Source organism: Asterias amurensis, chromosome 15, assembly GCF_032118995.1.
Source record: "Asterias amurensis chromosome 15, ASM3211899v1".
Classification (NCBI taxonomy): domain Eukaryota; kingdom Metazoa; phylum Echinodermata; class Asteroidea; order Forcipulatida; family Asteriidae; genus Asterias; species Asterias amurensis.
In genome coordinates this window covers 4,423,326-4,654,505 of record NC_092662.1, presented here as the reverse complement: position 1 = coordinate 4,654,505, position 231,180 = coordinate 4,423,326, and the positions used below count along the sequence as shown (strand labels likewise).

Here is a 231,180-nt window from a genome sequence, read left to right as displayed (position 1 = left end):
TTGAGTTTAGTTTTAACTCGAGTTGCTTGACACTTTAGACAATTAATTTTGGACGATCGATTGAAAGATAGTGGACATTAAAAGAGGAAATAGGTCACACAACAAAGCAATAACAAAAACACCTTTAAACTTTTCCACTTTAACATGTAATATGTTACTTAAAATAAGTCAGATTTATAGTGTTTTTCAAAAAAGGACTTTGTTTTTGATTGGAAACAAACTGATTCTTGGTAGTATCAAAAGAACTTTATTGGAAAGAAATTTTAAAAAGTAAAAAGTATTAAAAGTGTAAAGATACAAGGTTTTTCCTTTAAAATGAAACAATAAATTCAGCATTTTGGAAATTTGCTTATTCTGTCGTATCATTGCATCTGACTCATTTTTAAGTAACATATTAGTATAGTATTAGCTCAGTACTTAAAGACCCTTTGACATGCTTAAACCTTTTTTTTCATTTTCAACTTCAAAGTTCTCCAAAAAGGGGGTTTTGTACGAATTCACTACTACATTTTTGTTATCAGTAAAACATTTTGGTGATTACCTGAAAGTTATTTTGGAAGTTCTCGTCGCAGGAAAGTTTCACAAATAGAAAGTTTTTATTAAATTGTTGCTTTAAAATGTGTCAAGGATCTCTTTTAAGTATTGAGCTAACTATCCTTGGTTAACCCTCGTTTATTCTAATTGATGGTGAAATTTGCCAGTTTTCAGTTTTCTTTGCAAAAAATCTCAGTTTTAAGAGATTGTTTCTGGAATTTCGGTAAAAGCATGAAATTATTGAAACTGCATAAAGTTTGAATGATTTGAATAGTGTATACACATTTACTTTGAATTTGTTACAACTGGCAAATATCCAACCACCAATGGAAACAAAAGACTCCATAATTAATTCAGGAAACAACACAGAAGAGCGCCACCATGGGGCACTCTAAGCCTAACTTCTTCTTTTTTCACATGTCAATACAATGTATCAATACAATATAAGTGGGTATGAGAAAAATTATGATTTTGTATAAAATCCTTATCCTTTAAGGCTAGGCTTATGATTATATAGCTAGATCTTAGAGGGGCTGACAATTTGAAATTTATTTAGTAAATGGTCTCTTGAATAAAATGATTCGTTACTATAATGTGCATTGTACTATGTCATGTGTGAAGCACTCATTTGTTTGTATTTGCTTTAATTTAAAGGTAGGGTCATAGATTTGTAAATAGTCCACAAATTAATTTTCCTATTCTTTTTGCTTGGTGAGAAGCACTGTAGCTGTTGATAATATAAACCATTTTGGAAACATTCCTTTAGTAAAGGGTTTGATAATTTCCACCAAAATATATATTAATCTGAGAAAAAATTCAAGCATGATTCTTTTCTCAGATTTCTGAGGGGTGGTGTTCGAGGGTTGGTGCTGTCCCCATCAGCTCACTAAACGTGGATTAAAATGTGATATTTTCATCAGAGTCTAGATATTTAAATTGGGCTCATAATTCGAAATAATCTACAAGACCGTTAAACTTAAAGGCAGTGGACACTATTAGTAACTACTCAAAATAGTTATTAGCATAAAACCCGTCTTGGTAATGAGTAATGGGGAGAGGTTGATGGTACCATTAAAAAAATGTGAGAAACGGCTCCCTCTGAAGTAATGTAGTTTTTGAGAAAGAAGTAATTTTCCACGTATTTGATTTCGAGACCTCAGATTTAGAATTTGAGGTCCCGAAATCAAGCATCTGAAAGCACACAACTTTTAATTTTTATCTTGCGTTTGAGCTCAAATTTTCACAGCTTTGTTATTTTATGCGTATGTTGAGATACACCAACTATGAAGATTATCGTCTTTGACAATTACCAATAGTGTCCAGTGTCTTTAATGTTGCTTTTTGTTCAAGCACCTTAAATATTATACCTGATGCGTGGGTACCTTATATAGTACTTCCAAGAATGAAGCTATCAAAATGTAATGTAACAAACACAGCCAAGTAGGAAAGGATAAGTAGGATTTGAAACTTTGCATGGTGGAGATAAGATATAGAAGAGTTTGCGGTAACACCATGTAATGACAGTCTCTAAATGAGTTGGGGGAAGGATAGTCTTTCAGAAGTGAAATCGCTTCAAGATATACTGGTCTCTTCGGGAATTAGAATTTCTGCTGTTATGATTTGCCTAAGATGCACTTTTTTATTGTAAAGTTCAAATTAAAAAGTTTTGATTTTACAAAATAACCTTCTGATATGTCCAGGCGATCTCTCAGTATTTCATGCTCTGCAATTCTAGAGACGTCACTCTGCTTTCCTCCTCTGGCCACCCTGATGCTGGATGAAACTGCACTGAAGGCACCGTCAGCCAAGATGCAGGATTCTTGATCTCCTACCCAGATGTACATGTGGAGAGAGAAAAAAATGGGAAACATAATGATTATTATTTTCATTTTTTTAGCTTTACATATACCTCAAGTATCTTCACCAACTGCAACTAGAAGTGTCAAAAACAGGGGTGCACCAGACTTATGAAACATCAAAATTGATCACCCTATTAAAGTACATCAAATGTAAAGGTTTACTCTGGAAATTTCCAATCCCAAAGGGTTAGATTTTAAATGGAGGGGGGGGGGGGCCATTAGGGGAGGGGGTCGTACACCACTGCCTTCCAGCTTCGGTTTGGTTACATTGGTAAGAATGAAGGAAAACAAGTTGGCTGCACCATGATAATACTAGGCCATACTCTTTACATAATGAAAAAAACACCAAATGGCGTCCCAATTAAATACAAACGTCCTGTGTTATTAATATTACCTCGCCCGGATTGCTGCACAAAAACTAGGGTTACATTTTAGGGGGGGGGGGGCACAAGGTCGTGCACGATTCTTCAGTATGGGGAGGCATTTCTGGTTAATTTACACAAAATTTCCACCGCCATTCTATGAAACAAGCCCATTTTAGGCACTCTTGGTATGCTATTTGTTTATGAACTGGATAGAAAAATCATTGATGGGAGACAATTGAAGAATGTTTTGAATCCAAACTGAAAGAAATAGAACCTATAATGACACTCGAAAAGGGAAAAATTTGGGGTTTTTTGGCAAAGAGAGATTTAAAAAGTTTAAAATTTGGGAGTAATGACTTGTCCCCTTTTAGGATATGAAAGAAGGGGGAATAAAAATAAATAATGCAGACCAGGATTTCACTCTGTTAATCCAAAAATGTATTTACAACTACTGCTCAAATTGCTCTGCAGGATTATGAAAGGGAAATAAAGTCAATGAAGTGAAAAGCAAAAGAAAGTGACCAGGTCTGGCAAGCTACAAAAATTGGAGGTCAGATACAATGTGGAAGACACTGGATAACAGTTTTTAAACTTTTATAAACTTCCCTGGACTACTTCTGGTCAATGTAACTGTCCGAGAGGTTTAAAACAAATAATAATAAACAACAACAAATCTTAAAATAATACTTAAGTTATAAAACATTGAAACAATTTCTCCCAAGCTATGGCATTTACAAGCACTGGGGCCTGGCAAACGAAAATGCATTTTGTTTGAATTATCAAAAATTCCCTCCCTGATTTTCCCCGAAAATTTTACAAACTTACCGATCTCTGAACCGCTATTTTGAAGAAACATCCTGCTCTATAGTTCTGAAAGCATTGGTGGCTCATGTTTGAACTATTTCTGCCCACAGAAAAAGGTACAATTTTTGTGGAAAATTCTGCTCCCTTTTTGCAGTCGTTCACACGTGTCGACGGGCGCGTCGAAGGGATGATACATACGCATGCGCCAACGATTTCTTTGGCGCTCGAATGAAAGTCCCAAGAGGGCGCACCACTCTGACAAACAGCGCTAGCTTAAAACTACAGACTTATTTCATTAAATACAAAAAGACAGGCTTCCCAATACCTTATATTATCTTATAAAAATACAAAAAGACAGGCTTCCAAATTCCTTAGATAATATCTTATAATGTAAGTTTAAAAAAACTTTAAAAAAAAAAACTTTGTGAGATAACATCTAAGAAACTTGGAAGCCCTCTTTTTTATGTAATGAAATATGTTTATTTGAAGACCAATTATATTTTGGCGGGAGGATTGATTTTATATGGCCAAAAGTTTTACTGCTTTTTATAATTAGGTCTAAATAAGGGAATACAATAATCGCGACATGACATAAAGGACCAAGCCGAATTTCTGAGACCCATGTTTGTATTCAGTTCACATAGTCATCTTCATTTCACACAATAAAATTTAGATTTGAAAATCAAATAGCTGTTACAGATTTGAGTAAGTTTATGCTTTTATTTGAGGTATTCGCACACAAAATCACAAACAATAAGCAATAGTTAATTAAAAACTAAAAATTAAGTATTGTTCGGATCTCGACATGACTGGTAACTCGGGTCCATTATGTCCAAACACTTTGCATGCCTTGTATTCTCTGCATTGTCTATGGCATGTGCAAAAGTTTGTTAACTTGTTACATGTTTTTTGTTTACTTTGAAAGTAACAGAGTCATTCAACCAAAAATGATTCAATCAGCGGAAATATACTACCAACAAAATATATATATATTTAACAAATCAGTGAAAATTGGTTCATGTGAGAAAAAGTTATTCCTCACTGTATTACAAACAAATTGAAAGGAAACCCCAAACAAACAAATATAATCTCTTTGATAAAGTAATTTATTCCCACCCTTTATTACACAATAAACTGTGAAAATTTCAGCAAATTAAGTGTCCTCCCTTGAGTGAAATCTATAAAAAGGGCAAGATTTGCCAGTGATTTTTGTGCACTTTCATGACAACTGAAAACAGAGTACACGCCTTTCACCATAATTTTAATTAAAATCTTATAAAGTTCCCAATGTGGGAAAACTATGCAAACTATCAGTTGATCGAGCATGTGAGTTTTAATACAACAAAGTCTGTCTGACAAATTACATTCGTCACCAACTGCACTTGATTTTCTCGGCAGTCTAAAATACCTAAAATAATGTGAATATTTTATGACAATTCCTACCCCACAAATCAACATTTTCTCAAATAATACAACAAATACCAATGATGTAATTGTTCTTTTTAGAGAGTAATATTCCTCTAAAGAGACAGCTTTCTAGCTGTAGCACAAAAAAAAAATTTCAGACTAGCCCCTACCAGAGCCAGACCTGGAATATCATCTTTAAAAAGGCAAGGCCAATAGACCGATCCATTAAGCTCCGCCCCATTGCGTATTGACCAATCACAATGCAACGAAGGTCCAACAAATAAGGTCCGACATGCCTGTGCGTATGCTTGGCACGCGCGGCAGATTGTGCAGAAAGGCATTGGAGAGGCTCACATGTTCTTGCTCACACGTGCGTCATGGGCAGAGCCTAATGGATCAGTTTATTTCATTTTGCCAAGGGCACCTCCATTGTTAATCTTATTGGGAAACTTTGGACGGGACACCAAGGCCAAGACCAAGGCCAGAGCAACAGAGGTCATGACCTCCGTATTCTCTTTTAATATAAAAGAGTGAACATTTCACGTGGTGTCAAGTTGTTTTGGAGAGTGAAAGTCAATCTGTGTCACTCTTTTTGAGCGAAATTGAAACGAACTTCAATCTAAATCGAGTTGAAAGTACCTGTCTTTCACTGTAAAAAGAGTTGTCTGCCTTATGGCTCTTTGCAAGGGTGTATGGCGGACAAAACAAGTGGTTTTTCACTTGTTTACATTTAGAGAGTAAATCCCGGGGCTAATTTCATAGAGCTCCTTATATAACAGACAATATTGCTTAACAAGTTTCTGCTAAGCAAAATTTGGCAGGGTACCCATTACAGATTGTACATGCAAAATGGCAATTTGGCTGGTAAATAGTCTACTAAGCATAATTTGATTGTGCTTAGCTACTTTTGTTTGTGCTTAAGCAACTCCATGAAACTGAACTCAGTACATAGGGTTTGGCAAAAGGCCCACAGTCTGGTAAAAAAGTTCTGTTTTACAGTGGTGATTCCACATCGCCCATTTCAACATAAACACTCTTCAGTTGTGTGAAGTTATTCAGCGTGACTGCTCCGTTTTCTCTGCCAAGCCCAGACTGTTTGTAGCCCCCAAACGGCCAGCCGACTGGGTACATGTTGTAGGTGTTGATCCAGCAAGATCCAGCTTTCATGTTCTTGATCACTCTGTGGGCGCGTTGAATATCCCTGGGTTGGGTGAGACAAGAAAAATTAAGAAAATACTTTAGACATGAGATGTGTTTGGAATTTGTGAGCATTTGGTGCATGATTTGCAGCATAGTGATAACGCCCCTCTTTTGTGTCTACACTGGTCAAGTTTGCGCAAGGATCAATGGTCAACGAGTGGTGCACCAACAGAGAATTAAATGTCCCCCCATAAGCAACAAGATTTTATTTTTTGAAGACGATGTTAGAAGATGATGGCTGCCGGATGGTTTATAAATGTTGGATGGATTCAGGGTGGTATGATGTAAAACAAGATCGACAGAATAAACTTACTTTGTGAATACCCCTCCAGCCAACCCAAATGGTGTGTCATTTGCTCGCCTTGTGACCTCTGACTCTGTGTCAAAGGTCAGCAGGGTCAGAATAGGGCCGAATGTCTCCTCCACAATTATCGTCATGTCATCCGTGAGGTTGTCCATTACGCAGGGACTGACGAAGAATCCATTTGCAAGCTTTGCATCGTCTGGGATTACCCTCTCCCCTCCGCAAAGAATGGTAGCTCCCTGTGTGTGAGAAAGATAAAAAAACAAGTGTAATCACCAAACAGAGTCACCGTGGTTTATGAGTGGTGTTGTTCAACATGATTTTCAACATGATTTAGAGCCCTTAATTATGGCACCACAAGCCCAAACAGCGCCCTCACTGAGGTTGACAAACTACTTGCATTGGCTGAGAGTTGTGCGCCGCATGTTCCCACGCACATACATCCATTGTTGTACCTTAGTGGCGATGGCCAATGCAAGTGGTCCATTAGTAATGTGTTGTGGCCAAGTGGATAAGAGCAAGTGGATAAGAGCAGTGGTTTTTCTGGTTCTAGTCCCAGTCGCGACACTTGAAAGAACCCAGTGAACTTTTTGTAAAGAGATGAGGGTTAGCCCTGGTGTTCCTGGTTTAATTGACAATATTGCGCCACTGCACTTCAGAAACCATTCATATAGGAATAGGTTTAATACTTTAAACTGTAGCTCCACACACATGTACCTTGCAGGAAATAATACCGCTAGGGATGTGATAAAGCGCTGTATAAGAACACTTTAGATACCCTATTTTTATATCTTCATATTTCTCCTTGTAGATTTAAGCCATTGATGAACTAACCTGTTCCTTAGCTCCCCTGACATATCCAAGGACCTTCTCCATGTGTTCTTGATTGACGAGAGCTCCGACTTGGGTGTCTTCCCTGAAGGGATCGCCAATTTTCAAGGATCTTACTCTCTCTAGGAGTTTCGCCACAAACGTCTCCTTGATGCTTCTCTCAAGATAAACTTTGGTGCCATTTGAACACACCTGTGAGGAGATTTTATCAGGAGTGTCACGTAGGTCTCGTTGAATAAAGTCTGAAGTATTTGTAAGCCCCTCAGTTCTTATGGTGATTTAAAGTCATTGAGGATTGATTAAAGTTAAGTCTCAAGTCTTCTAGGGAAAGCCTTACATTCAATGGATGTTAGGGCAGTTTGCAGGTCCCAAAGATGTCTTAATTTTCAAACCCTAGGGAGGGACAGTCTCATGTCAATTCTCAAGCCATATAGAGCAAATGTTAAGTCAATTCTCAATTTCAATAGTGCTAGAGTTCAATTGTGAAAGTATTTTAAAGTAAAGTAAGTCTAAAGTCATAAACAAGCAGTCTTATGTTAAGACTACATTCCATAGGGAAAGTCTCAAATTTAATGTCCGATTGAGCAAGTCTGAAGTTAAGTCTAACTCTAAAGTCCTGTTGGCCAAGTCTCAAAAATAAGTCAAAGGCCTTTTCCAAACAAAGGCTCAATCATACATTTAACTTGAGACTTTCCCTATGGACAATAATCGTAACATAAGACTTCCTGTATATGACTTCAGACTTCCGTTGACTTGACAACTGCGCATGCTGTGCGTATAGGCGCTCAGGGTTTCAGACGGAAAAAACAGAGCCTGCAGCCAAATTCAAAGCCGAAGTTGTGGTTTCTAGAAGGGCCTAAAATCCTATAGGGCAAGTCTACACAAAAGTCTAATACATAATAATGTACAATGAAATTCCACTGACCTCTCCTTGAGACAGAAAGTTTGCCAGCATGGCTCCGTTGATTGCGTTATCCAGGTCAGCATCAGCGAATATGATGAGGGGAGATTTACCCCCCAGCTCCAGGGTCACATGTTTCAGATCATCCACACAACTTCTCATGATCTTAATTTCAAGAGTTTGAAACATTTATTACTAATAAGTATTGTTCCAAAAAAACAAATCATCTGCAAAAAACACGGGGCCTAATTTCATGGCTCTGCTTACCGCCAAATTCTAAGCTTACGATCACCATTCTTTGCTTGCAGGCAAGTGCCAAATATCTGCACTACCTGTGTAAGTGAAGAATGCCCAGAAGCGTGGAGTATGCAAGCGCACAAGCCAAAATTCCCTGCCAACCCATAAAATACTCTTGATGTTCGCACAACAAAAAAGAAAAGAACTCCCTAAAATTGGGCCCTGCCTACAGGCTGTTCGAAATTTGACCAGATATGAAAACAAATAATTTTTATCTATATGGTGATGCTGCCTAAAATAATCTACGGCCATATGAAGATATATAATTCCTTCAAATGGAACAAGCAAATATAGACTTACCGTTTTACCAGTGGGTACGCTGCCAGTAAAGGTGACCTTGGCGACATCAGGGTGTGAGGTCAACGCACCACCGGTCACTCCCTGACCCTGGACAACATTGAAGACACCCTTGGGTAGGCCACTGTCTGTGCAGGAGTGAACCATGGGTGAACACAATCATTTGAATGCATAATTTTGGCAGTTTAGAGCAGTTAAAGAGCAACGAGTCAAGCTTTGGTGTTTCTGTTCAGCAAAGGGGGGGTTCAAATTCTGCTATTGACACTTGTGTAATGGGCCCATCCAACAGGCTCTGCTTACCGCCAAATTCTGCACTAGGATTGCCATTCTTCATTACAGGGCAAACTCTTTGCTTACAGTAAGCAGGGCCATGGGCCCAATTTTATAAAGCTGATAAGTGGAAAATACAGCTCGACAAAACTCTTTAAGCAAAAATTGAGTGGGGGCACAAGTCACAACAACTTAAACCCAATGTAATTTTGGACGGTAACTTGTTTCTGTTTAGCAATACTTATCTGTGCTTAGCAGGTTTTTGTGCTGAATGCTTTATGAAATAGGGCCGTGGTGGTTTGTACCTAAGAGAGCTTCAGCAAACATGACAGCTGTGAGTGGTGTCATAGGAGACGGCTTGAAGACCATAGTATTGCCTGCCGCTAGGGCAGGGGCAGCCTTCCACCCAGCCATCTGGATGGGGAAATTCCACGCCCCTATCCCGGCGCACACACCCAGTGGTTCTCGTACTGTGTACCCAAAGGTGCCACCAGGGTACTGGTAATGTTCACCTGTAAAATGAAACGGTAAAGAAAAAGAGGTGAAAGTTCAGCGTCTACACTCAACAGTGGTCCACTAGTTTTGCTAGTTAAAACAACCAAGGACCTGTCAAAATTCTATCCAAGTTGTCTTGCTGGCTAGATCAATGTTGAAAAGCATCAAGTATTTAATATGAAATTTAAACCAGTGAAAAAAGCTAGTGGATCAGGTGAAAGTTCAAACTTCACCATCTGTTTACTTTGTATCTCAACAACCACCAACAACCGCTTGTTGAACCAACAGTGTCTGGATTAACGTGTAGACGCTCTACCAACGGAGGTATACTATTTGTGGTATATTATTTGATAATCTTTCTGAGAGAGTGAACCAAATGACGTGCAAGAGATTTAGAGTACAGACTTACCAGCTAGAGTTGGTGCCAGCCCAGCAAAGAATTCCAGTGCGTCCGTTGCCGATGTGACGTCACCCCGCGACTCTGTGATGGCTTTACCATTGTCTGTCGTCTCCATGGTGGCGAAATCTTCAATTCTTTCCTGGAGAGAAGAAAACGTACTTGAAATGAATGACAAAAGAATATAGTTTCTCATTAGACTTGTTTCCCCACTCTTGACCAAACACCAAACCACACTGCTCTAGTAGTGCACTAGTTGCTATGACACTTATCTAGAATTGCACAGGTCGTGGGCTCGAATTTGCGCGTCAAAATTCTGCACTTTATCCGGTCCAAATGTGAAATAATTAGTAACGTTTTGCACAAACTGTTCACCCTTATCAATCTTGCTGCATTCTGGAGTATTCTGGCTCTCTCCATAGCTGGTGTTTCTGACCATTCTGGAAAGGCTTTCTTGGCCGACGCCACAGCGAGTTCCACATCTTCTTGACTCGAGCTTGCCGACTCACACAAGACTTCACCTGGAGAAGTGCAATAACACAAAACAAATTATACTAATTATAAGTTACCAGCCAAAATACCGTGACAATAACTAGATGCCATATATAGCGAATGGAAAAGTTTCCGTATGGCGCCCGCCACCACTTTTTCATTCGATATGAAATAATCATAGTATCTAATTTACCTCAATTAGATTTCCCTTTTTGTAAGAATGAGTGAAAAAGTGTTGGCATCATACGGAAAGTTATCCCAACACTTTAAGAAACTGGGCACTTGTCACATGATGTACCATCCTGCTTAGGAGCTACTTTTTGTGTGTGTACTACCATGCTACTTGTACTTCTATTCTATCTAGAAACTATACCCGTGAGCGGGGGAGCATAGAAATACTGCTTAACATGGTATATAATAAAAGCAAATATGAAACCACAGATGTAACCTCTTCTTGTCATAAATTAGCCGGCCGGAATATACAAAATAAATATTATCTTGTTTATTATCAGTTATGACAGTATCAAAATTGCCAATCAAAAAGACAGACAATCATCAGACAAACAAACTAAACAACTTTATTTATTGTTTTGACTTTTTGTCTTTCCACTTGCATTCGATAAAAATAACATAAATTTACAGTACAGGCAGAGATTTATCTATCATTAAAGTGTCAATGAAAGATACGCACTTTTTTGCAATTTATCAGCTTTGTAATGCCTTGGGAACTGCTGTATATATATTGTATGTATAATGTTAGCCCATCTTGTTGAGCTGTTAATGGCTCCGCTTTTAACATCGGTCTCATCACATCGGTCTCATCACATCGGTCTCATCACTGTCACAGTGATGAGACCGATGTTAAAAGCGGAGCCATTAACAGCTCAACAAGATGGGCTAGTATAATGTTAAAATGTTTAACTTTTTTAACCAACCTGTGGATGGTTGCACGACTTTGAACTGTTGAGCTGTATCACTTGGTGCCACCCGTTCGCCGTCGATAAAATTCAGCGGTTTTTGGAAGAAGCTACTGGCAGGTCGTGAAGAAGCTATTGCAACTTTCTGTAAGCGTACAGCTTGAAAGTTGTTGTAACTTCTTCGAGTTACCCTCAAAAAGATTCTTCCAGTGAGGAGAGTCATTATTGTTGTTGTGATACTGCTGACACTTTTCTCATGTAATGCTTACAAACAGTCGTCGTCATCACGTGTCGTTTGTGCAGAGAACGTCCGCAAATAGCCGTTGAGAAATCACGTGTGGCTGGCTGGGCGATACCACTTCTAAAGAAAAGTAAATATCTTTTAATTTTCCTTATAAAAAACCCAAAGAGTGATCAAAATAGATATAAAGATCTAATTCATTTAAAATTTTCAGCTAAATAAATGGGTTTTTTAAATTTTTATAATTGTGTTTTTGCAGAAAACATTGTTAAACACAGTTAGAGTTTACGCACAAGTAAAAGTATTACCTGTACTCAAAATGGTAAGTTCATGTTATCAACCTTTGAACTTCTCAAAACTCGATCGCCGTGTGTGTGCTGTTTTTAGGTGAGTATGGTGCGGATTAATGATTTTATTTATCAGCAATGGGGATAAACAGGTTTTATTTCTATGGTAAAAAGTAAACATTAGTAAGGTACAAAAGGACAAGTACTGTAACCGTTTTCCTTTTATATCGCATTCGTAGTCGCACTTACTTTTCTGTTGTCGGTGTTGGTGTGTGAGTCCATGGTGAGTCAATGCACTTCCGGTGTAAAGTTTGAACAGAACATGGGTATCTATCTCAAATTTAATTGGTTAAACGCGGTTAAACCACGGGAGAAAGTTATCATTCTAGATCATGTTAGAGTTTTCTTGATTGGTTGTATCATTCATTTGCTCCATCCATGATGATTGTAATCTGTTTGCACATCCCCTCTGATAAAAACTAATCAATGGTATCGGTTGATATAGTGGTGGGCAATGGTGGTGGGGGGGGGGGGCGGGTAGTTACATGCGATAACATAACCCTCCTGCCGACGGCGAGGAGGGTTACGTTATCACAACTAGGGTTGGGGGGACTTGTAATGGCCATGCATGGAAGAAGGAAAATCTGTAGAGGCGCTTTGCCACACAGTTGGGGGGAGGGGGGGATTGGGAGGGGGGGGGGGGTAAAACCTATTTTTATAATTAATGATGATACTAATATTGTACTGTTTGTGAATACAAATTATGAATCAAAGTAAATTATATTACTTTAGTGAACCACAAGACTTTCTCTACGTTGTTTTTTGAAACTGGCTTTTAATTGGATCTTCTCATCTCACTCAGGTGTCAAAATGTCATCAACAAAAGGTATCTGCTTGAGCATCCTCTTACTGACAGCTGTGGTGATGTTGCACGGGTTAGGCGTCCCGCCATCGGATCTGGACTTGGACCTTACCCGGACAAAGCCCTTTGATCATGAGATGTTTCTTGGTGGATATGTGAGTAGGGAGTGTTGAGGGGTAGGGGGAAAAGATGACCTTGAGGATCATAAGAAACCCCCCCCCCCCAGGAATTTTTAACCATTTTTGAATAATGTTGCATAGGGGTGTAAGCGTACTTCATAGAACACACAAGGTTAGTTCTTTGCACAGCTGTCCACCATACATAACCCATACAGTTGAATCCAGTTTCAAATGGTTGATCACCTCACTGGAAAATGATACCAAAGGTAGGAGGGTTAACCTTTTGTTATTCTTGTGTAACAGAGGGCTGCCAAGGAGTTCAAGACACTATCTGAGGAGGAAAGCAAGGCACGTCTTCAAGTGATCCTGAAAAAAGCCGATGTCAACGCTGATGGCCATCTAGATAAAGGTAAAGAAATATGTTAAAGAAATACAAACATTTGCAGGTCTTGGAACTTGTTTCTTGAAGGGACACATCAATTTTCCTCTGGTAAGGGGCACTTAATGAGAAAAATTGAATTTGTATTTGAACTGTGCTAAGGACACCACAGCAAAAGCAAACGGCACCCAATCGAGGCCTGTATTTGTCATTTACAGGAATTAGAATTCTCTGACCTTAAGTTGAAACTTGATGATTTCAAAATCTGACATCACAATTAAGTTCTTCTTTTCACAAATTTTATTCCCTGAACCCCCTTCACAGAGGAACTGCAGGAGTGGGTCATCGGCTCCTTGAAAAACATCGACAGAGTCATCGCTGAAGAGCACATGCTAATCCAAGACAAGAACAAAGATGGTCGCCTGTCTTGGGAGGAGTACAGTCAGCACGTCTTGGGTTTCATACCGGAAAGTGATGAGCAATATCCCGATGATGAAATGAGAATGGTAAAGGTTCCCTGTGTGTATTTATAATAATGACTGGTGATTCTTATTGTACTAGAGCTAGAGGGACCAGACTATTTTCCACTTCCGGCCTCAGTTTGGTTACATTGCTTTTAATGGTAAAAAGATGGCTAACCTAGGCCTGTTGACCCAATGTGATCTCATTTGTCAGCTGGTGCTTCAATATGCATTAAGGAGTTGAGATGGTTTAAGAAAAGCTCAAGGCTCAATGAACAAGGGTAGTAAGATGCTTTTATAAGCGCCAAATAAATACCAAGTATTGTTCTTATTTGTTATAAAGGAGTTCAAAAGCAACAAGAAAATGTTCAAGATGGCTGACAAAAACAAAGATGGATTCCTGGAAGGAGAAGAGCTTTTGGCATTCTACAACCCCAATGCTGTTGACGGTATGCAGGTATGTAGTGTCACATCTTATCAGAAAAAAAGTTACTAGCCAAAAGACCATTTCTCATGTACAATCTATGACTGGACTTTCGATCAGTTGGAAAACGAAAATCTCTTTACAGCCAAGATGTTCTTAATACATTCGTTTATTTTCTGCAAAGGAAGTGGTCATCGAGAAACTCTTGGAGGACTTTGATCTGAATGGAGATGGTGCTGTGGAAATGGATGAATTTATTGGGAAATATCATGATGGAAATGACTTACCAGGTCTGTATGCAAATTATTAAAATAAACCTCCTGCATATTCAAAGACATACATATTCATGAGACAACTGGTTCACATATCAATTGTTTAATTAACACAGAAGTCTTGTAGTTGATAAGTTTAGCCGTAACTTTTTGTGAAATCCACCCCTGGTGTTTTGACAGAGCGAGGACGTTCTAATACCAATATGTACAAAGCCTATGGTGTTGTGGCTTAATAAAAAAGTCCAAATGATAAAACCAAAAAATAAGTCATTGATTTCCAGGTCTGCACATATGAGTCATTTTTGTGTGGGTGATTTGGTTATGTCACTGGTGGTAAAAGGAGAGGGTATGATTGCTGTGGTTGATAGTATTGTATGGTTAACTGCAGCTAGACCAACCAACAAATAAACCAAGGTATTAACCTTTGAATTTTCTTCCACAGACTTGACAGGGAAGAGAAAGGAGCCACTATGGGTGGAAGAGGAGCGGGAGATCTTCAAACAGCAACTTGATAAAGATGGCAATGGTGTGATGGAAGGAGATGAGCTGGTTCAATGGGTTAAACCTCGCTACCAAACCACAGCAGAGAAAGAGGCAAGTGTAACATAGTGTGTGTCTTTGTTAACATCTAAACCACCCTCGGTTGACATTTGCCTGGTGGATTGTTTTGCATAAAATTTTGCATTATTGATTTTAAAGTCATTGGACACATTTGTTAGTCACTAACAATATATTAGTGTAAAAATCGAATTGGCACCGAGCAATTCTACCGTGCAAGTTTTTCTGTCATCGCTTGGGGTAGGCAAAGAGCCCAATAATAATATTGTTGCTGCCGTTTAGGACAGCTTGTTACAGAGACCTGTTGATAGTATAAAACATTGAGGGAACGACTCTCTGAAGTAATGTAGTTTTTGAGAAAGAGGACCCTTTTTTCCACTAAAACATTTGATTCTGAAAAAAAAAACTTTTAAAAGACTTGCTTTCTCAGGCATCTGAAAGCAAACAACTTGTGCCACAATGGTGTGTTTGTGTCATTATTTTCTTGCATTTTGAAGACCACATTAAGTTAGAATTTTCCCAGGTTCATTATTTTATGCATAATTTATGTTGGGATACATCAGGTGAGGATACTGGTATTTGACAATTACCAAAGGTGTCCAGTTGCGTTATTAAAGATCACAACCATCCTAAGGTGCGTTTAGAGTAAGTAAGCCAAGAAAAAAATACTGATATGTTCTTTAAAATTTTAATTCCATCCAGGCTATTCATCTAATTGATGTTGCAGACAGGGATGGAGATGGCAAGCTCAGTGTGGATGAAATCATCAACAAATATGAAATCTTTACAGGGAGTAAGGCCACCCATTTCGGCAGGCATATACGCAGTGAAAAGTTCCCACACCAAGAACTTTGAGTGTCTAACCTTGTTTTCAATGTTTTTAATTTATTGTTATGTTATCTGATGAGGTCACTTGGGATGGAGGTTGTGTTTCAAAAACAAACTTGTGGTTTTGGGCGAGGGTCAATTTAGAGCTGCATGGCAGTTACTACTGGTTGAAAAGATAACTTTTCTCAGCAGATAGCTGAAGCTGTTAAGCAGAAAATACTGCTTAACAAATTTTCTTTGCTTAGCAAATATCGAATGGGGCACCAGTCACAACAGTTTGCAATTTGGGCTGGTTACCTGTTTCTGTAAGCAATAGATTTTCTGTGCTGAGCAAATTTGAAACCAACGGTTCTTTTCAGAATCACCTCAACTCATTAGAGATAGTCATTACATGGTGTTACCGCAAACCTTTCTATATCGTATATCAGATTTCCACCATGCAAAGTTTCTAATCCTACTTTAGCAAAGTTGTGAACATGTAGTGAAATAATCAGATCCTAATCTGTGTTAGAAAAACTAAATACATGTATGAAGCCATTAGGAAAGGCTCTAGCAGCTTGGGTATAAACAAAAGGACACTACCACATTGTGGATTTGTACCACAGCAGTTTGGTTGGTAAGCCGTTTTGGGGGAATGTATTTTACTCCTTGATATTTTTTAAAAGATTATCTTAAAATATGGTGCTGTATTTAAAAAGAACTTTTGTTACAAAAAAACCCAACAGTATTTATTTTTGTACACAGAGCTTTCAGTTATGGTGCTATACCTGTCTATGCAATTCATTAGTCTGAAGATGAAATCTCTAGTTTTTATGATAATAATATTAGTAGTAGTAATAATCAGCATCATTATCAATGAAACACCCAAGTTTACAATTTCTAAAAGATACAAAGATACATAAATTGCATGAAAATGTTTCTAGCATGACAATGTAGTTAAGTGCATGGTTTAGATTATAATGCATACTCAGTCAAGTGTTCGTCTGAAAGCAATGTCAAAAACCATGGATAAAGATGCATGATAACATAATCTTACAAGCGTATTTTTGTAGGATATTATTTTAGAGGAAAACAAATGTTCATTTTGTTAAATTTGCATTCTGTCAGCAATAAACTGATAATTTTTAAAAGAACTCAATCATAAGAAATCCTCCATATGTGTTTTTAAAGGAACACGTTGCCTTGGATCAGACGAGTTGATCTATTAAAAGCGTTTGAAACCCATTGTTATGAAATGCATATGGTTAGAAAGATGTTTTAAAAGTAGAATATAATAATCCACACAAGTATCACTCGAAACTGCCCGGTTTTCCTTTTACGTCGCGAACTTTCACGGTCGGCCATTTATGGGAGTCAACATAAATGGCCGACCGTGTTAGTCGACAGGGTAACAAGAAAACCACGCAATTTCGAGGCATAATTGTGTAGATCATTGTATTCTACTTTTACAATATCTTTCTAACCATATACATTTTACAACTAACGGTTATAGAACGATTTTCAAAGACCAACTCGACCAATCCAAGGCAACGTGTTCCTTTAACAAATTGTAAAACAAAATTAAGATGAAAGTAAAAATTTACAAAAGTACAGGTCCCTTGTGCTATTCATCATTCCCTCTTCTAGCTCCTTGATATTCACAGTAAAGTAAGCGCCCCCACTCCCCCGAGATTTCCCCACTCTCATCCGATGATGAATGGTCCAATTTATACATATCTCCATGTAATGTTCCATAATGCTGTAACATGACACCATGCCTGTAGGGCGAGTCTATAATGTGCTTTTTTTTTTGTGAAAGGGAGAAGATGTTGCGTGTAGATGCATCCTGCATACAATACATCAAGAAATTTATCCAAATTAAACCATCTATCCAGAAGCTTTGATTCCATTCGAATTCTATATCAGAAAAGTGTAAACGATAAGTGTTTGCAAAAATTAGAATCTGAGAATTTGAACCCGAGAATATTGTGTTTCCAATTGCAGATTATTCTTCCAGCGTGAACATAAACGGTAAAATTTCAAAAATCATGTTTGAAGTCAATTTCACTCTATGCTTTTGATGGTCATGACCAAATAGTATAAAGAAATTGACAACATTCTTCAAGGGGCTGACGTTGTGGGATTTGGCCACAAACAGACCATTTTTAATAGGTTTATGATCGGACTGGACAAGAAAAATATTATAAAAAATACACATGCAACTGTAATGCATAATTTCAGTTTTACAGAACTCAACATGTTTGCTTTGAAGTCAAATATTACTGATGCATAGGAAAGGGTTAAATATACACATTAAATAAGTTAATGTTGCTTTTCAAGAAAATTTACTTTTCTATAAGAAATTAGAATCAAAACTAAACCCTGGCTCATACATCCTGCGAACGCGATGCAAAACTTGGTGCACAACAATCGGTACGCGCTGCTCTTCCTTTTGTGACGCAAGAAACTTCATTTCGCACGAAGCATTCGCATGAAGTATGAACCAGACTTTAAGGTTTAGCTTTTTTCATAACATGATCAAATCTGCTGCCACCAAGTGTCCCCCAAAGTCTCCCATCGTGGTGTTGTGTTGGGCACACTCACAATACTACAAAAATTACAGTAGATGATATTGAATGGTCAGATAGTAGGAGGGTCGACTGTGTACTGCACAGTCATAACATGTTATTGCAGGCTGACATAGTTTATCAAATATTCAAAACCACAGCAGATGATAAAAAACTATCAAACAGTGAGAGGATTGACTGTGTACTGTGTGGATGCATTCACCGTACTATATCATATTGCAGGCTGGCATAGTTTATATATCATTCAAAACCACTCAGGATGATATTGAAAGATCAGACAATTGCAAATTATTACTTTTGATAAACAGAGCAGAAAAAACAAAACCCAACTACACATCTGTACACTCAGTGCTTTCAAGAGCTATGGGGGGGGGGGAACACAGTGGGATTCAAACCAAAGTCTTTCTGATCTTAGTCTCACACTCAATTTTCAATCTTTAACATTTGTTGATCGACATGGCCAGTTTCTAAATGGTTTAGACATCTGATACATAAAGCAGAAGTTCCGACAGCTAAATATTTCAAAGGTTTATCTCTAATCAATGCGTAAGAAAAATCCAAACACCTTTCACCTATACTCCCGGTTTTTAAACATCCCCTTTAAGTTGCTAAACATTCCTTTTAAGCTGTAAAATCATTCCCTTTAAAGCTGTGAAACATTTCCTTTACTAAGCTGTTTTAAAACATTCCCTTTACACTGTTAATGTACACTGTACCTAGTACTGTTTCCTTGAAAAAGAATATGATGAATTCATTCATACAGATAAGATTAAACAATGCTAATATAAATGTAAACAAAAATAAATAAACAAAAATCTAAAAAAAACTGCTCAGAAAGTGAAGTCTGAGAAAAATAAGTAGAATAGAATTTTGTCGGAAAACATGGTAATATTTTGACAAGCCATGTGCCTTATAAAGGCAGAGTCATCCTTTGTTATAAAGATGGTAATGGTAGTAAAAAGCATCCTCTGGATTTATTTTGTCTGAAATGCTCCTGTTGATGCAAGATTGGTTTCTTGAAAAGCAAGACAGCCCAATGATGAATTGTCTATCAGTTAATGAGATTTAGAACCCAATTGCAATAGTGGCCATGTGTTTTTAGGATACCAAATTTCACGGGAAGTGTACAAGAACAGTTTCTGGTTGGGGAACCATTTTTTAAAATAAGTTCATCTCGATTGTTGATAAAGATGAATTAAAAGATTTGTTTTTACAAATCCAAAATTTAGTAATTACATTTCACATGTACATAAGCTAGGAGCTTCTTCAGAAGGGTGACCATGTACAAATGCTGAACTGCCCTTTTATACCCTTCTTGGTGCCATAGAGGGCGTTGTAGGAAGTTTTTTAAAGGAACACGTTGCCTTGGATCGGAAGAGTTGGTCTATAAAAAGCTTTTGTAACCGTTTGTTATTAAATACATATGGTTGGAAAGATGTTGTAAAAGTAGAATACAATGATCCACACAAATGTGCCTCGAAATTGTTTTCCCTTTTCTTTGCGAACTAACATGGTCTGCCATTTTTAGGAGTCAAAAATTAATTTGACTGCCATAAATGGCCGCTCATGTACTCGACAAAGCAAAAGGAAAACCACGCAATTTTGAGGCATGTTTGTGTGGATCATTGTATTCTACTTTTGCAACATCTTTCGACCCATATATATGCATTTTATTATAAACAGTTACAAACGCTTTTCAAAGACCAACTCGACCGATCCAAGGCAACGTGTTCCTTTAAGTCATTGAGTTTCAAGCTAGAAACTCATTTCAGACTCACCAAAACACGCCTTAAAATATTACTGTGTGGTTGATCAAAGTCAACCTGACAGCATTGTGTGCATATTCAGGTGTTTCAATTTGAGTTACTACATTAAATCTCAAAGCGTTTGCTACGAGAGAAAAATAGATACACCGAATAAAGTTACGTAGAAAAAAGAAAAAGAAAAAAACCCAAGTTGTAATATACATATTCTACCAATCTATAACTATTTAAAAAGATATTACACAATTTACAATTGCTACATTTAAAATTCTACCATACACATACGAGGCTGTGTAAATTTACATACTCGACAAAAAATTCATCTGCTAAATTTTGTACCCTTTACAAGAATAACAGTGTGAGTTTACGATCTTTCTTATGTACTTTAAAAATATCATTTGTTTTTGTTCATACGTACATGTAGTTGATCTGAAAGGCAATTTTTCATTAAAGTAAACCACAATTTGTCGTCGTAATTTCTGCAAGAGCTACTTTCACCCGACTAAATATAATCTAACATTTGCTATTAAGATAACTTGAAGTGATACAAAGACATCTTTATGTGTTTTTGGAGGAAAGAGGGGAACATTTTTTTCGCGGAAGAAAGGCTGGGAAGGGGTTGGATTGCTCATAAAAAAGAATAAAGTAACAAAGAAGCACTAGAATCTAACTTACAATTGTAACAATTTTCCTACAGTAAAATATATTACTTGTCACCAATACCAAAGTATTCTTTTAAATACTTTTGAACAAATATTATTTTAAGAGATGTCAGGCTGCTCACTGGTAAATATTCACATACGTGTTGGTCATACTTCATTTTGTGTTTTTTCTTTCAACAGAGTGACTACCAAAAACGAGATATCAAAAGTATGGTGACAATTCTTTAAGAGTACTACAGCTGCACAAAGTTTAAAACCAGCTTTAAAAGGCAACAGTGAAAATACGTACAACTTAACTTCAAAGGCCTTCTTTCAAAGACGGGGACAATATCAGAATCGTTTATACCAATTCCAGGCCCGCTTTCATCAAGCAGAAAGTTTCACCTCCAATGTAGCAAGTTTGTTTGCAAAATAGAATCAGGAGACCGCCAAACAAAGGGCTAGATAGCTCAGTTGGAAGAGTGCCAGCACGTTAGTCTGGAGGTCATTGGATCGAATCCCACTCTGGTCAATTTTCTTTGTTTAACCCCAAATCAAAATAGAATCAAAGCGGATTACCAGCACATTAAAAAAGAAAGACATGGCACTGTAGCTGTAACTTGTAGGAAGATTTTTCCTGTCCTAAGCAAACCTTTTGGGACATGAAATTTGGCTCAAAGTGTCAGCATGACGAATGGTGTTCCATGAATTTCCCGATCAAGGGACCATTTATAATAACAATAAATAACATTTGTATAGCATTTTCCATAGGCATTTCAAAGCGCTTTCACATTCTCTGATTTATAACCTAATGAGGGGAAGAGTTTATGATCAATGTGACGGTATACCCATATTGGGTTTACCCCGCTGCCTTGAGCAAACAATCAACTGACTTCTAGTATAAAAAAAATCACAGAAAATGAGTTGGACACATGAAATCATAGATAGCTTCACCGGTGCATTATTTAAATAGTCTATAATAATAGTACCGCTAAACATAAACTCTAGTTTTACTAGCTACAAATATACTTGTCTTACTTCATCGTTGTAAAAAGCACCACAAGATTATCTTCGGGGTCTTTCAGCTGCCAATGGTCTTCCGCCAGCTTTTCCGCCCCGATGGCTGACTCGTTTGTTTGAAAGTACAGGAGCTGATTCTGGCTTGTTTGTGGGACCACGCCCTGGTAGAATGCGAGAGAGAACTCCAACCTTGGGGAGAGTGGGAAAGTGCTGCTCTTAGCTGTGTTGCCGCCGTTCTGCTGTAGCGGGGTGACGCCAGTGACTTTGCTATAGAACGTGTCCATTGATTGAAAGCTCAGGCTGTCTTTAACAAAAAGCGTCACTCGAACGCCAGACGTGTTGGCCCCTGTTTTCACCCCCCACAGTGGGAGCGGCAACTTGGTGTGTTTGAAGTACGCCGTATCGTCGCTGAGTTCGCTAGCCACTGCATCCGGAAGACTGAACGGTACCCATGGATCACCCGAGAGTACCTTGACGACTTCAGTGGCTCGGGATTGGGCTTTCCCGCTGAACATCAAGGTGAGGGCCAGCCTTGGGATGTCACCTTCCAGGGATTCAGTGAAGGGGAATAGCCTCTGGATCTCCAGGATGCTGGCATGCTGGAAGGCACCGGAGAAGTAGGAGATGAAAGACTTGAGGGCGTCACGAGTTTGCGATCCGTGGAGCGTCTCAATCTCCACGAAGCAGCGCGGTGGATTGGTCAAGATGGATGCTGAACGGAAACACAAAAAAGACACATACAATGAGTGGTACTTTCAAGTTATTGAGAACCAGCATTTATTAATACCTGTGACAGGCTAAACTGTCAGATTTTTTCTCAATTTGATCTTTAGAAAAAATTTTTTTTTTAAAGCCCTCGTAATTCTGGTTAAAACTGGAGAAATCACATCCTTGCTACTTTGTCTTTGTTCAACCCCAAACCATGTACACAATTTTTCCAGTCAGTTTCTCTCGTGGTAATAATTATTTGAAATTGAGACTTACGTTCAATAGCAGTCACACGGAATCCTTCACAGTCATCCAATTTCTCCTCCAAGAAGAGCCTTCCAAAAGACTCGTAATCATTTGCCGACTCAAATAACAGAAGAAAATGATGTTGGTTCCACCTGGTGAAATAAGATTGCCAAAGATAAATTACTAAATTTTCCCTGAAACTCTCACTTTATTACTCCCTATAGCTCGTAGAGTATCAATTCATGCCTTCACTAGCCCCTGGCCTACAGTATCAACCACTGACACCTCTATAGCACCTTGCCGATCAAATACTCACCAACTGTAACCCCTGCCGTCTATTTCACAAAACTCTTCCTAACTTAAGACTTAACTGAGGACTTAGGATGAGTCCCAACCCTGCACTGTAGCATGCAGACCTTAAGATTAATCCTAAGTTAGGACTTACTCGTCCTAACTCGAGATAAGACGAGTCCTAACTCTTTGTAAAATCGACCCCTGGCCAATGAACCCTCGACCATATTACCCCTGGCCTTCAAACTTTTGACCAATCTAGCCCTGGCCTACAAGCTCTTGACCAATCTAGCCCTGGGCAAACAACTCCTGACCACTCTAGCCCTGACCTATCAACCCCTCTAGCCTTGGCCTATTATATTAACCCCTCTCACCTCAACAATTGGCACGCCGTTCCTTTCATCATCTTCTTAATATGACTCTCAACTTTAGCGACGCTTTGTTGATCCAACGATCGGCTTTCAACGGTAACTAATGCCAGGATACCAGGCCCATCCCTGTAAGATGATGATTTGTTTCCCCATTCAGTATTTAGCTGCAAGAAGAAGAATTAAAGTAAGGTATAAGACACAACTACACTGTAGCATGACATGTCCATATGTAACTAAGAACTGAGATCTAACACACAAAAAAACGGTCTGGCACCATTTTAAAGGCAGTGGACACTATTGGTAATTGTCAAAGACTAGCCTTCACAGTTGGTGTATCTCAACATAAGCATAAAATAACAAACCTGTGAAAATTTGAGCTCAATCGGTCATCGAACGTGCCTTGTCACACGAAGTTGTGTGTGTTTAGATGGTTGATTTCGAGACCTAAGTTCTAAATCTGAGGTCTCGAAATCAAATTCCTGGAAAATTACGTCTTTCTCTAACACTATGGCACTTCAGAGGGAGCCGTTTCTCACAATGTTTTATACCATCAACCTCTCCCCATTACTCACCACCAAGTAAGGTTTTATGCCAATAACTATTTTGAGTAATTACCAATAGTGTCCACTGCCTTTAAGTTTTTTCCACTGGGAATGCAGAGTACAAAAACATTTGCCATTTGGTGCATTTTGTTGTATTGCAAAGGCTACCTTCTACTGTTAAAAACTATACACTGTACAAACACTCTCCACATTTTGTTTTGGTGACCTTGATTACCTTGTTTGACAACATGTGGGTTTTAATACGTACAACCTTTAGATGCTTATTTCTGATAAATATAGTGGGTAAATTTTATTAGAAGCACAACTGATTTTTCAGTCATACGGTAAGCCTAACATTACATTTGTTATATTATTTGGCAGTGAATGTTGCTTGTACACATGTACTCAAGGTTGGAAACAAACTTGTAACTTTGACATTACAAAGTCTACGTTTAAATTCTTTAAAAACAAAAACCTTGAGTAAGAATATTTTGGGGGGCATTTAATACTCACTGTAGACTGCTAATAAATATACAATCTAATCTGCAATGAGTGCCCCTAAAAAATAGTAAACCATTCTCGGCCTTTATATTTGTTGCCAGGTGACGGAAAGGAAGAATGTAATAACTCTACAGCCTGCACGTACAGTATGTGTGTATTGTAAGGACAGACGACAAATCTAATTAACTTCTTATAATATTCAGAATGAATAAAAATATTTCTGACCTGTTCATGTATTTCAGGCATGGAGTACTTTATTCTCTGTATTAAGTCTGCGATGTCTGACACAAAAATGATGTAAGTTTTGTCTTGACACAGCTGGGTCCAATTTCATAGAGCTGCTAAGCACAAAAATTTGCTTAGAATGAAATGTTTGCCTTGATAAAAACAGGATTTCCCAACCAAATTTCTACGTGATTTTCAAGATAACCATACAACAGCTGAATACAAGTAACTAGTAAATGCAACAAAATGGAAATTCCGTTGGTAATCCTGTTTTTACCAAGGAAGAAATTTCATGCTAAGCAAATTTTCGTGCTTAGCAGCTCTATGAAATTGGGCCCTGGTTGTCAAGGGGTTAACTCCTGCCCATGGAGGGGATTAATTTTTCGGCAATTCACCCTAAAATTTCCTTTTAAGAATATCGTTGTCACTCACAATCAAACCCTGACTATTTGCAAAGCAAAGACAACAAGCAGTCTCATAAAATAAACTGCCAGGAATTTTTTGGGTTAGGAAAGGGATAATGCTTTGAAGGCCCATAAGCCACGAGGCTGATAACCATGTTAATGTTTGTATTGCATTGTATTGTATTGTGTTGTATGTACGTATGCTGGAATATGGGATCCCCTCCCATTATGCCAAATGATCAATGAAACAATGGTGGCAGCCTATTATATTGTAGATCTCTTGTTATACGCCCTACAGAATATGATCATTTATAAGATTTTTTCCACTAAGAGTAAGCCCTGATTAATACTCCTGGGTGATGAGAAGCAATTACGGTTTTAGTGCACAATGCCAAAGAACACAAGTGTCACAACTGGGACTAGATAGAACCCTGACTCCAATGGCTCAAAAAGGAAGCACTTTCCCAAGATGCATTTGTGTAAATTCTACTCATACACATGTAGGTACCCATTTACTCCTTGGACCTTTCCTTCATTAGAAGGGTTTTTCTTTTATCAACACTAACTGCGAAACAAAACTGATGCCAATTTCATTCCTAATCTTAGACCCTTTTGCTTTTAATATTTGTAGACATTTTGTTCCCTCGGGCGGCCCTCTTCTTGACTGATTTTAAATCAAACAAGAGTAAATACACAAGTAGGGTCTACACATACAATCAATGTTGAACAAATATCATTAAAATGTCGGATACTATTACGGGTACAATATTTTAACATTCCAAATAGCGGCGGCCGAGTAATAATTCTCTGTAGAGTTCACACAGCTGTAAAATAAATCTAACAACTCTGACCTCGTTTAAATGCACGTACCACACACAATGGTGCTCTCCAAATAAAAGGAAGAATTTCATCCGACAATAATCATGCCAGAACCATACCTTGGTATTTAAAAAAATAAATGAGCTGTAAACTAAACTACATGTAAAAAAAAATGTAAAAAAAAACAACAAATGAATGAGGTGATCGGTCTCCTTGCTTCCCTAATCCCAGGTTGCATTGTACTAAACTTATGTTAAATCCTAAACTTGTGTGGGATCCATATTTGTTTAACGGTTGTATGGCTTTTGACTGGCACCCCCGAACAAAACTTGACAAAAGAGGCTGCTAAAAAAAGTTGATCAATGGTGAAAAATGTGAAATATTTTCATTTGAATTGCTGTAGGCCTATATTTAGAAATTAGTCAACCGTTACAGTACATGACGTAATGTTTGGAAACAGTGCACACATACTGTATTCAGAATTTTTCACCATTTTCCTGTGACTCTCTGATGACTGTTTTGAGCTAAAAACTTTCAGGTGGTTTTTGCTTGTATATGTCATAATTTAGCAATAAGCCTTATACTTTACAGAGGCACTGAAAGCGTTTGCCTCCATGCCCCCTGATCCTTGCCTTGGTGTTCTTGAAATGCTCCGCAGTAGAAATTTGTGACTTCTTATAATAGGGGTACCCTAACATGTAAACCATGGGGGAAAAAATGCTGTGGTGCTCATTCTCTTTTAAAAAAACAAAACAAAGCATACAGGCCTGTAAGCAACATACATTACTGGTCTTGATAATAATTAATGTTGTTCACATGTTTGAAATAGGTTAGTTGACACATTTCCTTCCTCCATGGACTACAATAAACATATAGGGCTCATTGCCACTCTCTGGATTTACAAAAAACTACCTACATGTACAGCTACACTTACTTACATACAGTACTACATTAATTGTATTTGCAGACTCTGCTAATGCATTGTCCTGTGTTGTTCCAATTAGCAATTAAAAGATAACCCATAAATAGCCATTTTGATTAATGATGCACCATGCATCAGTGAGCAATCCCATTATTACTGTAATCATGCAAATCATAAATTCACTGACTTCATGCAGGTATTCTTCTTGTTCAGAATTATAATAATCTGTGTCTTTGGTGTGAACATGTACATCGTGCCAATTTGCAGAAACAGTTCGTTTAAGTTTGATAAAAATTGAATTTGTATAATTGTATTTGTAGGGTGTCATGGCCAAAAGTAAAGAGCTTTAAATTCAAGTTTTGGTGGTTAAAGGAACAAGTTGCCTTGGATCGGTCGAGTTGGTCTTTGAAAAGCGTTTGTAACCGTTTTTTTATAAAATGCATATGGGTAGAAAGATGTTGTAAAAGTAGAATACAATGATCCACACAAACATGCCTCGAAATTGCGTGGTTTTCCTTTTAACTTGTCAACTAACACGTCGGCCATTTATGGGGGTCAAAATTTTGACTCCCATAAATGGCCGACCATGTTAGTTCGCTTAGTAGAAGGAAAATCACGCAATTTCGAGGCAAACTTGTGTGGATCATTGTATTCTACTTTTAAAACATCTTTCCAACCATTGGCATTTTATAAAAAAACGGTTACAAATGCTTTTGTTTTGACCAACTCGTCCGATCCAAGGCAACGTGTTCCTTTAAGTCATCGGAGTGTGGGTTCGAATCTCGGTCATGACACTTGTGTCCTTGAGCAAAAACTGTATAATAATTTATTCTCTTGATGACCCAGGGGTATACAAATGTATCTGCAAGGGTAGTCTGCAAGGGTAGTAGTTGATATCGTGCATGATAAGATAAACCATTTGGGGCCCCACTGCAGCTCGGGGCTGTATACTCCCCAGGTCTCTCTCTCTATGTATGCTAAACATTTTTTTTTAAATGTGTTCAAATCCATGGTAATGTAAACCCACAATTTAAACAGCAAATAAAAATCAGAAGACGAAAGAAAAACTCTTCGTGATGAAACATGATAAAAATACATAATAAAAAACCCAGGTTGCTTTTAAAATTTACAAAACAATCACGCCATTGACATTCCATACCCCATCAATCATCCTCCGCAGCGCAAGTAAAGATTTATGTGCAATATTTATTTGGACACTTTATTAATATTAATACAAATATAACTTTAATATTAGGATTATGAACACATTATGATTCTAATAACATTTTCATCTTGAAAAAAAAAACCTACAAATAAAAACTGAACGGGAAGGAAATGAAATTTAAGTGCATCACCAGAGCATGGTTAAATTTTATATCAAAAACAGCTGTTCATGGAGAGTCAATGAAATGTGTATTGCTTGGGCATATGGCAAATGATTAGAGCCACATATTTGAGCAATGTAAATGGTGTGTTGTGATACCTACACTTTGGTTTACATAGTAGAATACATAATGTATGTAAAAAATGCAGTCAATGTAAAGTCAGTTTTCTAAGACAATTGATGACTTTCAGCATTCAGTTCTCACTAAAAAGTTTGAATAATTAAAAAATACAGTATTACAATGTAAAGTCAGTTTTCTGAGCTCATAAAAGATGACATTCAGACAGTGTATAATTTGGATAGTTTGTGTATATTCTCACTAAAAATTTTGAATAATTAAAAATACAGTATTACATTGTAAAGTCAGTTTTCTGAGCTCATAAAAGATGACATTCAGAGTTCAGACATTGTATAATTTGGAATAATTTGTTGATTGATGTACATGTATAGTTTGTGTATGTATTTTTAATAAAAATGTTGAATTATTATACAGTAAAAATACAATGTAAAGACTCATTATATTTTCTAAGCTCATTATGATGACAGCGGTCAGACAAAATAATTTCTTTGGAAAAATTGGTTGAATGATGTATTCTCACTCCATTTGTGTATAAACCAGAGAGCCTCTTTACAGTACATGCAATGTAGTAGACGGTAAACAGTCTAAATCTTCCAAAAATAACCCTACAGCATTAAATCAATGTTAATACCGGGATTACTTGTATGGACGACCAATTTCAGAGCATGCACACGCACACTAAACTACGATGCGTCTATTTTGTCTGCAATTTTGAAGGTCAATGTACACAATAAGACATTGACTCAAAAGTTGCAGTCCCAGTGTTGTGGATTGTTGCATTACAGACTCCCAACAAATTGTGGCAATTTGTTAAACTGTGAATTCTTACGGTTTGACTATATGAAGATTTCTAAGTTTCAAACATCTGTAAACACAAAAAGGATTAAAAAAAACTAATATGCCGAATCTTCTTCATTATAGTTTATTTTTTACGGTAAGAGTTATTTAAGTTGTAAAACAACACTGGGAAATGATATTCAATGTTTTTTTTTAACGAGTGGCAATCAAATCAAGTATTATAAATGTCAGAAGGATTAGTATTGGTAAAAATGGATAAATCAGTGAACTTTCAGATTGAGTCTAACAAAAACTTACTAACACACGATAAAAAGCTACAAATCGCGACAAGTGTAATTTGGGTTTCACATTTTAAATACCTGCCTAGCTTGTTTTTGAGATTTTTTTTACTTTACTTTTTGCTTCACTTTTTACTCTATGAAGCACCTTGACTTGACCGTCTTGAGGCCCTTGCATTTGATATATACATGTACATGTAATGCATCTTATTCTTAGCATTTAAAAAGTATTTATGAACACTTTTAAAGCCATTGGTCCCTTTCCAGAAAAAAAAAAAAAAAGTTCACAGATTTACAAATAATTTACAGGGTTTACAGAAGGTAATGGTGAAAGACTTCTCTTGAAATATTAGTCCATGAAATGCTTTACTTTTTGAAAAAAACGGTAAAACAATATAAATTCTCGTTAACGAGAATTACGGATTTGTTATAAACACATGTCATGACACGGCGAAACGCGCGAAAACAGGAGTGGGTTTTCCCGTTATTTTCTCCCGACTCCGATGTCCGATTGAGCCTAAATTTCCACAGGATTGTTATTTTATATATAAGTTGTGATACACGAAGTGTGGGACTTGGACAATACTGTTTACCGAAAGTGTATAATGGCTTTAAATGTTGGTTATTATAAATAAAAAGTGTCAAAATCTTGACAATGCCGATCCCTTGCTGAATTTTAGGGTTCTTTTATTTTTGGGTCACAAGACTAAAGAAAAGAGCACAAAGGTCACAGCACCAGACCATGATGAAATGTCCCCATTGTATAACCTTGCGTATGGCGCCACCACCTTTCCACTCATACAAAAGGGGATTTCTCATCGAGGTATTTTAAAATTAGATACTATTTAATATTTCACATTGAATGAAAAAGTGGTGGCGCCATACAGAAACTTTTCCAAAAAAAAACTATCCCTCACTCACAAAAAATGCTGAAAAGTAGAGTGGTTTATACGTTTATAATTATATCGTAGGAGGTCCTGTTTTCGAGGTGTCCCTAAAATCATGGCAAATCTTTTACCTCTCTGTGCGCGATGTAAACAGTCCCTAGATAAAAATTGTGTGGTTATATTTATACCCTGAAAACTGGTGAGAGGACGATACTTTTAAACAAAAAAGGCAGTCAGAGTCTGACGGTCAGATGAACTAGTCTGAGTCTCAACAGTTTTTTTTGCAGTTTACAATAAACAAAACAACCATTAACAAAAACAAAATCGATCCAACCAGAATCGAATACTCCCAAAATCAATAATGTTCTCACCAATCTGTACTTTGGAGACTTCTCCGATATTCGCTGACAGCTGCGGGTCATGCTCGCCTCCATCGGCGAGAAAATCTTGGGCAGAAAATACCGAAGGGGAATGTCCGAGGACCGTGTCAGATTCACAACCGATAGCGCGAAGTCCGCTTCGTCTCCCGGCGTCGGTGACACTCCATCTTCGAGGAAAACCCCGTCGCTCTCGTCCGGGTGAGATTGTGCCATTGTAAATGAATCTTTTGGCGTCACACTTGTTTGATTTTTAACGTGAAGATCAGGGTGAAGATGATCCACTTAATATATCTCTTTTAGGGTACTTCAGTTCAATTAGGATTAATGCACTTTCAAGCGATGTCTTCGCGGGTAACGTTTCCGATCGTTTCCGTATTTTGTGTGTATTTTTTATGTTTTCATTCTTTTTCCCTTTAGTCAGTATAGAACCTTAACCCTTTTTGGTTAATTGATGATGTTATCAGAAAGACAGAAAAAGGAACCAGACTAAAATAGTTAATTTTTTTTCTATTTTTTAACCTCGTCCCCAGAGGTACTTTTTGCATCGATCTCATCACAACGCTCGATATGGAATAGCGCCGCGAGCGGTGGGATTTTTAAAGTCAGTCAGTGGTTAACGTTTTTTCATCGTCATTCTCAGTGTGTGTGTGGGTTACTAAAATCACTTGTTTCGACTCGAGTACTGAAAGTTGTTTCAATCATTCAACTGGAATCAATTTCAAGGTTTGTATTTATTTATTCTCAAAGTTAATAAAATAGTGTAATTTGTTAAAAACAAATATAACAGAGGGAAACAGATTTGTTAATTTACCGTATTTTCACTTGCTAAAAAAGTGTATATTTTAATGGAAGGACCGTGTGTTTCCGACATAAACATGGATGGTTTATTATTAACCGGTTTTCCAAACTGTTTTTGTAATGTTGTTGTTGTTAATGAACAAATTATTATTACTTATCACTATCATATCAGTATAATTCAGACAGTGGATGTTTTTCCAGCACCAAATTCTATTTTTCCTCGGCTGCATCGGGAAAATGAAACGCGCGGAGGATCGACTCGGGACAGACGACAGACTGGCTCAGTCAGCAGACAATTGTCAGACAAACATTGTACGTAACAATAACAAAATGTTGTTGTTTGAACCACATGCCACACCGGAAACTGGGGAAGCAGAAAAATGTCTGTACCTCTTTTTTCATTCAAATCATTGTGAAATAAATTAACCTAATTTACTCAAACTTCAAAATGAGATCAATCTCTTGGGAAAAAGATGAAAGAGGTGATAGGAACAGGATACAAAATCTGTCATTAATTGACTGTATTACTATTATTAAGAAAGCTGTATTTACTTCATGAATCATGGCCTTGTTAAAGTTGCTTTAAATTTACTCTTTATTCTGTTTTTATGTTCATAACACAACAGGTTACAGACGAATCCGCCTCATCCCTCTGACCTATTTTAACCTTCTTGGTGTTGTACCTCTGCGGTCGCACCACCCCTCGTGTCAAGTTGAAAGTCTCTGCAGCAGCGGACCATGCCTCAGAAGAGTAACACCCTGCCCACATGGGGCAACGAGGCGTCCATGAACCTCAACCCGCTAATCTTAACCAACATACAGTCCTCGCCGTACTTCAAGAATGAACTCTTCAAGCTAAAGACGTACCATGAGGTTGTGGATGAGATCTACTACAGGGTAAAGATCAACCCAACAAAATTATAAGAAGAAACTTTAAATAATTAGTAAACTTGCAGGTACCACTATGTGTAAATCTCCTAGGGTGAGTGTTGGCTCTGAAAAGTGTTGGTTTGGTCTCAACGTTGTAAAGAGTATACTCTGCCCGTTATGTTTATTACTTTTAGGTTTAACCCATACACACTGATATGTGTTAATACGGTATACTCAGTACTTACCCAATCTCTGTGGAAAAAAAATCACTGGCAAAATACTTGCGTGGGATTCGAACCCACGGCCTTTGCAATTCTAGAGCAGTTTCATACCAACTGTAGAGCACTGAGATTGCTCAGTAGCTATTAGAGGCAGTTTAGCAGTAGGTACCACAACGATTTATCTAGGTTTCAAAATACGCGTACCTCTGTGTACAATATTTCTGTTTGGTGTTGGTACGTTTTGTTGTATTATTTATTTATTCATTGTGTTCAATTCTTCTTGCTTTAATACAGGTTGCCCATTTGGAGCCCTGGGAGAGAGGCAGTCGACAGACATCTGGGCAGATTGGCATGTGTGGAGGAGTAAGTGTAGATCAATAACAACAAAATAAACAAACAACATCACATACAGCAACAAGGCAGACAAAAGTAACAACAGCCATTTATTACCATTTGCAAATAAACATTCCTAAATCTCCCACATGCTATACGCACAAGGGTGAAGTAACACATGGCACACTTTCCTATATCCAAATTGGCACACATACCAAACAAATCCACACTTGAGTCTGGTGAACTAGACAGATTGGCCGTGACCCTAACCAGGTTCTGAACAAATAAAGCTTCTGACACAAAATGTTTTAGTGAAGTTGTTTTACCCTTTTCTCAAAAACTACTGCACCTAGTAATTTTTCAAGGGAATCCTTCTACCATAATAATCTGTCAACCGTGTAAAGTTTTATAAAAAACTGTGGACGTTAGTGTTTTGTGTCATACAAAAAGTACTCAAACCCTTTAAACATCCTCCTGTTAAAGGAACACGTTGCCTTGGATCGGTCGAGTTGGTCCTTGAAAAGCGTCCTGTAACCGTTTGGTATAAAATCGGTATGGGTAGAAAGATATTGTAAAAGTAGAATACAATGATCCACACAAACATGCCTCGAAATTGCGTGGTTTTCCTTTTACCTCGTCGACAAACACGGTCGGCCATTTATGGGAGTCAAATTTTTGACTCCCATAAATGGCCGACCGTGTTAGTTGGCGACGTAAAAGGAAAACCGTGCTACTTTGAGTGATACTTGTGTGGATCATTGTATTCTACTTTCAAAACATCTTTCCAACCATATGCATTTCATAACAAACGGTTACAGGACGCTTTTTATAGACCAACTCGTCTGATCCAAGGCATTGTGTTCCTTTAATAACAACTTCTTCATCTATTAGGTCCGTGGTGTTGGTGCAGGAGGCATCGTCTCATCTGCCTACTGCCTTCTTTACAAGTTGTACACATTGAAGCTGACACGGAAACAGCTGAATGGTCTTCTGTCTCACTCTGACTCGCCATACATCAGAGGTCTTGGTTTCATGTACGTCAGGTAGGTAGGTGCAAGACCACCCTTCAAGTGTTTTAAGATTCATGAGAGTTGCCGACCACTTTGTGGGTGAAACAGTAGACAATAGACAGACCAGGTTAATGTCCAAGACCAGTGTTCTCACTTGGTGTATCCAAACATGCATAAAATGTGCAACAAACCTGTGCAAATTTTTGCTAAATTGGTCATCAAAGCTGCAAGAAAAATTGAAAGGAAAAACACTCTTGTTGCCCAACTTTGTGCACTTTTAGATGCATAATAAAAGGCTTTCAGCTGAAGTCTTTTGTTGTTCGAGTGCGAAATTACCTCTTTCTCAAAGACTATGATTCTTAAGAGGGAGCAGTTTCTCACATCTTTTAAACTATCAACAGCTCTCCATAGTTTGTATGCCAATAATTATTTTGAGTTATTACCAATTATCACCATGTGGTCGCACTATCTAGACAAATGAAGCATCTGATTGACAATACCTAACAATGTTGCTCGTGTCTTTCAGGTACAGTCAACCACCAGCTGATTTATGGGAATGGCTGGAGCCTTATCTAGAAGACGAGGAGGTAGGTTGTGATGGTAAATGAAACCATTTGTTATTTTTCATTAAAAAATTACCATTAGTGCGCCCTTTGGAGTTAACCCAGAGAGAGACCATTTTTTGCATCTGGAAAACATTCTCCAGCCTCACAAAAAGATACAAACTTATGTGGTAAACACAGAAAAATATGTCCTTGCTGCTTTTTTAAAGGAGTTGGAGTCTTATGTAAGGGGTCTTTAAGATGACTAAAACTTGTCAATCTTTTCTGTAAGACACTGCGAAAATAGCCTTTTCTAGGCAAAGTGTAGAGAATGTATCAAACTTGCTGAGATTTTCAACAATATTTATCAAGACTGGGATCAACAAATTTGGGGAAAACGCTGAAAGAATTCAAAAGAGTTTTTTTTCCACGCACTGAGATTTTAACTTCTTTTACGTGACTAGTCAGAGTGCAGTTGAAGGTGAGTACGAACATTCAAATAAAATATAATTTTTATAACCAAAGAATTTATCTTTTTAGATTAAAAGATTTGATGAAAAAGAAACTCAATCCATTTGTAAGCAATTTAAAAAAAAATAGAAACTAATTATTTTCTTCTAATCAAATAAATGTTTTGAAAATCATTGTCTGTTCAGAGTAAACATGGGAAAATCAGTTTTACTTGATGAAGTTGATGAAGTCAGCATAGTTGGTCGGTTATAACAACTTTTCTTTTTTCTATGGATCAGTTTTTAGAGTGGTCAGCAGGCTCAGTGGACCCCTTGAATGCGTTCAGCGTGAGATACGATCACCTTTCGCATTGAGGTTAATTTATAACTACCTAGGCTTTTTAAAAAATGACTGGAATTATTGTGTCTAGTCGGTTTTGTAGTTTGGGCATTAAGTCTGTGCTCTGGTTGTTTTGCTTATAAGAAAGTGTTTGTTTACAAGTTTTAACGATAGAGACACACATAGTTTTGTCAACTGATACTTTGGGGGTTAAAATATCGTAATAAGCTGTTTCTAAACAGTAATGGTTAACATTTTGTGGTTAATAAATATGGGAGCCTATCAATGGTCGGAACCGTTAAGTAATCATATGATGATACTATTGAACAGTTTTAAAAAGTGATTAATTATGCTCCCAAATTTTAAACATACATTTTTAAATGAGACAATTGTTTTTTAGAAGTCTGAGGAAAATTGTACCCGACTGTAGTTAGAACAATACCTGAGGGGTTGCTTATAATTAGTAGGCAGGGTGTGATTCAACCCCTGGAAGAGTTCTGTAAATATATATACATTGTACATATTTGTTTTACATGTATCCATTGACTTTGTGAAAGTCTAAGTTGCAGGTTGTTTTGAATTTAAAACCAAGCTTAAAATTATCGTGATGAACAAATCCAAAAGGTTTTGTATCAATCTTTTCAATTTATAAGAAGCTATGGTTAGCTCTCATTTCATCTGATTGACAAGCATTGTTTGTTTGGTTTCCAAATATAATAATACTCGTTGCTTGAAAAGACTATACAAACCAAATGACCAAGACCCACGATGAGACCTTCATTTCTAAGAAAAGTTGTTTCTGTCTTAAGCTTTGTTGATGTACCATATTAACTGCTACCTTTTTGTCCTCTTTCTATTTCCTCCTCCACTCGTTGTCTTGTTTGAATTGAATCACCACTGTTTTTCTCTTCTTCTTCTTCCCCAAATTCTTTTTGTGGTATAATTTAAAAACCTACACTTTTTTTATTGTCCCTCTTTGCAAATCCATGTCCTGTCATTCTTTGTTTTCATTTCACTTGTCTTTCCAATTGCCTGTCTTTCTTTTTGTCAATTCCTTTATTTTGCTTGTCTATGTACATGTATCCATTTGTTCTGTCTTATCTGTTTGTTCTGTCATATACTTGCCTGTCTTTTTGTCTGTCTTTTCCTATTTTGTATCTGTCTTTCTGCTGTTTCCTATACTTTGTCTTTCTGTATGCTTTTTAAAATATTTTTTACCTGTCATCCTTTTTTGTCCTGTCGTGTATTTGCCTTTCTTTTTGTGTGTCTTTTCTTATGTTTTGCCCTTTCTTCCTGTTTTGCCTATTGGTCTGTCTGTTGGTGTCACCATTGTCCCTCTTAAACTGTTTTTTACTGTGCTGTTCTTCTGTGTTTTCCTCTTCTGTCATTCTCTCATCCAATGCATGTGTTCTCATGTTACTCTTCAATCTCGTTCAAACTTCTTCCGTACCCCGTTCATCGTCTCTGTCTTTTGTTTTGTTTGTCTTCTTCCTTTCCCTGTGTACTACATCTACAGGAGATTGACGCCAAGGCTGGGTCTGGTTGCACCATGACCATCGGAGAGATGGCACGTAGCTTCCTTACCAAGTTAGAGTGGTTCTCTACCCTCTTTCCTAGAATCCCTGTCCCCATAATGAAGGTAAGTGAAATCAGTGAGTGAACCTAGCCTTCACCCTCCTACTGTGTGATCATCCAATATCATCCACTGTGCCTAAAGTTTTTTTATGATAGATATTAACTATGCCAGCCAGCAACATGATTTTATGTCATGAATGCATAGATACAAACATGTACACAGTCAACCCTCCTACTGTGTGACCATTCAATATCACCCACTGTAATGTTGAATGGTAGATAAACTATTCCAGCCTGCATAATGATATTGTATGGTCAATGCTTATTCACAGTACACAGTTAGCCTACCTCCTGTCCGCCTTCATTGTCATCCAGAGTTGTTTTGCTTACCCATACTTTGATTTGCTTGCACACTAGGACCTTGAGTTGAAGTTGTCAGAGTGGAAGGAGGGGTTCCTGGAGAGGCAACGTGAGAAACAAATTGAGGCAGGAGGCGTAGAAGAAGAAGAAGAGCCTGAAGAACCAATGGCTCGAAAGAGCAGGTGAGTCTAAGACGTGTTCAAATTGATGGCTTCAGTAGTGGCTACGGCTTGAAAGTCAAAATGTCCTTTTCTAGATGTTGCAGCTGATGGCTATAGCAGCAGCCAAAGCCTACAGCTGATAGCAGCAGCCAAAGCCTACAGCTGATAGCCACAGCCGATGGCTACAGCTGATAGCCGCAGCCGAAGTTGCGTTATTCAGACACATCCTAACACTGTTGCATCTTTCATTTGCACTGAAGCTATAAGCTGACCAATTAATTTCAAAGAGCTGAGCTTAATTGTGTTTAGTTGATTTTTGGTGGTGACCATTTAAGCATCAAGTCCAGGACCGAGTTATAGAAAGCTGTCTTAAAAGCATAACTTAGGCCTGGAATGGTGTAAACAAGATTAGACATTGCTTAGTAACTTCCTAAAACACTGACAATTTTTCTTTTAGGGGCGGATCCAGAGACAACTCCCGAAGTGGAAGCCACACCAGCAATCGCAGTCGAGACCATCGCAGGAGTCGGAGCAAAGAGCGCCAGCACAGCCACAGTAAAAACAACGACCGCCGGAGACGCAGTAGGAGTCGCGAGAAGCGCCCTCGCAGTCGCAGCCCGGAAAGGCGTCGGCGGAGAAGTCAGGACAAAAGTCGCGATCAACGGCGGAGCCGGAGCCGTGATAGACGCCGGGAAAGAGAAGGGGACGACTTTTCGCGTGCCTTGCAGCGGGAGCGAGAAAGACAGCAGAAGGAGCGACGAGAGCCAAGGAGTCGAAGCCGAGAGAGACGGCATAGTCGAGAGCGAGATAGAAAGAGCCACCGAGATAGGAGACGTAGCCGATCAACAGAGCGAAAGAAATCACATTCCAGGGATCGAGAGCGAAGTCGGAGTCGAAGTCGGGGTCGGAGGTGATGTTATAGGTCATAGTACTTTCCTTATTTTGTACATTGTTTGTTAAAGATGCTATGTCAGTTTTTTTGCCCCAAGCATTGAAAAAAAAAATTTTTTGCGTGAATGGTATTTCAAAGAGTATCACCCGCTCTAACGACAAAATGTTAAACTTTTACTTTTGATGGTCAGGAACCATGACAAAAATTAAAAAAGTTTCTTATGAAACACATAATAATTGGTCACGTGATATATTGTCGGGATCCCAACAAAAACTAATTTTGAGCACTTTATTTTACTGCTACTAATAATTGGCGGACTTTTTCGAGCAATGGCTCAAATGAAAGCTTGTAACTTTCTCGACCCCCATCAAAATATCTATTGAATTTTAAATCAAAATTTTGGGGTCAAATCGGCCAAAAATCTGACATAGCATCTTTAATACCATCTCTTCATGCCATCGGATTTAGATTTTTTTTTTAATAGTGTAAATTTAGTTTGTAGGTTGACACTTATCATAATTTTTTGGTAGATTTTTTTTCTTCATCTAAACATTCAAATCATTTTACCTTAACTGAGATGGTGAAAAAGGCGCCTTTTTGTGTGATGAGCATCAGTATTCATTATTATAAGTTCATACAGGGAACTTTATTATAATGTATGCAGACTGTGAGCGGTCTATGGGCAGAAAAAAATCATTCCTTGGTCAGTTTCATAAAGCTTGTAAGCAAAACAATTGTTAGCAAAGTAAAAATACTACTCAGCAGAATGAGGTTATCAGCTAAAAAGCCATGTCATTTACATTGATGTGACTGGTGCCCTGCTTAGCAATTACTTCTGCTCAAAAGCTTTCTGAAGTCCAGCCCTTGTGTTATGATCCAAAGTGAAAAAAATCATTGTGTGGTTAAGAACCAATACTATGGATTTCTGAATAAGTCAGTATCTTATAAGAGCAGAATTTGAACCAACGATCTCCGGTCCTTTTCTAGTGAATTTGTCTTTGTTCAACCCCTTAATCATTTAATAACATAACCAAGTCAGTCTCCCTTGTGGTTAATAAGTTGATAAATCATTATCTGTGACTTTTTTTTTTTCCATCTGCAGCTGCATCTAATCCCTATGTTGACATGCATTGGTCCCATAGAAACAATCTTAGCATTGGCCGTAGCCGCCATTTTGGATACAGCCTTATTGCTCAAGTCATAAGCCTCTTCAGTAAAAGACTGGTGCTTTTTAGATACGGAATTTATATTCACTTGTTAAATATTTGTGGGTTGGGTACTCAACAAACGCATTTTACTTAAACATTTCTGGGTTAAGGACATTATGCTTTATATGATTTGAACTTGACACTTGGCATGTACTGTAGAAATGTTTGTTTTAATTCGAGATCTGTACTTTTAATTGTTGTTGCTACTTCCTTTTTTCTTCTTCTATAAACCCAAAGAGAGAAAAGTTGTTTATAATAGTTGAGAAATAAATGTGTAAATATATAATATCCTCAGAAAGAAGTACCAAACTTTATTGTAGTGGACTGGAGAGTTATAAAATGAGGGCTCTGTTGTTATTATGTACAGAAACTTCTGCCTTTCTTGACTTGTGAAAGGAAGGGTCATAGATTGGTACGGTACATTTACCTATTCCAACATTTAATGACCGTAAGAGCTTACTTTGTGAGAAGCACTGAAGCTGTTGATAGTATCAACTATTATGAGAAAAGATTCCCTCCGAAATATGGTTTTGATAAGTTTTCACCCCAAAACATTTGAATCTTAGAAATAATTTATGCATGAACCAATTCTCAGATTTCTGAGGGTTAGTTGTGTCGTGTCTGCTCACGGATATTGCAGCCAAAGATACGGTTGCTACCCACTCTCTCCTTGTTAAACCTGGATAGATTCAACAGTCATTTGTAACAAACTGTGAAGTTTGATTGGTCGAGAACCAATCACGTGATGTTCAACAGAAATGCATGTTACATGGCTTGGGGTCGGGTAGCATTAAAAGTGATGTACTCCAGTGTACATCACCTTGATCGTTCCCAGCGTTGGTCGATTTCCAGCGTTGTGTACGAAATAACCGCGGGTTCGAGGGAATTGTTTCTTGTTCGTCTGCTTATTATTAACAATGAATAGTCCGTCGTAATAATGTTTGAAGATGACAACAGAACACACAATTATAAAAAGGTATAACAAAACAATTGTTGCACACTGTGACTGGGGTCCATGGGTTTTGTATACCCTCGGTGGCAAATGGCACCCTTGGCTTCGCCTCGGATGCCATTTCCCCCCTCGGGTGTACAAAACGCCATGGACCCCGTCAAAGCGTGCAACAATTGTATAGTGAAGCTCTTGCTGTTTTCTCAGCAAGTAGACACTGTATTCAGGTGAAACTTTCACATGTGGCTTTCATTGTATCTGTCTTTATAATTTTGTCTATGAATCAGCATTACATTTGGGGGGGGGGGGGGAAATGACCCGACCTTGAAATTAAAGAGGCAGTGCCTTTCTCAAAAGTCAACTGTCTTCTCTTAAATTTTTGTTAAGAACTGTATAATTTTGATGTTGTATTTTTTATAAAGAAATGTTTTGTGATTTATTCATAAAGGCAATTGAAGGATACAGTGTTTGGGCAAAATGATTAAATGAATGTGTTTTTTTCCATATCAGTTATCAGTTCATGATTATTTTATTTGTTTGTTTGATTCATGAGCCCCTCCCCATCCCCCCCCCAACCTGATTGTAAAAATTAAACAAAACCTTTGTCCTACAATTTAAAATGTAAAGCTTTTCTCAGTGGGGGAAGTACAAAGGGTTACAACCTTGTGAACAGAAATCATCCATAAATACTTGATAGCTTTGACTACACCCCTATTTAAAGTAAAATCAAACCCCTAAAAATAATTATAAACCTGTTGATCAAGCACTAAGAATTTATGAAAAAAAATCTCAACAGACTCCTTTGGAGTTTGCTGCACTAGCAGCCAAAATTAATTAACTATTCCCCCCCCCCCCCTATAGTACAATACAAATTCATCTGGGTTTTTTTCCTACAAATTACAGCTGCTTGATTCCATGAAACTCAATACTCGTGTTTTTGTCTTTTCAATTAATAATTTATGATAAGCACAAAGTAACCCTTGCCCCCACCCCATCCCCCTAAAACAAGGGAAAATGTCAAGATACAGATACACTAATGAGAGCATCTCTTTCCAGAGGAAAAATTCCCAAATAACTATATTTTAACAAAAAATTATGTTGGATGGACTCGAATTACAAAAACGGTTATCTTGTTCTCCCAATAAAATTTTGTAAGAAGAAACCAAAAGATCCAAACGTAGTTCTGCCGCCACCTTGGGTTCCGCACAAGACAATCCAATCAATTAGAAAGTGTTTCCATCACGTGAGGGCGCTACACAAACTGCTGATCGTCTGCTGCCACTTGTTTTTTATTTGCACCAAAATGCTCGCCGTGTATTTGAATTGACACGAGATAGATCCAGAGATGCGCAATGAATACTTCTACAAACCGCAAGCAGAACGAGTGACAGCTTGGATAATCTTACGGAAAATCCCAATTTCCCGGACTTAAAATATAATTGTTGTCAGCTTTAATGTCTCTGGACTTTAGGTGCAATGGATAGGTAAGAATGTTATCTTTTTACTTGTGTAGTTATGTCGAAAGAAACACTCGAGAATAATGTTTGAGTGTATTTTCTTTTACGGGGAGAGTAATGAATCGGTGCTTCACAATGCACGGTCACTGGGCAGGGGTTTCGGGTAGATTTACCGGTAGGACAATCACGGCGACACGCTTGCGAGAATCTGGGGTCCCGCTTGTGCGTAGTGTGTTTGCCAGTTGTGGTTTTGGTGATTGACAAATTAGACAGGCGTGGAATTCATGCTCGATTGAGCTATTATTTGTACTTGCGTAAAGAGAGTAAATATCTGGTATTGTTAAATAAACAACTAAGTCCTGACTTCGATGGAAGCAACAGTGCTGACTACAGAATGTCTACTGACTGTTGTTTATAAAATATAATGCACACACTCGTCTCTATTGTTACTTTACAAAGGATGAAGTGTGCACTGTCATTTTATTCACTGTGGACTTAAATTGCACATACTGAGATGATATTCCCTTTCTAATTTTAGGTTGATGAAATGACAAAACAAGGGCCCGTCTGTAGTGTGCGTTCATCATGTGTAAATGATAATTTTAACATTCTTTTCCTTAACTTTATAATTAGCTCAGTCATGATGATGATTGATTGATTTAGATTAACAAATTGATGTACAGTGGTTCACATAAAGTAATAACTCATTAATAAGCCACAAGGGAAACTGGGTACATTTTAAAAAGTTGTTTGGGTTGAACAAGGATTTTTTTCCTTGAAATAATAAAGCAGGAGGCGAACCTGAGACATATTTTGTCATCTTTGGTTGGGGTGCCATTCTGAGAAGCCATTCATTCAAGATAACAAATATTTTTTTCTGGTCATCTGCTGTATAGCCATTTGTATAAGTAATATATTACAGGGCCTTTTTGTTTTAAATTTAAATTGGCAGAAATTCGTGCAAACATAGGCCTACCTTTCACTATTCAGAACTTTCAGAATAGGCAAGTAAACAATTAAGCCAGCCAAGAAAATACACCCAATTTGACATTGAATCTTCCAACGTAAAATATTTATTTTAAAAACTTACCGAAAAGAATTGTAAAGGTAGAGGTGTCGACCGGTGTCCTTTGATAGTTTGACTGGTGGTAGCTTTGAGGTATGACTCATTGACAAAGAAAGTCAATTGTTTGTCGTGTCACTGGTCCAGAAGTCAAAATTTCACTCCCACGGTGGACTGCATTAGTTATCTACTACTTTTTGAAGTCGGAGACTAATTGCTGAGACTGCCACGTTGTGCAAATTTACCCAAATGTACGAATGAGTGTAGACATTTTCCAGTTTGTGAGTTGATCATGGAGAGATGTAAGCATAAATCATATGTTTTATTAGACATTTTTATTGTAACAAAGTAAAAGGCACAAACAAACTGTAAGAAAGTCAACACTTAAATGATGACTGTTATTGATGGAAATTGTAGTACGTAAATGCACTGTCTACATTGTACAGGTATGCTTTTAAGTGTATAGTTCCTACATTAAATTTTGAATTGTACCGGAAGGAGACGTCTTGTTTACGACCAAAAACTATAGATTTTGGGTGCTCAAGAGACAAAGAATTTCGTATAATAATATTGAAATCCCACACACATTAATGCATTCGGTTTGGCATTTGGTTAGGTAAAATCACACCGTGTGTGTTAGTAGTTCCAACCGGGCACACCTACAGGGCTTACATAATGTGGGTGAAAAATCCACCAGATTGTAGGGATTGTATGGCTCAACATATCTATTGGACCATAATGTTTGTTTACATGACCAATATCAAAATGTGAAAACTCTCTACACCTGCTGTTTTTGAACAAGCACCAGTACTGAAGTCAGATATCTCATTTGTCAGGGGTATTGAAGTATTTCAGATAACAAATTCAGTTTTTATATTCAGTTGTAAAGTAAGACCAACGGACTTGTCAGGTCATGAGTATACTGACCTGCCACTCAAATTACTGGCCCTGGCCTGAGGTCCAGTGAATTCCAGGGCCCTGAAAGCTTCTTGAAATAATGATGAATGCTCATTGAAATCATGTACAATCAGTAATTAATTCCCTCAGAATGGCATGTAATTTGATGAAATTTGCAGACAGTGTTTTTATAGACCTTACGTCACTAACCTGCAGTGGGATACCTACACGTATATAGGCCTAGATGTCAAAATGAGATTGTCTCATCGACACCATCACCCTTGTGTTGTTAGAAGCAGTGCATTTTTTGATGTTTCAATCATGTCAAATATAGGATTCGAACTGCCTCTAGCTACCGGGCAACCTCGGTAGTCTAGTTGACAAGACACTGCTCTAGAATTGCAATGGTCATGGGTTCGAATCCCACCCGAGTAACATGCCTGTGATATTTTTTCACAGGACTCGAGAAAGTACTGAGTATACAGTGCTAACACACATCGGTGTATATGGGTAAAAAATCAAAATTAATATTCTTTATCCCCGATGCAAATTTAACATCTATTAAATGTCAAAGATGGTGGCGGAATGACGTCAATGCAAATAAGGTTCAATGTAAGTTTCACAAATGCATCAGGAAAAGTTTGATTTGTACAAATTCAGATACATTACACTGTTAGTGTTATCGACAAATTTGCCTGTGGTGGGTGAACTTAATTTTTGCTACAGACACTTACTTTGTGATTGCAAATTAGCCAGTTGGAGCCGGGCAACCGGGCGGTGCTATGAGGCAATGTGCACCAGTCCGGTCTATATTAATCTAATACAAATTACCCCAGGGATGGGAAATGCACTATGTGCATGGACATAAATTTCATTTGCTCATTATGGGTGCAACTGTTTTACGTCAACATTTTATGTTGTAGCTTCCAGTCTGCAGTGATGATGTCATTTGAGAGGGTTTTTATTGAGTTGTTGTGACAAAGATGAAGTTAATGTTTTGAATAGCTTGCAATGGGAATTGTAGACCACACAGGCACGGAAGGAAACAGTTCTTCCATGGTTCTACTACGCAGTCTCTAATTGGCCTTACTGTACCCCTTATGGTACATTGAATTGAAGTGTTTAATACTAAATGCTGTTGAGTTCTACAGAACAACCAAACCTGCTTGCGCCACAGATGGGATTCAAACCCATGACCTACAATAAACACAAGCCAGATGTCCTAACTGGTATTAAACACCCAAGCTTCCATGGTGAGTCTACTTTGCATTCATCAACTGCAAATAGCTAAATTGATTTTTACTTATCGCATTAGGGATGGAGGGTGATATTTTGATTTATTAATAATAATTACTTGTATTCTAAAGGTTCAAAAGTGCACCAATGTACTTCACTCTGATAGGTCAGAAAAAAAAAGAAAAAAAAATGATGAGTGAATGATCTTGTTCATAGAGGAGGGTTGAAACATTGATGTGGAGCATCAGACTTGTGGTGGGGACAGGGTTCAAGATTATTGGACCTGCTACAGAGAGAAAGTTGTATCCTGAAATATTTGCAGTGCGGGCAATGTGTACATAGGTTGTCCTGAGAGCGTTAGTTTCCTGTGTTGGTGTTGTGAGTTCCAGTTAGCTTGAATTGTGTTCTGGAGATGAATTTGTGTACAAATGTACATTGTTTTCTAAAATGTTTTTATTTTTTTAAATTTTTGATGCGATTCTATGTGAGCCAAAACTGTGCTTTTGTTTTTTTCCATCAGAGCTTTTTGAAGGTGGTTGACAATTTGACACTAATACTATGTCTCTTGATGACCATTTAATAATCAAGTAAATATTAGAAACAAAATGAAGCAGAAAGGATGATCTTTCCTCATGGAGACCTTCAGCCATTAATCATCTTGTCCCTTCAAGAAGGAAGTTCAAAGTGTGCTGTACAAATAAACACACTATGACTGCAGTACCGCTATCATTCATGCAAGAACATAAACAGTGGGTGGAGTGCACACTGAAGGTCATTTTTTTGGTAGCACTCCCCTCATCTGAGCAAAAGAAAAACAATCAAGTTTCCAGGCCTCAAAGAAGTACAGCAAAACTATCTTCCAGTAATATCACTATACATATAGGCCTATGGCCATCCTTGAATATTTGCTTGATTTGTAGGTTAACCAATAAATAATTTGTACTTTAATTAACCCTGACAGACTACATGTAGGCAATTTGGCGAGTGCATGGCCTAAATCTGCTCATCTCCTCTCAGCCTCCTCTCCTTATGTCCATCCACACAAAATAGTTTGAACTTTGGAATATAGAATGCCTGAAATTGATTTCCCGGAATATTAGGAATTAGGATAAGCACTATAGTATCTTGAGTTAGGACGATTAACTCGTCCTAACTTAGGATGGGTTCAATGCATCCTAACGTCTATGGATTTGGAACTTAACATATCCTAACTCCTAAGATTAATCCTTGAAGTAAGGACAAGTTTGGTGAAATTGACGACTGACCCTGTGATAAGCAATTATGGACCTACTGTCAGCAGTCCTTCTGAATCCTTTACTTTGCCAAATTAGATGGATTTTGGGTTTGTTCTTCACTCTTACAGGGTCGTTCTGGAAACAACCAACCCATACCTCGATTGACTATGCTTCGGCAGTTTTAGCATTTTGAGGCACACACATAAATGTAAAGATAGAGCCATTGCCCAAAGTGCTTTCAATGAGAGTGGCAAACTAGAGAAACCACAGCTGGGCTCAATAGAAAAAGATGATAACAAAACTTTTAAAGGTATTATACAGGTTTGGTATAGCTAAATTATACAGTTTTCTCAAAAGTGAATTTCACCAGAATTTTTGTTTTCAGGAAAAAACTTAATAATGAGTGAGCTTTCAGCAAAAATTAAACAACATTTGTACCAATCCTGTAAAATACCTTTAACATTGATACTCTTATTGGACCTAATGTAAAATCACGTTATCACGGACCACACCATCTGCCAACATCCCCATGGTACATGTATGATTGATGATCAACGTTTGTTGTGTCTCTTGTTACTTTTCCAGGATAGCGAGGGTCCCGTGAGGACACACCGATACCCTCAACATTTCATCGGATCAGTGTAAGACCTGTTGTTGTTGGTGTTGCGTATCGTATCAGAGGAAGAGAAGAAGAAGACCTCGTTGGGACAATGCCGACCAAGAAGAACAAGTACAACTTGGTGGAGGATGCCTACGATACCCGCATCCCGCTTCACAGTGAAGAGGCCTTCCAACATGGCATTGATTTTTCAGCCAAGGTAAGACAGATCTGTTGAAATCCTCCTACTGTTTATTTAATGTTGTTCACTGTAGCTTGAAATGATAGATATTAAAAGTGCTGATTGCTTATATTGTAAAGAGAGTATACAGTCAACCCTCCTACTTTTTGTCCGTTCAACGTCATTCACTGTGGCTTTAAATGATAGATAAACATTTGCCATTGATGATTGCATACATACTACAGTCGACCCTCCTACTGTCTCTGTTCATCATCATCTGAGTACAGTACTTTGGCTTTGAATGATAGTAGATGCTAGCATGAAATATGTTCAAAGGAAAAAAATAGCCAACTTGAAAAAGAAGGACACGATTCAAGGATTGCTGTCCAAACCCCCAGGGCCCAGTTTCATAGAGCTGTATAAGAACACAAGTTAAGCACAAAACAATTGTGCTTATCAGAACAAGTTAAGCACAATACCATTGTGCTAACCAGAATAAGGTTACCACTCCAGCCAAAAATCCAATCTACTTACAAAAAAAGGTTTCTTGCTAGTTTCTGCTAACAAAGTCTACAAAATTGGGTCAGGCCTCAAGCTCCCCGCAAGCGTATATAACATAACCCTCTTAATAGTTGTCTGAGACATTCAAAGCCAATCGCTAATGATTGAAAAGCTGAGAAGATCCGCCCTGGATTTGGTCATAAAGAGGATCACCTTCTCGACAACACCCCCCCCCACCCCAGGACATGAGAGAGAAAGAGAGACAGACACAGGGAACAGGGAAATACCTCCCCCACCTTTACCCACTTTTGTTCTTTCTTGCCACCGGGCATAACAAAATAACAACAATTGAGCTAGATTATCCCCAGCTTCTAGCCAAATTGCTCCTTTGGATTTGTTTACAGAACCCCAGGAGGCAAGTCTTGGGAAGAAACACTGCCAAGTAAGGGTCTGTGAAAGATGACCAGGGATGGCTAGATAGGATTTTCTACTTAAGAGAGGTGCGCAGCTTTGGGTTTTGTTCTTTTTTTTCAACATGGACTCATGGATTTGTAGATTTCTCCTGGTGACAAAAATATGTTTACTTCATGATTCACTGCAACTCAAAATGGTCAGAAGTACTGGCAGGGAGAGCTTGATTTTTTGGGGAAAATAAACAAGACTGCAAGGTTTGTTTACTGGACTCGAAATTCTTGTACAAGAACATGAATCTAAATAAGAAAAAGCTTCTTGAGTCCCGACACAGCCACAGTTTAACATGCATGTTTTATGTGACCAATAAGATTAACGAGAGACATGTAAAAGAGAAGATTGATTAAAAACACAAAACAGTCGGACTTGTATGGTCATAAATTAACTGGCCCGACCCTTAAAACATCTGGCCCTTCACCGACCAGAGTCTATAGTAACTTAGCTCTTGGCCAGTTAGCCCATAGAGAAAGGACAAGGGCCCCTACAAACGAACTACCACTGCAGTCTAGTCACAGTCCTTAGACCAGTTTACATTGTAGTGTTTAAAGCTGGTAAGCACCACTTCTCAACTTTGCCCTGTGGGCTGCTAAAAATAGTGCAACATACTTGTTAGTATATTTGTTCAAGTGTTCTGTTGAAACCATGGTTAAACAGTGGGTACCTCAAGCCCTTGACACCCCACATTTAGCTTACAGTACATGTATTTGGACACGTAGGATCGAGAACCCAAGCACATTCTGAAAGTGTAGTACCTGGCCATTGTGGTAGGGGGGCCCGTGAAGCATTCCTAGCAATGTAATCTTATTGTACACACCATAGATCAATCACTTATCTGACATCCCCCCTCTATGGATAATCTTCTGATGCACTAATCCCCTGATTATCATGTCAGCCTCTTCAACTATGTTTAATCCTCAGTCAAAGACCCCCATGTGTTACTCTTCACTTAGTCTTGGGTCCAAGACGCTCCAGTTGTGTATAGTCGTGAAATTTAAAATTTGTAAAAACCACTATCTTCACCCAGCGAACCACTCGCCACGAGAGGGCGCTATCATTCCAGTATATATTGCTTCTTAAAGGAACACGTTTCCTTGGATCGGTCGAGTTGGTCTTTGAAAAGCATTTGTAACCGTTTGTTATAAAATGAATATGATTAGAAAGATATTTTGAAAGTAGAATATAATGATCCACACAAGGATCACTCGAAATAGCGTGGTTTTCCTTTCACCTCGTCGACTAACACGGTCGGCCATTTATGGGAGTCAAACAAAAAATGGCCGGCCGTCTTAGTTTGCAAAGTAAAAGGAAAACCACGCAATTTCGAGACAAATTTGTGTGGATTATTGTAATCTACTTTTAAAACATCTTTCCAACCAATATGCATTTTATAACAAACGGTTTAACAAACGCTGTTCAAAGACCAACTCGTCCGATCCAATGCAACGTGTTCCTTTAATTGGTGCACTTTGTAACATTTGGTAAAGACGAAAGGTTATTTTAAAATATTTTATTATTTTTAACATGTAGGCCCTACATTTTACACCCTACACCCATTTTCTGCAACATTGATAATAGTAAATTGCACCCCAGACAATTTGTTCTAAGTGCAAAAATAAGGGTAATCACTCTGTATTATAATGTTGTTGCCCCTATTTCCTATTCTTCAGCAACCCACCCTAGCTCCCAGTCCTCATTTTCTACTGCAATATGATACTAGCCAGGCACATATCTGTAGATTATTTTTCATAATGACCCTTGGTAAATAAGAAATGGTCCTAGTAATAACATCAAATTATGTCCGAGCCGCTCTTCATAAAGTGGGTCCGTTCTGGACCGTGTTTACACAACTTTCTCGCGTGGGTAGAATTCTCAAAGATGTGGCCTCATAGCCTGTAGATAATTGTTCATGTGATGACCGTCAATAAATAAGAAATGGATTCTAGTTTGTAATATATTAAAAGATGTCGGAGCCAGTCAGTTCTAGAACGTGTTGACACAACTTTCTAGCCTGGGAAGAATTTTCCAAGATGTGGCCTCATAGCCTTTACATGTGGAGAAACACTGGCTGTATACAATTGGACCTTGGGTTGTTTTAATTTCAGAGAATGCTCCTACAGGGATATTCATTATAGAGTTGCAGTGCTAGCGGTGGTCAGTGGCTATCATTGACCGAAGAATAACCCACAAGATATCATCTTTATGAAATCATTCTATGGGCCTGTACATATATTAATCACAAGCTTGTTTTCTGATAATAGAGAGGGGGTCAGGTACCTGAAACCACTGTGGACCACAGTTCGAATCCCACCCAGACCCAGAGCTTTGTATGTGGATTTGGTTGTGTAGGAAGTCCCTTCCTGATTGCATGGGGTTTGCTCACTACATTTTAAATGGAACATTTCTTTGTGTTTCCTATTCATTCATTTGCGCTATTGTGCTGTTGGATAGGCTTACTGTTGGATGTGAAAGAATTATTCATACATTATATGGCAACCTTACGGTACTTTCAAATCGCCCATGAGTAAGGGTTTTACATTCCTCTATGAGTACACTGTACTTCAGATTTTGTAAGGAAAAAAATAAAATTGTAACTGTGTAGGAGAATTTGGTAACTTTGCATGCCTTTCCTTAATTTCATGCAAGAGTAAATTCATGAACGTAAAAAATAAGTACATATTATCTCGTAATTTTATGCAACAATGAGCATGTCCAATTCTGATTGTCAAACTCCCATTGTAATCTGTATGAACTAAAACTGCACAGAGAAAGAGAGAAAAATTGAGGGAGTTTGCATTCAAAGAAACGACATTGTTTTGCCAATTCTGCAAGGGGATTGCAAGCGGTTAAAGATCATAGAGCCTGTTCCCCCGCAACTTCCTGTGTACACTATTTGTTTCATCTACATTGTAAGAGAGGACTACCGGTAAAAATCAATGAATATCACAAGTCAATTTTACTCCATGGTGCATGGCCCGGCATAATATTAATGCCAACTATGATTTGCATTGAGTGAATTTATTATATGGGTCTATTGCAAGCCGTTACATTAGTAGACCTTGTCAGCCATTAAAGGGACACCTTGCTTTCACGTTTGGCACTCAGTGCTATAGGAGCGTTTGTTTTACATACATGTAATATCGCTTAAAGTTGTTTGGGTTTCCTTTCACTTTATGTCCATTTTGGACACCATTTCTTGTTTTTAAAGATTATATTCAATCAAAAATCACAAAACTGCTGGACTTGTCTAGTCAAAATAATAATAATAATTACACTGCATTTATAAAGGCGCACTAAATCTAGTGTAAAACCATTCAAATGCGCCGGTCAAGATGGAAAAGAGGGACTTTATATGTCCTGCGCTAAAACCACTGGCCTGGGCCTGCTGTCCTGTCCCGTACCCAAAATGTTGTTGGAAAATTACTGAGTTAAAGACAATGGACACTAATGGTAATTTTCAAAGACCGGTCTTCTCACTTGGTATATCTCAACATATGCATAAAATAACAAACCTGTGAAAATTTGAGCTTGATTGATCGTCGGAGTTGTGAGATAACTATGAAAGAAAAAACCCACCATTGTCACACGGAGTTGTGTGCTTTCAGATGCTTGATTTCGAGACCTCAAATTCTAAACTTGAGGTCTCGAAATCAAATTCGTGGAAAATTACTTCTTTCTCGAAAACTACGTCACTTCAGAGGGAGCCGTTTCTCACAATGTTTTATACTATCAACCTCTCCCCAATACTCGTTACCAAGTGAGGTTTTATGACAATAATTATTTTGAGTAATTACCAATAATGTCCACTGCCTTTTAAGCCATTCAAAATCAACAACATTGACTTTAAATAGAAGGGTAACAGGGAGGCTGTAGCTGCATCTCCAAATTGATGACTTGACAGTGGATATGACCAGACCATCGCAAAAAATGCCTATTCTTCAATTTTATCACTACAGCCATACATGTAGCATAGCAGAATTTGCTTCACACTGCCATATTGTTTCAGTTATTACTGCTCAATGTAATTTTTTCTGCATGCCACAGCAACTTTGCCCCTTGCCTGTCAAGAGACAATGTATGTGTGTATGCTGTACTGTAGGGTCTGTCTCATTCATGCATGCATAGATTATTGTTAATCCCAATCAATTATTTAGTCAATTTTTATAGCAGCTTAACCTTATGTAAGTAATGAGATTATCTATTAGATGTGCATAATGTTCATGTCCTGAAAGGAAAGGTTGCATCATTGTGTTTTGGAAGAGTGAGTTATTTACCTACATAGGTAAGGATTTGGGTACTTTTTCAAAATGTCCATAGATTTACATTATACTTACAGGGTTTTAAGATAATGATAGTGGAAAGCTTCCCTTCAAATCTTACTTACTGAGGTGCTGTAGTTTTTGAGAAATGAGTAAAACTATGTCATGAAAATACGTTTGTAAATGATTAAAGTAATTTTTGTCTCATGAGACGAAAATTATTTTCATGACATTGTTTTACTCATTTCCCAAAAACTACAGCACCTCAGCACGTAGTATTTTCAGGGAAGCTTTCTACTATCATAATCTTCAATGTAAGTTTAGTGTAAATCTGTGGACATTGAGTTTTTTGTCCTACAAAAGTTACATAGACCCTTTAATATGTACCATCCTCTGTTTTTCCGTTGAAGGTACCTTGAGGAAAGAGCCAAACTAAATAATTTGCTGAATTTGTAGAAGTCTAAAATCTGGGAAAATTAATTCAATTACTGAATGAATGGTGCCAAGATGAAAGGAGAATAAACATCTTAGTCTTTTACCAACCCAATATGACCCTACCTTTAAGCTTCTATGTAGCCCTTGAATTTTGTTCAGTCAGGAGGCGGATAATTTTTTCATCAGTGCTGAAGGTAAGATGGACGTTGTAATTTGCTTATGAAGGACATCAGGATCCAGCTTCACATGGCCGTGCTTACCGTGGATTTCAGTGCTCAGAGCACCTCGTAAAGCACATAGTTCTATGGGATGACGTATATTACCACATTATTCTGCGGTAAGCAGAATCATGATATTGGACCCAGGTGAGGCCCTGTCCTCATTTGGTGTTTTATTTGTCACTTCCAAGAAGTTCATAAATTATGAGACCCATTGATGTAACACCTTGTAAGTGTTAAACAAGGTGCTGTGGCGCATTCAGTAGCCACTGCTAGAAACCAACCCATTGCTTGGCCTTAGCGATAAGTTTGACAAATTCTGTTCTTACATCACCTACCTGCTATGCTACAATCTAGTATTAAGGGAACTACAAATATTTTTCCTGACAGGTCTAGCAAACCTTACACATTTTAACTAGCTAACATAATTTTCCACTAGTGTTTTAAGGACTATATGCTTTTTTTTATTTATGAAAGGCACCAAGCCATTTTCTCTTTGGTAAAGGGCACCCTAAGAGGAAGTTCTATGTTCTAAATTTCTATTGGAGCCTTGCAAGGGCACCAAGGCAATGACCAGGGGCATAAGCAATCGCCTCGTTGCCTCCAGGAAGTATCAAGCCTGGTTTTAGTAAAATGAACAGTTTCCCAGACCCCTGACACGGAGCTAACTGAAAATCTTCCTTTGCTGTAAAAAAGGAAGTAGAAACTCCCCTCCCTCTTAAAATAACTCCACTAAACAGAACACTCCCATAAATTTGTTGACATTACATGTACTTTAAATAGCACATTGCTGTCACATCCAAACATATTTACTGCCTTTTTCATTACAGTCAACAGTATATTTTTATCACCCAATCTAAAATAACTTTAGATGTGATTTCCTCCTTTGCCTTAAGTGACCTATAAATCTCATATCTTTATAAAGGACACCCCCCTGTTTGTCCATGGTTTGTCCAATGACAAAGACTACCCTCTGCTTTAATGACATGCCTCCCAAACGGGTAACAACAATAAGGTTCTTGAAACTTATTGTTAAGCATCAACCCTCTAGAGACTCAATGTTTTTTTCTAAGCAAATCCTGAATGTTTGTTTTTCCTTCTTCAGTTTTCAAGGGGTTAAGAGGCTTAGTTCGGGCAAGAGGGTGCTGGAGGAACACTTTCTCCTCTCTCTGGGGGCCGGGGGAAAGTTTGTTGTGAAAGAAAAAAACAATAATGAAAAATGGTTTAAGCCTTACTGCGGTGTTGATGAAGTGCCACTGTCGCAAATATTTTTTTGTTGGTCAGTACATTGCTCATTGGATTTAGGTAAGGACTTAGGGTTTGTGACTGAGAATGTGCTTAGTTTGACTTCAAATATCTGCCAGAATGTGTGGAACCATGCCAATCTCATGCCCTGTCAATATTGTTGTTGGCTATTTCCTTGATGTCTTCTGTGATTTGGAGGTCTGTACTACTGTGAACGAGCTGATCGACCCATTGATTCCTCTCAGTCGGTTCAAAGCCAGATCTATATCGCAACAGAACTCTGACCTTTCCGATTTCAAAGTTGACACAGTCCTCATCCCCGCCGCCCATGCAATCATTTTATATAAGAAGCCAAAGCGTCCAGTTTGTCAGTGAAATCAATGTAAATATTGATCTACTGCTACAGTGACCATCGTCATCTGATTGTACCCAGCACTGCGTGATGATGCAATGGTTTGATTTTGACACTGATGGCTTGTGAACAGGACTTTAGGCAGAGTGGTCAATTGATAAAATCCTAAGCCTGGTCCGATATTGACAGCTGATTCTGTCCAGGGTGTTAAGCACTTATTAGTGGTTGACACATCAAGGTTCCTCTGGGTGATTCCTTATTGAAAATCCTAGATCCACTTTGTAGATGTACCCCTCCAATGTAACCCATTAGGGTCCCCTTTTGTCTGATGATTGGAGGGCGTTTTATCAGATTTTGTTTGGGTATAGATCAAGGATTTTGCTCAATTGTCTTCAAGAGTTGAGAATATTCTCTGTACTCAACCTGCTGAGTGTAGTTCCTGTTTAGACCCTTGAGTATTGAGCTGGATTTCTATGCCGAGAAGCTGCTGTAAAACAAACATCCAGAAAGTAATTGGCCAAATTCTTGGATAAGTTGTAAGCCAGACTGCCCTGTATGTAATAACCCCTCCAGGCATGTGATTTTTGAGTTTTTTTCCTGAGCTCAACAGTCTCTTAAAATCTCCTTGACTTGAGACTTTTCTTGATAGAGGCAAAGCAGTCACCAACGGGAGAAAGAAATGATCCACATTGTGTCCAAATCTGTAGTTTAGTATTTCCGATGATGCACAGAGTCTGTAAATCTCCCGAATTGTAACATCTGGGAGGCTCTGGGTCTAAGTTACGGGGGAACCCGACCCACGGAATAGGAATGGAACCAACTCTTAGAAATTTGAGAAGCGATTCTGGCATTTTTTAAAATTCAAATAAAAACTTAACCAAACCACTACTTCGAAGGGGATCTTTTTCACAAATATTGTATTATATCGACATCTGCAGTGTTTCTCACCAAGGTAATTGTTATGGTAATGTAATTGTGGAGTATTTACCAATATATGACTATACCTTTAAACTGGAAGTCCTCCGACTTAGTCTGATTTCTTGTCCCAAAACCTTATGAATGGTCACATTGCGTAGTTTTGGCCGCATTCGACATTCAAGTTGATATTAGTAACATTTACATTTGTACTTACCATGCTTGTACAACAACAAAAAACCGTTTCCCTAGATATCCTGTTTCTTAGTATCAACTAACATGCGCAGTTTCATTTCTATCGGGGGATAACAAAAACCAGTTCAAATCTACTGTAAAAACAACTTATAAATGCGTGAAACATCCTTAGGATTTGTAGATGTTTTTGTAGGTTTTGAGGTCTGTGACCCTTTCTGGCTGAGACTGAAATAGAAACTGACGCAAGTCCTAAAGGTAACAACTGGGCAATTGTGAAGTTGTTTTTCAACTACGTTTATGCAGTTAACAACTAGGTTATTGTACTCTATAAGAATGACTCTTTGGAAAAAAAAGCTTTCGAATAAAAACATACTATACAAATGTACATGCAAAATGTTTTGTGGGAAAACAGCTTTTTGAACATAAGGCACTGGACACTATTGGTAATTACTCAAATTAATTGTTAGCATAAAAACTTATTTGGTAACAAGCAATGAAGAGCTGTCAATAGTACAAAACATTGTGAGAACCGGCTCCCTCTGAGAAGTAATGTAGTTTTTGAGAAAGATGTATTTTCTCAGTAAAACATTTGAATTGATTTCGAGACCTCTAGCTAAGCACAACAAAATTATGCTCACGTGAATAAGGTTACCAGCCAAAATATCATGTCACAAGTACAATTTCTGACTGGTATCCTGCTCATTTCTGCTTAGCAGACAATTGATGAGCAATGATTTCTGTTTAAGCAGCTCTATGAAATTGGGCCTGTGTGCTGTCTTGGAGTTTTAGTACTGGTTATAGAATACCGTGGGAAATCTTCTCCCATGGTATACCGACCGTCCATCCGTCCTCGTCAACTCACAAGGAATAAATACCGTCCTGACATCTCATTAACCCCGATGGTCAATGATGAAACATAACTCGTAATTCATGTAATTGGATTGCTGGACGATTCCAAGGATGTATTCAGAGGAATGGATTGATATGTCAATGCCAGACTATGGTTCTTGGTTAAGACCACCTGCCTACCACCTGTGCTGGACTTCTATTAAAGGGAAGCTGTTGGGTAATCACTCTTAAAATTAATGGCAATAAAAGTAATTGGAATAGAGGCCTACTTCAGCTATTGCTGGTATATGAAACATTTTGAGAAAACTTTGTTTTTGAAGTCATGTGGCTATAAATGTAGAAAAGATACATGTATCAGTTTTGATGCCCATAAATTTGAATCTGGGATCTGGATTTTTGCCGATATCTCGAAAATGTGACTATCTTCTTAAGTGAAGTTTTCACAGATTTATTTTATTGTGTAAATCTACATTTTAGTAGGATTAGAAATATCTTTTAAAGCATTTTTTTTTATATATTCAAATATCAAGTGATAAACCACAAAGGACCTGTCAATTTACCCTCTGGTTTTTACACTTTGTTACCTTTATACTCTGTGAGCTTCGTGATAGTGTAAGAATTAAAATTTGGGGGTTGACAGTTACAAATCCTGCATGTTTTAATTAAATTCTTCAGTTTGTAATTTAAGACAAGTTTAATACAATGACTAACACCCTTTTATACAATTCCAAACTCTTCACCTCTTAATAAAAAACCAACAATAATAAATGCTTGAGCCAACAGCAATACCGCAAATACAAATCTACATGTATAAAGTGCATAGCCCTTGGTTCTTCCAATTATACAATCATCAACATCGCCACCTTATTGTCCTTCTGGCCAGCAGCAATGTTAATTGCTAAATAATCACAACCGACTAAAGAAAGCTTTTTACGAAGTGTTCCATTGGTTTAATTAGATCGTTAATGAATGGCCTTCAGCGTAAGTGCATCTTTTTAAATGCGTTTTAATTGAATTGACAACTGGATAAATTGCGTGCAGAAACACCCAAGTGGATTGTTACAGTCGGCATTTTTTCAATGTAAACAGATACGGTATTGAACGAACGAATGCACTCCAAGTGGCTGAGTCTAGCTATGGTTCTACGGCAGTCTGTGAATGTCCGCCATACCACTCTTGCAAAGAGCCATATGGTGGACAACTCATTTTAGAGTGAAAGATGGGTACTTTTACCTCGATTGAGAGTGAAGTTCATACCACTTTCACTCAAAAAGAGTGACACAGATTGACTTTCACTCTCAAAAAAGCGAAAAAGACACCACTCGGACAAGATACTGAATTTGTCACTCTTTTACATTAAGAGAGTACTGTGTTTTGATTGGTTGGAAGTGATGTAACTTGTCTGCTTGCACTTTTGATCTCTGTGTATAATGATCTATGTACACAGTACCATACATGTAGTGTTGTTTTATTCAACTCGTAATGTGTGGTCATGTCAGTGTGAACTGACTGTGAATCTCCATGTGAAATGAATGCAAGGTCAACATTTGGCAACACCCGGTCTGGCAGGTATCTGGCGTTGGTCACAAGCCTCAAAATGTGACCTCAGCGATTCAGACTAGTCTGAAAGTTGATACAATGGGAGACTTTTTTAGGACACTAGGGGGCAGCAGACTCTACCAGATAACAATTTTTTTTTTTTTTGGGGGGGGATGTTGTCACACCTACTACACCCCTCTGGTCCCTTCGCTCTCGGTTGAAGTCTCTTCTCCTTGGATTGATTTAACTTAAAGATGCTCCCTGGTAAAGATCTTTACCCCTAGCTGTTTGAGTGGGACTGAGAATAATCAACAATGATTTGAGCTTGAATACTGAATCCTGACCTTCCGCTTTCTACAGTAGAAAGCTAGACCAATGAGCTTGTGGTTTGTTCTTATCCATGTGCATGAAAACTGAGAACCCCTGGTTTTGAAACTCATCTATATGTACATGTAGGCCTAAGAACTTTTAAACTACACAACATTGGATGCATTTCTTGCAAACAAGATTTTTTTTGATCAGTGACCTTTTAACTGTGATGCTTTTCCTTTAATCGGAGACATTACCTTGTTCTTGGTTGCAACTTCGCTTTTTCTTATCCATGTGCGTGAAATCTGAGAATCCCTAGTTTTGAAACTCATCTATAGGCTTACATGTAAGTACCTTTGACTACATGTACATGTATCATTTGATGCATTTCTTGTAAACAAGAAACATTTTTGATCAGTGACCTTTCTACCAAGACACTTTTCCTTTAATCGGAGACATTATACCTTGTTCTTGGTTGCAACTTCGCTTTTTCTTATCCATGTGCATGAAATCTGAGAATCCCTAGTTTTGAAACTCATCTATAGACCTAGGTATTTTTAGACATGTATACATCATTCGATGTATTTCTTGTAAATAAGAATGATTTCTGATCAGCGACCTTTCTACCGTGACGCTTTTCCTTTAATCAGAGACATTACCTTGTTCTTGGCTGAACTTTAGCAACTCCTCGTCTACCGTCACTTCTTAATCATACCCAGGTCATGCTAGCAACGGATATCAGTCACTTCCTGTCAAGTCAGATCCACGTAAAGGAGGGGGGAACATGGGGGACCCAGGGTAGCCAATCATTGATAGACTTGTCAGTGTCCACTGAGCATAGCAACCCCTCCTGCTGGGATCCAAAACTGTGATGGGGTTTGAGTTACACTGTAGATATGTACTTGTGGAGGTGGACCAAGGTACTTGAGATCTTACCTTGAGGATACAGTTAATGAGTTTCACTCCCACTGGGCTTGACTTGGCACACTTTTTAACTTTGTCCCTGTATTAATGTTTGCCAAAATTCTAATAACATACCTTCACACCCCCAGTTTCATAATACCAACTCATATTAATATAAATATTACTGTCCACAATGTCAGAGCCTGGTTCAGAATTATTTATACACATCATCGATTAGAGTTTGAAAAAATTACTGTGTGTTTTAGCATAAAAACTTGGTAAGAAAATGGTATTTCCAATGTGAACAGTTCAATGTTGCAAATTATGTGTGTTTACTTCCCCTTTAAGTGTAATCAAGGTAGTTGTCACCACGGCTTCGCTTTGAGCTTTTTTCTTCCTGCTGTTTTAAAACCCATCATTCTACTGTGAATCATTGAAACACATGATTGAGCATTTGTCATGCCTGCCGAACAAGCTCCCAACATCAGCTTAGAACGACTCAATGATCATTGGGTACTCATTTCGTATATCCGCTCTTAACTCTCCTTGTTTGGGGTGATGCGCGCTGCGGAGCTTAGTGCTGTATCCTGGTGCTTAACACTTGGAGTAAGCTGTATCGTGTTAGGACTTAAGCAAGTCTAATCTAAGCCACTCGCACTTTGTGAAATTGAGCGAAACTAAAGTAGGAAAAGTTCAGCTAAGCGATCAGTGTGAGAAGCATGATGTCTTCCAGGGTATAGCCCGGGAAAGGAAAACTCTACCTGCTGAAGTGGTTAGGTTGAGTACAGTCTCATTCACAGAGGAAGTTAGAAAACTGCATTTGTATGCATCTGTAGAGGAAAAAGTGGCAAGCCTTTATATAGAACAGAGGGGTGCTGGGCTGCTTAAAAAAAGTATTGCACAAGGATTGGATAGCGAGTCAACCAACCCAAACCTGAACTTGTGTGACGCTGTGGTTACTCCCCACAGTCACCTACAAGTGAATTAACCAATCAACTGATCAAGGACAATTGGTAAACTCATACCCTTCGGGCGAAAGAAAAAGTTTCCTGGCTGTTCAAGTTCATTGCGCCTGGACGTTTTGTGTTGTTTGGAAGGATTTGTACTGAAGTGTTGCAACTAAGGCTGATTGAGGTTGACAATAGACTCTGAGAAGGAATAAGTATTCGGCCAACAAGTAGCCCAGACTCTCAGTGACTACAATGACACGTCTTTATTGGATCCGGTGAGGCTGTACAGCAGAAGTTTAAATCTTGGCAAGGATTTCTGTGGTTTGCTCTAATCCTTTTAAGGAAGTCTTGACAGAAGAATTGACAAAGCAAGTACTTCTATGTTAAAAGTTCTTGAAGGTACAAGTTAACAATTTCTGGCAGCAGTTGTGGAAACACTTGCATGAGCTTTTGAGGAAGGAAAGAGAAAATCGGTTTGTGAAGTTGTGTGATGTTTCAGCCTGTCACGCTGCCTATAAGTCAGCGTCACAGAGGGGCGTCCGCTGTTGACAAGTTTGACTCATAAGGCCATTGCTGCATTGCAACACCATAATTTTTTTAGAAGTGGCCGTGTCGTGTTGTGGAGAGCAGGGGAAACATAACCCTAGTGCGATTTTTTTGCCGAGGATAAGATAAAAGCCGCTGTTTTCATCGTCGATTTGCTTCTGTAATAATATTCAAGTGCTGATGTCCATCCATGAGTAATGTTTTCATACGGAGGGTCATTGAGAATTCTTCAAGAAAGTTATTTGCGGCAAAGACTTGTGCTAGTCTCTTTAATGTAAATGCACCGTGACCATCTACTTGTGAGTTACTGAAGGTTAATCGGGGTGTACTTGGATACTTTTTTTTTTAAAGATATGCACAGATGCTACAAGGATTACTGCAGGAATTTGACATTGACTCTCGGATTCCATACCTCTGATTCCAGTGCTGTTGCGAATTGGTAACAGTGTACTATTTTTGTCCGAAACCTCCTCTAAAGAAATATTCAGAAAGTGTTGAAGTACTTGGTGTGGAACCAACCTTCTTTCTGCTTGGGGAAACTCATTGTGCAGTTTGTGAGAAAACTTTGTATTGGTCAACGATCCGTACTTGGATTGGAATTTACAGCGAAATTGACCTCATCTATGTGTACACATATTGAAACCTATATTATATCGACACATGTATTTGCAATTGGTCAACTTTTCTTCGGATGGTCTGGAGTTCGTCTGAAAAGAAAGCTCCATGTGTGTGTTGACCTTTGTGTGTAATCACATTAGGATTCTGATGTGACATGTAATTGGTTGCAAGCAGACAATTTTGTATTTATCTTTGGAGTTATTTGAGCGGAAGGGTACTCCTGACTGGTCGAGAATTACTGTTTCTACAAACGTTTACTTTGATACATAAGTACAGCATCAAGCTAAAACATCCCATCAGTGGTCGTCCGTAGAAGCTCTACCCTCTAATTGCTGTCATCAGTCATGGGAGATTCACGTGCCACCAGCATGATCGGGAGACGGTCTTCCTCATCTTCCGCCCGAGAGTTGGTCTCCAGCATGAAGCAGAATGACCTCTGGAGCACTCAGTCTGAGATGATTTATGTAAGTGTGATCAGTCCGCTAACCCCTGTAATGGTGTGAATGTCTCTCAGTGCCAAGCTGTGCCCTGGCCACCGCACCCCCCCCCCCCCCCCCCCCCCCACTCACCCTGGAGACATAAACACAAATGTATTTTCAGAATGTTGTTTACAACTCGTTCGGATTACATCTAGGCATACTTTGAAATGGAATCAGCGTGTACTGAATCCTCTGTGTGTAATAGTTAGTATTGGGTATCTTCAGTTGGAGTTTCTTGCTCTCAGAATTTTTTTTAGAATAAGAGTACAGACATTTTCAAGAGTATTTTTGTTATGTTGAAAGTCCTGCATGATAACACATGCAGAATGTACACCGTAGCACCTTGTAAATCCTTATAAGGTGCTAAAGAATTGGGTCTCATAATTCATCACTGCAATAACCTATCTTTCTGAAAGTTTGTATACTCAGCGCCTTGAGTACCTTGTTTGGTAGGTATGTGCATTTTATAGGCCCTGTACGACTTTGATATTATTATTATTAGTATTATTTGTTAAATGTACACAGCTACTGACAAGTGGTGACTTTTTCTCTGCACAGATTAAGGTTTTATAAAAGTGACTAAGGAGTCAACAAAGTTGGGTTCGACTCATCAATGTCTTGAGGTCAAGTGTAATTGTTTTTAGAGGTCAAATGTAAAAGGTCATAAGATTATTGCCTTCATGAAGCTTTCTGGGTCAGGTTAAACTCAAATTGATAAGTTTCCAGAAAATCGTAAAAAAAATTAATCACCAGGAAACGTTAAAAGATTGAGTCACTTTGACCAGCCGGATGGTTAGGGATAGTCTGAACAAAGCGTTAAAGAGTGACCAACTAATCGGCAGGAAAAACTTCTGTTATTGAACATGTGAGAAACACTCTTACATCTTGCCATCGTTCTAGATTATAAGTGTTTTTCTGTGGTTGCCGCTGATTTCTTGCCCGAGGCAACGTCGTGCGTTTGGAAGGTGGGTGGGAGGAGGGTATTTTGTTGGTTAGAAACTGATGTAGATGAGGATAAGAATCGATGCACACATGTGCCGAGCATACAGACTTATTTTTGTTTAAAGATTCATGTTGTGATGGGGGTATTGATTTCAACCTCCACATTGCTCCCTAATTGCCAATTATTTATACTGGGGCATTCATGGGAAGCAGTTTGTCAATGCTGTTTATTGTAAGTAAAACAACCTTACATGCAAAATTACATAAAATTTCAGTAATAGGGTCAATCTTGGCATTCAGCTTCAAACTTGACACTTCATTCTCAGATAGTCTTAATATTAACGGGCATCCTAATGAGAGAACTGTAAAATGTTCTTCTTGAACATTTTTATGCTTAGGAACTTTTGATGCTTAAAAGCAACTCTATGCAGTTGAGCCTACATGTACATGTAGGTCTGGAATTCTTCTGTTCTTGCCTATGTGTATGAACAGAACATCACAACTATAAAAGAATGAAATAAATAAAAAAAAATTATTGAATCTTCAAACTTTCTTGAAAGAGTTAGAGCAGTCGCGAAAGGGAGAAAGATATTATCCACATTGTGTCAAAATCTGTAGTTTTGTATGTCTGATGATGCACCTTCTGTAACATCTTGGAGGTTCCGGGTCTACATTAAGGGGACTCTAGGCCAGCCAGCCATTTTTTTATGAGTATCCACATTCATCAAACCTCATTCCTTCTCAACTCCTTGGCCACAGACCATGCAGCTTTAGACTAAAGTTCTCCATATTCCATTAAGGTACTTGGCAGGTTATCGATTGGATTCCTCTCGTCAAAACACACGTGAGAAAACAGAAGGTGCCTTTTTAACTTCTTAAAGAGCAAGCCTCTCTCAACAGCCAAGCGTTTGGTAACACCTTTTACCAGAAGTTCACAGCGTCGGCTTAATCATACTGTGTAATTAACTTAAAGGCCTAACCCTTTGACCTGTTAAACAGGAATGAGTCACAAGGTGGACCAAGTTGAAGTAATCTTGATTTGTTTTATTCATTTGCTTATTTCCGTTTTGTCCTGCCTTTGGGGGGAAATTCCCTGCTGGCCCGATCGGTAAAAACGTGACCAGATGCTTGTTCCTTCGCTGGGTATATCAATTTTAATTAGAAATTAAAATGCCATTACATCGCTGATGTGGATGCAGTGCCGTAGGCTGCAGTATTGTATTGCACTGTCTGGTACTCTGGTCATGCTACCGGTACATCTACACGTATGTGGAATGAGATGGGGGAGGGGAGGATCTATGCTGTGTAGAAGTGGGGAGGCAGATGGTTCAAATTTTTGTCAGGGATAAACACTAATTACTTCTTCCTCCCAATTGTGTTTGAATTTCCTGAAGAGAAAGGTTAAATGTTGTTTAAAAACTATTTACACGTGGAGTTGGCATCACACAAAACAGAGGGTAATAGTTTGCATGCAGCTTGCAGAGACCTGTGCCAAATTTCATAGAACTGCTTTTAAAACGCAACCAGTCACTAGCAAGCCTGATACTTCATATGCCCCTGGTCATGGCCTTAGTGCCCTTGAAATGCTCCAGTAGAAATTTACAATTTGCTCATAGGGTGCCCTTTACCAAGGAGAAAAAATGCCTTGGTGCCCTTTGCCTTTTTAAACACTAGCAAACAGGCCTGAACTAGGCACATTCTTACAAGTATGTGGTTACCAGTCAAAAAACTGCTCACATGTAAGTCCTTGTTATTGAGTTTCTTGTCTTTTAATTGATGTGTTCAGTTCAATCTCATTTTGGTTTTTCTTAACAAAAAAGACATACATGTAGACGAAAACAAGTCTTACAACTTAAAACATTTCAAATCGTGACTCTGACTTTTTTCTTCTGATGTAATCATGTCTGGATCGGGATAGACTGAAAGACAAATAGCCCTTTCTTGGCCAGGCGCTTAACTGCTTTAGCTTTGAAGTCTCGATCCATACACATTGGTTTACCGAGTCGAGTTGAAAATATTCCCCATCGGCAATCAGCCCTTACAAAAGCAATTCAATATTTGGATAACATAAAGCGGTTTTTCCCCCCTACATGTTTTTCTTGACCACAAAAAAGAACAAAATTAATAAAACCGATGAAATTTTCGAGATTATATGACTCCTTAGGTGTTTTGATTTGATAAGATTTAAAGATTTGCTTCGTTGAAGTTTTTACCAAAATTGAAAAAAGGGAGATGAGGTTTGGATTAAGGCAATACACGTTTTGCAGAAAGCAAACGCTCATTCAGTTTATTGGCTTTTTAAAGATACAGTACTGCAGCGAAAATGGATTTGCCTTTTTTTTTGTAAAGAGAACAGAATTGCCTTTTAATATTTTCACAAATATGGAGCAAGTAAATTACACAAGTTGTACATGCTTGTAATGTGCTATGGTACACACACGTATAGTGAACTTACTGTATGGACAAAGTTTTGTCTCCCTTGTTTGAACAAATGATAAATTTAAAAGCAGTGGCTATTAAAGTCAAGTTTTTAAATAGTCTTTCTCTGTGTTTGGGTTTTAAAAATTCTTGTCTTGCAGCGCAAGCCTCCCTCCAATTTCGTTGGACCCACAGATCTAACCAAGGTGAAAATTGAGGTCAAATTACGGAGTCGGTAGACGGCGTTGATTAATTCGCTCTCTTAATTTTTGTCTCCACAGTATATCGGCACGCTTGATGTCCCTCGACCCAGCAGTCGAATGGAAATTGTTACCGCCATGCGGAGAATAAGGGTAAGTTTCTCTTTTTTTTTCTTAGTTAAAGAAAAAAAAAACTCAACCTAGAAGCGATGACGGGGGCAGCTAAAGTGTAATTGGGTTTGATTTCTGAAAGGATGCCGGGTTGGGGAAGTACTCGCGGATTCCACACAGGAGTTATTCTCCTGGTGGGAGTTTTTAAAACTGTGCCTCAAATACGAAGTATGGTCGGTTTGTTTGAGGCAAACAGCAGACTTTTAGGGAATTGGGTTAGACCCATCTTGAGGGATCGAGACCCATCAAGAAGATTGTCTTTACTCTGGCCGGTTGACTGTGCTTGAGTTACAATACCCTGATGCATCTTCGCACTATGAAGGTTTTCAAAATTAAAACAAAGTTTTAGCATTTGAAGTGCATTCGTCACAGCCAATCCAACCATAAATGGCAATATTTTGGTTCTGTTAAGCTGACAATATTTTAAAGAAACAAAGCAGACTTGACCCTGCTTACCTCTGGATGTTGGACCAATTGAGCTATACGTGTACCGAGAGGCAGTCTCTTTTTGTATGATTGTAGATCATTCCCTTTTAGCACTTTGATATTATAAAGAAAAAACCCCACAATTTATCGCAAACCAAACCAAACCAACGAAGGTACACAGACACTACTTTGGCTTATTCCATGGTTTTTCCCGATCTGCAATGAATGAACAATTCATTATAACTTGATTATGAAAAAAAGAAAATCTAAAACAGAAGCATTTATTTAAAACACCTTACTCATTTGCATGTGAGAGACAAATCAGCAAAAAAACTTGAAGTAATTAACGACCCCTGCCAGAAATGTGACACAAACAAGAAACTTTCATCCTATGTTTTCCCTCATCATCCATCTCACGGTGAACGCCCACTAAAAATGATAACAGCTGTCAAGAAGCTAAAAATAACAAGTTTATTCCGATCTCATAGATAGCGCAAATAATCCCGGCAGCTGCTTATTATAGAGGTGTGAGCAAAGAGTGTGAAATCTGCTGTTAATTGCAACATGAATGTTACTTTCACTTTGTGGTGACTCATTGGCATGTGGTTTATGTACACGGAAAAGGTGGACCATGGAACAGGAAAGCCCCACAGCATCTTTCTTTGGGTCGGCCAAGATGGTCGTTTTAGATCTGTTGGCCTTTTGGCTGTGTCAGGCAGAAATGAAATTTTTCCAGATTTGCTGGGGTTTTTACAAAATGTTGTTTTGTCTTTAGATGTTTGTTTTACAAAGAGTTTCTTAAAATGAATTGGCACAACTTGATTTGTTGGACTTTATGTTCCAGTGATCGATTGATATTTCAAAGGTAACACCAAAATTCAAATCCAGTTTGAGTTAATTTGTCTTTGTTCACCGTGAAATTTAATTGAATTTAGCTGTTATTTAAGATGAACCGCTTACTCAATGGAATGCACTGGTCTCCTGATGGTCCTAGCCTAAAAGCGAAAGTAGAGTATGGTTGTGTCAAGTTCTATGTCAAACTCTATACACCTTTTACATGTATGTGGCGTGTGTGCTGTGCTAAGTTCCATCATGTTACAACATGAGCACATTGGTATTGATCAAGGCCAGTTATTGATTCAAATTTACTTACATTTGCATGCTTACAAAGGTGTAGTACATCATTAATTTAAGAAGAATGAATTCATTCCCATCGTCTAGTCTTCAATTAACGCACTGAGGTTTTTGAGGCAGTAATATGGGTATAGTAAGGTGTTCAGTAAATGTAAGGGGCAGATACATGTGGAGTAGAGGACATATTTGGGGGGGGGGGTTACTGTACCTTTATGATACAACCAATGGAATTTGGCACACATCCGGTATAATGTTGTAAGAAAGATTTTTGGCTATTAGGGCCTTTGCAGAATTTTAGGGCCTTTAATTTTGGAAAAATATATTGAGCAATTTTTCAAAATTTTCAAAATGGCTACGATTGTGTGCTTCACAACCTATGTTGGTGTACAAAGGACAAATCTGTGAATGCTCGTTTTTTTCCGTCTTACCAACGTTCTGCACAGCTTAAGACATATTCTGACTGCAAGAAAGTGACAGACAAGATTAAACGTTTGCAAATAATGCCCAGCGATTATCATTTTCCGAGGCACTTGTCATAACGCTTCTTTCATTACTGCTTCCTTCACATGGCTGCCACTTTCAATTAAACCCGCTATCTCAAAGACAGACAGTCTGTAGGGTGGGGGGGGGGGGGTCATCTGAAAATCTGAGAAACTGGGGAGAGAGGCAAAAAATAAAACTACCGGAAATTACCGCTATCATCCATCGATGCACGCCAAATGCCATCCCTGGCCCTCAAGGCTTTTGTCAGATATTATCTGTTTGCTATGCGAAACTGACGACGTTCCACCAAAATAATTATTAATATGAGCCCTGAACTGCCTGGCAGTGCAAAATGTGGCTGGATTGCATTTCAACCTATAGCTAGACTAAAATTCTTAAGGCCGAGTTATAGTTTGTAGTGCGATGATCGTGATGGTCGGGCGATGAAAATCTTGACACACAATCATAAAAAGACACAGTTTTTAAGCCTCAGCGATGACTATAAACTGTGTTTTTTTTAGGATCGCGCAGCAAGATTTCCATCGCACAACCATTGCGCGACTGACTAAACCGGCCCTTATTGGGAAATATATTGTATACCTGTATGATGTTCACTTTCTCATGTGTCCAATGCAGTATCTTGCCGGTCACGAAATGCCATGGAATGCACAAAGTACCCTTAAAAAGGGGAATACAAGATGACCTGACCTGTCCTTAATGTATTTTCTTGACGTCTTTCGACCACCTTAATGTTTTATTTTTTATTTTGTCCACTTTATAATTAACAAGTATCATAAGACATGCTCTCGTCTGCAATAAAAAAAAATTCCACACTTGGAATTGTTGTTAAAACACAGGCAAGGAATTTCATCTTTGAGAGAGCAAGGCAGTTTTCATTTTGCGAAGGACACTTTAATTGAAAAACCTTTATGTCTATGGGAAACTTTTGAAAGTGCACCAAGACCAGGGGCAATTGAGGACGTGGCCTTCGTGTTATTACAGGACCGGACACACATGTAATGTTTGTTCAATTATACAAGTGGTTGATTATGAGCTGTGTGTGTGTGCATAATATTAGGTCAGCAAATACAAATGATTGCACTGTAAACTTTATTTGGATATATTTTTTATAATATACAAACAATGTGTGTTTTTTTTTTTTATATCATCGTATTTTGATTCAAAGGTCAAGTTCTTTTGATGATGGAAATAGTACAAATTGCGGACCGTTCAATTAGTTTTGTCTGTTTTGATAGATGCATGATTGTTGTGTTACCGCAAATCTGACTAGATTGTACATTTATCTCCAACATGCAAAGACTTCAAGTCCTGACTAGATTGTTACTCTGTTGTGCAAAATGTCAAACCCTACCGAAATATAAAAGCAAGGGATTTGAATGGGCAAACGCAGACTGCACTTACGTAGGGAACCCACACCATTGCAATTCCAACTGGTCCAACAGAGGTGAGAGTAGGGGAAAAGACAATAAAAGGCAACTGGAATGCTGAACAGTTCAATGTCAAGTCCAAAGGATAAAGCATTTGTGGTCAAGTGTTCTTGCTCAAGGTCTCAAGTGCCATTACCGAACCGGAACCCACACTCTGGCAACCCAGAACTTGAGTCCTGTGCACCAGACCATTCGGCCATGGCACAACCGACTATTTCGTACATGTAGCTGGGTACAAGTTCTTGCTCAAATAGTTTTTAGCCATCCTTAGTAAAACTATGACCTAAACCTGAACCAAACACTCCGACAGCACACCAGAAATTGAGTCAGGTACACTTGACTGCTCATGCGTGGCAGGCCTCCATGTAGTATACACTTAACATGTAGTAAGTACAAACACTGGGATTTGTTGAACAAATTTAACAGTTTAAAATAAAAACAACCTTTGATAACTTGCCTATTAAGAAAAGAAAAAGTAGTTTTCAGAGAGGAATTTCGCTTGTTTCTTTTTGTACCTATATTGAGAGGTTATTTTATTCATTTATGAATTTATTTTTAATATGAGATATTGCCTATTAACATCTCAAGGCAGGTAGGACGACCACTGCAAGGTGAGGGCTACGCATAACTGGTTCGGGCTGTTGATCCAAAATCAAAGTTGCCTGGCCGTGCATTTTAAAATAGTAGCAATTAAACACAATGTATTTAAACTGGTGGCATTTCAGATGAATTTGTTTTACTCTGAATTGCTGGTACAAGCTATCAAATTAATTTTCTTATGGTGAAATATTAATTTTAGAAAAATATACTGTTGAGGGGATTTTTTCTGTATCTTCTTCAGGGGCACATGATTCTACAAACCAAATCTAATATAGTTGGCATCTTGTGTGAAGCGAGAACACTAATAATAACTTGTCCGGACTTTTTGGGAAAGGTTAGTCTGGGAAACAGAGTTTTTTCGCAAGCTGTTCAAACTAAATTTCCTACCGTCGTCGGATGAAAGTTCCCCAAACCTGTTTTCTTACTGCATTTACAAAACACCACTACATCCAAGAAGTTTCTCAAAGGCACTGCACATAAAAAAGTAGAACACCAAACATTAATGAAAGCAAAACAAAGACAAGAAAGAAAAAACTGGGCAATTTACAGTGCACTTTTTTTTTTACTATGAGGCTGCACGCTCTGTTGTAAACTCTTTTCACTTTTTTCCTCCCAAGAGTGTCAGCACTTCTCCTTGTAGACCCAAATCGATGGTTTACTTCATGCATCGTTGCATCACTGTCTGTCTGCTTCTCCCATCCCCCACTCTATTTCTCTCTCTTTCTTAATATCTCACTCTCAAATGGCACAACCTGAGGGCTGCCCCTGTACTTTTGCCCAGACACAATAAAAAAATAAAAAAATAATGTTTATTTTGTTAATTTAAGAAGTTATCCAATTCACATGAAGTGTTTTTTAAAGACAGTGTACACTATTGGTAATTGTCAAAGATCAGTCTTCTCACTTGGTGTATCTCATCATATGCATAAAATAACAAACCTGTGAAAATTGGTCATTGGTCAAAATCGGTCGTTGCAGTTGCAAGATAACTATGAAAGAAAAAAACACCCTTGTCACACGAAGTTGTGTGCGTTTAAGTGGTTGATTTTGAGACCTCAAGTTCTAAACTTGAGGTCTCGAAATCAAATTCGTGGAAAATTACTCCTTTCTCCAAAACTAGGTCACTTCAGAGGGAGCTGTTTCTCCCATTGTTTTATACCTTCATTCTTCACCATTACTCGTTACAAAGTAAGGTTTTATGCCAATAATTATTTTGAGTAATTACCAATAGTGTCCACTGCCTTTAAGCGTAATTCTTGTTTTTGTTCAAAAAGAAAATATTGCCTGTAGGAAACTGTTACGGGTTTGGACAGAAAGCGATTTTTAATTTAATTCAATTTTTCAAACTGCAGACAAAAGCATCAACAATGTAAAAGATGCCCAGGGGCTGATATTCCTGAGGTTTAAATTTGAAGGACGTGGATACAAATGTAGATATGGTTCACACTTTTTGTTTGTGGTTGAGTTGGTTGAGTTTGCTTTGTGTCTTAGAGAAATTCAAACACAGACTGTGAAAGACTTAAAGTTGGATGTGAAGACAAAGTACTACTGTTTCAGTATTCTCCCTAGCTCAGACACCTGAGGAGCAGTCAAAATTAGAGGTAAAAAAATGGCCGTAACAAATCCATGTGCTTTGATTATCGTCATCATATTACCTCTTAGATGGCCGCTGGATGATGTCAAAACCATAGAAATAGAACCCGGAGAACGCTGAGCTCGACCACCCTCTGTGTCAGCTGTGGATGCGGCGTATCAATACCGCGCACTACGCGCGTATGGCAAAATTATCATCGTGTGACATGCGCGTATGGCAAAATGGCAAGATGTCAGCGCACATAGACCATTTCTAGTGTTTTCATTGGTCAATGATGATGTCATTGTATGGCAACATTGTATGGCAAAATATTTTGCCATACACGCGTTACGAAAATGGCATAAAAATGGTCTCACAACAAAACCGCACGCACAATGAGACACTCAGAGTTTTCCGGGTTCTATTTCTATGGTCAAAACAGATCTATGGATGTGGGTTACAGGGATTCCTTTCCTCATCAGAAAATAACATACACAAAATAATACTCTCCTCCTTAGCTCGGCCACCATCTTGGATATAATTTCGTTCTCAAGGATTCCAACCTCCAACCCCCGGTAGAATCTTCATCTTCAATTCAAATCAAGCTCTTGCAAATTCGGCCCTGGGAGGCAACGCAAATATTGATACAAAAAATATAGATTGTTTTTTTATGAAGATTTGTCGCTACTAGTAATGTACATGATTTACGGTGTAGGTATACAGTTTCTGTGTTGACGTAAAGTCTGTGTGGTCGTGCACATTGTAGCGTGCAGTTTGCTGGAAATACTAATTAATTTCTACAGTCTGAATCCATTATGTTGGAGAGTGAATCTGACCATTGCAGCAACTAGTAATTATGGTTGTTAATGTTGTTATTACAGTTGGCTGTTGTCGAATTTGGATTGAATTTGGAAAATGATGGCAGAGCGCTGGAGATATTCTTTTGTACAGACCGTAATTCAAACATTTATCACCATGTCAAGTCAGGCAGTTCTTGGAAATGCTGGAATGGCAAAGTTAGTAAGAGCTCATGGAAAGTGCAGGGAGTTTATTATTGTGCGTGTTCATACTTAAAGTTACTAGGCATTCTTTACTTACACAGTTAGCACAGAAATTCAGGGCCCTGTAAGCAAAGAATGGTGATCCCAGGTGCAGAGTTTGGCAGTTTAAGCATAGCATAACTTTCATAAAGCTGTTAAGCAGAAAATATTGCTCAGCACTTGATTCTGATAAGCAAAAATTTAGTGGGGTATTATAAACTGAATGTAGTTTCAGCTGTTGAACTATTTCTGTTAGGCAATAATTGTCTGTGCTTAGCAAGTGTTCTGTGCTTACAGGCTTTATGACATTGGGCGCAGAGTCTATTCTTGTACTTGGAGTAAAGGTACTTCTTAGCACATTGACCTCGTTCCGCTACCCTCCTCCCCCTTTCAAACACATAGTCCAAATCTTTCATGAAGGCACAGGGAGTCATTGCCAACAGTAAAAGCCCCGGCTTACTGGGAGGATTTTCCGAGTAGAGTTGTCTCTATTTAGAAGCATGACTAAGTAGAGACATAAAAACCTGCCAACAAATTGGAATATCCTCATGTTATGTGTGGCCAAATAAGGTGAAGGACAGGAATAGAAGCGACCTACATTCAGCCCTGTATGCTTCATTTTTGAAAGGGCAAGGGCACCATGGCATTTTCTCTTTAGTGAAGGGCACCCAATGAGCAAATTGTTAACTTCTACTGGAGCATTTCAAGGGCACCAAGGCAATGACCAAAGGGCATGGAGGCAATCGCCTTCCTTGCCTCCGTCACTCCGTGAAATATCAGGCCTGTACACTCACTTCTGGCCAGGTGTTTTTGGTGACCTTTGATCTTTGACATTCATTTGAGAAGATGGAATGATTTTCATTTGTGGTTGTCATTGGGTTTGCGCTTGGTTGATGTTGCTTTGATTCGTGACGCCCCTCATGAAAATCAGGCAGTTCTTGGAAAATAGTGAAATAGCATTAAAGGTGAAGTCGACCAGACACCAGCCTCGATCTCACTTTGATGTGCGATGCTAGTTTTTGTGTTAGTCGAGTGCAACATTGCAACATTGACTGGTCCATATATTTGTCTGATACAGATATCTCTTCTTCAGTAATTCATGTAGCGATATTGACTACTATGTTTAAAACAAAACAAAATATGCCAATCAAATGTTCTCAAGCAGTGCTCTTTACCAAGTAGAATTTATGGCCCTAAATTTTTGGATTAATTACCGAAGGTATGTATACCCTTCCTTTAATACACAAATAAAAACACATTAACCAGAACATTTCTTTGAAAAGATGCATGAACCCATAAGCCCCTTTTGCTCGATTTGATCAGATTCCCTTAATTAATATCACCCCCCCCCCCCCCCCCGTCTACTTTTTAATAATAATTTCATTTTGTCCAATTCCATAAAACTCAGCACTATGTTAACCATGAAATTGCATTTCACGCAGCCTTAAGTACAGAGGGTCCTTGATGAAAATTTGCCTGATGCCCGGCCGTCAAGCACATACGCGAACATGGACATCAGTCCTCAAAATATCCCGTCATTTAATTTGAGCGTTCAATTTGTTTGGCAAATCCATTTACGGGAGGAGTTCATAATGCGTTTTCAACATGTTTCATCAGATAAACATGTTTGGGGTTTTTTTGCCTTTTTTTTTTTCTTCTTCTGCAATCGTCTGGGGGGACGTGTTGGGATGTGAGATGTGTGTATGAATGGAAAATATTTCATCCAAATGGAATTCAGTGTGACATTTGACATTGTTGATCGTATTGGTGCACTACATGTGCATCCTGTACAAGCGATCACGGAAGGGAAAAAACAAAACAACTTGCAGGTGCCCGAGACTGGACAGGCAATGGTGATAATTACGAAAAAGTACAAGACTGTTTTTTTATTTGTTGATGTTGTTTTTAACGGCAGTGGACACTATTGGTAATTACTCAAAATAATTATTAGCGTAAAACCTTTCTTGGTGACAAGTAATGGGGAGAGGTTGATGGTACAAAACATTGTGAGAAACGGCTCCCTCTGTAGTGCCATAGTTTTCGAGAAAGAAGTAATTTTCCACAAATTTGATTTTGAGACCTCAAGTTTAGAACTTGAGGTCTCGAAATCAAGTATCTAAATGCACACAACTTCATGTGACAAGGGTATTTTTTCTTTCATTATTATCTCGCAAGTTCGATGACCGATTGAGTTTAAATTTTCACAGGTTTGTTATTTTAGGCATATATATATGTTGAAATACACCAACTGTGAAGGCTAGTCTTTGACAATTACCAATAGTGTCCACTGCCTTTAAACTGTGCAGCAAATAGCAGATTCATAACAAATGTGCAGACAAAGTTTATATATTCAAAATATATCAACACTCATTATGGTTAACAACACTCAACACTTTCCTGAACAGAGGTACATGAACATTATAGAAATCATTTAGTTAAACAATATTACATAAAACCACTCTATTTTTCGGACTTGTTCTCTTCTCTTCCTATAAGTATAATCCAAATGTTCACAGTTTTTTTTTAATACTACAGGAGGCATTTCAAATGAATGTTATTCCGTCCCAAGAGAGAAAACACCCAAACAATACCCCCATGTACCAACACCGAAATATACACTCATCACCTGCCCACATTATAATGCAACAACCACAACTTAACCTGGAATCATAGTACCCAAACACCCCCAAAAATAACAATTTTCCTTCCAACCTCCACAAATCACAACCTGTGTGTAAACAACTGGGGTGGAATTTGTGGGTCAATTGCTCAGCATGGTGTACACACGGGAACATTCTTGTCCTCATCGGGTTACCGGTGGTCAATAGGTGGTCCCCCCCTCAGGGAAGTCCCTGGACTGCCACAAACCAGTTAGCATGACAAATGAGGATAGACTTTTTGAATCACCTGCAAGACTTTTCAGAAGGAAAGTGGCAGGATATGAGTTGAGTGTGAAAAAAGTTTATAATCCCCAGTCTTAGTTTAGAGCCATAGGGTGGGGGGGGGGGGTAGCGGGTATTTCAGGGGTGTAGCAGGTTCTGGTCTTTCTTTGTCTTTCCGTTGGGCCGAGGTGAGTGAACCAGTTACAGTTTACAATGGACTGCAGTAGGCCAGTTAACTCATGACCAGAGAAGTCTTCTTATAAAATATCTTGAACAGAAACAAATTGTGTTCGTGTATTATTGACTTTGATGTCAAGGCTCATATTATTGAATCTTGAGTCTTATAAATGTATCTCAATTCTATTGAGTAAACGAAGATACATGGAATGAGGGCCTTCTTAATATGTACCCATAACGACAAATGAGATAATTCTTTAAGACAAAAACATGTTAAGAAGTATACTAGAAGTTTTTCTCATTTTGATTCTGGTCAAATATTTCTATATTTGGTCTTTATTCGCCCCCCCCCCCCCCACCTTCCCACAAATGCATCGCTTTAATAAACCAGTGGTAACTACTAATAATAAAATCTATTAAGGACATGACCTTGGCTTTGATGTTCTGATGGTCGAGTGGAAGTCTGGAAGTAGGTCAAGGCAAATGTCAAATCTTGCAGCTGTTAGTGTTCACTATGGATTTTTGGTAGGAGCCACTTTGGGCTGCGTGTGGTCTCTCAAGGGTTAAAGGTTACCAGGTTTCTAATTTGAGAAAATAGAATTAGCTGTTGCAAACAACTTACCAATCAAATGGACCGAGAGTATAAATGCAAAAAATAGTTAATGGCCTGATGTCTTGACCCTAGCAGAGTCTTTCTCGAAGTCTAAATGACAACACAACAAACATGAACAGGTAACTAAGTGAAACATAAGCAGTGAAGTGGAAATACATGAATGGGATTAGAAAGCATACAGAAAAAAGCAGGGGGTAAACAATGAATAGGGTTCTAATTTATTAGGATTTTTCAAATATCAAGATTTTTCACTGGCATTCAGATTTGTGTAAAGTAGGCGAACTGGTAATTACAGAGACATGAGACTCAGCTCCATTGTAGATTTCTGTTTTTGATGATCTTGGCGAGAGGTCTTAGATAACATGTACCAATTAATGTACTATTCTTAGTTCTGAACATCCCCTACAGATAATCCACACTTAAGGTCACACACACCGCAAAGTCAAACAACTTTAGAGTGTATGCATATAAAGACAGCGTGTGGCTTGCTGTAGCTTTTGGGAGTTCAATAAATTTCTTTGCATATTTTGGTCGGTGAATCACTTGGCACGTTTGAAAAATTATGCAGCTCAAAACCAAAAGCCGAATTGCTCGCAAAGATGGCGTATAATTATCAGGCACTATGTATACATCTACGTTTCCTTCTATGTATACTTTTGCTGCACTTGTATAAGACATGCAAAGTGTCAATAAAAAACTGAGAATCTTTGAGAAAGGGAGAGTTGCATCACATAGAGGCATCGATGACTCACTGCTCCTTGCAAAACATCATCTCATTGCAATTGAACATCCCGGATCGTCATTCCTGATACCTGAGAAGCACTCAGGAGGCCAGGGTAGTATCTATCCATCTTCAAAATGCAGGTTTATCACGGAGCATGGGATGTAGAATAGGGGGGGGGGGACACACACCGAGTCTGATATCAAGTTGATGGGTTTTGTATTATAGATAGACCTCTTGGTTTATCAGTAGGTGGTTTTCGTTCATGTAAATGTACATGTATGAGCACGACACATTGCTTTTACTCTGAAATCAATCTCTCGCCCAGGATGTTACTGACTTTTCGATCAAACTTTTCAAAAACTGAGGGGCCTGGCGACGGTCTCAAGAATCCTTAGTACAAAACATAGTAGAGGACCAGGAGGGCACAAAACTGTAAATATAGAAGACATTTGCAGGACAAAGAATTTTATTTTCTTTACCTTTTATTCTTGGTTTCATAACTAGAAACAGATAATGATAATAACTTGATGATAATGCAAGGTCCTTTTGTAAATGTCATACATGTTTACCTTTATGTTCGTGTAATAATAGGCACCATATAATTACTCATGTCCGTTGAGAAGAAGTTTTTTTTTTTTTAGCTGTCTAGGTCGTCTCAGTCCCAAATTAGCTCAAAATATTTCAAATCATTAAATTTGGAAGGATTTCTTTAATTGGGGGCTTCCCGTCTTGTCAGTTACGCACGTGAGTTTGATAATGACGCTTGTTTGGGATGAAACAATGTAGTAATTTGAGTTGGAGTTTTATAGAAAAACGACAAAGCTGTTGTTTTTCTGTCAAACCATTAAAAATGGCCGTAGGGGTTTGAGAACATCCTGTTTTTGTTTTTAGCTGTGACTGAGATAAGGTGATAGATAACAACTCTACCTGTCCAAAACACTTGATATCATTAAAAGATACTTATGTGATACATAATTACTTATAAGGGAATAAAGAGAAATGATGAAGTCTGAAGCAGCTGTTTCAAGGCAGTGGACACTATTTGGTAATTACTCAAAATAATTATCAGCATAAAACCTCACTTGGTAACGAGTAATGGGGAGAGGTTGGTGGTATAATACACTGTGAGAAACGCCTCCCTCTGAAGTGACGTAGTTTTTCGAGAAAGAAGTAATTTTCCACGAATTTGATTTCGAGACCTCAAGTTTAGAATTTTAGGTCTCGAAATCAAGCATCTGAAAGCACTAGTGTGACAAGGGTGTTTTTTTCTTTCGTAGTTATCTCGCAACTCCAACGACCAAACAAGCTCAAATTTTCACCTGTTTGTTATTTTATGCGTCGAGATACACCAAGTGAGAAGACTGGTCTTTGACAATTACCAATAGTGTCCACTGTCTTTAAAACCTGAAAGGGTCTTGGTGGTGGGATAGTGGACCAAAACAAAGGTCTTGGCCACTGCTAGGTCTTGGCCGTGGTAAGTCAAAGGTCTATTATTCCAAGAATCTGCCAATTTTAAAGACTGTGTTTTAAAAATGAGTACTTATAGTTTTCTTTCTACAAATTCATAAGTGACTTTTTGTTATTCATTCTGAGAACTTGCTTTTTTATAAATTTTATATAATTACAAATTATTCCAGAAGTATTCTCATTAGAATTACTGCCATACGGTTGAATTTAAGCAGTGGATTTTAGTTTTGAAGATCGTTTTAAAATTTGACAGGATGTTACTGATCGGTTTGATAAAGTTCGCTCGACACTGAATCTTCTTTTATCGGCAGCGATAAGCAGAATAACCCGTACATAATTTTGCAATAACAAGCCTAGATTTCTCGCTTCAACGCAGGGAACAAGGCCTGAGGAAGTTTCTTTGATCGATTCCTGTGTCCAAGACGAAAAAAATTGCCGGGTTTTGTTCCCCCTGAGGGGGGCTGCGGACATGAGTGACAGAAAAAACTTGAAATGTGTTACATTTGCACCCTTATGAAGTCAAAATGACAGCAGAGGGTGAAGAGGCGACTACTGCGAGAATGATGAGGAAATAAATTGCAGGGTAGTTGTGTAAAATCATCGCCAAACGGTTTTGCTTGTAGCGGTGTAGAGACCGCGACACCTCCTTGACTGCAGCTGCACAAGATTCAGACATTGTTCGCTCGACATGTACCGCTGCAGGGCTTTTTTCTTATTCTAACAAACACTGCACGTGATTTCGTATGCATTGGGTGTGCGGCAGATTCAATTTGTGGTCATAATTGGTCGTGGAAAACAGCTACTCAAACAGTCGTAACTCCATCTTAATTGATTATTGGAAGATAAATTGATGGCGGAATTGATGTTCCAGGCAGACAGTATCCAAAACTCATGAGCTGGAGATAAAAATTCAATTCTGATCTCAAATTTTACATGTAGGCCAAGTACATTGAGAGTTCTACATGCGCTCTAATTCATAAAGCTGTTTAAGCACAAAATGAGTTATAAGCACAATTATGCTTATCAGAATAAGATTACCAATACCAGCCAAAAACATATCATATGTATGTACCATCTCTGTTTGGTACCCTTTTCATTTTTTGCTCAAGGTACTGAATGTTAACAAAATTCTGCTTACCAGCCAAAATACCGTATCACCTGCACCATTTCTGACTGTTATCCTGCTAATTCTTGCTAAGCACAAAATGTGTTAGCAAAATTTTCTGCTTTTAAGCAGCTACTGTATGACATTGGGCACTTGTTATGTCTGAATATAACAACTGCTCTTAGTATATTTTGTCCATTGTTCTGTGTTGCCCATATGGGCTCCTGCATTATGCGCCATTTAATTATTTTTGTTAGTGTCTTGTTATTATACTCTCTAGCGTCCTCTTTTAAATTGGTATATGTAGGATATCGCCCCCCCCCCCAACCCCTTCCCAAGAGAAAGATAATCAACACAGTTGATACAACATGTAATAAATACTTGTGGTTCACTGAACACACAATGGTTTAGGATTGGAAAGCTGACTGATTGTGGTCAGTCTCTTCCTAAGCTGTTCTATTTATAATTAAATTAGAGTATCATGATAGGTCTACCTGATGGGTCAGTAGGGAATTCTGTGGCTAAGGTTGGATTATTATTATTATTAAGAGATCTGAGATTATTTTAAGGGGAACACTCTCTTCAAAGTTCAGTGGCTGTGCCATCAAACTCTATTTTGTTATAATTTTTTTATATTTTGTTATATTATTTACTGCAGTTCCCACTTGAGTTTGATCGCACATTGATCCCCCTTTTTGGGAACGGAAGTGGGTTCAAAAGAACATTGTTTTGCTAGCAAATTGCGAGGTTTGATCGCCCTTTGCGTTCCCACTAGACTTTTGATCGCCCATAATAATCCAAACGGGCGATCAGATCCCGCTTTTATCCTACTCTCGAGGAGGATCAAAATTGCGCGGTCAGATCCTGATCGCCCTCGCGTTCCCACTGGAGCCCGTTTCTCGTTGATCGACCTTTGATCGCCCTTTCGGGTCTTGATCGCCCTTTTCTGAAATTGGGAGATCAATGCGGGGTCCAGTGGGAACGGGGTCCAACTACATGTAGGGTGACTGGGGTAAATGTGGCCCCAGGGTAATTGAGGTCCCTTTGGGTTTAACAGAGCATCTCCCCAGGGTAAACGGTCATGGTGATTCCAGTCTTTGGTATGAAATTTAGAAAGCCATCAATTTGTTTTATTCTACATCTATGTTGTATTGACTACCCATTGATAAAATACTGCCGTTGTTGACTTGCATTGTTTTCTTATGACTGGGATTCGAACCCACACTCTAATGTTTTAAGCATCAGAACTTGTGCTCGGTCACAACACTAAACTACAAGACCGTATTGAATAACCTCTTTGCTGCTATAAAAGTCGCCATTTTGTAGGTCTATCCGTATGCGCGTCCAATTACGTACATCAAAGAAACACACAGCACGCAGCGTTCCCGGTTTAGCACGCTCAAACACTCACACACGCTTGTGCAGACGCCATCTTGTAGGACAAATATTTGAACAGTGACGCTTATTCAATACGGTCGTTAGCTGTTCACAGTAACTACATACACACAATTCACATTTGAGCAGCCATCAATTTATTTTACTCTCAATCTTTAAATGTAGTATTGACTTTGAGGTTTCCATTGATAAAATACTGCCGTTGTTGACTTCTTATGACTGGGATTCGAACCCACATTCTAATGATTCAAGCATCAGAACTTGTGCTCGGTCACGAAACTGTTCACAGTTACTACATTACACACAATTCACATTTGAGCAGCCATCAATTTCTTTTACTCTCAATCTATAAATGTAGTATTGACTTTGAGGTTTCCATTGATAAAATACTGCCGTTGTTGACTTCTTATGACTGGGATTCGAACCCACATTCTAATGATTCAAGCATCAGAACTTGTGCTCGGCCACGAAACTGTTCACAGTTACTACATTACACACAATTCACATTTGAGCAGCCATCAATTTCTTTTACTCTCAATCTATAAATGTAGTATTGACTTTGAGGTTTCCATTGATAAAATACTGCCGTTGTTGACTTCTTATGACTGGGGTTCGAACCCACATTCTAATGATTCAAGCATCAGAACTTGTGCTCGGTCACGAAACTGTTCACAGTTACTACATTACACACAATTCACATTTGAGCAGCCATCAATTTGTTTTATTCTCAATCTATAAATGTAGTATTGACTTTGAAGTACCCATTGATAAAATACTGCCGTTGTTGACTTGTATTGTGTGCTCTATTATGCAAAGGTCGCACTGAGAATGCCACTGAAAACATAAATATTTTATGGTGCATTAGCTATGCATGGAACCGTGTAAAGTTCTGTTATTCTTGGGGATTTAAAAGTCGGAGATTTCATCGTGTGTGTGTGTGCGTGGTGGTATGTTCCCCTGTGCCCTGAAGGATGGTTCGGCAGAAATGAACAGCATGGATACAAGTGTAGTCGACCAGACATAATCTGAAAAATGTGTTTGGCATTCAAATTCAGAATGATTTTCAAGTCTTTTGTGACATTGGGTTTTGATGTGTCTTTTCGTTCTTTGTCCAGAAAACATTTTGTCGAGTTCAGTTGTGATTGAAAAAGTGTAAAGGAAAGTCATGTACCGGTAGAAATGACTTTTCAAACTGTGTTTGTGTAACTTCTTAAAGTTTCATTGTGCCGAGTAGTCAAATTCTGGATCAGTTCAGCTCTTTTGTGACATGGGTTTATGTCCTTTCTTTCTTTGTCCAGAAAACATTTTGTAGAGTTCAACTTTAATAGAAAATAGTGTAAACGGAAGTCATGTACTTACAACTTTTCAACTTGTGTTTTCTTCTTAAGAACCATTATGGAACATTTTTAAAGTGTCAAGTATAATGTAATGTACAAACATGGTGTGTGTTTCAAAGGTTAAATTAAAGCTGTATTATTTAATTGGTTTTTGAAAGACTGAACTTGTTTTCATCAGCTACGTGTAGCTTTAATTAAACACATCATCAAAATAACCTATGGAAATATTAATTGAATCAGGTTTATCCAATCTCTGGAAGTTAGTGGTTGGTTTATTTATGTGAGGATTTAGACTGGTTTGGTTATGTAGGATTCCTTCTGCCTACGGTACAACCCTTCAAAATCAACCCGTGCATTCAAAAAAGCAACCTACGTATGATCCCAAATGCGTTGTGTAGGAACCCTACTGCCTTAGTCCTTTAAAACCAACAAATAGGCGTTATTTAGGATCCCTGCATAAATCCTCCAAATTGTAGGATCACCACTGCCTCAATAAAGTTAACTGGTTGTGTAGGATCCCTACTGCCCTGAATCCTCCAAAATCAACCCATGCGCGTTGTGTAAGGTAAGATCCCTACTGCAGCAACTTTAAAATTAACCCATACATGCATTGTTCAGGACCCTTACTTAACAGACATGCTGTCGATTTCACCAAACTCTTCCTAACTTAATTAGGACTTAGGACGAGTCCCAACCCTGCACTGTAGCATGCAGACCTTATGATTAATCCTAAGTTAGGACGAGTTACTCGTCCTAACTCGAGATAGGATTTATCTAACTCGAGATAGGATTAATCCTAGCGTTTTGTGAAATCGGCTGAAGGGGTGGATTTCACAAAGAGTTAAGACTAGTCTTATCTTGAGTTAGGAAGGGTTACTCAGCCTATCTTTAGGCATCATTTTTTGTATCTCCTAACACTAGTCCTAACTTTTTGTGAAATCAACCCCTGCAGTCCTCTAAAAATCCTACAGCTCCTCAGCTTTCGATAAATTTGAAGGACTTGAGATGGTCAGGGCTTTATCTGACCATACCATGATCTGACCATCCTGACTGGATACATGAGGACATTCCAGACAGATTAATCACACGCAATAGCTGAGAGTAATGAGTTCCCTTATAAACTAAACAAACAAGAGAGGTGTGACCATCATCTTGTTTGTTTTGAACCTTTGAGATTAGGAGTATAAATGTCAGTCTGGTCAGCTATGCACACAGTCTGTACAAAGGATGCTCAATGGTAGTCTGACACTCAGGTTAATCTCCTATTAGTAATAGGCCAATATAATAGTTCTGGTAATCAAACCATGATCAAATTATAGAGCAAGGAACAGTCAAACCATGGTCAAACCAAGGACAAGCCTGAAAAAAGGTGCCTGCTATGTGAACCCTAAACACCTACTCTTCCATGATAGGTGTTCTGGGTTCTTTGCTCTCACCATATCACACGCACCGTCTGTGACTGGTTTCAGGATGAAACGTGCATTTTGCTGAGCAATATTTTCTGCTTAAGCCATTTGTAATCAGATGCATGAAACTGTGCCACTGGTAGGTAAGGACATTGGTCTCCTTTACACTGCTATGTACATCAATATATATTTTGTTTGCGATAACACCATTTGTGTATATATGTAGAACTTGCCAGGTATAGTTTGTTCTTAGAGAACTGTCTTTCTTTATTCTACTAACGTGGAGTAGATTTATCGGATGTTCGGGAGACTTCTCAGTTCTGAAAAGAACTATCCTGCTTTTTAACTACTACCTGGGCGAAAGGTATAGAAAATTTGGTGGGACTACTACTTTAGCTTATAGGACCGTAATTAACTGCAATACCGCGGAGTCAGTAAACGCTTCAACTAGCTCGCTCTAGTCATCGTCAGCAGATGAAGAAATGAGTGGGGTTCCAGTCACACCAATGTGCCCAGGTAGTTGCATTGGCTGTGGGTTGATCGCCAGGTTAACATGCATGGAGCATGCATAGGTAGCCCTTAGCAATAGCTGCAGCGGTATAGCTCCCTCCAATTCGGACATGGTTAGAGGGCCTTCATCAAAATGCTGAACTTGTTGCAGCCACTAGGTCGATCCATACCACAGGTGCAATGTGACACTCGCTGCATGTGCAATGAAATTCCGAAAGCTCATTAGCAGAATTTGATCCCAATTCTGGCCAAATTGCCTTACATGTAACTGTATATCGTGTGACAAAATTCAGCGCCATCCCCTAAGAACCCCCCCCCCCACAACTCCTGAAGAGGGGGTTGGATTTGCAACAGGTCGATGAGTGAGGAGAGATTTTGTTTGGATAAGAAGCTTGGATCCCTCAGGAGGGATGACTCATACAGGAATGGATTCTACCTCGGCGGGGGGACGATGAAGTGAGAAGCATCGGGAGTTTCTATGATCCAGCTAAGAAAAACAAAAATAGGGGGAAAAAAGAGAGTTAAAAAGCTTCACTCTAATAACTAGTGATCTCAAAATAAACAAATGATTCACTTCTGTGTTGTTTTCTTCCTTGAATTTTGTTTTCTTTCTTAAAAACAAACAATTGTGACATGTTGTTGATCCAGAAATGGATATCCCCCCGGAAATATTTAGTTCCGGTCTGAAGTGGCGACATTCGGATAAACTTCCCCACGGAGTGTTCGGTCTGCAGGAGGCCTGCTTTAGGAAGATTGCATAAAATCTGAATTTATTTGCAATGCAGTAAGATGTCTTTGAGTGAATTGTGCACAGGGTGTGCCTTGGATTTAAACAGATCATAATTTGAAATGAAAAAAGAATGTTTACTGATATTTTGTACTGCCTAGACCCCCTTACACATAGGAAACTTATAATAATAATAATAATAACCCGTTTTTATATAGCGCTTTCCACACCCGGAGGGCGTCCCAAAGCGCTTCACAGTATTACCCCTGGTCACTGGGCCTTAAATCACTCCTTAAACCATCTCAGCTCCCTGGTGGGGAGTATACAGCCTTGTGCAACATTAATATGCGCTACTCGGCTAAATCAATCACAAGAACCATCTCTGCCCTCACAGGTACCCATTTACCCCTGGGTGGAGGGAAGCAATTATAGTTAAGTGTATGCTCAGGGACTCGAACCCACACTCTGCTGAACAGAAGCACCAGAGCTTGAGTTCGGTGTTCTTATCCACTCGGCCACGACACCGACCAAATTCAAAGTAACGTACAGCTAGTTTCATGACAGCATACAACATGTACGTAATGGCTCTAACATAGTTTGTGCAATATCCTACAAATACAAGAATTGCCCACGGTCATTTTTTTACCAGCTTATCTGAAGTTTCAGAAGTAAACTGACATGCTATGCATCGATCAGAATAATTACTCTACACCCCAGCGCCAGCCTGAATCTTCACCAACTCCTTTTTAGTAGATTGTTGTTGCCGTCAGCGCAAGATTCCCCGAAAAAAGAAGAAGAAGTAGAAGCAAAATTGGGTCTTGGTCTCAATACATCCATATCTCAGTCTGATGAGGAGTTATTTCAGAGATTCCGGGGCAAGAGCCTTTTGCAAATCTCTGTCTGTGAATGTGTTTTAATTTCACACCCATCAGCCAAAGCGGCGCGTGTAACGTGACGTGGCACTTTTATTAGTAAATGTATTTTGGGATCGTGGGACGTGATCACCAGTAGAACTAGGCAGCTTATCACTAAATAGAGGATTTTGGAAGAACGGGAGTGTAGGAGATGTGGGCGAACACTCTGGTTTATTAAAACTGTGTACAAGCTGCATCTGATAGCGCCCTCGTTTGAAACATTATCCTTCAGCCCACATTAATTTACCATATATGGGGGACAAATCTCCCAATTTCTCGGCACAACCGCATTCACACAGTTGCATTTCATGCCAGGGCTTTCCAAGTTTGACTTTGTCCCAATTGTACAATCACACAATTGACTTTTCCTGAATCAGTTATTTATTATAAATACATTATTCTTAAGTGAAATATTTGTGTTGGTGTTTTCCTTTCAGAATGGCAAGTATATTAACATTCCTCTCAAGTCTAGCACTCGGACTCTATTTATGGTTTACTGAAGGTCATGAGCAACAAGGTGTTTGGGGGCCCAGGGGTTATGAATAGACCCTGCTAACCCAATCAAGCAGAGTTTTTTATGCTGATCAAGAAAAATTGACTTTGACAGGTGAAAGCTGTGATTGATTTGCTTTGGGTTGGTTAAACTTTGGAGGGCAGCTGAGAATGGATTTATTTGTTTATCCCGAGAAAACGGGCTTGTGGATAAAAAGTAACACACCTTTGGTCATTTTGTTTGTTTGTTTAACAAAAATATTTGAACAGAAATCATTTCATTGATTTTTCGGATAAGTCGGTGGTACAGTAAGTTATATTCTTCAATCTAGGTGTTAATTCTAAATTGATATGTGGAGTTTAATTAATTTTTTGAAATGTGGTTGACTTTATAAATTTTGTGAAATTGCAACAGTATCAAAAAGTACTGTTTTCACTTTGTGCAGATCCGACTTGTTGTTCTTGTACATTATATTACATCTCCATCCTACATGTCCTATTGTTTGTGACTGCTTCCCTGTTCATTTTTTGCCAAGCAAAATTTGTTTGCTGAGCAAAATTTGTTTGCTGAGCATCATTTATAACTACTTTATGGAAATGTGTCCAGGGCACCAGGCATGCTCATGAAGATCAAATGGTGTATTGGCTGGTAACCCTTTTCTCATGAGCAGTAATTTTCTATTGCGCCTTCATAATGTATACTGTTTGTGACTGATTCCCTGTTTGTATCTGCTCAGCAGAATTTGTTTGCTTAGCATCATTTTCTGCCGAACAGCTTTATGAAAATGTGTCCAAGGCACCAGTCACACCCATGAAGATCAAATGGTGTCCTGGCTGGTAAACCTTTTATCCTCATGAGCAGTAATTTTAGTAGCAAATATTTCACACCATACAGTTTTATGACCCTATGCCTAGTTCCTCTCTGGACGTTTTTGGTAACTCTGGTCTCATATTCACAAAGGGTCATGACCCCAGTGAGGTTCAAGACCCTAAGATGTCAACCTTCATCTCTCAACACCTCCAGTGTTCTTTAGATGATGTGTCTAATGAAATTGCCTCACATTAGGTTTTAAAATGGTGACCACTCTATCATCCACTCCCACTCTTTGTATGCCTGGTTGACATGTGTGCTTCTAAAAGGCAAAGCGAACGGCACAATTGAGTTTTTTCACCTCTGGAATAAGTCCCTTTTGACATTTCTGTTCGATTTAATTGTCAAGTTTCTCCATTTGGCTGAATTTTATATTCCCAACCCTCAAATTGCCACTAGCCTTTACGCTGTGCACAGTGGCCCAAATTTGACTTTCAAGTTTCAGAAAAATGTATTAGCGTATGCTGTGTTTGTGACATATTTTGTCAATTTTTTTCAGATTTCCGTTTGGCCGAATTTCATATTCCCAACCCTCAAATTGCCATTAGTGTTTTCCCTGTGCACAGTGGCCCAAATTTGACTTTCAAGTTTGAGAAAAATGCAGTAGCGGATGCTGTGTTTGTGACATATTTTAGAAGAAAAAAAAAAATCTTTTGTTTTTCTTGAAAAAAAAAAAAAAGTTTGTTTGAAATTTTCCAAAAGTGTTTTCATTTCCAAATCATCTCTTCTTTAACAAACTTAACAGGGCTATGTATGTTTGTTTTGGAGTAACACCATATATTGTAAACAGATGTTGTTTTTGCCAATAAATGTGTATTTACAGCTTGCCTGTATGTCTTTGAAACATCACCTTTAGTGCAAAGAAGTTTCTTTATAAGCATTTAGAACAACTCCTGTCATAACTGTTTAACTTCAAAATTTTTCCTAATCTGTTGTTTTTGTTTATGTGTATTTAGTAAGAAGTAACTTTGTAAACAATGACCCTTCTAACAATATTTTATCTTCTAAATTCTCCCTACATGAAAATTGTTGTTTCGTTTATGATTATTTGCAACATCACCAGAACATAGTGATGTGAACTTTGAATAACACCTTACTAAATTCTCCCTACTTTGTTGTTGTTTATCTCTTCTACAGTATGAATTCAAAGCCAAGGCAATCAGAAAGAAGAAAGTTATCCTGACCATCTCAGTGGACGGAATCAAAGTCACTCTCCGCAAGAAGAAGAAAAAGGTCAGTGGCAAATAAGATAAATCAATGATAATTACAATCTCAGTTGGTAACATTTCCTTCAGTTTTTGTTTTTTTGAAAAATCGGTTGTTCAGGTTTCCTTCTACTTGTTTTCAAACTCAGCTGTTAAATTTTTCCTTTGGTTTCCCTCTCAAACTGAGTTGTTAACTTTTCCTTCTCCAGTTTTCAAACTCAGTTGTTTACTTTCCTTCTGAAACTCAGTCGTGCAAGTTTCCCATAGTTCCTTCACAAAGTCAAGGGTAAAACTTTCCTTCAGTTGCCTTCACAAACTTTTTACCTAGGAAACATGTACTTACATTCTATAGAGTTAAATGCATTTTATGGAACACTAAAAAGAAGTTTGGGATTTTGGAACACTAGATGGCAGCAGATTTCCAAGGAGGTATATTTCCATTGTTCTAATAATGACATGTGTACATTTCTCAAAGGGGTGGATTTACCCGAAAAACTGCTACCACTAATAAAGTCGTCTATTTCATACAGTTGATGGCAGTTTACTTGCACCACACATAATCCTTTAGGTCCTTTAGCCCAATTACATGTATATAAAGCTGTTATGAACTTTACTTAGCAAAGGAATATCTTGCTTAGCAGAAAGAGGTCACCATCCAACACAAAATGTTTGTGGCTGGTTCCCTGTGAGTTTACGTTTTGTTGAAAATCAGCTAAGCACCTTTCTGCTTTTAATCAACTTTATGAAATGTTGGCTCTGGTTTATGACTCACACACAAGGGGCACTTAGTTTTGGTTAGCCAAACCCTGGGATTTCCTCCCCAAATGTTCCTGGTGCTTGGCAGTGCACCAACACCCAACCAGGTGCCTCTGTGTATCAGAAACTTGTTTGCCTGCCCCGTAAAGACAAGCAAACCCTGGTACCATTGTGCCATACACATTCATTCAAAATAGTGTATGGGTGTTCACCAACTCTTACCTAATTACACAATTAAGTCTTGAACATATGAAATCATGTGACAGATTGAATCATGTGACATATGAACTGTCTCGATAGTCTGAGGAATTCGAATTGAAGTGGTAATTTGTGGTCAAGCACGCCATTGTACTAACAAGATCAAATGTAACATGCAAACGGCTTATTCTATGGTGAACACCATCAGGAATTTTTGGTCACAGCCATGATGATGGTGCTCTTTAAGATTTTTCAATTATTACTCAAGAAAATGTTTACTCCACCGAGGTCTCTGACGATTTGTTCAGATGCAGACATAACTGTCTAGCCTTTACCCACCCCCCCTTCTGCCCTAGTGATGTAGCCCGTGAAATGAGTCTCTTCACAGGGGATGAATGCCTTGGGTAATGATCCAGAATGTTTGAGAGGATTTCTTTTTCTGCCCTAGTTGGTTTGTGTCATTCGTGAAATACTAATCATGGATCGCCTGTAATCAATGTGATCAATTTCAACAAATGTTTTTTTTTTTTTTTTTCCCCCCCATTTTTTTTTTCCTCTTCCACTACTGTACAAATTTGGATTTATTACTAGTTGTGAATCTTTCAGGAATGAATACAACGTTCTAGTTTTGTGGGAGATCATGTTAAGAAATGCTCAACTATCAAAAAGGGATGTAATCGCCTCCCTGGATTGAGTCTTAAGCTTACATTTTAACGAAGAAGACTTTTTGCGGGTACTGTCTGCTTCGTTTAACCATTAAAGAAACTGAGAAAGGATTTCATCGTTTATTTAAAGCGAATCGGCTAATCACCCAAACCTTAGTCCGGCGCACTCAAGCATTCATTTGAAAACCAAGGTGTACAATCTTTTCCAGAAGAAGGAATTGGGTCGAGCAGGGTGCACTTTAAGATTGTGTAGCATCTTGGAGGTGTATGAGTCATCCGTCTTGATGTCATCAAGTGACAGTGAACTGGAAGGCTGTGATTTCAGCCTGGAATAATGAGTGATGCTATGCGCACAGGGTGCACTCTGAATGTCGAGGCCAGTGTCCCTGGAAAGAGTGTGCAAGGGATAGACTTTTTTCTCCCCTCCTCTGTTTGCAGTTGGTCGGGTGTGGTGACTTCTCACTTCACCTAACCTGGTTAAAATCCCGCCTGGGGGACTATAAGCCCTTCCAAAGCAAACAGCCCATCCACCTAAAAAAAAAAAAATTTTTTTAAATAATTGAAATTATAAAATAAAGATAATTTCTGAGTAAATTGAGAGCCTTTTTTCCATTCAAATTTCAAAGGCATGCTGTGGCCCTTTTCGAATCCATGTCCTTGGCTTGGGATTCGGCTTCAGGCTCCGTCTTCTCGTCTGGAGCCCTGATTGCGTACGTAATTGTCAAAACAACCGTGGGGCCAAGCTAGCCCCAGCCGAATCTGGAGCCAAAGCCATTGATTTGAAAAGGTTCTATGTGTTTTTTGTTTGTTTTTTGTATTATGTCTTAATCTTGCCCTCTTTTTTACAATTCCCTCCCTGTTTATTTAATAGATGTTAAATTTGCATCGGTGATAAAAGAATATTAATTTTGGTTTTTACCCAAACATCGATGTGTGTTAGCACTGTATACTTTAGTTACCTGAGTCCTGTGAACAAATATCACAGGCATGTTACTCGGGTGGGATTCGAACCCACAACCCACTGCTCTAGAATTGCAAGGGTCGTGGGTTCGAATCCCACCCGAGTAACATGCCTGTGATATTTGTTCACAGGACTCGGGAAAGTACTGAGTATACAGTGCTAACATACATCGGTGTATGGGTAAAAACCAAAATTAATTAATAAATTAGTTTATTATTTGCTTGGAAGTTCCTGATTAAGGCAATGGGCTTCATAAACTTTGGCTTCTATCCTGTGGTCTAGCGATTTATTTCAAGCTCTGGATATTTGTTGTTTCTTTTCAGAAGAAGTCATGGGATTGGGAAGATGAGAAACTGATGATTATGCAGCATCCTGTTTACAGGTAAGATCATCTGACGTCAAGAACCCATATTTTATTTTCCTGCAAATGCAAGAGGGGCTCCAAGGTCAAATTGAGTGTTGTGATGCGCTCATTTAAAGGCAGTGGACACTATGAAATTAGTCAAAATAAATATTAGCATAAAACCTTACTTGGTAACGAGTAATGGGGAGAGGTTGATAATATAGAATATTGTGAGAAACGGCTCCCTCTGAAGTAACGTAGTTTTTGAGAAAGAAACAATTTTCCACGAATTTGATTTCGAGACCTCAGATTTAGAATTTGAGGTCTTAAAATCGAGCATGTGAAAGCACACAATTTTCTGTGGCAAGGGTGATTTTTCTTTCGTATCTCGCAACTTAGATGACCGGTTGAGCTATTTTTCACGGGTTTGTTATTTTATGCATATGCTGAGATGCAGCAAGTGAGACTGGTCTTTGACAACTACCAAAAATGTCCACTGTCTGTAAGCATTTAAAAAAAAAATTACTGTTAAAAATATGTTCCTGTCTCTGCCTGTGACAGGAAACATTTATTTCGATACAACCTAGGAAGCGGCAGCCTGGGGAAGACCTTACGGGGATATGACTTTTTGTTTCTGATATGAAAATGAGTGGAACGCAAGATTAAGTTTTACTTTGATGAGCATTTCTACCCAAACAACTTTTATTTTAGAAGCAATTTTTTACAAAAGCATCACTGGTCCGTTTTCCCCAGGTTGTATCTGACAGATGTTGGTTCTACCAAATCCTAATCATTCTAAATTCATTATGGGGATTTGGAGTATGTTTTCATAATTTGTATGGGGATAATCCAACCCCCCCCCCCCCCCCACACCAGCCCACCTGCCTCGACAATTCAGTCACAGTTGGGAGTGTGTCGGATTCGGAAGCAATTATGCCTGTTTCCCACACTGGACACGTTATACAGCTTTGTCTTGTAAAACCAACCACCACCAATTGTACTGTAGTTTGGTGAAGATTTTGAGCATTTTGATTTAGCTTTGACGACAAGTTTTCCTTGCCATTACGTCCTGTATTTACAGACACATTTTGGAAAGCGTTTCAGAAAGCTCTCCCTCCCTCTCAAGGGTTTGTCCTCATCCCTTAACTTAATTTTCAGTGACTAGCCATTGATTGTTATTGATTATTCAGTTGATGGTCGTAGCATGGTTTTATATCTAATATGATTCTATCGATCCAAGTATCCAGTTCACTTTTGAAGGTTTCAACAGCCCCCACTCGCAAAGATAGCAAGGTCTTTCTTATATCTTCCTCTGAAGATATATAAACCTGATTTCCTAATCCAGACATTCAGGACTCCCAAGTCCTTCTTGCAAGAACCTGACCCCGTCCTCCAGAATCTAATCATCCGATGTATCAAATTAAGTTTTGAGGAGGTTTCTCTGCTGTGACCTACTTTTAAAAAAACCCACTTCACGTCATAAACCATGATCATCGCAGGAGAAGGGCAAAGAAAAAACAAATATTCTAAATTCTTACTTAAGTAGACAGCATCAAAATTAAGCTTGGTCCTTAAATCAGATTTCCTTCCCTGATGGAAAACAAAAAAATCAATAATTTTTCACAGAATGGTCATGGATGAATTCAGTGGGATTGGCCATGTTGACCTTTGACCTTTCTAATGTTGTTCTCCTTCCCCCAACCTCAGGGTTTTCTACGTCTCGCATGACTCCCAAGACTTAAAGATCTTCAGCTACATTGCACGAGATGGACAAACCAATATATTCAAGTGCAATGTCTTCAAATCACACAAGAAGGTAAGTTGAGGACTTGGCTGGGTCATAAATAAAAACTTGTTTGTTGGTCACAGCTTCACAAGCGAAAATGAGTTTCCATCTAAGAAACATTGCATTTATACTGGTGCTGGTTTTAAAAAGAATTTTTTTTAAGTAAAGCAATATTTTTTTATGAAGGATTTAGATTGCATATAGTAAGAGGGCAAAGTGAATACCTGCCAAGATGTAATTTTAATTGTCATAATTTTACAATAACAAAAGTTAAAGTAAATCCAACTTGCTAAGTTGTGCTGTTGGATGTGTTATGAATTGAATATTATAGTATAGATTTAAATTTTGCTGCATTAAAAAAAACCGATCACCAGTTTTTCCCCCCTCCAAATGGCTTCACTGTGAACAGGGAAATACAGTTTTTCAATTTTTATTATACTGGTCTGGGTAACTGAGCTGGTCACTGCACCGACAGTACACAGAGAGAAAAATCCCCTCCAGATTTGTTTTACTGATTGCGAGGAAGAAGTCACATTGGACAGAGACCATTGTGGGAATAAACCCAAACAGTAATCCGTAGGAATTAAACGAGAAATAAGCGCGTGGTGTCTTTATTAGATTAGTCATACGGCTGATCTCCTCTGCATCTGCAACTGTAACGTGTGCGGCACTCCCTGCAGCTAAGAGTTCAAGAGACTGGTGATGTTCTGTCGTTGAAGTTTAATAATACTCTGTTCTCTTATAGGGCTTTATCACACCACGAGGGGCTGATCAAAGCACTGAGTATTTACTTGTTTAGAAGTACAGCAGCTTTCGAAGAGTGGCATGGTTGACTTGTGCGTAAAGCGCTCGCGTCTTACCAAGGTGACCCCGGTTCGATTCCCGGCCAGGGCCATATGTTTTTCCTCCATCAGAAAAAATCAAACACTTTCGATCTTGGCAGTGCTCTGTGGTCATATGGGTTGATGTGGCTGGCAGCCAAAGGTGCCCTTGCATGCCTGCTTCTCGAAGATGTTGTAGCCGCGTCCTTTGCAACTCAGCCTCCCAAATTATTATTATAAAGCATTTTGAGAATCCACTCCTTGGTAGTAGAATAATGAAAAACAGTTCTCTAAGAACAAATTCTACCTGGTAGGTAGATACACACATGGTGTTATCGCAAGCCAAATACATATCGATACCGCACCATGCAATGCCTCAAATCCTATACATATTTTAAAGGAACACGTTGCCTTGGATCGGTCGAGTTGGTCTTTGAAAAGCGTTTTGTGACCGTTTGTTATAGAATGCATATGGTTAAAAAGATGACGTAAAAGTAGAATACAATGATCCACACAAATATGCCTCGAAATTGCGTGGTTTTCTTTTTACCTCGTCCAATAACACGGTCGGCCATTTATGGGGGTCAAAATTTTGACTCCCATAAATGGCCGACGGTGATAGTTCGTGACGTAAAAAGAAAACCGTGCAATTTTGAGTGATACTTGTGTGGATCATTATATTCTACTTTTAAAACATCTTTCTAACCATATACATTTCATAACAAACGGTTTCAAACGCTTTTTATAGACCAACTCGTCCGATCCAAGGCATCGTGTTCCTTTAAGAATCATTTCACTTCAAAGTAATGTGGTTATGGGAAAAGATATAAGATTTATTTTTAATCTAAGAAACTTTGCGGTTCAGATACGATTGTCTTTACCAACTACAATTACTCCTACTGCGTGAACATAACCACTTTTCAGCAATATCTCATACGCACAACCTTTTGAAACGAAATAATAGTTCTGTTACAAAAAAAACGTCACCTCCGATACCTACGTATGCATATAAAATGCATATGGTATCGGAGGCGAGTATTTTTGACAGATTCTATTACTGAAAATGTGAACTCCAATACCATTGCATCTCTATGCATGTGTACGTAGCCATTGGAGGTTAGAATTTGTTTGCATAGATATAATGGAAATCCCTATAGATTTTGGGAGATTCTTTTACAGAAAATACGTCACCTCCGTTACTGTTTTCATCTCTATGCATACATGTATGTTGCTTTGGAGGTGTATATTTTCTTAGATAGAATAAGACACCCAAACTGATTTAGGGATGTTTTTTGTTTACATTTTACTTCTGCGTTTATATAGGATTAAAACAATCCAACAGTTCCAAAAACCGATAATACAGTACGTGTATATGCTTCTCTTTAAGTAGAAAATATTAATAGACAACAATGTTTTGCCCTACGAAGCAAATGCAGCAAACGCCGACACCTTATTCTCCAGTCCCTGCTGGCACACTCTGAGTTTATCCTGCAGCCAGAATTTATAAACGAACGGAAAGCACTTGAGTAGGGCTTTTTTGACAGTGTTAATACATGTCCTGATCCATTAAATATTGAGGGAGGTAACACTCATGTCTTTTTTTATTTACTCTGACAGCTTGGGTTCGCTTGGAAGTAGGTAAACCCTTTTTTATTTTGTCTGGGAAATTGTTTTGGGCTGGATTCAGTTTTCTGGTTAGGCCGCTTTATGAAATTTTAGGCTTGCATTGTCACGTAAAAGATCTATCACAAAATTGGTCTTAGATGTGTATTTTTTTCCTTTTCTAGAACCTTTAAAAAAGAAACACCACAGGAAATAAATCCTTTTTTTTATCTGTAACTTTTTGTAAACATTTTTCTCTCTTTTCAAAATGGAGAGGTTGAGATATTCCAAATTCCTTTCCTCTCAGCAAACTTACACCTTGGGTGGAAACCTGGCAAAACAACATAGTCTTTGATTTTAAAATCTTCTTAGAGATCTCTACATCTGTACCCAAACTTGGGAATTTGCGAGTGAGTGCGTCAGGCTGATGAAAAAAGATATGCAAACCTCTTTGTTAGTTCAAGAAAGGGACATTGCTCCTGAGAATATGCCCTCTATGTGAGCAGCACCCCCTTGGATTTGACTTTATTTATTTATGCAGTTTTTTTTTATTACTGTGTGGAAATATTATAATACTGTAGCACAGTTTTTATGCAACGTTTAATCACACCCAAGCAGGCGTATCATTTTTCGCATGGCAGGCGTGCAGAATTATGTTTGAATTAAGAGACCTGAATAAAACGTTCATAAATTCATATGTTTAGAGGAAAGTCAAAACTCCAAAAAGAAAACTGGGGACATATTTTTTTAAATATCAAGATATCCAGATGTCAAAATTTCTAGATATCAAATGTGAATGAAATTGCTGGATATCAATTCATTCAGAAATGCTGTGTAGTTATTGTGAGTAATGTCATCGACCGTGGAAACACACATACATCTTAAATGTGCGAGATGCTCTAAAAACTGTCAGTCACATTTCCAGCTTTAACAGCTGCAACTACATGTTGTGAGGTGTGTTTCAATTTTGCCTAAAAGCTTTGGACCATCTCCCTCAAGACCAACGCCCCATTTTTTCATATAACGGGCAGCCGTCCAGATGCCATAGGGATTAGGTAACTATGGTAACTAAGTTTCTGAGCGCTTCTAACGGCTCTATTGCCCTCCTCATACTGTCTCCGAAATGACTCTACGCTCCTTAGAGGAGTAAAGAATCCTTTTTTTTTGTTATATCCATTTCGGTGTTTGTCGACACTTCATCCCGTTTTCGTTTTCCATTTTTTGTATACCCCCCTCTTTCCATTTGGTATTCACGGACTTTCTTTACATTCTAAGCAATGAATAGTCTGTCTGTAGAGGTTTTATGAGAAGCGCGGTGGCAAAGTCTCCTAAGAATTCTAAAATGCATTTAGTTCTCTGAAAGGAATATTGGCTCTTGGGTTTTGCTCTGATGGTCTCCGGGAGAAATGGGGATGGGGGAAATAATGGCAGTGTTTGCTTCCCCTCTTTTTTCCCCTCTTTCTTTTTATACTCCAGTTATTTTAATTTAGGTCATAGTCCAAATTTTCTGCAGATCCTAAAAAAGTCTTAAAAAAAAAACCCTTTTAAATGCAAGGTCTTTAGAAGCATCCAAAAGTATTAAGTTCAGTTATTTGAGGTCTTAGCAAATGGATGCAGAATATAACAAGTTTTTCATGCCGTCAATTTTGCACAGCAAAGTATTTTGACTGAACAGATTTTTATTGCACAGTGAATGCCAATATTGAGTAGCATTTTGCTTATGATTATTTCTAAGATTATTATTAGAGTAATAAAAAAAATAAAAATAGTTTTATCAAAGTCTTATATAGTGCACGCTTTTACCAAGCAAGGTACTCAAGGCGCTAAATACATACAAATTTTCAGAAAGATAGGCTATTGCAGTGATGGATTCTGAGACCCAATTAAGTAGCTCCTTATAAGGATTAAAAAGGTGCTACCGCGCATTTAGCAGCCTAAGCCAGGGACACCGGGGAACCCCTTATCTTTTTGATAAGTGCACTGGGTTCTTTTACATGCGTGACACAAAACATGGGACAAACAGCTTTACGTCCCATCCGAAGGACGAAGCAATGGCTAAGTGTCTTGCTTAAGGACACAAGTGTCACGGCGTGGAATTCGAACCCACACTCTGCTGTATAGAAACACCAGAGTTTGAATTCGGTCGATTGTTCGATTTTACCCACAGAGTCAGGCAATGCGTATTGTACGCAGCATCGGGCAAGCCTTTGAGGTATGTCACAAGCTGAGTATCCAGCACGCGTCCACAACAGGTGACGGACAGGCTGACGGAGAGAGTGACAAACAGGGTGAGGAGCAAACCAGCCCCAGTCATGGTAAGCTTTAGCTTCATTAGTTGTCAAGTTTTTGAGAAGAACAAAATAGGAAAATCACAGAGCAATGTTTTCAGGATAGGTCGCAAAAACTGTTGTACATGTCAGGTGTACTTGCTAAAACAATTTTTGCCTGACTATGACAAAAATCATTTTTGTGAAAATTTTACTAATTTCTCAAAAACAACAGCACCTCAGCAATTAGTATTTTCAGAAAAACTTTCTCCCATCATTATCTTTAAACCGTATGAATTGAGTGTAAATTTGTGAACGTTTGTGTTCTGTGTCACAAAAAAACAAAACACACCAAACGCTTTAAGTTGCTGAATGGTGTTTGATTAGAGAGTGGACAGGTTCAAATTAAACCACTCAAAGGTGTTAGGATTAAAACCAAAAACCGATGCTACATTTTTCTTCTACAGATCGAGCTGTCGACGGTGGTAACGAGGCCTCGTCTCGACCAGTCTCCAGAGACATCACTAAGGAGAACATGAAAGTGGAGGAGATCGAGAAGAAGATGCCCGAACGGTCGGCCAGCGCCCAACCGGCGGAGATAAACAAACATTCCTTCTTTGCTCATCAAAGAGTAAGTGCAAACGCTAAGAATATGTGTTGTGTTATACTGTGAAGAGGTGGACTCATCGATACAGACCTCTTTGTCACTGTAGGTCTGACCTCTTCATTTTGTCGCACCAACGTTATTCCCAGTGGTGTACAGGCATGCAACAATTTTTTTTTTTTTACAACTACAATCATGTAAAATAAGCCCAGTACATGCTAAAGATGCACCTAAGAGGATAATAAACCTCAACATTTTCTAGGGTACCGTTGTGGGTATCATGTCCCGTGGCGTTTCGGCTGCCTCGCTCCGCACTTGCGTTGTGCCTTTGAAAAATGTTCTCTTTTTTTTTTCAATGGGCAGTTGCATGCCAGACGGTGTACAACCTCAACGCGCCGTTTTGTCGTTCTTTCACAGAATGCCTTGCTCAGTCATAAGTCTAACGCATAGAGTTTTATATAAGAACTAGAGGGCGCACTGGCCTATATACACTGCCTGGCATACACGCATGCGGCCATTTTCTATGTTGACAAAACAGCATCGCACATAATGGCGCGCGTGTGTCCTTGCAGTCTCGTCGCATTTGTACAAGCAGCATAACTAGTACGCCCACTAGTTCTTATATATAACTCTATGGTCTAACTTTACAATATTAAATATAAACTGGATGTTTTAAGTCCAGTGGTAGATCCTTCCCGTGTTACAGACTTTGCGGAATGCTGTCAAATAGCACATGTACATTCTAACTGTGCGGAGATATAGAACAGACAACCATTCCGGTAGCTTATTCTCATAAACTTCATCTCTGTGGAATTCCTTGCCTGATGCATGTCTCTCCTTCATACACGGTGGTTTACATTACTTTCCACTCATCGGTGTAAAATGGTGTAAGGCTAAAACCAAATAATATTGTCCCCATTCTGTTTCCATTCTCAGTACTCAGCCTTTGTCCCGCCAGTCAGCATGGGCTATGATGAAGCTGGGATGACCCACATGGCGTCGCTGTCGCTGTACCACCAACGGCAACTTCTGCAGCAGCAACTGCAGCAGCAGGAAGCCCAGACGCAGGTCGCCCTGGCTCAAGTTCAACTCCTCAAAGATCAACTGTCAGCAGAGACGTCAGCGAGAATGGAATCACAGGTCAGTGGGTTTTGCATATGTTTTTATTTTATTATATGAGATATTGAATAGCATCACAAAGCCACGAATGGCCACTTCAAGGTGAAGGCAACTTCTTGGTGATGGCTACACAGATCTGATTTGGGCTGTCAATCAGGGGCATGTTGCCACCTACTCATGGGGCTGAAACAAGGTTATGCCCTTTACACTTCGTAAGGATGTAGGCATGGGAATCATCCCCTAGGAGCCTGGCTGGTAGAGCAGAATGCACTACCTTCCACACGCTTTTGTTTTCATGTCTGTCTTGAGCAATGGTAACTTGTGCAAGGGGGTCTTCACATGGAATCAAAGATCTTTATCAAAGTAACCATCATTTCTGTCGCTTACAGGCACGTATCCACCAGCTCATGGTCCACAATCGTGAGCTTCTGATGCATCAGCAGGAGTTGGTCCTTCACATCCAGGAGCTGGAGATGAAATTCACCGGTGCCACGCACAGCCCTGGTAACCCATTCAGCAACAACGCCTCAGTGATGTCACCTCCCGTTGAGACGGTCACACCCAGGTCTGGCGGGGTCTTACTGCCGGAGTTCGCCTCACTCGCTGACAGTCTTCCCTTCGATCTGGTAGACCAACAAGTCGAAGAGCCCGAAACAGAGGACCTCTTTGATAACTACGAGGCTATTAAGAAGCATCGGGAGGAGACAACAAGGTTGAATCTAGCAGAGAGGCAGGCTAGAGATCGAAGTAGCAGCAGCACCACAGACAGTAACAATGACCTCTTCAGTCATGGTCCGACCCTTCCAGATGGTCACAACGTTGACGACTACGATGATAGTTACATAAATGAAAGCCAGGAAGAGCTGGTCACAACGAGCTTGAAGAAGCTAAACATTCTCTCAGATCCTCTCGATGGGGATGTATTCGGGACTGAAGAGAACATGTTTGACACGCCGACGATTGAGCGACCGAAGAAGTACAGCAAGGAGCGCGCCTCCACGCCAAATGGAGGCGTTCGCGTTATCGTACCGGTGCCTTTGCAGGACTCGACGGGGAACAAACTGGAACTTAACGTCTCCCCGATACCAGAGGATTCTTCCAGTATCGCTCAGCAGCAGCAGCAGCAGCAGCGTCGGCAGAAAAACGGCACCAGTAGCTCAAAGCACGCGAACAAGCTAGACATCTCAACTAACAACAACAACAGCAGCTGGCTTACAGACTCATCTGGAACACTCACGGAGCAGTCACCAGTCGACTTGAATCACACTTCACACGGCCAAAGTGCCTCGGACTCGAGACTCACCGAGAGCACTATTCAATATCCAAGACCTGTCTTACACTCAACATCCCTCAACATCCAAAGTCCTGGCGTACAATCCGACGGAAGCATGAGTCCCTTCGGGAATGAGTTATCGATACCCGAAACCAAACTCCACATCAGTTTCTCGGATGATGAGAACACTGAGAACTCGGAGGACTCTGGGGTTCCGCGGCCTCCCCGAGCCTTAGAGTCGATGAACTTTGATGAGTTGGAAGTCTTGGAGACATAGAGAATGTAGCGACAGATGAGACGAGAGGAAAATCAACACTGGCCAAATTGTAAATATAATAGAAAAATGCTGAGGGAATGTTAAACATTTACAGCTTTTTGTAAGTATATATCCAAGCATTTTGTGCATGTACATGGTGTAGATGTTTAACTAACCATGTGCACTAAATATTTTTTTTCCAGTTTATGAACTGAGAAGCTGCTTATTTTTCCCAGAAAAGTTGCATCAAGTGTGAAACAAAACAGGTGATAATTCCCTAGGAATCTCCTGGGGTGTTATTTTTTAGGGGAATTGGTCTGATAGTGTGAACAGACCAGAAAGGTATGTATATCAGTTTGATCTCATGATGTGATAAGATTTGCCAAAGTAGCTATTTGTTTATTATCTCTAGTTCAGAGATCATGATACCTGTGTAAAGTTCTTAAAGATGTAAAAAGGATGATTATAAATGTAGTAGTAAACAAAAAATGTTAAATGCTGTACCAGCATGTGTGTGTTCAAAGTTTTCAGAAATAAAATTTTGCTGCCGACTTTGTACAAAATAAGAGCAAATTCTTTCCCTTTAACACCTTTTCAGTCGCTCTACCTCTTCTCAATTTTGTTGAGGGAAAGTTGACAACATGTAAATATTTTTGAATTAAAATCTGAATATGTTTTGTACTTTTAGTTGAGCTTGGCTGTATTAAGAAATGGCTGTTTTATCTGAGCGCAAAAAAACAGGGTATTTATCAGATATTAGGGGGAAACTTAAACAGAGGTTTTTCATAACAGGTAAACATGCAAGAGTTTGTGTGAAATATTTTTGATAAGTGTAGTTTTGTGGTGGTGTTTTGAGTGTTGTAAACTTGCCACGAAATGAATGAAATTTATTCCGGCAGCTTCTTAATTCTCTTTCTCTCTCTTTTGTACATTGTGTAGATAATCATTAAAAAAATATTCTCTTAACAAATTTCTGCAGAAGAATTCCACCGAATGTAAATTTAACTATTTGTCAGAATAGGCCGAAGTTAAATTTGAAAACTTGGACAAACCTTTGAAAAGTTAAAAAATGAGAAAAAAAAACTTACAGGAAACTCTTTTGATAAAACTGGACGTCTTTTAAATGAATTCACTAGGTGGGGAAATATTTTTGAGAAACGAAATGATTACCATAAAAAATGGGTTTTTATTAGTGTGAGAGGCAGTGGACACTATTGATAATTGCTCAAAATAATTATCATCATAAAACCTTTCTTGATTATGAGTAATGGGGAGAGGTTGATGGTATAAAACATTGTGAGAAATAGCTCCCTCTGAAGTGACATAGTTTTCGAGAAAGAAGTAATTTTCCACAAATTTGATTTCAAGACCTCAAGTTTAGAATTTGAGGTCTTGAAATCAAGCATCAGAAAGCACACAACTTCGTGTAACAATAGTGTTTTTTCTTTCATTAGCATCTCGCAAATTTGACAACCGATTGAGTTCAAATTTTCACAGGTTGGTTATTTTATGCATATGTTGAGATACACCAAGTGAAAAGACTGGTCTTTGACAATTACCAATAGTGTCCACTGTCTTTATGTCATGTAGTTTGAGCACATTCTACTGACTAGGAACACAGAAAAAACCTACTTGCACTTTTTTAACATAGTAAAAAGAACTTGCTGTAGTAAGACTTGAGTATACAACCTCCCAAGTGTAGTGCGAGTATAACTTTGATTGTTAGTAATTAAACTTCTCATTTCCAATGAGTACAACAATCATGTAGCTCTCAAATGTGAGTCCTACATCTTAGAGTTGAAGTCCAAGTAATTTGACTCCTCATGAGCTATTAAGAGTGAGTGTAACAAACTACAGTTGAATTCTTAATGCGGGTTGTAGGCAATGAATGTTTCTTCTCGTGAGTTATGAGTAGTTCAACAACTATGAGAAGTACATACAGAAGTTGAAGTCTTTGTGTATAAAAACTTTAATTGTTATCGAGTGTACTTCTCGTGAGTCATTTAGTAGTATTACAACCTAAAGTTTTTAAGTCTTAGTGCCACAAACTCATGTCATAGGCAAGATGACTTCAGAAAAGTTATTATGCATATTAGTACAACTACATTGTAAGAGTTTAAGTGTGGGTACCAAAACTCAAACATTTGGCGAAAACACTCATGAGTCATTTAGTAGTTGAGTATTAACATACAATGTAGTTAAATTGTAGGCGAGCAGGCTTCTCATAAGTTCTTGAACACTAGCAAATTCTTGGATGAAATGACGTGTGTAAATAATTCTGCATTGAAATGAAGTCATTTCTAAAGAACTACTTAAGAAAATATTTAGATATTGTCTTAGCTTTTCGATGACAAGACACTCAAAATCTTAAATATAAATTATGACGTAAAGCGTTTCATCTTTCATGTTTATAAAAAGAAACATTACATCTGGGGATTTGTTTTTTTATGCCGCTGCTTAGCTCAGAATTTTGCACCTTCATGAACGGCGTCTTGTCCCAATTTCTTAGAGCTGCTTCAGCGGGAAACGATGTTTAACAAACTTCTGCTTAGCATTGAAGCGAGTAGAATACCAATCACAACTCGTACATGTGGAATAGTTACTTAGCTGGTTTCCGTATTCAGCTGTCTTTGGTTGATGGAATTGGGCCTCGGTTTTGCAATACGTACGAAAATTACTTGCGATTTAAACAGGCTGATAATTGATGTACATATTTTCATTTAGGGAGATAAAGTAAAATGGCATTTATTGGTGTTTTTTGTGCATAAATTATTTGAAGAGACCACAGCTTTTCAAGGGCCATGGTTGAAAAGTGTTTATTTTCTTTCCTTGCATTCTAATGATTTATCATGAGGAAGTCATGTTGATGTTTTTCTGTGCATATTTATTTTTCAGAAAGAAAGGTGCAACAGTCGAATGTGGGGCAAAAGTTTTATAATTTTGTTAAAATCTAAGGTTCCAATATTTAAACGATGCAAACTAATGGATGAGCTTTTTATCACAGAAGGTGCTGTTAGTGTTTATAGGCTCTTGTGACATCGATGTCTATGGCTGGATCACCGTGGTGACATATATTAAAGCACGATAGACTGCTCTTGGCAACAGCCATAGCAATACACACAGCCACATCCACTTATTCAGTCATTGCTTGAGGGGGGAAAATAGTCTGATCCTTGTACTAGCATGATGATATATAGTAATTATTATTCATCATGCACACAAGGAATAAGACAAGAAGGTGACAGCACCATTTGTTCCAGATTTTTCAAGGTGTCTTATTCTTGTACAAATTTAGTACCAGTTGAGCTTTCAGAAGATCATTGTTGTACCTTTCTTTTCGAACAATGCTTTTTAATTTCTCATCCAATTCAGAAGTATGTATTTCGTTACCACCTAGTTATGTATGATAAGGTATTTAGTAACAGAAGAGTATAAATTTGAAACAGTAATTGTAATATAATTGTTTTTAACAAAGTATTGTTCCTGATGCAAAGTATGTGAAATATTTAAATTAGAGCAAAGTGTATTTTTATGTGAGAACAAAATGAAGAGTTTATATTTAGCATTTTAATTAGGACCTGCTGCATATTCATGTTTATATTAAGTTGAGGTCGTATGCATTATTCATGTATGGAGATGTTTAATTCATGTTTGGAAGATGTTAATAAGATGTTAATTTGTGATGCACGTTTTCAGGTAGATGCATGTTTGCATGGTCAATCAGTAATTATTTGTATTCAGGATTATGGAGTTATTTTATACTTCAACATTTTTAATTATCTGGCGTAGACCTGGACCCTTATCTCAGAGCTTTTTGAGCAGAACATCTCACTGCTTAGTATAAGAATGAACAATTTGTGTGATATGTTTCTCCTCTGATCTTTTGGTTTACAGCTAAAAGTTATGTCTGTGTATTAGCAAAGTTGAATGCATGAACAACTCTATGAAGTTGGCACAGCATTTTGCGTTCTCTAGCTGTGGAAAAAAGTCAAAATGTTGGATGATCATGTGCTTTAGTAAAGCATCAGTACCGGTATATTATTATTATTGGTGTACTGTGGTTGGCTAGTATTTCTGTAATGGTCAGTTGTGCATTGTGGACCTAAATTCTTGCACTGCTTTTCTTAGTGTTTTATTTAACAGCTTGAAAGAGCTAGGGCAACATAGCTTTATATCCATGCTGTAGGCCTACAGTCAAAAATTGAATCATTGAATAATATTCCTCCTTTCAAATCTTATATGTGAATTTTTTGGCCCCCAAGAAAAACCGGCCAAATCGTTATTAAAGGAACTTGTCTGATCCAAGGCAATGTGTTCCTTTAACTGTTGTGTGTTAACTCCTCTGTGGACTGAGACTGACGTCCTACCAGGGCTAGCCGACCGGTTTCTTCCTTCCTCTTTCTCCATGCTCATACCTGCCAACTGTTTAGATTGAACTTAAATGAGGATGTTTTTACTCCCACTTTGTAAAATACTGCACTTACACAACCACACAACACAAGCACTCCCTATACTACACCTTGGACAAGCAGTTAGCTTTCTAAGTGGTTATTCATCAAGCAGGTTGCAAATAATCAGAACATTTCTATTTGTGACAAGAGACAGCAATGAACCAGATCCAAATGTTCTGGCAAAGGAGGGTGTTTTTTGCTTTGAACAGTAGAGATTTCCCTTTGGGATACAGTATACAATTATTTCACGCTGTGACGGGGTCCATGGGGACTTGTACACCCAAGGGGGGGGGGGGAAATGGCACCCAAAGCGTCTGAGGGTGTCATTTTCCCCAAGGACTCCGTTGTATAAGGTTTTAAATAATTACATGTATCTCATTTGTATGTGTACATTTATTGAGCTTAACTTGCACGGCTTCTTGTGTTGGTTTCTCGTTAAACTTGCATTCCTATTTTGAAGGTTTCAATGTTGGCAGGTATCAAGTTTGTTTCATCAACTATATTCTCAAACCAACTTTCAACTTTGTTTTGTCAAATTCAAGGGTCATACATTCATTTTTCTCGTATTTTTGTATTTTTTTTTTCAAATGTGGTCCAAAGTATGTATGTTGGGAATCAAATGTGTGTAGGATTATCATCAAAATACAGGTAGCTCATTTATGTAAATATGTTTTCATAATGATTTGCCAGTCATGTTACCATTATGGTGTTTTTAATTATTGTATGTGTATAGTGATATTTTATTGTAATCCAAATATGAATATTGACTTGATGACAAAGAAACTAAAGAAATAAACAAAATTTAAGAAGCTACAAATGTTATTGTTTTTCCAACTGTGAATTGTTTGTTGTGGTTGGGCTATTGCCTTACGTACTAATAAAATATTGCTTGAAAAGTGTATAAGGCTTATAAATAGCCTTGTGAACTTATCAATTTTTTTCCTGAAAATGTTTACCTTGTGAACTTATCATATTTTTACTGAAAACTTTCACAAGGCTATAGTCTTGTGAATTTATCCAATTTTGTCTGAAAAAGTTCACAAGTTGACCTAATCAAATTTTGCCTGAAAATTTTCACAAGGCTATAGCCTTGTGAACTTATCATATTTTTTTGCCTGAAAAATATCACAAGGCTTGTGAACTTATCATAATTTGCCTAAAAATTACACAAGGCTTGTGAACTTATCATATTTCAAAATATTATCAAATTGCCTGAAAATGTTCACTTATCAAACTTTGCCTGAAAATTATCACCTTGTGAACTTATCAAATTTTGCCTGGAAATTATCACAAGGCCTTGTGAACTTATCAAATTTTGCCTGAAAATTATCACAAGACTATAGCCTTGTGAACTTATCAAATTTTGCCTGAAAATTATCACAAGGCCATAGCCTTGTGAACTTATCAAATTTTGCCTGAAAACGAGACAAGGCTATAGCCTTGTGAACTTATCATAATTTTGCCTGAAAATTATCACAAGACCTTGTGAACTTATCAAATTTTGCCTGAAAATGAGACAAGGCCATAGCCTTGTGAACTTATCAAATTTTGCCTGAAAATTATCACAAGGCTATAGCCTTGTGAACTTATCAAATTTTGCCTGAAAATTATCACAAGGCCTTGTGAACTTATCAAATTTTGCCTGAACATTTCACAAGGCTATAGCCTTGTGAACTTATCAAATTTTGCCTGAAAATTATCACAAGGCTTATATATTAAGCCTTGTGAACTTATCATAACTTTGCCTGAAAATTATCACAAGACTATAGCCTTGTGAACTTATCAAATTTTGCCTGAAAATGAGACAAGGCTATAGCCTTGTGAACTTATCATAATTTTGCCTGAAAATTATCACAAGACCTTGTGAACTTATCAAATTTTGCCTGAAAATGAGACAAGGCCATAGCCTTGTGAACTTATCAAATTTTGCCTGAAAATGAGACAAGGCCATAGCCTTGTGAACTTATCAAATTTTGCCTGAAAATTTTCACAAGGCTTTAGCCTTGTGAACTTATCAAATTTTGCCTGAAAATGACACAAGGTTAGAGCCTTGTGAACTTATCAATTTTTGCCTTAAAATTTTCACAAGGCTATAGCCTTGTGAACTTATCAAATTTTGCCTGAAAATGATCACAAGACTATAGCCTTGTGAACTTATCAAATTTTGCCTGAAAATTATCACAAGGCTTATATATTAAGCCTTGTGAACTTATCAAATTTTGCCTGAAAATTATCACAAGGCTATAGCCTTGTGAACTTATCAAATTTTGCCTGAAAATGAGACAAGGCTAAAGCCTTGTGAACTTATCATAATTTTGCCTGAAAATTATCACAAGACCTTGTGAACTTATCAAATTTTGCCTGAAAATGAGACAAGGCCATAGCCTTGTGAACTTATCAAATTTTGCCTGAAAATGAGACAAGGCTAAATTTGATAAGTTGTGATATAGCCTTGTGAACTTATCAAATTTTGCCTGAAAATTATCACAAGGCTATAGCCTTGTGAACTTATCAAATTTTGCCTGAAAATGAGACAAGGCCATAGCCATGTGAACTTATCAAATCTTGCCTGAAAATTTTCACAAGGCTTTAGCCTTGTGAACTTATCAAATTTTGCCTGAAAATGAGACAAGGCTAAATTTGATAAGTTGTGATATAGCCTTGTGAACTTATCAAATTTTGCCTGAAAATTATCACAAGGCTATAAGCCTTGTGAACTTATCAAATTTTGCCTGAAAATGATACAAGGTTAGATAGAGCCTTGTGAACTTATCAATTTTTGCCTTAAAATTTTCACAAGGCCTTGTGAACTTATCAAATTTTGCCTGAAAATGAGACAAAGCTATACATAGCCTTGTGAACTTATCAAATTTTGCCTGAAAATTATCACAAGGCTCTTGTGAACTAAAATATTCACAAGGCCTTGTGAACTTATCAAATTTTGCCTGAAAATTTTCATAAGGCTATAGCCTTGTGAACTTATAAGTTGCCTGAAAATGACACAAGGCTAGAGCCTTGTGAACTTATCAATTTTTGCCTTAAAATTTTCACAAGGCTATAGCCTTGTGAACTTATCAAATTTTGCCTGAACATTTTCACAAGGCTATAGCCTTGTGAACTTATCATAATTTGCCTGAAAATGACACAAGGCTATAGCCTTGTGAACTTATCAAATTTTGCCTGAAAATTATCACAAGGCTTATATTAAAGCCTTGTGAACTTATCAAATTTTGCCTGAAAATTATCACAAGACTAGCCTTGTGAACTTATCAAAATTTGCCTGATAATGAGACAAGGCTATAGCCTTGTGAACTTATCAAATTTTGCCTGCAAATGAGACAAGGCCATAGCCTTTTGAACTTATCAAATTTTGCCTGAAAATTATCACAAGGCCTTGTGAACTTATCATAATTTGCCTTAAAATTTTCACAAGACTATAGCCTTGTGAACTTATCAAATTTTGCCTGAAAATTATCACAAGACTATAGCCTTGTGAACTTATCATAATTTGCCTGAAAATTATCACAAGACTATAGCCTTGTGAACTTATCATAATTTGCCTGAAAATGACACAAGGCTAGAGCCTTGTGAACTTATCAAATTTTGCCTGAAAATTATCACAAGGCCTTGTGATCTTATCATAATTTGCCTTAAAATTTTCACAAGGCTATAGCCTTGTGAACTTATCAAATTTTGCCTGAAAATTATCACAAGACTATAGCCTTGTGAACTTATCAATTTTTGCCTTAAAATCATAATTTGCCTGAAAATTACACAAGGCTAGAGCTTTGTGAACTTATCAATTTTTGCCTTAAAATTTTCACAAGGCTATAGCCTTGTGAACTTATCAAATTTTGCCTGAACATTTCACAAGGCTATAGCCTTGTGAACTTATCATAATTTGCCTGAAAATGACACAAGGCTATAGCCTTGTGAACTTATCAAATTTTGCCTGAAAATTATCACAAGGCTATACTGTGAACTTATCAAATTTTGCCTGAAGATTATCACAAGGCTTATAGCCTTGTGAACTTATCAAATTTTGCCTGAACATTTCACAAGGCTATAGCCTTGTGAACTTATCATAATTTGCCTGAAAATGACACAAGGCTATAGCCTTGTGAACTTATCAAATTTTGCCTGAAAATTATCACAAGGCTTATATTATAGCCTTGTGAACTTATCAAATTTTGCCTGAAACTTATCATAACTTTGCCTGAAAATTATCACATAATTTATAATTTATCACATAATTTATAGTAATGTGAACTTATCAAATTTTGCCTGAAAATGAGACAAGGCTATAGCCTTGTGAACTTATCATAATTTTGCCTGAAAATTATCACAAGACCTTGTGAACTTATCAAATTTTGCCTGAAAATGAGACAAGGCCATAGCCTTGTGAACTTATCAAATTTTGCCTGAAAATTTTCACAAGGCTTTAGCCTTGTGAACTTATCAAATTTTGCCTGAAAATTATCACAAGGCTATAGCCTTGTGAACTTATCAAATTTTGCCTGAAAATTATCATAACTTTGCCTGAAAATTATCACAAGACTATAGCCTTGTGAACTTATCAAATTTTGCCTGAAAATGAGACAAGGCTATAGCCTTGTGAACTTATCATAATTTTGCCTGAAAATTATCACAAGACCTTGTGAACTTATCAAATTTTGCCTGAAAATGAGACAAGGCCTTGTGAACTTATCAAATTTTGCCTGAAAATTTTCACAAGGCTTTAGCCTTGTGAAATTATCAAATTTTGCCTGAAAATTATCACAAGGCTATAGCCTTGTGAACTTATCAAATTTTGCCTGAACATTTCACAAGGCTATAGCCTTGTAAACTTATCATAATTTGCCTGAAAATGACACAAGGCTATAGCCTTGTGAACTTATCAAATTTTGCCTGAACATTTCACAAGGCTATAGCCTTGTAAACTTATCATAATTTGCCTGAAAATGACACAAGGCTATATAGCCTTGTGAACTTATCAAATTTTGCCTGAAAATTATCACAAGGCTTATATATTAAGCCTTGTGAACTTGTCAAATTTTGCCTGAAAATTATCACAAGGCTATAGCCTTGTGAACTTATCATAACTTTGCCTGAAAATTATCACAAGACTATAGCCTTGTGAACTTATCAAATTTTGCCTGAAAATGAGACAAGGCTATAGCCTTGTGAACTTATCATAATTTTGCCTGAAAATTATCACAAGACCTTGTGAACTTATCATAATTTGCCTGAAAATGACACAAGGCTATAGCCTTGTGAACTTATCAAATTTTGCCTGAAAATTATCACAAGGCTTATATTAAAGCCTTGTGAACTTATCAAATTTTGCCTGAAAATTATCACAAGACTAGCCTTGTGAACTTATCAAAATTTGCCTGAAAATGAGACAAGGCTATAGCCTTGTGAACTTATCAAATTTTGCCTGCAAATGAGACAAGGCCATAGCCTTTTGAACTTATCAAATTTTGCCTGAAAATTATCACAAGGCCTTGTGAACTTATCATAATTTGCCTTAAAATTTTCACAAGACTATAGCCTTGTGAACTTATCAAATTTTGCCTGAAAATTATCACAAGACTATAGCCTTGTGAACTTATCATAATTTGCCTGAAAATTATCACAAGACTATAGCCTTGTGAACTTATCATAATTTGCCTGAAATAGACACAAGGCTAGAGCCTTGTGAACTTATCAAATTTTGCCTGAAAATTATCACAAGACTATAGCCTTGTGAACTTATCATAATTTGCCTGAAAATTATCACAAGACTATAGCCTTGTGAACTTATCATAATTTGCCTGAAAATTATCACAAGACTATAGCCTTGTGAACTTATCATAATTTGCCTTAAAATTTTCACAAGGCTAGAGCCTTGTGAACTTATCAATTTTTGCCTTAAAATCATAATTTGCCTGAAAATTACACAAGGCTAGAGCTTTGTGAACTTATCAATTTTTGCCTTAAAATTTTCACAAGGCTATAGCCTTGTGAACTTATCAAATTTTGCCTGAACATTTCACAAGGCTATAGCCTTGTGAACTTATCATAATTTGCCTGAAAATGACACAAGGCTATAGCCTTGTGAACTTATCAAATTTTGCCTGAAAATTATCACAAGGCTATACTGTGAACTTATCAACTTTTGCCTGAAGATTATCACAAGGCTTATAGCCTTGTGAACTTATCAAATTTTGCCTGAACATTTCACAAGCCTTGTGAACTTATCATAATTTGCCTGAAAATGACACAAGGCTATAGCCTTGTGAACTTATCAAATTTTGCCTGAAAATTATCACAAGGCTTATATTATAGCCTTGTGAACTTATCAAATTTTGCCTGAAACTTATCATAACTTTGCCTGAAAATTATCACATAATTTATAATTTATCACATAATTTATAATAATGTGAACTTATCAAATTTTGCCTGAAAATGAGACAAGGCTATAGCCTTGTGAACTTATCATAATTTTGCCTGAAAATTATCACAAGACCTTGTGAACTTATCAAATTTTGCCTGAAAATGAGACAAGGCCATAGCCTTGTGAACTTATCAAATTTTGCCTGAAAATTTTCACAAGGCTTTAGCCTTGTGAAATTATCAAATTTTGCCTGAAAATTATCACAAGGCTATAGCCTTGTGAACTTATCAAATTTTGCCTGAACATTTCACTAGGCTATAGCCTTGTAAACTTATCATAATTTGCCTGAAAATGACACAAGGCTTGTGAACTTATCAAATTTTGCCTGAAAATTTTCACAAGGCTTTAGCCTTGTGAAATTATCAAATTTTGCCTGAAAATTATCACAAGGCTATAGCCTTGTGAACTTATCAAATTTTGCCTGAACATTTCACAAGGCTATAGCCTTGTAAACTTATCATAATTTGCCTGAAAATGACACAAGGCTATAGCCTTGTGAACTTATCAAATTTTGCCTGAAAATTATCACAAGGCTTATATATTAAGCCTTGTGAACTTGTCAAATTTTGCCTGAAAATTATCACAAGGCTATAGCCTTGTGAACTTATCATAACTTTGCCTGAAAATTATCACAAGACTATAGCCTTGTGAACTTATCAAATTTTGCCTGAAAATGAGACAAGGCTACTTATCATAATTTTGCCTGAAAATTATCACAAGACCTTGTGAACTTATCAAGTTTTGCCTGAAAATGAGACAAGGCCATAGCCTTGTGAACTTATCAAATTTTGCCTGAAAATTTTCACAAGGCTTTAGCCTTGTGAACTTATCAAATTTTGCCTGAAAATTATCACAAGGCTATAGCCTTGTGAACTTATCAAATTTTTCCTGAAAATTATCACCTTGTGAACTTATCATATTTTGCCTGGAAATTATCACATTTTGCCTTGTGAACTTATCATAATTTGCCTGGAAATTATCATATTTTGCCTGGAAATTCTCACAAGGCTATAGCTTTGTGAACTCATCAAATTTTGCCTGAAAATGACACAAGGCTTTGCATCTTGTGAACTTATCAAATTTGGCCTGAATATGTTCACAAGGCTATTGAAAATTTTGCCTGAAAACGTCCAAAGGTGAACTTATCAAATTTTGCCTGAAAATTATGAACTTATCAATTTTTGCCTGAAAGTGACACAAGGATAAGTCTTGTGAACTGATCAATTATTTTTTCCTGAAAATGTAACAGGCGACTCAATTATTGTTTGCTATAAAATGTTTTATTCAAAATTTAGTAAATAACAACTTTAAATATTAAAAATAACAAAATAATAGTAAAAATAGTTACACATTTTATTTGTACTGCTAATCTGTTTTCATAAGCCTATCATTATTTTTAATTTACATATGCATTTGAAAGACAAGTGTATAAATCATGTTACATTGTCTGTGATTGAAAGATGCAGGAATACAACTAAAAATTCACATCCAGCAAGTAGGGTGGGTGGAGGAGACAAGACTAGACAAAAACATTGCTCTTGTTTAATGATTGTGGGGTTTTCCCTGATTTCAAGGCATGACCATTTTGGTTTATTTTCTCAACACACCACTTGATCCTCTGTCAGCAGATGAGGCACCATATCATGAAACAAATTGGCTACAAACAACATGTCCACCATGCGCTGGTTTTGAAGCCATGTCATCCAGCCGTCACAAGCTGTAAAAAATATCCCTAGATGCATTGCAGTATATTTCAAGATAGCATAACAATATGGGCGAATCAGTTGGTTAAAATTCAGAACCCTGTCCCCACAAAATTACAGACAAAACAATATTTTTCTTTCGATCTCTCTAAAGCTCCCCCAAAACTGCTTGGTGGTTTGATTGCTTTACAACACATAACAGTTGCAGCTGCTCAACAAATTATTGCCTTTACAATAAGACATAAAAAATACTGAGTTATAATATTTTCTCTTCATACCAACATTTTAAACCCCAAAAGATACATTGTTAAACTAACTTTCTAAAATTTCAGTAAATTTCAGTTCAAGTAAATAACATGTACATCTCAACGAAACTACACAACTGCTTCAATTTCTCAAGAAGATTGGTGTTAGTAGTCCCTTTATACATAAACTAGTTTACGTATCAAATTGGCTCTGTACCAAAGTGCTTATTGATTAGACTGTTTGGGCATGGGACATGCAGAAATTAGCCAAACTATTCCATTCCCTTAAAGTAGTTGATGTGTAAGTTTCTACTTAAATTTGTAAATATGATGAATTGGTTACAGCATATCCTAACAATTACAATTGAGCCCATTCATGAGCAGGGGCCAGTTTCATAGAGCTGCTTAAGCAAAGAATTTGCTTAAGCACGAAAATAGCTCGCTTATTTTACACATGTTACTGGCAGAAATTTCCTGCCATATACATTGCTTATGACTATTAATAAGCTGTTGTTTATTTAGCATTACAATTGAGTGGAGTCTTGGCCGGTATCTGATTTTACTAAGCAATGAATTTTTTGCTTAAGCAAATTTGTTTGCTTAAGCAGCTCTATGAAATTGGGCCCTGGGTGTTAAAACAAACTAACAGATTTTTCATCGATTTTGACCAAAAAGACCTAAAGTTATTAACTTACAACAAAACTCTATCCAATATATCTCTCACAATGTAGAATTGGCAGTATTTCAGATGGAAATATTTCTTTAAAAAGTAGATATACTGGTATTGAGATTTAAATAAAGACAGCTGGGTTTTACCATTTCTTTTTTGTTTTGTTTTATAAATACCAGTTCATATCATACATGGGCCAATTCTATTAAAACTGCTAAGCCAATTTTCATAGAGCTGCTTAGCAAACAATTTTGCTTGACAACACTAAGACAAAAATATGCAGGAAACCAGTTTCATGTCATACATATGACATGGTATTTTAGCTGGTAAAACCTTTCCTGGTAATACGTACAATTGTATTTTGGTAGCTTAATTTGTGCCTAAGCAGCTCTATGAAATAGGGCACTGAAAAACTTACTTTATAAAACATTACCATTACATCTAAAAAGGATGTAAATAATGGCAAAAGTGATTAGTGCAGTGACTTCATCACAATTTGCCTTACATTAACGATTAATAAATTTCTTATAGATCTTCAATAAAATTCAATAAAAAAGTAATCTCAAAGATTGCAGTTGCCATACCTCTCACACAGGGTGTTTATACTCCAATCTCCTGGAAGCCTAATTTCTTCTGTAGGCAAGAGGATTCCGTGCCACGAGTCCTGTGCCTCTCTCTTCACTCTGAGGAAAGATATCAAGAAATAAAGAACAGTTAGTTTCAACCCTTTAAGGACAGTGGACACTATTGGTAATTGTCAAAGACCAGTCTTCTCACTGAGTGTATCTCAACGTATGCACAAATAACAAACCTGTGAAAATTGCAGCTCAATTGGTTGTCCAAGTTGCGAGATAACAATGAACGAAAAAACACCATTGTCACACGAAGCTGTGTGCTTTCAGCTGCTTGATTTTGAGACTTCAGAATTTAATTCTGCGGTCTCAAAATCAAACTCATGGAAAATTACTTATTTATTGAAAAGTATGTTACTTCAGAGGGAGCCATTTCTCACTATGTTTTAAACAATCAACCTCTCCCCATCACTCATTTGGTAAGGTTTTATGCTAATAATTATTTTGAGTAATTACCAATAGTGTCCACTGCCTTTAAGAGGCAACATTTGCCACAAGTGGCTTGTGTATAAAGGCACACACAGCAAACGGCCGCAAGATGTGTCCTATACTTTATGAGCAAGGTCTTGGAGGGCACATTTTTTTTTATGACAGTTTTTTACTTTTGCCCTTCCTTGGAGGGCCTTTGCTTGTTATGATTGTATTGTCCGAAAAATTTAAACAAAATAAATAACATGGTTACTGTGCATATACATATGTGTGACATTAAAACAGACTATTGACTATACATTCACTCACCCAAAAAAGTAATTGCCCAAAGTCCTAAGTTAAGAAGTACACTATCTAAATTTCTAACACAAAACCAATTTTTTTAGTTGTAAAAGTGTCTTGCTCAAAGACACTTTATAAAGTGCTATGACTGTGACACGCCCCCCACAATCGTACAACATAATAGTTCAGAGGTCGACTTCACAAAGAGTTGGGACTAGATATTAAAAACTTAAGGCTAGTCCTAAGTTAGGACGAGTAACTCAGCCTAACTAACTCAAGATAGGACTAGTCCTAAATCTTTGTGAAATCCACATCAGCTCACAGATAGACCGCTCGGCCACCATGACTGAAATAGATAGTTTGACTTACCAAGGCATCATGATGATACTGTGCCTCCATTCCAGTCACTACATAAGGTCGAATGAATTCTTGATTCGGGTTCTGGGAAAAAACAAATCAAAATCAGTTAAGTCAAAATTAAAGGAAATCTGATTTTAATTCTGTTCAATATCGAAGTACACTTACTCAAATGCGATAATCTTCTCATAGTGTTTCCCTTTGTACTTATATTCAAATAAAAACAGTTGATGGGTAAAACTTTAGCCACCAATTATTTCTAAAATACTAAATTGTCTATACATGTTCTTTTTTCCGTTTTTTTTACTTGATCCTTTCCTTAATCCCTTCCCCCCTTTTTTTCTATAAACGGATATGTATTTGTTCGTACTTGTTTATGCCTCTGAAGAAGGTCCAGTTTGGATCGAAAGCTAAGGCCATCTACCCTACTCAATGTATATATATATAGTGATCCTCTACATATACATATTATAAAATAAAAAAAACAATTTGATAATGTAAAATACTCTAGCAAACTTTTGAGCTGAAAGTCATTCGATCTTGTGGATTCGACCCCAAGGTTTGAGCCCTCAAAGTGAAATCCACCTGGATGTTTTTCCGCCATTGCTGTGACGCAAATATGCCCAGCAAAATTGATAATCGCACCATAGGCGCCTCCGACCAACAATGTTGGAGCAATGTTGCATTGGTATTTGGATTGGTTGCAAACACACCATGCCACCTTTAAATGACCTTCGCATCAGTTCAAGTTGTGAGCAAAACAAAGTTTAGGAAAAGTTAGCTTTGACCTTGCGAATGCCTTGAACGCATTTATTGTTTCCAGAACTTTTAGTTGCAATTTCTTTCCTGCTGTTTCCATAGAAATCCACATTTTCTCAAAAGAAATCGCAGAGCGTTATATCAGATCGTCTGTTTTCTTAACAGTAAAGGCTTCATGATGACCTTATGAGAACAATTTTCCTGTGGGTGTTAAAGATTTTATGGTGGTCAAACTCTGACCCCAAAGTGGCCAAACTCTGACCCCAAAGTGGCCAAACTCTGACCCCAAAGTGGCCAAACTCTGACCCCAAAGTGGCCAAACTCTGACCCCAAAGTGGCCAAACTCTGACCCCAAAGTGGCCAAACTCTGACCCCAAAGTGGCCATGCAATGCAATAACACATCAAGGTACTGATACAAGTAAGAAGTTGACTTACTCTCTGTAGGTACGGTGACTGCCTCATAACTTGCATAAGTCTGTTCATTCGCCTCTGTGTCTCAGAGTTCTGTGACTCATCTGACGAAAGCTGATCACTGTAACTATCATCCCTAGCGAAACCCCGGTTTTGTTGATGATCATAATAATGACTCCTCGCTCGGTAGTCTTTTCCGGGTCGACCTTCTTCATACTGACGTCTCATAAGGATACACATACATAAGAAGAGGGTTGAGATAAGAATGAGGAGGATGAAACCACCCACAGTAATCAGTGCGATGGCTACTGTAGACAAGGGCTCGGCTGGGGAGAACAAAAAAATAACAGAGAAATTATTACTTTTGCAACTACTTAAAATTTGTTAATATTATTATTGTTATTATTTCATTTGCCATAACAGTACAAAACAAAATATAAGACAATATACCCCAAGATGGGCGAGGAGCAGCAAAAGCAAAATGATCCGTAGATCTGTTGCCCCACATCTGGGGTAGGCCTACACAAGAGTATACACACTGTATATAGATTCAAAGTATAGTCAATGTGTTTTCTTGTTTCATCACTTTGTAAGTGCAACATGGTGTCACAGGCACTTTCTTTTGCTATGGCTATGTCATAGCCTACAAACCTAGACCAAAGTACGCTTGAAGTTAGTGTAATAATTAGTCATAAAGATCGAGGCTAGATTGAATGCATTCGTTATGAAAGAGAAAACAAAACCTGCATGATAACTTTGGTCATTTTATAGAAAAAGAAGAAGAAGTTAAGTTCAGAATACAAAGAACTTGTGAACTGATTTCGTGCATTAAACATAACTTAAGCCTGGTTCATACTTCATGCAATGCAAACACAAAGTTAATTTTGACAATACAGCTCTGTTTTGTGCGAAGTTTTCGTCCTCAGTTGAGTACATCTCATCTCTTACAAATTATTTGTTACAAATTTATGAGGCCACAATTTGTATTGCAAGAAGTAAAAATCTGATTTGCCATATTTTTTGTACTATAAAGTCCCAGTCACACAGGCCTCGATATCAAGAACGCACTAGATTGGTTGAATAACTGTGGGCGTACGTATTCTGCTTGGAGCAACTAAACAAATGGAATGCGTTCTCTTTGCGTCATTATCGTTACCGCTGCAGTGTACCCTGCCCTAAGTGGCAAGGCACGATGAAAGCGTGGTTCTGAAAAGTATTTTGATCTACATGTAACCTGAGTTTCTATAGATCATTTAAACAAAATTAAAACAAAATTATAAAGTGAGAAATGCAAAGGTGGCTTCGCTTACCATCAGGGGTCTGGGTTGGGGCCTCCGTTGTGGCCTGGGGTGTAATTATCACAGCTGTCTCACACTGATCACCAGTAAAGGAATCCAGACAACTAAAGAAAAATAAATAATGAAAAAATCAAATGATAGAATCAGAAACTGAACCATGTGTGATATTAATTTTTTTTCTTCTTCTGAAACAAGTTTTTCTCAGTAGCAAAATCTCAGTTTGAGTAAAAAATGGAGATGGATTGCTCTGAATTTTAAAGTTTATACAAAACAGGAACGGAAGTAAAATATTATTTTTGTCTAAATAGTTGGGAGAGCAGGGCGGAGTCTGCGCCTCCTGTACCAACCCCCTGTGGCAATTTGTGCCGTGTCATGGCCGAGCAGTAAAGAGCATCGGATTCAAGCTCTGGTGTTTGATCAGTGGGGTGTGGGTTTGTAACACTTGCTACTTAACATTGGGGAGGTAGTGCTTTCTGCTCTACCGTCCAGGCTTCGGATTGATGATACCCAAGCCTACATTCCTATGGACTGTAAAAGGGGTTACCCTGTTTCAGCCCTAGAAGTAGGTGACAACGGTGTTTGGAAAAAAAATAATTGTAGCCACACCTTAAAGTGGCCTTCAGGCCTTGTCGTCTGGCACAAAAAAAACTAAAGAAGTAAATAGTTACCTGCACATGTAGGTAAACATTGGGAAGATGCCAGATCGGGTACAAGTGCCGCCATTTTGACAGTAGCCAACTGTGCAGGGTATGGATGCATCTGATGAATGGACAAAAATAAAATTCAGAAATTATTAAGAGACCTTATTTTATGATGTAAACTGTTATTTCTTTTAAATTAAAGGCTGAACAAGAAAATGAAGACACATTTCGTGCACCAATTTGCTGTAAGTTTAAAAAAAGAATTGTTATTGTTTCCCATGAGTTCCCAAAACTTAAGAAGCGGAGCACGTTCAAACAACAATAAAAAGGTATCATCATTATTGTTATTGACCCATTTCACCTGATGTCATCATTAGAATAATCTTGGATTCGCCATTTTGGTGGTCAATGTCATTGTGTGTTATTCAGTGAAGTGCGCATTTTTAGGTGACGCGGCAATTACATGTAAGCCTATTGACCACCAACAAGGTGAGCGTGGCATCAGTCGCTGTGTGTGCAAGGGGTCAATTGTTAGACTTATTTGAGCAATGCCCTGTTTTTGTTTATGTAATAGTAAGAGCAACAAAAAAGTCTTACCTTGTGCAGTGACTGAATTTTGTCTGATTGGGACTGAATTCCCCATGTCATCAACTAGGTTGGCATGCAGGGCCAGGACATACACTGTAGCAGCTTCAGGTGGAACGATTCCAACATCGTAGAATATTGTCGCTGTGACCACTGCGCTGCCATTATGGATCATCGAACCCGTTACTGATTCAGCCATCAATGTCGTCGAGTTTTCATCGAGCCTCCATAAAATCTGATATCAAAAATGAACAATATTGTGTAAGATTGTACTCGAACAATAACAAGCCCGCCAAAACAAAACTTCTGGCACGCTAGGAATCTTTTTGACTGGTTAAAACAAAAACAAATTGTTATACATCGGTTTGGTACTACAATTGTAAGTACCACAGCATGACTCACAAACACAGCAATGAGTTTGGGACACTATGCAGCACAGGAAAAACAACAATTTAATTGATGCAAAAGAACGTGTACAATGTAATGTTTCGCTGAGTACTAGGTCCTTTTGATTAAAGGAATTTTTCTGCTAAGTAAAATTCAGCAGGTACTATTCACAGATGCAATGCTATTTTCTCCACAATATTTCTCTTATAAGTGCACTTGAACTTACCACACTCTCCGCTATTGCCATGTACTTTTTGAATCCAGCTGAAGTTGGGTTGGCATAGGCAGGAAAGAATTCATTCAACGTTGCGACCACAACTCTTAATGACGGTCGTTCTGGATGCAAAAAAACAAATCATTAGGTTTTAGAAAGTTTAACTGGAATTCCCGGCGGGACTCTGGCGGGAAAATGTTGTGGGAGAATTTCGCGGGATCCTGGCAGGATCCCAGATGGCGGGATCCCAGATGGCAGGAGTCCCGGAGAAATTTTGATGGGATTCTGTTTGGATTTTGGGGTAACCGTAACTATTTTGAGTGATATAATTTACCAGGATTCCAGCGAGAGAAACTTGTGGGAGAATGTGCAGGATTTTGCTGAATTCACATGGTATCCCAGATTTTTCGGAATCCCAGTGGGATTTTGATGGGATTCCGCTAGGATTTCTACGGAATCCTAGCGGAATCCCGGCTTAATTTTGTATGGGGTAACCCTATAGCTCCTTTGAGTGATAACTTGGGATCCTTCCTCCCTCTTCAAAAATATTTCAACACGACACTGAAATTGTTGGTAGTTAGGCTGGGTATTTAATACACATTGGCCCTGAGCTTACAACATCCTGTAAAGCGTGTGAATCTATTAGTCATAAACGCCAAATTCTGGGCGTGAAATTTGCTCTGAATCCATATAAACCTTAAGAATATCATAACAAAGGCTTCAGGAAGCACTGGGTTTTGAGTGCAGTAACATAGATGTGAAGCATTAGAAGGAAATAAACCTATGACTCTGATGAATTCTTGATTGCTATATAATACTCACGTAGACATTGGCTTCCTACTTGAATGTACCCATCATAAGCTTGGCAGGGACATGTAAAACCATTTTGATTGTTGTGGTCAGGTGAACAATATCGTCCGACACCGGTACAACGACTTGTATCTAGGCAAGGATTAACGCCTGAAAGGAAAGACAAAAAAACAGACAAGGATGTTTGTAAATGGTATTTGAAGCTTAGTGTAGTGTTAAAAATAAGCAGTAACTACATTATACAAACTAAATAGTAACATTGCGGGTAAAACCATCTCTTTTGAGGGAGTGCTAGCTCTGCAAAGAGCCAGTGTGGTCTCGCGTTTCGAACAGTTTACTCTGCTCGTCTTCAGGAGATTGTTTATGAGATGTGGCCAAATGAGAACAAATAAACATACAATTGAATCATTCTTTATATTAACATAAACTCTGACTGCCATGGATTCTGCTCTGAATCCATTAATGTTGCCTTTAACTATTAGCTTGTGTTAAAAGTTACTGCTTTATTGATTTCTACTTGGACGTTCAGTTTTGCTCTCTACGCCCAACCTCTGCTCCATATACGCTTGCTATTTAAGTCAATCGTTTTGTTTCAGTCTCTTAATTTATAAACTAGACATCCTGTCACCTATCTTATGCTTAAATGAATTATCAGTTTTTTTACCTGCGCAAGTATCCCCTGAATTAGCCTGAGAACAAACACACTCGCAGTTCTCTGCATCAAAGTATGCTCCATTCATACAACTTGCAGCAGTAATAGGACAAACTGAAACAAAACCAAAACACATCAATACAAAGTACATATTCCTGGACAGAATTGTTAACTATTGAAAATTAATATTTAAGCTTCAAGCTGAAAGCTCACTATTACAGAGGTGAAAGTAAAGCGCATTGAGACGTTATTGTGAAATGTGCTATGTGTATTAACTTGTTATTAATATTATAGTTTTACGGGAACCAAATAAACAAAATTACAAAAAATAAATTTATAAAATCAATACAAAGAACAGGAAACAGGACAGGAGGATTGTTAATTATTGAAAAAAAATTAAGCTCACTGTGAACGATTTTACATTAAGCGTTTTTTTAATCTCCTTTTATTATTTTCAATAGTATTTTCAATATTTTTCTGTTGTGGATCTTTGGGTAACTTTTTCAGGATCTTCAAATTTTAAGTGTTTTTTTTTTTACTATTGTGATTGGTTGTTTTAAATCAGCTTGTTGAGGCTATCATTGGCTTTTAATTTTCTCGGTTTGCTTTATTTGAATTGCGAATAAAATAACAATAAATAAGTGAAATTTTATGAGGGCCCCGACCAGACAATACTGCAAAAGATGGACACCGAACTTACTTGAACAAGTTGCTCCGCTCCAGCTCTGAGCACAAGCACACTCACACGTTGTACTATCCATTGTTCCACCATTTAGGCAGTCAAGTGCGCAATCTATTGTTACAAATGGACAAAAAGTATGAACCTTTAAACATCTTCATGCTTTCTTGTAGTAGAACCAAGGAATTCTCCCTTAAAGGCAGTGGACACTATTGGTAATTACTCAAAATAATTATTGGCATATAACCAAACTTGGTAACGAGTAATGGGGAATATTGTGAAACGGCTCCCTCTGAATTGGTGTAGTGTTCGAGAAAGAAGTAATTTTCCACGAATTTGATTTCGAGACCTCAGATTTAGAACTTGAGGTCTCGAAATCAAGCATTTGAAAGCACACAACTTCGTGTGACAAGGGTGTTTTTCCTTTCATTATTATCTCGCAACTTCGACGACCAATTGAGCTCAAGTTTTCACAGGTTTGTTATTTTATGCATATGTTGAGATAAACCAAAAGAGAAGACTGGTCTTTGACAACTACCAATAGTGTCCAGGGGTGGATTTCACAAAGGTAGTCCTAACTTAGGACTAGTCCTAGGCAATGCTAAGAGATAGCACTGGTCCTAAGTTAGGACAAGTAACTCATCCTAACTTAGGACTGGTCCTATCTCTTAGCATTGCCTAGGACTAGTCCAAAGTTAGGACTACCTTTGTGAAATCCACCCCTCTGTCTTTAATGGACCCTGATAACACATGTAACATTCAACATAATCTTATCTGGAGATATTGAATCTAATCCTGTTCCATTCCCTTCTGCTCAAACATCACATCCTGCAACTAACAACCATCATCAAGAAACAAAACTCTAAACATTTATCACCAAAATGTTAGAAGCATCAAGAATAAGTTGGACTGCCTCCACAGTGAGTTCTTTAGTAATTTACATCCATTCACTGATTAACGAATCTGTGAGCGACCAATCTGCCTCAAGGGTCTGATCCAAGTTGGAATTTGAACCAAGCTCCACAGACGATGTTATTTTTAAAGTACTCATCAAAGATACCAAAAATGCAATAAGTCGATATGTGGAAAATAAAACCTTTAATTTTGAAAGACAAAAAATGTTGTCTTTGGTTATTTTTCTGAAAGGTCACAGATTAAAAAAATTACATTCTAGTTACATAACAATCCTTCAGAGAAATAATTCCATCCAAATACAATCAAAGTAAATTAAATATTGTTTGAAGATCTCCTTAAAAAAAATTAATTGAGGGCTTACATTTTTTGTTCTTAGCGACCTCATCTTAAAAAACAAAAATCGTTTGCTTAAATGAATATAGTTACAAACCAAAGTACCAAACGCATGCACCACCTATAATTGGTTTCACTGCTCATTTTAAAGCAAACCTTTCTGCTTGAGTAACTCTTTATGAAATGATGGTAAATGATTGGACATGGTCTGAAAAGGACCACACTGTCATGAAGAGTAAACCTACCTGTGCAAAGTATTCCAGTCCAGCCTCCATTGCAGGCACACTCACACGTTGCAGCAGTCAATGTTCCACTATTTTCACAGTTTATTGAACACTCTGAAGATTTAACATGAAACAAAAGACTTATTAACCAATATCAGCCAAACTTCAGAATTTCGAATGCATATTTGGAAATGTGCGGCTTCAGCAGGAAGTGTGTGTAAAGGGTCTGGGTACTTTTTGTAACATAAAACACAATGTCCACAGATGTACATTAAACTTTACACAGTTTGAAGATAATGATGATATAAAGTTTCCCTTAACCATTACTTGCTGAGGTGCTGTCTTTTTTTTTTATTTAAATGAGTAAAAATAATGTCACAAAAAATATCAAGCCTACCTGTACAAAGTGGTCCTGTCCAGCTACCCGTACAGTCACACTGACATGTTGAAGTATCAAGTGCTCCACTGTTTGCACAGGAGGTACTTGTGAGTGAACACTCTGCAAGATAACAAAATGGTGAAATTAGTAACATATGTCTCCCAAACTTTTTTCCCCTGTGGAACACACAAAGAACTACCTACAAGAAAACCAGCAAATAATAACAAGGAATTTGCTAAAGCACCTTTTCCTAAAAATACCAAACGCATATGAGCAAAAAGAAACTTGGTGGTTGTATTTTATAAGCTCTTTCTGAACTGAGAAATGGAGATGTAGTTTCTAAGGTGTTGTGGCAGATCATTCCAGAGCTTTGAGGCTGATGAAGAAAAGGACATCTCCCCAGCATGCTTTTTTAGTTAGAGCAATAAGTTTGTGTCTTTCTCATGCTCTTGTTACAACAAGTACAATAATATGAGACAGGCAACATTTAAAGAATTTTTTTAATTTTTGGGGTTATTTTGTCCTTACACAGATCTTAATTTTAAGCAAGCACTTTGCATTGACAGGCAAGATACAACAATAGTCATCTTGGAAATTTCGCATTTTGTGTCATACCTTTTAAATATTTTCATGAGTTATAAAAAAAAGAGTGAACAAGTTTTTGGTGATGTTCCCCCTTTTCTACCAAACATCATAGAATATATGTTTTTATTTGTTCTTTCATTGAGATATGCTCACAGATTCAGTTCAACCAAACACTTATTTTGGTATTTCCCTCACACGACAAAATTACATAACTGGTGTTTCATAATATCAGGCTTACAGTGACAGTTATAAACAGTAGCAAACATTAATAACAAGTCAGAAGGGCAAATCTTAAACTTGGGTGAAGCCTTGGGTTTTGTACCCAAACCTATTGACAGACTAACACTGCATGTAAGACTCACAAAAACAAAGACGAGGGACAACAAGGGCAGACAAACACATGTGTACCAACAATATACCAAAAACGAGCCATCATCAAATTGACTAAAATCATGAACTATATACTGCCCCCCCAGGAGGTGCAGTCTATCACACTGCCTATGCCACAGAAGAAATTCAGTACACAAATGTGAATTTAGCACCATAACCTGTAGGCCCATGGGGAGATGCTTTTTTAAAAGAAGACAGTGAGGACATTTCATTTTGCCGTTTAAGCAAACTTCGTTTTGCAAAATTTGCTGCTCAAGCAGCTTTATCAAACTGAGCCATGGTCCGGCGAACTGAAAACATCAAGGCTTACCTGTACAAGTTGTTCCGGCCCAGCTTCCATCGCAGTCACACTGACACATTGCATCAATCAATGTTCCACTATTTGAACAGGAGTTGATTGAACAATCTGCAAGATTGAATAATAGACAAAAAATCTTATAACTCAGGCAGCATTAATCATCTGGAGTGCGTTTTGGCGACCTCAACCAAAACCTGTTTCTGTTGTTGGTTGTTGGTTCTGCTGTTCAGACTGAACGATAACCGAGTTGTGAGCTCAGTTACCGTTTTGGTTATGAAGTCAGAAACAGTTTTTGGTTGGGGTTGCCAAAACGCACTCCTGGTATGGGTGCTCATCAATGATGTAAAAATAAAACTTAATTCTGCCTCCTTAAAGGCACTGGACACTATTACTCAAAATCATTGTTAGCATAAAAAAATTACTTCACAAAAAGCAATGGAGAGCTGTTGATAGTATAAAACATTGTGAGAAACGGCTCCCCCTGAAGTAACGTATGTTTGGAGAAAGAAGTAATTTTCCACAAATTTGATTTTGAGACCTCTGATCAGAATAAGATTTTTTTAGGTCTCGAAATCAAGCATCTGAAAGCACACACCTTTGTGTGCCAAGGGTGTTTTTTTCTCTCCATTATTATCTCGCAACTTCGACAACCAGTTGAGTTCAAATTTTCACAGGTTTGTTATTTTGGCATATGTTGAGATACACCAAGTGAGAAGACTGGGCTTTGAAGGTGTCCAGTGTCTTTAAGGCTTTGAAGCTTTTATTTGTGTAATAAACCAATCAACAACAAATAAATGAACCAAGCATATCCCTTAGTAGCATCCCTCAGCAGCGAAAAATTCATCTGATAGCAGTAAGTGGTGACTTTAAACTAAAGAATTTGTGGCCAGTTTGAATTAAAATGCTTGGCGGCCACCTTTGAAAGAAATAACAATACTCCTCTTTTTGGAAAAACTTGGACGATCAACTGGTATTTTGTTTTACTTGGCCTAATTGATAGGCAGCAATAGTTAGGCTTTTTCTGTATCACATCCCAAAACATGGGAAAACAAAATGCAAAATGGTTCTTACCAGCACAGGCCGCTCCCGTCCAGTTGTCTATACATGAACACATACAACTGCCAGTGTCAAGCACTCCATTATTTTGACAGGTGAATTGACACACTGCATATAAAGATAAGGTACATGCAAAGGATTAGATTATATATAAAACAAATCTAATAAGTTAACGTGGTCAAGTGGTTTGACTACAGGACTTGCAATCATAAGGTTGTGGGTTCGAATTTCCCCAGCTAATTGCTGATTTCAAAATGACTAGAATAAATATTGCTTTTACTTAATCACAATTTCTTGATTTGTACAATTCATAATCATAGACATTTAACCAATATTTGCGTTAGAGAGATTTTCTGTTGCCAGCTTGGTGTTTATATCCCCTTGTGGGAGTTTGCTGAGTTCCCTTGATGGAAAGGTCATCTAAACAAACAAACAAACAAACAAACAAACAAAACAAACAAACAAACAAACAAACAAACAAACAAACAAACAAACAAACAAACAACAAACAAACAAACAAACAAACAAACAAACAAAAAACAAACAACAAACAAAAAACAAACCCCTTTTTTATGACATTACAAGAACCAAATGTTTTTAAAGGTATTTTCATTACAAGAGTTTCCTTTGTCTTGATTAAATTAAAGTCACAGGGAAAACTGCATTGAATTTAAATTGGTAAATAAAATAGTTTTTTTTACCAGAGCACTCGCAGGTCACGCTATCAAGATTCTGTCCTTCAAGACAAGTTATGTCACATTCTGAATAAAATTATGAAGGAAAAAAAGTTAGTTTAAAATGTATTTATCGCAACAATTAATTCTGAAGAAAGTACTTTTTTTTATGGTGCCAAAAGTATTTTTTTTTTTACTAGACATGCGTAAAGGACTGAACTTCGGTCACCAATATTACCCTATTCAAACTTTACAATTATCTCAACAGTCATTGCTTTGTACTACTAGAGTTTCTTCCATTTTTGATGGCCACTTATCTTTTTCTTCACCATTTCTTTAGAATAGTCTTCCTTTGCAGATTCGCACAGTGTTTCAAGTCTCTGTTCAACTCATTTGGTTGAGCTGCTTATTTGTAATCTCCTTTTTTGTAACTGTATCTTTCACGGATTGTATATTTAATTTTTCTCCTTATGCGCTTCTAGGCTTCTTGCATTAGGTGCTTTACAAATGTCTTTAATATCATAAATGGTACAAAAGTTGCCCAAATCATATCTCAAGAACACAAGTGCCACAATTGGGAGCTATAAACCCACACCAACACCATAATTTGATTGAGGTGCACTAGACACCAGCGGTACCCGCTGCCAAAACATAGGATTTGAACTGCCTCTAGCTACCGGGCAACCTCGGTAGTCTAGTTAGTAAGACACTGCTCTAGAATTGCAAAGGTCGTAGGTTCAAATCCCACTTGAGTATTATGCCTGTGATATTTTTTTCACGGAACTCAGGAAAGTACTGAGTCTTCAGTGCTAACACACATCGGTTTAGGAGTAAAAACCAAAAATAAAAAATTCATATCCTGGGCCCATTTTCAAAGAGCTGCTTAAGCACAAAATTTTGCTTAAGCAAAAAAATATTTGCTTAGTAAAATCAGATTACCGGCCAAGACTCCACTCAATTGTTATGCTAAGTTAACAACAGCTAAATACCAGTCACAAGCAATTTATATGGCATGAAATTTTGGCCAGTAACATGTGTAAAATAAGCGAGCTGTTTCCGTGCTTCAGCAAATTTTTTGCTGAAGCAGCTCTATGAAATTGGCCCCAGAACATGTTGATTTAGTTTACCTGAGCATGTTTCTCCACTCCAGGGGATGTTTTCACAATCACAAGTACAATCAGCATCATTCCTTACACCTTCATTCATGCAAGACAGTGAGCAGTCTACAAAATAAGGAAAACAAATGTTTTTAATCAAAAGCCAGTCCCTTCTATTCAACACCCCCCCCTCCTTGCCCCTATCAAATTGTTTACCTCTTACTTTTTTTCTGTATGCTATCAAACCCCATTTATGTATTTCCATTTCACTGCTTATTTTTCACTTAGTCACCTGTTCATGTTTGTTGTATTGTCATTTAGCCTTTGAGAAAAATTCTGCTAGAATCAAAAGGTCAGGGGTGAATTTCACAAAGGTAGTCCTAACTTAGGACTAGTCCTAGGCAATGCTAAGAGATAGGACCAGTCCTAAGTTAGGATGAGTTAGTCCTAACTTAGGACCAGTCCTATCTCTTAGCATTGCTTAGGACTAGTCCTAAGTTAGTACTACCTTTGTGAAATCGACCCCAGGCCATTAACTGTATTTTTGCAAAACTAAATTCTCTGAGGTGTGTGGAAACTCTTTTTAGTAAGACTCTAGCTCTTAATAAAGTCAGGCCACACCCGTAATACTTTTTAAAATTACATCGCAGCGCAGGTCATTTGATTGATACATATAAATGTACAACAAGTCATTCATTGTTTTTTAGTAATTAAAGGCATAATAGTTATAATAATAATAATAATAATAATAATAATAATAATAATAATAATAATAATAATAATAATAATAATAATAATAATAATAATAATAATAATAATAATAATAATAATAATAATAATAATAATAATAATAATAATAATAATAATAATAATAATAATAATAATAATAATAATAATAATAATAATAATAATAATAATAATAATAATAATAATAATAATAATAATAATAATAATAATAATAATAATAATAATAATAATAATAATAATAATAATAATAATAATAATAATAATAATAATAATAATAATAATAATAATAATAATAATAATAATAATAATAATAATAATAATAATAATAATAATAATAATAATAATAATAATAATAATAATAATAATAATAATAATAATAATAATAATAATAATAATAATAATAATAATAATAATAATAATAATAATAATAATAATAATAATAATAATAATAATAATAATAATAATAATAATAATAATAATAATAATAATAATAATAATAATAATAATAATAATAATAATAATAATAATAATAATAATAATAATAATAATAATAATAATAATAATAATAATAATAATAATAATAATAATAATAATAATAATAATAATAATAATAATAATAATAATAATAATAATAATAATAATAATAATAATAATAATAATAATAATAATAATAATAATAATAATAATAATAATAATAATAATAATAATAATAATAATAATAATAATAATAATAATAATAATAATAATAATAATAATAATAATAATAATAATAATAATAATAATAATAATAATAATAATAATAATAATAATAATAATAATAATAATAATAATAATAATAATAATAATAATAATAATAATAATAATAATAATAATAATAATAATAATAATAATAATAATAATAATAATAATAATAATAATAATAATAATAATAATAATAATAATAATAATAATAATAATAATAATAATAATAATAATAATAATAATAATAATAATAATAATAATAATAATAATAATAATAATAACTTATTCTAATATATGGCGTTTCATAACTGAAATAAATACCAGTGCGCTTTACAATAAACAAAAGGCAAAGAGCATCAAATTAACACTGAATATACTAAAAATAAGCAAACAAAAGGATTAAACTGAACAATAGGCAATAAAAAAGAAATGGGATTTGAGCTGAATTTTGAATTGTTCTATGCTCTGTGGAAAGTGGATGTAGCTGGGAAGAGAGTTCCAAAGTTGGAGGCAGCACTTGGAGAAAGTCCTTGAACCCAAAGACTTTGTACGGATGGTTAGTGAGGAGATGTTGTGAGGAGGAACGAAGTGATCGGGCTGATACATACAGGGTGATAAGGTACGACAGGTAGCTGGGTTCGACAGAATTGCTTTGAGCATGTGTTGGCACGGTCTTCAGACCATCTCAACATGACATTCTGAAACTTTGTTTGTGAAACTTGTCATTTGAACAAACTTACCAGTACATGTTTGACCGGTCCAGGGTGAAACGCATGTACACGTACATAACACATTGTCAAGCTCTCCATTATTTGAACATACTCGGGTACATTCTGGACAAGTGAAATAAAAATACAAACATAGATATTAGTAGAATATATTGTTTTCAAACATTACTAACAAAGAGACTTATTGTACTGTCAATCAATCAATTGACCAATCAGTCAATCAATCAATTAATAAACCAATCAACCAATCAATTAATCAATCAATCAATCAATCAATCAATCAATCAATCAATCAATCAATCAATCAATCAATCAATCAATCAATCAATCAATCAATCAATCAATCAATCAATCAATCAATCAATCAATCAATCAATCAATCAATCAATCAATCAATCAATCAATCAATCAATCAATCAATCAATCAATCAATCAATCAATCAATCAATCAATCAATCAATCAATCAATCAATCAATCAATCAATCAATCAATCAATCAATCAATCAATCAATCAATCAATCAATCAATCAATCAATCAATCAATCAATCAATCAATCAATCAATCAATCAATCAATCAATCAATCAATCAATCAATCAATCAATCAATCAATCAATCAATCAATCAATCAATCAATCAATCAATCAATCAATCAATCAATCAATCAACCAATGATTAGAGTGTCTGTTTTGAAAAATAAAAACAGTGACAGTTGTTTCCAAATTTCCTATAAGTTTAAAAGAAATCGACAGCAACATGGGATCTTCCCTTTTGGCTTGCCTTTTTTAGACAAGGTACAGCGTTTCTATTTTAAATCCAGAAAGCATATTGCCATCTGCTTCTGATTTTACAGGTCTGCTCAAAATACAAGCGGATATTGGAAAACATGCATCAACTATCGCACCAGAGGGTAACTATGCACCAGAGGTCCCACTCTCAATTCGCTTGGAATCTCAAAAAAACCTGGACGAACAGTTAATAAGTTCTGTCTAAACATTTAGGGAATAAACGCAGATGCATCAGTGCCAGATGATGAGGGAAACGGTTGGAACTGTTTCTACCCTTACCTATTTCGCAGTCGTCACCGCTGAAACCAGCTGGACAGATGCAAGTGTAACCACGAATGTTGGCGAACAGGTTGTTGTTACAAGTACCACCATTACCACATTGATTGGCAGGGTCGTCACATGGTGCTTTGGAGAGTAATCAAGAAAATGTTTAGTTTAACTAATCAGGGGTGACAGTCATTACTAACATAAAAGTCTGAAACTTGGACACAAATTCAAAGGTATGTTGAAATGATGCCATTTATACCGTTTGGTAAACCCCTGGGGTTATAGATTCCCAGAAGCTTTTGGAAACAGTATCCAAACCACTAGAGAAGTAGACCATTGAGCAGAATTGCTTTATACATGTGGACAAAATGTTGTCTGATTTTCCTCACCAGACCGACATAAAAGGACTGAATTCAACCAAAAGTCTGAACAAACTCATCCCTGAATAATAGCACTGCTTTAAAAAAAGGTTGGGGCAAAAATCAGGGATAGCTTATATCATAGGGTATATATAAATTATTTTGAAAAAAATAGTTCAAAACTGTTTTCTTTAAAGCTGAACAGCTCAGGCCACAGTGTTACAGCCTCAGGTCTTGTGAGATGGGTGTACAAAAGAACCAGGTACACTTTACCGAGGACTCAAATTACTGCCCCTATAGCTTCTGCTTCTGGGCAACCCCCCAATGGCAAAACATCTACTCTAGAATGGCAAAGGTCTTGAGCTCAAATCCAACTCAAAGAAGTAGGACGAATTAAAAGAGCTGAACACATGTCCGTGTTCAACACAAGTAATTAGTAAATACTGTGCAAGGGAACTTTTTATGTGCTACCGTCAGCGCCATCTTTTCTACAACAAATGAAGCAAGGGCAAAGGGGCGTCTCAAAGCGCTTTAACCCGTCTCAGCTCCCTGGGGAGTTTACTAACCTCTCTCTTCACAGTGGGTGCCTGTGAAGCCCGGACTGCAGGCACAAATGTAGCCTGTGGTTGATGTTACGTCATTAGTACATGCCCCACTATTCTGACATAAAACAGTGGCACATGGCTCTACAGAAACACATGACAAGTAGGGAAAAGGTCAAGATACATCGTCTCAAAAATAGCAAGGAAATCTTTCATTACAGCATAATAATAATATAAGTTATCACACAAGCGCGAGTGAAATACGGAAAAATATAGCGCGTCTGCGTCCCATATCCCATATTGTCTGCACTATATTTTCCGTATTTCCACGAACGCGCGTGTGATAATGTATTTATATTCAAGCAAAATTGGCGCGTGAAATAGAACACACAAGACGCAGGTAGTGATATTAGCCGTGCAATATAGGTTTTTATCACCACTCCATTCTGCAAATCTGGTTCCATTCTGCAAATCTGGTTGGAGGGGTATATCGCATACTTGAAGATAATAATGATAACACCAAAACTTGTATAGTGCCCTAATCATTCAGACATGCTCCAGGGCGCTGATCATTGCATTGAGGACTAATTAAAAAGTAATAAACATCGGGAGTAAACGATCTTAAAATCATTCAACCTGTTAGTAGTTTTATATAATAGCTTTACAGAAAGTAAAATATGGCCATTATATGAAAGAAAAGTATATTGTATAAACCGATTCTTATTTTTAAGAACTATGAACACATAAAATTCAAAAAGAAGATTTAAACTCACAGAGAAATAGTGTCTGGAGTTTGAGTTGTTTTCTCGTTTATGAATTACATGAGACTACAGTCTATATTCAATGAAATGACCTATCTAATGGACTTATGTAATGTATACTTACGCAATTCACAGTTTTGACCTGTGAACCCTGCTAGGCAGCTGCATGAGTACCCATCGCTGGCCATATTATCACTTGCACAGGTGCCACTGTTCACACACGGACTTGAATCGCACTCTGCAGATACAAAGTAAAAATGGTTCTTTAAAGGTAGAGTCACAGATAGGTAAATGTACTTCAAAAATTAAAGACCATATTAAAACTTAAAACTTACTTGGTAAAAGACCTCCAGCTTTTGATGATGTGTAACATTTTGAAGAAATTATTCAATTTGAAGGACTATGGAGTGCGTTTTGGCGACCCTACCCTTTCAATAATGAAGCATACAGCCCTGTGGTTGGGTTTGGGTTGGGGTTGCCAAAGCGTACTCCAAATGGTAACCAACTTGTTGAATTGGCTGGGTTCGTTTGGGTCGCCAAAACGCACTCAAAGTTTAGACTGTATATCCCAAACATGGATTATTCTTCCTGAGTGTGGCATAATAGACCGATCCAGTAGGCTCCCCCCACGACCGGGTGTGAGCAAGAACACGAGGGGCTCTCCAATGCCTTTCTGCATAAGATACGCACGCGTTGCGATTGGTCAATATGCAATGGGGCGGAGCTTAATGGATCGGTCTATTGCTCCAGAGTTTTTGTGGTACATTCGTATCTCAACAATGCTAAAATGAAATGTTTGCAGGTTGTATGGGTATACATCGTACATTAATACAAAATAAATCATTCAAAGAAAAGTAGGGTCTGGATTGATATATATACTTAAATAAAATATGAACAAAAAAATGCTTGCAGCTGTTGATAGTATAAACTATTTTGAGAAAGGATTGAAAGATGTCTCATTATCAGAAGTAGTCATAATTCCTACTCACGTGGCGCTCCAATGATGAAGGTGTTTCTTAACACTTTATGGTTGAGCTGTACTTGATCCATGTTGCTCCCATCAAGCATATCAAGGAAAGAAGTGATGATTGTAGCCTCCGGTGTCGCAGCATTCTGCATGTTTGTAGCGAACGTCACCAAGACAGTACTGTCTGAACCTGGGATGGGGGTAATATCGTAGATGAGGACATCTCCAAAAGAGGTTGATACAGCAGACTCTCTAAAGGTTGCTTCAATCTGGGGACACAAAATTGTAAAAATAAAGTTAATGTCCTGACATTTTGACCCTAGCGGAGTCTTTCTCAAAGACTAAATAACAATGCTACAAACATGAACAGTTAACTACCGGGTTGGTTGCTATGTAAAGCGCATTGGTTGCTATAGAAATGAGTACAGTCAAATTCTTCTGCTGGTGTAGTACTTTGGTTGCTATGGGTGTAGTACATTGGTTACCACAGGTAGTATATTGCTATGGGTATATAGTACATTGGTTGCTACTGGTATAGTACCCTGGTTTTGCTACAGGCAGGTGTATAGTATACAAATATTGAGTGGCTCAGAGTGGAACGGGAGGAATATTATTGCAAGGTAAAATTTGGACTGTTCCATTTCACGAGGCGAATAATATTCCTTCCATTCCACGAATTAAAGACACTCAAAATTTGTTTTATATAACTGACATATAGATCCTTGTCATTTGATGTGTTTTAAAAGTATAACAATATGAAAAATCACACAAATTACTGGCTCGGAACAAACAACCAAAAATCATATAGCACCATGTGGTGGCAACAATGCACAAATTTAATAGCAATCGGAGCGCAACCTTTTGCACAGGTGCTCCTTCGTTTTAGCAGCGCGAGGCGGCGCTGTACTGCTCAAAAACATTGGGAACAAGGATGATCCTAACTGTTGAATGGGAAATGCTATTCCCCATGGGAAAATAGGTCTTTTTGATCGCCGGTGCGGATGGGAGTAATAGTGAATGTCACGTGAAGTAAGTTCCACCAATCAAACGACAAGGATATGTATGTCAGTTATATAATACATTTTAATAGTGCATCAAGCTTGTGGGCTCAAGTAATCATGTACATATACATATAATGCACTCTTAACCAATCATCAGGCAGCTTCTTAAGTGGCGTTATACAGTTAGATAGCCAGTGACAAAAGGTTTTAATGAAATGCAAAAGTGTTTCTGAGCACTTCTCCTAACTTTCCTCTTCATTCACGTCATTGGAAATTTTTCCAAGTTTCACAAACTTACGTCTCTTTTCAACTCTGCGCGATATCTCACAAAATGTCGACGAAGATCAAATCCCTCATTTAGGACCATGACACTACTGACAACTGTAAAAACTGCGGAAGTGTTGTAGGATACACCGGCTGTCATAAAAATAGAAAAGAAAAAAAAAGGCTAAAAATTGTAAATATAATCAAAGGATTTTGTTTATATTCATATTAAACAGCAATGAAAGAAAAACAAAATTATGGGTTCTTCAAAGGCTTGACTTTGGTAGAACTATTTCTCAGAATAATATTTACTGTTACAACTCTATGATCATAAAAGAAAACAAATAACTTGTTGTTTGTTTGCACAGTTAACAACTCTGTACTTTGTCTTTAAGCTAACAACAATAAAAAGCATGAGGTAAATATTTGTTAACTCAAAGGAAATAAAATTTTGATAAAGGAAGATGATCTTACGTATACAAAAGTTATTTTCTTCATAGAAGTTAAACATGCAGGGACACTCATGAGATCCTGGTAAATTAAAACAAACTGCGTCTGTTTTGTTGGAACACTGGCTGGGGTCCTGACATTCATCAGTGTCTACAGGAAAGAGAAAATAATCCTTTTAGATAAAAGTTTATCATTATACAATTGTTGCACCCTGTGACGAGGGTTCATGGTGTTTTGTACACCCGGGGTAATCGCACCCTCTGCTAATTGCCCCAGAGGGTGTACAAAGCCCATGGACCCCAGTCACAGCGCGCAACAATTTTGTTGTTATAAGTAAGTTCTGATGTCATCTACAAACATTATAATGACGAAGTATGCATGGTTTAATAAGCAGACGAACATTTGTTCAAATAAGAAACAATTCTTCACTGTTCCTTCAAACCCCCGGTTGTTTTGCACAAAACACGGGCAATCGACCATTGGTAGGAACAATCAAGGTAACGTACATGCATTTTTGTATCACATCATGTATTTGGTTCTCGACCAATCAAACTTCACAACTTGTTACTGAGGTTTGGAGCAGGTGTGGACCCCTGCTGTGTGAACCCTACCTCATACCTGAGGCTCATGGATTAGATTTGACATCCGATAAATCTACTCCGCGGTAGTAGAATAAAGAAAGACACTTCTCTAAGAGCAAACTCTACCTGGCAAGTAGATACACACATGGTGTTATAACCGCAGACCAATTGATACACCATTCAATGCCTCAAGTCACATAAAATAATAGTAATGTTGTACAATGCCATGATTTCGGTTACCAGTAAGTTTTCACAAGAACCAGTCATTGGTGTTAATAATTACATTACACTTTTCTGAAATCACACCTAATTCACACCTTTTTAATGCTCATTACTTTTGACTTGAATTCGCCTACAAACTGAAAAACATCAATTGATTTTAAGGAAGGACATAATTTGTTCTTACCCACACATGCAGTGTTTTGTATTTCAAAACCACTCAGACATGGACAGTCATATCCACCAGGTATGTTGTTACAACTGGACACAACTGTGTCACATGAATCCAGGTTCATTTCACACTCATCCACATCTGAGAGAGAAAAAACAAATTGAAACTTTGAGCATAATAACTTTTCAACCAAAATAGCACTTTGAAACAGGACAAAAACAGAGATAAACCAGCTGTTTCATGTTTAGAGACTGCACAACTTTTGATAATCATCAATACATGCCAAGCCATGGTAAATCTTGTACATCTGCATTTGAGTAGCTTGACAGGGGTCGAGAGCAGGTTACTCATTGGCCCATCCTTTCTTCTAAGAGCACAGCGTCATCATTGTTTTTACCTAACAAAAAGTGGCGTTGTGACATTGTTGCGTAAGGTCTATTTCACTCATAATTTTAAGGAAGAACAACTGACTGTTTTGTAAATTCTATCTTCATTGGAAGTATTTCTTCACTCCGACAGTTTTGGTGAAGTGTACAGTAGGTAGGGTAGATATGTGCCATTCAACACGCAGCTTCTTTAAACATTATTAAAGGTAAAAATAAGATTGTTACCGTCACACTGTCGTCCTTCGATGAGGCCCTCAGCGGACACGTAACCGCTGTTACACATACAAATATAACTTCCTACGTTGTCTGTGCACTGTGAGCTTCCAACTGCACAATCACTATTCCCACTTGTACATTCATTTTCATCTAAAAGAAATATAAAAAAATACACATAAATAACCATAACAATAATACACAGTTTAGTGCTTTATCAAACCTGAAGGTGTTTCAAAGCACTCATTTTTTTACATTCCTATACAGAGCTTTGTTAAAGTGTCAGACCGGGACTCTTTACAATGACCACCAGTGTCCATTGTCTTTAAGCATACAATGGACCTTTCCCATGAAATATGCTAATTACATTCACGCATGCGTACAGACCCTGTTGGTTGGCAAACGCCATAGAGTTGTGCACTAAGCAGACGCGCAGTCGCGTCTGCGTCACGCACCCATTAGCCGTGTACAAAACAGCACGATGTTCCCTCATTTTGCCAACCAAAACGTTAGTGCGCACGCGCTACGTGCAATTTACATATTTCATGGGAAGGGTCTATTGTTAGCTTAAATAAACCCAGGCTAAATACACATGTCAACAAAACACTTGGACACAAACTTGTTTTAAAAAAAATGCAAAATAAATCTCTGAACATGTGCCGATAATGTACCAAAGGGACAATGCAATGAATTGTGTCATTCGTTGCACTGGTTTAAAAAAAAGGAAACTAAACTCACTTTATGTCTCGCAACATGTGCTGATAATGTACCACAGGGACGTTACAACAAAACGTCTCCTTCATTGCACTGGTAAAAAAAAAAAAAAAAAAAAAAATAAACTCACTTGTACAATCTGTGCCAGACCCCTGGTATCCGGGATCACAATTACATTCATAGCTTCCCTCAGTGTCTGTGCACGTTGCTAGGGAGTGACACAAGTCTGGGTTCTCTTGACACTCATTGATGTTCACGCAGGAGGAGAACCCATCACCACGGTATCCATCGTTACACGTGCAGAGGTAGCTGCCTTCAGTGTCACTGCACGTGCTGTTGCTGGCACAGACAGGGTCTACGCTTTCACACTCTTTTATATCTGATGAATATATAGTATCGAAAATATTTAATCATCTTATAAATTGGCTGTCATTATAATTATTATATACCTGACAACTAATATTGGAAGAAGGGACACACGGCGACACAAAAGGCAAGATGCCAGTAGCAGCGTCCTGGGCCCAATTTCATAGAGCTGCTAAGCACAAAAATTTGCTTAGCATGAAATGTTTGCCTTGATAAAAACAGGATTACAAACCAAATCTTCACATGATTTCCAGGATATGCAAAGAACAGCTGAATACCAGTAACAAGCAATGTGTAACAAATGGAAATTCGGTTGGTAATCCTGTTTTTATCAAGAAAAAAATGTCATGCTAAGCAAATTTTTGTGCTATGAAATTGGGCCCTGAGTCTAGCTGGCCACTCCCCCGGCAGAAACCAATATTTGGGAAATGTTTATTTAGATGTATTGTAAAGCATTTAACCTTAACAACCTCTGTCAATGTCATATAGCGCTCGCATATCAAACCGCCTTCTATTTCAGAGGATGTCATCTGATCCGACTTAGCCTGGGCGAAAGCACAAATGTGATATTTGGGAATCTGAATGCCATGCACTATCTGCGAACATTTTTATATCTGCGGATATATATTTATTTTTTTGACAAAGACTATAACTCTGATTGCCATTGAAAAAAACATATAAAGTTATATCAAAAACTTCTCCCATGCAAATGGGACCTCTTGGTTGTAATATATGTTTTAAACTAAAAAATCAAGACAGACCATGCAAAGTAAGACATTTGGCCGGTACAAATTTGCTATCAACTACTGGAAAGGTCAACCCAAGCTCTAGGCTGGTCGAGGCAAAGGCGATGCCCAAATAGACTATCGATCAAGTGGGTCGATCAAGTTTTGAGTGCCTGCATGGAACAATGCTGTAAGACGAGAGTCTATAGACCCATTGTATATGACGTCACACTCTCAAAAAGAAGGCAGATCACTGGACAATAGCTGTTCCCTGAACGTAAAAACGTGCCCGCGACCTCAGCAGGACCTCAGCGTTTTGCGCTATGCAAGGGGTAGCTATTGATTTCTTACACAACACAGAACGCGCTGAACAATGGGTGTAATTTTGGGGGTCAACTCTCTTTTGTGCATGTTTGTGTACGATTTTGACACCCAAAACAGCAACCAGGATACGCACATATGTGAGTACGCTGCGCATTTTGCAAGGGGTCTATAAGAGGTCAGCTCAACGAAGAATCGCTGCCTTCACGCATGAGAGAGTGTCTTGATCCTTACCTTGGCAGGTAACTCCATTCCCTTCGAATCCCATCGAGCAGTTGCACTGGAAGGAACCAGCCAAATTGGTGCAGACAGCTTGAGAGTGGCAGTCGGCCATTAATGAATCTGTTTCTGGCAATCGACACTCATCAATATCTTTACAGACAGACAGAAAAACAAAAAAATTAAAAATCGCTAACAAAGTTAGTCTGCAGTGCACTTATTTACTTAATTTAAAGGATAAAAACATAATTTTCAATTTTAATTAGAGAGCTTATGTCTGTGATTTACTTTCACAGAACTCGGGGAAGTACCGAGTATACAATGCTAAATAACACTCAGAGCGAGGGTAAAACAACCTTTAATTAATTTGAATCCTGAAAAAAGGAATGAAGAAAAAAAACTTTACCAAAGCACATCATTCCATTTCCAATGTATCCGCTCATACATTGGCAAGTGTAGGAGCCATTGGTATTGATACAATCAGCATCCACGTGGCAAGTCAAAGTGGAGGGGTCCCCCATACACTCATTTATATCTACCGTGAAAACAAAACAAAAAAACAGTTAATTATTACAAAAATAACTTTCGATACTTCTTTGGCATACACTGCAATTAATTCATTAGAAGACAGACAAATAGAGAGCACCAGCTTTGCGCCAATACCTCTTGATTAATAACCCCTGCATGTACCCCTACATTGCTGACTGGCTCACCAAAAAGTCCTATAATAATAATAATAATATTAATAATAATAATAATAATAATAATAATAATAACCGTATTTATAACGCGCCTTTTGCCAAAGGATACAAAGCGCCAGGTATTATTACTGCAAGGAGTGGGACGAAGTTTGAGATATAAGACCTAATCCTTAAGCACCATGTAATGGTTTACAAGGTGCTGTGGCGCAATATGCTGCCAATCCAGCCAGGAACACCGGGGCAAACCCCTTCTCTTCTCTTTTGCACTGGGTTCTTTTACATGCGTTTACACAACACATGGGACCAACGGCTTTACGTCCCATCCGAAGGACGTAGCAATCGCGGCTGGGGAATCAAACCCACACTCTGCTGATCAGAAACACCAGAGTTTGAATTCGGTGCTTTTAACCGCTCGGCCGAAACACTCCCATACTGTGTGTGCACACTTGTTAAAAACCTTGGCGCTTTAATGGCCCTGTGGGACGCGTAGCACGCTTGTATTTTGCCACAGTTCATGTATCACTCGAGACTTCCTGCGCATTTTTGCTCAGCAGAAAGTTTGTGAGGGTAGCCGGGGCCCATAGCCTTCTCTCGATCATTGCAACTTTTCTTTGTTTTTTCATTAAAAAAGTGCATTGTGATTCTCCCAATTACACAACAAATAATTTGCAGGGGTTGAATTGTTCTCAACTCTTTAGCGAATGTCGCAGCATACAGAGTTGTGACGTCAAATTCATGTCAAATTTGCATCGCATTCGCAGGAAGTATGAACCGGGCTTTACTCACCATCACAGAGTCCAGATTCTGTTGAGAGTTGGTATCCATCCTTACAGTCACACGTGAAAAATGGTTCAGCATTGACACAAACTTGACTCATCTCATCACAATCATGGTCTCCCGTAAGGCATTCGTTCACATCTACACATAAATAAAATAAAATCATTAGCTATTGCAAAGTGCTTACCAACCAAAAGGACGCATGGTATAAATAAAAATATTGTACTCAAGCTTGGAAGTCAGCAGAACTAATTTCTCCATCAGAAACAAATTCTGGTTCATGCATCGATGATGGAAAAGATTCTGAAGCTTTTTGTACGGCGTCATATTTGTGAAGGCTGCAAATGGTAATGTGCATGTGATTAAATTTATAGAACTTAACAGCGTATTAGTCCTGTGGACTTGGAGAACGTGTTTTTCATCCCGTTTTCAGGACACTATTGAATAGTGAATCTCTAGTCTATCTTATGACAGTGACCATCTGGTCTTAATAAATCTTGAAACAAATTTTCAAGACGGGTTTTTATCTACAAACCTACCTGAGCAGGTGCGTTGATCGCTGTTGAGGGCGTAGCCGAGGGAGCAGGTACAATTATAACCACCCACAGTATTAGTGCAGATGGCGTTAGCACTGCATAAATGAGGATTGTCATTACTTTCACACTCGTTGGTTTCTGTAACCGATATAAATAATCAATGGTTATTCAATTGCAATTTCAAATGTTGGCTCATGAACCACAGGAGAAACTGATCACTGCGTAAGTCATTGCTGAAGAAAATCTTTTGAAATATGGCATTTCTACCGTTTGATAACCCCCTGGAGTAATACATTATAATGACGGTAGACGGAAAAGGAGACCCAGTAGAAGACGTACGTCATGGACTTTGGTCGTGTGAATAAAACATTGTATGCATAATTCATGTTTGATGTCGGGTCAGATGACAAATCGAAATCCAGGCAAAGCGGGTTAGGGTTAGGGTTAGGGTTAGGGTTAGGGTTAGGGTTAGGGTTAGGGTTAGGGTTAGGGTTAGGGTTAGGGTTAGGGTTAGGGTTAGGGAATGACCTGACCTAAATTTTTTATTCATATCACGATGATGACGTAGGCTCCTCTACTGGGTCTCCTTTTCCGTCTACCACTAAGGACAGATTCAAATTGTTACCATAACAAGTGTTGCCATCATCTGGGTTGTGAAAACCAATATCACAGCGACAGAGTTCTTGAGAAGATGCTGCGGTGTAGCATGTACTGTTTATACAAGTGAGAGATCCGCTGCATGGCATGGTTGCTGTAAACACACAAAATTGACACAAAATGTTATTAATTTCTTTCAGTATTTGAAAATTAGGGGGGGGGGGTTGAGATGAGGGGGAAAAAGACATAATTTGGGAGATCTTTTAATGTGTCAAACGATGCATTTTTGTCAATCTCATTTTGGGAGAGGCAAGAAAGGGGCACCCACTATAGGAGCTCCCTTGGTAGTTTATAAGACTGTACATAAAGAGCGAACCGGCTTAGATGAGTCTGACATAATGTGACTGAATGTAAACATACTTACCGTCACACGTTCCATCCGCTTGTTCCATGAATCCTTCACCACATACGCACGTGTAGTTTCCTTCCAGGTTTTTGCAATCTTGTGGACAGTCATGAACCCCCAACATGCACTCATCGATATCTGATAGGTAAAGAGAACAATAAACCCCCAATTTTATTTATTCAATTTGGGATAACAAAATACTGTTAATATCTGTTTTTACTGGTCAAGATTCGTTGAATTATGAAGACGATATAATTATTGTTTTTATTTTATTTTGGTGATTAGAAACCAACACATACTCCAAATATCATAATCATAAACCATTTTATAAATACCCTCCCCCCCAATTAAATTCCCGCCCCAATCAAATACCTCCTGCAAATAGTCACAGTTAATCCTGTAATTTTAACAGCAAGGGGTATTAAGCTTCCAGCCCAAAAGCTTAAACACTAATCTTTTAGAACTCTTGAATTCTTCAATTATGTTCAAAACTATGTATGACTCTTTGCAAAGCAAGAAAAGTTCCAAAACTTAAACTTTCATACAAAAAACCTAAAAGTACAAATGCATAATTGCAAGAGCCAGTTTGCATAAAGTGGGTATGGCTTACTATGGTATTATATCCCAGGTATCAAGGTTCAAGGTTCATTGTATCAGCATTGACCTCTTGCTTGTCCACCATTTCTAAGTCAAAATGGCGGACAGAATAGACATATAGACATGAGTAAGTGTAATGCGCACATAGAGTTATATGTAAGAACTAGAGGGCGCACTGGCCTGTATGCGCGACCCGGCTTGCACGCATGTGGCCGTTTTCTAAGTTGACAAAACAGCATCGCACAGCGTGTTCTTGTGTGGTCATTTTGTAAGTTGACAAAACAGCTTCGCGCAGCGTACAACTCTAATGCGTACACTACGGCGCCATGTCCCCTTGCGGTCCCGTCGCAATTAGCAGCATCACCAGTGCGCCCTCTAGTTTTTATATAAAACTCTATGGTTGCGCATAACACTGTGGGTCGATAGTTACCTGTACAGACTGATCCAGTGCCGTAATATCCTGCCCTGCACTCACAGTAAAAACCACCTACTGTATTCATACACATTGCATTGGAGATGCAATCATCAGTCCCCATGGTGCACTCATCAACATCTGCAATAAAAGTGGGAAAACCTTCAAAACTAATACTGTGAAGAAAAAGGTCAAATCACTCAATCCATCTCTGCAAGTTCAAAATGAGGTCACTCTTGGGTTGCTTTCATCAAGAGTTACTTATCATGGGACTAGTCCTAGAAGATATTAAAAACTTCAGTCTCGTCCCAAGTGACGATGAGTAACTCATCCTAACTCAAGATAAGACAAATAATAATAATAGTAATAATTATTATTATACATTATTATTATTTTTTATTTGACCTCAACAAATACAAGTACATCAAAAAGTACAGCAAAAGTTAAACAAAAAGCAACGAACCAATCAAAATAATAACGAATACAATAAATAAACCAGCAAAAAACACACAATAATTTTGAAAACAAAAAATAAAAACCCAGAACAGAACATGACAGGAGGGCAACTAGATGAGCAAAAAAAAAGGAATGAATTGAAGAGGAGCATGCAGGCATGGGGAGTAAATCAACTGAGGGAAACAACTGGACAGACCAACAAAGAACAACTTATGTGGGTCAGGAACAACAAAAGTAAACTTGATTACTGTTGCTCGGAAGCATGTTGTCCCAATAATAATAATAATCAAACCATTCTTATATAGCGCATATCACCGTGGGGTTCCTGAGCACTAGTCTTAACTCTTTGTGAAATCAACCCCCTGGTACTGTACAATCCAGCAACAATTTATTTTTGACAAGTCCCTCTATTCCTCTACTTGCCAGGTAGAGTTTGTTTTGAGACAATAAGGGTGCTAGTGAAGAGATAACTATAATCTTACCTTCACAAGAAGAACGCCCATCCCCACTGTAACCATCAGTACATTCACAGCTGTAGCTACCAGGTGTGTTAACACATACGCCTAGAACGTCCAAGCAGGTTGCTTCACCTGTAGTACACTCATCCTTGTCTATATGAACAAAGAATTCAAGACAAAACTTGTTATCCTTTGGATGGGATATTAAAATCACTGGACACTATTGGTAATTACAAAATAACTGTTAGCATAAAAACTTACTTGTTTCCTTACAAAAACGTTCTATAGAAATCTATTTAAAAAATATATAGAAATTCTATAAAAAATTCTATAGAAAATTATATAGAACATCCATATAAAATTTCTATACAGTTTCCATACAGCCTCTATGCAATTTCTTTACATTACCCAGTTTCTTTAGAAATTCTATGTAACAAGCAATGAAGAGTTCTTGACAGTATAAAACACATTTTTTATTTCTTAAAAATGTTTCATCATGCAACTTAGCGAGCAATTCAGTCGAACTTACCTACACAATTGAATCCATTGCCGAGAAAACCTTCATTACATGTACACGTAAAGCTACCCACAGTATCTGTACACGTACTGACACTTAAACCACAGGGTGACACCAGGCGATCACACTCATTCTCATTTTCACACAAGGTACCGTTACCAATCCATCCGTCATTACAGCTGCAGGTAAACGAACCCATGGTGTTGTCACACAATGCTTCTTGGTGACAATTGTCAAGGCCCCTCATGCATTCATCAATATCTACGACAAAACGAATACAAGTTAAAATAAACAAACCGCTGAAATAAGAAATTTCCTCTTAGCATGGTGAGGTGAAGAAAAAAAATATTACAAAAAGTGACGATGGGACATAGAAATTAACCTAATACAATTTGAAACAAATGCTGGAGAAACCATGTCTATAATTGCATGCACATATAGAGCAAGCAGCAAGGTTTACAAAAAATAAGTTGCCGAAACTGCTAATTTCTGCTGTGACTCTGTCTTGGCCTTGGTCTCGAGACCAAGGGCTCGGACTCGACCTTGGTCTGGAAGGTTGTGGACTCACCTACACCATTTTTTCATCCTTTGGATGGGACATAAAGCCTTTGGTCCAATGTGTTGTGTAAAGGGTGGAAAAAAAACATTGCATTTATCGAAAACAGAAGGCGATCGCCCCAGTGTTCCTGGCTGTGGCTGCTGAATGCGCCGTATCACCTTATAAACCCTAAGTGCTACATAATTGGGTCTCAGAGTTTCTCTCTGTAAAAATCTATATACTAAGCGCCTTATAAGTAATTTGTTGGTAGATACATGCACTCTATAAGACTTTGATATTATTATCGTTAGTATTATTATTAATACTGTATACGAGGAACTTGACCAAGATGAATTTATTACCTTCACATGAAATATGTAAACTGCACATAGCGCGTGTGCACTAACGTTTTGGTTGGCAAGATGAGGGAACATCGCGCTGTTTTGTACACGGCTAATGGGTGCGTGACACAGACGCGATTGCGTGTCTGCTTAGTGCACAACTCTATGGCGTTTGCCAACCAACAGGGTCTGTACGCATGCGTGAATGTGATTAGCATATTTCATGGGAAGGGTCCATTTATTACCTTCACATGTAAATCCAGTGCCTTCATACCCCGTAAGACATTCACATCTGTATGATCCGTCTGTGTTGGAGCATTCAGAATTGCTGTCACAACTATTCACTCCGTTACACTCATTGATATCTGAACAAAAATAAACACACAAAATAAACATAAAATGTTTGTCTGCAATCATGGAGCAAATTACTTGGTGAATTTAACTGTTTTGCCCAATCGATACCCAGGTCAAAATTCCAGTTGAACCTAGTTAACTGGGGTCAACTGGTTCAACTGGATAGTGACCAAACTCGTCCATTTTCCATATTAACCAACTGGTTTGGACTAGGTTTAACTGTGTTCAACTAGGTTGAAATTATAAACCAGTTGGTCTCTGTCCATTTTCCATATTAAACCAACTGGTTTTAACTGTGTTTAACTAGTTTATCAACTGGTTTCAACTAGTTCAAGTTAAACCCAGTTTAACTAGGTTCAACTGGAATTTCGACCTGGGTATAATATAACCATGTTCACAACCCCCTCTGAGCTGACTCAAAAGGAACAGACCCCTGGGAATCTTCACTGCCACCCTACTTTTGTTTGACACTTGGATCAATTTTACTGGGTACAAAAACAAACACTCCGAATACTATTCCTAGGTTGTTTTTTGCTAGCTTAAGCCCGGTTCATACTTCCTGCGAATGCTTCGTGCGATGCGAATTTCATTGCGTCACAAAGCGAAATGGAGCGCGTACCGATTGTTGCGTCACCAAAATTCGCTTCGCATTCGCGTTCGCAGGAAGTATGAACCGGGCTTTACTCCCAAGCAGGGGTATAACTATAACCCAGGATATTGCTGTTTTCTGAGGGGTATCACCAGAGTTAAGAGTTCAAGTGCTTACAGATCATGGCACTTTATTGTCCAGTGATATTACCAGGAAAACTTTCAGGTTTCTTATTGCATCCCAAGTCCCTAGCAGTTTAATACAATGCAATTCATTCAATTTGACTAGAACAGGCTCTGAACCTGCAAACAAACCAATTAATGTGCCAGTGCTCTTTAACCGAGCTATCCGCCCCTATATTGGCGATATCCCTAGTTTGTCAATAGGGACTTTTCGTTTTCGACGACGGATGGTTCTGCGACGGTAAAGATGACATTTGGCGTCATCTGCGCATGCGTCGGCTTTGAGGACGGTCGTCCCTCAATTTCTACGACAGTACTTGGGATGAATCTTCGTTGTGCTGATGAAAACGACAACGTTTAGCTAAACAACCGTCGCAGAACCATCCGTCGTCGAAAACGAAAAGTCCCTAATGTAGCTTTGGTCTGGGATTATCAGAAGCCGTTCAAGCTGTAGCTGCCATTAGCCAGGGATCATACCCAACCTAAAGTTACAACCTGGGAAGACACAGCAAGGGGTTCACCTTTAAGGGGATGCAACTTTTTAGTTAAAATATTAAGGACTTGATAGGTAATTAATCTAAAGCATTGATGCTTTAAAATAAAAAAATAAAAATCATGTAAGTTCGCTACAGGGGCTACAAGAAGAAATCAACTAAAAATGAAAACAACTCAGGAGAGCCGGAGGCAGGAATTGATATTCCTCTTAAAACAGTCCAAATGTAGGATGGGAAAAAACATCCACCAGGCAAGGAGTTCCAAAGAGATGCTGTGCGTGGAATAAAGCTTGATTAAAATAACGCAGACTTCTTGAACTATACCTGAGCAAACTCTACCATCTCCGTTGTCATCTGTGTAGCCTGGATTACAGATACATTCATAACTACCAACGGTGTTGTTACAAACAGCATCAGGGGAGCAGTCATCGGACTGCAGATTGCATTCATCCACATCTAGAAAGAAAGAAAAAATTGAAGACAGCTCATTGAAAGAAAAATAACTTATCAAACATCTCAAGACGTTTCAAATTTTATGCAAAGAAATTGTGCTTGGATATTTTCTGATGGATTTGCAGCAAGACAATAAGTAATCACCTGTAACAAACAAAAATTTTGTTTGCAAACATTTTTTTATTTTTTTTATATATATATTTTTTTAGGCGGGCCCCGTGAAAAACAAGCATTTTAACCCAGAGGGATAGCCATGTGCTTACTTCAACAGACCATCCCATGATAAAAATCAAGAAGAAAAGAAAGGAAATAATGGTTATTGGACTATGCCTCACTCACTAGAAAGTGATGAGAGACACAACAACTAGCATCACACTGCAATCATAATTGCCGTAAAACAGGACCTTACTTAAGGTATTTATGAACTCTACATACCGATACATCTTCTGCCGTCGATGTACAAAGAGAAGCCAGAGTTGCAGCTACAGTTGAAGGTCTGTAGCAGATTGACGCAGTTATGATCACAACCGAGTCCCCCACTACTAGCAGGAGAGTTCTCGTACAGAATACACTCATTAATATCTGCAGATAATATCAACATCCAATAAAGTTTATTCCTTCATGCATTTTGGTTTAGTTCCAGTGGTGAGTCGTTACAGAAAAAAAATAACTTGATCACCTGGCAGGCATGTGAGTAACTATCCATGAAAAGAGAAAACCGGGCAAGAAAAAAAGAGGAAAAGATCATATTCCTGTACTTTTGTACACAGAAAGTAAAGTAAAATAAGAGGAAAATAAATACCCAAAAAGAGGAAAACAGCTGAAAAGAGGAAGTCTCACATGCCTGCACATGGTACTTTCCAGCAACAACTTTTGCTGCCATTAGTGTGTTTGTCGAGAGAATTTGAAACTCAATTCAAAATGGTCTTTGGAATGCATTACCAGGGATATAATGGGCCAATAACTCAATGTTACTCACCCCTGCATTTCGCGCCGTCACCCTCTAGCCCGACTGGACAGTCTTCGCAGGTCCTGTTTAAATGAGGGGGGTCCATATCGAAACAAGTCACGGTGTGGAAACATGGGCTGACCTCACAAGCATCGTAGTTAACTTCACAAAGATCTCCGTTCCAGCCTGGCAAACAGCTGCACATCACCACCTTCAAATAAAGTTATTTAGCCATGAGAATGGGAGAATTTGGGGGATTATTTACAGAGGCAGCAGAATAATCACACTGTTCTGGAGATAACTATTACGAAGCATTACGAGCATTGTTACAACAGACAATACCTTTGGCTAAATGTTCCACTCTAAGGAATTAAGAAATTGTGGTTACAGTCTTGGTAGACCGCTGGGCTATTTCTATGTCTTCTCCTACTCTTTGGAACAAACTCCCCCGCAACATCAAAGACGCACTAACTAAGTATCAAATCTCGCCTTCTCAAATTTCATTTTGTTAAACTCTGACTGATTTTGTTGTTTGTTTTATATTTACTTTGTACAGTGCATTGTGTGTAATGCACTTCATAAGAATTGTTAATTATTAATATTAATATCATGACACCCAAATATAAAGAAAAGAAAAACCATTAGACATATAAGCTACACATTTCAAACACGTAAAAACACTGTACACTATTGGTAAATGTCAAAGACCAGTCTTCTCACTTGGACTTGGTGTATCCCAACATATGCATAAAATAACAAACCTGTGAAGATTTGAGCTCAATTGGTCGTCGGAGTTGCAAGATAACTATGAAAGAAAAAAACACGCTTGTCACCTGAAGTTGTGTGCTTTCAGATGCTTGCTTTCGAGATCTCAAATTCTAAATCTGAGGTCTCGAAATCAAATTTGTAGAAAATCGCTTCTCTCTCAAAAACTACATCACTTCAGAGGGAGCCGTTTCTCACAATGTTTTATACTATCAGCAGCTCCCCATTACTCATTACCAAGTAAGGTTTTATGCTAATAATTATTTTGAGTATTTACCAATAGTGTCCACTGCCTTTAAGACTTAATTACAGATCTGTACTTACACCAAAATGATCTATCATGATATTTGTGCCTTCTACATATTCACCAAATTTGCATGTACCACCATTGCTACAGTCACATAGCTCAACCTCTGGCTCCATTGTCATGTTGGACTTGTCGTCACTAGCGACAAACGTTAGCTTAACCGCTGTTCTGTCAACAACATCCCAGGTGAAGAGGCCACCTGTAGTGAAATGTTAAATATTTCATCAAAAATCTTTTAATATTTTAAGTTAAATGGAAACATTCACCAAAACTTTGTATTGATTTTGCTTTTTCAATTAAGTCAAAGTATTGCTGGGTTTTTTTTCAATGCAAGTCGCCAGGACACACAAGGCCTGATGAAGGCCACTTCAAGGTGTGGGCTACAATTATTTTTTTCCAGAGGTCGTTTCTTGCCACCTACTCCTAGGGCTGAAACATGGTTACCCCTTTTACAATCCATACGGACCGCTGGGCTATTTCTACTACCGGTACTCTTTGGTTACTACAAGCCACATATTGGAAAAGTAACAGCTACAACAGTCTAAAAACAACTGCAGAGTATAGAATGAGGTGGTCTTCCGTTTTAGAAATCTCAAACTAGATTAAATAAAAGTATAAAGTGTCAGATAAATACATAAACATAAACTACAGGTGTAAAAATATAAATGGGATAAAAACACAGAGACAAAGATATTTACAACCATCCAAAACATTTCAGGGGAGATGAAAAAAAAAAAAAAAATACAGCATCAAAGTGAAACAAGCAGTGACCACCAAACACCAAAACTCTGAAGGCAATGATGAAGACACACGGGGGGTTGTAACACCATTCCACATACTTAAACCATACAAATGATGTTGTGTACTGACCTTCTGGTGTGATTGAGGCCCCTTCAATCGCCTCGGCAAGACTGAATGTAATGTTATCGCCGTCCATGTCACTCGCTTCTAACTGCAGTGTAAATGTCTCCCCTACAGTTACTTGGATACGCTCTACCAATGTTATGTTCGGAGGAAAGTTAGCTGTTTAAAAACAAAAATAAATCAAGACGAATTACATACATGTAACAGTCAACTCGTGAATGCCTCAAGGCACGTTGCTTTTGTTTTTCCTAGCCTATCTGGAAGCACTTTTGTATTGTCATGTATTGTTGAAATGGCTGATTAAATAAAAGTAATAATAACAACGACACTACTGGGAATTTTTCAACATAATTATTAGCATAAAAACTTACTTAGGAATAAGCAATAGGAACTGTTGGTAGTATAAAACACTGCGAGAAACTGCTCCCTCTGAAGAAATTTGTGCGACAAAAGTGCTTTTTCCTTTCACTATTCTCTTGCAACTTTGCTTACAAATTAAGTTCAAGCTCCCACAGATTTGTTATTTTATGCATACATGTAAGTTGGGTACACCGAGTGACCATTTTGATCTCTGACAATTACCAAAGGTGTCCAGTTTCTTTAAAACTTTCTTATCTGACATTTGAGACTTGCTACTTAAATATTACGGGTGCTCAATTTCATAGAGCTACTTAAGCTGAAAATAAACCTTAAATGTCTCTCTTAGCAATAGTATACGTGACATGTGTTTTGGTATGGAAACCTTAGTTTTGGTTACACTTTGCTACTTTTCTTCTTAAGCAGCTCTATTAATCTGGGTGCAGGGCAATGTTGAAAATTATAAATAGTTAGTTGTTTCTGTTCTGTTCTTACTTGCTCTGTTAAGTTCGGCTTGGTTCTCACTGTTTATCATCATGGCAGACTCGCCGAGTACTGGATCCTTGGTCGATAGATAGTCAAACTGACACATCTTGTCATTTTTGCAGAGTTTCATGACGGCCTCAAGCTCTGCCGTAGTTGCCTCAGCTATAAGATTTTCTAAAAACTTTGGAGTAAAGGTGATATCATTCTCGGAGGCAAAGCTTTCTGAGTCGACATAATAAAAAAGAGAATCCGCTTCAGTAATACGCCCTGCAAAGGAAACCAAACACAAAATAATGGTTGATACTTTTTTTTTTTTTTTTTTAAGAATTTAGCGTATGCATGAGCATTCAGAATAATCAAGGTTTTTTTTGTGTTGCTTTTTATCGTCTACCGGGTTTTGCTAGTGACTTAAAAAAAAAAACAGCTTTGCACATTTTGTTTACAATTGAAACATTTTAAGGTGGACTTCCAAGGATTGTCCACATACAAAAAATTGTTAGATTGCGACCATAAAGATGAATTTTAGAACCTCTTCGAAGCAAATCCAACTTTGAGAAACGCACCTATTTTTGAACCAGCCTGGTCAGTGATGCCTGCTAATTATTGTCAGCCTTACAAATCTATGAGTGGTCTTTTTTCTTTGTTTTGTAAAAACTCTGTGTCTGCTCTGTTTGTTTAGTCTTTAGTTGTCTAGGCTGTCCTCATGGCTATACTCTCTTTGGTTTTGTTGAAGATATACTGTTATCCCCTTCATTATTTCATCTATAATCTTTGTACATAATCTTTAAAACAATTTTTCTGTAAACACTTCCCTTTCAAATGTTTTTATAATGTATATTCTTGTTGTGTATCTTTTAAAAATCAGTTCAGCCCTCGGGCTGTGATGTTTGAATTTTTAATAAAAAAAACAACAAAAACAAAAAACAATAATAACAATTGTGATTTTTTTTCGAAAAAGAGAAGTACATCATAAATACTGATTTGAATTGAGCTTAATGAGTCACCATTTGGAATTCTACCCCTAGTTTACTTACAGGTGATTCCAAATTGATAATAATCTTCTTCTGTCATGACCCCACCAACCCCGGTTGCCGGCTGCTGGCTGCCATCACGCCTTTGAGCATCATTGGTCGTGTCATCATCCCATAAACCTAAAATAAGCATAAGAGCATTCATACATTTGAATGGTTTCTAAACGTTTTAACTTGTGAAGAGTCTTCTCTCACCCAGAAGTCAAGGCTTTACCTAACATTTTTCAGTGACTACCATAGAGTTATATATAAGAACTAGAGCGCGCACTTGCCTATATACGCGCCCCGGTATGCGAGCAGGCGGCCATTTTCTAAGTTGACAAAACAGCTATCTCACAGCGTGTGTTTGTGCGGCCATTTGGTAAGTTGAACAAACAGCATCGCGTGAGCGTTCAATAAAAAAAACCTCAAACGTGTATTTCATATTCAACGCGCGTGCAGAATGACGCGCTTGTCATCTTGCAGTCCCGTGGCGTTTGTGCACGAAGCATCACTCGTGCGCCCTCTAGTTCTTATATATAACTCTATGGTGACTACTGGGAGGGACCTGGGCCCAAGTTCATGGCTCTGCTTACCGTAAGCACAGAATCGGCGCTTACGGAAGCAGGGAATTATGTGCTTACGACAAGCGAATTTCACGGGTTAGCGGTGAATTTTGGCTTGTGTGTGTGCGTACTCCATGTTACTAGGCATTCTACGCTTACAAGGCTAGCACATAAATTCGGCGCTTGCACGTTAGCGGGGAATCGTGATTGTAAGCGCAGAATTCGGCGGTAAGCAAAGCATGAAATTGGGCCCAGTTGGCTTGTCAATTCACGAGAGTCCTTCAGTGTTTTCACTTGTCCGTGGCAGGGGGGCACTTCTCAACACTGAACTTTTAGCCAACCAGACACACAAGTATAGGTGACTAGTCCTCAAAAGTTTTAACTAGCATTTAAACACACTGGACACCTTTGGTGATAGTCAAAGACCAGTCTTCTCACTTGGTGTATCTCAAAAACCTGTGAAAACTTGGACTCAATTGGTCGTCGAAAATGCGAGATAATAATGGAAGAAAAAACAGCTGGTTGATTTCGAGACCTCACGTGTGAGGTCACGTGTGAGGTCTCGAAATCAATTTAAATATTTTACTGACAAAAGTTACTTCTTTTGCAAAAACTACTATATTTCAGAGGGAGCCGTTTCTGACAATGTTTTATACCATCAACAGCTATCCATTGCTCATTACCAAGTAAGTTTGTATGCTAACAATTACTTTGAGTAATTACCAATAGTGTACATTTAAGTGCCAATTAACACTTAACCTGTTCATAACACTCAAGAAAAGTCTGAAATAAGTCTGGATGATCTTACCCATTAATCCTTTAGTTCGAGTTTTGTATTCGTCGTCAATCCGGAACGTGATGTCACAAAAACTGTTGTTTATACCCACGGCAAACCCAATGTTTTCTATGTAGCTAACAGCCACTTTCATTGGGTTCTCTTCGAGAGTCACAGTTAGGTTACCTATCATGACACCTGCAAAATATTTCATTTGTATAATTAGTCCAAGGGATTAAGTGCAAAAAATATGAATGGTCTGATGTTTTGACCCTACCAGAGTTTTCTCAAAGGCTAACATTTTACAGAAAGATAGGTTATTATTGTAGTTACAAATTCTAAGACCCAATTATGTAGCCACAGCCAAGGAACACCCGGGCGAACCCCTTTTCTTTTTTTCGATAAGTGCACTGGGCTCTTTTACAGGTGTTACGCAACACATGGGACCAAGGGCTTTATACGTCCACTTTGAAGGACGAAGCCATGGTTATAAGCCTCTTGCTTAAGGACAAATGACTATGGACTCGAACCCACACTCTGCTGAACAGAAACACCAGAGTTTGAATTTGGAGTTTTTAATCACTCGACCACGACACTTCCACTTGGTAGCAGAGAAGGCATACTCCCAAGAGAGCTGAGCTGGTTTAAGGATTAAATGGACCTGTTACTGACGTAACAACGTTCTTGCCGCCACAAACAAAAACGACAACCAATTTTAGTTGATTAAATGGTGCATACAGATGTGTCTTACCTTCTGTCGTGGGTACTATCACTTCCCCATTAACTGTTGTAATAAGACCATCGGCAGCAGCATTCGCTTTTATCTCAATCTGCAATACCGAAGAACAAAAACAAACTATCATATGCATCCTTATTGAGCACACCCCTGTGTTGTTCCCCTTTCTAAACGATTTCCCCATTGAGGTACAACTTGAACAAAGAAAACCTCAGAGAAACCTTATTTCCTTTGTGTAGAGGACCACAGAACACACTGAAAAATGTACCCTTTGTGCAATTCAAGTCTCCCTGATCCCAACTTGAAGACTTGACGGGTTCCACATACAGGCTACATATGGTAAAAAAGTTTTTTTAATTTGTTTATTTTACAAATCCACAAAAAAACAGGCAGCAATCTTCAGGTCTGGATGTGGCAGTAGGTTAACCCAATTAGGGAAGACATGCCTACACCAGGACCCAATTTCATAGATCTGCTTAGCACAAAAATTTGCTAAGCATGAAATTTCTTCCTCGATAAAAACAGGATTACATGTACCAACCAAATTTCCATTTGTTGCATAGTGCTTGTTACTGGTATTTAGCTGTTGTTTGCTTATCCTGAAAATCACGTGGAAATTTTGATGGTAATCTTGTTTTTATAAAGAAAGAAATTTCATGCTTAGCCAATTTTTGTGCTGAGCAGCTCCATGAAATTGGGCCCTGCTTAGTACAACAATTTTCAACTGGCATGAAATTTCTTCCTTGATAAAAACAGGATTAGGCCTACATGTATCAACCAAATTTTCATTGGTTGCATATTGCTTGTTACTGGTATTCAGCTGTTGTTTGCTCCTCCTGAAAGACACGTGAAAATTTGGTTCATGCTAAGCAAATTTTTGTACTTAGCAGCTCTATGAAATTGGGTCCAGATAAAGAATGAAAATCCAATCCACATACAAGCCTATTTTCTGAAGCAGGATTCCAACTGGATATAAAGGTGATGTGACCTCTATGACATCACTCGAAAACCATGACATGATTTGCGCGCATACTGCCAAGCAAAACATTTGTGTTTTGGCATTCAGCTAGAAAGTACACGCACTCTTACCATGACGACGCGTGTTTTTGCCCAGCGAAACATGACGTTTACAGTGTTTTGTCAACAGAGGGCAGTTTGAATGTAAACATAGGTCACATCGTCTATAGTCACCTAATTAAGCCGACCTGATTTCCAGATGGTGTTAAAACAAATCTGATTTTCACTCACCCTTTCGCCACCAACAATCTCAGCAGCAAACCCACTTAAATAAGTGGCGTCAGTGAGTTGTTGTGTTTCTGTATTGAGAGCCCGTTTAGTCCTAATCTGCAACTCAAACATTTTCTGGCCATTTGTATCGTCCACAATCAGCATAGTGAACTCTCCAAGGCCATTGAACGTGTAGCCGACACTATCGAGGGTCATGATATGTGGGTCTCCCCAGAACCAGGCTGAGGGTTAAAAAGAATGATTATTTCTAGATGGAAAAAAATGTCACTACATACCACGATTGTTTTCCAAAAACGGACTGCAAAGTAAAAATATTTTCACATTTGAAACCTTTGATGATTGTGATGTGGCAGAAACTTAATACAGCTAACAATGTCAGAAACACCGTCAAGTGAACAACTTTTCTTTACGAAAGTGTACTTAGTTCTTTTATTTCTTAAGAAACATGACCTACTTACAGCTTTAGGTGTACTGCAATTCAAACCGACCAACAGAAACACACAACAGCTTGAGTCTGGTGCACTTGGGCACTAGGCCAAAACTAACCACAGTTTACGCATCCAAAAAATATCTATAGAGGGGCTTGCATGGCTTGGAAAAATAATTCTGCTTTTGGTAGGTAGGAGTGCAATACATCAATAGGGGCTTTCGGGTCGAATTCGTTTTGTAAGGCACTCATTTTCTGACTCAGATAAGAGCCCTAACTGGTTATGCCACTGACATTTACGGTAAATATTTTTTGACACTGAATGATCAACAGAATTATGGAACATTGCACGGAATTGTATGGAATTTATGGAAAATACTAGTACCAAGTCAAGTACTTACACCAAAATGGCGGCCTATATCTCCAACAGCTCATGGGGGGTCTAAAGCGCTCATAGATGTTACACAGGCTTGATTGTACACAACAGTATTGCCGTGGCAGAAACTCCTCATCTGTTCAGAAAACAATTCCAAAAAGGTCATATATTTATATATAAAAAAAAAAAATTTTTTTTGAGTAGAATCCTTTACTTTTGTGTCCGTCGCTTTTTAAGCCCTGTAGGAACGCTTATGTTTGTGATGTATTGCATCTCAATGCAATGGAGAGCAATTTTTCTGACATTAAAAGAAGGAATATTTGTTGAATGGCAGCTTCGTCTTTTCTGATTGTAACATGCCATCTTTCAATCCTTGAAGATATTTTCACCATTGCATGCACTCATAAACATTCAAAACTTGTCATTTTAAATTGCCAAAACTCATGCTCACCAAACCATTGTTGATAATAAAAGCTCCCTCCGAAGAAAAAAGAGCTCACTGGATATGTCTCAAACACTGATGCACTTAGTGCATTTCTTACACCAACTATAATGCTGCCGTAGAAAAAATCGTAGCAGCACCGAGGACCAGCTAACCAAGGCCATTGAAAAGTTCGCACGAAACACAAAGCTGTAAAGAGATAAATATAAGATAAAAGACCTTCTTCATCAGTAGGTTATAAAAAACTACTATGTGATGTACATACCAAGTACCTGCTAGCCGTTAACCCCCACCCTCAATACCTTTGAAAAGTAGTAAACTTTGCCAAACTCCCCCCCCCCCTTTATATTGAGCTGTAAACCAAACTGACAACTCTGTTTGTAATATTATTCGCACCTTTAAATTTCTCAAATTAATCTTGTTCATATAACAAAAATCAGCAATTAACAATAAACGAACAATAAATTGGTAATGGCCCACGATGCATATTTCACCAGTCCCACTGCAGTATATTGCGAGTCACCGCTGGTGGTGCGGTCAATCAAAGTTTATGAATCCAAAATTTGAAATAAGGAAAATAAATTAATAGATAAGTTAATATTTTTCTTCTCAGATTATATAAAAACACTCTAATAAGCAATTCAAATTTGGTCAATGCCATGTTTTTACTCACATACGCCAGAGCTTCCTTGTGTTGGTAATGATATCTCAAAGCCGATATAAGTGAAGCGGAAGTCGAAAAATGCCATATTCCAAGAACAAGGACAGGTGTGGGCGGTAAATAAATAAGAAAATATCCACGAACTGGAAAATGACTGCCTTGATGCCCAGTTTGTACAGAACAAACGTGGATTTTGGTAATTCTGAGGGAGCTTGTCGATCTGGAACACCCATCGCCCTTGAAGCTGAGAGTTCCCAATGTCGCGTCCTGGCTTGAAAATATTTGATACACCTTGCACGTAAAAATGCTCATTTAATAGTCCGTATGAGTATCCAAGGATGACGTTGCTGTCAAAGAGCATTGCAGGGTTCCAATTCATGTGCGATGGATGGTAGTTCATGATGGCAAAACCATGATTTGAATCCGTCGCAATTATGACTTGGAATGTGTTGGTCTCCTAATCAAAGGAAAATATCAGCAACTCAATTAAATTTCGATAAATAGCCAAAGAAAAAAATACTCAAGCTAAAACCATTTTTCACATCAATCAATTTTGGAAACTATTTTCCCTGCATTCATATAGAGAAGTTGAGAGTCAACCTGCTAGGTCACATTTTCATAGAGCTGTTTACCACTTGTGTGAAAAATCCCAAACATATTGTGATTAAAATCATTTTATGCTGTTTTCACTGAAAGTGTGATGTCCAACAAATTTGACTAAGTTTTCAAAGGTTGTTTTTTGTTAAACATTGGAAGTGAAGAATGAATGCTTTAAACAATTTATGATTTAATTTCCCTTTAAGGTTAATACAACAAAGACTTTTACGTCAGGCTATTTCAAGCTAATTGGTCTCTAAACATTTAGTAAAACAAGTAATATTGCCATCATATCATCTCCTCATAATTGCAGCAGTTCTTATCTAGTGCTCCATCAGAACCAATGCCACTGAGTTATGTGAACATATAAAGGATCTACATGTATTAAAGGGACTCATTGCCTTGGAATGGTCGAGTTGGTCCATATGGTTAGATAGATGTTTTAAAAGTACAATACAATAATCCACATAAACGTGCCTCTAAATTGCGTGGTTTTCCTTTTTCTTGCGAACTACGATTGGCCATTTTATGGAGTCAAAACTCAACTCCACAATATGGCTTGCCATGTTAGTTCACGACATATATGGGAAAACCATGCAATTTCGAGGGATATTTGTGTGGAACTTAACTCTTAAAACATCTTTCTAACCTTATGCTTAACAAACGGTTTCAAACGGTTTTCATAGACCAACTCGCCCGATCCAAAGCAATGTGTCTCTTACAGTAACCATGTTGAAGCAGTGCAATGTGAAGCTAACCTAGGCTTAAATCCCATTCAATTGACAAAGCATCTAACTGTTGCAAAAATGTTTGCTACAGGACCAGGGTCTAGAGTATTAGAACCAGAAACTGAACCCATGCCCTTACCCAAACTAGCTGCAAGTGGCCATTACTGACATCACAAAGTCATGAACAAGTCCCATAACATAAACATTTGTACTCACATATTGGGTGTCTACTGCTGATGGAATGGCTTGAGCAGGTCTTACATTTACCCATGTAATAACGAGTGCCCATGTTGCGCTGAAGTATGGGTATTGAGCGGACAGTTCAGGATGTTCGGACACCATCGCACTGATGGTGCTAAGTTCTGCAGCTTTGTTAAAGCCCGGAGCTGCAGCATCAAGATCCTTTGAAGAATAAACACAAACACACATACACACAGAAATGGTCAAAGAATGCAGACTCTATAATAAAAAGAGCAGTTATTATGCAATGTTGTTCTATAAAGGGCCCATCAGCCACTTGGTTATTCCTACAGTTCGTTTTTCGATTGTTGAACATTGGCATTGCATTCACCTGAACAACCTTACAGATCCAGTTTGTGAGATCCTGCTTGTGTTGCTCTTTTGTTCCTTTTTCTCAAGAATTACCTTGTGGGGTACAGTTGGAACAAGTAATTCCATTGTGGGGTACATTGTTCCATTAAGTAAAATACCCCACAATGGTACTCCCATAAGCTCGCACCTGACTGAACGTGGCATCTCGGCAATTGTAGCCTACACCCTAAAGGACCGTTAGGAATACAAACTGGAGAATGCTGAGTGGGTCATTGCAACTCAATGAGTCAACATGTATAAAGTCCATTAAAGTTTTTAGCATGTGATTCGAAACAAAACAATTATATCAAGGCACCCAAGTATGGAAAAATTGGTCAGACAAATATTACTTAAAAAAGTACAAATGCCTCAAACGCTGATGCTACATGAATGTCAAATTAAATCCAAGTGCTGGAGGAAATGAGAACAGTCTTGAGTCCATTTTTTAGAACTTGGTCTCAGAGCACCATGACTTAGACTTGGAATTCCCCCACAGACTCAGACAATTTAAATGGACGGATCTGCAGTCTGGTCCCCTAGAACACCCCAGCCACTTTTATTTGGACAGAAACCCATGTTTCGCATAACGCCTTGAGTCTTTGCAAGTCGTGGAAAGCAAGTCCAAAAATAATTTCTAATATAAATCATGAAAGACAAAAAGGTTCAAGTATTTCAAATGGTCTTCCAGTCGATGGAGACAGTGTGCGTGAAGTCGACCTGGCTTCACATTGATATTTCAACAAAATTGAGATAATTTTTTGAATATTTATAAGTAGAAATATTTTACCTGGTAAAAGACGTTATTGTCGTTATCGAATATTGCACTGTCTACGTCAGCCCAATAAGGTGCCAAGATGTTAGCATCCTCGTAATCAGAGAAGACCAGTTGACCAGGAGTTGGGAAGCTGCGTTTCTGAAGATTTTGCTCATTACTAAATATGATCACACCATCCTCTGTGAACTGTTAAAGAAAAAATCACCGGGTATAGCAGTTCTGAATCAAATAGACTCTGAGGCTGAAGATCGAGTTGTATATTGGATACAGAAATTGTTTTCCTTAATCCAACAGTGGTCATATAGGGAAAAAATTATTCCTTTAGGAAACTCGATTCTATTTTGACATTGGCAGTTTCTTTGTGGTGTAACAGGTAAGGTTCATGTGGTGCAAGGTACATGCAAATGCATATTCCACTTATGATGGTTAAATAACCAAACATTTAAGACATAACATTACAGAGCAGTTGGCCAATCAGCCGCCAGGAAAATGGATTAAATATTGAAAAAAATTGATAATCATAATCATCATCATAATGCTGTCAGCAAAGACTGCTTTCATTACTTGACAGTCGCTCGTTAGATGGCCCTTTCGGTTGCTATGGATCTCTTTGACTCTGGGTCAATTTCCATTAAGAAAGAAAGCCCTACATGTAGGTAGGTTTACATTAGACTGTTTTGGATACATAGTGATTAATACTTTATTATTATATATGATTTGAGGCATTGCATGCTAAGGTATCAATGTATATTTGGTTTGCAGTAACACCATGTGTGTATCTACATGTACTTGCCAGGTAGAGTTGTTCTTAGAGAACTGTCTTGCTTTATTCTATTGCTGCGGAGTAGATAATCGGAGGTTCGGGAAACTTCTCAGTTCTGAAAAGAACTGTCTGCTTTTTAACTATTACCATGGCGGATGGTATAGAAAATAGACTGTCCATTTCAAAAAGTGCAATAACAATACATGTACTGCGCCTTGAACACCCAGCAGGGTGGATATGTGCGCATTTGTGTTGTATTGTCATTTATAGCCTTTGTGAAAGACCCCAGGACCCAAACGTCAGGTCATTAACTATTTTTTTGAATATTTTGTTCATCTATCCTTTATTAGATTGGTGAGTAGTTTGTAACAGGTAACTGATCCTTTGGATAGAATATGCCGTACAAGAATTAGCCAATTAAAGGTGCAATAACATTTCTTAGCCCATGGAATTTGTGACTCCAAAAATGCTTTACTCTCATATTTGGGGTAAACATGAATAATGTACTTACATAAATTTGTTCGAAGATATCATCAGCATATGGAAAATAGTTTGGCGGGTAGAAGATTTCTGATCGTAAATCGGTAAGAGCCTCTTGTCTCTGTTGGGGAAAACACAAAATACTTTAATGAAGGAGTGAGAGTCAATCGTGACAAAAAAGTCTATAAATTGTATCAAGATCTTAGAAATTTCGCTGAAATGATGGCACTTTCACCCGCTCAAAACGCCATAGAGTTATAGATTTTGAGGACCTTTTGAAAACAGTATTTCTAGAGCTAAAGAAGTAAACAATGGAAAACTGGGCAATAGTTTGGCCAATGGCAGGCCAAACATGGGAGGATCTCCAAGAGCGTGGTTTGGTGAAGTAACCTAGTTCGCGTGACAAGGGTGACAAGGGTGTTTTTTTCTTTCATTATTATATCGCAACTTCGAAGACCAATTGAGCTCAAATTTTCACAGGTTTGTCTTTGACATTAACCAATAGTGTCCAGTTTCTTAAAGTGTAGCCAAACCATAAACGGGCCAAAGTCTTACATAGAAGTAGTGGGAACCTCTTTATCGAACGAGCAGCGTGGTAGCATCATGGTGAGATCTTTGTCGTCATAAAGATGCAGCACAGTCAGCATTAAAAAGTTAAAAGTAGGAACAACCGCTTGGTTGGCATTAGTCTAGGTGTACGGCAGGGAGTAACAATTTTGACAAAAAAGCAGGGCCAAATGTATGGCTCTGCTTATCGTGGAATTCTGCGCTTACAATCACTGTTCCAAATTTCTGTGCTAGCCTTGTAAGCCTAGAATGCCTAGTAACGGGGAGTACGCACGCGCAGAAGCCCAAATTCACCGCTAACCCGTGAAATACGCTTGCCATAAGCAAATAATTCCCTGCTTCCGTAAGCGCCGATTCTGTGCTTACGGTGGGCAGAGCCATTAAATGGGGCCCAGTGCAGTCTTAATGTAGTCTTTAACATGTCAAACTGCTGGAATTTGATGGCGCTGGTGCCCAGACTTATTGAAATTTGGCTGATCTGCATGGTCCTTCGTTTTGTCACTATACTGTGTGAACAGGGTACCACCGGGAACTCTATAGCAGTTAAGCCATAGTTCCAAAATGCACAGGAGTGGGATCAAACTCAACAGCCTATAGACTTTCCCCCAAGGACTCACTGAATGTACAATGCTGATCCCAAATCGATGTTAGGATAAACTGAAAACAATAATCTCTGACTTCTTTTAAACATCCGAATGTCCAAAATGCTAAAATAATGCCTGGGTGACTCGACAACAAAGCCTTCTATAGACCCATTGCCTATGACGTCATACTCTCAAAAACGAGGCTGATCATTGGACAATAGCTGTTCTCTGTGCGTAAAAACGTGCGAGACCTCAGCGTACCTGTAGCCTTTTTCGCGTTATGCAAGGGGGAGCTGTTGATTTCTTACACAATACAAAACGCGCCTCCCAACGATGCGCGTAATTTTGGGTGTCAACTCTCTTTTGTGCATGTTTGTATACAATTTTTGCACCCAAAATTACACCCAGGTTGGCACATGCGAGTATGCTGCGCCAATTTTAAGGGGTCTATTTTCCACATTATATAAAGATCAATTGCCCTTACCTGTTGAACAGCATTCGACAGTAAGCGATCCCCATAGGACCTTCCAAATGGCACAAAATTTAGAACTGGAAGAAAACCAAATTCACAAAATTGAAAAAACTATGAACAAAAAATTTTAATTAAGACTATTTTAAAACAAAAGTATCCATAGATTATAGCAAGTTAAAAAAAAATAAAAACAAAAGTAGTCAATCTTAAAGATTTGGGAGTTTTTGGAAAAGAAAACACCAAATACCATTGATCTTATAAAATGTAACCAATTCCTCTTTTCTCCTGAAAAAAAAGTATAAAAAAAATAGTGAATTCCCAGTTTTGAGTAAAACAACCTTGCAATAACAAGAGTTTTTTAATAAAAACAAGCATGACTATTTGAATGGCAAGATCATTATCACCTTCTCAAATTTTAATCATTATGATATTATTGTGTGGTAAGGTATAAGGATGCCTCACAAGTGAACCTCACCACAAATATGTAAACCATGCAAAGTTTCAAATCCTACTTAAACTGGAGTGCTTGAATATGGGATCTAGTAAAACTAGGTTCACCCCTACTCTTCAAGGACAAGTGTTCTGGTTTCTTTACTACTCTATTAATCCTAGTACTGTACACAGGACCTTAGGCTTAATTTCCCATCTGTAGGACAAAGCAACTACGTTAAAGCTCCTTGCTCAATGACATACATTCTAAGTGCCAGGACTCCAACCCACACTTATGCTGATCAGAAACACCAGAGTTTGAGTTTGGTGGTCTTAATCGCAGAGCCACGACAAGCAACTTGATAAATGATACTGACAGGGGATGATAACTAAAACAACTTGTCTGTGTTACCTATGACGCTGACAGTGAAAGTACAGCTTCCTTCATTAGAGACAGAATCTTGTGCTGTGCATGTCAACTCATTAACACCAACATTGAAAATTCCACCTGTTCCAACCACTCCACCGACAGAATTACGGCAAGAAACAATAATGCAGCAATCAATGTTATCAACGGCAGAGGGTTGTGGAGACCAGTCTACTTGAGCACTTGGTGTCCCCGGAAACACAAACGTTTCTGAGCTGGATGGACACGTTACAGTCGGAGGTATCAAATCTTGTAGAAAGAAAACAGATCAATAATAAAATTAAAGAGAACAACTTATAATGCAAAGCTCCATTAAATAATGTCAGAGTTTTGAAGCTATATCCTTCAGTGAGTGGGAGAATTTGAATTGTTTATTTTTCTTCATGGATGAGCAGTTAATCTGCCTGGGGCAGTCAGTAGCCCTATTACTGGTCTGTTTGTGATTCAAAATAAAGGGTTTGGGTACTTTTGGTTTAAATCAAAACACAAACGTATGTCTAAAGATTTACATATACGTACACGGTTTAAAGATAATGTTGATAGAAAACTTTTTTTTCGAAGTGTTGTACTTTTTGAGAAATGAGTTTAACATTAAAAAAACAAAAACAATTTTTGTTTCAGCGAGAAGAAAATCATTTTAGCTTGTACCAAGATCTGCATGCGACTCTCCTGAAAACATTGCTATGTGATTGTTGCTTTTCATAAACTTGACAACTGATAGGCTAAAACAAGTACAGTTTGATTACATTAAATGCAGCATCAGAGTCCAGATTTCTCTAGAAGACGATCAGAGCAAATTGATCGAAAGGTGAGTTGAAACCAAAGATTCTTTTCAGAACCATCCCAACTCAGATAGTCCTTACATGGTGTTACCGCACACCTTTACATATAAATTATATTACATACAACTTCATTCACAGAGAGTTAGGGATTAATGTCATGGTAAACAAATCGATTTACAACAGGCTCCAATTTGGGAAAGGAATTACATGGAGATACCAGGTGTACATTTGTAAAGACGAAAAGGATGTATTATTTAAAGAACCCAGTGCACTTTTATCAAAAAGAGAAGGGGTTTGCCTGTTGTTCCTGGCTGTGGCTGCTGTATCACCGATAGCACCTTGTAAACCCTTATAAGGTGCTTCATCTCTGTAATAACCTATCTTTCTGAAAGTTTTTATATACTCAGCGCCTTGATAACCTTGTTTAGTAGATAAGTGCGCTATATAAGACTTCAATATTGTTATTATGGCCTTGGTTTTTGATTGAGCTTTCCCATAATGTAACATGACAATGAATATTCTATTAAACATTAAATGTGTTTCATATTGGACACTATAAACACCCGTTAAAAAAAAAATCCTATGATCTTATAAAGAAAAATCAAGTCCTCTTTTTCAAAGAAAAAAACAATGAAAGTTCCATAAACAAAAAAACTGAAGGAGTTTAATTTTCTTAAGGAAACAGCAAAGTTACAAAAGCAAATGTTATTCATAAAAGAAGCTGACAATGTTACCTCTGACGGTGACAGTGAAAGTACACGTTCCAATATTAGAAGAAGAATCCTGTGCTGTGCATGTAACTTCATTGTTACCAACGTTGTAAGTTCCACCTGAAACAACCACTCCACCGACAGAATCTTGGCAAGAAACACTGATGCAGCAATCAACGCTATCAACGGCAGAGGGTTGTGAATACCAGTTGACTTGAGCACTTGATGAACCAGCAGACACAAACGTTTCTGAGCTTATCGGACATGTCACAGTTGGAGGTATCATATCTTGTAGAAAGAAAACAGATCAATAATTAAATAAAAGACAATGGACACCTTTGGTAAAAGACCAGTCAAAATATGCACAAAATAACAAACCTGTGCAAATTTGAACTCAATTGGTAGTTGAAGTTGCGAGATAATAATGGAAGAAAAAACACCCTTGTTACACCACACAAAGTTGTGTGCTTTCAGATGCTTGATTTCGGGTCCTCAAAAACTAATTCCGAGGTCTCGAAATCAGATTTGTGGAAAAATACTTTTTTCTCAAAAACTATGTTACTTCAGAGGGAGCATTTTTTCACAATATTTTATACTATCAACAGCTCTCCATCCCTTGTTACCGAGTAAGTTTTTATGCTAACAAATGGGAAGCTCATTTAAACACTCTACGAGTTTGAAACTGCACCTAACAAAAACAGAAATCCCCAAACAGATTAAGAAAAGTAAAAAAGTATGATTGTGTTATTTTGACAGAGTTGATGTTGATTTCAGTTCTTGGCTATTGGTCATATCATTTGTAGCTCAAGCATAAGCAATACTTGGCTTGGTTAACCAATAAGACTCAAACAATGTTATCACTTCAATTGAAATAAAGTTTACTTCACATCTTTTCAAACAGCTTTTCAGTAGTTTATTTCTTTTTTTTGTTTCCCTTTGTTCCATCTTCCCTCTGTTGCTTATGCTTTTGTCTTCTGCTTTCCATGCCCTTTGAGCACCTTTTTAAGGTGGAAATTGTGCAACATATATTGTCCTTATTATATTATTATCTTTATAATCAGCCATGGTCAAGCTGTCTCATGCACCATGGCTCAATTTCTGGTATAGCCAGAGTGGGTCCGAGTCTTAACAGTTGCACCAGTGTCCACGAATAAGAAACTTTACCATACTTTCATTCACCTTTGAAAGGAATATTTAAAGATGGACTCTTATCATGAAAGGGAAGCTGTTTACCCAAATGTGTCTGGCATTGGCAGCAAACTGCACTAAATCACCTCAAAATATTCAACAGATCCTTTATAATGTTTTTGAAAGGTATTTTGATACATGGAGAAGAATTAACATTTGAATGACAAGTTTATTAACAACTTTGGAATTTTTCTTTTTCCTATTAACCCCCCCCCCCCCCACCCACCCTAAAAAAATCTTTGTAGTGGGCCTAACACAAGTACACTATGATCAGCTCGCAAAAAAAATACTTACCGATAACATTGATGACAAATACACAGGACCCTTCATTAAGGGCAGTATCGTAAGCTCTACAAGTTACTGTTGTTGTACCGGCTTGGAAAAGTTCACCAGAAGTTACAACATTGTCAAGACCGTCTTTACAAACAACACTGTCAGCATTAACTGTATCATCAACAATGTCAGTGGCATCTGGTGAAACTGACCAAGAAACAAGAGCACTATCCATTCCAGAAGTCAAATAGGTAGTTACATCCATCGGGCATGTGACATTTGGAGCAACATTGTCTGCCAAAAACAAAAAACAAAAAGTTTGTTAGCAAATACTCAACCTGGCATATTGCCAAATAATGTTCAAACATTACGAAATCAGGGATCCACATTGGTTTTTATTACCGTTTGGACATCTGACAACAAGAGCTTCATTGTCCAACACAAACAAACCAAACAAGTATGTTAGCAAAGACTCAACCTTTGGCAAACAATGTTTGAACAAAGAAAAAACAAAATGACTGTCACAAACAGTCAGGGATCCACATTGGTTGTATTACCGTTTTGACATTTGACAATAAGAGCTTCATTGTCCAACACAAACAAACCAAACAAGTATGTTAGCAAATACTCAACTTTTGGCAATAAATGTTTGAACAAAGAAAAAAAACAAAATGACTGTCACAAACAAAACTCATCACAGTTCACCTGACACTAAATTGAAAAACGCCATTTTAAATCAGAAACAATCAAGGTATTTAAAAAAACAAGTATTGCAAGTAACAGCTTCTGTACAAAGAAATAAAAAACAAGTACAATGATCAACTCACAAAATCACATACCGTAAACAGTGATGACAAATACACAGGACCCTTCATTAAGGGCAGTATCGTTAGCTCTACAGGTCACTCTTGTTGAACCGGCTTGGAAAAATCCACCAGAAGTTACAACAGTGTCAAGACTGTCGGTACAAATGACACTTTCGGCATTTACTGTAGCATCAACAACATCAGTGGCGTTTGGTGAAACTGACCAAGAAACAAAGGCACCAGCCAATGAAGCATCCACATTTGTAGTTTCAGCACTTGGACATGTGACAGTTGGACCTTCGTTATCTGCCAAAAACAAACCAAACAAGTAAATTAGCAAAAATACTCAACTGTGGTGAATTAATGTTAAACCATCACAAAATCAGGGATCCACATCGTTTGGACATTTGACACTTTGACCTTCATTGTCCACCAAAAACAAAACAAACAAGTGTGTTAGCGAATACTAAAATTTTGGCAAATGCTGTTTGAACATCATAAAATCACAATGTTGAGTCTGTCACACACTGAACAGTTTACCTGCGACCCTAAATTAAAAAACACCATTTAAAATCAGAAACAAGCAAAGTACATTTAAAGACTAAACTATTGCAAATGAAGTCCAGCTTTTCTATAAACAAGTCAAAACACATATACAACATGATCAGCTCACAAAAATACTTACCGATAACAGTGATGACAAACGCACAGGACCCTTCATTTCGGGAAATATCGCTAGCTCTACAAGTCACTGTTGTTTCACCGACTTGGAAAAATCCATCAGAAATCATTACATTGTCACGATCGTCTTTACAAACAACACTGTCAGCATTAACTGTAGCATCAACGGCATCAACGGCAAATGGTGATCTTGACCAAGTAACAATGGCACCAGCCGTTCCAGAATCCACATTGGTAGTTTTATCAGTTGGACATGTGACAGTTGGAGCTTCGTTGTCTGCCAAGAAAAAATCCCCCCAAAACAAGCATGTTAGCAAATACTCAACCTTTGACAAATGATGTTTGAACAAAGAAAAATCATAATGACTGTCACACACAAAACTCATCAACACTCAAATGAGACTAATTTATATTTATTTAAAAAAAACGTTTGTATCGATATCTGTATAAAGGGCTAGGTTTATTATTATTATTATTATCATTGAAAAATCCTTTTTTAAATCAGAAACAACAAAGTAATTTCAAAACACAAGTATTGCAAAATAAAACTCAGCTTTTGTACATTTAATCAAGCTCGAGTGCAATATAATCAGCTCACAAAAACTACTTACCGACAATAATGACAAATACACAGGACCCTTCATTAAGGGCAGTATCAAAAGCTCTACAAGTCACTGTTGTTGTACCGGCTTGGAAAAATCCACCAGAAGTCACAACGCTGCCAAGATGGTCTTCACAAACGACACTGTCGGCATTTACTGTAGCATCAACAACGTCAGTGGCATCTGGTGAACCTGACCAATCAACAAGGGCACCAGCCATCCCAAGATCCGCACTAGTAGTTTTATCCATTGGGCATGTGACAATTGGACCATCGTTATCTGCCCAAAACAAACCAAACAAGTATATTAGCTGTGGGGAAATATGCATCAGGATGACAAGCCGTATATCTTTGCAAATTCTTGTATTTGTCAAGGAACTTTCTCACATCCTTAACAGTTATTTTGGGCTTTGATTGCATTGTAAAGAGCCCCTTGAAGGATGACAGTACTAGCCATGAGGGTTAAGTAGAGTTCTGGAAGATTGTCCTAAGATCAGCAAAATCTTATGCCATACAATCTAAAATTGGATGATCTGTGCAAGATATGTTCGGGATTGATTAATGGAACTGAAATTATTTGTAAGCGTAAAAAATATTCACAAAAAAACAATCAGACGAGTTGGTCTACATAGCAACACTGGTGAGCCTACTATCAGGGTTTTGTACAGAGAGTTGGAAGTTAATCTGTATTCTGTAATTCAATAATTCTTCAACCCCCAAAATAAATAATTTTTCTTACAAATGTTACAGTGGTGACAGAAACAGTCCAACCAAGATGACAAGCCACAAACCTCCACAGTTTCTCGTATTGTTGTTAATTGTTGTAGGGGGCTAACATTTTGATCTTTGGGCTTTTTACAGTGGTTGTTGCTGCCCAAGTGGTTGACAAATTTGTAAATTTTTTAAAGTTTCAGCAGTTCAAGCATAACCAATACTATGTACTTGGTTGACTTATAAGACTTGAAGATAATATCATCCCTTTAACTTGAATGACCTTGATACCACATCTTATAATCAGCCATGGTCAAGCTGTCTGAAGCACCAGACTCAAGTAATGGTATTGCCAGAGTTGGTTCAAATCTTTGCCGCTGCACTGGTGTCCATGAATAAGACACTTTATCATCATTTCTTTGACCTTTAAGTGGCAAATCTTAACATGGACTCCTATCATGAAAGAGCTGGTGCTTACCCAAATGTTTCTGACAGTGGCAGCAAACTGCACTTAATCACCTCTAATTTAATAGTTAACCTCTTTTTAATAGTTTCTGCAAGCCATGAAACCATGGATAAGGATTGATATTTGAATGACAAGATTAAAAGAAAATTTGGAATAAATTTTTCAAATTATTATGTAACCAATGATTCCAGTAGAAGAACTCGAGTGTAATTACCAGGGTAAACCAGGATAAGTGTTCTGGGTGCTTTTAAGTGCACTCTAATCTTTTCTTTTAGGTTCTCTGAAATTTGACAATGAACTTTCAATAAATCCTTTTGTGTGTTTAATTTTTGACACATGAACACCCTCTTAAACAAACCAAAAACACAAAAGGGAAAAGAAAAAAAAACACGAGATAGTTTTTTTCTTGAAAAAGGAGCAAAGATTCATGACCCGTTGCAATTATTTGTAAAATTTGTACTGTAAAACCCAATCTCACCTGGAGGCATTGTTTGAGTTACATCAGTGGTTGTCACATCAGGGGTTGTGGCACCAGGTGTTGTTACACCAGGGGTTGTTGTTACATGAGGAGTTGTAAAATCACGGGTTGTCAGACCAGGGGTTGTGAAAACTTGGGTTGTAACATCATGGGTTGACACACCAGGGGTTGTCAAACCAGGGGTTATTAAATCAGGGGTTGTTACATTAGGAATTGTTACACCACGGGTTGTCACATCAGGGGTTGTTACATCAGGGGTTGTCACACCAGGGGTTGCAGCCTCTGTTGTTGCTGCTTCAGTGGTTGCAACCACTGTTGTTACTGCTTCAGTGGTTGCCACCCCTGTTGTTGCTGTTTCAGTGGTAGCAGCCCCTGTTGTTACTGCATCAGTGGTTGCTGCCTCTGTCATTGCTGTTTCAGTGGTTGCTGCCACTGTTGTTGCTGTTTCAGTGGTTGCAGCCACTGTTGTTGCTGCTTCAGTAGTTGCAGCCCCTGTTATTACTGCTTCAGTGGTTGCCACCCCTGTTGTTGCTGTTTCAGTGGTAGCAGCCCCTGTTGTTACTGCATCAGTGGTTTCATCAACTGTTGTTGCTGCTTCAGTGGTTGCAGCCACTGTGGTTGCTGATTCAGTGGTTGCAGCCCCTGTTGTTGCTGTTTCAGTATTTGTAGCCACTGTTGTTGCTGTTTCAGTGGTTGCAGCCTCTGTTATTGCTGCTTCAGTGGTTGCTACCACTGTTGTTGCTGCTTCAGTGGTTGCCACCCCTGTTGTTACTGCATCAGTGGTTTCATCGACTGTTGTTGCTGCTTCAGTGGTTGCAACCACTGTTGTTACTGCTTCAGTGGTGGCCGCCTCTGTTGGTGCTGTTTGAGTGGTTGCAGCCCCTGTTGTTGCTGCTTCAGTGGTTGCAACCACTGTTGTTGCTAATTCAGTGGTTGCTGCCTCTGTCGTTGCTGTTTGAGTGGTTGCAGCCCCTGTTGTTGCTGTTTCAGTGGTTGCATCCCCTGTTGTTGATGTTTCAGTGGTTGCTGCCCCAGTTGTTGCTGCTTCAGTGGTTGCAACCATTGTTGTTGCTGCTGCTGTTGTAATTGCCTCTGTGGTTGGTGCTTCAGTGGTTGCTGCCTCTGTCATTGCTGTTTCAGTGGTTGCAGCCCCTGTTGTTGCTGCTTCAGTGGTGGCTGACCCTGTTGTTGCTGCTTCAGTGGTTGCAACCACTGTTGTTGCTGATTCAGTGGTTGCTGCCTCTGTTGTTACTGCTTCAGTGGTTTCAGTGTCTGTTGTTGCTGTTTCAGTGGTTGCCGCCCCTGTTGTTGCTGCTTCAGTGGTTGCTGCCTCTGTCATTGCTGTTTCAGTGGTTGCAGTCCCTGTTGTTGCTGCTTCAGTGGTGGCTGACCCTGTTGTTGCTGCTTCAGTGGTTGCAACCACTGTTGTTGCTGATTCAGTGGTTGCTGCCTCTGTTGTTGCTGTTTCAGTGGTTGCAGCCTCTGGTGTTGCTGCTTCAGTGGTTGCAACCACTGTTGTTGCTGCTTCAGTGGTTGCCACCCCTGTTGTTGCTGTTTCAGTGGTGGCAGCCCCTGTTGTTACTGCATCAGTGGTTTCATCGACTGTTGTTGCTGTTTCAGTGGTTGCAGCCTCTGTTGTTGCTGCTTCAGTGGTTGCAACCACTGTTGTTGCTGCTTCAGTGGTTGCCGCCCCTGTTGATGCTGCTTCAGTGGTTGCAGCCACTGTGGTTGCTAATTCTGTGGTTGCAGCCTCTGTTGTTGCTGCTTCAGTGGTAACAACCACCGTTGTTGCTGATTCAGTGGTGGCCGCCTCTGTTGTTACTGCTTCAGTGGTGGCCGCCTCTGTTGTTGCTGTTTCAGTGGTTGCAGCCACTGTGGTTGCTAATTCAGTGGTTGCTGCCTCTGTCGTTGCTGTTTGAGTGGTTGCAGCCCCTGTTGTTGATGTTTCAGTGGTTGCTGCCCCAGTTGTTGCCGTTTCAGTGGTTGCAGCCTCTGTTGTTGCTGCTTCAGTGGTTGCATCCACTGTTGTTGCTGCTGCTGTTGTAATAGCCTCTGTGGTTGGTGCTTCAGTGGTTGCTGCCTCTGTTGTTGCTGTTTCAGTGGTTGCAGCCTCTGGTGTTGCTGCTTCAGTGGTTGCAACCACTGTTGTTGCTGCTTCAGTGGTTGCCACCCCTGTTGTTGCTGTTTCAGTGGTGGCAGCCCCTGTTGTTACTGCATCAGTGGTTTCATCGACTGTTGTTGCTGTTTCAGTGGTTGCAGCCTCTGTTGTTGCTGCTTCAGTGGTTGCAACCACTGTTGTTGCTGCTTCAGTGGTTGCCGCCCCTGTTGATGCTGCTTCAGTGGTTGCAGCCACTGTGGTTGCTAATTCTGTGGTTGCAGCCTCTGTTGTTGCTGCTTCAGTGGTAACAACCACCGTTGTTGCTGATTCAGTGGTGGCCGCCTCTGTTGTTACTGCTTCAGTGGTGGCCGCCTCTGTTGTTGCTGTTTCAGTGGTTGCAGCCACTGTGGTTGCTAATTCAGTGGTTGCTGCCTCTGTCGTTGCTGTTTGAGTGGTTGCAGCCCCTGTTGTTGATGTTTCAGTGGTTGCTGCCCCAGTTGTTGCCGTTTCAGTGGTTGCAGCCTCTGTTGTTGCTGCTTCAGTGGTTGCATCCACTGTTGTTGCTGCTGCTGTTGTAATAGCCTCTGTGGTTGGTGCTTCAGTGGTTGCTGCCTCTGTCATTGCTGTTTCAGTGGTTGCAGCCCCTGTTGTTGCTGCTTCAGTGGTGGCTGACCCTGTTGTTGCTGCTTCAGTGGTTGCAACGACTGTTGTTGCTGATTCAGTGGTGGCCGCCTCTGTTGTTACTGCTTCAGAGGTTTCAGTGTCTGTTGTTGCTGCTTCAGTGGTTGCTGCCTCTGTTGTTACTGCTGCAGTGGTTTCATCGACTGTTGTTGCCGTTTCAGTGGTTGCTGCCTCTGTTGTTGCTGCTTTAGTGGTGGCTGCCCCTGTTGTTGCTGATTCAGTGGTTGAAACCACCATTGTTGCTGCTTCAGTAGTTGCAACCACTGTTGTTGCTGCTTCAGTCATTGCTGCCCCTGTTGTTGCTGTTTCAGTGGTTGCAGCCACTGTTGTTGCTGCTTCAGTAGTTGCAGCCCCTGTTGTTACTGCTTCAGTGGTTGCCACCCCTGTTATTGCTGTTTCAGTGGTAGCAGCCCCTGTTGTTACTGCATCAGTGGTTTCATCGACTGTTGTTGCTGCTTCAGTGGTTGCAACCACTGTTGTTGCTGATTCAGTGGTTGCAGCCCCTGTTGTTGCTGTTTCAGTATTTGTAGCCACTGTTGTTGCTGTTTCAGTGGTTGCAGCCTCTGTTGTTGCTGCTTCAGTGGTTGCAACCACTGTTGTTGCTGCTTCAGTGGTTGCCACCCCTGTTGTTGCTGTTTCAGTGGTGGCAGCCCCTGTTGTTACTGCATCAGTGGTTTCATCGACTGTTGTTGCTGCTTCAGTGGTTGCCGCCCCTGTTGTTACTGCTTCAGTGGTTTCAGTGTCTGTTGTTGCTGTTTGAGTGGTTGCAGCCCCTGTTGTTGCTGCTTCAGTGGTTGCAACCACTGTTGTTGCTAATTCAGTGGTTGCTGCCTCTGTTGTTGCTGTTTGAGTGGTTGCAGCCCCTGTTGTTGCTGTTTCAGTGGTTGCATCCCCTGTTGTTGATATTTCAGTGGTTGCTGCCCCAGTTGTTGCTGCTTTAGTGGTTGCAACCACTGTTGTTGCTGCTGCTGTTGTACTTGCCTCTGTGGTTGGTGCTTCAGTGGTTGCTGCCTCTGTCATTGCTGTTTCAGTGGTTGCAGCCCCTGTTGTTGCTGCTTCAGTGGTGGCTGACCCTGTTGTTGCTGCTTCAGTGGTTGCAACCACTGTTGTTGCTGATTCAGTGGTTGCTGCCTCTGTTGTTACTGCTTCAGTGGTTTCAGTGTCTGTTGTTGCTGTTTCAGTGGTTGCAGCCTCTGTTGTTGCTGTTTCAGTGGTTGCAACCACTGTTGTTGCTGTTTCAGTACTTGTAGCCACTGTTGTTGCTGTTTCAGTGGTTGCAGCCTCTGTTGTTGCTGCTTCAGTGGTTGCAACCACTGTTGTTGCTGCTTCAGTGGTTGCCACCCCTGTTGTTGCTGTTTCAGTGGTGGCAACCCCTGTTGTTACTGCATCAGTGGTTTCATCGACTGTTGTTGCTGTTTCAGTGGTTGCAGCCTCTGTTGTTGCTGTTTCAGTGGTTGCAGCCACTCTTGTTGCTGCTTCAGTAGTTGCAGCCCCTGTTGTTGCTGTTTCAGTGGTTGCTTTTCTTGTTGTTGCTGTTTCAGTGGTTGCAGCCTCTGTTGTTGCTGCATCAGTGGTTGTAGCCACTGTTGTTGCTGTTTCAGTGGTTGCAGCCTCTGTTGTTGCTGCTTCAGTGGTTGCAACCACTGTTGTTGCTGCTTCAGTGGTTGCCACCCCTGTTGTTGCTGTTTCAGTGGTGGCAGCCCCTGTTGTTACTGCATCAGTCGTTGCTGCCCCTGTTGTTGCTGTTTCAGTGGTTGCTGCCCCTATTGTTGCTGTTTCAGTGGTTGCAGCCCCTGTTGTTGCTGTTTCAGTGGTTGCTTTTCTTGTTGTTGCTGTTTCAGTGGTTGCAGCCTCTGTTGTTGCTGCATCAGTGGTTGAAACCACCATTGTTGCTGCTTCAGTGGTTGCAACAACTGTTGTTACTGCTTCAGTCGTTGCCGCCCCTGTTGTTGCTGTTTCAGTGGTTGCAGCCCCTGTTGTTGCTGTTTCAGTATTTGTAGCCACTGTTGTTGCTGTTTCAGTGGTTGCAGCCTCTGTTGTTGCTGCTTCAGTGGTTGCAACCACTGTTGTTGCTGCTTCAGTGGTTGCCACCCCTGTTGTTGCTGTTTCAGTGGTGGCAGCCCCTGTTGTTACTGCATCAGTGGTTTCATCGACTGTTGTTGCTGCTTCAGTGGTTGCCGCCCCTGTTGTTACTGCTTCAGTGGTTTCAGTGTTTGTTGTTGCTGTTTGAGTGGTTGCAGCCCCTGTTGTTGCTGCTTCAGTGGTTGCAACCACTGTTGTTGCTAATTCAGTGGTTGCTGCCTCTGTTGTTGCTGTTTGAGTGGTTGCAGCCCCTGTTGTTGCTGTTTCAGTGGTTGCATCCCCTGTTGTTGATGTTTCAGTGGTTGCTGCCCCAGTTGTTGCTGCTTCAGTGGTTGCAACCACTGTTGTTGCTGCTGCTGTTGTACTTGCCTCTGTGGTTGGTGCTTCAGTGGTTGCTGCCTCTGTCATTGCTGTTTCAGTGGTTGCAGCCCCTGTTGTTGCTGCTTCAGTGGTGGCTGACCCTGTTGTTGCTGCTTCAGTGGTTGCAACCACTGTTGTTGCTGATTCAGTGGTTGCTGCCTCTGTTGTTACTGCTTCAGTGGTTTCAGTGTCTGTTGTTGCTGTTTCAGTGGTTGCAGCCTCTGTTGTTGCTGTTTCAGTGGTTGCAACCACTGTTGTTGCTGCTTCAGTGGTTGCAACCACTGTTGTTGCTGCTTCAGTGGTTGCCACCCCTGTTGTTGCTGTTTCAGTGGTGGCAACCCCTGTTGTTACTGCATCAGTGGTTTCATCGACTGTTGTTGCTGTTTCAGTGGTTGCAGCCTCTGTTGTTGCTGTTTCAGTGGTTGCAGCCACTGTTGTTGCTGCTTCAGTAGTTGCAGCCCCTGTTGTTGCTGTTTCAGTGGTTGCTTTTCTTGTTGTTGCTGTTTCAGTGGTTGCAGCCTCTGTTGTTGCTGCATCAGTGGTTGCAGCCACTGTTGTTGCTGTTTCAGTGGTTGCAGCCTCGGTTGTTTTGACGTCAGTGGTTGCAACCACTGTTGTTGCTGCTTCAGTGGTTGCAGCCCCTGTTGTTGCTGTTACAGTAGTTGCTTCCCTTGTTGTTGCTGCTTCAGTGGTTGCAACAACTGTTGTTGTTGTTTCAGTGGTTGCAGTCATTGTTTGAGTCACATCAATGGTGGTGACATCAATGGTTGTCAAGACAGTGTTTTGTACATCTGTGGTGATTTATTAAACTTTGAGTTAACATTTGGTGTTTTTTGTTTTGTTTTACACATAAACACCCTCTCTAACAAATTGCACAACAAAAGAACGGTAACAGATGAAAAAAAAAATTCTGGCAAAGGTAGAAATACTTCAATCAATGTGAGTTTCACCTAGATTCATGACCTGTTGCAATAAATTGACACATTTTTAACTTTAAAACCCACTCTCACCTGTAGGCGATACTGTTGAAGTTATATCAGTGGATGTCAGATCAGGGGTTGGCACATCAGTGGTTGTCACATCAGGGGTTGGCACATCAGTGGTTGTCATATCAGGGGTTGGCACATCAGTGGTTGTCACATCAGGGGTTGGCACATCAGTGGTTGTCACATCAGGGGTTGGCACTTCAGTGGTTGTCATATCAGGGGTTGGCACATCAGTGGTTGTCCCATCAGGGGTTGGCACATCAGTGGTTGTCACATCAGGGGTTGGCACTTCAGTGGTTGTCACGACAGTGCTTGGTACATCTATGGTGAAATATACATCAAGATTACAAGCTACATATCTTTGCAATTTATTTTAGTTTTCCATTTTGTCAACACAGAACTTTCTCGACAGTTTAAAAAGTTATTTTGATCTTGAGTTGCATTAATAACACATCTTAGATTCATGACCTGTTGCAATAAATTGACACATTTTTTACTTTAAAACCCACTCTCACCTGTAGGCGATACTGTTGAAGTTATATCAGTGGATGTCAGATCAGGGGTTGGCACATCAGTGGTTGTCACATCAGGGGTTGGCACATCAGTGGTTGTCATATCAGGGGTTGGCACATCAGTGGTTGTCACATCAGGGGTTGGCACATCAGTGGTTGTCACATCAGGGGTTGGCACTTCAGTGGTTGTCATATCAGGGGTTGGCACATCAGTGGTTGTCCCATCAGGGGTTGGCACATCAGTGGTTGTCACATCAGGGGTTGGCACTTCAGTGGTTGTCACGACAGTGCTTGGTACATCTATGGTGAAATATACATCAAGATTACAAGCTACATATCTTTGCAATTTATTTTAGTTTTCCATTTTGTCAACACAGAACTTTCTCGACAGTTTAAAAAGTTATTTTGATCTTGAGTTGCATTAATAACACATCTTAGATTCATGACCTGTTGCAATAAATTGACACATTTTTAACTTTAAAACCCACTCTCACCTGTAGGCGATACTGTTGAAGTTATATCAGTGGATGTCAGATCAGGGGTTGGCACATCAGTGGTTGTCCCATCAGGGGTTGGCACTTCAGTGGTTGTCACATCAGGGGTTGGCACATCAGTGGTTGTCACATCAGGGGTTGGCACTTCAGTGGTTGTCATATCAGGGGTTGGCACATCAGTGGTTGTCCCATCAGGGGTTGGCACATCAGTGGTTGTCAGATCAGGGGTTGGCACATCAGTGGTTGTCCCATCAGGGGTTGGCACATCAGTGGTTGTCACATCAGGGGTTGGCACATCAGTGGTTGTCATATCAGGGGTTGGCACATCAGTGGTTGTCACATCAGGGGTTGGCACATCAGTGGTTGTCACATCAGGGGTTGGCACTTCAGTGGTTGTCATATCAGGGGTTGGCACATCAGTGGTTGTCCCATCAGGGGTTGGCACATCAGTGGTTGTCACATCAGGGGTTGGCACTTCAGTGGTTGTCACGACAGTGCTTGGTACATCTATGGTGAAATATACATCAAGATTACAAGCTACATATCTGTGCAATTTATTTTAGTTTTCCATTTTGTCAACACAGAACTTTCTCGACAGTTTAAAAAGTTATTTTGATCTTGAGTTGCATTGATAACACATCTTAGATTCATGACCTGTTGCAATAAATTGACACATTTTTAACTTTAAAACCCACTCTCACCTGTAGGCGATACTGTTGAAGTTATATCAGTGGATGTCAGATCAGGGGTTGGCACATCAGTGGTTGTCCCATCAGGGGTTGGCACTTCAGTGGTTGTCACATCAGGGGTTGGCACATCAGTGGTTGTCACATCAGGGGTTGGCACTTCAGTGGTTGTCATATCAGGGGTTGGCACATCAGTGGTTGTCCCATCAGGGGTTGGCATATCAGTGGTTGTCAGATCAGGGGTTGGCACATCAGTGGTTGTCACATCAGGGGTTGGCACATCAGTGGTTGTCACATCAGGGGTTGGCACTTCAGTGGTTGTCATATCAGGGGTTGGCACATCAGTGGTTGTCCCATCAGGGGTTGGCACATCAGTGGTTGTCACATCAGGGGTTGGCACTTCAGTGGTTGTCACGACAGTGCTTGGTACATCTATGGTGAAATATACATCAAGATTACAAGCTACATATCTTTGCAATTTATTTTAGTTTTCCATTTTGTCAACACAGAACTTTCTCGACAGTTTAAAAAGTTATTTTGATCTTGAGTTGCATTGATAACACATCTTATAATCAGCCATGGTCAAGCTGTCTTATGCACCAGACTCAAGTAATGGTATTGCAAGAGTGGGTTCGAATCTTGGCAGCTGCACTGGTGTCCATGAATAAGATACTTTATCATAATTTCTTTGACGTTTAGGTGGCAAATCTTAAGATAGACTCTTTGCATAAAAGGGAAGGTGATTGTACTTTAAAACCCACTCTCACCTGGAGGCGACGTTGTTGAAGTTACATCAGTGGTCGGCATATCAGTGGTTGTCACATCAGGGGTTGGCACTTCAGTGGTTGTCACGACAGTGGTTGGCACATCTGTGGTGAAATACACATCAAGATTCCAACATTCCAATTTATTGTATTTTCCATTTCGTCAGCAGGGAACTTTACCGACAGTCTAAATAGTTGTTTTGGGCTCATGTTGCATTGATAGCACATCTTACAATCAGTCACGGTCAAGCTGTCTCATGCACGAGACTCAAGTAATGGTATTGCCTGAGTGTCGGGTTCGATTCTTGGCGCTGCACCGGTGTCCATGAATAAGACACTTTATCATAACTTCTTTGACTTTTAAGTGCCAAATCTTAAGATGGACTCTTATCATAAAAGAGAAGGTGTTTGTACTTTAAAACCCACTCTCACCTGGAGGCGACGTTGTTGAAGTTACATCAGTGGTCGGCATATCAGTGGTTGGCACATCAGTGGTTGGCCCATCAGTGGTTGGCACTTCAGTGGATGGCATATCGGTGGGCACTTCAGTGGTTGTCATGACAGTGGTTGGTACATCAGGGGTTGGCACATCAGTGGTTGTCACATCAGGGGTTGGCACTTCAGTGGTTATCACGACAGTGGTTGGCACTTCAGTGGGCACTTCAGTGGTTGTCACGACAGTGGTTGGTACTGTGGTGAAATATAAATAAAGATTATAAGCTACATATCTTTGCAATTTCTTGTATTTCCCATTTTGTCAGCAGGGAACTTTCCGACAGTCTAAACCGTTATTTTGGGCTCATGTTGCATTGATAACACATCTTATAATCAGTCACGGTCAAGCTGTCTCATGCACCAGACTCAAGTAATGGTATTGCCTGAGTGGGTTCGATTCTTTGCGCTGCACCGGTGTCCATGAATAAGACACTTTGACTTTTAAGTGCCAAATCTTAAGATGGACTCTTATCATAAAAGAGAAGGTGTTTGTACTTTAAAACCCACTCTCACCTAGAGGCGCTGTTGTTGAAGTTACATCAGTGATTGGCACAAGAGTGGTTGTCACATCAGTGGTTGGCATATCAGTGGATGGCACTTCAGTGGGCACTTCAGTGGTTGGCACTTCAGTGGATGGCATATCAGTGGGCACTTCAGTGGTTGTCACGACAGTGGTTGGTACATCAGTGGTTGGCACAACAGTGGTTGGCCCATCAGTGGTTGGCACATCAGTGGTTGGCCCATCAGTGGTTGGCACTTCAGTGGTTGGCACTTCAGTGGTTGGCATATCAGTGGGCACTTCAGTGGTTGTCACGACAGTGGTTGGTACATCAGTGGTTGGCACAACAGTGGTTGGCCCATCAGTGGTTGGCCCATCAGTGGTTGGCACATCAGTGGTTGGCCCATCAGTGGTTGGCACATCAGTGGTTGGCCCATCAGTGGTTGGCCCATCAGTGGTTGGCACTTCAGTGGTTGGCATATCAGTGGGCACTTCAGTGGTTGTCACGACAGTGGTTGGTACATCAGTGGTTGGCACAATAGTGGTTGGCCCATCAGTGGTTGGTACATCAGTGGTTGGCACATCAGTGGTTGGCCCATCAGTGGTTGGCCCATCAGTGGTTGGCACTTCAGTGGATGGCATATCAGTGGGCACTTCAGTGGTTGTCACGACAGTGGTTGGTACATCAGTGGTTGGCACAACAGTGGTTGGCCCATCAGTGGTTGGCACATCAGTGGTTGGCCCATCAGTGGTTGGCACTTCAGTGGTTGGCACTTCAGTGGTTGGCATATCAGTGGGCACTTCAGTGGTTGTCACGACAGTGGTTGGTACATCAGTGGTTGGCACAACAGTGGTTGGCCCATCAGTGGTTGGCCCATCAGTGGTTGGCACATCAGTGGTTGGCCCATCAGTGGTTGGCACATCAGTGGTTGGCCCATCAGTGGTTGGCCCATCAGTGGTTGGCACTTCAGTGGTTGGCATATCAGTGGGCACTTCAGTGGTTGTCACGACAGTGGTTGGTACATCAGTGGTTGGCACAATAGTGGTTGGCCCATCAGTGGTTGGTACATCAGTGGTTGGCACATCAGTGGTTGGCCCATCAGTGGTTGGCCCATCAGTGGTTGGCACTTCAGTGGATGGCATATCAGTGGGCATTTCAGTGGTTGTCACGACAGTGGTTGGTACATCAGTGGTTGGCACAACAGTGGTTGGCCCATCAGTGGTTGGCCCATCAGTGGTTGGCACATCAGTGGTTGGCACATCAGTGGTTGGCCCATCAGTGGTTGGCACTTCAGTGGATGGCATATCGGTGGGCACTTCAGTGGTTGTCATGACAGTGGTTGGTACATCAGTGGTTGGCACAACAGTGGTTGGCACAACAATGGTTGGCCCATCAGTGGTTGGCCCATCAGTGGTTGGCACTTCAGTGGATGGCATATCAGTGGTCACTTCAGTGGTTGTCACGACAGTGGTTGGTACATCAGTTGTTGGCACAACAGTGGTTGGCCCATCAGTGGTTGGCACATCAGTGGTTGGCCCATCAGTGGTTGGCCCATCAGTGGTTGGCACTTCAGTGGATGGCATATCAGTGGGCACTTCAGTGGTTGTCACGACAGTGGTTGGTACATCAGTGGATGGCACAACAGTGGTTGGCCCATCAGTGGTTGGCCCATCAGTGGTTGGCACATCAGTGGTTGGCACATCAGTGGTTGGCACATCAGTGGTTGGCACTTCAGTGGATGTCAAGACAGTGGTTGGTACATCAGTGGTTGGCACTTCAGTGGATGGCATATCAGTGGGCACTTCAGTGGTTGTCACGACAGTGGTTGGTACATCAGTGGTTGGCACAACAGTGGTAGGCCCATCAGTGGTTGGCCCATCAGTGGTTGGCACATCAGTGGTTGGCACATCAGTGGTTGGCACATCAGTGGATGGCCCATCAGTGGTTGGCCCATCAGTGGTTGGCACTTCAGTGGATGGCATATCAGTGGGCACTTCAGTGGTTGTCACGACAGTGGTTGGTACATCAGTGGTTGGCACATCAGTGGTTGGCCCATCAGTGGTTGGCCCATCAGTGGTTGGCACATCAGTGGTTGGCACATCTGTGGTTGGCACTTCAGTGGATGGCATATCAGTGGGCACTTCAGTGGTTGTCAAGACAGTGGTTGGTACATCAGTGGTTGGCCCATCAGTGGTTGGCCCATCAGTGGTTGGCACATCAGTGGTTGGCACTTCAGTGGAGGGCATATCAGTGGGCACTTCAGTGGTTGTCAAGACAGTGGTTGGTACATCAGTGGTTGGCACATCAGTGGTTGGCCCATCAGTGGTTGTCCCATCAGTGGTTGGCACAACAGTGGTTGGCACAACAGTGGTTGGCCCATCAGTGGTTGGTCCATCAGTGGTTGGCACTTCAGTGGATGGCATATCAGTGGGCACTTCAGTGGTTGTCACGACAGTGGTTGGTACACCAGTGGATGACACAACAGTGGTTGGCCCATCAGTGGTTGGCCCATCAGTGGTTGGCACATCAGTGGTTGGCACATCAGTGGTTGGCACATCAGTGGTTGGCACTTCAGTGGATGGCATATCAGTGGGCACTTCAGTGGTTGTCAAGACAGTGGTTGGTACATCAGTGGTTGGCCCATCAGTGGTTGGCACTTCAGTGGATGGCATATCAGTGGGCACTTCAGTGGTTGTCACGACAGTGGTTGGTACATCAGTTGTTGGCACAACAGTGGTTGGCCCATCAGTGGTTGGCCCATCAGTGGTTGGCACATCAGTGGTTGGCACATCAGTTGTTGGCACATCAGTGGTTGGCCCATCAGTGGTTGGCCCATCAGGTGTTGGCCCATCAGTGGTTGGCACTTCAGTGGACGGCATATCAGTGGGCACTTCAGTGGTTGTCACGACAGTGGTTGGTACATCAGTTGTTGGCACAACAGTGGTTTGCCCATCAGTGGTTGGCCCATCAGTGGTTGGCACATCAGTGGTTGGCACATCAGTGGTTGGCACATCAGTGGTTGGCCCATCAGTGGTTGGCCCATCAGTGGTTGGCACTTCACTGGACGGCATATCAGTGGGCACTTCAGTGGTTGTCACGACAGTGGTTGGTACATCAGTGGTTGGCACAACAGTGGTTGGCCCATCAGTGGTTGGCCCATCAGTGGTTGGCACATCAGTGGTTGGCACATCAGTGGTTGGCCCATCAGTGGTTGGCCCATCAGTGGTTTGCACTTCAGTGGATGGCATATCAGTGGGCACTTCAGTGGTTGTCACGACAGTGGTTGGTACACCAGTGGTTGGCACAACAGTGGTTGGCCCATCAGTGGTTGGCACTTCAGTCATTGTTTGAGTCACATCAGTGGTGGTGACATCAATGGTTGTCAAGACAGTGCTTTGTACATCTGTGGTGATTTATTAATATTTGAGTTAACATTTGGTGTTTTTTGTTTTGTTTTACACATAAAAAACCCTCTCTAACAAATCAATTACACAACAAAAGAGCAGAGTAACAGATGAGATAACATTTTCTGAAAAAGGTGGAAATACTTCAAACAATGTGAGTTTCACCTAGATTCATGACCTGTTGCAATAAATTGACACCTTTTTAACTTTAATACCCACTCTCACCTGTAGGCGATACTGTTGAAGTTATATCAGTGGTTGGCATATCAGTGGTTGTCAGATCAGGGGTTGGCACATCAGTGGTTGTCCCATCAGGGGTTGGCACATCAGTGGTTGTCACATCAGGGGTTGGCACTTCAGTGGTTGTCACGACAGTGCTTGGTACATCTGTGGTAAAATTTACATCAAGATTACAAGCTACAAATCTTTGCAATTTATTTTATTTTCCATTTTGTCAACACAGAACTTTCTCGACAGTTTAAAAAGTTATTTTGATCATGAGTTGCATTGATAACACATCTTATAATCAGCCATGGTCAAGCTGTCTCATGCACCAGACTCAAGTAATGGTATTGCAAGAGTGGGTTTGAATCTTGGCAGCTGCACTGGTGTCCATGAATAAGATACTTTATCATAATTTCTTTGACATTTAGGTGGCAAATCTTAAGATAGACTCTTTTCATAAAAGGGAAGGTGATTGTACTTTAAAACCCACTCTCACCTGGAGGCGACGTTGTTGAAGTTACATCAGTGGTCGGCATATCAGTGGTTGTCACATCAGGGGTTGGCACTTCAGTGGTTGTCACGACAGTGGTTGGCACATCTGTGGTGAAATATACATCAAGATTCCAACATTCCAATTTATTGTATTTTCCATTTCGTCAGCAGGGAACTTTCCCGACAGTCTAAATAGTTGTTTTGGGCTCATGTTGCATTGATAGCACATCTTATAATCAGTCACGGTCAAGCTGTCTCATGCACCAGACTCAAGTAATGGTATTGCCTGAGTGTCGGGTTCGATTCTTGGCGCTGCACCGGTGTCCATGAATAAGACACTTTATCATAACTTCTTTGACTTTTAATTGCCAAATCTTAAGATGGACTCTTATCATAAAAGTGAAGGTGTTTCTACTTTAAAACCCACTCTCACCTGGAGGCGACGTTGTTGAAGTTACATCAGTGGTCGGCATATCAGTGGTTGTCATATCAGGGGTTGGCACTTCAGTGGTTGTCATGACAGTGGTTGGTACTGTGGTGAAATATAAATCAAGATTATAAGCTACATATCTTTGCAATTTCTTGTATTTCATGTTTTGTCAGCAGGGAACTTTCCGACCGTCTGAACCGTTATTTTAGGCTCATGTTGCATTGATAACACATCTTATAATCAGTCACGGTCAAGCTGTCTCATGCACCAAACTCAAGTAATGGTAATGCCTGAGTGGGCTCGATTCTTGGCGCTTCACCGGTGTCCATGATTAAGACACTTTATCATAACTTCTTTGACTTTTAAGTGGCAAATCTTAAGATGGACTCTTATCATAAAAGAGAAGGTGTTTGTACTTTAAAACCCACTCTCACCTGGAGGCGACGTTGTTGAAGTTACATCAGTGGTCGGCATATCAGTGGTTGTCATATCAGTGGTTGGCATATCAGTGGATGGCACTTCAGTGGTTGGCACTTCAGTGGATGGCATATCAGTGGGCACTTCAGTGGTTGTCACGACAGTGGTTGGTACATCAGTGGTTGGCACAACAGTGGTTGGCCCATCAGTGGTTGGCCCATCAGTGGTTGGCACGTCAGTGGTTGGCACATCAGTGGTTGGCACATCAGTGGTTGCCCCATCAGTGGTTGGCCCATCAGTGGTTGGCACTTCAGTGGATGGCATATCAGTGGGCACTTCAGTGGTTGTCACGACAGTGGTTGGTACATCAGTGGTTGGCACAACAGTGGTTGGCCCATCAGTGGTTGGTACATCAGTGCTTGGCACATCAGTGGTTGGCCCATCAGTGGTTGGCCCATCAGTGGTTGGCACTTCAGTGGATGGCATATCAGTGGGCATTTCAGTGGTTGTCACAACAGTGGTTGGTACATCAGTGGTTGGCACAACAGTGGTTGGCCCATCAGTGGTTGGCCCATCAGTGGTTGGCACATCAGTGGTTGGCACATCAGTGGTTGGCCCATCAGTGATTGGCACTTCAGTGGATGGCATATCGGTGGGCACTTCAGTGGTTGTCATGACAGTGGTTGGTACATCAGTGGTTGGCACAACAGTGGTTGGCCCGTCAGTGGTTGGCCCATCAGTGGTTGGCACTTCAGTGGATGGCATATCAGTGGGCACTTCAGTGGTTGTCACGACAGTGGTTGGTACATCAGTTGTTGGCACAACAGTGGTTGGCCCATCAGTGGTTGGCACATCAGTGGTTGGCACATCAGTGGTTGGCACATCAGTGGTTGGCACTTCAGTGGATGGCATATCAGTGGGCACTTCAGTTGTTGTCAAGACAGTGGTTGGTACATCAGTGGTTGGCACATCAGTGGTTGGCCCATCAGTGGTTGGCCCATCAGTGGTTGGCACAACAGTGGTTGGCACAACAGTGGTTGGCCCATCAGTGGTTGGCCCATCAGTGGTTGGCCCATCAGTGGTTGGCACAACAGTGGTTGGCACAACAGTGGTTGGCCCATCAGTGGATGGCATATCAGTGGGCACTTCAGTGGTTGTCACGACAGTGGTTGGTACATCAGTGGTTGGCACAACAGTGGTTGGCCCATCAGTGGTTGGCACATCAGTGGTTGGCCCATCAGTGGTTGGCCCATCAGTGGTTGGCGCTACAGTGGATGGCATATCAGTGGGCATTTCAGTGGTTGTCACGACAGTGGTTGGTACATCAGTGGATGGCACAACAGTGGTTGGCCCATCAGTGGTTGGCCCATCAGTGGTTGGCACATCAGTGGTTGGCACATCAGTGGTTGGCACATCAGTGGTTGGCACTTCAGTGGATGGCATATCAGTGGTTGGTACATCAGTGGTTGGCCCATCAGTGGTTGTCACGACAGTGGTTGGTACATCAGTTGTTGGCACAACAGTGGTTGGCCCATCAGTGGTTGGCCCATCAGTGGTTGGCACATCAGTGGTTGGCACATCAGTTGTTGGCACATCAGTGGTTGGCCCATCAGTGGTTGGCACTTCAGTGGATGGCATATCAGTGGGCACTTCAGTGGTTGTCACGACAGTGGTTGGTACATCAGTGGTTGGGACAACAGTGGTTGGCCCATCAGTGGTTGGTACATCAGTGGTTGGCACATCAGTGGTTGGCCCATCAGTGGTTGGCCCATCAGTGGTTGGCACTTCAGTGGTTGGCCCATCAGTGGTTGGCACTTCAGTGGATGGCATATCAGTGGGCACTTCAGTGGTTGTCACGACAGTAGTTGGTACATCAGTGGTTGGCACAACAGTGGTTGGCCCAACAGTGGTTGGCCCATCAGTGGTTGGCACATCAGTGGTTGGCACATCTGTGGTTGGCACTTCAGTGGATGGCATATCAGTGGGCACTTCAGTGGTTGTCAAGACAGTGGTTGGTACATCAGTGGTTGGCCCATCAGTGGTTGGCACATCAGTGGTTGGCACATCAGTGGTTGGCACTTCAGTGGATGGCATATCAGTGGGCACTTCAGTGGTTGTCAAGACAGTGGTTGGTACATCAGTGGTTGGCCCATCAGTGGTTGGCCCATCAGTGGTTGGCACATCAGTGGTTGGCACATCAGTGGTTGGCACATCAGTGGTTGGCACTTCAGTGGATGGCATATCAGTGGGCACTTCAGTGGTTGTCAAGACAGTGGTTGGTACATCAGTGGTTGGCACATCAGTGGTTGGCCCATCAGTGGTTGGCCCATCAGTGGTTGGCACAACAGTGGTTGGCACAACAGTGGTTGGCCCATCAGTGGTTGGCCCATCAGTGGTTGGCACTTCAGTGGATGGCATATCTGTGGGCACTTCAGTGGTTGTCACGACAGTGGTTGGTACATCAGTGGTTGGCACAACAGTGGTTGGCCCATCAGTGGTTGGCACAACAGTGGTTGGCCCATCAGTGGTTTGCCCATCAGTGGTTGGCCCATCAGTGGTTGGCACTTCAGTGGATGGCATATCAGTGGGCACTTCAGTGGTTGTCACGACAGTGGTTGGTACATCAGTGGATGGCACAACAGTGGTTGGCCCATCAGTGGTTGGCCCATCAGTGGTTGGCACTTCAGTGGATGGCATATCAGTGGGCACTTCAGTGGTTGTCAAGACAGTGGTTGGTACATCAGTGGTTGGCACTTCAGTGGATGGCATATCAGTGGGCACTTCAGTGGTTGTCACGACAGTGGTTGGTACATCAGTTGTTGGCACAACAGTGGTTGGCCCATCAGTGGTTGGCCCATCAGTGGTTGGCACATCAGTGGTTGGCACATCAGTTGTTGGCACAACAGTGGTTGGCCCATCAGTGGTTGGCCCATCAGTGGTTGGCACTTCAGTGGATGGCATATCAGTGGGCATTTCAGTGGTTGTCACGACATTGGTTGGTACATCAGTGGTTGGCACAACAGTGGTTGGCCCATCAGTGGTTGGTACATCAGTGGTTTGCACATCAGTGGTTGGCCCATCAGTGGTTGGCCCATCAGTGGTTGGCACTTCAGTGGATGGCATATCAGTGGGCACTTCAGTGGTTGTCACGACAGTGGTTGGTACATCAGTGGTTGGCACAACAGTGGTTGGCCCATCAGTGGTTGGCCCATCAGTGGTTGGCACATTAGTGGTTGGCACATCAGTGGTTGGCACATCAGTGGTTGGCCCATCAGTGGTTGGCACTTCAGTGGATGGCATATCAGTGGGCACTTCAGTGGTTGTCACGACAGTGGTTGGTACATCAGTGGTTGGCACAACAGTGGTTGGCCCATCAGTGGTTGGCCCATCAGTGGTTGGCACATTAGTGGTTGGTACATCAGTGGTTGGCACAACAGTGGTTGGCCCATCAGTGGTTGGCACTTCAGTCATTGTTTGAGTCACATCAGTGGTGGTGACATCAATGGTTGTCAAGACAGTGCTTTGTACATCTGTGGTGATTTATTAATATTTGAGTTAACATTTGGTGTTTTTTGTTTTGTTTTACACATAAACACCCTCTCTAACAAACCAATTACACAACAAAAGAGCAGAGTAACAGATGAGAAAAAAAATTCTGAAAAAGGTGGAAATACTTCAATCAATGTGAGTTTCACCTAGATTCATGACCTGTTGCAATAAATTGACACCTTTTTAACTTTAAAACCCACTCTCACCTGTAGGCGATACTGTTGAAGTTATATCAGTGGTTGGCACATCAGTGGTTGTCAGATCAGGGGTTGGCACATCAGTGGTTGTCACGACAGTGGTTGGCACTTCAGTGGGCACTTCAGTGGTTGTCACGACAGTGGTTGGTACTGTGGTGAAATATAAATCAAGATTATAAGCTACATATCTTTGCAATTTCTTGTATTTCCCATTTTGTCAGTAGGGAACTTTCTGACAGTCTAAACAATTATTTTTGGCTCATGTTGCATTGATAACACATCTTATAATCAGTCACGGTCAAGCTGTCTCATGCACCAGACTCAAGTAATGGTATTGCCTGAGTGGGTTCGATTCTTGGCACTGCACCGTTGTCCATGAATAAGACACTTTATCATAACTTCTTTGACTTTTTAGTGCCAAATCTTAAGATGGACTCTTATCATAAAAGAGAAGGTGTTTGTACTTTAAAACCCACTCTCACCTGGAGACGACGTTGTTGAAGTTACATCAGTGGTTGTCACATCAGTGGTTGTCCCATCAGGGGTTGGTACATCAGTGGTTGTCCCATCAGGGGTTGGCACATCAGTGGTTGTCACATCAGGGGTTGGCACTTCAGTGGTTGTCACAACAGTGGTTGGCACTTCAGTTGGCACTTCAGTGGTTGTCACAACAGTGGTTGGTACTGTGGTGAAATATAAATAAAGATTATAAGCTACATATCTTTGCAATTTTTTGTATTTCCCATTTTGTCAGCAGGGAACTTTCGGACAGTCTAAACAATTATTTTGGGCTCATGTTGCATTGATAACACATCTTATAATCAGTCATGGTCAAGCTGTCTCATGCACCAAACTCAAGTATGGTATTGCCTGAGTGGGTTCGATTCTTGGGGCTGCACCGGTGTCCATGAATAAGACACTTTATCATAACTTCATTGACTTTTAAGTGCCAAATCTTAAGATGGATTCTTATCATAAAAGAGAAGGCGTTTGTACTTTAAAACCCACTCTCACCTGGAGACGACATTGTTGAAGTTACATCAGTGGTTGTCACATCAGTGGTTGTCACATCAGTGGTTGTCCCATCAGGGGTTGGTACATCAGGGGTTGTCACATCAGGGGTTGGCACTTCAGTGGTTGTCACGACAGTGGTTGGCACTTCAGTTGGCACTTCAGTGGTTGTCACGACAGTGGTTGGTACTGTGGTGAAATATAAATCAAGATTATAAGCTACATATCTTTGCAATTTCTAGTATTTCCGAATTTTGTTAGCAGGGAACTTTCCGACAGTCTAAACCGTTAGTTTGGGCTCATGTTGCATTAATAAAGCATCTTATAATCAGTCACGGTCAAGCTGTCTCATGCACCAAACTCAAGTAATGGTATTGCCTGAGTGGGTTCGATTCTTGGCGCTGCACCAGTGTCCATGAATAAGACACTTTATCATAACTTCTTTGACTTTTTAGTGCCAAATCTTAAGATGGACTCTTATCATAAAAGAGAAGGTGTTTGTACTTTAAAACCCACTCTCACCTGGAGACGACGTTGTTGAAGTTACATCAGTGGTTGTCACATCAGTGGTTGTCCCATCAGGGGTTGGTACATCAGTGGTTGTCCCATCAGGGGTTGGCACATCAGTGGTTGTCACATCAGGGGTTGGCACTTCAGTGGTTGTCACGACAGTGGTTGGCACTTCAGTTGGCACTTCAGTGGTTGTCACAACAGTGGTTGGTACTGTGGTGAAATATAAATCAAGATTATAAGCTACATATCTTTGCAATTTCTTGTATTTCCCATTTTGTCAGCAGGGAACTTTCGGACAGTCTAAACAATTATTTTGGGCTCATGTTGCATTGATAACACATCTTATAATCAGTCATGGTCAAGCTGTCTCATGCACCAAACTCAAGTAATGGTATTGCCTGAGTGGGTTCGATTCTTGGGGCTGCACCGGTGTCCATGAATAAGACACTTTATCATAACTTCTTTGACTTTTTAGTGCCAAATCTTAAGATGGACTCTTATCATAAAAGAGAAGGTGTTTGTACTTTAAAACCCACTCTCACCTGGAGACGACGTTGTTGAAGTTACATCAGTGGTTGTCACATCAGTGGTTGTCCCATCAGGGGTTGGTACATCAGTGGTTGTCCCATCAGGGGTTGGCACATCAGTGGTTGTCACATCAGGGGTTGGCACTTCAGTGGTTGTCACAACAGTGGTTGGCACTTCAGTTGGCACTTCAGTGGTTGTCACAACAGTGGTTGGTACTGTGGTGAAATATAAATAAAGATTATAAGCTACATATCTTTGCAATTTTTTGTATTTCCCATTTTGTCAGCAGGGAACTTTCGGACAGTCTAAACAATTATTTTGGGCTCATGTTGCATTGATAACACATCTTATAATCAGTCATGGTCAAGCTGTCTCATGCACCAAACTCAAGTATGGTATTGCCTGAGTGGGTTCGATTCTTGGGGCTGCACCGGTGTCCATGAATAAGACACTTTATCATAACTTCATTGACTTTTAAGTGCCAAATCTTAAGATGGATTCTTATCATAAAAGAGAAGGCGTTTGTACTTTAAAACCCACTCTCACCTGGAGACGACATTGTTGAAGTTACATCAGTGGTTGTCACATCAGTGGTTGTCACATCAGTGGTTGTCCCATCAGGGGTTGGTACATCAGGGGTTGTCACATCAGGGGTTGGCACTTCAGTGGTTGTCACGACAGTGGTTGGCACTTCAGTTGGCACTTCAGTGGTTGTCACGACAGTGGTTGGTACTGTGGTGAAATATAAATCAAGATTATAAGCTACATATCTTTGCAATTTCTAGTATTTCCGAATTTTGTTAGCAGGGAACTTTCCGACAGTCTAAACCGTTAGTTTGGGCTCATGTTGCATTAATAAAGCATCTTATAATCAGTCACGGTCAAGCTGTCTCATGCACCAAACTCAAGTAATGGTATTGCCTGAGTGGGTTCGATTCTTGGCGCTGCACTAGTGTCCATGAATAAGACACTTTATCATAACTTCTTTGACTTTTTAGTGCCAAATCTTAAGATGGACTCTTATCATAAAAGAGAAGGTGTTTGTACTTTAAAACCCACTCTCACCTGGAGACGACGTTGTTGAAGTTACATCAGTGGTTGTCACATCAGTGGTTGTCCCATCAGGGGTTGGTACATCAGTGGTTGTCCCATCAGGGGTTGGCACATCAGTGGTTGTCACATCAGGGGTTGGCACTTCAGTGGTTGTCACGACAGTGGTTGGCACTTCAGTTGGCACTTCAGTGGTTGTCACAACAGTGGTTGGTACTGTGGTGAAATATAAATCAAGATTATAAGCTACATATCTTTGCAATTTCTTGTATTTCCCATTTTGTCAGCAGGGAACTTTCGGACAGTCTAAACAATTATTTTGGGCTCATGTTGCATTGATAACACATCTTATAATCAGTCATGGTCAAGCTGTCTCATGCACCAAACTCAAGTAATGGTATTGCCTGAGTGGGTTCGATTCTTGGGGCTGCACCGGTGTCCATGAATAAGACACTTTATCATAACTTCATTGACTTTTAAGTGCCAAATCTTAAGATGGACTCTTATCATAAAAGAGAAGGTGTTTGTACTTTAAAACCCACTCTCACCTGGAGACGACATTGTTGAAGTTACATCAGTGGTTGTCACATCAGTGGTTGTCACATCAGTGGTTGTCCCATCAGGGGTTGGTACATCAGGGGTTGTCACATCAGGGGTTGGCACTTCAGTGGTTGTCACGACAGTGGTTGGCACTTCAGTTGGCACTTCAGTGGTTGTCACGACAGTGGTTGGTACTGTGGTGAAATATAAATCAAGATTATAAGCTACATATCTTTGCAATTTCTAGTATTTCCGAATTTTGTTAGCAGGGAACTTTCCGACAGTCTAAACCGTTATTTTGGGCTCATGTTGCATTAATAAAGCATCTTATAATCAGTCACGGTCAAGCTGTCTGATGCACCAGACTTAAGTAATGGTATTGCCTGAGTGGTTTGATTCTTGGCGCTGCACCGGTGTCATGAATAAGACACTTTATCATAACTTCATTGACTTTGAAGTGCCAAATCTTAAGATGGATTCTTATCATAAAAGAGAAGGTGTTTGTACTTTAAAACCCACTCTCACCTGCAGGCGACGTTGTTGAAGTTACATCAGTGGTCGGCATATCAGTGGTTGTCATATCAGGAGTTGGCACATCAGTGGTTGTCACATCAGGGGTTGGCACTTCAGTGGTTGTCAAGACAGTGGTTGGCACTTCAGTTGGCACTTCAGTGGTTGTCACAACAGTGGTTGGTACTGTGGTGAAATATAAATCAAGATTATAAGCTACATATCTTTGCAATTTCTTGTATTTCCCATTTTGTCAGCAGGGAACTTTTGGACAGTCTAAACCATTATTTTGGGCTCATGTTGCATTGATAACACATCTTATAATCAGTCTTGGTCAAGCTGTCTGATGCACCAGACTTAAGTAATGGTATTGCCTGAGTGGGTTTGATTCTTGGCGCTGCACCGGTGTCCATGAATAAGACAATTTATCATAACTTCATTGACTTTTAAGTGCCAAATCTTAAGATGGACTCTTATCATAAAAGAGAAGGTGTTTGTACTTTAAAACCAACTCTCACCTGGAGACGACGTTGTTGAAGTTACATCAGTGGTCGGCATATCAGTGGTTGTCATATCAGGGGTTGGCACATCAGTGGTTGTCACATCAGGGGTTGGCACATCAGTGGTTGTCACAACAGTGCTTGGCACATCTGTGGTGAAATATACATCAAGATTACAAGCCACATATCTTTTTCTGACAAAGGTATAAATACTTCTTTCATGATGTGCTACACCAAGATTCATAACCTGTGGCAATAAATTTGTTCTTTAAAACCCACTCTCACCTGTAAGCGTTGTTTGAGTTACATCAGTGGTTGGCCCATCAGTGGTTGGCACATCAGTGGTTGTTGCTTCAGTCGTCACTGTGGTTGCTACTTTGGTGAAAGTTAATGTTGGGGGAAAGAAAAAGACGTAATTTAACTTACTTTATAAAATATCTAAACCCTGCTTCTTCTTTTTTAGGTTCTTAATGTCACAGTTCACCGGAATCCTGAACATCAATGGTGTTGAAACAAAAGGTACATCAAGACGAAAAGCCATATATACTTTCATTGTGTTTTGGGGGGACGTTCAGACAGACTTAAGAGTTACTTGGGGCATGGGTTACATAGTAAGAGCCCTTGAAGGATGACATTACTAGCACTAAGGATTGAATAGAGCTCTGAAAGTCAGTAAAGGCAGGATGCTGCTTCACTGGTTGCAGCCACTGTTGTTGCTGCTTCAGTCGTAGCTGTTGCTGCTTCAGCTGCTTCAACTGTTGATGGAGCTGGTGTGGATATTGTCACTACTGTTTATGTTAGGAATTAGAAAATGACATTCTTAAATAAATGTATTTTGGCCTCATTATGGTTGGATAAGTGACACGTGGCATTAAAGGGGCACACCGGCCGAATTGGGTTATTTGGGCTACAAAATAGACTAAGAAATGAATTCAACGGTCTTCTAGGAATGAAAAAGAACAGTCCTTACAAAAATCATCAAATTTGGTCGTTTTTGAGCACTTTAATACAAAAACAGAGGTCGCGTGATTGTTCTTACCAAAATGTGGTACAAACAATCATGTGACCTTCCGGGCTAGGTTTACTTCCAGCCGTCTAAAAGTAACTTACCAAACCAAATTAATTTTTTTGTTTTTACAAAATTATTAACGAGTAATTGACGAAAAAGATCATGTATTCAAATTATTGTTACAAAATGTAAATAATGGTAAAAAAATTGAACGTAAGATTCGCATTCAAAGAGTCCGTGTAACGGAAGCTTGTTATATGGCCCCACGGCATGGAGCAATCGGAACGTAAGCCTCGGGGCATATCACGTACCGCACATGGCGTGCCTCGTGGGGGGCTGGAGGTGTAATCCCGGGTGCTATGAACTCCCAGCTTGCGGGTCTCGCCGTGAGCTTGGGAGGGGTCTGCATGAGTACATGTTTGTCATCCTGGGTTTGTCAGTCGGTACACCTCGTGTCAAATCCGTTATTTCTTTTGATCGCAACGTTCCAATATTATGGTCCGTTTTATTTCATGGCTCCTAATTTGTTTTTGCTATGAGTTTTCAGGTAACAATAAAAAAAGATTGATGATGTCAAAACAGAGGAATACCGCATTTTGTTCTATTGACAGTGTTATTGTGTGAGTAGCTTAGAAAATGTTTATTGCTCCATGGTTTTATTAAGAAGAAAAAAAAGGATTAAAAAAAACAGAGCCCCCGATCGAAAAAAGAACGGGTGAATAATAACTTTGTATAAAAGGTTGAAAAAAAATTATTAAAAAAATTCCCTCAAAGCATATTTTTGTCAAAAAAGTACTTTTTAATTCTGTGAATGAAGTGTTATTTTTGAGATTGTTGAAGTATTATTTGGTTACATTCCAAGCTACGCAGCTACTCAGCTATGCTTACGTTCCTTCAAGTTACGCTATAATATCAAAAGGTACGTTTTCAAGCCCGAGTAAAGCTACGCTTACGTTCCATATGCAGCTACGCTTACGTTCCATATGCAGCTACGTTTACGTTCCAAGATATCCAGCTACGCTTACCTTCCAAGATAAGATTTTTCCTGGTGTCTCGCGTAATATCAATGAACCATCTAGCATAATACACACACCAAAGTAAAACCTGCTTTCAATTGTTGACTGCGGAGGCAACGTTTTTCACAGCATGTGCAATTTTCAATGCAACAGCAAGATTTTCCCTGTTATCTCGCATTAGCACTGACCATTAAGCATTATACTGGTGGTTACCGTTGAAAACCAAGACTCTATTTTTTGACAAGAAACTGCCTGTGACCCAAGTTTCGCGAAGAAACTTCACTAAAAAAGAACTAAAGTTAAAATCTCACACATATTTTCAATCTTGTAATATGTTTATTGATTTTATACATTGAATTTCAAACCAATCTAACTTCAGTTTTATTAGCCTTATTTTGTGCATGTTTGTGCAGCACATCACACACTCAACTATGCACAGACAAGCCAATTTATTTGTGAAGTGGGTCACCTAAATTAATTTAAAACCTGTATCATTAACAAAATAGTGAAAATTTAAAAGTAATGGAGTAACTTACTGAAAAGAAGGTAAACAAATACTTTTCTAACAACATAAGACATAAGCAGAAGAAACTTTATTGATCTCCAAAAGAAGAAATGACATTGCTAAACACACAGGTTTTTTTAAACACATCAAACAGAAAAAAAGGTAACAACAGGCATATATAAAAAAAACACACGATACAACGAACAAGGATTTAAGAATAAAAAACATACATACCCGACATGCCATGTATATATACAACTTGATAAAACAAACCTGTTGTTGTTTCTTCAGTCATTGCAGTCTCGGTTGATGCTGCTTCAGTGGTTGCAGCCACTGTGGTGGCAGACACAGTTGTTGCTGCTTCAGTGGTTGCAGATGATGTTGTAGCTGCTTCGGTGGTTGCTCCTTCAGTGGTTACAGCCTCTGTTGTTGCTGCTTCAGTGGTTGCAGCAACTGTTGTTCCTGCTTCAGTGGTTACTGCTTCAGTCGTTTCTGTCCCTGTTGTTGATGCTTCAGTCGTTACTGCTTCAGTTGTTGCAGCCACTGTTGTTGCTGCTTCAGTCGCTGCAGCCTCTGTTGTTGCTGCTTCAGTGGTTGCAGATGATGTTGTTGCTGCTTCAGTTGTTGCAGCCACTGTTGTTGCTGCTTCAGTCGTTTCTGTCCCTGTTGTTGCTGCTTTAGTGGTTGCAGCCTCTGATGTTGCTGCTACAGTGGTTGCAGATGATGTTGTTGCTGCTTCAGTTGTTGCAGCCACTGTTGTTGCTGCTTCAGTCGTTTCTGTCCCTGTTGTTGCTGCTTTAGTGGTTGCAGCCTCTGATGTTGCTGCTACAGTGGTTGCAGCCTCTGTTGTTGTTGCTTCAGTGGTTGCAACCACTGTTGTTGCTGCTTCAGTGGTTACTGCTTCAGTTGTTGCAGCCACTGTTGTTGCTGCTTCAGTTGTTCCTGCCCCTGTTGTTGCTGTTTCAGTGGTTGCAGCTGATGTTGTTGCTGCTTCAGTCGTTACTGCTTCAGTGGTTGCTGCCAATGTTGTTGCTACTTCAGTGGTTACTGCTTCAGTTGTTGCAGCCACTGTTGTTGCTGCTTCAGTCGTTCCTGCCCCTGTGGTTGCTGTTTCAGTGGTTGCAGCTGATGTTGTTGCTGCTTCAGTCGTAGCTGCCCCTGTTGTTGCTGCTTTAGTGGTTGCAGCCCCTGTTGTTGCTGCTTCAGTGGTCGCAGCCACTGTTGTTGCTGTTTCAGTGGTTACTGCTTCTGTTGTGGTTGCAGCCTCTGTTGTTGCTGCTTCAGTGGTTGCAGCCTCTGTTGTTGCTGCTTTAGTGGTTGCAGCCACTGTTGTTGCTGCTTCAGTGGTTACTGCTTCAGTTGTTGCAGCCACTGTTGTTGCTGCTTCAGTGGTTGCAGTTGATGTTGTTGCTCCTTCAGTCGTAGCTGATGTTGTTACTGCTTCAGTTGTTGCAGCCACTGTTGTTGCTGCTTCAGTCGTTTCTGTCCCTGTTGTTGCTGCTTCAGTGGTTGCAGCCTCTGTTGTTGCTGCTTCAGTGGTTGCAGCCTCTGTTGTTGCTGCTTCAGTGGTCGCAGCCACTGTTGTTGCTGCTTCAGTTGTTGCAGCCACTGTTGTTGCTGTTTCAGTGGTTGCAGCTGATGTTGTTGCTGCTTCAGTCGTTACTGCTTCAGTGGTTGCAGCCAATGTTGTTGCTACTTCAGTGGTCACTGCTTCAGTTGTTGCTACTTCAGTGGTCACTGCTTCAGTTGTTGCAGCCACTGTTGTTGCTGCTTCAGTGGTTGCAGTTGATGTTGTTGCTCCTTCAGTCGTAGCTGATGTTGTTACTGCTTCAGTTGTTGCAGCCACTGTTGTTGCTGCTTCAGTCGTTTCTGTCCCTGTTGTTGCTGCTTCAGTGGTTGCAGCTGATGTTGTTGCTGCTTCAGTCGTTACTGCTTCAGTGGTTGCAGCCTCTGTTGTTGCTGCTTCAGTGGTTGCAGCCTCTGTTGTTGCTGCTTCAGTGGTCGCAGCCACTGTTGTTGCTGCTTCAGTTGTTGCAGCCACTGTTGTTGCTGTTTCAGTGGTTGCAGCTGATGTTGTTGCTGCTTCAGTCGTTACTGCTTCAGTGGTTGCAGCCAATGTTGTTGCTACTTCAGTGGTCACTGCTTCAGTTGTTGCTACTTCAGTGGTCACTGCTTCAGTTGTTGCAGCCACTGTTGTTGCTGCTTCAGTGGTTGCAGTTGATGTTGTTGCTCCTTCAGTCGTAGCTGATGTTGTTACTGCTTCAGTTGTTGCAGCCACTGTTGTTGCTGCTTCAGTCGTTTCTGTCCCTGTTGTTGCTGCTTCAGTGGTTGCAGCCTCTGTTGTTGCTGCTTCAGTGGTCGCAGCCACTGTTGTTGCTGCTTCAGTTGTTGCAGCCACTGTTGTTGCTGTTTCAGTGGTTGCAGCTGATGTTGTTGCTGCTTCAGTCGTTACTGCTTCAGTGGTTGCAGCCAATGTTGTTGCTACTTCAGTGGTCACTGCTTCAGTTGTTGCAGCCACTGTTGTTGCTGCTTCAGTCGTTCCTGCCCCTGTGGTTGCTGTTTCAGTGGTTGCAGCTGATGTTGTTGCTGCTTCAGTCGTAGCTGCGCCTGTTGTTGCTGCTTTAGTGGTTGCAGCCACTGTTGTTGCTGTTTCAGTGGTTACTGCTTCAGTTGTTGCAGCCACTGTTGTTGCTGCTTCAGTCGTTTCTGTCCCTGTTGTTGCTGCTTCAGTGGTTGCAGCTGATGTTGTTGCTGCTTCAGTGGTTGCAGCTGATGTTGTTGCTGCTTCAGTTGTTGCAGCCTCTGTTGTTGCTGCTTTAGTGGTTGCAGCCCCTGTTGATGCTGCTTCAGTGGTCGCAGCCACTGTTGTTGCTGTTTCAGTGGTTACTGCTTCTGTTGTTGCTGCTTCAGTGGTTGCAGCCTCTGTTGTTGCTGCTTCAGTGGTTGCAGCCACTGTTGTTGCTGCTTCAGTGGTTACTGCTTCAGTTGTTGCAGCCACTGTTGTTGCTGCTTCAGTGGTTGCAGTTGATGTTGTTGCTCCTTCAGTGGTTGCAGCCTCTGTTGTTGCTGCTTCAGTGGTTGCAGCCACTGTTGTTGCTGCTTCAGTGGTTACTGCTTCAGTTGTTGCAGCCACTGTTGTTGCTGCTTCAGTGGTTGCAGTTGATGTTGTTGCTCCTTCAGTCGTAGCTGATGTTGTTACTGCTTCAGTTGTTGCAGCCACTGTTGTTGCTGCTTCAGTCGTTTCTGTCCCTGTTGTTGCTGCTTCAGTCGTTTCTGTCCCTGTTGTTGCTGCTTCAGTGGTTGCAGCCTCTGTTGCTGCTGCTTCAGTGGTTGCAGCCTCTGTTGTTGCTGCTTCAGTGGTCGCAGCCACTGTTGTTGCTGCTTCAGTCGTCCCTGCCCCTGTTGTTGCTGTTTCAGTGGTTGCAGCTGATGTTGTTGCTGCTTCAGTCGTTACTGCTTCAGTGGTTGCAGCCAATGTTGTTGCTACTTCAGTGGTCACTGCTTCAGTTGTTGCAGCCACTGTTGTTGCTGCTTCAGTCGTTTCTGCCCCTGTGGTTGCTGTTTCAGTGGTTGCAGCTGATGTTGTTGCTGCTTCAGTTGTTGCAGCCTCTGTTGTTGCTGCTTTAGTGGTTGCAGCCCCTGTTGATGCTGCTTCAGTGGTCGCAGCCACTGTTGTTGCTGTTTCAGTGGTTACTGCTTCTGTTGTTGCTGCTTCAGTGGTTGCAGCCTCTGTTGTTGCTGCTTCAGTGGTTGCAGCCACTGTTGTTGCTGCTTCAGTGGTTACTGCTTCAGTTGTTGCAGCCACTGTTGTTGCTGCTTCAGTGGTTGCAGTTGATGTTGTTGCTCCTTCAGTGGTTGCAGCCTCTGTTGTTGCTGCTTCAGTGGTTGCAGCCACTGTTGTTGCTGCTTCAGTGGTTACTGCTTCAGTTGTTGCAGCCACTGTTGTTGCTGCTTCAGTCGTTTCTGCCCCTGTGGTTGCTGTTTCAGTGGTTGCAGCTGATGTTGTTGCTGCTTCAGTCGTAGCTGCGCCTGTTGTTGCTGCTTTAGTGGTTGCAGCCACTGTTGTTGCTGCTTCAGTGGTTGCAGCTGATGTTGTTACTGCTTCAGTGGTTGCAGCCTCTGTTGTTGCTGCTTCAGTTGTTGCAGCCTCTGTTGTTGCTGCTTTAGTGGTTGCAGCCCCTGTTGATGCTGCTTCAGTGGTCGCAGCCACTGTTGTTGCTGTTTCAGTGGTTACTGCTTCTGTTGTTACTGCTTCAGTTGTTGCAGCCACTGTTGTTGCTGCTTCAGTCGTTTCTGTCCCTGTTGTTGCTGCTTCAGTGGTTGCAGCTGATGTTGTTACTGCTTCAGTGGTTGCAGCCTCTGTTGTTGCTGCTTCAGTTGTTGCAGCCTCTGTTGTTGCTGCTTTAGTGGTTGCAGCCCCTGTTGATGCTGCTTCAGTGGTCGCAGCCACTGTTGTTGCTGTTTCAGTGGTTACTGCTTCTGTTGTTGCTGCTTCAGTGGTTGCAGCCTCTGTTGTTGCTGCTTCAGTGGTTGCAGCCACTGTTGTTGCTGCTTCAGTGGTTACTGCTTCAGTTGTTGCAGCCACTGTTGTTGCTGCTTCAGTCGTTTCTGTCCCTGTTGTTGCTGATTCAGTGGTTGCAGCTGATGTTGTTGCTGCTTCTGTGGTTGCAGCCTCTGTTGTTGCTGCTTCAGTGGTTGCAGCCACTGTTGTTGCTGCTTCAGTGGTTACTGCTTCAGTTGTTGCAGACATTGTTGTTGCTGCTTCAGTGGTTGCAGTTGATGTTGTTGCTCCTTCAGTCGTAGCTGATGTTGTTACTGCTTCAGTTGTTGCAGCCACTGTTGTTGCTGCTTCAGTCGTTTCTGTCCCTGTTGTTGCTGCTTCAGTCGTTTCTGTCCCTGTTGTTGCTGCTTCAGTGGTTGCAGCCTCTGTTGTTGCTGCTTCAGTGGTCGCAGCCACTGTTGTTGCTGCTTCAGTCGTCCCTGCCCCTGTTGTTGCTGTTTCAGTGGTTGCAGCTGATGTTGTTGCTGCTTCAGTCGTTACTGCTTCAGTGGTTGCAGCCAATGTTGTTGCTACTTCAGTGGTCACTGCTTCAGTTGTTGCAGCCACTGTTGTTGCTGCTTCAGTCGTTTCTGCCCCTGTGGTTGCTGTTTCAGTGGTTGCAGCTGATGTTGTTGCTGCTTCAGTCGTAGCTGCGCCTGTTGTTGCTGCTTTAGTGGTTGCAGCCACTGTTGTTGCTGTTTCAGTGGTTACTGCTTCAGTTGTTTCAGCCACTGTTGTTGCTGCTTCAGTTGTTGCAGCCTCTGTTGTTGCTGCTTTAGTGGTTGCAGCCCCTGTTGATGCTGCTTCAGTGGTCGCAGCCACTGTTGTTGCTGTTTCAGTGGTTACTGCTTCTGTTGTTGCTGCTTCAGTGGTTGCAGCCTCTGTTGTTGCTGCTTCAGTGGTTGCAGCCACTGTTGTTGCTGCTTCAGTGGTTACTGCTTCAGTTGTTGCAGCCACTGTTGTTGCTGCTTCAGTCGTTTCTGTCCCTGTTGTTGCTGATTCAGTGGTTGCAGCTGATGTTGTTGCTGCTTCAGTGGTTGCAGCCTCTGTTGTTGCTGCTTCAGTGGTTGCAGCCACTGTTGTTGCTGCTTCAGTGGTTACTGCTTCAGTTGTTGCAGACACTGTTGTTGCTGCTTCAGTGGTTGCAGTTGATGTTGTTGCTCCTTCAGTCGTAGCTGATGTTGTTACTGCTTCAGTTGTTGCAGCCACTGTTGTTGCTGCTTCAGTCGTTTCTGTCCCTGTTGTTGCTGCTTCAGTCGTTTCTGTCCCTGTTGTTGCTGCTTCAGTGGTTGCAGCCTCTGTTGTTGCTGCTTCAGTGGTTGCAGCCTCTGTTGTTGCTGCTTCAGTGGTCGCAGCCACTGTTGTTGCTGTTTCAGTGGTTGCAGCTGATGTTGTTGCTGCTTCAGTCGTTACTGCTTCAGTGGTTGCAGCCAATGTTGTTGCTACTTCAGTGGTCACTGCTTCAGTTGTTGCAGCCACTGTTGTTGCTGCTTCAGTCGTTTCTGCCCCTGTGGTTGCTGTTTCAGTGGTTGCAGCTGATGTTGTTGCTGCTTCAGTCGTAGCTGCGCCTGTTGTTGCTGCTTTAGTGGTTGCAGCCACTGTTGTTGCTGTTTCAGTGGTTACTGCTTCAGTTGTTGCAGCCACTGTTGTTGCTGCTTCAGTCGTTTCTGTCCCTGTTGTTGCTGCTTCAGTGGTTGCAGCTGATGTTGTTGCTGCTTCAGTGGTTGCAGCTGATGTTGTTGCTGCTTCAGTTGTTGCAGCCTCTGTTGTTGCTGCTTTAGTGGTTGCAGCCCCTGTTGTTGCTGCTTCAGTGGTCGCAGCCACTGTTGTTGCTGTTTCAGTGGTTACTGCTTCTGTTGTTGCTGCTTCAGTGGTTGCAGCCTCTGTTGTTGCTGCTTCAGTGGTTGCAGCCACTGTTGTTGCTGCTTCAGTGGTTACTGCTTCAGTTGTTGCAGCCACTGTTGTTGCTGCTTCAGTCGTTTCTGTCCCTGTTGTTGCTGCTTCAGTGGTTGCAGCCTCTGTTGTTGCTGCTTCAGTGGTTGCAGCCTCTGTTGTTGCTGCTTCAGTGGTTGCAGCCTCTGTTGTTGCTGCTTCAGTGGTTGCAGCCACTGTTGTTGCTGCTTCAGTGGTTACTGCTTCAGTTGTTGCAGCCACGGTTGTTGCTGCTTCAGTCGTTTCTGTCCCTGTTGTTGCTGCTTCAGTGGTTGCAGCTGATGTTGTTGCTGCTTCAGTGGTTGCAGCCTCTGTTGTTGCTGCTTCAGTGGTTACAGCCACTGTTGTTGCTGCTTCAGTGGTTACTGCTTCAGTTGTTGCAGCCGCTGTTGTTGCTGCTTTTGTCGTTCCTGCCCCTGTTGTTGCTGTTTCAGTGGTTGCAGCTGATGTTGTTGCTGCTTCAGTCGTTACTGCTTCAGTGGTTGCAGCCCCTGTTGTTGCTGCTTCAGTGGTCGCAGCCACTGTTGTTGCTGTTTCAGTGGTTACTGCTTCTGTTGTTGCTGCTTCAGTGGTTGCAGCCTCTGTTGTTGCTGCTTCAGTGGTTACTGCTTCAGTTGTTGCAGCCACTGTTGTTGCTGCTTTAGTCGTTTCTGTCCCTGTTGTTGCTGCTTCAGTGGTCGCAGCCACTGTTGTTGCTGTTTCAGTGGTTACTGCTTCAGTGGTCGCAGCCACTGTTGTTGCTGTTTCAGTGGTTACTGTTTCAGTTGTTGCATCCACTGTTGTTGCTGCTTCAGTCGTTTCTGTCCCTGTTGTTGCTGCTTCAGTGGTTGCAGCCTCTGTTGTTGCTGCTTCAGTGGTTGCAGCCTCTGTTGTTGCTGCTTCAGTGGTTGCAGCCTCTGTTGTTGCTGCTTCAGTGGTTGCAGCCACTGTTGTTGCTGCTTCAGTGGTTACTGCTTCAGTTGTTGCAGCCACGGTTGTTGCTGCTTCAGTGGTTACAGCCACTGTTGTTGCTGCTTCAGTGGTTACTGCTTCAGTTGTTGCAGCCGCTGTTGTTGCTGCTTCAGTCGTTCCTGCCCCTGTTGTTGCTGTTTCAGTGGTTGCAGCTGATGTTGTTGCTGCTTCAGTCGTTACTGCTTCAGTGGTTGCAGCCCCTGTTGTTGCTGCTTCAGTGGTTGCAGCCACTGTTGTTGCTGTTTCAGTGGTTACTGCTTCTGTTGTTGCTGCTTCAGTGGTTGCAGCCTCTGTTGTTGCTGCTTCAGTGGTTACTGCTTCAGTTGTTGCAGCCACTGTTGTTGCTGCTTCAGTCGTTTCTGTCCCTGTTGTTGCTGCTTCAGTGGTTGCAGATGATGTTGTTGCTGCTTCAGTGGTTGCAGCCTCTGTTGTTGCTGCTTCAGTGGTTGCAGCCACTGTTGTTGCTGCTTCAGTGGTTACTGCTTCAGTTGTTGCAGCCACTGTTGTTGCTGCCACTGTTGTTGCTGCTTCAGTGGTTACTGCTTCAGTTGTTGCAGCCACTGTTGTTGCTGCTTCAGTCGTTCCTGCCCCTGTTGTTGCTGTTTCGGTGGTTGCAGCTGATGTTGTTGCTGCTTCAGTCGTTACTGCTTCAGTGGTTGCTGCCAATTTGGTTCCTACTTCAGTGGTTACTGCTTCAGTTGTTGCAGCCACTGTTATTGCTGCTTCAGTCGTTCCTGCCCCTGTGGTTGCTGTTTCAGTGGTTGCAGCTGATGTTGTTGCTGCTTCAGTAGTAGCTGCCCCTGTTGTTGCTGCTTTAGTGGTTGTAGCCACTGTTGTTGCTGCTTCAGTGGTTACTGCTTCAGTTGTTGCAGCCACTGTTGTTGCTGCTTCAGTGGTTGCAGTTGATGTTGTTGCTCCTTCAGTCCTAGCTGATGTTGTTACTGCTTCAGTTGTTGCAGCCACTGTTGTTGCTGCTTCAGTCGTTTCTGTCCCTGTTGTTGCTGCTTCAGTGGTTGCAGCCTCTGTTGTTGCTGCTTCAGTGGTTGCAGCCTCTGTTGTTGCTGCTTCAGTGGTTGCAGCCACTGTTGTTGCTGCTTCAGTCGTCCCTGCCCCTGTTGTTGCTGTTTCAGTGGTTGCAGCTGATGTTGTTGCTGCTTCAGTCGTTACTGCTTCAGTGGTTGCAGCCAATGTTGTTGCTACTTCAGTGGTCACTGCTTCAGTTGTTGCAGCCACTGTTGTTGCTGCTTCAGTCGTTCCTGCCCCTGTGGTTGCTGCTTTAGTGGTTGCAGCCCCTGTTGTTGCTGCTTCAGTGGTCGCAGCCACTGTTGTTGCTGTTTCAGTGGTTACTGCTTCAGTTGTTGCAGCCACTGTTGTTGCTGCTTCAGTCGTTTCTGTCCCTGTTGTTGCTGCTTCAGTGGTTGCAGCTGATGTTGTTGCTGCTTCAGTGGTTGCAGCCTCTGTTGTTGCTGCTTCAGTGGTTGCAGCTGATGTTGTTGCTGCTTCAGTTGTTGCAGCCTCTGTTGTTGCTGCTTCAGTGGTTGCAGCCACTGTTGTTGCTGCTTCAGTGGTTACTGTTTCAGCTGTTGCAGCCACTGTTGTTGCTGCTTCAGTCGTTTCTGTCCCTGTTGTTGCTGCTTCAGTGGTTGCAGCTGATGTTGATGCTGCTTCAGTGGTTGCAGCCTCTGTTGTTGCTGCTTCAGTGGTTGCAGCCACTGTTGTTGCTGCTTCAGTCGTTACTGCTTTAGTTGTTGCAGCCACTGTTGTTGCTGCTTCAGTCGTTCCTGCCCCTGTTGTTGCTGTTTCAGTAGTTGCAGCTGATGTTGTTGCTGCTTCAGTCGTTACTGCTTCAGTGGTTGCTGCCAATGTTGTTGCTACTTCAGTGGTTACTGCTTCAGTTGTTGCAGCCACTGTTGTTGCTGCTTCAGTCGTTCCTGCCCCTGTGGTTGCTGTTTCAGTGGTTGCAGCTGATGTTGTTGCTGCTTCAGTAGTAGCTGCCCCTGTTGTTGCTGCTTTAGTGGTTGCAGCCCCTGTTGTTGCTGCTTCAGTGGTCGCAGCCACTGTTGTTGCTGCTTCAGTGGTCGCAGCCACTGTTGTTGCTGTTTCAGTGGTTACTGCTTCAGTTGTTGCAGCCACTGTTGTTGCTGCTTCAGTCGTTTCTGTCCCTGTTGTTGCTGCTTCAGTGGTTGCAGCCTCTGTTGTTGCTGCTTCAGTGGTTGCACCCTCTGTTGTTGTTGCTTCAGTGGTTGCAGCCACTGTTGTTGCTGCTTCAGTCGTTACTGCTTTAGTTGTTGCTGCTTCAGTGGTTGCAGCTGATGTTGTTGCTGCTTCAGTGGTTGCAGCCTCTGTTGTTGCTGCTTCAGTGGTTGCAGCTGATGTTGTTGCTGCTTCAGTTGTTGCAGCCTCTGTTGTTGCTGCTTCAGTGGTTGCTGCTTCAGTGGTTGCAGCAACTGTTGTTGCTACTTCAGTGATATCCAGCACTGTTGTTGCTGCTAAAGTAGAATCCACTGCTGTGGATGCTGCTTCAGTTGTTAACACCACTGTTGTTGCTGCTTCAGTGGTTGCTGCTTCAGTGGTTGCAGCCACTGTTGGTGCTGCTTCAGTTGTTGCTGCTTCAGTGGTTGCAGCCCCTGTTGTTGTTTCAGTGGTCGCACGCTCGGTTGTCGCTACTTCAGTGGTCTCCCCGATTGTTGTTGCTTCAGTTGTTGTCTGTATTTCAGTGGTGGCAGGTGACGTTGTTGCTGCTGTAGTCGTATACACCACTGTTGTTGTTGCTTCAGTGGTTGCAGCCACTGTTGTTGCTGCTTCAGTGGTCGCTGCTTCAGTGGTCGCAGCCACTGTTGTTGCAGCCTCGGTTGTTACTGCTTCAGTGGTTGCTACCCCTGTTGTTGCTACTTCAGTGGTATCCACCACTGTTACTTCAGTGGTTGCAACCACTGTTGTTGCTACTTCAGTGGTTGCTGCTACAGTGGTTGCAACCCCTGTTGTTGCTGCATCAGTGGTTGCTGGTTCAGTTGTTGCAGTCACTGTTGTTGCTGCTTCAGTGGCTGCTGCTTCAGTGGCCGCAGCCACTGTGGTTGCTGCCTCTGTTGTTGCTGCTTCAGTGTTTGCTGCCCCTGTTGTTGCTGTCTCAGTGGTATCCACCACTGTTGTTGCTACTTCAGTGGCTGCAACCAATGTTATTGGGGCTTCAGTGGTTGCAGCCACTGTTGTTGCAGCTGCAGAGGTTGCAGCCCCTGTTGTTGCTGCTTCATTTGTTGAAGCAATTGTGGATGCTGCTGCTGTTAATGTTACCTCTTTTGTTCATGTAGGGAAATACAAAATTACTTACTTGAACTGATTTAATTTGGCTTTAAAATTATTGTTAGTCACTCGTGGCATTTAATGGGTTCTCTTTGTGATAATGTTTGCCATAGTTTAATCAAATTCTCCTTGTGTTTTTTACTGACTTGAACACATCAGCCTATGCCACAATTTGCTAGTTAAGAGTAAAGAAGAGATCGGTTTCATGAGTCACTTAATCTATTTTGATAAATTCCATTGATAACAAAATTATAAACTTACATATGTACATCCAAGGATTGGGTATTGTAGAACATATTTTCTGTAATAATGTGTATACTAAGCGCCTTGAGTACCTTGTTTGTAGATATGTGCGCTATATAAGACTTCAATATTATGATTATTTTGATTATTTTATTGTGACATCATGTAAATTATAAATAAATTTAGACCGTTTTACTATAATCAGTCGATGTATTTTACCTGAACTTAATCCTTGTAGGACTTCAGTCCACTGAATACCAACTTTATTCACTTCACCACAAAACATCGAAGGTGCAGATTGTTGCTTGCCCGCACTTGTCAGAAATAAGCCCAAAACTCTGTTCTTGAGAGTTTAATCTAAATACTTGATGCAAAACTTTGAGCCTCATCAGGACAGTTCAGATGACCGGAGGGGAAGTAGAAACAATGTAAATGGTGCCAATTTCAATATGAAATGGGTCAACTAAGTTTATTAAAAATCGAGATCAAAATCAAAACTTCCAAGAATTGAAACAAAACAGAAATAACTCAATCACACACAAATTGACATTCAAACAACAAACCTGTCGTTGCTGTTTCCGTCGTTGCTGTTTCAGTCGTTGATGCATTTGTTGTTACTACTTCAGTGGTTGCCACCACTGTTGTTGCTGCTGCAGTGGAATCCACCACTGTTGTTGTTGCTTCAGTGGTTGCAATTATTGTCGTTGGTGCTTCAGTCGTTGTGTTTACTGTTGTTGATGACTCAGCGGTTGATGTCTCTGTATTTTGTTAAATATATTTTGAAATGGAATTTGTTAATTTAAATCAGGTGAACCAAATGCAAAATTTGACTAATTCGACTAATACAGCCGATCTCCCATTGAAGCTAAAACTACACAAAGAATGTTTGAAATAGCTTATAATGTATATTTAGATAGTTGATACATTATAGTTTCATAGCTAAAGCATTTCAACTGAAATCGACTCAAATAATTTAGTTGGACGGTAATATCCTCAAGTACAATCGTGTTGCATTGCACTATAATAAAAATGAACTCATTCACAAGGAACTCATTCACAAGGAACTCATTCAACCTGTGAAAATTTGAGCTAAATCGGTCGTCAAAGTTGCGAGATAATAATGAAAGAAAACACACCTTGTCACACTAAACTTGTGAGGTTACAGATGCTTCATTTCGAGACCCTAAACTCAATCTGAGGTCTCGAAACCAAATTCGTGGAAAATCACTTCTTTCGCGAAAACTACGCTACTCACAATGTTGTATACCATCAACAGCTCCCCATTACTGGTTACTAAGTAAGGTTTTATGCTAATTATTTTTTTGTAATTACCAATAGTGTCCTCTGCTTTAAAGTGAATCTTTTGAATTGACCCGTAGGTAAAAATTCCCAAGATCATGACAATTTAAAATAGATATTTGTCAAACTCAAAGTTACATTGTTTAGGTTATTAAAATAAAACTCACCCTTAGTATGGCTAGGATGATTGCTATCGTGTATATTTAATGTATGAATATTCTCATTAATTCAGAACCACCGCTGACCCTCTGTGCAAACCTCTTAGCATCCTTAAAATGTTGATGTTACACAAAATGTAACTTTGACTTGACAAATATCTATTTCGAATTGTGAAAATCATGTGAATTTGACCTATGAGGTGAGTGATGCCAGACCAATCTGATTAGTGAAATTACCAAAGAAAAACTGATCATGTGTAAATTTATCTTTTAATCAACCGGTAGGGTTTGGGTAGTCCCTACTTTTTGTAGGACAAAATAAACACAATGGCCACAGTTTTACAATAAACTGACACGATTTGAAGATAAAGATAGTGAAGAAAGCTTCCCATAAAATATTATTTGCTGAGGTGCTGTACTTTTTGAGGAATGAGTAAACAAGCCACCAAAATAATTGTTGTCTCAGTGAGACGAAAATTGTTTAATTTGTAACTGGGTTGGTTAAAAATTGACACAAGAGAGCACACTGAAAGCTCACACAGCTGAATCAATCAACACACACAAAAAAACCTGACTCAAGTCTTAGTTTGTGAGTCATTGAGAAGGGCTTGTTTTCTATCTAACCCTATGTATTCAAACTACGTCACGAAAAATTTAAACCATGTAATGTAACCTGTGCCAAGTTTTATCAAATACCCAAATAATAATAAATAATTACAACGATGAAAAGGGAAAAAAATTAATAAATAATTAATTAATTCTGATAAATACTTTGAAAATTCTGTTGACGGCGGCCTAAATCAATGAATCATGAAAAATTTCATTATTTTCTTATTTATTAATTTTTATACAAATAATATAGAAATAAGGCAATAAATGCTTGTCCATGTAATTAATTTATAATGCCTGCAGTTTTTATGATTTGAAATTTTGTATGTATCGTAAAACATAAAAATACAAATTGACAATTAACCTAAAAATTAAAACTCAAGGCATACACCTTAAAATGTATTAAAAATATATTATAAATGCAAAAAAGTTTATAAAAAAATTAATAATTAAATAAATAAATAAAAACAAGAAAACGCACATAGATTGTATTTTCACGACAGAAGATGATGTGATTGTGACAAAAATTGTGAAACGTTTTTAAAATCATTGGTCTCTGTGTTGTGTAGATCTCGCCAAATAAATTTAGGCATTAAATTAATTCTAATTTTGCCTTGGAATTAGAGGAGTGTCTTATAAAAACAGGCAGCCATTTTCGAAGGTCTTTTTTCTTGGGTTTTTAGCCAAAATTCCAGGCGGCTGACCTGCCCAAAATTGACAACAACAATCTAAAGTTTAGTGGCCTGAAAATATATTTAATTAGTTTTCTAGAGACTGTAAACAATGTTTGAGTATATTTGAATATTTTGCTATGAGCATTGGTGGCTATGGGAATTTAGTCAGCGTGATGCATCCTTATTTGAGAAGTTCATTGCGCGCCCTCACTCGTTAGATTTATGCAAACCAAACATGAATATCTTACGTCACACTGTAGACTGGTCCCCTGTCTTCATCCGCTAGGTTAAAGCAGGTACTGGTTTTACAGAATCAGTGATTTCATTCTATACAGTTATTGTATTGTATAAACGTGCAGTGACGTATTAAGCTATCTGTGCTGTGATTGGTTCAAGGTTGATTGCTGTACATTCTGTCGTTTTTGCAGCGGACACGTTTTATATGATACAATGTACTTAGGATTTAACTGTGTACCTCATACTATTTATTTATAGTTTCTCCCTACTAAAAATTGTTAACCAAAACGGTGGTGACGTTCTGAACGGTGTAAGTTTTGTCTGGATTTTGTTCACTTATTTCGATTGCATCAATCGAATTAACAACAATGTGTGTATATACTTCGACGGTATTTCAGAGGGAAACAATTCTATGGGGAATTGGTCCTAACATGAACTTTGTAGTGTGTGATCCTTCAGATTTAAAATTTAAAAATTTGAACAACAAGTTGTCAAGTTTTATAAAAAAAACACAGAATACGCCTTAAAACATTGAACTGCTCATGGTGCTTTTTATAGACATGTAGACCAGACGCTAACCTCACCCCATCCCTGCCACGATGATACATTTAGCAATCTCAACATGATCGATGGCATTGAAAGATATGTTCTCAAGGTTCAAGTTATAAATTTGATATTTTTCGGGTACATGAGGTGTTTATGACTGGATCTCCCTGCATTATATTACGAGCGGATTAAAGAAAAAGTTATATATATTGTATATAAATGTACCAAAGAAAAGGTAAACCCAATGTTCGTTTCAAACGGAGTTAGGGAAATTTCAGTATAGGCTTACTCTTTGTGAAATTTCTATATTTTTGTGGCAGGTTTTGATGTTCTAAAATAAAACAAGTGTAGGCTAATGCAACTGAGTAAAATATTCAATGTATGCATAAAAAAAAAAACTGTGCACAAATGAACTCAATTGGTCTTCGAAGTTGCGAGAGAATAATGTAAGAAAAACGCCCCTGTCGCACAAGTTGTGTGCTTTCAGATGCTTGATTTCGAGACCGCAAAATCTAAGTATGAGGTATCGAAAACAAATTCAAATACTTTAGTGAGAAAGTTACTTATTTCTCGAAAACTACGTTACTTCAGAGGAGGCTGTTTCTCACAATGTTTTATACTATCAGCAGCTCTCCATTGCTTGTTACCAAGTAAGTTTTATGCTAACAATTATTTTGAGAGTCAGGATCACTGCAACTTGGTTCCTTCATATCCCCCTCCCACAAGAAGAAAAAAACATACACCTAAATAAACTAAAATCTAAATAAATAAATAAATAAATAAATAAATAAATAAATAAATAAATAAATAAATAAATAAATAAATAAATAAATAAATAAATAAATAAATAAATAAATAAATAAATAAATAAATAAATAAATAAATAAATAAATAAATAAATAAATAAATAAATAAATGAATAAATAAATAAGCACACAAGTCCTCTGTTTATATAGCTTGTAATTCAATTCCACCAGTCTGCCACCTCCTTGTTTTTCAAAAGTGATTATATTCTCTTCGCGCGAACTCGAAAATAAAAACTTGAAATAAAAACTTAAAATGGTAGCCGCTCGCGGGGGTATTGGATAACATTGATCTCCTGAACAACAAGTATTCTTTTACAGTTATTGAAGTAATTTCGCACCCTATGTGTTTTTGATTAATCGTAAGTGGAGACAAATATATATTTGGTTTGCGGTAGCACCGTTTGTGTGTGTCTACAGTTGCTGGTAGAGTTTGTTCTTTAAGGAACTTGTCTTGCTTATATTCTACTAACGCGGAGTGGATTTTACGGATTTTCGGGACACTTCTCAGTTCTGAAAAGAACTGTTCTGCTTTTAACTACCTGGGGTGGATTTCACAAAGAGTTAGGACTAGTCTTATCTCGAGTTAGTACCAGTTACTCGTCCTAACTTAGGACTATCCATGCAATTTGTATATCTCCTAGGACTAGTCCTAAGTTAGGACTAGTCCTAACTCTTTGTGAAATCGACCCCTGGGCGTATAGTGAAAAATCGGCTGGGACTACTCTATTTGAACGAAGAAAAATAGTGTAGGTTTTTGCAAACTGTTTATATAAGACGACTGAATAAGCGTACGCGTTTGTGTCAGCGCGGCAGTTTGAGTCAAGGCAGAATTCACAATGATGATCTTTCCTTTTAATTTTGGCGGGAAAACATACCTTTTTGGACAAAATTTCGAGTCGTGAGCGAATAAAGAACAATCTGGAAACAACTCAACGCACTATGACATTTTTGTCTGGAATGATTGATTGACTGTTTCTCATCACATATTGCATTTCAGACAGAAATATTTGAAGGATGTTTTCTTTATCATCAGACCGTATAGTTTGACGTAAATCTGGGATCTTCACGATTTTTCTTCTTACCAATTCTGTAATGTTCCTTTAAGTATCTTTGAACAATTCCTGTCTTATGTAATTGTTAAACTTAATTTGTTTTTATATATAATATCTTTCCATACTGTATTTTTAGAATTCTTTGTTAGTGTGAAGTGTATTTTTATTCACTGTTTTGAATTTGCTGTAGCGCGGTTTAATCCTTTGAAGGAGCGGCGCTATGTACATGTTTAAAGGCAGTGGACACTATTGATAATTACTCAAAATAATTATGAGCATAACACTTTACTTGGTAATGAGTAATAGGGAGAGGTTGATGGTATAAAACATTGTGAGAAACGGCTCCCTCTGAAGTGACATAGTTTTCGAGAAAGAAGTATTTTTCGACGAATTTGATTTCGAGACCTCAAGTTTAGAATTTGAGGTCATGAAATCAACTATCTAAAAGCACACAACTTCGTGTGACAAGGGTGTTTTTTCTTTCATTATTATCTCGCAACTTCGACGACCGATTGAGCTCAAATTTTCACAGGTTTGTTATTTTATGTATATGTTGAGATACACCAAGTGAGAAGACTGGTCTTTGACAATTACCAATAGTGTCCACTGTCTTTAATAATAATATGAAATAATTTATTGTGTGTTGTTGTGTTGAGTATCATTCAATTTCTCCTTCATGCCGCGTATATATTTTATTTCAACCACTCGATGGAGCAATACGTTGGAACCGGACATAAACCAATGTTGAATTTAATTGCATGTTCCCTTCGAAAAATATTCAAATAGATGCGCGACAAACGGGACGGCGGTTTTGTTTCGGCTATAGTAATGTGGCGTGCTTATTTAAAACTTAAGGATTGTCTCTTGCCAAAGATGGTCCTGGGTTAATTGTTAGACTGTATAAGTTCACTTTAAAGGAACGTTACAGAATTGGTAAGAAAACAAAATCGTGAAGATCACAGATTTACATAAAACTTACACGGTCTAATGATGATGATAGTAGAAAACATCCCTTGAAATATTTCTACCTGAAATGCCATATTTGAATTAAATAAATAATTTAACTTTGCGTTTGGAGTTTATCGCTCAATGATCGTTTTATTCATTTTTGTTTTGTTTGAATCAATGTTATGCAAAATGTGTAATCGGTTTTTCCCTATTTTCTTGAGACCCAGATTGCCGATCAATCTCAAACTTCTACAGGTTTGTCAGTTTATGTATGTGGTTTACATAAAGTGCTTACATTAGCAGCAACTGTTTTGTTAGCATAACCAATTCTGCAATGTTCCTTTAAAGGCAGTGGACACTATTGGTAATTACTCAAAATAATTATCATCATAAAACCTCACTTGGTAACGAGTAATGGGGAGAGGTTGATAGTATAAAACCCTGTAAGAAACGGCTCCCTCTGAAGTGACGTAGTTTTCGAGACAGAAGCAATTTTCCACGAATTCGATTTCGAGACCTCAAATTTAGAATTTGAGGTCTCGAAATCAAGCATCTGAAAGCACACAACTTCGTGTGACAAGGGTGTTTTTTTATTTCATTCATATCTCGCAACTTCGACGACCAATTGAGCTCAAATTTTCACAAGTCTTTGACAATTACCAATAGTGTCCACTGTCTTTAAGAATATATAAAGGTTTCTTTTTGCGCAGAAGACGCACGTTTTTGTTTCCTTTCACTCTACCGTCACCTCTTGTCATAGAAGGTTCTCTAATACTTCACGAAGACAGTTTTCTTCACTGCTATTTTCTTTGGCCAATGTAGCAAGTTTGGACTTGGCTTGGAGGTGTTTGCCCCGTACAGGCAAGAACCTGCTCATTGGTTAAAGTTGTAAGTGATATACATTTATTTATTCGCCTAGGCAGATGCAGGCATTTTTCATAATTTTAGGCCTCGCCATTTGCAGGCAAGTCTAACTCAAATTGTTTATAAAGTTTGTAAAATTATTTAATTTAACTCTTACCACAAAAACACTAAAGAAACATTACAGGATCGGGTGTTGCTAACAAAACATTGTCTGGCAGTGTAAGCGCTTTATATAATCCACCATATGCTGAAACTGACAAAAAAGAAGTTTGAGATCGATCGGTCATCTGGTTACGAGAAAAACCGATTAACGTTTTGCATGACATCGATTAAAAAAAAAAAAAAATGAATACAACGCTCACTGACCGATAACCTCCAAACGCGAAATTAGTTTGTTTATTCTCATCTAATCTGACGTTTCGGACAGAACTATTTCAAGGGATGTTTTCTTCTATCACCATCATTAAACCGTGTAAGCTTGTTGTAAATCTGTGATATTTAAAGACACTTTGGTAATTGTCATAGACCAGTCTTCTCACTTGGTGTACCTCAACATATGCACAAACTAACAAAACTTTTTGTTTTTTAACTCAATTGGTCACCCGTCGAAGTTGTGAGATAATAATGGAAGACAAAACAATCGGTCACACGAAGTTGCCGGCTTTCAGATGCTTGAATTTGATACATCAAAATCAAATTCTGAGGTTTCGAATTCAAATTCAAATATTTTTGGGAGAAACAACTTCTTTCTCGAAAACGACGTTACTTCATAGGGAGCATTTTCTCACAATGTTTTAAACTATAACTCTCCAATTGATCGTTAACAAGTAGTTTTATGCTAACAATTATTTTGAGCAATTACCAAACGTATCCAGTGCCTTCAATAGACGAGTTTTGTTTGCAAACCAATTTGGTAATAATCCTTAAACAAAATACCTTGGATTGCCAAGGCTATGAAGGACTGAGTCTTGGAATGGAATGACCCGTTCTGACCTAGAGGTTCTTTCTCTATGGTCGGACATAGCCTAATGAAAGACCATTCGCCGCAAAGCCGGACCGGGCTTTTATTCAGGGTCCGAGAGACCGAACCACGGTGTTCTGCGAGCCCGGAGTGTTCTGGTAACGCCCAATTGATTCCCCGTCGGTCGGGATACAGCCGTCGATCTCACCAAACTCATCCTAACTTAGGATTTATCCTAGGAGAAAGGACGGGTTAAAGGCAAGGGACACTATTGGTAATTACTCAATATAATTACTAGCATAAAACCTTAATTGGTAAGTAGTAATAGGAAGAGGTTGATAGTATAAAACCTTGTGAGAAACGGCTCCCTCTGAAGTGATGTAGTTTTCGATACAGAAGTAATTTCCCACGAATTTGATTTCGAGACCTCAAGTTTAGAACTTGAGGTCTCGAAACTTAAGGTCTCGAAATCAAGTATCTGAAAGCACACAACTTCGTGTGACAAGGGTGTTTTTTTTTCTTTCATAGTTAACTCGCAAATTTCCACAGGTTTGTTATTTTATGTACATGTTGAGATACATCAAATGAGAAGACTGGATTTTGACAATTACCAATAGTGTCAACTGCCTTTAAGTTCCGTATCCTTATACGTCGGACAAATTGAACCCATCCTAAGTTATAGGATGAGTTACCCGTCCTACCTCGAGATTAATCCTAGCGTTTCGTGAAATCGGCTGCAGTAGGCCTACTGATAAAAAAATACACGGGGATGTATTTGGCCAATTGAATGAATAAATACATATCAAAGATTTTTACTGTAAATTTATTTGCAGTAGAGTAGACGCTTTAAAGTTTTACATTCGGTCGTAATGTAAAAAGAGTTGGGGAAAATCACTCGTTTTGTCCGCCATACCACTTTTGCAAAAATAACCATTATGGCGGACAGCTCTTTTTAGAGTGAAATACAGGCACTTTCAACTCATTCAGAGTGAAGTTCGTTCAAAAATAATGACACAGATTGACTTTCACTTCTAAAAGGGTGAAACTGACACCACTCTGACTTTTACATTTACAGAGAAATATGGCAACATGTGGAGCGGTATAGAGTGGGCGTGTGTTGCCTGTTTGTATGAGCGAATGTTCCACAAAATTCACAAACTCACGTTTACGGAAACAAAAAATGACAACCCAACTTTCTACCCAACAATGACAAGTGAAATCCACCATTACCTAAAGACTCTTCGGAACATACATATTCTTTAATTGTTAACTAGATGATTTGGCCTACAACGACGTTAGCAAATAATACCTTTTAACATTTACGGAGCAATCAAAACCCAAAACCTTTCACAAACGGGCACTAGTTTTACTCATGACTATTTTACTTCACTGTTACCGTGTACATGTCTTTGGCTACATGAACGAAAACTCTGTTTATACTTCACTCAAGTAGAAAATACATATTTTGTGTAAGAGAATTAGAAAGTAACAAGAGAAAATTGTACATTACCTGATGCGCAACCTGATGGTAAGGCTAACAACAGAAACAACGCTAGGAGTAGGACCAATGGCGATCGAACCGGTGTGCTTTGCCGGGACGACATCTCGCCTTCCTCTCGTTAGGTCCTAAGTAAATCACAAGATACGAGCAAGTTCAAGTCATTAACAATGGTGTAAAAACAATATTCCAATCAAAGTAAATCCAGCGTCAAGAGTTTGATATTTCCTGTGAGCTCCGTGCGCAGACTAGCTTCTCTTGGTATATTAATATTCCATGTGAGTTACACCCAAATCGCGGCCTTTTTACTGTGTTGTTCCGTGGGGTAATATATTTTCTTTTGTAGTTTAATAAAGGCGCGTCAAGTTTCTCGAACTTGTGGCCAAGGCAATGCATTGTTGTGGTCCAATGCGCTCAAAACACACAGTCGACCGATACTCAGTAAAAACTCACTTAAGCGTGAATCCGACCTCGATCAACACATTTGTTTATACAATGTTCTTGAATTGTACTTTCTGTACACGACTCGTACAAGTTTGTGTTCACACATTCATGTAGTCAACAGGTAGTCAACGACTCAAGTAGCAACTCAATGGACAAACTCCAATAACCCTTTCTTATTAGAACTAATCCACCATCCCAGATAACTTTAAAGGCACTGGACACTATTGGTAATTACTCATGATAATTGCTAGCATAAAAAAACTTACTTGGTAACAAGCAATGGAAAGCTGGTGATGTAGTATGAAACATTGTGAGAAACGGCTCCCTCTGAAATAATGTAGTTTTTTAGAAAGAAGTAAATTTTCCACTAAAATGTTTGAATTTAATTTCGAGACCTAAGAATTAGATTTTGAGGTCCCGAAATTAAGTAACTAAAAGCACAAAACTTCGTTTGACAGGGCGTTTTTCTTCCATTATTATCTCGCAACTTCGACGACCAATTGAGTTCAATGTTCACAGGTTTTTGTGTGTGCTTATGTTACGATACAGCAAGTGGGAAGACTGGTCTTTGACAATAACCAAAGGTGTCCAGTGTCTTTAAACAAAATTAATACAACTTTTCGGAAGATTTTGACAGTAACATCTCAGAACCTCTTGCCGGGAATAGCAACTCGATGGACTAAATCCAACAGCACCTTTCTTTTTGCAAATAATCCACTATATCAGACAGCCTTAAAGACACTGGACACTATTGGTAATTTTCAAAGACCAGTCTTCTCACTTGGTGTATCTCAACATATTCATAAAATAACACACCTGTGAAAATTTGAGCTCGATTGGTCGTCGGAGTTGCGAGATAGCTACGAAAGAAAGAAAAAAAAAACCTTGTCACACGAAGTGGTGTGCTTTCAGACGCTTGATTTCGAGACCTCAAATTCTGAACTTGAGGTCTCGAAATCAAATTCGTGGAAACTTACTTCTTTCTCGAAAAATACGTCACTTCACCGCAGAGGGAGCCGTTTCTCACAATGTTTTGTACTATCAACAGCTCCCCATTACTCGTTACCATATGCTGATAAATATGCCGGGCAATTCTTGTTAGTAGTTTTTATGTTTTTGAAACGGCATCATCTGTAAAAATTCGTTCAGATTTATATTTTTATATAGGTTTTCTCGCTCAATTTCGGCACATGAGCAGCCAATTTAACCACCAGAATATTCTATTTCGCGCGAAATCGAATGCTACTGAAAATGGTTAGTCGATTTTGTTTTATGGTTAGTCAAATATGGTGTTGCGTCATTCGATTTAACAAAATAATCATTCAATTTAGCTATTCATCAAAGCTTCTTGATGCGTGTGTCTCGAAAAGAATGTTGATACGCTAAATTGAACAGAGTGCTGAAGGAATTTGGCTCGAAACAGCTCTTATCTGAACGCATGCAAATGAAATTGACTGCTAATTTGCCGAATTTGACCGAGAAAACCTATATTTTATTTTACGCTTGAAACACAACACATTATCGGTAGCATTACACGCAAAAATACATGCAACATTTGAAAAGGGTTTTAATACATCAATATAAATAAAGTTGGTTGAAGAAGAGACAATCACTTCAAAATGCAAACATGAAACAAAATGTCAATGGCATTTAGTGCTGGTGATATCAAAGGTAAAACAGTCCCGCCAATAAGAACGCACAACCAACTCTCATTCAATGTTATTTCATCAGGCCAAAGAAGAGCAACCAACACAAACCTAGAACAGAAGTTGATTTAAGGTTATTTAATCAAAATAACGATGAAAGCCCAACGCATGTTGATATAACGTTATACCAACATATGAGCTGTAGCCTTTTTGGCTGGGTTGAGGTAGAATGGGGGCAAAGTTGTTGGTACATTTTTGTATCCTATAAACCTTTATCACGGTGTGGCCATCTTGATTTTACTCCAATCAAACTCACTGTAACCAAACAGAGGCTGGACGAAATGATAGTCTGGTGTGATGTTTGCGCAATGAAAGTAGCATTCATTAATGTTATGGAAACAGGGAACATGACCAAGATGGTGACAGCGTGATAACGGTCTATCGCTGCTTCACCAGAGGTTTTGTCACTGACTGTGAGTGTTGTATCATCAGCGAACATGTCATAACCACAACTGACTGAAGAGGGCACGAATTTAACATAAGTAGAAAACAATAGCAGACCAAGAACATAACCCTGCGGTACACCACACAACACTCTTGAGGTTTAGCAAACGTTTGTCAAAGTAAACTGGACCGTTTTTGCAAAGGCACCCATCAGTCTTCCATATTTAATCAATAAGAAATGCATCCTGCCGTATCATATAAACCAATGGGAGAAGTATCCTACCCATAAGAAGAAATCTGCAGCATACTTTTAATTTTTTAACAACTTTTTCATGTGTATGTGAGAAACCTTTTGGACAAGATTTGCGAGCAATAATCAAAGGGTTTTAAAATACACGCAATTAAGAGCAATTTGATAGAATTAGTTGAAATTGCTTGTTGTATTTCCTCTGATCTTTCTTGTGTTAGACTAGTGGTCATGTCTTACATTCGTCTGTCCTTTTGTTTGCATTTCTGTATGTTTGTTTTGTTTCTTTGTCCGCCTGTATGTCTGTCTGTTTTTTTACAAGCTTCTGCTCATCAAAATAGCCCCAAACTCTATTGAACATATATTTTTATTCTGCTTTCTGCTCCTTAATGTTAGTTTTGCTTTACTCGATAGTTACATGATCGATATTTTTAATGAAATGGAAATAAATGTGTATATTTGAATCGAATTCTCTCGGGAAAAAGGTTATTAATCAGTCTCTCAAATGTGTATAAAATGTCGTCCTCTTGCTCATGGCCAATGGGGGTGTGCACCGGATGCTTCATACACAAACTATTTCGCAATTGAAGCCAAACAGTGGCATTCGACTGTCTTTACCAAATGCGTGGCATAGTTTTGTAAAAAAGATGAACTGTAATGGCGTGACGGTTAACCCACGTTTAACATGCAATTCGTGTTCAATGCAAAAGAAAATAATAAAAAACTATACGACGTCATCTTTAAGTACAATAAAATTTACACCACAGATTCATTGTAATAAATAATTGGCCGTCGTGCGCGATTGATTTTCCTCGGCCATGTCTGGAATGTTAACCGCCACGGTCTCTCGCTTTGCATATTATTGTGCTATGAATACTCATATACACACATACCACAGCTCACTGATTTCCATTTCACACAAAGTAAACCTCGAATGAAAAAAAGAAAATGATGATTCAATTATTTATCCATAATGTGAACATAAGTAAATTCAAATAAACTTGCATAGTCATTGCTGGATTGTAAGAGTGTTACAACACAAATGCTGGGGAACCCCCCCCCCCCCCCCCCCCTGGCGAAACACAGCTTTATATTGACATCCGCCTTAAAACAGATCCTGATAAGAATCATTTCGAGGAATTCCTCTTGAGTTTACGAACACTGTATTGAAATGGACAGTTTTAAGTTTGTAATAGATTTGCATGAGGGATAAAGAATATAAGTTTTGGTTTTACCCATACACCGATGTGTGTAAGCGCTGTATACTCAGTACTTTCCCGAGTCCCGTGAAAGTAATCTGCCGTGATTTTTTTCACAGGACATCGGGAAAGTACTGCGTATAATACACGTTTACACAAAAGGGTCAAACTAAAATTAATAGTTTTAGGTTGGCTCAGTGGTTTCTGTCCCTGCCTTTCACCTCTGTGGACCCCGGTTCGATTCCTGGACCGGAGCCCTTGCATGTGCATTGGGTTTTCAGTCCCTTCCGACTGCCTGGGTTTTTCCCCTATCATAGGGGTTTTCCTAAGTCTAAAAATGAAATTTCTTCACTGTCTTCTATATAAATAAAAAACATTAAGAAAAGGTGTGATGTTTGCATTAGGATGCTTGGCCAATAAATTCAGATTCAGATGTGCACAATGTTGAAAACATTTAATACATCGCAAAATCCAACCTTGCACTTTCAGGAGCCTACGTTTGTTGCGTCTCTTTTTCCCCCTGAGAACTACCCAGCATTTATTTTTATCGTCTCAAAAGTACATACCACTGGGGTCGTCTCAAAAGAACATACCACTGGGGTCGTCTCAAAAGAACATACCACTGGGGTAAATCAATCCGAATTGACATTAGACATAAACATCAGTAACGTAAGACCAAAGTGCAGACGTGCCAAGCGAAAAGGTCGATATCAGTTTATATATATTCAACCTCCGAAGTGGCACAAATAAAAGGAAGCCACAAAACCGAAACAGGCGCATGGAAGCTCCAATATCAGCTGTAGCACGGCATAGGAAAGGATAAAGGGTTGTTGAACGCCGGTGTGACTGGCAAGTTACCTGTATGAACAGGCAAGGGCAATCTTTCAATGTTGCCTTTATGGTCCACCAAGTTCGAAGAACCAATAGATATCTAAAACTCCCACAGACGAAAGCATACTCGGTTTGCTTTTGTCCGGCCAAGGTTACCAGCAAATGCTGCTGGTCGAATTGGTTCTTGCTTTTTATTGTGAAGATGTGCTGAGGCATGCATAGTCTGTGGGAAAGAGTCAGACATGTCATGCGTCAGCGAGATCGCGGTGTCACCCGTGGTTTGAGTGGACGAGGTAGACTTAAAATAATTTTTGTTTTATAAAGTTTTGTAGATGGAAATTGGAATTGGGTTTTATAAAGTTTTGTAGATGGAAATTGGAATTGGGGATAAGCATACTATTTTTGTTTTGGTTTTACTAAAACAAAATTACTCGGGTGGGATTCAAACCCACGACCTTTGAAAGTCAAAGCGGCGTAACTAACATTACAATGACAAAGTATAAGTGACTTTTCCAAAATGCTCCATAAAAATAATTTTAAAAAAATCCCATTGAAGCTCATAATAATCATATATCGGTTTTATAAAAACGCACAAATCCACCAAGGTCGCTCAGGGCGCTACTGCAATGAAAACTTTCTTTTTTTTATGTACAAAAAAAAAAACAATCTTTCGACATGAGGTGCGTTTTGAGCGATGTTTTGAATGAGTGAATAGAAGTGGAGATTTTGATATTAATAGGAAGTTGATTCCAGAGATGAGGTGCTGCAACAGAAAAAAATATCTGTTTTGTGTCTTTTTTTTTGTGGTCATGCCAACCATGACCAAACCATGCACAATAACACTTTCGTATAGCAAATGTGACGTACAATAAATGTGGGGGCTATGCTCCGGTTACTCCCTTATAAGGTAATTCCTATATTACTTCGAGCTGTGACGCCTTCATTCACAGTTTGTTGGTTACGCTGTTGTTTAACTTTAATTAAAATAAACCTGCAAGGCTATAGAGTGAGCCTGAATCTGAGATAGAAGCTCTTGACCGCTGATAGGCTAAAAGTGTGTATATTACTCATCAGAACAACATTGTTAGCATACAAACTACCATAACTACCAATGGTGAGAAGCGGATCCCTCTAAAAATGTATGTTTTTCAGAAAGGGGTATTTTTGCACTCAAATATGCATCTGAAAACACACAGATCTGTTAACAATTATGGTTTTCTTCCTTTAGTTTATTGAAACTGCGATGACCATATATTGAGCCCACATTTTCACAGGTTTGCTATTTGATGCACATGTTGGGATACACCAAGTTAGAATACTGGTCTGTGACAATTACAAAACGTATTTCAAACCTAAACTTGAGTCTAACCTTGATTTGTTTTTATTAAAACTTCCACCTAAGACCACCATACGAAAAGATTATAAAGTGTGTGGGTCCGAATCCCCTAAGCGGGCCAGGAAAGCGTTGCATCCAAGATGCCCGGTGGTGCAATCTGAGGCCAACAAGATGCGTAATTGATGAAGGAAACTGAACAAAACAAACTTCAAAATTTGATCTGTAGAATTTGGACCTTTTTGATTTGGGCAATACTTTAATTTTCGTTACAAAACAACATTAAAATAAAAAGATATGTGTACACGTTGATTGCATGCAATGTATGTACGCAAATTTAACGGGGAAAAAACATAAGAGAAACGTCTCAGTGAATATGGTGTCAAAGGGAACTTGCATTAATGGGGCAAGGCTTAGAAGATCAAAGGACCAAAAATATGATCATGAACGACTGCATGATTATTTTACTGTAGGCCTACTTCTAGAACTTTACAATTTAAATGATAAAGTTCAAAGAGCGAGCCTTCTAGTGGCAAACTGTTGGATTACATCCAACATGTGCGAGTCGCTTCTAGAGACAGCGCGTTGATTGACGGTCTGCACCGGGCACGAATGTGTCGTAAATCACTCAAATTGTCTGAGAAGTAAAGTCAACCACTCTTTGTAGCCTCCTCTTCAGACACATTACATTAGATTGAAATTTGATTTGGTGATACAAAAATATTAACTTTGGTTTGACCCATATACAAATCGGTTGATATGAGTATAACACCAAAAATAATAGAAACTACATTCACAAGAAAAATTGTTTGAAAAGTAATAAAAACAAAAGTAAAAAACCTCAAAGATTCCCCCGGTGGATCCAGCCCTTGTTTTTCTGCAAGTTTTCACCCTGCTCAAGGGGTAGGGTTAAGAGATTTAACCCCGGGGTAAAACGTTTTTCCGTGAGACGGAAGTAACCAAGTTTAGATAGTGAGCACGGATGCTGGGGTGGCGGTGGGGTTAAAAATGGATTTTCGCGGGAAATGGCTCTGTAGTGTGAAAAGGGCTTAAAAGTAGAGAAACTGGACGACCGGGTCCCTAAGCATACTGCGCCAACTAACATTAACAAACAAGCCGTACAGCAGTGCGCATTAACATTCAAAATGTAGCTATTAATACAGTCAGCGCGGCACAGTGCCAGTGTCGCATGCAATTATGTCCTCTATGCAATACTACCCGCATGACATTATTACATATGCAATAATGTCCGCCGGACGGTTTTGCATATGCAATCGTGTCCGCCCGGACGCTGCTGCATAATGCAATTGTGTTCGCCTGGACACATTTGCATATGCAGTTGGGTCCGCCCCCCGTGCAAAACTGTCCTTGCAGTGAATTAAACGCCCTTGGTCGACGGAACACGTGCGCCATTTTTAACAAGCTAAGTGCATGTCATGAATATTGTTCGGCCGTTGGGTATTCGCTGCAATCATGAAATACGTGAATATTCATGCTGCATATACGTAGGTTCGGTGCATGCAAGCTCGCTTACGCGAGCATACATGTACAGACCTGTGCATGTCCACCGGACGGTTGTTGCATAGCCCCGGACGCGATTGCATATGCAAAAGTGTCCGGAGCGGACAGTATTGCAGGCGGACACAACTGCATCTGACACCGTCCACGCAAATTTATTCTAACTTTAGGCGATGGGACTGAAAATAAAAGGACTCTCACGGGTTGGAACTTGAGTCAAATCTAGGGAGCTGGCCGTACCTTTGTGTGATGGACTTTTTTGTTCTTTCTTTCTTTATTTCTTTGTTATCATTAAACTTGGCCAGAAATGCTACCTTGGCAAACCAAAATGGACTCCGCCCCATGTGTCCCGTAAAATGTCACTATATTTATTATGTCAATCGGCTGACTGCAGTTGATGTCTGTCCCTAACCATCGCGTGCAGAGCCGAAATCTTTTTGACAACAAAAATACTATTCATGGATATTTGTCTAACTTGTGTACGTTTTCATGGGGTTATTTTTTCTCTCTCTTTATACATCCAGTGCATGAGAAAGCAAGTCTGTATTCAAATAACTCTTTTTAAATAAATATCTCGAAAAAAACATCGGTTCAGATGCTCAATAGACTGTATATTGTGGACTCTGAAAACAAGATGCAGCATGCGTAATGGGAAGAAGAAAGTTCGGCACACCCAATAAGAAATATATAAAGATCATATAAAACACATAATTTTAATTCTCTTTATTTTGACACTAGTGTTTATAATTACTCAAAATAATTATTAGCATAAAACCTTAAGTAATGGGGAGCTGTTAATAACAATAAAACATTGTGATACGGCTCCCTCTGAAGTAACATAGTTTTCAAGAAAGAAGTAATTATCCACGAATTTGATTTTGAGACGTCAGAATTAGGTTTTGAGGTCCCGAAATCAAGCCTCTGAAAGCACACAACTTCGTGTGACAAGGGTGTTTTTTCTTTCACTATTATCTCGCAACTTCGATGACCAATTGAAGTCAATTTTTCACAGGTTTGTTTGTTTATGAATATGTTAAGACACACCAAGTGAGAAGACTGGTCTTTGACATTTACCAATTGTGGTCAGTGTATTTAATGGGCGCAGCATTCCCTTATAAGGAGTTGTTTACTCGAGGGAGGCGAAGGGCTTTACCATTTCATAGCTGGAGGGGTGTTGTGTTGAAAGAAATCATTGAACAATCATAATGTTTGCATTTATTTTACTTTTTGACCAAAAAGTGTTGATGTTTTTGACCGAAAAGGTATTTATGAATGGGAATCAAAAAGTGTTGAATCGGTTTTCAACTAGTGGTTTAAACCCGCCGAGGCCTGGTTCTTGATAATTTAACTCGACTTCGTCTCGGTAAAATTATAAAGAACCAGGCCTCGTTGGGATTAAACCACTAGCTGAAAACCTCTTCACCACACATTGATTCCCTTAGTTATAATGAGAGTTGTCCTCATGTTATGCCTTTAAACGAAAACCCAGGAAGTTTGCACATAAAGTGCGCATACAAAAATGATGGAACAGAGCGCAAAAATGTTAAGAAATACTAATAACAACAATATCTAATAGTTTAATACGACCACTCAGAACAGCTATTGAGAGTTGTCCCCATGTTATGCCTTTGAATGAAAGCCCAACAAATTTGATTTGACGAAATATTGATCCTAACTGTTCATCGGGAGCCACAAAGATAGAACAAAACTGTTAATGTCCATTGAAATACGGGGAGTAATATCTGCACGTTACGCGGGAAAAACGTGAACGTGAACGTGAAAAAAAAATTGCTGTAAAAATCTCACAGCACAACACACCAACTTATCGAAAATGGGAACCGCCCGGAAAATAAATAGAGAGACGGAAACAAAGCGGGAAAATCACTTTATTTGCATGGGCACATTTTTTTTTCTTCTCTGGAACTGCTGACGAAACAATATTCCAGGACAACAAAAAAGCATTATCGCGGTTTTTTTCTTCTTCAAACCATGCCCGTACACCCTAAGGCAAACTATGACCAATGTTTGGTGTAGTATAATTTTTATTATTATACTATTTGCATTCCTTGTTACTGGTAATTTTTCTTAACTCTGTAAAAACTTTTTAACATTGAATTTTGTCAACATTTAGGTTGTTTTTTATTCAGATTTATAAACCATTTATAAAAAATAATATGTAATGTTTTCGTCGTGGCATGCATTTTTTTTTGTTCCGAAACCGAAACATCTCTTTAAATAACAGAGATAGGCCTATCTGTAGACCCCTGTTTGTAAACAAACACAAAAGTAAATATTTCTTTACTTGACCGAGATTTATCTATTTCGAAAAGAGATTTGTCTTTTAAAATAAGAGATTTCTCCATTAAAAATAGAGATATCCTTTTGAACCAGATGTAACTCAATATATCTCTATATAGCGATAAAAGAGGTATCTCTATCCAAAGCAGAACAATATATTTCCCTATTAATAATATAGGTATCTTTATTGGAAACATAGATATCTCTGTTAATAATAGAGATGTGTTCATTAAAAATAGAGATACCATTCAAAACAGACTATCACTCAATAAGTAAAGATAAAGCGATAATAATAGAGGTATCTCTACGCAAAGCTGAACATATTTCGCTATAAGTAATACAGGTATCTTTTTTGGAAACATATTTATATATCTCTGTTAATAATGGAGATGTTTTCATTAAAAATAGAGATACCCCTTCAAAACAGACTATCACTCAATATATCTCTACTAAATAAAGATATAGCGATAATAGAGGTATCTCTACCCAAAGTAGAACAATATATTTCCCTATAAATGATAAGGTATCTCTATTGGAAACATAGATATCTCTGTTAATAATAGAGATGTTTTCATTAAAAATAGAGATACCCAACAGACTATCACTCAGTATATCTCTAATAAATAAAGATATAGCGATAATAGAGATATCTCTATCCAAAGCAGAAGAATATATTTCCCTATAAATGATAAGGTATCTCTATTGGAAACATAGATATCTCTGTTAATAATAGAGATGTGTTCATTAAAAATAGAGATACCATTCAAAACAGACTATCACTCAATATATCTCTACTAAATAAAAGTATAGCGATATCCACATGTTAATAATAGCGATATATCTCTTCGAAACAGGGATACACCTTATAGTAATGGAGATTTCTCTATTAATAATAGAGGTATCTGTGGGCCCCAACTTGTAAACCAAAACAAATGTAAATATTTCTTTACTTGACACACAGATGTATCTATTTCGAAAACAATATCTCTACTAAAATAAGAGATTGCTCCATCGAAAAATATAGATATCCCTTCAAAGCAGCTATAACTTATTATATCTCAACTAAATAGCGATATCCATTTTAATAATAGCAATATCTCTATTCGAAACAGAGATACACCTCCAATGAGAAAATAAAGATATATATGTAAATGATGGAATTTTATTTTCGCAACAAACATATCCTCTTTATTTTAAGAGATTTATCTGTTCATAACATATATAATATATATACTTATTTTAAAACAAAGCTATAACATCTCTATTTTGGAATAAACGCCAAGATCTCTATTATATAGATTTCCCTGTAGATACTAGAAGTATCTCTACGGGAAACGGAGATATCTCTAATAAAAACAAAACTTTTATGGAGACAACAATATCTCTAACTAAAACAGAGAAATCTCTTTTAAAAAAAGGGAATAGAAATATTTCTTTTCAAAACAGATATCTCATGAGATAAGGAAACGGAAATAACTCTTTTTGCAGAGATAACTCTATTGTGGAGGAAATGTAATGTAAGTACTCAAAATAATTGTAAGCATAAAAACTTACTTGGTTACGAGCAAAGGAGGGATGTTGAGAGTATAAAACATTGTGAGAAACGGCTACCTCTGAAGTATCAGGTATTCTTGCCATTTTATATTTGTTCAAACAATGTAATGTGTTTCACCTTTTTTTTCTCCGTTCAACCGCAAATCAATTTTATTTACCAGTGAATAATAATAATAAAAGTTTTGAGTTTCTATAACTTATTTGAACCATGAGGTATCTAAACGGCTGATAAACAGCTGGAGCTGTTTAATTAAAAGATAGATTGATAAATACCCCAACAATTTTTAATGACCATAACTACTTACTTGGTGAAAAGCACTGAAGTTGCCGATCAACTCTTTTGAGAAAGGAAGTCCTTCGAAGTTAAAATTGTTTGGAAAAATGTCTTTCACCGGAAAACCTTTACTTCGACTCGTGCACGAATCGTTTCACAGATTTCTGTGGATTGTTGTCCATACGCGAATGCTGCGGCAAGAAATCCGACTGGTACGCGGATCCGGTTCGTGCGCGGATTGATTCGACATGTGTTTTCACCTGTGACTTCTCTTAAATGAATTCTTTTTGCTGTTTTTTTTTTCAGCAAGTATAGACACTGTATTCAGCTGAAACTTTAAAGACACTGGACACTATTGGTAGTTGTCAAAGCCCAGTTTTCTCACTTGGTGTATCTCAACATATGCATAAAATAACAAACCTGAGAAAATTTTAGCTCAATTGGTCGTCAAAGTTGCGAGATAATAATGAAAGAAAAAACACACTTGTCACACGAGGTTGTGTGCTTTCAGATGCTTGATTTCGGGACCTCAAATTCTAAATCTGAAATCTCGAAGTCAAATATGTAGAAAATTATCTTTCTCAAAAACTACATTGCTTCAGAGGGAGCTATTTCTCACACTGTCTTATACTACCAACAGCTCTCCATTACTCGTAACCAAGTAAGGTTTTATGCTAAAAAATATTTTGAGTAATTACCAATAGTGTCCACTGCATTTAACCTGTGACTTTAATTGTATCTTACTTGACATTGTTGCCTACAAATCAGCATTACGTTCACAAAAACCAATGTCAGTATAAGTGCCCCCCCCCCCCCACTTTGAATGTTGAGATAATTATCACAAAAATATAAAATGTTAATATGAAGAAAATATTAGTACATACTAAACTTGCGGGCAAACCATGTGTTAGTCTTATTAAATGAATTTTCTACAACAAAACACAACCAATGCTCACGTAATTTCCGTAGACGTTTCGACTTGTACGCTCAGATGAGGTTCTGAGGATGACTAGTGATACTAGTCGAAACGTAAACCAAAATTACGCGAGTATTGGATGTGTTTTGTAGAAAATTTATTTCATAAGTTGATACTTTACCAGCCTGATGAACTTCTTTCATGACATACGGTAGTTCTTGAGTAAATATTGTTTGTGTAATTGCTGTTTACTTGCCATCTTTTGCTCAATTTATGTTTAGGAAGTAAATGTGTACTTTTTATGAGCTTCTTGTGGAAGGGCACATCTTTTGGATGAGTTGTGTTTTTTTTGTGTTTTTTTTACTTTTACCCTTCCCTGGACGGCCCATGCTTGTTTTATTGATTGTCCGAAGAATTAATAAAAATATATATATATATATATATATATATATATAAATAAAAAATTGTTTAATCCGTTTTGGTCTCGACGTTTCGACGTTTTGAACAGTTAACTCTTCTCGTCTTCAGAGGAATTGTAAAGTTCCTTCCTATTTCTCCACTTGCAAAGCTTCAAACAATACTTTAATGTTAAGTTTTATAAACTTGTATGGTGGCGTCTTACTCAATGTTTAAATCTAAGGCACTGTATTCTGTTAAAACTTTCTGCAAAACTTTCAACCAACTGCGAACATTTCACCTGTCTCGGCGGTCACGTGTTAGTGAAAACAACATCAATGCTGAATGTTTTGTCATGTCCATGTTCCCTTCTTTATATAGGCTTATTCATATTACTTTGCAACTGAATTAAGCAAAGGTGATTATTACACACTACAGTTTTCAGATTGAGGTATTTCTCTGATGGAGGAGAAGCAGAATAAGTTCCCTGTGCCCATTCATTTGTTTGCATAGCAAAGTAAAATTTGTCAACCAGTATTTTCTGATTCACAGCTTTATGAAATTTGCCCCGGTGTTCACATTACAAGCAAATTTTATAAAA

General features: G+C 39.1%; 6 protein-coding genes across 10 annotated transcripts; 3 read left to right on the top strand and 3 right to left on the bottom strand.

Annotated features, from left to right (window-relative positions):
* Positions 1–4,274: 4,274 nt before the first annotated feature.
* LOC139948431 (4-trimethylaminobutyraldehyde dehydrogenase-like) lies at positions 4,275–11,641 on the bottom strand. Its single transcript, XM_071946579.1, has 9 exons — positions 11,389–11,641; positions 10,337–10,482; positions 9,974–10,103; positions 9,375–9,581; positions 8,803–8,927; positions 8,230–8,370; positions 7,308–7,496; positions 6,483–6,712; positions 4,275–6,170 (listed from the first exon to the last, which is right to left on the bottom strand). The coding sequence occupies exons 1-9, from the start codon at positions 11,591–11,593 to the stop codon at positions 5,963–5,965; spliced, it is 1,581 nt and encodes a 526-aa protein (XP_071802680.1). The 5' UTR covers positions 11,594–11,641; the 3' UTR covers positions 4,275–5,962.
* A 329-nt stretch (positions 11,642–11,970) lies between these two features.
* On the top strand, positions 11,971–16,939 carry LOC139948094 (reticulocalbin-2-like). Of its 2 annotated transcripts, none has more exons than XM_071946125.1 (8): positions 11,971–11,998; positions 12,761–12,915; positions 13,183–13,288; positions 13,583–13,764; positions 14,063–14,176; positions 14,328–14,433; positions 14,858–15,009; positions 15,676–16,939. In XM_071946125.1, exons 2-8 carry the CDS (start codon positions 12,769–12,771, stop codon positions 15,826–15,828), a joined length of 960 nt encoding a protein of 319 aa, XP_071802226.1. In that variant the 5' UTR covers positions 11,971–11,998; positions 12,761–12,768; the 3' UTR covers positions 15,829–16,939. The 2 variants fall into 2 exon arrangements, with proteins under 2 accessions (XP_071802226.1, XP_071802225.1); XM_071946124.1 differs by lacking the exon at positions 11,971–11,998 and adding an exon at positions 12,027–12,064.
* Positions 16,940–17,910: 971 nt separating this feature from the next.
* Positions 17,911–30,998, bottom strand: LOC139948093 (uncharacterized). The gene is made up of 4 exons (XM_071946123.1): positions 30,619–30,998; positions 23,412–23,572; positions 22,777–22,898; positions 17,911–22,504 (listed from the first exon to the last, which is right to left on the bottom strand). The coding sequence occupies exons 1-4, from the start codon at positions 30,838–30,840 to the stop codon at positions 21,807–21,809; spliced, it is 1,203 nt and encodes a 400-aa protein (XP_071802224.1). The 5' UTR covers positions 30,841–30,998; the 3' UTR covers positions 17,911–21,806.
* Positions 30,999–31,234: 236 nt separating this feature from the next.
* LOC139948218 (pre-mRNA-splicing factor 38B-like) lies at positions 31,235–40,820 on the top strand. 2 transcript variants are annotated; one of them, XM_071946303.1, is made up of 8 exons: positions 31,235–31,350; positions 32,052–32,322; positions 32,811–32,879; positions 33,741–33,892; positions 34,386–34,446; positions 36,707–36,829; positions 37,183–37,307; positions 37,756–40,820. In XM_071946303.1, exons 2-8 carry the CDS (start codon positions 32,164–32,166, stop codon positions 38,198–38,200), a joined length of 1,134 nt encoding a protein of 377 aa, XP_071802404.1. In that variant the 5' UTR covers positions 31,235–31,350; positions 32,052–32,163; the 3' UTR covers positions 38,201–40,820. The 2 variants fall into 2 exon arrangements, with proteins under 2 accessions (XP_071802404.1, XP_071802403.1); XM_071946302.1 differs by having other exon boundaries at positions 37,744–40,820.
* Positions 40,821–41,628: 808 nt separating this feature from the next.
* Positions 41,629–105,969, top strand: LOC139948138 (uncharacterized). 3 transcript variants are annotated; one of them, XM_071946181.1, is made up of 10 exons: positions 41,629–41,819; positions 46,809–47,041; positions 65,425–65,496; positions 87,976–88,071; positions 90,950–91,005; positions 92,674–92,782; positions 97,343–97,490; positions 97,910–98,073; positions 98,983–99,186; positions 99,555–105,969. In XM_071946181.1, the coding sequence occupies exons 2-10, from the start codon at positions 46,934–46,936 to the stop codon at positions 100,713–100,715; spliced, it is 2,118 nt and encodes a 705-aa protein (XP_071802282.1). In that variant the 5' UTR covers positions 41,629–41,819; positions 46,809–46,933; the 3' UTR covers positions 100,716–105,969. The 3 variants fall into 3 exon arrangements, with proteins under 3 accessions (XP_071802282.1, XP_071802281.1, XP_071802280.1); XM_071946180.1 differs by having other exon boundaries at positions 90,947–91,005; XM_071946179.1 differs by lacking the exons at positions 41,629–41,819; positions 46,809–47,041 and adding an exon at positions 60,857–61,768 and having other exon boundaries at positions 90,947–91,005.
* Positions 105,970–114,389: 8,420 nt separating this feature from the next.
* On the bottom strand, positions 114,390–217,812 carry LOC139948381 (uncharacterized). The gene is made up of 87 exons (XM_071946522.1): positions 217,492–217,812; positions 208,391–208,585; positions 194,617–194,703; positions 194,350–194,481; positions 193,847–194,017; positions 193,330–193,515; positions 192,797–192,997; positions 192,278–192,463; positions 191,746–191,946; positions 191,213–191,413; positions 190,694–190,879; positions 190,162–190,362; positions 189,689–189,829; positions 187,650–189,463; positions 186,831–187,562; positions 184,535–184,547; positions 183,433–183,561; positions 182,387–183,105; positions 181,685–182,293; positions 176,534–176,750; positions 176,220–176,449; positions 175,551–175,688; positions 174,750–175,217; positions 173,610–174,257; positions 172,995–173,393; positions 172,380–172,757; positions 171,810–171,953; positions 171,308–171,707; positions 169,663–169,932; positions 169,056–169,328; positions 168,404–168,676; positions 167,586–167,858; positions 166,128–166,391; positions 164,597–164,860; positions 163,768–163,832; positions 162,164–162,253; positions 160,902–161,075; positions 159,740–159,925; positions 158,211–158,655; positions 157,547–157,726; positions 157,121–157,231; positions 156,293–156,513; positions 155,060–155,138; positions 154,342–154,506; positions 152,992–153,108; positions 151,967–152,224; positions 151,121–151,273; positions 150,268–150,449; positions 149,209–149,389; positions 148,665–148,811; positions 148,101–148,232; positions 146,403–146,522; positions 145,291–145,539; positions 144,786–144,914; positions 143,866–143,988; positions 142,857–142,976; positions 142,461–142,586; positions 141,839–141,973; positions 141,309–141,440; positions 140,228–140,356; positions 139,837–139,974; positions 138,321–138,569; positions 137,489–137,629; positions 136,893–137,018; positions 135,930–136,055; positions 135,490–135,608; positions 134,213–134,459; positions 133,348–133,461; positions 132,487–132,606; positions 131,574–131,699; positions 130,519–130,611; positions 128,321–128,416; positions 127,221–127,280; positions 126,535–126,627; positions 125,476–125,571; positions 124,209–124,310; positions 123,833–123,925; positions 122,361–122,453; positions 121,673–121,774; positions 121,021–121,158; positions 120,211–120,320; positions 119,610–119,832; positions 119,040–119,130; positions 118,384–118,475; positions 117,098–117,399; positions 115,915–115,986; positions 114,390–114,885 (listed from the first exon to the last, which is right to left on the bottom strand). Exons 1-87 carry the CDS (start codon positions 217,583–217,585, stop codon positions 114,826–114,828), a joined length of 18,408 nt encoding a protein of 6,135 aa, XP_071802623.1. The 5' UTR covers positions 217,586–217,812; the 3' UTR covers positions 114,390–114,825.
* Between the last annotated feature and the right edge of the window lie 13,368 nt (positions 217,813–231,180).

Coding starts and splice junctions, on each gene's coding strand:
- LOC139948431 (XM_071946579.1), bottom strand. CDS start 11,593: ATGACTCTCCTCACTGGAAGAATCTTTTTGAGGGTAACTCGAAGAAGT. Junction 9,582..9,973: donor GCTGGCACCAACTCTAGCTG/GTAAGTCTGTAC, acceptor TTCATTTTACAG/GTGAACATTACCAGTACCCT. Junction 8,371..8,802: donor GCGTACCCACTGGTAAAACG/GTAAGTCTATAT, acceptor CTTGAAATTAAG/ATCATGAGAAGTTGTGTGGA.
- LOC139948138 (XM_071946179.1), top strand. CDS start 61,649: ATGGGAGATTCACGTGCCACCAGCATGATCGGGAGACGGTCTTCCTCA. Junction 97,491..97,909: donor GCAAACCAGCCCCAGTCATG/GTAAGCTTTAGC, acceptor TTTCTTCTACAG/ATCGAGCTGTCGACGGTGGT. Junction 98,074..98,982: donor CCTTCTTTGCTCATCAAAGA/GTAAGTGCAAAC, acceptor TTCCATTCTCAG/TACTCAGCCTTTGTCCCGCC.
- LOC139948094 (XM_071946124.1), top strand. CDS start 12,037: ATGGGGATAAACAGGTTTTATTTCTATG. Junction 13,765..14,062: donor CCGATGATGAAATGAGAATG/GTAAAGGTTCCC, acceptor TTTGTTATAAAG/GAGTTCAAAAGCAACAAGAA. Junction 14,434..14,857: donor TGATGGAAATGACTTACCAG/GTCTGTATGCAA, acceptor TTTCTTCCACAG/ACTTGACAGGGAAGAGAAAG.
- LOC139948093 (XM_071946123.1), bottom strand. CDS start 30,840: ATGGCACAATCTCACCCGGACGAGAGCGACGGGGTTTTCCTCGAAGAT. Junction 23,573..30,618: donor AGTCTCCAAAGTACAGATTG/GTGAGAACATTA, acceptor TTCTTCTTGCAG/CTAAATACTGAATGGGGAAA. Junction 22,899..23,411: donor ACGGCGTGCCAATTGTTGAG/GTGAGAGGGGTT, acceptor TTATTTCACCAG/GTGGAACCAACATCATTTTC.
- LOC139948218 (XM_071946302.1), top strand. CDS start 32,164: ATGCCTCAGAAGAGTAACACCCTGCCCACATGGGGCAACGAGGCGTCC. Junction 32,323..32,810: donor TGGATGAGATCTACTACAGG/GTAAAGATCAAC, acceptor GCTTTAATACAG/GTTGCCCATTTGGAGCCCTG. Junction 32,880..33,740: donor AGATTGGCATGTGTGGAGGA/GTAAGTGTAGAT, acceptor TTCATCTATTAG/GTCCGTGGTGTTGGTGCAGG.
- LOC139948381 (XM_071946522.1), bottom strand. CDS start 217,585: ATGTCGTCCCGGCAAAGCACACCGGTTCGATCGCCATTGGTCCTACTC. Junction 145,540..146,402: donor CACTGGATTTACATGTGAAG/GTAATAAATGGA, acceptor GTTTTGTCGTAG/ATATTGATGAATGCATGAGG. Junction 123,926..124,208: donor GACAGGACCACTTTGTACAG/GTAGGCTTGATA, acceptor TTAAATCTTCAG/AGTGTTCAATAAACTGTGAA.